The sequence below is a fragment of the Seriola dumerili genome, unplaced genomic scaffold (genome assembly GCF_002260705.1).
Source record: "Seriola dumerili isolate Sdu_G_001 unplaced genomic scaffold, Sdu_1.0 BDQW01001299.1, whole genome shotgun sequence".
NCBI classification, from domain to species: domain Eukaryota; kingdom Metazoa; phylum Chordata; class Actinopteri; order Carangiformes; family Carangidae; genus Seriola; species Seriola dumerili.
The window spans coordinates 1,251,239-1,506,947 of record NW_019175554.1 but is presented as its reverse complement, the minus strand read 5'-3'; the positions used below and the strand labels follow the sequence as shown (position 1 = coordinate 1,506,947).

Here is a 255,709-nt window from a genome sequence, read left to right as displayed (position 1 = left end):
AAAAATGACATAATATAATGAGGCATAAAAAGTCACAAAAAATGACATTTTATTGTAAGGCATAAAAAGTCACAAAAAATGACAGTATAGTAAGGCTTAAAAATTCATAAAAAATGACATAGTATAATATGGCATAAAAAGTCACAAAAATGACATAGTCTAGCAAGGCATTCAAATTCATGAAAAATGACATGGTATAGTAAGGCATAAATTTGTCAAAAAACGTCATAGTATAGTAAGGCATAAATTTGTCAAAAAACGTCAAAATATTGTAAGGTATAAAAATTAAAAAAAATGTCATAGTATAGTAAGGCATTAAAATGTCAAAAAATGTCATAGTATACTATGGCATAAAAATGTAAAAAAACGTAATAGTATAGTAAGGCGTAAAACGTCATAGTATAGTAAGGCATAAATTTGTCAAAAACGTCAAAATATGGTAAGGCATAAGAATGTCAAAAAACGTCATAGTATGGTAAGGCATAAAACGTCATTGTATAGTAAGGCATAAATTTGTCAAAAAACGTCAAAATATAGTAAGGCATAAAATTGTCAAAAAATGTCATAGTATAGTAAGGCATAAATTTGTCAAAAACGTCAAAATATGGTAAGGCATAAGAATGTCAAAAAACGTCATAGTATAGTAAGGCATAAATTTGTCAAAAACGTCAAAATATGGTAAGGCATAAGAATGTCAAAAAACGTCATAGTATAGTAAGGCATAAATTTGTCAAAAACGTCAAAATATGGTAAGGCATAAGAATGTCAAAAAACGTCATAGTATAGTAAGGCATAAATTTGTCAAAAAACGTCAAAATATAGTAAGGCATAAAATTGTCAAAAAATGTCATAGTATAGTAAGGCATAAAAAGTCACAGAAACAACATAGTATCTTAAGGCATATAAAGTCATAAAAACAACAGTATAATAAGGCATAAAAATTACATCATACAGTAAAGCATAAAAAAATTACATAGTAAGGCATAAAAAGCTATAAAAAATGACATAACTTAGTAAGGCATAAAAAGTCATAGAAACAACATCGTATAGTAAGGCATAAAAAGTCATAGAAACAACATAGTAGAGTAAGGCATAAAAATTCATAGAAACCACATACTACAATAAGGCATAAAAAGTCATAGAAACAACATTGTAGAGTAAGGCATAAAAAGTCACAGAACAAACATAGTATAGTAAGGCATAAAAATGTCAAAAAAAGGCATAGTATAGTAAGGCATAAAAATGTCATAAAAATGTAATAGTATAGTAAGGCATAAAATTTCATAAAAATGACAATATAATAAGGCATAAAAAGTTATAAAAATAACTTCGTATAATAAGGCATAAAAAGTCACAAAAAATGACATAGTATAGTAAGGCATAAAAATTCACAAAAATTAAATCGTACAGTAAGGCAGAAAAAATCATAAAAATTACATAGTAAGGCATAAAAAGCTATAAAAAATGACATAATTTAGTAAGGCATAAAAAGTCATAGAAACAACATCGTATAGTAAGGCATAAAAAGTCATAGAAACAACATCGTATAGTAAGGCATAAAAAGTCATAGAAACAACATAGTAGAGTAAGGCATAAAAATTTATAGAAACCACATAGTAGAATAAGGCATAAAAAGTCACAGAAAAAACATAGTATAGTAAAGCATAAAATTGTCAAAAAATGTCATAGTATAGTAAGGCATAAAACGTCATAGTATAGTAAGGCATAAATTTGTCAAAAAATGTCAAAATGTAGTAAGGCATAAAAATGTCAAAAAATGTCATAGTGTAGTAAGGCATAAATTTGTCAAAAAACGTCAAAATATAGTAAGGCATAAAAACGTCAAAAAATGTCATAGTATAGTAAGGCATAAATTTGTCAAAAAACGTCAAAATATATTAAGGCATAAAAATGTCAAAAAACTTCATAGTATAGTAATGCATAAAACATTATAATATAATAAGGCATAAAAATGTCAAAAAACGTCATAGTATAGTAAGGAATAAAAATGTCAAAAAATGTCATAGTATAGTAAGGCATAAAAATGTCAAAAAACTTCATAGTATAGTAAGGCATAAAACGTCATAGTATAGTAAGGCATGAATTTGTCCAAAAACGTCAAAATATGGTAAGGAATAAAAATGTCAAAAAATGTCATAGTATAGTAAGGCATAAAAATGTCAAAAAACTTCATAGTATAGTAAGGCATAAAACGTCATAGTATAGTAAGGCATAAAATTGTCAAAAAACGTCATAGTATAATAAGGCATAAATTTGTCAAATACGTCATAGTATAATAAGGCACAAAATGTCATAGTATGGTAAGGCATAAAAATTCATAAAAAATGACATAGTATAGTAAGGCATAAAAAGTAACAAAAAATGTCATAGTATAGTAAGGCATAAAAAGTCACTGAAACAACATAGTATCTTAAAGCATATAAAGTCATAAAAACAACAGTATAATAAGGCATAAAAATTCATAAAAATTACATCGTACAGTAAGGTATAAAAAGTCATAGAAACAACATCGTATAGTAAGGCATAAAAAGTCATAGAATCAACATAGTAGAGTAAGGCATAAAAATTCATAGAAACCACATACTACAATGAGGCATAAAAAGTCATAGAAACAACATTGTAGAGTAAGGCATAAAAAGTCACAGAACAAACATAGTATAGTAAGGCATAAAAATGTCAAAAAACGTCATAGTATAGTAAGGCATAAAAATGTCATAAAAATGTAATAGTATAGTAAGGCATAAAATTTCATAAAAATGACAGTATAATAAGGCATAAAAAGTTATAAAAATAACATAGTATAATAAGGCATAAAAAGTCACAAAAAATGACATAGTATAGTAAGGCATAAAAAGTTACAAAATATGACATAGTATCGTAAGGCATAAAAGGTCATAGAAACAACATAGCATAGTAAGGCATAAAAAGCTATAAAAAATGACATAATTTAGTAAGGCATAAAAAGTCATAGAAACTAAATCGTATAGTAAGGCATAAAAAGACATAGAGACAACATAATAGAGTAAGGCATAAAAATTTATAGAAACCACATAGTAGAATAAGGCATAAAAAGTCATAGAAACAACATTGTAGAGTAAGGCATAAAAATTTATAGAAACCACATAGTAGAATAAGGCATAAAAAGTCATAGAAACAACATTGTAGAGTAAGGCATAAAAATTTATAGAAACCACATAGTAGAATAAGGCATAAAAAGTCATAGAAACAACATTGTAGAGTAAGGCATAAAAATGTCATAAAAATGTAATAGTATAGTAAGGCATAAAAATTCTTAAAAAATGACATAGTATAGTAAGGCATAAAAAGTTATAAAAACGACAGTATAATAAGGCATAAAAAGTTACAAAAATGACATAGTATAATAAGGCATAAAAAGTCACAAAAATGACATAGTATTGTAAGGCATAAAAAGTCATAAAAATGACATAGTATAGTAAGGCATAAAAAGTCATAGAAATAACATCGTATAGTAAGGCATAAAAAGTTACAAAATATGACATAGTATAGTAAGGCATAAAAAGTCATAGAAATAACATCGTATAGTAAGGCATAAAAAGTTATAGAAACAACATAGTAGAGTAAGGCATAAAAATTCATAAAAACCACGTAGTAGAATAAGGCATAAAAAATTATAAAAATGACATAGTATAATAAGGCATAAAAAGTCATAGAAACAACATTGTAGAGTAAGGCATAAAAAGTCATAGAAACAACATAGTATAGTAAGGCATAAAAATGTCAAAAAACGTTATAGTTCAGTAAGGCATAAAACATCATAGTATAGTAAGGCATAAAACTGTCAGAAAACATCACAGTATAATAAGGCATAAATTTGTCAAAAACGTCATAGTATAGTAAGGCATAAAATGTCACAGTATAGTAAGGCATAAAACGTCATAGTATAGTAAGGTATAAAAATTCATAAAAAATGACATAGTATAGTAAGGCATAAAAAGTCATAGAAACAACATCGTATAGTAAGGCATAAAAAGTCATAGAAACAACATAGTAGAATAAGGCATTAAAGATTATAGAAATGACATAGTATAATAATGCTCAAAAATTCTAAAAACGGCATAGCTTACTTAGTCATAAAAAGGCATAAAAAACGACATACTATAGTCAGGCATAAAAGGTCATAAAAAAGACATAGTATAGTAAGGCTTAGTAAGGCTTGAAAATTCACAAAAATAACATAATCTAGTAAGGCATAAATATTCATAAAAACAACATAGTGTAGTAAGGTCTAATAAGTAATAAAAAAGTCATAGTATTGTTAGGCATAAAAATGAATAAAAATAACATAGTATAGTCAGGAATAAAAATTCATAAAAAATGACAGTATAGTAAGGCATAATAATTCATAAAAAACAACATAGTAGAGTAAGACATAAAAAGTCATAAAAATTGAGTAGTATAGTAAGGCATAAAAAGTCATAGAAACAACATAGTTGAGTAAGACATAAAAATTCACAAAAAATGACATTGTATAGTAAGGCATAAAAATTTCATAAAAATTACATAGTATAGTTAGGCAGAAAAAGTCATAAAAAATGACATAGTTTAGTAAGACATAAAAAGTCATAGAAACAACTTATTAGAGTAAGGCATAAAAATTCATAAAAATGACATAGTATAGTAAGGCATAAAAAGTCATAGAAACAACATAGTAGAGTAAGGCATCAAATGTCATAAAAACGACATAGTATAGTAAGGCATAAAAAGTCATAGAAACAACATAGTAGAGTAAGGCATAAAAATTCCCAAAAACGACACGGTATAGTAAGACATAAAAAGTAATAAAAACGACATAGTATAATCAGGAATAAAAAGTTTTAGTATTCTAAAACATTTCACATTCATTTCAACTTAATGTGCATGTCTTTTGTCTGAGGGTTGAGGCAGGAATAAGGCTTTGAACTTACGACCTCCGGACTGTGAAACAAATGTTCTAACCATTGCACCACCTAGCTTTTGCAGTAGTAAGTGAAAAGTATAGTAACACACAACATCATTGTAAGCCATATAAATCATAAAAACAACATATTATAATAAGGCCTAAACATCATGTTTAGTAAAACATAATATAAAAGACATAGTATAGTCAGGCATAAAAAGTCCTAAAAATGTTAAGCATAAAAAGTCAGGAAGTGACAGTCCATTGCACCACCAAGCTCACTCATTAATAAATTGTAGTATTGTAACAATTACAACGTCAAAGTATAGTAAGGCATAAGGAGTGATAAAAACATCATAGCATAGTAAGGCATAAAAAGTCATAGTATACTAAGTCACAAAAAGTCACAATACACTAAGGCATTAGAGTTGCTAATTAACCTAATGTGCATGTCCTTGGACGATGGGAGGAAGCCGGAGTACTCAGAAAGATCCCACGCAAGCATGTGGAGCACGTGCAACGTCCACATAGTAGGGCCCAAAACCAGGGTTCGAACTCCAAACTACTGCCCACTGTACCACCCCGTGAAAAAGTCATAGTAAGGCATAAAAACATCACAGTATAGTAAGGCAGAAAAAAAGTTATAGTATAGTTAGACATAAAAAAGTCATAGTATAGTAAGGCATAAAAAAAGTCATAGTATTTATGGTGATGAATAGGTTTTCTCATTCTCTCGTCCGAATTCTCTCTAATGCCTTAGGGCTGAAGTTATAATGTGCCCTTGATGAGAACTAATCGTTACTCCAAGTATTTTATTCCTTCTGCTATCAGGCTGCTCAACACGGACAATACCCATTATAAATGATTGTTATTTTAGAGTAATTCATTGGATATGTTGTTTTATTTATTGCTTTTATTTACCGCTTTTATTTATTGTTTTACCTTTTGTAACTGTCCCATGCCTTTTATGTTTCCTCTGACATTCTAACTATATCTGGTTGGTTGGTTGTCCATTGAGACCGAATGTATGGACTGGGACACTAAAAATGAATTGCCTAAGGGGGATAAATAAAGTTGGCTGAACTGAACTGAACTGATGTAGCCTCATTGGAATGGATACATGATCTAATGTGATCCAATGATCTAATTTGAATTCACAACGGCATAGTGTGAACGAGTTCATTCAAATATTGGTAGGGACAATTCTTTCCAACCAAAATTATGGTAAGGACATGTCCCTACTGTCCATTTGCAAAGCTACACCCTTGGACTCAACTCATTTCTCATGCTGATTTGTCACAACATCTTTGTTTTGAAAATTACATAAGGTGACAGTATCTGTTCTCTTACATTTGCCATTCACTCGTATTTGTGGTCTTTCCAGCCTTGTCATCATTTGATGTCTGGTATTCAGTTAATATATTGTTATTTTTTGACACGCTCTGCTGGTGTTTCTCACCTCCACTTTAAGTGTCATATATATATATATATATATATATATATATATTTTTTTTTTTTTTTTCTTTTTTAACAGCAGGTTCACTTGACAACACAGCAGTACATCAAATAACATTTTCATAAATGATAGACTCCAGCACACAGAAATTTCAAGCTTATTTATGGTCACTTACCCTCACACCTGATCCCAGTTCTCAGCACACAGAGAATGGACCCAGTGCTCATGGCTTGTGTCCCAGCAAATATGGACTTCAAGTTGAATGTGCAGACACCTGTGACTGATACTGCATCAACCAAGAAAAATTTAACTTATGTGAAAAATAATATATATAATTTATTTTAGCTTTTTATATAACTGCTCCATACATTAGTAATATGCACACCTTTATGCACTGTATTTGCATGTTTGTGAGATGGAGAGAAATAGCAGAATATTGTATTGTGAAACTAAACTTCACCTTAGTGGGAGAGTAAGTTGCAAAAGAGTGAGGAGGAGTGTCAGAGTGATGAGAAAACAAGATGAGTGAAGAGGAAAGCCAGGGAGGGAAGGGATGAGAGGATTTATTGTGAAACCTGTGCAGTAGTCCTGTCTGATAATCTGGAACCAGTGGGTGGGAAGACAGCGGGAAAACACACTATATTGATGGCACTGTTTACCCCACGAACAAAAAAAAAAGGCTGGAACACAGAAAACAAGTGAAAGAGAAGGTATAGAGTGCTGTCTGGCAGGAGGTGGAAGGTATGTGTATGTGTGTGTGTGTGTGTGTGTGTGTGTGTGTGTGTCTTTGTGTGTCATTGGGCAGTGCCTTTAGCTTATCATTAATGTTTGGAAACACACATCAAGAAACCTCTGGTACATGTGGTACACTCAGATTGGTGCTCATTGACTCTGACTGTTCTCTTTCTGTATGAAAATGAAAAATGAAGCGAATTAATAAATGATACAGCTCAGTCATGAATAAGTGCAGGTTCTTAACCTTACTGTTGGATCCAAGCTGTGAATGTTCACTAAAATATACCTGTGATTTTCCATAATGTGTCTGTATTTTTACACTGTAGGGGTTAACAGCATCACTTGACCTGAACTCCACCTGTAGGCATCAGTACTACAGTTCCCTACTTCAGTTTGTAACAGTAATTGTATTTGTATATGCGCTCGCCAGCTGTGCACAGTAGACAGATGTGTGTCTGTGTTTGAGGGATTTAATGAATGTTACACAGACCTCAGACCTGTGAGGAAGCTGAACACTGGGATGGACATTCCTTAAAATAGAGCAATGCTTGGGATTCAAACCTGCACTTTTGTGATGCATATCTTCCTTATAAATCTTCCTTGAAAAATTGAGAATACAGAAAGTGCATCTCATTGCTGAAAAAAAGTGATACAACTTTTTATATTAATGTAAATGCAATTACTTTTAATACAATTCAGACATTACAAAATACAGAAGACTAAGCTGAGGATAAGGAATGCTATTAGTTTTGCAGGTATTTGATCATAAACTTGACAATGGTGCTTGGTGGAAAGTTAAGAGATCACCATATAGTCAAATTGTTGTCCAGATATTTCACTCAAAACCACAAATATTAATCTTATGGTGACCCTAAAGGAAAAGACACTGGATCACCAAAGTCAGTATAATACATCATCTGGGGACCACGAACATCTATACTAAATTTCATGCCAATCTATCAAAAACTTGTTGAAAAATTTCAGTCTGGACCAAAGTGGTGAACCAGCAGACCCACTGGCTGGATGGGGAAATGTAGAAATCCAAGGGATAAATGACAAAATGCATTACATTAATCTAAATTTGTATACATTTGCTGTCAACACAATTTGGTCATCAGGCACGTACAACTTGTTCAGAAAATGCAGTGTTACTGCAGCAATAAGCCTTCTTTAGTTAACAATGAACTCACTCCTCTTTCACAACAATGTATCTCCTTGACACATTCAAAGGCATGTCCTGTGTTCAGAGCTAAGCTTTTGAAAACATTGGTTTTACCATGAACAACTTGAAGAATGATACAAAGCCTTGTCTGTGTCTGCACTGTGATGATTAAAGCTCCCGTCTGAGCTGAGGCTAAACGTTAGCCGTTGTCAAGGTCACAGTAATAATTTTGAGTGAAACAGAAACCTTGATGGGAATATGAAATTAATCTCTGTATAAGTTTAAGCGGTGCTCAGCACTATTCTCCTTAGAAGGTCCCAGGAGTCCTCCTTCAGTATGCAGAGATAAAAGACTCCAAAGACAATGGTTCATACTATCTGAGGCTTTACCTCTGGAGTAATTTTGAAGACACCAAAGTGTATTGTAATTGGGCTGAGTCCAGCACAAAGAAAATACTGCAATGAGAGCTATTCAAAATACCCGTCTTCACCTCTTTTAAAATGCAGTTCATTAATATCACCATTTCTTGGTCTCTGTGTGGGAAGTGAACACTCTCCTATTACTGTCCAACTCCCAATTAACAGTAATGAAAAATGCCAAAGGCAGAGTTTCTACAAAGAATCCCTGCACTTTGAACACCTGTCCAAAATTAAGCATGAAATCATTTTGATTTGATGATGTAGTTTGACTTCAATCCTTTGAAAACTACTTCACATTGATATTATCCAGGACTTAATTAGGTGACCTTTTAGAGGCCATTGGTAAGTAAAACAGTGCCCAAACAATATTGATAGTCACTCCAATCTCTAAATAGGCCTTTAAAGAATTATTTGTATTTCTATTATGTTCTGAGATAACAAACATTTCCCAGCCAGAGCCAAATGTGACTTTCATGCATGTCTGATGGTCTTCTTTGGCTTGTGGGCTGTTTCCACAAATATAAGATAAGATAAAGGAACTAATTGAACAGTTAACTTAACAAGAATAATGTACCATATACTTTGACCAACAACTTCTGGACAGTCACTAAATGTGAGGAATAAAGAGTAATTACCAAAAGTCAGTGTTTCATTCATTCAAATATGTTTCAAATATATCTTCCTCTACAGAGATCACACAGGGGTGTACTCTCATGTCATTGCCTAAGTGCAGTTGTCATAGTGAACGAACCACGACAAGTAATTTTGGTGTTCCTAAAAATTGTAGTTTAGATGATAGTTCACAGCCGTTGTAAAACCAGTGGTTGGAACCACAAGCATCAGGGCTGTTATATGCACAATTGTTTGGTAGTTACTGAAATCACTCAGGCAGCATCTCTGCAGTAATGAGGCACTGACTGTTAGGTGTCCATGAATACATCTAGCCACTTGGAGGGGTAGATGATGCAGTAAGTAGAAAAACGACGTTTAACAGACACATCCTATGGACGAAAGGCAGAGAGTCTGGAGAGTCTAAACTCTAAATGGCAGACTTCAGACCAGCTGAGTGGGGGTGCAGCTGCCCAAAGTGGAGGACTTTAAGTATGTTGCAGTCTTATTCAACTGTATAAAGGCATATAAAGGTGACTTTTCTAAAGGATTGCGAGACCAACTTAAAGATACAGACACTGGCTGAAAATTGAATGGGAGGACGGAGCTGAGCTGTAAATCAAAGATCTCCATTTGATGCTGAGCCCTTGCTCCAGCTCTCACCTGTGGGATTGACTGAACAAAGGGTGAGATAATGGACACAGGGTGGTGGAGTGAGCGGATCTCAGATGGTGCTGCTCAAACCACCAAAACCAATGGGAGAATATCCCGACCACAATTATTTCACGTGTCTCTCCTCCTTCTATGCCATTGCACATGTTGCCTACCTTGAATCATGTTGAAAAAAAGCGGGACAAATATCATCTTTATTTTATATAATCTTTATTTTTATTATCTTATTTAAAAAAGTATTAACATGTCATCTAACATATATTAATGAATTGGCAAAAAAAGAAATATACACCATTTTCTGTAGCCAGGACTTGTAGTTTCTAAGGAAAAGCAGTGATTTATACTGTGGAAGAAATTAATTTAAAGCCAAAAGAAAACATGAAACCCTGGATTACATGTCCCAGCAGGTCAGAAGAGGGGTGTTGTCCTGCAAAAGGATGGTTTGGCTGCTATGCTTGCCATTTGAAGCCACAGTGAGATTAACCAGGGGCAAGTGAGACTAAAAGGATGGATGAGCCACCCAAAGCCTCAGGACAGCTGAGTTACTGCATAGACTTGGGCTACATGAATACAATAAACAGTCTCATGAATAAACTAATACAAACAAAGTTGTTGTTGTTGTTGTTGTTAAGTCATAGTTAAGTCATAGTTTTCACTATTACTTTTATCAGTTTTCATAACATTGTATTCATGTTAATAATTGCTGAGATCTCAGAATATAGTGCATTCGCTAAAAAAATAGGTCGGGCAAAAAAACAAAAAAAGAAAAGAAAAGGCAGGTTGTAGACAAGCCAACACTTTATTTGGAGGCAACACTGAAAAGTCACTAATGATGCAAATAATCATTGGAAAGGCAAATAGTTAACGCATCCAACTACAGCAAGTAGAATAGACTGGAACCAGGAGCTTAGTCTGTCAACTGTCTACAGTAAACACTTTGGATCATCATTTTACTGTTCGCTTTCATTTTCTGCTCCAAACAAATTTTTATTATCCTGGGGGTTTGTTTAAAACCTGTCTGATCGTTAGACTGCTTGTGTCTGTATGACCTATTTTTAACTGTTTTGTTATGTTCCAAGATCCCAGCAATTACTTTGGTGAGTACAGTGTTACGACAGATTTAACAGACAATCCAATCTATAGAGGGATGAAGTTGTAATAAAAAAGTAGTTTTCCTTTAAAGACCATTGTAAAAAAAAAAAAAAATGTATTTATCACACGTATGTGATGCATGTATCACAGGAATTTCTTTTTCAAATGACACATTCACTCTCCAAACTGAATGTTAGACAGTAAACATGTTATTCAAGAGCGTCTCTTACGTTGCAATGCCTGCAGGATGACACCTGTCTGTATGAGTGCTCTTTCATTGACACTGGCATCAGAATTTGGCCCCTTTCCTCCCTCCTCTGGATAACCGTCTCAATATGTAGCTATAATGATCACATAAGACATCAAATTGAACCTTTTCTTTAAGTACAGGAGAACCTGCATAACCTGACATCCACGTTTAGCCTCAAGGCACCTCTGTCTCTGCAGGGCTGCCTGTTATCTAGTTAGACACTGAACACTATTCTCTAATAGTCTCATTAACACGGTTGTTCAAATGACAATAGCTCCAGACTTTGATGGTGCCAACTCATGATATAATTGGTTAAGGTCGACAAAAGCCTCATATAGGCTACGAGACATTAAAGTGAAAGTAGGGTAAGAAATAAGGTGTATAATTAATCTCAAAGTTATCATTTCTAAACCTTGAGATGTAGTTGAAGAAGCTCCGAGCTACTCGAGTGGTTCAGATGCTCAAACAGCCTTGACTATATCATGATAAAAGTATAACCTGGTGCATTAACGGTGAAAATGACTAATGACAACAATTACTATGCATGCTTTAGGACAACTGCAGCATGAGGAAGGTCGCAGGCTTTTAAAATATGATCATATCTGATCAAACTGAGTACCTGAGGAGATTGTACCTTTGGCTGGAAAATAAAAAGCTGCAGCAAAAAAAAATAAAAAATTAGAGTGAAGTTGAAGATGAAATCCAATTTGCACTTTGCATTGTTCAGTTCTACATTAAGATGGGCAGGATAATAAATGGTCATGGGTCACACAAATATTTATAAGTATAAATTAATTGAAATAGAACTTCATAAATTAAGGTCATCTCATCGAAGTAATAATGTTTACATCATTACAACTTTTACTGTTATTTCACTATGAGGTGGCACAAATATTTCTGTACATCTGAACCCATATAGAAAGAAAAGGGTTAGTCCGGAGCAACCATTGAATGTCTCAGTTATTTTTCACAATGTGATCTATTTACAGTAGCAGCTTTAATGATTTCCTTGTATATGAATAGTGAAAACTGGCTATGAAGAGTACCATTTTAGTGTCTACAGAATCTCAAAAGATCATTTCTTCAGCTCTACAAGTAGTTTCCTGACATATCTGAGCCAAAGAACCAATGTACGCTGCCACTGAATATCTCTCTCTCTCTCTCTCTCTCTCTCTCTCTCTCTCTCTCTCAGAAACTGGCCAGACATGCATGGCATATGTGAAACAAATCATTTTCCTTTTTTTCTGCACAGAAAACCTGCCAGCAACACACCAGCAGTATGCAGTAAGGTAGTAGGTAGAACCAATTGGACTCTTCCTCACCAGTGGCTCCAGGAGCTATCAGCTCCCATCCAGGCCTATGAAGGCAGAGGAGGATTGAGTTTGAAAGATGATAATAGACTCCCGAGGAAACTAATCTATTTCTAAAGAAGAAAGGAATATGAATTTGCTCACTTGCCCCCCCTACTTCTGCTGCTACCCCCCCCCCCCCCTTCACTGTGGCTCTCAGCATTAGCATTATAGGTTAATTTTGCAATTGAAATGTACCAATTAAACATGCTCTGGACAGCATGGTAGTTATTACAAGTGAAGATAAGCAGATGTCTCAAATTCTCTTCTGTTCCTACACTATTCAAAAATGCACAAAAACAAACAGTACACATCTGATAGCTTACTGTTTTCTACAGGTTATCTACAATATCTGACACACAATCTGAAGCAGTTCTGTATAAAAATGACTGTAAAAATTATGGTTTGTACACAGAAGGGATTCCTAAGATTGTATAAGAATAACAGGCTATTTGAATTTGGGCTTGTACAAATATTGAAAATGCAGGAGCTGTGGAGACAGTTTATTTTTCAATTTCAAATCCAACACCAAAATTAACCTTTCCGGTTATTTTACTCCTTTCACAGCAGTTGTAAAACCCCATTTAAGAAAAGTACAACCTGTGCTGTGTAGAGTGCATTAAAGAGTGATATGCAAAAGCAAACAAATGCTTATGCATATATCTACAGATGACATATATTATGTGCAGAAATACAATTAAATCAATACCAATTTTTTACAAAGTGTGCTGGAGTTATTTGTGAAATCCTGCTGTTGTAAGTAAGTCATTATTAGTGTTAATGAATGCCAGGTAACTGATAAAAAAAAATAATCAGTTAATATTTGCAAAGCTGAACCATGTGCTGTCTTACAGAAGCCACAGTGTCTTGTCATTTCCTCACGATGAATTCGCTTCTGCACTTTGTGGAAGTGGTGCTCCATTTCATGCCGGAGCATGTTACGTCCACTTGCCCTTTCGTTTCTGGATAAATAAGCTTGGAATCAAGTCTTGACAGTTTCATGCTGCAAAAAGGCAGCTGTTACAAGGCCAGGAGCATATGTAAACAAGGCAATATCAAGACCCAGATGGCTCCTGTCAGTCCAAGGCCCCTGGATCTGCCCTCCACTTCTGAATCCTCGACAGGTGGATGATGATGATAATGATGATGATGTTTGTGATCACCCGTCACATCTGGGTTCACTGAGGAGAGAGCAGAAACCAACATGCCAGTCAGGAGGAAGCTCATTATCAATAAAACATAATGGAAGATTTATTACTGTTTGCCGCGTTAACTTAGAAAGACAAAGCTGGTTTATTGTACATATTTCTTAGTGTCAACACAAACAAAACCAACAAAGAGTTAGCTCTTCTCTCAGACTTCACTCTCCTGTCTGTGGTATTCTTCTCCAAGCCCGGCTGATCCTACTGAAGATGCAGATCTTTCTATATGGGTCACATTAGTGGGTTAAAGAAATTTCCTTTAACAGCTAGGCAGTGTAACAAACATTGCTTACTTGTATTTGTTGGGGACTATTTGGTGCACTAGAGAGTATGTACACCAGTATATTGGATGGATTTAAACTACAGAACCTATGGTCATTGTAGTGAGTAAAATGTTGCTTTTTTGTGGCTGACTTGGTGGAAGAATATTGTAAGAAAATTTACAAAAACATTCTCTACTATTGCCTCAGACACCTTTCACAGCTGCAATACATTAGGGCACCCACTAAACCATTAAGGGAGTTTGTTAATTTTCCACCACCCTATTTATAGCAAGCTGATGCAACTATGGAGCACCTTCAGCCTTTAACAGTTCCCCCGAGGTGCAGCAGAGAGCATCTCGGGTACGCCTGTTTGTCATCAGCCATTAGAGTGTTTGTCCCGAGGTCTTAAAGCTAAATGCAAACACAGTTACTACAAACGAAAATAGTTAAACACAAGCATTTATCAACAGAGGAATTCTTTACAGGAAATATTTTTTCTTTCAATTTCTACATCCATTCCAATCCCTAGATCATAAACACTCAGGTGCTCACAAACTCCTGTTCAAGATTCTGTTTTAGTAGTAAGTATTTCGTTTTTATTTTATTAGTAACAGAAGAATATAAACAGAAAAGATGGTGGAGGAGAGAGAGGGACTATAAAACTCCCCAGCCAGGATCAAACCAGGTGACATTGCAGTTATATGATGCATCTAAACCACTGTGCTACCAGGACACTCAACCTGAAAACTCCTTATTCATTCCCTGCTCTTCATATTACACAAGGTGCATGACAGGGGCCATTTCTGAGACTCAGGCTTGTTCCTCTCTTGATGCTTCCACTGGGTCACATAGTTTGTAGACACACAACATTGACTCCCTCCATGCAGCTGATTATATCACTTTCACACTGTATTTTGCCATGTGCGGTTACTGCCATCAGTACAAATTAAATAATCAAACATTTGCATGTAATACATGTCATAGAGGTTTTTTGTTGCAGCTGGAACCATTTTTTTGGCACATTTTGTCACGATTAATTCCCCTATTTGGCTCTACAGTTAAATTTAAACACTGAGGAGATAGAATTCTCATTTTGATGTAGAAAACAAATTGTTCTTTTCTTTATTACCATATTTGTGCTAACAACAAAATCACGTTACTCAAGCAGGAAACATCAGTACCTTCTCGTCGTCACCCTCTGGTTCCTCACACTGGTTTAACTGTTTCTGAAAGGCGCCTTATTAAATTCAGTCAAACCGCTAAATAACACTCAGCCCTGACAAGTAATATCCTTGCTGTCAATCCATCACAGCTGGACACTTTCTTTGACACTGTAGGTGAGGTTTGGATAAGGGCGATGATGTACATTAAGGTGATTCTTCGGGGAGATCATTTGTTAATTTTGTTTTTGCCATCAGTTGAACTTGCCATGTAAGTGACAACATTTAACCAAGACAAGAGAGTGGACACGCAGTGTATGAGACAATGAAACTTCAAAAACAGCCTGCCTTTTTCCTTTGACCTTCATGTTATATACACCAAACCACCTTGACTTGAACTCAACCCCCCCCACCCCCCACCCCCCCACCCTGTTTGTCTACACCTTTGAAATTGCACCTTAACAGCAACGGATATCAATTCAGACAACTGCACCACACCGGCTGCCAACATCCATCTTCCTGTTTACGTCTCTTTGGAGGCCTCAAGTGTTGAGGGGGGAAATTCAGTGTCCCTTCCTGAGTGAAATACAGCGTCCTCTTTAGCCCTGCTGATGTCACCTAAGGACACCTCAGACTCCATCCTGCTTCATCCCCACAGGGATGGGGGAGGCTGTAACCCAATAGATGGCCAGCTGCTCCAGGACTTTCCAGTCTCTGACTTAGACCTCAGGGTCATAAGTCTGTCGTGTGCAGGATTACTCTAACCCAGACCCTTTCAGAGTGTATAAAGGCTGTGTTATCAAACTTTATCTTACTAGCAGAAAAATAAGACCAGCTGCAGAGGCCATTTGTACTCTGTGGACTTCAACTCTACTTTTTATGGTGCAGCAGAAATACCCTGTAATTCTTTTCTATCCATGACATGACATGACATGACATGACATGACATAGTATTGTTCTGCATTTAAATCAAAGTTTCTGAATGGCCAATTTTTTTTTTCTTACAGATTTCAAATTTGCATTTAAAGTATTCACAGAAATGGACATTTTTATTGCTGATTACCTCAGTTACATGTAAGGGCACACATATGAGCTACTGTGAAGCATCTGGATGGTGCTTGAAATTAACTATTATCTATTGATTCACTGCCGAGGTGTCGCCAGGACAGCTATTTGAAGGTATAAAGCTCACTGATAGTTCATCTGGGTTTTGTACCCAAGAGCACTGAACTTCAACAACTCAATCAATTCCTCTTACTGAAGCTTCAAGGTTTCAAATGCAGCAACAAGCTGTGGACAGAATGATAGAATGTACTGTATCTTTCTGACTAATACATTTCACACTGACACTGAAAGCAACTCATGCTGTGAAACCTCAACCAAAGTCCTGGACATGATATCTGATGACAAGACACTTTAAAAATACAAAACTGCAAAATTTGGTTAAAGGGAAATCTAATCTTATTTGTAGGTGAAGGGACAAAAGAGCTAAATTATGTGGATTATTAATAATATAGGTGGCACACAAAGTGCTCTATTGATCTAGTTTAATATTACACTACCGACCTCCACCCTTCATGTTATTTCTTGAGCTAATCACAGGTTGTTGTGTGCAGCCCAGAGTGTCAAGGGTGATGGTCAGAAATCTCCTTTAGCCAAAGGAGTAAAAACACAACTTTCAGAGTTTTGCTTTGGAAAACTATGAGGTTTCACATGCATACAGTCAGAAGAGGGGAAGGTTGAGAACGAAGAAGGAAAAACTGTGCTCGACTTTGTTGGGATTAAACATTGTGCAATGTAATGCCTGCATTAAAAGCAGTCTTTAAGATCTTGAAATGAATTCTCAAACTACCCTCTAAGTAATGGAGGTCTGATCATTTCGCACACACATAATTACAAACACAGACAAATACGTGTTACTTAATATCTCACATACACACACAGTATTGACTCTGGCTGCATTGCACCTATTAATAACCATCATTACTGCTGAATCTTCTGGCTATAAGTGGGTTCTTTTTATGAATGATAATGAAGGTCCAAATGAAGGAGCATATTATCCCTCTAAAAGTAAAACTACATGTGTCCTCAATATAACAACCCAACAGAGCGTACATCTTTCCTCTGCAACTCAAGTGTTTGAGGCCATAGCAAATTTTGTCTCCAACAGCTAATGGCTGAAAAGAGCTATAATGGTCTGTCCTGCTTTTTGGATCCAAGCACAACTGATTTTGGAAATTTTCTTGGAAAGTGCTGCAGTAATGATATGTTTTAGTCAACCCTCAGCAGAGATGTTTGGGCGTTTGAAAAGGTGCTTGGTCTGAAGAGAGACATAGGTCAGAAAGAGAGGCTTACAACTGAAGTGAAATCAATACAAGCTGATTCCTGAGGACTTGGACCAACAATGATCAATACCACACTAACTGCACAAGGAAAAAAAAAAAACACCTAACAACTGCAGTGATGGAAAGTGCTTTTGTGTGATTATAAGAGGGTCAGCCTTCAGAGCTTTAGAGCTTGAGAGCAAATCTTCAGGTTGTCCGTTTGAGTAACAGGGTTATTATAAAAAGCCAAAGTTTGTCAAACTTCATTACAGCCTCCATCTACAGCTTCCTTTATTTTAGCAGTTTCATTACTTTGGGAAGGCATCTTACATGGAAATTGTCCTCCTCTATCACTTTCTGACGACTCCAGCTGGGTACTGAAAACATTATATTAAGATTTTATTAGAGTTAAAAACAAACAGCACAGAAGGTGACATAGCGAGAAAGTCGCATTTGGTGAGAATAGTCTCTCTCTCATTTTTTAAAGTGAAGTAAGAAAAGTAAAAGCACTCATTACAAAGAGTAGTACATTTAATTAAATTTCTTTATCTGTTTACTGCACCTGTAAACTATTTTAATGTAGCAAGTCCAGGTGGCACTAAATCTAAGTGCAGCTATGTTAATATACATTTGAGGGACTCAAATTATACTTTAGTCAGAGAGACTCATTTCAAGATATTGACCAATCACAAATGCTTATGCACTTGGATGTGGTGAAAAGGACTATGCTTTTGAGGAGATAATCAAAGAATCCAAACAGCAACAAGGGTTTTGCTGAGAGAAGCGACCCCCCCCCCCCCCCCCAACAAATTATAGTATACAATGAAAGCTTTCTGTAAACATACTTGAACATTAGATCTAAGTCAATATTGTCAAAGCTTTGGTAAAGAGTATTTTGGGGTGGTGAAGGGAGCTGCAGCAGTTAGCAGTGTTGCATGAGGAAAATTAGCAAAGTAGCACTGAGAACTAACAGTTCATAAAGCTCAATTAAGCACACATGAGCATGAATGTGATTGGATGTTACTATTCAGCTGGTAGTTAAGCAGGTGATGCATAAATCAGCCAATAATACTGAGCACCAATGAGGCAGCTGATGCCAACCAACCGATGCAACACCACTTCAGTGTTGCCTAAGTAAACCAACGCAAAGTGAATCCATGAATATGTTGTGATGTGTTCTGATCATATCAATTAGCCTCCTCATTAAGCTGAAACAAGGCTGTTGACATATTTCCCAAGCTTTTTAAGGAGTTTTGCTTTGTTTTTTTTGTTTATTTGCCAGTACGCTACAGAGAGACAAGTAACACAGTGAGAGAGAGGAGTTGATAACATGTTTGCATGTTGTGGTTACATGGTATACATCTCAGTCATCAGGATTACCCGTTATAAGATATGTAACTGACAATTTTTGATATATTTATTCATTAGGATGCTTCATTATGAGTTTTAAAATCTTTATCTGCATAACTAGTAAATAAATCTGTCATATCAGTGTAGAAAAGAAAAACATTATAGGCTAATCTTGGTAAAAGATGGTACAGTGAAGATATGAAATCTGCAGTATACTGAAGTATTTGAACTGTACTTGCTCAAATGTACTTCATTTATTCCCACCTCTGGTTATTGGGATGATATAGCCTATTTGTAACTTTTGACAGTAATGTTCTTATTTGTTATCATGTCAGTCTTTGGATCTGAATAGAAAAGTGGTTTCACGACACTTTATGATAAACACAAATATCAGACAATATAAATTTGAGTGAATGGGCTTCCATTGGGGTTATTTTTGTTTTCAGAGCTAAACAATCACATTGTGAGAGAGCTGGGACCTTTTAGCTTGCTGTTGACTCTAGCCTGAGGTAGGAGCCTCACCACCATTTAACCACATTGATTTTTTGTGCTATTTGACAGTCTTATTAGACTGTCTGCTGCCAGAAATAAACCTGAGAATTGAACCTGAGAGAAGTTGTAGAATCTTCTTTTCAGTCTGCTGATAACAAGTAAAGTTAGAGGGATTACACCAGCTTTATATTAAGAAGAAGCAAGAGCAAACACCAGTGATTCAATTCTCTAATCCCTCTTTTCCTAAACATTTCTATATAGTTTGATGGTCAGAGGGAGGGTAAATAGTCGTCCAGTATCCAGACTGGGCAGGTAAGATTTCTGAGTACATTTTAATCATATATAAGAAACCAACATTAATACTATGATGGATGACAGCTTTTGTCTGAAGCAAAAGTTCTTGTAGTAGTAGTAGTACTGAAATAAATCATCCCAATGTAATCTTTGTGTGTGTGTGTGTGTGTGTGTGTGTGTGTGCGTGCTTGAAAATGCATGTGTGAAGTGTTATCCAAAAGCCTCCTTACACCTCCACTCACCATCATCACCGACAGTAGAGTGTGTGATTACACTCCTGCTAAATGGTATGTGGTTCATCTTTGGATTGTGCATGGGGAAAAAAAAAATTCAAGATGTAGCCACTGCTATTTTGCAACAGCAGATAACGCCTTTTGTTGATACAAAATTAAAACAGATAACAGAAGAAAGTGGGAAGAAGCGTGGACGCTACAGCCTGAGGATCTATTAACATTTGGAAATGAAGTGAAACATGATACCAATCACAAATCATAAATATTGTATTCTGCAAGCATCTGCTGTTGATACTGATACAGGATGGTAATAAAACGGGCCTGGTTGGGGGATTAATTCCTAACTCGTGTGCTGTAATGCTACTGTCATTTTGTAAGTCCAATGCAATGAAAAGGAATGGGTTTTGAAAAATATAATGTTTTGTCATGTGAACCAATAGTGTATTAATATTGTATAGCAAGGGTACTCAAACTCTTTCATCAGAGGTCCATTTATACATTTTCTATATGGTCAGAGGTCTGAAACAACAAGCACACACTGAAACAAATAAAATAAAACAAAGTTTTTAAAACTATAACAAAAACTTGTACGTCTCAACAACCCATCATATAACTTAAAATTATATTGTTAAGCACTTTTCACAAAAGCTGAACATTTATTGCATAAGTTATTATTGCATAATAGCTAAGTATGTTGGCATTTTCAGTTATATCCAGCAATGCTCAGACTCTGCATGACAGCACATAATCTGGTCTGAACTACAATTGTGTTGTGTGAACCAGAAAATCTCATCTGGGTTGTTTTCATGTGACACCACAAACTTAGTTCTAACATACTGTATATCTACGAGGGAGATGTGACAGCGGATGTGTAGTCAGCGTCTTTTGCAAACAGGTCCTTATTGCAGAGCATTTAGGAGTTTGCCTGACACAAACTCCACAATATTGTTGTCCTCTCAGGTGTCTCCATTAATCTTGTCGCTTGGGGCTACTAGAAAAAAAAACAAAAAAAACCAGTCTATGTCTATCTATCATTTGACACAAATAGAAAAACGTTTTCGTCAAAACAGATGCTTTGGTCCCCTATCCAGTCCATCAAATTAGACAGTATAAGGGAGGTGTATGCTGTTGTCATGTCTCCATTGTTTATGTCTTGTTTGAGCTGCCTGTGTGGTTGCAGATTTTCCCCTGAACAAGTGCAGCATCATCAGTCGCACTGATCGCTAACCGATATGTTTGTCCTGCACCGTCGCTCCAGAAGGCCATAACACCAAGAAGACCCAACAGCTCTGCAAGAAACCCTTCACTTCACCTCCCCCCCATAGCTAATAATACAGAAAGCCTTTGGCAAAAGATGGGTAAAATTATCCTCGTCACACTTTGAAACCCACATGCATGCAGACACATCAACATACACATTCTTGCTTCTACACACACACACACACACACACACACACACACACACACACACACACACACACACACACAGGCTTGCGCAGCTACGCTTTTTAAAATGAATTTTAATAATCAGCATATAACCCAATCTATGTATGGCATATAAAGCATGGCAAGCAGGATTAAGTGTAAATAAAAAGACACATGCATATTCCTGAGCCAGTTGTTTTTGACTAGAATTGTTTTGTTTACACATAAACGAGATCAGCTGAGGAGAGGAGCTAAACGAAGAGAATCCACCTGAGACCTCTTGGAGAGAAGGCTGAGTGCTCCCATTCTCAAACAGAACAATTGAATATAGCTCTGTGCTGGAGACGGCATCCCCTTTCAATTAGATTCAGACGCCCAGAGAAAACAGAATAAATTGACTCTTTATCCACAAAAATCATATCATTTAGCACAATTTCATTCATTTACATCTTCTGCACAATTACAGTGTTTAATAAACAGCCAGTTTGTGATGATTGATACATCATGAATGCTCCTTTCTTGCCTCCTTCTCTCTGTCTCTTTTATTAATGTCAACGCTATCACCACCATGAGATTCACGTTTGTCACGTGTTTACTGTGCAGCAGTAGCAGGAGAGTCTGCAACACTAGTGTGCAACACCTGATTCACTGCAAGTGGATTCACTAACCAAGGATCACACAAAAAAATACCCATGGCATTTTACAGTGTGTACAACACAAAATCAGCTGTGCACACATTTACAGACATACACAGTCACACAAATGCATACTTTATGGTATACGGCTGCAGTCTTAAAGGATAATTAGGCCCTACATGTTATTCATGTCATTTATTTTTTGCCATGCCAGCAGCTTGGCTCTTGGGATGGCAATGGCAGTCTATTAGTCAGTCCAACACCGAAATATCTTGACAACTACTTGATGGATCGCCATGAAATTTTTGTTCAGACATTCACAGTCCTTAGAAGACAAAGCCTAATGACCCTGGTAATCCTGTGACTTTACCTGTAGCACCACCATGAGGTTCACATTTGTGGCTTTTCAAAAACTACTGGAGGGATTGCCCTGACATTTGTTACACATATTCAGTTCCCCTCAGGATGAACTGTAATAACTCTGGCAATCCTTTGACTTTTCCATGGCACCAACATCAATTAAAAATTCCAGTTTGTCCAGTATTTTGATTTATGACCAGATACTTGAAAAACTAATGACTTTCCCATCAGCCCCAGTTGGTCTTTGTGTTTAGCGCTAATTAGCAAATGTTAGCATGCTAACACACTAAACTAAGAAGGCGTACAGGGACATGAACATTGTACTTTATCTGCTAAACATCAGCATGTTAGCATTGTCACTGTGATTATTTAGCATACTAACATTAGCATTTAGCTCAAGGCACTGCTGTGCAATACAGCCCGAGCCAAAAGAATGGATGCTTAGTGTTGTTTATGTTGGTTTAGTCTCTTGATACGCTCTGACTTTCCTGCCTGTACCACTCAGCCCCAGTCCTACTGGTTCATTCTGAAGATGTAGCTCTCTCAAAATAGGTGATAAATATACCGCTTTTAAAAAGCTCAGTCATTTCAGCTGGGCAGTGCAGTTTTATAACAAATGTTTCTCAAACAGGAGTATTTGTTGGGGATTATTTTCAGTAGCTGAGGTTCAGCTTATAAAGCATAGTGTGTGTGTGTGTGTGTGTGTGTGTGTGTGTGTGTGTGTGTGTGTGTGTAATGCAGGAACATGTCTACAACAGCGCGGCTCGCTGATGTGTTTTTAATCATTTTGGGACAACAATGGAGTTCTATGGCACAGAATAATAAGATACAACAGGGTTTGGCTACACAGACAGAACTTGTTAAAGGATGAATACATGGGATTTGTTGACAGTATCAGCCTTCATTTTGATCTCAACTACACACCTGTAAATTACTGTATCTTGCACGGTTGTGACGCTACTGCAATCACAAAATCTTCCCACAGACAGACAGACATATAAACACCTACTCAAAACCGCCTCTGTGGTAGTTCCTGTTACAGTAGGTGTCTCAAGGATCACATTCTGCCACAATGACACACACACACGCACGCACGCACGCACGCACACAGGCACACACGCACACACACAGACTCTCAAGGTGAAAAGAATACAAGCCAAACTGCCGCAGCTAGTACAGATGAATAAGAAGTAAAAAAAAAAAAAAAAAAAAAAAAAAAAAAAATTTCTAACTGTCTCCTGAGCAGCAGAGAGTGGCAGGTCTGAGAGAGCTGGACTCTTTGATGGTAAATTTATTGCATTCCTTGTACCCTTACTGAAAAAGCAATCAAGGACTGGCCAGGTTGGTAAACATACAAGATACTGTGTTTACTGACAACACATCACGTGACTGTTTGGATAGAGGAGATAATACAAACAGATATCTATTCCTGCTTTCTGTGGCTGCCATCATGTGAGGTTACTTAACACATTTAAGTAACTACATTGCATTAAACAAATAAACACTGGAGTAATTACCCTAAGAGTAAATCAGTGTAGCAAAGTAAAATGATTAGTAAAAGTTTGTACAATAAGGTTGAATAACTCAAACAGAGACACAAGTTTGCTCTAACAATATAACCATTGTCTGAAAATCCCTTAATAGTCCAATCACCTTGAATCAGGTCAACCTACCTTTTGTCTGATTTAATTTACCTGCTGTACTTAAAGCTAACGTATTTCAAATGTCTGGTCTGACCCCCAATAAAACCAGCATCCATCCTGTTTGTGCAATTATAGAGAAAAGAAGGATCAATGGAATCTAATTTGAGGCAGAGGCATTATTCTAAAACACAGAGCCTGGTGCATCTCTGCATGGAGCCAGCAGAATGATTAAGTGCTTTGGTTATATCCTGTATAGCTCTGCTGCACATGCCACAGTGAGAGTGTTCATGTCCTGGATCCTATCACCCCAGCCTCTATTACATCCTCAGAGCAGTCAATACTCGACTCTGACCACCAGTCAGTCACTCTCAGGTTGCACACACGGGCAGAATACAAATCAGCTTGGAAAACTCAAAGCTCTGCATCCTCTCTGTGTCCACACCTTTTCTTAGCAGCCTGCTGTTTGGACAAACCTATTCCCACAAATTTGGTGTGTCATAAACGATATCCATAACTTATTGAAATAACGCTCAAAGTTGACACATATCTCTTAATATAAGAATAGAGTCAAATCTGGGGTAATATACAAAACTTGTATGAGGCTCCATATCAGCCTACTTATGATTCTCTATCGTTAACTTGTTGGCTAAACATAAATCAGGTTCCAGCAGCATCTCAATTGTCATGATTTTCTGCTTTTCTTTGTCATATCTGAGAGTAAAGTGTATGTCGCTTGTTTGTGGCAATTTGAATACATGCATATATACGCTGGGCTTTGGGAAATTATAATCACCACTTTTCACTCTTTTCTAATTGATTCATCAATAAAGAAAATGGTCACAACTTAGAAGATTGTGATGTATTACTGACACACGGCAATCCTTGGCAATATAATCTTATATATAATCATCGCCTAAATCTGCTGATAACAATTTAACTGGAAAAAGCAACTAACATAAAAACTTCCTGGCAAATGATAAAAACAACCAACTCAAACAACCGTGTTAATATTGTATCACATGGAGTCAGAGAGTGTTAACAAAAGGAGGGGAAGTGTTCAATTTTTCATGCACAGTTCCTTTTTTCACTGTGGAAAACAAAACATACGGGCCTGATCAAATTGACATGCCCTGGCAAAGGTTTCTGCAAACCTGCCCTTCTCCATCTACCCCCTTGTTGTTCTTTACCAGCAGCAGCTCACATCCTCAGAGTTAAGCCTCGCTGCAGTCAACTTCATGCAACAGCAAACTAAACACCTCTGGCACCACATAAACAGGACAAGGTCATTCAGCTATTTCACGTGTTGACAAATACATATATCTATATATATACACACACACACATATATATATATATATATATATATATATAACAATTAATGGAGGTATTAAAGGCCCTGAAAACCTATATAAACCCAGTCACCTTCTTCATCTGAGCAATGGAGTCCCACGTGAACACAAAAGGTTTTGTCAAAGTTACAGTTGTGGTTATTTTACAAGACAGACTTTGTGTTTTGTTTTTTTGTTTGTTTTATTTTTTTGTCTGACCTTAAATCACTGGTTTGAAGTGGGTGGTGCTCAGATGGAAAAAGGTGATGTCCTGTATTTCCACGCACCAATTAGGATTTAGCAACATGGTTGAAGTCTTAATAAATAACATCTAATAACATCTAAGGATATTTATCTCTGAGTCTGGGATATGATTGCTGTTCATTTAGTCATAAATAGTTTATGTTGCAGAGAAACATTTAACATTTGAAAGTTTTCAAGAAATTTAAGGGATGATCGTTCTTTGAGAACTTGAATGAAAGCAGGGTTAGTCCTGCTTAAAAAAACATTTCCTGTGTGATTAAACACATCTTTTGCAACTATCAATCAAATGCCCCAGAAGAGTTTCCTATGATGATGATGATGATGATGATGATGATGATGTGCGAATGCTTTTTTTGGCAAGTGTATCGTTTTCCATCTGGCTCTGTTTGTGTGGATTGTTGAGTGTGAATGAGAATCAGAGGGACATACTGCACTCTGTTCCAGCCTCGCAGCTTTATGTACGGGTTAGATGCTGAGCTCAGCATGATGGTAACTGCATCACCAACCAATTGGAACGCACTGGTCCCAGTTTAGATTGTGTACACAATAAAGCAAACACACACCATCAGAAAAGAGTTGATCAAAAATAGGAGGATATTGCTAAGCGATGGGGTTCATTATTAGTTCGACAGGTTTTAATGAAACACCTAGATCAAGAATTATTTCACAGTTTGAGTAATCAGCTCATGTCAGCTTCATAAATAATGAAATCTTTTCTTCACATTATATCTCAAAGGTGCCTCTGTTTTAACCATTCTAAAGACAATCTGCTAATTAGCATGACCACATCACAACCAGATATTACTCTTTTCAGAAAACACTATTTGCATAATGAGGTTTTTGAATTTGCACTGTTCCCTCTCTTATTAACCTTCCATTAACCTTTAGATAAACAGAGGCAGCTCTGAGCATTATTCCCTGGGATCACACACCAAAAGGCTTGGCCCAAATTCATCAGACCAGCTGTGGAATCGCTTATGGGTGATTAGGCCACTGATAACAGCTCGCCTCACTGAAGATGAAGATCTCGTACAAGCTGCTCAGCACCAAGGAGGTTACAAAGCAGCTAGAGCTTTGTTTGAGTCTGCATGTTCTCCTTCACATGGCTAATCTGAGGGATTCATTGGTGATAGGTAAATCAATACGAGAGGAAACGTTGATGTTCACAATTTTGAACACTGCATTTAAAATGTATTTAGGGGAAATAAATTTCAGTTTGTACTTCTTAAAAAAAAAAGAAAGAAAAAAAAGAAAAAGAAAATCTCTTCCTAAATATTTGTATGTTTGTCCTCAGTAGTCATGAAAAAACAAGTGCTGAATTCATTTGAGTAGAGTAGAGCTACCTCACTTCCTTGACATTTTGTTGAATAGCTCACGACATCTCCAGAGGGCTCAATAGTGATGCCAAGCATCCCAGGTACAGCCCAGTTGTTGATCTTCCTTTTAATCCAAAGCCAGTTTCTACTTTTGTCTGCTGCATTTGACAAGGACTTGACTTGACTTCTTCAATAGACTGGTCGTAGACGTAGCAACGAATCAGCTGCATCCCACTTCTACAATAAAAAAACTTGAACTTCTGAGCAGCTTCAGTTGCATTTCAGCATAATTGGTCTTTTAACTCTCATAAGTTTCTTCAACACCATCTTACCATGGTACAGTCAATTCTACAATACATGCCAATTTGGCCGTTGTGGAACAATAACAGCCACAACAGCCCTTTGATGCGGTGCTCTGGAGGTTCGCCTGCTGCGTAATGTGGAGTTTTTGTGTTGATGTCTGTGGGTGGTGCACCCTTTGGGTGAGGCTTGTAGTGCATTCTGTTAAAATGTTCACTGCTTCAGGTTCTCGGGTGTGGGTGGGACATTGTAAGTGATTCTCCATTGTCATAGAGAGAGAGAGAGAGAGAGAGAGAGAGAGAGAGAGAGAGAGAGAGAGAGAGAGAGAGAAAGAAAGAAAGAAAGAAAGAAAGAAAGAAAGAAAGAAAGGAAGAAAGAAAGAAAGAAAGAAAGAAAGAAAGAAAGAAAGAAAGAAAGTTTTGTTTGGCTTGGACCTTCCTCACTAGCATTTACTAAGATTATTCACAAGAATAATGACATTACTAAAGAGCCAAAAGAAAAGCGAAAAGACTGTAAGTAAAAACAGACCTGCTGGAACTTCAAGGACTATTCACACCATCGAGATGTTTTAGAGGAGAATGATATGAACAATTTTTTTTTTTTAATTTTAACTTTCAAGAAACAAAAGAACAACTACTTATTGTTGGCCATCTCACAAAAAAGTTCTGGTCTTGAAAAACAAACCAGAATCATCACTAATTCTGATGCATCACAGGCACTACTGACCATAGCAAAGATGTGGAAGTCTTTTGCACTTAACAAAATCACACTCCTCAAAGTCCTCCTTTTTTGTTCAACCCATCCATCCATCCCAACATCCTTCTAACATGGACTTACTACTTTGTACGCTCTATACTATGTCATCTAATTGCTCCCGACATAATTACTAACAATGGGTTGTAATACGCTGCTTGCTTGGCCTTGGGACAGATGACCTTACAGGGGGTCTTTTACAGAAGGACAGGGGTCTCCATCCAGTTTTAATATTCTGGCATCTTCTCTGCCTCACTGTTGTGCACCAAACTGTAATGGGCTCATTTCTGCCCCCTGAGGTCAGAAGGCTCAAAACACTCACTGATTCTTCATGGTTGTTGGAAACCACAGTTGCAGCGCCATTTTTCCTGTGTGAACCGCCTCAATGAGGAAGTCGCATGTATGACTCAATTGATAATGAGAGAACCTGCAAAAGACAAATGCAGCCATGATGTTTGATACTAAAGCATGCAAAAATAAGTAAATAAATAAATATAGACGAAAAGAAGAGGCCATGTTGGTCCGATGGTTTCTTTTTTATAGAGTAACAAATTTCATGCTTGATAGGACAGATTTTAAGCTACTATTATGGCAATTATATGCAAATCCTACAGCTTTGAATACAAATAAGTATTTACTTGAATTGCATTTCTTGTCTTAGCACTGCTACTCTGCAACACCATAAGCCTGCAGACCCTTGATCACCAAGTGCATACAACTTGCATGGAGTGCCTACAGGGTCACTGTCTATCAGCATAAGACACTGTGAAGCTGCAGTGAATGAAGTATGGAGGCCAAAGGCCCTTTTGTTTGTCAGTTTTTTAATAGAACTGAATATAGTATATCTTCTGTGGTGATACTTAAAAAATAAAAAATACTAGAATCAGTGGTTATAAATAATTTCTTTTTCTATATTCCACTGGCCTTGCAGGCTTTACTTAAAAGTAGTAGAGTATAGTAAGAGAGAGAGTGAGAGTGAGAGAAAGAGAGAGAGAGAGAGAGAGAGAGAGAGGGAGAGAGAGAGTGTGTGTGTGTGTGTGTGTGTGTGTGTGTGTGCCGGGGGACTCCAGTCTAATAGTTCAACCTATTCCTTCAGTTCAGTCAGGCTCTCCCTGCGGTTGATTAACTTTGTGATCCATTAAGTGGCTTCATCCCCTCAGCAGGGAGAGAGTGCCCTCCACCCTACCCTCTGAGGATTAGGGGAATCCCTGAGACATCATCAAAGGGACTCCAAGGTGAACAGTGCTGCTGACTTTCTATGAAACGTCAGTGAAGAGAGCAGCAACTCTGCTGAATATGCTTGATTCAAAGGCTGGTCAGATATACTGTATATGTCTTGTTTATATGATACATATGATACATAAAATACAATGTTTCAGTCTGAAGAAGTCAACATTGCTACATGGTGAATTTCCAAAATCCCTTTCATGTATTAGTATACCAGCAGTTTTTAAAGCTCTGTGAAGCAAACTAGTCTCATGTTTTTAACACACTATTTCAATTATTTATTGAGTTAATTTTACTTTTTTTGCTACTAAACCAGCTTAAAACACTGATTTGAAAAATTAAAAATCTAGAAAGGTCAGACTTTTACATCTTTGAAAGTTCCTCATCTCTTTTTTTAAATTTAGCTAATTATGATTAAGAACTGGGTGCAGTATGGTCTTTTTTCTTCTTCTTTTCTTTCTTCTTTTAGAAGTCAACGCCATTGTAAAGGTCATCTTTGTGAACTTGCAATATCCTCAAAATCTCCCAGATGAGCTCATATAGAGAGATTTTTTTCAAAATGCATTACATACACTGATAAGAAATCTGAGTTTTGAAAATCTGAAACAAGGAACATATGAAAACACCATTTAGTTCTTGTCTGGGAAATATTTTGATGCATTAGAGCTGACTTGCTGAAGTAGTCTTGCTGTGAAGGTGGGGAATCATTTAAAAACCTAGAGTATATTTTGCCACAGAAGTTACACATGACAATTCTAGATAAGGTGAAAAGAACAAAAAAAAAAAGAAAAAAAAGAAAGAAAACAGCATCATTTTTTTCTTGTCTTTGAGAAACACTGTTTTAAATGATCATTTATATTGACAATTTAATTCTGCTGTAGATAAGATAAGATAGATAAGATAAAGGTACCAGAGAAATAGATCAACAGAATCTGTGGAGGTCTGATAAATTTTAGTGGAAGATCAGCACAGAGGCAAGAATACTTTGATCTGTGTGATTACGAGGATACTGCAATTAACTGTAATTATGTTGATATGATTGATTTCATGATCCAGGCATTAATAGCTCTACTGTATGAAGAAATGTGTGGGCTATTCGCAGGTGACACTTCTCCAACATAATGTTACATTTTAAATCTGCAACCTCTGCATATATTCAGCCATCATGTAGATCTATCTCTATCTCTGAGCATGGTATAAAATATAAGAAACCTTGGGGCAACATACAGCCACAGTTTATGACAGGGTGCTAATATTTCATCACTAAACATCTATGCACATGAATTCTTTTAAAATGTAAATGTTCAGTGGGGCATATAAACTACATGTCAGATTATTCTCTCAATGTAATGATATAATCTTTTATATCAAAGACCATTTTAACCATCTCATGCAATTTTTCATGTTATCAACAGATTGAAGCTATAAACGAGCAATCAGCTGCAATCATATCCCATATTTTCTCCCCTCCGGTGGAAAATTTTCCTGTGTGTATGTTTCATTCCAACTGTGAAGTTTTCTTGTGCACTCCCTGTAGAAATCAAGTCAGAATTCATATTGTTAGGACCAAGATGCTCGAGCTGAACAGTGCTACGAATTGTATGATGCTTCAAGGCCACAACTTTCATTTTAACTTTTCCTCAACAAGCCCAGACAAGGTGTGAATGTGGCATGAAATGAGGTACGGAAGCAGGGCCAATTGATATTTAATTAATGCTAGGCCTGACTGGAGGGCCCAGGCTCATCTGCTGCATGTCTCATCCAATATGCATGATTTACAAGCGGGCTTCTTGCCACAGCAAACTTTCCACGCAATAAGGAGCATCAATGTGAAGTGGTGTACACCGCCAGCACACAGAGGAAGCAAGTATGCTGGAGCAACACTCTGTAAATCTTGACAAATGCTCTGTGGACCTTGCCAACACGCAGTATATTTTATGCATAAGATCCAAACATATCACCAAAATATCTGAGAACACTAAATGCAATGAAATGTCACAGCAACTCTGAGTGCTTAAACTTTGTTTTGTTCGATCTTTGTATATCAGGATGAAGATTTGTGTTGAAAGGCCTTTGTAATTTCATTTGAAATATTTATAAGCAAAGCAAAGCATAAACACCTTTGCTGTTTTGGGAAGCACTGAGTTGCAGAGGACACAATTTCTTTTTTAAAGCCTCCTGTTTTATTAATGAATATGCTCTATAAAGATGAATCTGGTGCTGCTTGAACTAAAGTATGATTTTAGATATTCCCTGTTTGCAGGATAGTATGTTTCTAAAGTGTTTGACATTCATAGTAATTCAACTACTGTTATTATTACGGACTGTGCACACTGCATGAGGACTCTGACCGTGATATTTTTACTTGAATATTTGGAGAATGTTAGAGTGCAAAGCATAATTCACTCAATGCAATACAGCGGAGAGATTGTAAAGAGATCCCACAATGAATGTCAAACAGGACTGCAACAGTATGTTGCAACTAAAGGGCTTGAGCATTTTATGATTGAGGAAATTCATGTGTTGAACAGTATTCATCCAAATCACTGATTTGTTGCAAGGATAGGTGGCCTTGATCATTTCAAGCTAGAGCTTTCAATTTAAGGACATTTTCTGTGCTAATATAAGATAACTGAGTATTTTACTATGTGGAAAAACATTTCCTACCCTTACGAAACTTATAATGGTCACCTTTTTTTTTTAAAAAGTTTCCGAGAGGTGTCAATTCAACTATGTTTATTACTGAGGTTGGTCATGTTGTACTGCACGGTATTGTGAAATGTTAATATTCTCTAATATTCTTTGTAAATGGGAGTCAAGAAAACACCAGGAACACCTCTCAATATGTTGCAGTGCAGTTCAACAGCATTGCAAACTACAACCTCAGTAACCTTTACATATAGTTCAGTGAATAACTTTGTGACAGTGTCGATTAAAAGTGAGAATTATTTTCTCTGTAGCGGTAGAATTTATGGCTGAGATGTTGTATTGGATTGCATCAGATTTTACAGGAGGCCATTGCTGTTTTTAAACAAAATGATGAGGAAAAATGTGGATACTGAATATAGCTACAAATCAAAATTCATTAAGTAGAGGGTTGGGAGCAATGCATTTTGGACAGTTTGTAATCCTATAATGGTTATCATATTTCCAAAAATGTAGGCCTACATAAAGAAATGAGGAGTTGAAGTCTTCATTTACATTTGAATCCTTACAGAGTTTAAGGCAATACATTCCTTCCCAGGCTGCTGTCCTATATGAATTCAGCAGGTAGAGGAAACAGGACATAATTTTTCCTTCCTGGGCCATCTGTCAGCCCCCCAACATAGTCCATGTTACATTAAATAAATGCCTGGCTTTTCTCAGGAGTCCACAGCAGCGTTATTAAACTGCCTACCTGTGTTACGATGATAGATCTCTCCAAAACTTTGGACCCCAAGCAAGCCCAGGTTACCCATAAATGCAGAACATGAAGAGATTGCTTGTGTGGACAACCGGTGTAAGCAATGAAATCAGGCTGCACACAGCTGAATGGTTCTCTATTTAGACAGAGGGCCACTGAAGGGGATAGAATGGGAAGCAGCCAGCAATGCAAGCATTTGATGGCAACATGTGAGGGAGAAAAATAAAATGATAGATGATAGATTCAATTGATATAAATTTTGTTAGTAAATGTGTTTTGACATTCTAAAGGAAAAATCCATTAAAAAATGATTGTCCTCAGTAGTAAAATGAGAACAGGAAAATACTTTGATGCGTTTTACTTGCATCTATCATGATCAAGGTAGAACAAAGTTGTTGAAATGACTGACTATCAACCATTGTGAGTCACATTCTGTAATTTCCTTTCTTTCAGGTGGTTTTCATTGTTAGTGGACAGGTGCAGTATCCCCACGCTGGATTCAAATTGCCTCCACATGCACAAAGGACTCACAGGAAACAATGAAACATGTAAATTCAACATTACAGTTTTTCATTTGAGCTCACTGGTATCAGTTATTCTTCCACAGCCGTATCTCAGGTAATGCAAACCCAACATTTTCCTACTGCTGCTGTTTCACTTTAAAAAACACCCAACTAGCAAAACAGAGTGGCTTTTATTGTGAAACAGGAAACATAATGTATTTGTCACAATTACTGTGCATCAAAAATGCCTCTATAACACATTTTCTTTTATCGTTGAATAATGTTAAATATTTCAAAGAAACAGACTGCACACCTCCATTTAGATGGGAGAAGGCTGATTATTGACTGACTGCTCTATTAGAACAATTTAAATTTCTTAGGTTGCCCTGTGCACAGATTCACCACTTGCTTTCCTGATGTAATCCTGACAAAATATCTGCTGAAGCACTTTTTGCTGCCCCAAGAATACTGGGTTTTAAAGGGTACTTGCTGTTACAGATTACAGAATTACAACTGTAATCAAATTTCCAAAAGCCGAATTATACAAAGAAAACCTGCAGCCAGATAGTAATATTACAGCATGGGGAATAGGTATAATGAAGTCTAATGAAGCTGTCATATATTATCTGCTGTGCGCACAGAGGGTGGGTGAGGATTCATAAGGGGCTCAACAAAAAATTTCTTCTGCCCTTGGGCCCCCAAAAGGTTAATCCAGCCATGACCAGTGCAAATCCATATGAAGCCCAAGGATGAGACGTATAAATATTCTATGTAGGTTAGAGATCAATTTTTCAATTTATTTTCAAGTGATAACCTAAGAAACAGCAAATGTAAAGTAAGCGGGAAACATTACACAAGACACACAACAAAAAAAGCACAACACTTTGAGGGTGAAGCTTAATCCACAAGCTTAATGCATAATGAAAATGGCACATATTGTGTCTGATTCAAAAACAAAACTCACACGCATAAAACAACATTCATACATATTCTACGCTGCAACAAATCCACACAGTATAGGCTATAGTCAATTAATTATGCAATAGCTTCGCTGACAGAAACTAGAGAACCTAAATCTGCTTCTGCCTCACAGTCACAATCATGTCTGCTTGCCAATTTCCCACCAGGCCTTAGTGACAAGCCTGTGGATGGCAAGCGTGATAATGGATGGTTCTAATGGTCAAGCCTGGACCGCACATTAGGAATCCGGTCGATTCTCAGTATTGCACACAGGAAGTGCTGCCAGCAATCAATGCTAGGCTAATGTGCGAAAAGGAGTAAGTAGAATGTCAGTGTTGCTAATCAATAACTATTCATTTTCTGCAACCACATTTCCACAAATAGGACACTTAATATTGTGTGATTGGATAATTACCATGCCCAATTAAGGATGTGTGACACTAAGCGATGGATGGTGGATGGAAAACATCTGCCACAAGGTACTAATGGAGACACGCGCCAGACTCTGATCGACAGTTAGGAGATGGATCTTGATGTCTGCAAACTGTGGGATGCCAGCTCAACCTGCAGGAGTCAGATAATCCTCTCTCTCTACCTCCACGGCACCGGAGATAATGGATGTCCATCCTCTCAGATCCTGCTCAAACAGGAATACGTTGCTCCAGAGGGACAATGACACAACCACTTCACAACCACTACATTTGTTGCTAATCCTACACATTTCTCATGCTTACTTTACTATTTTTTTTATTATTTTAGGTCAATAACAGATGTGTTGCTTTCAACTTAAAAAAAAGTCATATTTTCTTCTATTACATACACAAAAACGATCATGTCATTTCTCCCAATTTCAGCACTGCTGTAGCCTCTTTTGGCTTTAGAGTCTGAGCTGACTCAAACATGTTTTGGGACCAAAGCGGCAGAAGGTCAGTACAGATTATCTTGTAGTGGGATGGAGTGACATCTCAATCTCCTTCCTCCCAATCCAGCTGAATCCAACCCTGCTGATAATGTCAACATATTTAATTTTTATGACTCACACATTGGGAGAGAGAGAGAGAGAGAGAGAGAGAGAGAGAGAAAGTCCAGTACTGTAGGCCATCGTGGCATTAAAACCTTTGAAATTACATGGAGCACACTCTAGCCCTGAGGTAGATCTGACTTTCCGACACAACATGCACTGAGCCTCCTGCACCTCATGTCTTCCTCATAAAGAAAGATTCTTATCTGGTAAAAGCAATTTCTATGTGCCATCATGCTCTCACCAAAACCATAACTCAAATGAAATCCTCATCCTGCCAACTTGACACTATTCCCACACCTCTCCTAAAGGAGGTATTTCAAACACTAGGTCCCACCATCCTCTCCATTATAAATAACCCTATAGTCTCCGGGTTTCTTCCCTCATTATTTAAACATGCCTTAGTCCAACCCCTTCTTTAAAAAACCTGGTCTTGATCCCCATCGTAATAAAGTCATTGGGCGTAACCATGCACGCAAGTAGCTTCAACAAGAGCAGCTACAGCTCAAAGTTCTTCATGTTAAATGCAGAACTGGCTCTTCAAAGAGAGAAAATGTACAATGATGCAATCCAAGTTAACTCACATTTTGAGGGCTGCAGGAAAATGTATGATTTGCAATGATAAGTACAACCATAACTTCATTTTATTACAGCAACAAAAACTGTCAAAACAACTTCATTTTCATCTGTAATCAACTTAAAATCTTGAGTTTATTCGGCCAGTCTTTAAGCACATGATAACCAATAATTCTTCTAAGTGTGGAGGAAATGCTCAAGCACATGTTCTCACAGGGTTCAACACAATTAAACTACAAATTGTCATAATCTTAATGTGAACAGTTGAGTTGAATTTGTTTTGTTTTTAGATTGCAGATCAGCCTCTCTGCTACAATACTGTGGGCTAATATTATTATTTAGTGCACAAACTATACATATACTGTAGTCGCACACTCACACAGTAACACCTACGTTAATTTTGCAAGTTGCATCATCTTTGACTTACCAGTGGTCAAAGACAAGTTAAACAACAGGAAAGTTGGCACTCACTGAAATGTAGCAGAGACTGAGGAGGCCCATTACAGTTATGATAAAAGCTAATTGCCATTATATTGTCATTTTAGAAATTTCATCATTTTAGTAATCCAACTCCAAGTTGTTTACTCTCAACTGAAATGTAATAACTGGATTAGATGCATGATGTCATTAAGATCTCTGTTACTGTGAGACAGGAAGCACTCAGCTGTTACCAAATAACATATTACAACTTACTGAATATAGTGTCATTTTTTTAGTATGAAAGACATACTTTTATTGACCATCAATATCAGACGCACAGGTGCAGATTAAAATAATAACCTACAATACACATTCATTAGATTTATTCCACTTTGGGGCAATAAATGTCATGATATATACACAGTAGAATGAGTTCTGTTTGTAGTTGACTCATATATTTCTATTGATTCATCAAAAAAAAAAAATACTGATAGATGAATGTGATTTAAATAACTGTGTGACAGCACTAACATAGCTGCTTTTTCTGGATATATTTTGAATAATCCAACGAATTTTATAGGGGCTAGAAAGTTTAAAAGACACATCTTGTGGAGGATTGCATCTGTATGTGTCTGTCTTTGAGGATTTGAATGCATGGATTGAAAACTTTCCAATTCAGCATAGAGAAATATCACTAAAATACAATATTACAATAAATTCATCCATACAATTTGAACTCATTTTAGGTTTTTATTTAATTATTGTTTTATAGTTTTTAAGTAAAAACATTAAGACTTTTCTTTAAAACAGTCAACAGTTATTTATTCACAGAGTGAGGCAGGCTTAGGAGAAAATTTAAGATGCTTTACATATAATTTAATAATCTTTCCTGTTGAATTTGGATGTTATTTTCTAAACTTTGTGAAACATTACTCATAAAATCAACAGGAAGTCTTCCATTCATTTACTGGCAGAAGGCTACGTCCAGGAAATACATAACAGCGGCAATGTCAAGGCTGCTTTCTGTAAAATTCAAAAAGCAGTTGGAGAGATACTTTCAATACGAGTCTTGATGGAGAATTTAATTGCTCTAAACCCACAATATTAACTTTCGCCTTTATTTCACTCTCTCTTTGCAAAAAATGTGTTTGTAAGGAGCAATGAAATCAATTTCAGGCAAAATGTTGAGGTCACTGAGGCATTACTTTGATTACTCTACAGGCGTTTTGGCGACTTGAGCGATGAAAAAAAAAAAAATTTACTCAGTTCCACTGAATAAATACATTTCAACAATGAATATACAGTTCTGACAGCCAACAATTCGGATCGTATATTTATTTTTTTTTACTCAACTTCAGTGTGTGTTTAAGTCAGAACATTAGCCTCTTGTGTTTTGATGGAACAATTACTGGTGAGTAAATGTTCATCGTTCTTTGGCAGCAAACAAGCTGAAACCATTTAACAGTTTGCAAAAACTGACCCTATTAACAGGTTTACACAGAATATAAAAGCACCCAGAGCATTTGTTTTTCCTCATGTGGCTTTGGCAGAGGTTGACACATGTAAACTAATACAGAAGTCTGTAATTCAGGTCTCTAGGAAAAAAAGGGATTGGCTATTTCTAAAATGTTTTATGCCTCTCACATTGTTAGGCACAACCTCAACCCCTCAAAGTTAATTGAAAAGTAATAAAGAAAACCTATTGCAGAAGCCACAAAAAAAATGTTCTATGTGTGCCAACTGCTTCAGTTTTGGCATGTGTGGCTTTTACTGTGCAATCATTCATTCATTTGAGGCATTCAAATGAAAATATGAATTTTGGCCTGAGATGGAAAACATTTTTGCCTGCTCCAAGAAGAAGCACAAAAGACAGTTAAACTGTTTGCTTTAATAAGGCTCCTACTCAGCTGGGCTGCTCAGCTCCTGGGTATTCTGTTTACTCAGTTGACAATATGGTGCACTATTAAGGCTGAAACCTACAATTATTCTTCATCAAAACCTAAACTGATAAAGCATTTCCAGTCTTTTCTGATTGCACAGTCCTATTGCTTCCCATCAGGCCATCATGCACGTGACTATACTATGAATTTAATGTATCCCCACAACATGCTGGCAATTTAATTTTGCCTGGCTTGCTATTGACAACATCTAGCCGCATAAAGACTGTAGTCTTTTACAAATACTTAGGAGTCACTTTTCATACAACAAGCACCCAATCCATTAGAAAGCTCCAATTTGTTCAGAGTAGTTTGCAGTGCCAGTTACTGTACGACCCATTCATTCACCAGGCAGAGGAGGTTGGTCAGCAGCAGACTGCTGTCCCAGTCCTCAACAAATAGACTTAGGAAGTCTTTTGTCCCCCAGGCCATACGGCTGTATAACTCCTCCCAGCGATAGTGAGGGGGAAACTGAGTGAAACTGACTGGCTGGTTAACAAATGCTTACCTGCTGAGCCCTGGGCACAACATGTATTTGCATTGTTCTATATATATCCATTGCACATATGCTTTAATAGAGACAGCTCTATTTCTCTGCACATTACATTACATTTGCATGTTGTGCTAACCAGTCATTTATGCCTACTTTTCATTCTGCTTTTTACCTTCTTATATTGTACTTTTTGTTTTTATAATTGGTGTGTAGTGGGTTTTATATGAGTCATGTAAATTGCTGGATGCCTGAATTTGGAATGCCTGAAAAGGATTGATAAAGTATCTACATCACTTGTAGCAGCAGGAGAAGATAATGGGGATAACATGCAAACCAATTCCTCTAGTTAAAGTTTCACTGAAGTAAGTAGTGCTGTGTGGTTTGTATGCATGTCAAATTGAATGAAAAGGGGCTTCCAGTGACACCAAGACAGAAGCAACAGCATAAAAGCGAGGCTCCGCCTGAAAGTTTACTTTTTGAGCTGACATCTTGATTTATACTCGGTGTTACAGAGCAGTATCATAAACTGAGCTTGTCCAGTAGACATAGCAGAAGTTCGAGTAAACAGGACAATGTAAGAATGGATGTGGAGAATGGAAGGTCACCAAGCTCAGCCAGCCAAACTAAAGCTAATTTGAGCTGCACATGGATCTCTCTGAAATACGAGGTGAGATTAATAAAAGAATAAATCAGTCCAAGACCTCTTCAGATAAGTGAAAACTTTCTGTAGATGATTTAAAAGTCCAAATTATGAAAAACAAAGAAAGACCAAAGCAGAGGAGAGAATTAGCTCATATGAAGATAAAGGGATGAGACATGAGTGAGCAAGTCGGTACTTGCTACACTAAGAGGTGGATCTCCAGAACAGACTTAGAGGTAATAATCTAAGCCGTGAAGGCCAGGATATGATCAGTACAGTCTTTCAGTGTGAAAGACTTAATCTGCAGAGACCCTGCAGAAACCACCAAAGATGGAAGTCAAGACTGAACAGGATCGTAGAGTGCTTGTATCAAAAATCCAACAGCTTAATTGCTTACCTGATCAAAGTCAGGATCTTGAGAAAAAGACAGAAAATTCAGAGAACTAGGAACTGGTTAGGCCTATCACAGAGACAGAAATAAAACAAACCATCCTTCAACTTAAAAAAAAAAAACAATTGACGGGTTTCAGGGAGAATATTATGAGACATTAATAATTGGACTCATTCCCAGTCTTATGTGAAACATACAATTATGCACTACAAGAGGAATATCCACCAGGGCCGCGGTCTGAAGCTATTATAACTGTAATTCAGAAGAAGTCAAAAGAACTATGTATTGGATACTGGCCTGTAAGCAAAAAAAAATACTCAATATCCCATAATGACAAAGTGAAAACAGAATTTTAGAAATCCGCTGCTTTAGAGGTGAACAAGAACCTGCTGGTCACTCTTGCTGAGCTCTAGAGATCCAGGGTCAAGATGGGAGAAACGCCAAGAAGGATACCCATCACTGCAGCACCCCGCCGATCTGGGCCTTATGATAGAGTGGCCAGACGGGAAGCCTCTCCTCAGTAAAACTTTGCAAAAAAGCACCTAAAGGACTCTCAGACTATGAGAAACAAGATTCTCTGATCTGATGAAACCAAGATTGAAGGGTTTGGCTTCAATTCTAAGTGTCATGTTTGGAGGAAAACAAGACATGACACTTACAATGAAACCATTTTTTATTACAACCCTGGGTCAAGAATCAGAATTAGTGGCCATTGCTCAGTCACTTTTAAGCTCAGAAGAGGGACAGGGCAGGGAGACACACTGTCCCCAGGTGTGTTTTCACTCAGTATTGCCCCTAGTGGAAGGAGGGATTCAGCATATGATAGCCTTATTTGCAGATGACGTATCATTATTTACACAAAACCCCCTGTCTTCGGTCCCTGCACTTGGCTGTCTGCATACATCTAGTCCAATCTCAGGATACAAAGTTAATGAACGTGGCAATGATGATATCTGGAACCTGGCCCTCACAACTGAATGATTTTGTGTTGTTTTGGCAGCAGAGCTTTAGATATCTAGGAATCACACTTTCTGCTTGAATTATTATTACTGCTGGGCAACCCAGTTTAGTGCTGTGATAGAATGGATTAATAACAACCAGGAGATGAGAATGGTCCAGATAGAACAAAACTCAGCCCTGGGGATAGGTCCATCAGTCTTACCTTTGTTGATTGGAATAAACTTAAAAAATGAATGGATAAGGCACACTTTGCAGGTAGTGGGAATGGTTAGAGAGAGACTAAGGGGAGCACCCTCCTTGTCAAGAGCCATGTCAGTTCTTGGCAACATGATTTCCTGACATCGATGTGGGATAGTGGATTCAGACAGTGGGCAGAAAAAGCCCTCAGTGCAATAAAGCAGCTATTTGAAGGCAGTGAAATAAAATCTTTAGCTCAACTCCAAAATCAGTTTACATTACCACCAAATGATCTGTTCTGATACCCACAAATAGGCACTACATTAAAAGCAATACAGAGTGGGAAAAGATGAAATGAGATCAAACAAATATCAAACTGCATTTTATTATGGTAATAGAAAAACATTTGCCAGCTGAAAAAACAAATCGCCCATATTTAAAATTTTTAACAACTGACAAGGCAGAAAATATCCTTTATGCCAAAGAGAAATAGTAGCTAGAATATAATTACTAATTACAGGACTTGGAAGGGTATCTGTCTGAGTTGCCACAAAGGTATTGACAGTCATCTATGGAAAGAATTTGGAAGCTAAAAATTAGATTTTTCAGGACTCCATTGATCGTTTCAACATTTGAGAAAGGTTCAGTATCTGCTTTATGATCGAGGAAATGTGGGATGAATGGAGTTATTCCTGTATCTTTAAGATACAAAATACAAGACTGAAAAAATAATGATAATTTTGTGTTTACTTGGAGAATGACCCAAAATGTAACACGAAAAGACCAAAGATATGTACTATAAATACTTCTACTGACTGCTAGAAAAAATAAGAACTGTAAATTGGAGAAAAGCACTTTGGCCAACAAAAATTCAGTGGACTCAAGAGACTGAAACAAGCCTATACAATGGAATACGTAACAGCAAAACAGCAAATGAAGTTGGACGTTTTTCTATAAAGATTGACTCTGCTTATATTGTACTTGAATGTCTACATGTTAGGATGTGGACGGCAATAAAAGCTCTCAGTCAGGACTGTTTAATAGTATTTTATATTACTGACATTGAAATTAAACAAACTTAAGATAAAAATAAACAAATTGAATAACAACTTCCACAGATACAGATTTCTTTATGTGGCACTGAACAAATATTCCAGTTTTGAGAGAGACAGAGAGGAGAGCAGCCAAATGTTGACTACATGTGTGAAAGGAAAACAATTTTTCTCACTTAGATTTGCACAAGTTTTGATTTGTTTCAAGAAACCGTTTACTGCTGTATAAACATATGATTTATTCTGTATTGGTGATTTTGTTTAAATAAACTGAACTATAAAATTACAAAATTAAGCTTTTTTTGCTTGAGCATGTCCTCAAAGTGCTGTGAATAATGTAATGTCTAAAGGTAAAGACAACAGTTTGGTAATATTCCCATGACGACATGTTTCATGTCAATCTGATACACTGCAGTATCATTCTCTCTCCTGTTCGTCTCCTTTCAAACACACCTCTGGTGCTGTCATAAATCTCAAACTTGGATTCATCAGTAAATGGGACTTTTTTCCAGCCATCCACTATGAAGTGCTGGTATTTCTTAGCCCACCCCAAGCGTTTGGCCTTGTTTCCTCCCCTGAGAAGTGGTTTAGAAACTGCTGCTCATCCTCTGAGACCACTACAAGACTGACTTCTTTTGATGGCACTTTTGCTGATTGGAGTCCTGCTTTCTTTATTTAGCAAATTCTGTATCTGTGATGAAGTTGCTTTTCTATCTCTCAGGGAACCAAGCTTGATGTATTGATCTTCTGATGTTGTGGTCACTTTTGGTCTGCATGATCGTGCTTTGGATGCAACTGATCCAATTAGAGTTCAATGCACTGCCCCCCTAGAAACCTTTAGTATGGCCATGATTTGATGCTGAGAAAGCACCTCTTTGCTTAGAATAACAATTTGACTTCTGACAGTTTCACTTAGCTCTGATGTCATTTTTCACACTATCACAGTACTACTTAGAAAGCAATGATCTGCTGGAAACCTGAGGCAAAGCCTTATTTATAACAAAGGAGCACCGGCTGCAAGTTGAATTACTTGAACAAGCCCCTGATGAGTAGATCAAATCCAATACAACAATGAAATGTGACCTTTGCACAAAGTTCAGGTGGCCAATTTTTATTTTTATTTTTATTTTTACTGTTATATGTTTTACAGGTTCTTGATCAATGATTGATTAGGCAATACATTTTTAAGAATCCTTACAGGCAGTCATTCTGTTTTCAGAGTACTGGGTGAAACTGATGGCATCTATAAACAAGTTATATCTATATTCCAGCTTTGCAACCTGCCACAACAGAAGTGAGAGTGAAGAGTGCCTTGCATATATAATGGCTGCGTATATAAGTCATAAATCATCATTTAGTCAACAAGATGAAATGCTACTGATAAAGTGTGTGTGATGCTTAATTTGTATTTACTGCTGTTGTTTGGCACTGGGAAAGAGTTTTTTTCCTGACACACAGTATTTTGGAGGAATTTTTTGCTTTACTTAAAGAAAAAATGAAGAAATAGTGCAGCCTTTAGTCAAAACTCAATACTTTAATTAATGAGTAGTTGAACTGTTGAATTATAATTAATGTATAATAATACATACATATAATATATAAATATAAAATCACATCAAATTTGGGGTTAATTAAATTCGGATGTGAGCTGAATCCGGCTGCATTGAATGAACTCTGAATCCCAGTGTGTCACATTGTTGCAAATTTACCTGCATCTCATTTATTAGATTGTACACCACGAATCTAAATAGTATTAATTGTTCTATACATATATAAAATAGATAGATAGATTGCTGTTGGACTTGTGTGTGTGTGTGTTGTTGTAAATCTTGCCCATTAATTGAATGCAATTCGAGTGATGTGAAAGTGTTTAGTGTTTGAGAGCTGCACATATTGTTGTGACATTCAATCACTCTGACGTGGAAAATGAGTCATTGTGGGACATGGAGAGGTAAACCCGGGGAAAAAACATGACTCCCACAGGGGGATCACAGATCCCAGACACATATCAGCTCTCTTATATCTGACTGATATGATCGTGTGGTTGAAATACTGTTGACACTGTTACATTTTCTGTTCCAGATGGTTATCTTCTTCTCAGTGTCTGCAGCTCAAGAAGCTGCATTTTGTTAGTTCGAATGACAGCGTCTTGTTTCTGAGGTTTATATTTATGAGAGAAGGTTCTTTGCACAAATATTTATGGAGCAAATTATGTGGTGGCAAATCAGCATATAAGAGCATTTAGACAGGGCCAAGAAGTGAGAACTGTTTGATTAACCAGAAGAATAGGAAGAAAATCCAATGCTAGATCTAGCAGCTGCCTCCCCCCTGAGATGCTTGTGCACCAGACCGTCAAGAGTTTAAAGTAACTGAAATAGTAAAGAGCAATATGCAGTCAGTAGCAATTTTGTAGGCGAAAACAGCTCGTCAGTGAGAGAGGTCAAAGGAAATTGGCAGGAGTCATTCAGGCTAACAGGACTACCACAAGTACAGGAAGAAAAGTGAGGTGCAGGAATGCCGTTTCAGACCCCTTGTTGAATATTGAGGAAAAAAAACCCTTAAGACCCTACTAGGTTCCACTGTTGTCAGCTAAAAAGAAATGAGGCTACAGAGGGCATATATCCATAACCTAAATGGTTGAACAGTGGAAAACCTTTGCCATGTTCAAAACCTTTGTTTTCTCTTGCAGCATGCTGATGGTAGAGCAGGACTTTGTTTTAAATAGTATCCCGGACCTATCCAGTCTATGCTGGAGGAACAAACTAATGATGTTGGTGTAATTCTGTGAGTAGTGTTGTGTTTCTTGGCACACATTAGGCCCGTTAATGCCAACTGAGCATCATTTAAATGCTACACCATTCTAAGCTGCTGACCAGGATCATCCCTTCACGGCCACAGTCTACCCCTTTTCAAAAGGATACTTCCAGCAGGATAATGGACCATGTTACAAAGTACTCATTATCTCTAGCTTCCAAGAAAGTGACAATGACTTAAGTCTACTCCACTGGCCCTCACAGTCACCACAGTTCAACCCAACAGAGCACCTTTCAGTTGCGCTGCAATGGGAGGTTTGCAGTGTGAACACATTAGCACAAGATTTGCAGGAACTGAGTGATTGACTGAGCATGAACCGAAATTCCTAACAAAACAACTTTTGAACTTGTGACTGGAAAGCATTTTTTCCTATAAAGCCAACAGAATTAAATATATATATATATATATACTGTATATTTATATAGATTTTTTTTTTTTTTTAAATTCTATTTTTGTATGAAAAAAAAAGTTGTAAGAGTTTTGCCTTCATGTGATGGTATCATCATAGACTTTTTTCATCATCAGTTAATTTGCTGCTCTTTTTGTTTTTTTATAATTAAATTGATTATTTGTCTAGTCTATGAAATATAAAAAAACTTTGAAAAAATATGACCACAATTTCCTGGAGCCCAAGATGACATCTTTGTAATGCTTGTTTTTTTATATTCATTAAGTGCGTATTAACTGTATGTATATTAAGTATGTATTAAGATATTTATTTAACAATGACATATTGGAAAGAAAAACAGCAGATTCTCACATCTGAGAAGTCGCAACAAACGTTTGCCATTTTTGTTTAAAAAAAATGAAGACAAACAACAGTGTTCATTTAATTACTTTTTAAATAATCATTGTGTTATTATGATGATTATATCACAGAAGAGAAAGGACTGCCCAATTTGAACAAATGTCCTTTTAATGTGGACTAAAAGCTGAACCAATGCAGCTGCAAATATGCCATTATTTTAAAAAAAAAAGGAAAAAAAAAAGAACAACATAGCCGTAACAACTAACACCCAACACATTTGAGGAGTATGATGTTCATGTGCACATTTGCTCAGAAATGATGTGTGAAACTGAGTAGAACGGTGAGTTGTATGCATCCTGAATGCTACAAAAAGCCATTTCTTATTCCAGTGCACCGATGCAGGCCTTGGACATGGCAATCAAAGGCCGCTTATTCAAGCTGAAGGATTCTATGTGCATTTATTTATTTATCCACTGAGACACCATGTTTTTAATAATAACGTAACTGTTGCTGCGCAATAAATCATGACCACAATTTAACCTCAAAATATAACATCAAGCTTGTCCTCTCCATTCACGACCATGACAAACATCAAGCTTCTGCAGCAATGTTTTTTGCCTGGATATCAGCCTTTTCCATTATTTCTGATCCATTATCACTGAAGGTCAGCACAAAACATCAGTCTGAGTAGACTCAGACACCTTGTTCCTGTTGGCCGACTCAGATTTTCACCGGTTCACCTGATGTGTTTCTCTCAGCGACTGTGTATGTGAGAGTGTGTGTGTGTGTGTGTGTGTGTGTGTCACACCACGCATGCTTCTGTATAAATGTGGTTGTGGGTGTGCATACTAGTGAAAGAGAGGGTGAGCTGAGGGCTTCTGCAGCAGACATACAGTAGGTTTTTTTCTGCCTGGCAGGTCAGGCAGACAGAGAGGAGGGATGATGGGAGAGCAGCGCGTGGGTCTGCCAGGGCTGCCGAAGCACATCTAAGGATGACCTTGGAGGTCTGAGGATGAAGGCTGAGTGAAATTTTCAGAGGACATGAAGAGGAAGGAGACAAAACCTGCCTGTCGTATGTCACCATGCCGACAAGTGGTGTGGGTCATGCAAAGTCTACTTTCATGAAGCCACAAGTGGAAATATAAGATTCTGTATGAAAGCAGGGCAGACAGTGCTATATTACAACTGATTACAGTGGTAATCACTTGCAAATGGTTTTTCTGTGCTTTTTCCTGGCAAAATTTTTTGACACAAAGGCAAAAGATGATTTGTGTTATTGTATGTGAAGTTGGTTTTTAGAACAGTTACAACCACTTTCTAACCACTCAAACATAAAATGGTGCTGTTTAGTAGCAGAATTGAGTTTAGTCATTACTGAGGCTACTTGTTTTTTTGAGCCATGCTAACTCTGAGGCTTAGTGGATGGCAAAATTGATTGGCCAGTCAGTTCACCAATTGGTTCCTCTGAGTGAAATGTCTCTACAACTACTGGAATGGGTCGCCATGCAATTTGATACGTACATTCTGCCACAGATGATAAGTAGTACTTCGGTGATGCCCTGACTTTTTATTCAGTGACACCATTGCAGTAGGTCAAAATTTTTATTTATCGTACCAAGTACCCGCCCATCAGACTCAGCTGTACTCAGACTAAGATGTTAGACTACTTGAGGTTTAAATTCAATCACAACATTCCAGTACATCTGTAAAAATAATAAAGGATATAAGACTTTCTTGGGGACAATACGATAAAGTCCTGGACTTATTTTCATCATTGTACCTGGTCTTTACACAGTCCACCAACCTGCATGGTACCGGCTCAACGCAACTCGACTTTTTTACTCGACTCTACTCCCCTTTTTTTGTTTTCCATCGGCAAACAGTTATGAATAGTGCCTGGTACCTGGTACTGTTTTTGATATCACATCCGCTGATCCAAGCAAACTGAGGCGTTACCAAAAGGTGATTGGTCAGAGAGAATCGTCACTACGGCATCATTGTACGAGATGGGACATTCTGAACAAACCTGCCATTTTTAAACAGCCAAGCGACTGTGAAGCGCTCATTGTAGCCCGTTACATTTCCTGTTAGTTAGTGTGCTTTAGTTTTAGTATGGCAACCTGCAAAACCACACAGTGAAGATTGTCACAAAAGGCTTTGTGCGTCATCACTGTAGTAATAATGCCACATTAAGGGGTTACTATCTGGAGTGGAAGAAGTACTTGGTACCAAAAGAATAGAGTGGTGTCAGTGCGCTGCAGTGGAAAAATGCTAAAAGATAAGAATAAATGAAGCTAAAAGTGAGTAAGTCGTATAAACAAACATTGGCAAAATATTGCAAAAGAGAAAACGTGGTCAGTCAAGCCTTGAAAGCATCTGCTTGGTAGCACACAGACAGTGTGAGAGCTGAAGAGGATAGGAGGAGACATGCAGAAGGAAGAGGGTCAGAGTTGATTGGATGCCAGTCCATCAGAGTTAGGCTATCTTCATGGAACGTTCAACATCTGTGTTTATTGATAATGCAGACTTTTGGTATATGGGCTGTGTGTCTGACACCGAGCTGATTATTAAAACTGTTCACACAATGATGTGTGCTTGCCCTTTTCATGGTTCATTAACACAATGAGATGTCCTTCCACATGCAAGCCGCAGCCCATTAAGCCAGCCATTTAATCATGCAAGGTATGAGAAAATGATTGAAAAACAGGAATGTGCTGTTAGAGATAATGACAACTTACTGTGGTTAGAAAGCTTTACCTTTAAAAAAAAAAAACAAACAAAAAAAAACCCACAAACACCTGGTAGGGAAATGATAAAGAAAACGCAAGGTTTCTATTATCTTACAATAAAAGTGTCATTATGTTTACTGTGGCAAATCAAAAAGCAATTGCATTTCATTTTCCTCCACGCATGCTTTGAGTTAGCAGGCACTGCCGTTCAAAGCACATACAGTACACTCGGTGTGTATTTCATCTGACAAAGAATCCAATCTGAGCTGTGACCATATGTTAATACACAGCAGATAGTAATCTGTATGCTTTCATCCGCCTGCTTTTACGGCTTACTTATGTGAAAGGGCACAATTTTTCTTATTCGTAAACAAGAAGCAGCAAAATCTGTATTTTCTCCTGTGTACTTGAACAAGGACATAAAACAAGAAAGCGAAAAACCCCTGGAGTATTTGGAAAATAGGAGGCAGTCTGGTCATACATTATTTCTGTGATCCACAGTCTATGTTATTGCTGATTGATTACTAACTAGATATACTGTATATCCCTTCACCTCATCAATGTTATGTATTGAAAAAGTATAAATATAGATCCAGGCTGTCCAGGGTTCTTATGGCCTTACAGTGGTTTGCCAGAAACCTTCATTAATGTGATATGTTAGTATGTATTTGAATGCAGTGTTACTGTTTTAGATATCTGTCACAAATAAAGTCTCTGATGTTTTCAATGTGAAACGTCAGAGTGCACAGCTTCGCACACAGTAATTTTGCTTTGCTTATATTACCTCCCTAATCAACTATTCTGATAAGTCACGCACATCTACCATTCCCAATAGTTGAAAGCAGGATGAGTTGGAGAAAAGGTGCACGATTATCCATATGAGTTAGATAAGCCCACAGCAAACGGGGGAGGCATTCATGATGAGTCACAAGAGACTGATTACATAAAATAATCCCACAGTGAAGCTAAAACCTCAAAAACAATCTGTGGATGAGTAGGTGGCAGTGGGGTTAATGTTGTTTAAGGTAGTTTAGTAATCTAGGGCAGTTTAATAATCTAGGGCATGTCAAATTCAACTGAGAAAGCAACAAAAGAACATAACATGTAATATCTAACGTAATGAAACACACACTCAAGTCCATTCATAGCTTTGAGGAACAGATTAAGCTTAAAATTGAATGAGAGATGCCTTTAATGCCAATTTGAGAGTATGTAAATTGGCTTTTGTTATTCTCTATTTCCAGTTGTTAAGTGATGAAGCCTACAGGGTAGAAACTCTACTATTTGTGTTAAGATTTTTCCTTTTTCCCCCTGAGTCTCTACCAGCACTGTCTACCACCAAGACTGCAGATCTTAAAGAAATAAGTTAAGAAATAAGGCTTTCACAGCCCTCCACCATGACTTAAACAGCAGAAGTTACATAGAACAGCCACGGGTGTTATGAAAAATAGTGCGTATGTTTGACCAATAACTTCTGAACTCTGAGGTCTAGAATGAAATATTTACCCCCAGGTTTTTCAGCTCAAGTTAAACCCACAGGATGTAGTGGTTTTATTTCTGCCGCCTGAGTTTTGAGAATCCAAACTGTTTGGCCTTGGTATACAAAATGAAATTGACTCCTCTAGCATTAGATGCTACAGTAGTGTCTATCATTGTGCGAGCGAGATCACCTTCAGGCCAACAAAGACAGAGCACCTTTTTTACTTTGCTACAGAATGTACAACTCAGCTTCCTACATCAATGTTGTATCACAACATTTGAGCACATGTAGACACTTGGTTCTGAAACATTAAACAGAAAGGAGGTCATATTGTATTTCATACATAATCAATCAATCAGGCCAAACATTTTGCATTGAGTCTATTGGGGCATTTCCACCACAGGGACTTTCCCAGGGGACCAAGAACCTTTTGAGGGCATTTGTTGTCAATTTATAACATTACATTTCTAGACTTGTTAAAAAAGTACTTCACAGTAAGACCACGGCGATTAATACCATTACCATCATAATAAATTAGTAATTTCTTAATGGAAAATATTACCAGCACTTTCAAAATGTAATCAAAATGCTTTCTATGAGACTTAACTTTGCAAAATTGCTGAATTAAGACTATAAACTCGTTATCAAATCATTTGCTCCATAAGTTCTGGATCCCTCTAATGGCAGATGGTGTCTTTTTCTGGCAATCACTGGCAGCCGCCTCATCTGTCTGCGATGACAGGAGCCATTTTACTAATGTACTCATGAACGCCTCGTGTTTCATACAGTGTCCTTGACACTCACCTCGCCTGTCTCAAGCTGGGTAGAATCCTCTGTACAGTGTGAAGATTTTCTTTTCCTAAATATGAACATCTTTGGTATCCTTCCTTTGCGTATATGATGGCAGCTGAATATTCAACAATATTGATCAGTTGAACAGTATTGAGGTGATAATTATGTTCCTTGGACGCTGCTGCTTCTTGGTATGAAGTATGCCTGAGGTGTGTACGTTCTCAACGCATTTTCTGCTTTTATAAATACTAGTTAACGACAGGAAGATGGTGTAGACATGGTTTTTGTACATATTCTTCTTTTATCCATCTGGCCCCAGGATCCTGCAGCTGCAGTTAAACCCTTTCAGGTCCGATTATCCTCTCTCCATTTGCCTCCACCCAGTCATACTTTTCCACTATAAACGGCTCTCCAGTGACATTGCTGTAGATCCTCTTGTCATTCAGCTTAATGGCTTGCGTGTCCACGAGGTGACTGGTGGTAGCCCCCCTCATGAACCTATATCCATTCTTCACTGGGATCTCACTGGAAAGGTTGAATGCAAAGCAGAACTGCAGCAGGGGCAGCAAACGACTTTGTTTCATTTGTCCACTTTGAGAGCAGATTTTAGTTTTTTAAAGACGTCTCCTAGTGTGTTGTTAACCTTGTATACTGCAAGATGTTGCTAGGATCTATGAGTGCTGCACTCGGTGTTAGGCTTTAAGGTTGTTTGTCCAGACCACAGCTGAGTAATATGTTTGAAATCAATATCATAACAGTAAGAATTTTTAGGGAGGATTTCTTTGTGTTGCTGTTGAATTGTAATGCATTTTAGATGGAGGTGTTTCTGTTATTTATCCTATCCTCATCGATATAAATGGGTTGGACAAAAGAGTAGAAATGCCTGGCAGTATAATGCAATACAGTTTAAGAGCACCACAAACTAAATCCTTCAAAACAACCACACAGTTGAATCGACACACCTCTAAAATAGTTTTAAAAAAACTGAACATTATAAAGGGAGGATTTATTGCAGGACTGTTGGATTAGGCTGTATTAGTGTTCCTAGTAAACTGAAACTAAGTGAATATTTTTAACTGAAGATCACTGCAACAAACTGTATGACAAAGTCATGGAGTGCATGAGAAAACTCTTCACACTTAAAAAAAAAAAACTTCCATAACTCATTTTGTTATGTTTTTTGACAATTTGCTTAAATACTTTAATTTTGGCAACAGATAAATATAAATATAAAATAATATATCACCCTGCTCTAATCCCAGTGGGGGAAAGTAATTAGGTACTTAAGTGCGTATTTGAGGTAGTTGAAGTTTGAGTATTTCCTTTTATACTCCTACTCCACTCAAAGGGAAATATTGTACTTTTTACTCAATTGCTCTACTCAAATGTATGTAAAGTACTTAACCATCTCAACAAGCTAGAGCAGCAGATGCTACTTACACACTGTCATAACATAAAATAGTTTAACACTCTTAGGGATCCTGTTCCTGCATTATACATGCAATACATAGTTTTACTTAAGTGCAGTGTAGTACTGCTACTGTTACTTAAGTGAAGGATCTGAATACTTCTTCCACCACTGTGTAATTCAAACTGTGCTCAGGCTCATTTCTTTCAATTTACAGCTGTGCAGTGAAAGCTCTGCCATTAGTAGCTGGTGCTTTGGGCCTCTGGTGTTGTTTCCAATTCCCTGCTGAGCTTTGCTCACATATTGACACACATGTCACTTCAGGTTCAAGACTCTGATGTCTGACAGGAGTTTCCATGTTGGACAGTAGTTGGACGTTGCTTCGCCCTTCTGGGGATCTTTCATGATCAGAGTTGTCCTGCCTTGTGTTAGACAGTCATGGAGAGAGTCGGTGGTTAGTAAATGGTTCATTTGTGCTGACTTGCATTAATGCTGCACTATTAGTTTCTTCAACCAGTGGGTGTGGATTATTTCAGGACTCATTTACTTTTGTAATGGTGACCGGTTCCGGCTCTAGAAAAAGACTGCAACGGTCTAGTTTTGGGTCAATTAGCCACTGCGCATTAGTGTTACTTGATTATTCTTTCACCCAAACATGCATCTGGGTTTGTTGGAGGTTTCTTCCTGGGAAAAAGAGAGTTTTTTCCAATCCACTGACACCAAGTGTGGCTCACTGTGTAAACTGTTGGGTTTCTCTCTATAACATTGTAAGGTTTTGACCTTACCTTGTAAAGTGCCTTGAGATAATGTATGTTGTGATTTGGCACTATACAAATAAAACTGAATTGAAGTGAAGGTCGACAGTTTGAGTTCCAAAGTCTAAATAAAAGTTGTATTTCTACAACAGCTTTATCTACATAATATTCAACAACAGCTTCAGCTACAGCAGCAGTTTAAGTGACAGCAGTTCCTCAGTCAGAGACGGATATACAACACTAACGGACCTACAGCCACCCAGCCAGAATACAAGCGTGACATCAGTACCAAGTCTACAATTAAGGTTAATTATTTTTGATAACCTTAAATGACAATTGTGCAAACCTGAAAATAATGACCTCTACATTCGATAAACAATGTACTGAACCGAACTGACAATGTGGAACATACAGTTGGTTTAGCCATTTAGCTGTGACCTATTTGTACAATGTATTTTATTGTTAAATACTCGCATTTGCTTTGACATACAGCAACACACATTGAAGTGACCATAAAACTATACTTTTTGTAAAGGTATAAGAGTACAGTCTTCCTGAGACATGAAAGTCTTTGATGAATCCCTTAGTTATTAATTAGTTCAGGAGGTTAATTTAATGGAGTGATAATCAGACAACCTAAGAATCCACCTAGTAAAGCTCGCTGGTCAAGAGGTTATGAGCCACACTGCTCTAAATGATTTTGATCCTATTTTCACTGGCACAGAGGAGGGCAGGAGTCACAGCAGGTGACCTAATTTGATCTCATTCTGTAATGAGGATAAAGATCTTTCTAATGGGCACAGCCAAGTATTACAGAGCCTGTTAGGAAAATTCCAAATGGCTCCCAGTGATAGGCCTATTACTGTATATGTCCAACAAAGTGGCCTTGATGAAATTCCCTATCTCTCTGATCTCTCATTTGGAGCTGGAACGTATACAACACTGTAAACTATGACAGCAAATTGCTTTTTCTAAATGTGTGCTGACCCCTGTGCTCTGTATCCCTGATGAACGCCGTTATGCCCATTATCACTTGACATTAGATAGCGGAGGAGTTCTATATGCAACAGCTACATTCACCGTTCATTTACCGCTGGACTGTGAGGGAAAAGCTCAGATAACATCAAACACTCCTCTGCTGAGACACTATTAATTAATAAGACTCATGCTAAAGGAGCCTCTGCCCTTCCCCTCATTGTGCTTACCTGCTAGAAATCGATTTGTGTCTCTTGTGCTGCCACTGCGTCTAACAGATGTCTTTCTGCAGTACAATGCTCACGCTGCAAGCAATCACAGAGTCTGCAGCTAAACCATGCCAGGCTGGATAAAAGGCCTGGAGCTGCCTGTTGAGGTTGGAGCAATGAAAGAACCTCTTAATTGTTCTCCCCCACAGATGCTGTGGACAGGTCACAGGAATCTAAGATTTAGTATTGGATTAAAGGAAATTGAGAAATTAAGAATTTTTTTTTCTTCTAGTGAGTACATGTTGCAATCAGCCACAAACTGTAGATAAGTTGGTGTGACACTTTTCTACGAATGTAATGTCAGTCAGTTGGTCCACCGCTTTAGTCCAGACTGAAATATCTCAAAAATTATAGAATAGATTGACATGAAATTTTATACAGATGGACATTGATAGTCCCCGGAGGATAACTCTTCACTGACTTCATCTAGCAGCAGCAGTATGTCAAAGTTTATAGTTATACAGTAAAATATCTAAACATCTGTTGGATGGATTGGCACAAAATTCAGTACAGGCGTTCATGGTTCCCAGATGATGAATCCTGAAAGACTTTTACTGTTGTGTCAACAGCAGGTTCACAATTGTGGTTAGGAGGGACTGTCTCAACAACTATGTTAGCATTGAACAAATGTTGGGTGCCAACATACTTAACATGTACATGATAGCACTGTCAGTGTGAGCATGTTTTCATGCTGACGTTAACATTTATCCGAAAGCAGCACTGTGGATTGATACAGTCTCCCAGAGCCTCTAGCATGGCTGTAGACTTTTTTTTTTTTGTTGTTTGTTTTCATTTCACAACTGATTAATAAGCCACCGTGGCTAAAATGACAAAACTGGATTTATTATATTCAAAGCTGAGCCCGGCAAGGTTTTTATGTGATTAAACCAGGTGCATAATTATCTCATCAGGCTCAATCATAAAGTAGGGCTGTGGCAATGAACCTTCTCATCCCAGCTACTTGAAACCCTTCCACTTCACCTTATTTACAAAATTGACGTTCTGGATATCAAAGCTAAAATTTGTCTTGTCACTGTTATTTGGGAGTGTTAAGATGTCATTCAGATCTGAATTTGTGCAATAAGTGCAAGGACCTTAACCACTTTACACTTACACAAAGCACACACAACCGGAGGCTGGAAAAACATGACTCTAAAGACAAGGGATACATCATGGCTTTTCAAAGAGTATTCCAGTCATGTCTATTATAATTAGTAATTATGATCCAGCAATACTCACCACTGTGATCTCACAATAGTTCCGACATCGAGGTGCTGGTTCTCATTAGCGTTAAATGATCATTTCATTTAATTAATGAGGGAAAGTCAGATGTGTGTGTTTGTTGAGGCGATTGGCAGGTGTGTAATAACTGGGAAAAAAAACAGGGCCTGAGAGGAAAATGCACAAAAGCTTCTGGATGCATGGTCTATCTGGCATGTCTGGGATTCCTGAGTCTTCATCAGTCTGTGTAACCTAGCGAGCTGTGAGGAGTGAAGTGAATCAATCTTTCTATGTTTTCACTGTGTGTTTTCAATAATTATCTGGGTGTACACACACACACACACACACACACACACACTCACACACATCAGCCTAATTGTGTTTTTACAAAAACGGAAACTCTCTCAGGTGGCTCAGCAATCTGGAGGGCAAAATGCAGTAAATACTACCCTGCTGCAAACGCTAAACATTCAAAAATCCTTGAAATATTTCTAAAGGATGAACTGCTCACATTGTTGCTTCTTGTCACATACATACCATTCTCACACAACAGTAATTCTGCTTAATGAGGATAATCCTTTAAATCAGGCTTGTATTGTCAGTATTGAGCTTATCCCATTTTATTTCCTTATCATGCTGATCTATCGTCAGCATGTTCAGCTGATAAACATCAAAGACACAAAGGAGAGGGATTATGGATAATTGCAGAGAAAGGAATCATATTAAATTCTAGACTGGCACACTTGCCATTAAATGGCAGCTGGAAATATATTGTACAGTCCTGCAGATGACAAAGATGTCATCTACGTTTTACAGACTTCCTGTGATCTCACTCACTTGTGAATAATTCCACGATGATATTATGTTACTTAAAGTTCCTTTCAGCTCTGTTTGAGTTTAGTCGTTTGTTGAATACGTGTTTGGTGAGGTGGATTTTATCTCACCTTCACGGTTTTCTACCTGGTTCTATGGTTGCTTTTGTTTCTGGGTCTGTAGCTGTGTTTAATATTTTATGTCTGTCTCTTTGGCTTTCTGTTTTGAAGTTTTGCACACAGACTGGAATAAAAACTAACAACGTTCATTAATACTGTATTCTCCACCACCAGTGATTTAGCCTCATGGTAGCCAATTTATCAGCACTGTCTTGCTACAGTAAGATGTAATAACTTCTCAGGACTCAACTGTATTTCTAGCAAGAAATAAAACTGAATTAATTACATTTTTATCATCCGTGGAGAAGGATGGTAATGTGTTGACTCTCAAGCATTTGGCGACAGCTGAGTACAGCTGATGCTGATTTGCACTACTCGCTTGTCTGATCTGAGCGCGTGTGATCATCACAGTGTATCTTAGACACAGCAAACTCTCTCCCTGCACCGAGGGTCGTGTACTGCAGCAAACCAATCTGTGTGCTATTTAGCATATCATGTCGTCAGGCAACTTCTCATGACTTTAGTCAATGTTTTAATTAAGCTCGCAACATCGTTCAGGTTTCCCGTTCCTTAAAGCAGCTGTAATCAGTATTTTTACAACAACAATGTATTAAATGAAAATGTGAAAACAATGTGAAAGTGTGAAAGGAGTCATTTGAAGTGACTGACCTACAGAGAATTATCACCTGAATATGCAGCTGCCACAGCTCTAAAGAGCTCTATAGAAGTTTCTGATAGACACGGTTAGTGACTAGATGGTGAACACAGAGGAGCATTTAGCAGCTGAAGAGCCAGATATTTCCCTCAGGAGTTGGTTGATACCAAAAACTGAGCTAAAAAAGACCGTGAATATTGGACTTGGATTCTTCAGTTGACCAGAAACACTACTCCAAAGAATGATAATGTTGCTGAGTAACCAATGGGTGTGTCAATAGGCAACTGTTTGCTAACAAGTTCACCATATCAACTTAAAGGGTGATGACATTGTCACGGTTCTGTTTATAGTTTGTTCCTCTCACCCCCATGTGCCAAAAAAAGAACTAAATGAAACAAAACAAAAACTTTTGTTGCAATGTTAGGGAATTTTTACGCAGCAGGTTTTAACTATAAGTACAGGATTATTGTTCAGTTACTACAGAACGGTCATAGGTTTGCTATAACTAACAGATATTTGTTCCAACTTTAACTGATTTTTTTTCTTTTTGTAGGTTTAGACCAAAACAAATTATATGAACTAAATTAATCTGTACTGGAGCAACAACAGTAACACAATGATATGCACTGTATGAAGAAATTCGGTCTGCTAACTACATACACAGACTGGTTCTTGTGAACATGGCCATGACTAAGTGTTTATTCATCACTAAAATTCCCATATGATCAGCCAAATGAGGGTTTAACACTTGTTTATTAACCCGTCTCATACCTCAGTTGGTGTCTGAAAGTGTTACATATCTACCTTAGCGACAATGATTGAGGAGAATGATTCAGTGAACAGTGGGTTGCTTGTTTATCTGTGACCTTTATCGACTCCTACGGGCTGGAGAGGTGTTTTGGATTAAACCTCCCGTAGTTTGAATTGTGCCAGCAGATGAATAGAAAAATTAAACAATTAAAACATTAACAAAAAAATTAAGATGGATTTTATTCATTTTCCAATGGTAAGGTTCAATTAAGAGGGTTGTGAAATTGCAGTATTTTCCTTCAGTATGATTTGAGGACCTATTTTTGTTTCTGTTCATAAAATACAATGGATTAGTACTTAAACTAAGTATTCTCTTTTTCAGTAAGACAGCAATAAAACATTATGTTTTTAGTGCTGCTGTATCCTTGGCTTGCAAATAACACTAATCCACTTAATTCTATTTCAACAATAAACCCCCCCATATATATATATATATATATATATATATATATATATACACACACACAACACACACACACACACACACACACAACACACACACACACACACACACACACACACACACACAACACACACACACACCACAACCACATCACACACACACACACACACACACACACACACACACACACACGAATAGAAATGAATTTTCAGCGAAATTCAGCAATAAAAGCTAAACCCTGCAGAATTCTGTAGGGACTATCCAGAGGTCTGGTTCAGGTGGAGAACCCTCAGTGTTTGTGTGAGGGTCAGGCAGCAGGGGACAGATGCTCGACAGAGGTCACAACAGACAGTGGGTCATAAATATGGGAGACAGGCTGATCTGGCCTACGACAAGGAAAGGGCGGCTCTACTGTAATGGGTGATAAATGTCAGAGCCTCCCTACAGCCTCAGATGAGCGATTGTTAAGCAGCTTCCTGAGCCCGAGCTGCTGCTGAAGCCTCGAGACAGACTGACAAGCACTAGAGGAAACATTTACACGGATAGAACGGCTTGTTTGGATGACAACCCCCCCCCCCCCCTCGCTGTCGCCATAGGCAGAATGAGCGGGGTGATTAATCAGGTTGTTAGCATGTTTGATGGAGAGTAGAGGAGAGAGGAGACGAAAGGAGGAATCCATGGGTTGAGAGGAGTGGAGAGTGTGAAAGGTAACAAAATGAAGAGGAAAGCTCCGCCGCTGTGATTCATCAGGGGTTACTGATCCTCTGGGGAGCAATAATTTCAATAATTTCTAAAGTAACAGGCCTTGATTGCAATAATGTCCCCATAGCAACTATTATCTTTAATGACTATTATTATGGCTGTCATAAAATGGAGACTGGAGGAAGTCTTATTAAAATATAGCATTATGCAACTGCACCTTTCAAGGCCTTCACTGATCAAAAACTTGGTGGTTCGTGGTTTTTAAATTCGCCTCTTTAAAAAGATAGATGGGTAAAAGGCTGAATTTACCACATGGATTGAAAATGAAAAAGTATAAGTACATACATGTATATTACTTATGGTATATTCATTGCTGTTATTAATCTTATTTCATTCTTTTGATCTGATGTGTTTTGTGAACCTTGATTACTCTCCTCCTATTTTTAACTAAAAAAGTCTGTTTTCTATGTTTTGAAAATTCCATGGTTTATGTTTCATGCATATATCCAAATGTAAATCATTGCACCCAGTCCAATACCATAAAAATGCTCATACCCCAATGTTATATTCTTGCCACATAACCTTGCTTCCTTAGTGCAATATACAGGTTACTTGGTTAATTGTTTGATTAAATTATAAAAGAATGAGACTTACTTTTGGAGACTCTGGAGACTTTCCTCTTCACCTCACCGCCACCTGATCCCCCACAACCGTCCTCATCATCACAGTCGCCGCTGTACTGTCCCTCCACATCTCCACTGCCTGTTTCGATCTGGTCCAGCGACCCCAGTTTAGGAATGGACTTTCCCTGCAACAGCTGGTTGTGGAATAAAACAAAGTAATTTTTTTTTTCTTTATATACATAAATTTGTCAAAAGTAGTTAAAAGTCCATTTATTCGCCCTGATTTTAAAAGTTGCTGTTTCCTGCTGCAATAATCATTATATCTGCATTACATGCATATCATATTCATATTCAATATTCACAGCAGGCTATAGTGAACAAGGTCCTCTAATGGCAAGGACAGTACAGAATATGCTTGCAGAAAATGAAGAGGAAAACAGGGAGGAAATGCAAAAGAGCTGCTGATTATTCTGCTAATCAGCCACAGTCATCTACGTAACAGAAAATGAAGAATCTACAGAATAAATGCACTGTAAATTGCATTCTTTTGTTAAAAAAATTTGAAGTCTAATTTTAGTGCATCCTTATTTTCATTGTTTTTAAGCCCTTTGATATTGAAATACATAAATAGTATAATTCCGTTTTTTGTTTGTCTGATTTTAAAGGTCCCATATTTTGACACTTAAAATTGTACCTGTATCATCTACACTTCTGTAATGTGGTGAACAAAGAAAATATACTCTTAATTTGATTTTACCCGGCTTTGCTGAGAGCCCCTCTCTGTCCCAGCCACACACATTCAATTTTTGCTGCTATGCAGAAGTAACCGCCCACTATTCGTCAGCAAGCACTCTGATTGGTTAAGCTCACAAGACGGCCTGGGATCAGATTTGACGGAAGGCTACAGTAAACATGACTGCAGGCACGTTAAGACCTTACAAGCAAAACACAAAATTCAGGGAACTCTGATTTGCTCGAAAGGACTGCATCATTTATTTTTATCACAAAATGTGGATCATAATGTACATGTACTCTACATTCACAGTTTATACTGCTCACCCAACTCTGCGCCGACTAGCACACCTCTATCCACTCTAACAGCAGCCACACCAACACGCGCATACTCACTCACTTAGCTAATTTACTGTTAGCCATTAGCTTGCACACTGCAGCTAAAACACAAAAACTATATGAGTCTGTCCAAATGGCTTATTCCTTGCTCTTCAACACAGCTGCTAACAAAACTTTATGTCCTTAACTTACAGTTAGCAACAAAACCTTGTTTACACTCACTGTCTTTCCCTCCCACAGACACAGACAATTTTCTTACTGGCTTGTAAAGCATGGGGGGGCATTTTAAAGGACTTCATATTTTCCCAACTTTTATTTTATACCACTGAGTTCGCAAAAAAGACACACACGAAACACAACCCAAACCCATTTTCACAATATGGGGCCCTTTAAAAAAACTAAAATAATAAAAAGGAAATCATCATAGTCATCAAAATGGCTATAGCATCATCAATTATCCTGATCACCACCACCTACAAACTACACTTTAATGAATCAACAGTATGAGCTACATGACGCTCACCCTTCTCAGCTGCAGTGGCCTGCAGGGTAGCTGAACTTTCTGTACTGCTGTGCAGGAGAATCTCAATCAAAGACTCTGTGATACCAGGGGAAATGCATTCGCTAATTGGCTCATTTAAATTCATGGTACGTCATTGGAAACAAGAGAGAATCCTTTGTGTTGATCAGAAAGGTAGTGTCTATGCTAATTAGTTACTGCTGTGGTTCAGTGCAAGGGAGCAGTGAAGTGTCAGGGCTGCTGCCATGGCTGAGCTGGGACATATCTGTGCTGGTAATTAGCCTGTCTTGAGTCTTTGCTCCTCAACAGTGACAGGTTAGAAGATGGAGAATATTGAGGGTTTGGGCAATCTAAGCGCTCCCTCCATGTGTGTAATTGGCGTGATTTTCTTTCCAATTACGTCAGAAATCAAACCAAATGTTTAATACATTATGTGGAATAATGAGTTTCTGTGGTGCATACGATTAGTGTGGTCCGGGAGTTTGGCTGAATTTGAACTTTGTGTTTGTTCACAGCGCAGGAGGTAGAGGAGTGCTCGCAACACGTCCACCAACTTAAACGACCATATAGGTCACCTTCATCGTCATGATTACAACAATAAACATTTGGTTAAGGCTGTGGAATGGTCACACTTAAACAACCCATCCATTGACCCCAGCCCTCCTCAGCACAACACGTGGTTGCTCTACACACTACGTAACTGACTTCCTTTTTTACTCCTTTCATAATTACTATAGCTGCTAATGGTCACCTAACATTAAAACGTGACTATGAGTTGTAATAACCTGCTTACACAGATGACCTACGGGCTCAAATTTTCAAATAGTCTCACTGCTCGAGGGTTCTGTATGTGGAGTTCAAAAGCTGTCAACTCCAAACCTCGTTTGCAAAGCTAACAGCATCTGACAATAATTAGTCCATATATGGAAGACAATATGCAGCGTGAGCTTAAGATTCACTATTAAAAGTTTAGAGGGAGGTGAGAGCTTACGAGCCTGTGTGTACATGAATGTGTGTGTGAGGAAGAAGAAAAAGTGCTGCTGTCCAATCAAATCACAACTTTATTCTTTAGAAACTTTGACGCATCAAGAGATGGACTGACACGTTGTTGGTTTTGGTGTTTGGCTTCATGGGATCTGTTTACAATAACAAAAATTGTAAATGACCAGCCTTATCCTTTAACATTGTTAGAAGAACATTATCCATTAAACTGACTAAAATGAAAGTAGCTTATGTAAAAACGGAACACAAAAAAGGGATAACCAACCAACATGAAACTGAAATGGCCTCATCAATTTTGCAGTCAAAGCCTGGCTCTGTGTAAACATCACACATTTCCCAAGTTCAGCTGTAAATCGTGGAGTACAGACATCTGTAATTTATAATTTATAGATTTTCTTTTATATATTTAAAATCAGACTTAAGCATGTGTTTTGGTTTGTGTGGTTACTGGCAGATGACATGATTTGCATCAAGAGTAGTAATTAATTAATAAAGTCTTGTTAGCGAATGATATTTCACAACAAACTAATTTGGAAACATTTGCCATGTTTGACCATGCCTGTCCGTCAGCAGACGACTAAGTTCTTTGACTCCTCTGGGCCAGGGAAATAACTGCTGTGCGTTTGATTGTATTGAACAGCTGTACTGCTCTTTCTGACACACAATGAAGTGAGCCTGCATAGCCTAACAGTGTTATTAGCCTCACTTCTGTGGACGGCATGGGGTTTTGTCTAATAATGGGCTTTTGTGAGACAGGTGCTCTGATTGGTTCAATGCATCTCCAGATGAGATAAAGCTCTGAGTATAGGAACCCTTGGGCAGGCCTCTGGCTGTTATTGCAGCGTGTGGAGAGTTAGTGACGACCAAATAATACCAATTACTCTTTTCACAAACAAAACTGCCCACATGCTAATAAACTGCACCACTGCACATTTACTATGAATTTTTTTGAACACAGGGATCCCCCAGTGGTTGGTCATTTCCTCTTTTTTTTAAATTCCTGCACCAATTAAGAATTAAAGCTACATGAGATAATGGTAAACAACACAATTTCTGCAGACCCTTAGAGTTAAAACTGCACAGAACACATGTTCATGGCCAACTATGTCTTAATATTTAATGGAAGTTTGATATGTGGAGGCATCAATGTGGCCAGACAGGGTTTTGCATGAAGTTATAATAAACTCTACATACTCCTGTACTTTCAAATGGCGGCAATTAACTCAACTAAGGTCTGAGCCTGGCTTTAGACTATTTTCAGGGACAGGTCTTTATAGCCGATTCACCCTTTTTTAATTAATAGTTATAATTTAACTCCCATTTGCATTGTTAATTTGTTGTAGCTGTTGCTTAATGCAAATTCAAACACTTTCCCCATCTGTTTCACAGTAAAACACTTCCTATTGTAAGCAATCATTCAGAAACAACTTGTAGTAACACTAGAAAGACAAAAACAATGACTTACTGCAGCAATCAAATACCTATTTCCCTCAGTGGCTCAATGTTGAAAACTCTAAAGTTTCTTTAATGTCTTAGTTACATTTTCAGTGGTGGCCATCCTTCAAACACTGGCACACATTTGGCTGACTGGAAGAACAACTATACAATACAGGGCTTTCACACCAAAAGTGTAAGGTTAACATTGTGCCAAAAAAAACCCCATTTCCAATGGTGAATGTGTTAAACTGTATTCTGATTTACCACCTGGATGTAACACTGATGTCAACAACATGCTTCCACTAGGTTTCTTTGATTGACGAGAGTTGAAAGTCAAGGTAGCAAAAATGTAAATGTGGAGAAGAATGTTGAAAGAGTGTCTTTTGTGCAACTGAACTCTGAGAGTTGAGTAACTCCACTCTCTATTGATATTGCAAAGTAGAAAATTTATACTGTGATTGTACGTTTGGCCTGGAAGCAGTGTTACACAATATCTACTGGCTTGTACTACCACAGGCTTGCAGCGATTCAGAAATGGCCTTCATGGGTAGGTAAGTTACAAATCTCAGCGATCCCTGTGCTGAACCACCTCTCGACTTAGTAAAAAAGTTAATTTTCACTGTTACAATCAGTGACAATGCAGGCCAGACCCCAAACTTTTTGTGGAGTCCTGTCATTCACTCACATACATTGTGTTCAGTTCAGAATGTAGTTTCACGGACATGATTTATAAAGTCTATAATATAGATATTATTTTGAAAATGGCAGGTAATTTTTCACCCATAAGTGTTTCTCTCTCTCTCTCTCTCTCTCTCTGTCTCTATCTCTATCTCTATCTCTCTCTCTCTCTCTCTCTCTCTGGGGATGACAATATCAGCCTGTTGGTTGATACGCTGCTTTGGTCCAGGCTCTTTGTTCCATCTCAACAACTATTGCATGGATTGATATTAAATCGAGTAAAAAAAAAATTATCCATGGATGAATCCAACAACTGTTGGGGTCTGTGGTGATTTTTTCTAGCATCATCCGGTCAAAATTTTACTGTGTTCAGTAGTTTCATTTATAACCAAATTAATACAAAACAATACCATGTAGCTGTACTTTGTCCTCATTATTGAATGTTAGCACGCTAACACGCTAAACTACAAAGATGAAGATGGCAAACATTATATCTGCTAAACATCAGCATGTTAACATTGTCTTTGTGTTAGCATGCTGCTGTTAGCGCTTGACTCAAAGCACTACTGTGCCTTGAGCTGCTAGTGTGGCCGAAACCTTGTTAAGACTGTATAAAAACATGAATTCATATGTTTCATGCATTCTTGTCTTTCCTGTCTTTGGTCACCTCTGATCCCTACCCGAAAAACAACTTTGACCCCCTGATATATTCTATAAATTTCTAAACTCACCAATGTACACATCACAAACTTTTTTCATAATACCAGCTGTTTCCTCAGGAAATCACAACAAAGGCTATAGTTTGTGAGGCGCCTCAAAAGATTTAGGATGGGAACCGAGGCTTGGCTTAACTTTCATCACTGCACCATGGAGACTATATTCTGACAGGCTGTATCACAGTGCATGGTTTTGGCAATTCTGGCTGCACACGACTGGAAACTGCAGCAAAACACTGTAAAGCCAGCATCAAAAATTTACTGGCAAAGACCTACTACGGCTGCATGATATCTTCATTAGCCACTGCATAAGAAAAGCCCAAAGCATCATCAAGGACACCAGTCATCCTGCCCACACACTATTCTCACTCCTGCCATCTGGAAAATGCTACCAGAGCATTAAATCACCCACCACTCGTTTCAGAGATGGTTTCTTCCCACAGGTAGTCAGAAAAATGAATAATACACACACACACACACATATAAGTACAGACATTGAAACTGTACCTACAGTGTATATATTTCTATGTTTATTGTGTATTTCTTGAGATACCACTTAATTATACTATCTCCATTTTTTCATTTCTTATCCAAGGCTGAGAGTGCCAGTGTCTTAGAGGCTGAGAGTACAACTATTTTATTTATCTTTTAACAAAGATGAACTTGATACTGGTATATGCCTCTGCATTAAAGCAAACAAACACAGGTGTTACAGGTATAACTAAAAAAACTAGAGTTACCGCCTCGCAGTTGTATCCCTCCGCCAACCTGTCAAGTTGCAGGAAACATAGTCACAATCTCTCCTTCCTGAGTTACTGTGTTGAATAGTGGCCAGAGGTGTTTTTTTTGCAGGACATTACGATGTCACAGTGAAGTTGACCTTTGTCCATAATATCCGATTACAAATTTGTATTAAATTGTCATAATTAGTGTATGAATTCCTGGTTTATGTCAAGAAATGTGTTTTGTGTGAACAATTGTACCAAATTTGAATAGATTCCCTCCTGGCTTTCCTGAGATATCACGTTCACAAGAATGGGACGGATGGATGGACGGACACCCCAAAAAAACTAAACTATCAGAAAAGAAATGTCTGTTGTCTGTCGCTTGCGCAGACGCAGAGTTAGGGTATTTAAACTCTTGTATTTTTGGCTTTAAATGTATTTGTTTGACCTCTGGATAGGGTTATTAAAAGAATTAAACCATACGATTGTTTCAGCGTTTCTAAAACTATGTCTTATATTGGAGAAAAAAGGTAGAAAATCTCACTGAACTGTTGTCCAATGCTTGAAATTTTCACTCAGCCATCAACTCCAATTTGTGCCCTCAAACCATTAATGTATGTGCTTAAGATGTGTCAACAGTAATGGGACAAGGAGATGGCCATATTACTTAGTATCTTGTAAATGTGAGCACATCATGACTTTAGTTATCCTGCCCACACAACCATTCAGTCAATATTTTCCCACCACAGACAAAATCAGGTATGGTCCCCAAAAACTGCAAGGAATTCAAACTAACAGTCAGTGACAAGCAATAACTAAAATTTATTGTTGATTCAAATTAACAGTGCACATTATGTATAGGGTACATTTCCTAAAGAGGTGCAGGGTGTCATGTGGCAAAATGAATCACACCTTCAAAGCTCTAAGAGATGAATCAAGCTGTGTGTGGATTTTAATCTCATTAGTATTCTCTTTGAACATATTCTACTATCCGTAAATAGTGGGTGGAGGAGAGATCTTACAATGATCATATTTGCCAGTGAGAGAAGAAAAGTGTCAGGATGTGAGCAGGTCCCAAGACACACACTGTCATTTTCCATCTCCCTCACTGCAGCAGCAGCACTGACAGGGTGTTTATCCAGACCGAGTGCAGCGGCAAAGAGGCAGCAGGTCAGTGAGTGAGAGGCAGGAGCAGAAATTAGATTATAATGTGAATTTTAGAATAGTCGTATAATTCAAATTAACCCTCCGTCCTATGACTTAACATTTGGAAGATTTCAAGGATAATGCAGGCGATGGTCAGTGCTTTTAATATTGCCAGCACGTCCCATGGCAATGAAGTGATGCTGCTAGCACATAAAGCCTGATGCAGCTCATTCCTCTATACAACAGACCTCCATTGTTGTCCAAAACTATAAAAACAAAAACACATCAGTGAGCCACAGCTCTGCACTGCATGACATGTTCCCTCATTACGATTAACATAGGCATTGTAGTTTACTTTGAGAGAATCCCACAAACACTGTCCTGCTGTCATAAATACTCACTACGGCACCAAACGGGTTTTAATCCACAGCCCACGTTTACTACACTTGCTAGAAACTACAGCGCCAGAGCACTTTGGTGTGCAGATGGTTACAGTGTGTGCCACACAACCGCAACATCTACAACTCGATTCTCAACCCGGGAACCTTTGTTGAATGTTGGACCCCTTCTCTCTCTCTCTCTCTCTCTTCCATGTTTCCTGTCTGCCTCTACTGCTAGGCAAAAACTGCCAAATTGATCTATAAAAAAAAAAAAAAAAAAATGAAAGAAATGAAACTACTGTGCAACTGTTATATGAAATTACTAAACTTTTCAATAAAATGAAAGTATAATTTTAATCAATGAATACAAAGAAAATAAAGAAATAGAAAAAGAACAGACAAGCATTATAGTGACGATTTAAATACACAGAAACAAGTAAACGGGTCGATTGTGGATATGTGAGCATTTTTCACTGAAACCTTTTTTTCTGGGGTAAAAAAAATAAATTCTTAAAAGAAAAGGTTGTTAAAATTTAAAAGTATGTTTTAATCAAATGTGATTTCCTTTTATTTTGTAATATTGTAAAACTTGAATTTAGCAATTTATGACCATTTACACGAAGAGGATTATCCTGCTGTTGCTCAAAATGGCTTTTAATGATCGTAAACACATGAGATCATTTAAGACAAAATTGTTATCTACAGGTACGCAGCTTAGCTGGATTTGTCTTTTAATGTTTTTATTTACCACACTTGGCTATAATGAATGAAGCCATGGAGTGCAGGTTAAAACATGAATTATTATGCTGCAGGTTTTGAGGTTTGTCTCCAATTTAAACCCGCTTGCACAGTCTTGACATATTATTTACAGATTCCTTGCTGGATACCAACATGAATTAGTCGCACAAGCTCAATTTGTAAGTCATACTCAGTGGGTGTGGTGTGTTAAATATCTCTTCAAAAAAATAAACAAAAACAAAAAAAACAGGATGTTGGTTGTATCCCAAGATTGCCTTCGCTCCTTGACTGGACTTCTATAACAGTCAAATGTTATGATGTGGTACGCACATTTAGGAGCACAACAAATAAAATGTGAATATATCCTCAGTGTTAATCCTTTGGTCTAAGAGGAGAGAGCGCATGAATAATTCACAAGCAAAACTGCTGGTCAACCACCACATCAATGACTGGTAAATAATTCAGCCCGCAGACTGGATGAGGAGCTGCTTGCCCCTGATTTTGATTGAGAGACACAGGGACAGGACCTACTTATAGATTCTTGATGGGTTTTACCACATCAAGAGGAGAGGACAGGCAAGGAGGAGAGGAGCCAACAAATAATTCATAGGAAAGAGCTGCTGATGAGCAAGATGATGAAATCTAGAGTTTGTACTCTCAGATTGCATGATGAATTTGTCAATAGCTGCATTGCTGTTTTGTGTTTTCCTGCAGTCTCGACTGTGGAATAGTAATGATACATTTCCATTTGGTTCTGTGGAAACTGGGAGCAGTTTCTGCACTTCATTTACTCAAGGTCAGGGGCAAATAAATGGAAATAGTAAAGAACATTTCTGATATGTAGATGACAAACATGGAAATCAACATTTGCATGGACACACCATTCTTATCCTCATAAAAATGCCCCACAGTGGCGACTTTAAAAGGTAATAGAATTGCATTTTCATCCATATTTCAGTGAACACTTTCTTCTGTCTCTCCAGCCATTAAAAAAGGCAACTTGCCATTCATGCACACATGCACATGTACTTTAAGTTTCATCATATTAATAAGGTGCACCAATACCATAGTGATTTATAGAAGTAATACACTGTGTAGGGTACACCCATATGTGCACACAGTCACTCATGTGTACAATGGAATAAACGTGTGCACTGGTATATGTAATTGATGTTTTGGCTGGTCATAAAATGAGCTGCCATTAACCCCCCCCCCACCCCCCCACATACGTTCACACACACCCACAAACACACACAACTCTATAGTTCTTCCCTTTTTCATCTACCACAGATAAATTCAATAAATTTAAATTTCAAAGAAACACCATTTAACACTGCCTACAATTTAAATCAATGTGCTGAACATGACCCACATATCCTCCTTGAGTCCATTTTATACAGCCACATTGTCAGTGAATTACATGATTACCACTTCCTGGGACTCCCTGTTGTGTCAAAACATGCCGTGTGCCTCACAACATGTGTCATCAACACCTTTAAGACAGCTGAGGAATAAAACATTAGAGATGGAAATTGATGCTAAATGACAAAGTCGGGTCATACACACAAGTTGACACTCGTGCCGCATTTCACCAGCTAATGAGGTGCCAATCAGAACTATTTGCAAATCAAGTCCCAATGAGATGATAATGCAAACTAGACTCAAGGACTGTGAACACACAAGCTGTTCAATGAATCGTACCAGATGTATAATATAAAAGGTCTGCAATTACCAGACACAGCCTCACTGTAAGACTTTCACCTCGCTCTACAGTGACATCTAGTATGAAAACACAAGTCATTTCTCTGAAGTAACAGCACAGGTTATTTCAGACTCTACAGGAACCATTTTAGATGCCACGTTGATTAATTAGCTCTCTTAAATATGTTTCCTGCTTCAGAAAGCCTGGGCTCAACAGTATGAGTATGATATAATCTTGAACTCTTGAGCCGAAGTCACAACCTTTTATGCCCAAACTCCCTGTTTTGAGTCGATCTTCATCAGCGTCATGGAACAGATGCAGGTTCTGTTTTATCACGTATCAATCCACACAATCTCCGAGAGATACAACAACAGTCCTGCATTAAAACAGCACCGGAGGCAGCATTGGTGGAGGTGTGTTGTTTAAAGTGCCAGTCAGAGAATGAAATACGTTCCAGGAAGTCCAACTCAAGAAAACAGATTAATGATTAAAGGCTTATCAGATGCCAAAACACAGCACAGCGGTTTGTAATACTCAGCGACAGGATTTCACATCTCTGAAAAGTTATCACGGCAGCAACAAGGCCTACTTTATTTTTCATCGCAACCATCATGAGATAGACATTAGAAATACAGCATTCCTGTGACAAAGTAATCTACCAGGAATGTGTGCTTGCATGTACTTGATGGGCCAATGCAGCATTTTGTCAGCCGTCAGGTTGAAGCAAAAGTTGAGCCTTGTTTAACTTTTGTGATAGGACGATTCTGTGATGTTTTGTGTGGGAGCACGGTGTGTTGGTTCCCCCGACTCAGCTGAAAAAATGGTTCCATTCAAATGAATGAGAAGGCTGCTTTTTTTTTTTTTTCTTATCTTTCCAGATGCAGCCGCCGCAGCCTGCGGTCGCTGAGGTCANAGTCACAACCTTTTATGCCCAAACTCCCTGTTTTGAGTCGATCTTCATCAGCGTCATGGAACAGATGCAGGTTCTGTTTTATCACGTATCAATCCACACAATCTCCGAGAGATACAACAACAGTCCTGCATTAAAACAGCAACGGAGGCAGCATTGGTGGAGGTGTGTTGTTTAAAGTGCCAGTCAGAGAATGAAATACGTTCCAGGAAGTCCAACTCAAGAAAACAGATTAATGATTAAAGGCTTATCAGATGCCAAAACACAGCACAGCGGTTTGTAATACTCAGCGACAGGATTTCACATCTCTGAAAAGTTATCACGGCAGCAACAAGGCCTACTTTATTTTTCATCGCAACCATCATGAGATAGACATTAGAAATACAGCATTCCTGTGACAAAGTAATCTACCAGGAATGTGTGCTTGCATGTACTTGATGGGCCAATGCAGCATTTTGTCAGCCGTCAGGTTGAAGCAAAAGTTGAGCCTTGTTTAACTTTTGTGATAGGACGATTCTGTGATGTTTTGTGTGGGAGCACGGTGTGTTGGTTCCCCCGACTCAGCTGAAAAAATGGTTCCATTCAAATGAATGAGAGGGCTGCTTTTTTTTTTTTTTTTTCTACTTAGCTTTCCAGATGCACCCGGTGCATCCTGTGGTCGCTTAGGTCAGTCAAGGCTCGTCTCTGTTCTGGCTCCACAGTGGTGGAATGAGCTCCCCACTGAAGTCAGGAAAGCAGAGTCACTGCCGCAGGCTACAAACCCACCTACTAGTGCATACATTTACCTGCTAGTACTTACTCTTAAAACCTCTGTACGCACTTGTACTGTAGCACTGAACATTCTTCTAGTTTGTTTGTGTCAAAGGGATACCCTGCAAACTGATATCTAGCTCTTGTTTCTACGTGTTTTGAATGCATCTATCGTAGATAGATCGCCTTGGACAAAAGCGCCTGCCACATGAATGTAATGTAACATCAGTGACGAGCAGCCGACTTTGAAGGAGAGCAACCATCAAACACCGGTCAGAGTCCGTGTGGACTGAATGAGTATCGCTTACGTGCTGCTACCATCTTGCATTGTGCGTGAATTTGGGGTAAGACTATACCAACATCACACAAATTCTGACTTTGCTACTGAAAAAGGACTTTAGCATTTGTGCTAAATACCAATGTTTACAGATAGAAACCACAATCTTATTTGTAAAGCACGGAGACGTCTTACTTTATTAGGACACATGCGATAATACTGGAATACTGTCTGTTTCTAATTCACCGCAGTGACTGGGATAAAACATTCACTGTGATGAATGATTTTGCAGATCACTGCGTTGTGTAAATGATATGAGGCTTACAAGTACAACAACAAAGCACTTCGCTTTGAAATCAGTTTGACCTATTGATGGAGTGTAATTTGGCTTGAGTGTACTCAAGCTACTGCTACAATTAATTATTGGGTTATTTGCATCTTGAATTCCCATAAAACCCAAACAAAGTCCTGGAAAAGCTTACAGCAACACAAGATCTGAATGGTTAATGGTAATGACTACAAACAACACAGACAAGGTTCACTAATTACGCTACTACACAGGTACAGTATCTTTATATTTATTTCGTGTGCATGTGCTGGAGGCAGTGCTGGCACAGACCATGAGGATCTGGCAAACAGAACTTGAGCAGAAGGGCCAATGATGTTTTTTTCTTTAAAGCGTACATCCATTATGATTGTATAAGGTGCAGCTTTATTGATTCAAACATATAAATGACATGAAACATGAAAAGTATTAAAACTCATTTCTTTTTCAGATAGTGTCCTTACTGCATTCATTGTTTGTCCTTCACACATTCAATATGTGGGAAATAATATTAAGACTTAAAGCAATTTCATTATATGAAGATTCTTGTTGTTCATGATAATTACTCATATCTTCACACCTCACAAAGTGCAACAAAAAGATTATTTGTTTCAAAGCTAAAATCACATTATCATTCACATACATAACAACTGACTCCTGTGTTACATTTTACTCTGTTTAATTAGCAGAAATGCTGTCATTTCCCCAGAGATTTTATCTGGATACTATTTATATTCTGTGGGACTAATTAGCACTTTAGCTTGGTATTATTAAGGTGGGGAGTGTTTTTTTTTTTTTTTTTTATTTCTAAACGTGGTTGATATACGTGTAACACCTTTGCTGATAGGGACCATCATTTGTGTTCTCAAGCTCCAAGGAACATCATACAGGACAGAAATATCTTTTTTTGTGTGTGTTTTTTTAACAGCTAATTTGACAATTTATGATGCTAATGTTCTTATCATTCTCATGCTGAAATTTGTGCTTCATAACTTATTGTAAACCTCACTGTGGTGCTGGAGGAAAAGTCAGGGTACAAGATAAACCATTTGGGAACTGTGAGTCAATATTTAGTTTCTTGTTTTGTTTAGTTTTTAAGTGGATAGGTGAAAACTTTGACATTAGGATTCATGGTCAGAGGCGCTGGTGTCTGTATAAAATTTCATGGCAATCTTTACAAAAACTGTTGAGATGATTCTGTTTGGGCCAAAATGGCTAAACGACCAAACCAACAAATCAACCGACTGAATGACTGACACTGTTATGAGCTACAGCGCTAGAGTGGCTGAAAATACAGTGAATTTTTAACAAGCAATTATTTTAACAGCCTATTGTGTTGATCACTATCTCTGTATGTCTTTGCATATGGCAATCTGACAATGTCATTTTATAATAGCCATTAGTTTGTTTTCAGTCATACTTGCTGAAAGGTGGGATCACGACCAAGAGCAACCAACATAACAGGAACAAAAAGCACATGTTAATTAGCTTTGGTTGAAACTCTGTTGTCTTTTCATTTCATGCTGCCTTTGCTGAATAAATTCTTTAAATGCATTTAAATTTCAGGGATTTCACAGTCGGATGATTTTTAAGGGCAGTTGACAGCCAGGGAGTCACTGTTGGATGTTTGATTTAATTCTATTCATATCCAACATTCCTTTTTATTCATGTATTAATAAACTACCTCTATTTTATTTCCAGGTAAACTCAGAAGAAGTGTTCCTGGAAGAAACCACAGTCAGAACTTTTTTTAAACAGAAAGTGTGCAGCTGCTCTGTCAACGCATTTGAATTGTTCCAGTGACTTCTTCAAAAATTCAAGACATTACAAAGACTAACTGTGCAGGTGTTGAAAACAGAATATTATTCCAAAGCTGAAGCAAAAATACAGAATAAACTACAAGTTATGCATCTGAAAAACAAATCTCATACTGTGAGCTTTTTTTTTTTTTGAGTCTTTGCTACAAGTCAGACTGACCTCAGTAAGCTTCTCTACGCACCAGAGATTCACCTCTAAGCAAAGCAAATGTAGGGGAAATATTTAATAAATAAATAAATAAATGGAGGGGAAAAAAAGAAAAAAAAAGAAGACAAGAAAAACAAGAAAGAAATGAAGACGTCAAACCAGAAAGAAACAAAAACCAGTAATAGTTCTCAACTGATCATAACTGACAGTGAGGTTTAACAGCTCTTGTGTGTACAATTATTAGCGATAAACAAACCTTAAACGATGTCAGAAAGCATTAAGAATATTAAATTTACCTGTCATCTAATATAAGTCTGTCAGTCAAACTGGGAGGGACAGGAGCAGTTTTGTTTTTGTTTTTGAACATCAGTAATGTTTGTGTTGTACCTTTAAAGTGGTTAGAATCAGTATTTTCACATGAACAGTGGGTCAGTTGTGCACTGTGAAGGTGCTTGCTCTAGCTGAATTATCTCATGACTCTGAAGGTCTCTCAGCTCTGTGGAGCATTTTGGAGCCTTTCATCTCATTTTTTTTTTTTTTGTTTTCTGGCTACAACTTTAATGTTTGGTTCACTCGCCGCTTTTATCCAACTCCAGACGAAGCAGGCAGATGTATTAAGTGAAAAAAAAAAAAAAAAAAACACTGAAAATCCACTGTGCAATACCTGTCCAGCACCAAATGGCAGACAGACAAAGTTAATGACTAGCTGGTGAACACGGTGCAGATGAAAGAGCCAGATATTTCCCTAAGGAGTTGGTGGAGACCAAACACAGAGTTAATAAGAGATGAATGCTGGTGTTAAATTCATCAGGTGGAAACAAGCACAGCCTAACACAAGAGAATCCTGTTGTCGCTCTGTATCCACTGTGCTAACAAGTTTGCCATATCAACTTAAAAGGTGATGATATGTGAATGTTGTGTTTACAGCTTGTTTTCAACTGCCCACAAGTGGCCAAAAAATATGGATATATGGAACTACTTTCTGCAACGTACGTGTACAATTGTGCTGTCATTAGACACAGATGTTCATCTATATGTACTGAAGCAGATGTTAGTATTGAAGTCACATCTCAAAATCCATAACTGACGGTGACGTATATGATTCTACTAGGGATCAGTGAGTGAATCACTGACTATTGATCGGTTATAAACCAAAGACTGGGTATATAAGAACAAGAGGAACAGGTTGTAAGATAATGACACTCATTAAAATGTTTTTATTAGAATGAACTGTCAGCAGAAAAGACAATGAACAGACAGTGTGGACAAAGAGAGAAGAGTATGTGCGACAGATATTGGGTGGAAAAAAAACAGAGGGCTTGAAGTTACACTCAGCCCAGATTATGATTACATAATCTGGGCTGAGCCGATGATCTGTTTCTTAGGAGTTACAGTAAATCATGTGCAACAGAGAAACAATTTCAGTATCCAAGCTCATAAACCTGCGTTTCTCCTGTAGGTAAAAATCCACAGAACCACAAGGACGTTCAAAGAAGCACGTTTAAGATGCAAACGGTGAAAGCAGACACGGTGAATGTCAACAAGGTAGCTCAGGAGCTCTCAAATGGTTATGATATATAGATTTATGTGGTCTGACATCCCACAGATGGTGTGAATTAGTCAGGGAGGGGGTGTCAGCGCGAGGTCAAGAGAGATGACCTGGCCTTCAGCCTGCCACTTGGGGAACCCAAGCAACAGATGCGCGAAGCTGCTGTTGCTGCCGCTGCAGTGAAACAACAGAGGTGGCTACAGCAGCTGTTATTGAAGCTGCAGCAGAAAAGGCGCTCCCCTAAACTGCCCTAATCTCATCATCGTGAGAGATAAACAGCTCTGAAAGGAGCCACAGCAGCACAAATGTGCATCAAAGCAGACTGACTGATAGAACAGCTACATTGATTTTGACAAAGAGCAGAAAAAGGATTTTGTAAATATGAAGACACACAAACCAGATCAAATGGGTTTCTAAATGTGTAATGATTGATTTTGTTTTTCATTGCCTGGAGATGATTTTGCATTTGAGACTAGTTTTCTATTAGCCGGTACTTACTGGTAATAGAGGATATAAATGAATTATTTTGTCAAGGATTATTCAGAGGAAAAGTGTGAAGAGCTTCAGCTTTGTGAGCAGTCATTTCTTTACAAGGCAGCAGTCAGTGCTCCTTAAAGAACAAGCCAAAAGCTGACAGGAGCTACTTTATGTTGCATAGACTGACAAAGAGAATTAGCAGATTGCCTTAGGAGACGCTTCCCATGTGTCTGACAGAATGAGGGATGGAAATATGGAATTAAAACAAAGTGAGAGCTTCAATAAAAGAGGAAATTAGATAATGTACATACAGCAAATATGTACAGAGAATGAGAGAGTCTCACCTGATTGATGTGCTTCAGTTTGTCAATGATTTGATTAATCACAGGGTCTGCTTCCTTCACTTTGACTTCAGGGTTGGCGCTTTGAGCTTTGATCCCATTGCCGACCACACGGAGGGTGTAGCTGTGAACAAAGTGAAGAAGACAGAGGGTCGAGTCTGTGAGTATTTTCATGTATCCTCTTGTCATGTTTAAGTATCAAATGAGAAATACCAGTGGTGGAAAGTAACTACAGTAAGTAACCTACTGTATTTAAACACAAACTCTTGTACTTCATTTTACTACACTTTATTCTACTCCACCACATTTATTTGAGAAGTGTAGCTAATAGTTAATTTTCAGATTAAGATTGTTCATAATTCATAAAGCATATGATTGAATGATTGTAGTTTATAAAACACCATACATTGTTAACAAATAAAGTGGCTGATGATCTTTTAAAAGTAAACAGGGTCTGGTTGGATCTACTGGGTCTACAGGGTCATTTGTCTACTGGTTGTTAGTTGTTCTGCCAATCCGTTTTGATGCTCCAGGTTTTGCCATGGATTTAATTTTTCAGTTTGCAATCAGACTGAGAACGCAAACAAGTATACAGTATGGTCCGATGGCAAAACAGCGATAAGTCTTAATACAAAAAAAAAAACAAAAAAAAACAAGAATCATCTTGTTTTAAAATATTTTTAAAAACGTATTATTTTCTAAATCTTGTCACCAGAATTGTACTGTACTGCAAATGAAGGTTCTGCCACATGCGATACCTTCACGGCCCACCAGTGAGCCCCACCCCACAAGTTGGGAACCACTGATCTATATAAACTATCTAACTGTATATATCTCGAGCAGCTACAACAATAAACTACTCTTTACACACTGATCAGTCAGTATTAACAATCTAATAATGTCATATATACAAAAAGTACTTCAAGTACATTTTACTTGTAATGGAGTATTTCTAATTGTATTTTTTTTCTCAAGTAAAGGAACTGAGAACTTCAGTCGACACTCTCTGAATCTAAGTAAAACCCAAACTATTATCTCCTCTTCTCTTCTGGAGCAACAATAAAAGATCCTCAATATTCTGAACTCAGACGAAGGTGATGGAATAGTTCATTTGTAAGAATACAAATGAACCATCCTTTGGTTAAAGTGGGATTTGTGTCGTGGACATTAGATGATACACCTGAACGAGCATCTCTGCTGCAGCTCTAAGCCTGCATATTACATCTATGGTTTATCAAAACTATACATCAGTACACTGTACTCAGCTATTCATTTACGATGTATGCCGTAACGTTTCAATATGCAGCATTAATCCTTGTTTTAAAGCAGTCTGTTGTTGTTATAGCTTGGTAATAGGCTTCAGTTCACCTCAAGGACTCCTGACTATTTAGTTTCAGTCCAGTCTGTCAGCTGTAATGACTCTGACCGTGGCAGCTGGTGAGTGAGCACAATGCACTCACATCTCAATCACCAGCATATCATTTAATCAAACTAGTAGATCAAGGTAAAGTCACTCATGGCTGAAAGTTCTGCTGAGTGTGTGTTTTTGCAGCAGATCTGACAAGGAGGGGACCACTAAGGTGTCGTGCCCGATGTCCCTTTGAGCTTAAAATATCTGGATCACACAAAATAAAACATAAAAAATAAAAATAAAAAAACACACACAATCAGTGACAGGCTAAAATGACCGGTGGGTGATTCTGTAGCAGCTAACACAGATCAGGTGTGCTCCTCAAGCCACACAAGGTCAGAAAGAAAAAAACATGTATGAATAAATAAAGTGCAGGAAGCATAGGTGCCTAATTTATTTAAAAGAAAAGGTGGGTGGCAGAATTCAAATTCAGTCAGGATGTCTGTCGTTCAAACGCAATTTTGATGTTAATTTCCAGCAAATCTGAGCTCCTAAATGTGATTAGTTTTGGGAAGATACAGCCGCCATTCAGCATCCTTTTCTACTTTTTATCACTGGTCTGTTATCACCATTATTTTTCTTATTAGGCTCTTTCTTCTTCTTCTTTTGTGGCCTCTGTCCTCGTCGTCTGAGCTGCGGCTGCCGTCTGTATTCTGGCAGCTACGTCAAATGAAATATTAAAATGAACATTTTAAATCTGTCTGTGCAATAGCGGCGCTCTGGTAATTTAAAGCACAGATGCTAAATTTATAAAAATGCATTTGTTTGATTTATAAAAAATAACTAGTGGGGAAAAAAACAACACAATCTGTGAGATGATTAAATTCAAGTGAGATATTATTCAGGTTTCTTGTTGGCTTCATTTGGGTTCAGATTTGCTCCATCATGCGTGTGACTCGTGTCATTTAATTTCCTTTAAAATTAATTTTAATATCAGATGTTAAAAGAATCAATTTATTCCACGTGCTCTGATTAAAACTATGCCGGTGGGTTGACCCTTTGTTCAACCAAAATTGAGGAATTTGGGAAAAGGTTTGTTCACATGAAAGAGCCTGAATGGAAAAAGACTGGAAAACATCATCACCAGCTGCGCGATGGATTTTAGAGTAACCGGGTTATCACAGTGCATGTCAACAGCAACTTTTCAGATTTTCTTTGAAAAACTCAGCTTTCTTGTGCATGTCTGAACACTACCGATCGACCCAAACTGTAAGAGTGAAAGTAAAAGACCCTGTTTGCTCGATGCGGCAGGCGCCTGTGGCTGGAGACAGACGTGTTTGGGACTAAGCTGCACCTGAACCGTGTCTACCGGAGCTATGATCCAGCGGCCTCCAGCTCTGTTTAATCCCTGGACACACCTGCTGAGATTGAGATTGTATGTGTAATAACTGGAAGGAAGATAGTCCTTGTTGGGTCTGGCACTACTATAAATTGCTAAGGGTCCACTTGGTAAGAGAACATAAAGGTTAAAAATCAACAGTATAGAGAAATTACTGGGCCCACTTGCACTTGCAGGCTTTGATAATCTCCTAGCTTGCTTACAGTTATCATGAGATGCCATCCTACGTAAGAAATACAAAATCCACCTCTTCATGACCTTTACTGCAGTCTTTTCCCCTCCTTTCTGTAGACTGTGATTAATAGCAGATTGAAGAGATTACATCAGAGCCATCTGTGCCCAGTTCCACCCGATGAAAATGTGTGCAGCCACACATCTGTATAAAAAATCCTGCATGTTATTACCAAAAAGTGTTTTTACGTTTGGAAAACCGCTAGCAAGCATGAATTTAGATGTAGTTAAACGTGAAGCACATATAAAATATCATTAGTATCTATGCACACACACAGAAAAACACACATACATACATATAAATACAGGGGCAGCTCCTCTTGCATTCAGTAAGCAATGTATTTCATTATGCCACTGGGATCCATAACCTGAAACACATGCAATCTCTTGTACCGTGCTGCAGGGCTGGGAACGCAACACAAAGACTCTCGGGGGGTTGCCACAACAGAAAATAAGGGTGTGCTCCTTAAAAGGTGTCACAGATAAAAAAAAAACATTGATCATAGTCATTACATATTCTTGAGGATGAGTAAAAAGCATACAGTAGCATCAGGCACAACCTACAAGAGGATATCAAACAGCTGAGTGATTGCCTGTGTCTCTGTGGACCAGCAGCGGGATCCTACAATCTATATCCTTCTCCCCAAAGGGACGCTTGGTTTGCATCTCATCTCTGCTCACACTGCTGTTCAGCCCTAGATTAAAAATTTCAATCATTTCATTCTTGGCTCTTATCCCCACCTCATTCAGCTATATTTGTCTGTAAGTGCGAAACCTTCACGTCTGGAACAAAGAATTCTGAGGCCTTATTCCTTGACTTCAGGACAGTGTAGGACTGGCACGTCAGGGCAATTTACTCTGATCATGGCACAGGAGGAGCACGACTCTTCTCCCTGACATCCTCTATCTACTCTGCCACTGCGGTTGTGTATAAAACATAGATGCAAGCTACTGCGCGGAATATGATGCTTCGTATTTGTAATATTTTTTGTCTCAAGTGCATCGTCTTCGCTGTATCCCGTTGATGAGGACTGTGAGGACGAGGAGTGTTAGGCTTAAATTTGACTGTCGCACAGCACGCTCGCAACTTCAGAAAACACACCCAAACACACACGTTACATAAATAGCAATTACAGCTGTTTGAAATTGGCACCACGGTTACCATCGCTGATGTGTAGTGATCTCGAAGGGCATTTATGCGTTTGGCTGCTTCCTTTTTTTGCAGTGTTTTCATTATAGCTGGCATGTGTTGTTGATTTTTCTTTCAGAATTCAAATTAGTGACCAGTTTTAGCTATATTTCATATTGTATACATTTTTCAAAATTTGCTAAAATGCAGTGTTTCAGTCTGCTCGCTGTAGTTCCTGGAGGCAGTTGACTGATGGCTGCTGAACGCTCATGACATCGTTTAACTAGCATGTCACAGACTGCTCATACTGTTTCAGATCTACTACTACGCTTCTGCTGCCTTTGAGGTATCAATAATGAGTTGCGACTGAGCATGTCTGTTCATTATTTGCAGTCAAACCATCTGTCTTTCAATTGTGGGTTCACATGAATAATTACTGTGGTGCTATATAAGACGATTTTTTTGTTCTTAAATGCTAAACTGGCTATTTTAAAACTGCTAAAGAAGAATGAAAGCAACAAGACAGGATGAGCAAATTATGCTCACAGTTATTTATCAAGCTGATATGTTTGTTTATTTTCTTTCCTTTTTTTTTTTTTTTTAAACAAACATCTGGATCTGGATTTTACAAACAGTTGGATGTCTAAATGTAGAAATGTATTTTTCCTGAGAGCACCTTCATCAAAATGTTATGGCAAGAGGAGTTCAGTGGCTCGGGAGATAATGGAGGTCGACCATGCACAGTGTTCATGGCTGGCTGAGTGAGAAACAAAGCAGCCCTGCGGTTAGTAGACTAGAAGGCAATACCTGCCTTAGTTGTCACTGAGGAAACAAAAGTCCTTCTGGCTCATCGCTGGGTGCAGAGAGGATCTGGGAAGAGGCCGCCACTTCAAAGCAGCCTGTTCACTTAAGCTCAAAAGGACAGAAAATACTCCAGGCAAGACAATACAACATGTGCAGTTTAATGTGTAAACTCAACAAGAGGGCCATGCTTCAAACAAGCATCTGTTTGGTGCAATAACCCAGAGTTAATATGGTAATAAAGATAGCAATACACACAGTGACACAACACTGTAATTAAATAATACATCAAAATTTCCATACCTCCTGCAGTGAATAAGTGTATGTTTACATTCCACGATATGTACAGTAAGGCTGGAGTTTTCAGATATCTTTTGGAAAGACTTATTTCCTTGTGCACAAACTCTGAATCAGATAAATTAATTGACTGACAAAACTTTGGCAGACCGTTTGTAATAAGGTATTTTCATAAAGGATTATCATAATCAGGATTACAAGGTTTGCCGGTATGTGTATCTAGAACTGTGTACCTTTACTGAGAGCTGCGACAAAGAGGATAATACAACAGCAGTCAACAGTGCCTCTGGCAAAGATTTAGCTCCAAACATCACTACTGCCATGTTTGTTCCAATTACTAGGAAGCCCTGAGCCTTGAAGTTGTATTGACTTGTGCCAGTGAGACACTATGGAATTAGCCAGACAGAGCTGTTTGAACAAGGTGGCAGCTGTAATTAATATGGTCTGGTAGTTGGTCGGTGGGTAATGGGCATTTTGTGTCAGGAATCTGTACTTACGCTGTCATACTGAGATGTTTGGGGGGGGGAGACAGATTCATTATGGATTCATAAAAACAAGGTTTTGCAGAACTGCAAAACTCTGCAGGAAGGAAATAAAAGAATGTGTAAGTGCACTCTAACGGCTAACATCTATCATTTTATTTTAAATGTTTACATTTTATTTACTTTATGTTTGTGTCAAGTAGGTGAGGATTTGGCAGTTGGAAAAGTCTGAGTTACTTAAACTGATAGATTTCTGTATTTGTGCTTTTGGGTGAGATTCAGTTGGTAAAAAGTAATGTCACATATTAAGTATTACTTTTTCTTTTAGATCAGCAGAACAAGGAATGTTCATACTGACATATCAGTAAAATGTCGTGTTTCTGTGGTTACGTTTGGTTATCCTGAAGCACTGGATTACAGTTGGGAACGCTGCCTGCCAGTGAGTGTGATGCAGGCAGCAAATTATGCTTCTTCCAAAATGTATTTGACAAAGCAAATTAGTAAACGTTCAAGGATTCAAGAGAGTCAATATTTTATTGCCATATCAACCTGACAGTCGATTGGACTTTGTTTTGGTGCGCTCAACAACAGCAAACATATAAACACATAGTACACACAAGTGACCACAAAAAAAACAAAAAAAAAAACAGTGACAGTCATAATATAATAAACACAGTAAGTGCAAAAGTGCCAGATTAAAGTGCATGTGCTTGTTTATACAACTAGTGAAGCATTTAGGATGTGGATGGCTTCAGGGTAAGTGCTATTGTGAAAGCGAGATATATATTTTGTAGGAGACAGAGTTGGACTATTTGATATTAAATTTTCTTTTGCTTTGAGCTTTCCACTTGATTACACTTGTAATGCCTCTTACTTCAGGTTTATGTGCCCATTCCGCCTCTTTAACAATGACTCAACAGCTTAGGGGGAGCACTTTGTGCACTTGATGTTTGCTCATTCATGTTTTTTTTACAAACGCATTATTGTTTGGGGAAATTACGGCACACGCTCCGCACAATAGCACAGAGGCCCAAGACCCCAACACAAGAGGAGCACAGTGTGAGCGACGTAGAACTGACAGCATGCTAAAACTGCAGGGGTCAAGTCAATACATGAATTTATTAATTCAAAAGTTATCTCAGTTACAGCACTATCAGTGGCCTTAGGGTGGTGATATCAAAGTCAGTGACAAATTTCAATAATGCACCTGCACTTCAAATGATGCATGTATGGAAAAACAAAGCCGATGAATGAACATTGACTGCTGGATGGTTTATTGATGCGTCTTCTTTCTGACACGGTTCTTGCTATAACGCCCCGGTGCACCGTCCTCACTGTGATAGCCACATCAAAAACTGCTTGTCCACATCCAGAGCAAACTTTATATAAACAGCATTCTTCCAATGTTTTAAACAGATTCACATAAATGAGTGCCAGCATATGGCTTGGCACTTCTCTTCATACTGATGCCCAAAACAACACCTACCTCACATTCACAGAAATCCATTACTCGGGTTGTAAAGAGTGTGTTATATTGTACCAATAATTTCCCCTGCAAAGCTAAGTGGCTCTGTGTGAGCTACTGCATCAGGCACACTGTTAATGCCAAATAGATATCAGAGGTCCTCAAATAGCAATGGAACTTTTATAACATCTCCTAAATATTTGAGCTTTATGGAAGGTAATAAGGACAAATGGAAAAGTTGGCTATCTAGGAGGTACAATGGCCTCATAAAAGCAGATGGTCACTGAAAGAGGGAATTTTAAAAGATGTTAATGTCCCGCAAGGGCAGTAATGTTCAGGATTAAACAGATGTGGTAAGAGCAGGGCAGACAATAAAAGACTCATCAGGGCTTTTATGATATCAGTAATCAACACGCTTGCATCCAAAATAATGTTCTGTTGTATTTTTTTTTTTACAATGCATAAATACTGTATCTTTTCCATCTGTCTGGAAGTTTTATTTTACAGCACAACACAAATAGATTTGCCGCAGAACTTCATGTACCGATTTTCTGGTCTCAATCCAATGCAGATTATCAAAATCATCGCTCTGATGATTTTCCTCTCTGGCGCAAAACTTAAGAGGCTTAGTCATCTTTGCCATCTTCATCCGCTGACCGAGCCTGTCCAAATTTCAACACCTGCCTCTTGGAGATGCAGAGGAAAATCACTGAGAGGATGATTATGAATTTATGAAGAGTTCTGTAAACATGCATAAACAAATCAACAAGCCTAGGGCAACACCCTTATTCCCAGGCTATCAAATAGCCGAGGCAGCGAGGATGTCAGGTTTAAAGTAAACACTTGAGAAATGATTGGACTTCCTCTCCCAATACCACTGTTTGATAACAAGGCATCTATCCAGCCCAGCAATGGAGCCAAAAGGAGCACACACAGATTACAATAAGGCTTGAAGAAGCATGCTGCAGCACTTTTGTGGTGAGATATTTAAGCCGGATATTAACATGTAATTTGTCAGTGCTATGCTCAGCAATGCTGCAATTCTCACTGACTGTAAAATATCTGTCCTTTATTTATCAAAAGTATGAGAAGAAGAAAGCACACAATTTCCACAGCAATTTAAAATACATCAAGGTGAGCACTGATAGATCTGTACCCATTTTATCTAATGCTGGCAGAGTAAGTGTAAATTGGCTAGAAAACCATAACATGGCATGTTGTTATTATTGTTAACGGATATTTGTATCTGTGCATTCAGGGCAGTGGTAGGGGGACTTATTTAGCTCATTTACTGAAGTAAAACTAGTAAAAATATTGCATCACAAGTAAAAGTCATGCAATCAAAATTGTTGGTCGCAATAATCCTTCCTCTCTATATATACTTGCCATCAAGAGAACTCATCCTAACAGGAATACAGTGTTTCTAATACACTCTAGTCATGTTGTATGAAATACAGTGTAGTCATGTTAGCAAGGGAACAAAACCCAGAGCCCTTGTTCCGTGTAAAGACGCATTGAAAAGGTCAGCCAAATCTAATATGAGGCTTTAGCTCACCTAAAGCAGCTATAATCAATATTTGTATAACAATGTATCAAATGACAATGTGACAACAATATGACAATGGGAAAAGCATGATTATCACCCAAATATGCAGGTCCCCTCGGCTTTATGGATGTTCACGGTGAGTTTCAGCTTATCGTTTAGCCGTCCAGCCAGCAACTTCACTGTTGTGTTTCACCCTCACTCCTCTCATTACGTCATCTTTGGCCACAGCAGGAAACTGCCTTCAGCAAAAATGCTCTAAAAACCCACTTTACACTCTCTGCTCAGCACCAAAGGACATACACACACAGCAGCAGATGAACATAGTGGAGCATTTAGCAGCTAAAGAGACAGATGTCTCCCTCAAGAATTAGTGGAGACCAAAAACAGAGCTGCAAGGAGAGCGAACATTGGACGCACAGGTGGTCAGAAACACGACTCCAAATGAACGATGATGTGGAAACAAGCAACTGTTTGCTAACAAGTTAAGTATATGAGCTAAAAAGGTGATGTGTCAATGTTATGTTCACAACTTGTTTCTGCTGCCCCCAAGTGGCCAACAAATTCAGTCTTTGCAGTTTAAGGCCCTGAGATGTTTCAAAACAGAAATTGCCACCGACATAGGGTGGGATAGCAGAAATGCACATGTTTACACTTGTCTGTGTATGTGAAGGTGTTCACACATACGGTCCATGTTGACGTCTGCACAAAACCTCAAGAAAACAGATAAAGACAGAGAAATTATCTGTATAGAAATTAGCCTGCAATAGACCTTTTTCTCAGGAGACATTTTGACTTGTACAGTGAAACTTTCATTAAATTCAGACCCAGCGTCCTAATAAGCCATGCCAGTATTGTGTATTGCGGTTGCATGTATGTTTCTGTAGGTATTGGGAACCTGCAAAAAACATACATGCAACTAGCAGGATGTCTCCCTTAGCCACACACCAGCACTTCAGTAGCCTCATATTGGCTTCAGATAAACATCAAAATGCTTTTTTGCACATGATCAAATTCTGCCCTCATCTTGAAGGGATGTTTTCACAGTATGCGAGTACTGTATTATAATAATTCAGAAAAAATTCATATAAGGACAAATAGGTACTTAATGGGCAGCCTGAACAAAAGCAGATCACTGATATAAATTTAATTAAAAAATATTACAGCAATAATAATGAGATATATTACATTAAAAAAAATCATTAAAGATGACGCCACACACTGATTTAAAGTCCCATGCGGACGCGACTAAGGTCCAGTTTAAAGCTCTAAATTACACTGTGTCCAGGCTTTTGTCCTCACATCTCTACCAGCAGGAACAAGTGCCCACATCTGTTGTTCCTACATCCACAGACACTGAGATCCACCGCACAACACCTCAGAGAGAACAGTGTAGATCCACATCAGTAAACAACACATTGGCAAAAGAGACCAAATAACCAACAGTCTAATCACCCCTGTGAAACTGTTTGTGGATATTTGCTCTCACCCTCATTCTTCTTTTCGCTAAGCGTAACAGCGGCTGAATGGGCCAAAGGAAAAAAGAGCTGCTAATGGTAAAGCAGCTCATAAACTTCCTGCGGGGCCTTGAAAGCTCAAGGTGAATGACGGCTGCCAAACACCAGTCAGAGTGATTTGAGATGAATTAGAGGTTTGTTCAGATTAAATAGTCTGTGTGTCACCAAATTTAAAAGAATGACAGTCATCACTGGAAGGCAAATAAGTGCAGCGGCAGAGGAGCAGAAAGTGTGGGTGGAAATGTTGTTTTGTACAATACAACGAAAATATCAATACTGTAGCAGGTTCATATTGGTTGATTAATCGATTAATTTATTTATTTAGAAAAGGGACAATGTACATCAGTCAAGATTTAAATAAATGTAAATTCACCCAAGTAAGTCAAAAGTCCAAAAGTCCCTTTGCCTGATGTTGTTAGGCATCCAAAAATAGCAGGAGTAATGCAATAGTTTAAAACATACTACCTTGTAATAAAAGCATATAGGCCTACTATAGTTCTGTTATAATAAATACAACATATATAACACAGGCAATCTGGAAGATTTAGGTCCTGCTTGATTTTGATTTTGGTTGATTTGGCAACTGTGCAGTTAACCAATGGAAACAGCAAATGCGGGTTAATACTACAAGTCACAGAATTCTGGGGGTAGCGAAACAAACTACTGTCATTTTAATAAAGAAGTCAGGCAGTAATTGCCCTTTTTTCCATCATTCTGTGAGCAACCATGATCTGATTTTAAGCTGCATCAGTCTGCAAACAGCAGGGCACAGTGAAAGGAGTTGGTTACCTCACTGAGAAGTTAGAGATGTGCAGCCTGTCGCCTGCAGCTCCTCATCTAACAGCTCACTGTGGCTGCTCCTTTTCGTTCCATTTTTCCTTGCAATGTCTCAAACTGATCCACTGTCAAATAAAGCCAAAAAAGGACCATTGCTTTGTTTTGTAGATGCTTTTTTGATGAAAGACAGTGGTAAGTGCTAAGCTCACTGGCAAACACACTGCATTTTCTGTGACTTCCTCATAATAGAAGTCAACACCAGTTTAGCATGATAAAGCCAAAAACAGGGATAAAAACAGTGGATAAAAACAGAATCAGTGTTGACATTGTTGGTTCTCGATAAGCCATTTCTTAAAATTATACTTTAATGAATAATAGGATAGGGTCACTAATTGATTGTGGTACTGTATGTTATTGATATGGATGCTCTGAAGCAAAAGATAGTTTGGCTTTTCTCTGTGGGATTATGCAGATTATTTCTAGAATATGGCAAAAACTGAATAGCTCTTGTCTAAAGTTTTAAGTGCTTGTTTGTATAATGATTCCAGTGGTTTTAAGGCTATAAAACATTTATTAGATTAATGAAAATAGGTGATGTGGGAGAGAACCACTGATTGGAAGCAGTGTTGTGTATGAACACTCTAAAAGAGCTCATGTTTTTGGTGAACAGTGAACTGTGTCTGTGAACGTAACTAATGAATGTGAACATTAGTGTTGTTAACTCTTGCGAGAGAGTTGTTTTGGTGGTTAATGCACCAAAAAGCTGTTTGCCAACCTCGAAAAAACATCACAAGCGGACAGAGATCCTGTGTTTTGCAGCACCAACCAAGGATTTACAGCACCTGGCATGCAAACTTAAATCATAGCACATGTTTGAGATATGAACTGTAATGAAGCCAGTGGTAGACCATGTACCAGCCTGTAATCTATTTTACACTGCTGCGAGTTGTCCTGTTTTATGACGCATTGTTTAAATGGTAAAAAATATACTCACATTGGTTTTTGTTGGCTTTGAAAAATAATTTCTGTATGTTTATGATAAACCTGATGTTTATCAAACAGAATTTTATTTGATTATTGCAGTGCCTGGTCAAAATGTTTCTATCAGTAGGAGCCAATTGCTTGGCCTGTGTTAATCCAACTTGTAACTTTTGCTGCACTTTTGCTAGGGTTGGCTGCTGGTCTTGGCTGCTCTGCTCCGATCTGATAGTGTCTGGTTGACAGCATAGAAAGTGACGTCGCAGTTGAGTTCCACTTGTCTTAAAAAAATGGTCTGGGTGCTGCATGGCCCTCATAGTGTAGGTCCTCCTTCTTTTTCATGTCAGGTAACATGTAGAAAAACATGTTTGAATGTTTGAAGCTTTCTGAAGAACCACTAATCCAAAAACCTTTCAACACTGCACTTCCTCGGGTCCTCAGCAATACATCCACAAAGTTCAAGGTCGATCGGATGAGCGGTTGTCGAGAAAATCGAAATATAGACAGAAAGACAGACAGAGAATCCTCCATTTATGTCAGATTAAAGACCATTTTAATGGATTTTGAAGCTCAGCTTTGAATCTTAATGTTCTCCTAAATGTCTGTTTTCTGAGAACGTGTAGTCTCTCTCCTGAGATGAGAAAATCTTGCTCTACATCTCCACTGTGGCCTTTGGAGAAAAACATACAAACTGTTTTCAGCATATTCAATTGGAAACATTGGTTTAACCAGGATGTTACCTTTAACCTAACATCTCTTAGCTTGTTTGCAACTGCAGCTTGTTTTAGTGTGAGTAAAAATGACTGTATCATCAGCATACATACAGATATCAGAAAAGGACTGGGCCCAGTATAGAGTCATGGGGGACACCAGATAATAGATATAGGGACTTAGATTTAGTATAATTATTGATTTTGACAAGTTGGAAGTAGAATGAGAGGTAGGATTTGTTAAGAATGAAAACTGCTGAAGTCGAAAAATTGAAATTAAGTGTATGCAGTAGGGTGTTATGATTAACATTGTTGAATGCTTTCCATAAATCAAGGAACGTGGCCCCCACAACCCCATCAGTGAACCTCAAAAATTAGTTAAAGGAAGAGTCTGGTGATGCTGACACATGCACAAATTCAAAGCAGGAGATAGAGAAACCACCCAGACTAGTATCTAGATACCTTAAACATTGTTTAAGGCACAATCTATGATGCAAATGCAAACAAATGGGCAGCCCCACTAGCAGAACTGAAAACATTAAATCAAAAACTGCCATAAAATGTCATACATCTACATATTTTAACAGTGCAAAGTGCATGGTCTAATGCGCATGGAGCAAGTTCATTAAGTACAATTATATCCATATCCACTTTTGCTAATTTGACAGCAGAAAAAATGGTCTTGTCAGGTCCCAGTAGGTGAATGGTTCAAAAAGGCTGTTTTTAATCTTTTAATTAATCATGGGACTGTTTTGGGTGTAACATGCAATAAACCGGTCCCATAAACCATCTCCCTTTCCCTGGCATGCTGGCACCTTGGCAGATTGCTATTTTAATGGTGCAGTGTTTCACAGAATTAGATCCCATTTGTGGCAAGTTGATTATATATTGTAACTGGCCAGTGAGCCCAGTCCCAGCACACACACGCAGCAGCTCTGCACACCCCAAGGGGCAAAATAGGGCAGAGTGTATCAATGCTCAGCACACAGCTCTACAAAGAATCAATTTCACAAATCACAACATTTGACATCCTTTATGTTAATCTAAGTGTAAATACATTTTTGGTTCATTATGAAACTGTGGTGGGAAAAACTTAGTCTAGATGATGAATGGGAAATACTGTGGTGGATTGCAGGTAATGGGAAAGAGTGCTTCTCTGTATAGCCTAATTTATGGCCAAGACACATCCATGATGCTTGGCAATATTACGCAGCACATAATATGCCACAAAGAATGCTCCAACCTTCTGAAAGCTGTATTGAACATATTAACATCTGAAGTGCATTTTCAGCACATTCTGCTTGTGCATAACAGACAGCGTACACGCATTGTGCACCCACCTATCTAGGCACATATTACTATCTTGATAATGCACCCTTGAAATATTGCGCCACTGACTTCAGACAAGGTTTTTGTTGGTCAATCGCATTCCACTTCCTCAAGATAGCAATGTGGCAACAATGCAGTGTATTTGTTATTTAAACAACATGGATGCTGGATGGGAAAATGACCACTGCGTCAGTCACCAGATCTCAACCCAAACAAACACCTTTTGGGGGACTTAGACTGATGTAACACAATCATCAGAATACCAAATGAAGGAATATCTTTTGGAAAAATGGGGCTTATCCCTCCAATGGAGTCCCAGAGACTTGTACAATCAATGCTGAAGGGGACTAAAGCTGCTCTGGCAGCACGTGGTGTCCCAACACCTTACTATGACACTTTATGTTGGTTTTTCCTTTAATCTGTCGCTCTTCTGTAGAAACCGATAAATTTAGGGTTTGTCTGGCTACACTGACAGAGCTGAGAGTGAAAGAGATAAAATATAGTAGGATTGTTTCACATTTTCCTTCCATGTCATATCACCAATCTTCCTTGAGAGACAGTAAAACTGCTCGGTCTAAGTCAATTTTATAGTTGACTGATCACATAGCATCCCTCCCTTCATTCTCAGATGGGCTTATCTGTGTTTATGTTTCTACACAGTATCTCCCCACACTCATCTCTGTATAGCCAATCACAGGAGAATAATACCACTGCTAAAGTGCACCTCTTACCGCTAGTGCAGCTCTTAAGACTACTGCTGCTCTCCCCGAAGGTCCATCACAATTATGCCTATCTCTCAATCTCCCTCTGTTTGATGCCAAATCAGTCAGTATGTTTTCCCCTCAGGCAGGAGACACTGTTTAACTTCCTTTTGTAATTAAAGAAAAATTCAAACGCACCCCAGCTTTTTGGATGCTGTGCTCACAGCTGCAGTGCATTTCTTTTTTCTTTTTTTTCTTTTTTAAACAAAAAAAAGCTTTAAACAAAACATTTATTAAATTAAAGATGGATAAGAAGCGATGTGCTTGAATAGTAAACAAACAAGAGCAGTTACAAAAAAAAAAAAAAGAAAACAAAGTTGATGCATGGGCTTTTGTAGCTAATTCAGTATTAGCATATTCAACAAAACATTCAACAAACAGCACATGCTGTTTTGGATGTGTTCGCACCATTTTAGAAAGTAAGGTTAAAGTCACATGTTTATTCGTTTGAAGAGCACAAATTGGGCTGATCCTTATTAGCAAAAACTATGATATGCTTCCTTGTTGACTATAGATTTTAGGGAGGGGGGAGTAATTCATCTTCCCACTGTCAGCCTTGTACAAATAGGCCTACTCCGCACACACTCAGTGAAGATCATCATAATTTATCTGAGAAAGACTGTGCATTATCCTTCACCACAACTTTGCAGTTCCATTACATGAACAATACCTCCTATTTATGAGCTTGACAACGCCTCCGCCTTCCAGAATACCACTTGGTGCCCTTGGCATGGCTTGTATGCCAGTGGTTCTGATGGGTTAATCTATTTGGTGAAACTTTTAGATAACAAGCCCTGGGGTCGGCCGTGAAATTTTGTGATTATCATCTGTCCTGTTACTGTGCTTTAACAACATGCCCTCACCGCTGGGCACAGCTATTAAGATTCAGTGCTTTCTCAAAGAGACTAATTTACCACTGCCACAAGGTTCTTTTACGACAATGCAGTGTCAGTGCAATTTAAATGTCAAAACAATGCCTTCACTGTTATTTCACTTTAGAGGGCAAAATCATTTGCTCCAGAGTGACAATTAATTCTCATTCTACCTGCCTGACCCCAAGCGTAAATTTCATTTATTTTTTTATTATTCCCACTAAAACTTTCAGTAAATCACAGACATTAACAGCCAGCACAGTTTGACAATAGAGGCGTCACAGACACATGGTCAAGTTTAGTCATATAGCCCCAAATCCATCTGTGCAACATACAACAGCCTCAATTCTTAGACACTCGATAAGGAAAGATTAGATTAGAGTAGATTCTGCACAATGACAAATAACACAAGACAAAGTAGAAATGCTGCTGCACAATACAACACTAAGAGTAGCTCAGGAGCCTACCTACCAATGTGTTCAATACAATACAAATCAATTAGTTGATAAATTAAAGGCCAACCATGAGTGATGCACCTGACAATGAGACCAATAATACAGGCAATAAATACAGAATGAAAAATAATATTAACAAATGTAAAACCAATACTTATGAAACAAAACTATGGCTGTAAATAACAATTATTTTCATTATCGATGAATCTGCTGTTTTGTTCCTCAATTGAATGAGTAATTGTTTTTTTTTTCTATTTAATAAAATGTCAGAAAACAGTGGGAAAGGGCCATTGCAATTTTCCAGAAAGGTGACGTATTGAGATTGCTTGTATCAGTTTAAAACCCAAGATATGCAAATCTGAGAAGCTGAAACCACCATCAACATTTGGTGTTTTTGTTTGAAAAACTGAGATGATTAATCAGTTATCAGTTAATGACTAATTTCCTGTTAGGGATCAACTAATCAATCAATCAACCAAACAAAACCTTAAAGATTATGTCCAAAATGCAACCCATATCCAAGGAAACAACATTGTCATTCAAAGGTTTTACAGCTGTGACTAAAAGACTTTCTAAATATTCTGTGGAGCACTTTATGCATCCATAGCCGCTCACTCGACACTAAAAAAGCCTTTAACGGGGGAAAAAAGCTGAGAAATTTCAAGATGAATTCATGCAGCGTGAATTCAAGTGTTATAGATGTACTGTAATGAGAATTCATCTTATTTTATAACACACACACACACACACACACACACACACACACACACAAAAAACAAAAAAAAACATTCCCTCCGTGCAATTCTGTAAAACGTCAAGAGTGACGAATGGAGCATGCAGCGTATTTGGGTTTTCTCATTTTTTGACTGAAGCAGGTTTCCAGGCTATGCAGCAAGCAGCAGCGCTAATCTTCACAACCTCTTCACACTTCTTCAGCTTGTGTCAACAGCACTGTGAGTCAGTTAGCCATTCATATGCTGCTACAGATGGTCCCATCCCTCTTCTTCAGCCCAGCTGCTGACATGATTCATGGGGCTCTGTGTCTTGATTTAGGGTCTCTTTCATATTTCTTCTCGCCCACAGCAGAGAGGCATTTCTCTAAGACACCCCTGAGGCAATGACCCTGGCCTGCCTGGTCTGCCTGTGAGAAAAAAAGAGCTCTGCTGGGCAAAACTGGACTCGACACACACGCGCACACACACATGTACTATATATAGTATGCACATATATGATGATTTGAGATCATACTGGCAAAGGCAAAGGAGTCAAAGTCTCTGTCTTCCCACAAACAAAATCAGGATTAAGTGGACAATAAAAGTTGTCTAAATAAGCACTAATTTTTCACTACAGCGAAGGTCTCCACCAGCTCACTAACAAATATGAAAATAGACCACGAGCCTTCACTTTACTCTGTTATAGCTGTTATTTCCACTCCCTAAGTCAATAGAATAGGCACGTCACTAAAAATTAAACAAGCAGTTGCAGGTGATTGTTTCTCCACTCAATCTCAGTTTGTTGAATTTATATAATAATAACCTTGCATGTTTCCCTTCTATCTGGAGTCAAAATTTCCCTCCAATTTAGTCTCTATGGACTTCAGATTGCCCTGTCAGAAAGGACTATAACGAAAGACTGTGCGCACCACTTCCTTATCGCTACCAGTAAATTACCTCAGGATCAGATACAGGCTGCCAACTCACAGAAACTCTACTCGCAAGACACAGAGCGAGAAAGAGAGAAGGAGATATAAAAGAGGGAGAGAGAGAGGGGGGGGGGGTGTCAAGACATGACAAGAGGAGGAGAGTAGCCCCCATGGAGACTGATAGTTTCAGCTGCTCTCAAAGGTCATCTGGTGTTATCTAAAGATCATCTTCAGTCACCAACGCTCGACTTTTTACACTCTGCTCAGCAGCTGAAGTCAAGCACCTGTCAATCACAACTTTCATAACCTGCAGCAACAACAAAGTGGCTCTCTCTTCACACCGTAATCAATCAAAAAAAACAATTCCCTCTCATGTATTAACACAAAAATAAAGAATAAACATCACCTGCAGGATTTTTTTTTTTTTTAAATGTCGTTTGGCACTTCTGTTTCACAGACTATTTAACAGGAGAATGTTGAAAAACTGGACTAATGTTTATCATCTACACCGACTGACTTCTGACTTGTCAGATAAGAAAAGTACATGGGAAAGTAGAACTAATCAATCGATCTGTAATTTGTCACTCCTCAGAATTAAACGTGAAAATGACCACGGGCAAGCCAGAACAACTGGTGTTATCAGTCATATCATGTACAGCTGCAACTTACAATTATATTTTCATTATCAATTAATCTACCCATTATTTTCTTGGCAGCAAATAATGAAAAATGCTCAACTGAAGTTGACTGAGCCCAAGGTGACAACTACATCACGATGAGTCCTTTTGTCCAACCAACAGTCCAAAACCAAAAAGATATTCACACTGGAGAAGTTGTATTTTTTTTGTTTGTTTGTTTGTTTGTTTGTTTGTTTTTGGACAATTTTGCTTGAATAATTACGTAAGTGAATTGATTGAATATAAAAAACAGTTACTGATTAATTTTCCATTGATTGACTTATGAATTAGCTGCCTAATTGTTTGAGCTCTAACTTTATGTGCAACTGCAAAGTGTACATGACAAATGCTTCTTGATTTTTAATACCAAACCTGCTTAATCAATTGTTAAAATTACATTTGGTTGACATCATATTGGTGGAATGACCGACTGACTATTAATCTGAAATACTGCGATAATTATCAAAATCTAACTTTGAAATTATTTCTCACATTAAAGCTGGAACAGTTAGCGGAGTAATCTATTAGTCAATCGACAGACAATTAACAATTAATAATTTAAAAAATGTCAAAACTTCTCTGGTTCCAGCTTCTGCTTTTCTGGGTTTCATATCACTGTGAACTGTAGATAATGTTGAATTGTCGACTGTTTGTTGGAGAAAAGCCATTTGAAGACGTCAGATTCGCACCTTGCATCATACATATATTGATTAATTGTAAATAAAAATCATCATTGGTTGCAGTCCTGTTTCACAGCCAGCTTCACTCTGGTCTGTTTGTTTGAAACACTGGTCTTCCTACTTGAAACAGACTCATATTTCTTTAAATATCTCACATCATTAATTATTGAAACATTAGGTCTGCTGTTACTGCAACAACCTAATTCCCTAGTGGAGATGAACCAAACCACATAAGTGCGAGAAAACATGCTACACATTTCTATACATTCAAAAATCACATGGATTAATTTCTGGTGCCATTAGTTTCCTGTTTTGTCACTGCATCTTTTTAACATTCATATCTTAAAATACACTCAAATCTTCCAGAGAACGCCTTGCTCCACCATGACCTGCCCTGCTGCTTTCATTAAATGAAAGAGAAAATGACAAAAAAATATATATATATTGTAATACTTAATATTTAAATAAACCACATGATTTATTATATTAACATAGAATGTGAAACAGGTTATGTTGTTCAAAAGTTACTTTGTGGTTTTTCTTCAGGTGACCACATCAGCCGACTCATCCTTGTTTCTCAGGTGATACAAAATAAGTGGCCTCAGAGAGTCGTCACTTTAGCAGCTTGCGGTGTGAAGGTATGATTAAACTCGCGGTGATTCATCTGGATGCAGGCGGCGAGTCTTTCACACGCGTCGAGGGACACTCGTACTGTGGCTCAGACGTGCCTCGACTCCTCTCTGCAGCATTGTGAGGGGAGCAGCTCCAGCGTGGTGGAACCGAGCAGATGGTGAACGTATGCGGCGCTCATGCATGTCATCATCACCTTCATTAGCTGAAGGTGACATATGACATCATCTGGCCCGCGTGCATTATGGGGGCCAGAAAGAGTTGTTTGCTTCTTTTTCTTCTTTTTTATTGCTGCATGGTTCAAGGTTGTTGATGGGAGGTATTGTGAGTAATCACAACCCCCCCACCCTCCATCCACCCACACACACACACACACACACACCTTCCGCCGGCTACTCCTCCTCAAGCCTCCCCCATTCCCGCCACCTTCCAGCATTAAGGTAAATAAGGGCTTCCAGCAGAGAGCCAATGAGCACGGGCCACTGAGCAGAGATGCATGTTTGTGTTGCCTTCCTCCCAGGACCCTGCTCGTTTATCTTGGCTGTCAGGTAAAGGGCAGACTCAGAGAAGGTGAAACTTTTTTTTTTTTTTTTTAATAAGGCCGGCTTGGTTTCCACAGAAACTGCAGGACAACATTACAGGGGACAATGATAAGAGAGCAAAGCTCTCAGGTCTCAGGGCATCCAGCAGCGCGCCACATTATTGTTGGAAACATTTGTGTTTACGTCAGAGAAATGAAAGAGCTATTTAGATTAATTCTCAGGGAGCCTCCAGACTCAGACCTTTTACTGTGGGAGATGAGATTAATGAGAGCATATTCACACCTAGCTTTCAGCTTAGGTCAGGAGCTAAAAGGTAGGTTTCCACTTATAAAAAGGCGCTGAGTCTTCTGTGGCTACAAAGTCCCTGATACAGAGAGAAAAGACCAATTAATGTCATGCATTTTTTGATAATGAAATGATACAGCATAATGAAATATTTAAAGACCATTTTAAAGATAAGGAGCAGATTGACTGGCTGTAACATTTTTTTGCGATTTAATAAATAATGAAACACTGAACAGCATAAAGGTTGCCTTCTAAAACTGTCAATATTCCAGATGCAACCTACCTACGCATTCAGAATAGTCTCCGGGCTAAAAGTGCATAAAGAAGAAACAAATTCCACAAGTAATGAATACTTAATGACTACTACATTTTTCACTTTGTGGCAGTAAATGGGAAGCATGTTTAGTTAACAAATGAGTGGAAAAATCAAAGGAATGGGAAGGTACCACACATATTGTCAGAAGCCTGCAGCTGTAAGATAAACCAAGACAATGATACAAAGATATGAGAGTCTTTGTTTCCACCCACACTCCTGCTACAGAGAATTTAAGTTTCTTCTGGAGCAGAGCTCAACGTGGATATGGTCCACATGTATGTCATAAAGCCGATATGAAATAAGGCCCTCTTGATAAGGCGGCACGCTATTAATTCATGTGCAGACATGCTTACAGCTACAGCAGCAAAGTGTTGAATTCAACATTAGACACACATGACGTGTTACTCTGTATTCAACCCAGTATCTTAATTGTCCCAGTAACAGACAGCAGAGGAAAATACACAGAGGAATGCACTGCCAGCTCTCCGTACACAAAGCAAAGCAAAGAAAAGAAATATCAGGAACTTTATTGGAGATGTCCATTACTGAAACTGCTCTATTAGTCTATTGTTTACTGGTCTGCGGTGCAGAAGTATTCCTGCAAAGAACTGTGAGAAATAGCCTTTGTTTTCAAAACAATATTACTGTGTCCTTGTGATTAAATCACAAGGCAGGACTTTTCGTCTTTTATGACGAAACAAATGGATCCCATTCACACGGAGGCTTTTGTCAACAAAGACGTGCTACCTCTGCTCCCGCTTTATGAGCATTAACTTCACATTTTTTCCAAGTCTTTGTTCCCCGTTTTTCAGAGACCTCTGATTTATATCTGAGCTAAAGAGGAAGAGCGCTCCACGGGGACCGAGTGTGTGTGCTCGACGGTAGATGGAGGCAGGTTGATATCACACACGGGGGCGAGGGTGTGTGCTCTGACAGCTCATCACTGAACAATAAGGCCTTGGCTGTTAATGTCCTGCTACCTGGCACACTGCAGGGTCGCAATCTGCTCCAGATGCTGGAGGCAGACGTCCAACTCGTGGTGGAGGGGGGTGGGGGGTGGAGGGGGTGGGGGGTGTGGGGGGGCGGTGCTCGTGAAGCAAAAGGGAGAGGAAAAAAAATGAATGGGACTAGATATATACACAAACATGCACCACCTGCAACCAGCTAACTCTGAATTTACTGCCTCTTCTGCACAGTGGTCTCACTGGCAGTTACTGTAGCAACATCAGGGATAATATCTGAGCACAAATAAATGACATCTCTCTATTTCCAGAGAGCAAGATTGAAAATTTATCTGTTCAGAGCAATCTTGCATAATTCAAAAAACGAGGGGGGGGGGGGGGGGCAAAAGCAGAAAGACATGCACACACGCACACACACACACACATTCAAGAGGGATTTATGAACTCAATTTAGTCAGCCAGACAGACTTCTTGATTCTGTCACTTGGGATAATCGTCAGGATGTGGTACTCTGACCGAGCCCACGCATCTAAAACCCAGGCAGGATATAAGGTCATGTTGGAGTGGAACCCTAACCATGCAGCACCCAGACCTCAAGTGCTCCAGTGGTTTTGTGGTTATCTGCAGTAGCCAGCTGTCGCAATACAGAGGAGCTCTTCAAGAACGTCACCTCTCCTCTTTTCTGCTTCTCATCTTTCTCCCCTCTCTCTTAATCAGAACTGTCCAATCAGCACACACCGTCTCTGTCCCTCTCTCTAATTTTAGGATGTGTGAATTAGTGAATTACCATTCGTTCTTTCCTGTTTTTAGTGTTTGCCCCAAAAGATTTAGAACAAGTTAAAACAAAAAAACTGATAATCCGACAAGACACCAAAATGACCCAGTTGGTTTCCAGGCAGGAAGAGAAAACTCTCAGCCATATTTGAATGCAACTTTATGAATTGTTGGTAGCCTTACTGAGGTACTAGGGATTCTATACCACACTCATCTCAAGTTGTTTTTCATGTGATGGAAGGAAACAAGTCTCTTCCTTTCTCGCATGAGAGTGACTGAGAGGACAGCTATGCATAATATATTTGACAGTGTATGTTTAAAAGGTTATTCCTTCCCATTCAAAATTAGGTCAGTTCATCACTGCTAACAAACGCGAGAAGAGGCGGTGAGACTTGATGTTCTGCAGTGTGTCTGTTTATCATTTAAATTTTGTTTTCTGTCTGTCACCGTCAGGGACAACATGGATAGGAACCACCACTCCACGGCATACATCATCAAAACTGATGCAGAGAAGCAGTGGAGTGATCAGCAATCTGGCATGTTTCTAGTGTGTGATTCTGTGCGTGTCTGTGTGTGTGTGTGTGAGTTTGTGTGTGCGTGTGTGTGTGTGCGAGTTTGTGTGTGCGTGTGTGTGTGTGTGTGTGTGTGTGTGTGTGTGTGTGTAACCCAAAGTGCAGAGCTCCACCTGCTGGTCAAAGAGACTTACAACAGCACTAAATCAGGGCTGAAGCACAAAAGCATTTGGATTTACAACCTCAGTGACCACAATCATTTCACTGAATGCAACACCATAGCTTTGTCAGCAGGTTTGTTAATGGATCAAAAGTGGGCATCAATATATGCACTGAACAAAGAAAGCCAGCTGCAATGTTTATTGGAGGCTGCACATCTGGAGAGCTCCCTACCATACGTATATGTAATATGATTTCGACTTAATGCAATTATTCTTAACCCTTATGTTTTGTTGAAATTGGCTTCACTTCCTCATTGTTTAGAGTCCCAGAGCCCTCTAATGAATTTGTAAAAATAATGATGGCCAAAAAAAAAATTGTTGTATTTAATTATTTAAATAGTAATCTTCCCTTTGCCTTAAACTGGGGTTGTGCATTTGATGAAGGTGACAAAACACAGAAATTACCATAAAGCATTGTTATATCACTAACCACCAAACACTTCATGTTTTGCAAAGCTCTGTATCAACAGTTATACTGTTGATTTGACCCCAGAGAGGTGTTCTTAATAACAAACTGTTATAAAACTCCAATAACAGAAATTCATATAAACTTTATTTAGACTGGAGGGTAGTGAAGTGTAAAAAGTGCTGCCAGTCACAGATGCACAGCTCAAACAGAAGTAGTGCATTGTCTCATGCAGCAGACTTCTGAAACTTGTCATCAGTTCAAAATCATGTCAAATAGGTTTTTTTGAGCTGTCGAAGAGAGGCAGGGTCTCCAATTCCCCAGACAGAACATTAAGGTTGATATACTGTGTATGCTATGATTTCAAAGAGTTGCCAGGTTTATCTCAGGGGTTATGATTTGAGTACCAGCAATGGAAAGCAGAAAAATACATTTCTGCAACATGAATGTGGTTTTATAGGACTTTGGTTGAATATTTGTTTTTGTTTTTTTCTTGTGAATTCCTGGATCATTTTAAGTCCATATTATTGATATAAATTGTTCCAGGAAGTAGAAAGGAAGCCTAAGTGACCTGTGATGAGGGGCCACAAGCTGAAAAGGTTGGGAAGCAGTGCAATATTTTATTATTCAACACATGCTGTCCCCTGATGGGAACACCGTGTGGATTTCGCAATGAGGCGCAGACAGCCCTCAAACGAGGAAGTATGTTCCCTGAGCAGGCTGGGATAACCTAAGCTCTTGATGCTTCTTCAGTGGATTCCTATTAGCAGAGCTTAAATGCTGTCATTTCAGTTAAGCCAAGGCAAATCATCTCAGCTTCACAAACTAGCAGGGGGAAGGAAGCGAAAATTAGACAAATGACGAAATAGGTAAATGACGAAGCAGTCGCATGAGGAATAGAACCGAACAGAACAGAGGAACACAAACCTACTTTTACTAAATCAATCCCTTCCTCTGTTAACTGGCCACACACTGTGAAGAGGTCTGCTCCACGACTCCAAGGCTCTTATTACCATGTGATTAACCTCTTCAGGATTAACCGGGCAGGAAAAGACACGGGAAAGGCCAAAGGTCAGTGCTCAGACAGCCACTCCAGCATGAAGGGTGGCCTATTAAATGAAAGGCCACACTCAAATCTGCCCGCTTGTCTTCAAGCATCTTTTTCAATACATATACAGCAGCATTATCCCGCAGTACTCATCCCTGCGTGTTAAATTCCAACAGCATGCAAGGTCAGTTGCCTTATTATCGTAAAAATAAAAAAACTGTTGTACTCAATTAGAAAAAGGCACTTTGAAAATATAAACACACCGCCAAACACCTGGTGTGTGTTGGCAGCCGTAAGACAGACTGCAGGTGGGGATGAATTAAAGCGAGACTACACCGGAGGAGGTAATCATGAATAAAACATCACACTCATACTTGTTGAGGCTGTAGCTTTTTAGCACTGCTATAACTCCTGGTTGTTGATTCCCAATGCAGAGGGAGAATGTAAAAAAGACGTTTTTTTTTTTTTTGTTTTGTTTTTTTTAAATAATGGAATAGATTCCAAAATAGATTTGAGACCTTGCACATGCTCACATGTAATTTTTAAAAATTCGGTGTCAAACTGAATTAGCAAGTAAATGTGTAGCAACTGAAAAGGAATGAGGATCCCTGTAATCTCTTCCCATGACTAATGCAATTTTGTCTTTGTCAGTCAGTTACTCTAACAGAGAAACAAAGATAAAAAAAAAAAAGAAGGGAGCTGGAACTAGCGCTGCACGGTTTCATTCCTTATCCAAGTCTTGTCTGCCACCATAACTGCTGTGTGTGTGTGTGTGTGTGTGTGTGTGTGTGTCTGTCTGTGCGTGCTAACAGGGGAGGGGCAGCGCATGGCAACCTGCCATTCCTGCAGAGTGTGTGTGTGTATCCATGACGGATGAAGAAAGCATGTGGGAATGTGTTAACCTTTCTGCCCAAACGGGGACGGTGTCTCCAACAAAAGATAATCACTCACACTTCCACAGTTTGGAAGATGTTTCTCTATTGTTTTGTATCTCTTGTTGTCCAGTGACAAAATTGTCAGAGCTTTTTAATTAGTCTTGCAAGGTTACAAATCTAAGAGCACAACCAGCCCTTCAACTGTATACCTGCATACTGGGGCTAGATATGGATTATAATTTTTCAATACTAGAGCCAATAACTGAAGATTCCTGAGTTCTAGTATCCTACTCCCGATAAAAAAGATTTGACCTTTGAAAAATGTGAACATTTTTCTAAACTATCTACTCTTTAGGTTAAAAGATGACAACTGTCAGTGCCGTGTTTACACCTTGTTTCTAAGATATAGCAGGTTTACTAAAAGCTTCTCAAAGCTAAATTATTGTTTCAAAACAAGCAGCCAAATAAGAACCATGTCAAAATAAAGTTTAAAATTCTGAAGTCTAAAAAGTTTAAAAGTGGCCAAATTTGATGAAAAAGTAAATAAGACTACAACTCTTACAATTTATGATGACAACTGTCTGTACTTAGCACATACCAAAACAGTATTGAGACACCCCATGCACAAATCTGCAAAGCCCAAAAATAATCTGATAGTTTTTTTTTTTCCTATTTAGTATCACTTTGCTGTGAGCACAATAACACCATCAACACCTGCACATTATGGGCTTATTTCAGGTAAAATTAGCTGTCCCAAAAGGTGCAAACACTGTTAATACGCCAGAATACTAAGCAGAAAATTTCACATCCAATCCATTTTGCCCCTTAAAATAAGAGTGTATAAGCGAGGGACAAACAAGGAGACAGGGAGACACAAACAGAGAGAAAGAATGTGCTTACTAAATCTCCCCTGAAGCGAGACCCCATCATGTATATTCACATAGACATTGAGATGAAAGCTGCTTGTGTTCTTCCTCTATGATCTTATCTGATTGTTCTTTATCTTTTTGTTTACCAGGGACCCAGATGAGGACATGCATTAAATCTCCCTTAAATCTCAGACTCCCGTGTCATGTTTTTTGTGCTCATCCGTCTTTTCATTAAATAAGGCAAAGCTCTGGTGCAACTCACCGCATCTTTAAGACCATAAAACAATCTGCGTCAGCACATGCAAAGAGCCGTTATAAAAAGGCATCTGCACACACTCGTATGTACAGGTATGTACAGTTTCATACACACACACACACACACACACACACACACACACACACACACACACACACACACACACACACACAGAAACTGAACCAATCGTTTAAGGTCTCTGAGGCCTCGATAAGCTTCTGTAAATCAGCCACCATCCGGCAGTGAGTTTTATTCCCCTCTCTCTCAGTGGATGTTGGGTTATGACCCACAGGCAGGAGGTTATTTATTGCTTTTGTCTCAGCTTGTGTTGACTCCCAGCCACTCATCTATGGTTCTAGGCTAATAGAAAGCAGCACAGGGTTGTAGATCTGCAGGAAGCCTGCTGAGCTGCAGGGACTCGCTCTCCTCAGAGAGCCACATCTCCCTCGATTTTTAATGACTCGCAATTCTTCAGCTTTCTTCCTTCACTTTTTTTTGGTAATGGCTCAATCAAAATGAAAATCTGTGAGTAAACCTGAGGTGAATGAGTCTCTATCAATAAGTGTTTGTGTGAATGAGGAAAAGAGGAGGGAGGGTTAGAGAGCTGAGGAACGCCCGCGGACCATAAACCCTTCCCAGAGGCTGCTGGCAGAGATGATAGACAGCTTGCAGCCTGCTGGCCTGCCTCCTTCTCCACCAACATGAGAAACATCTCTATTCTCAAAGATGGATGCCTCTTTTGTAATGGAAACTTGAGGCGTTGTGTTGGAAAATAATAAAAGAAAAGAGTAAACTGTTAATGTCAGAGTGACACTTAACCTTGAGGGTTTGTCTCCATAGCAATGTCATTTTTGAGAGCAACACGCAACCACATAATCTTGAAGAGTCTGCGAATTTCTCCGGTTGCTAAGAAGGTTGTGAAAGACCTCCTTCCCCTTGTACGCCTCCTTCTTTCTTACCTACACACAGCAGCTGTGAAACAATCTCAACAAGGCTGTCATCCTTTACAGTGGACGCTCTAACCTGAACCAGCAGGTCCAACCTCACCGTGGTTTGAAATACATGCCCACCTGCTGTTTCTACAGCGCTGACAGCGGCTGACAGTTAAGAGGAACAACCACAGACTGGGGATATATGAGGGGGTCCTTGAGTGATGACAGCACGGCTAAGATCAAGAGCTGTGATGTAGTGGAGACAAGGCCGCTGACTGATACTATGAAAGAGGCCAGTTTGTCTACTCCAGTTCATAACCATTCATATCCAAGATCTATGTCTGTGGGCACTAACAGCTAATAGATTAATTCTACATTGGTGTCAATTTGTCCGTGGGGGCAGTATATATGTGAGGGGTGTTTGTTTGCGTGTGTGTGTGATTGTGTGAACTGGGCCAGGGTCAGATGGTGTACAGACAGCCTCCTCGTTCCAGGATCACAAAGTGAACTGAAAACCTGTCGACTTCAAGCAAACCAAGATTTCACAGGAATGACTGTGCATTGAGGTGATATTACCTCTTGCAGGGACATGTCTCCACCCCTGTTAGCTCATTAAATTGTCTATCTGCCAGCAGAATATGGGGAGGTTTTCAAGAAATTAAAGGGCCAGTTAGGTTTTGAACCAAAGAAACAAGATTTAGTTTAACCAGAAATCAGATCTCTGCCTAAACAATCTTTGTTTTATAGCAATAACTAAGAAACTAACAGAAACTGAGGATTAGTTTCATATCCTAATGATATCAATAAAACACAAAAGTTAAGGATCCCCCCCCTGAAATCTTTTAACACATATAAAAAATACTGCTTTCAATGATTATATTTTGTGAATGGTATGTTTTCGCCTCATAAAAAAAGTTTGATTACCTAATTAAAAATTCTTAAAATTACATCTACCCCTTCTTCCCTCACTGAAAAATCCAGACACTATTATTTTTGTTGCAAAAGTTTCACTATTAGACACACAAGATTTCTCCTAATTAACAGATACAAGTTTCCACATCACATTTGTGTAAGCTGATTATCAAACCAAAGTTGGCTTTCAGTCTGGTTGCGATAACATACAGGTGTTAAACTGTGATTTAAGTTGAGCACGGAAAAACTTTCCCTTTTCATCTGATACGTGTGAAAACCAACACTGTTCATGTGTCATTCTGCACAGAGAAGCTCAAACATGAAAATGAAATAGCAACAAGGAAAACTTACTCCGAAGTCAAAGGATCGATTTCTCATGTGCTCGAGTGTGTGTATTATTTTTTACACAAGTGCACATGCGAAAAAAAAAAATTAAAAATCAATATAATTTCTATCATTTTAACTTGACGGGATGTGAGGTATGTAGTTCCTATATCTCTGAATGTTTGGGCACGTGTGTCTGGATGCTGTCATACAGGTATGAAACAGTGGCAGAGCAGTGACACGTAGGTCGACAAAGACTACAGATGGGTGACAAATGAAAGAAAAGACCTGAATAAATTACTGGAAAAACACAAACGTAGATGTTTTCATGAAAAGCATGATAGGTTTCACTGAATGGTTAGAAGAAAGTAACTTGCCGGGAGATGGGAGATTTTGAACCCAGGTATGTAACAGCTGAGGGGGATCTCTTTTTGACGAGTGCTGCTCATCCCTCCAATAGCTGAAGAAAAAGCACTGAGGCCGTTTTGTTTGCGTCACGTCATGGCTCTTTGACTTATTAAGACACTCGATGTTTGTTTTATTCTATTTGTCATTCGTCTGTATTGTTAAATTCTTTAAAACAAACCTTTTCACCATGTCAGTTCCGTTCCAGCAGGACATCCCGTCACCAAAGACCAGCTCACTCACACACAGCTGATCTGCCAGACCACCGTAGTAGGTGCGATAGTGACGTAGACTGTTCAGAAATTCCCTGAAAAAGCAGCCACATGGAGGCACACATATAAACAACTTGCTTATCAAAATGTTTTACACATCATTTGTAGATTTGGTGAACTAAAATCATAAAATGACACTTTTTTTTTTATGTGCACATAATTTATTTGGCATTTTTCGCCCACTTACCTTCTCCTGACAGCAAGCGAGTCTCCAGACGCTCTGATGGCTGCTGTAAGAGGGATGGATTCTCTGCTATTGCTGTGCTGGATGTTGGCTGACTGTGCAGGCTTCCTGCTTGGTGGGCCACACAGTTTATGCACCTATTACCCAAAGAGACAGACACAAATTTAGATCTAAACACTCCGGGTGGAAACTTGCATTTTGAGACTTTGCGAATCTTGTTAAACTGTTCTGGTGCATGACAAACGGGCCTTATTTTAGCTGCGGGAGTGACAGATGTTTATACTATGGCCATTAGTGCAGCCAAGCCCATCATCTCCAATTTCTGGATGTACTGCATTGTGCAGCCTGTCAAGCAGCAGTCACACCAGTCGACCGCTAGATGGAGCTGTGGTGTCTCAATTAGCACAGCAGAGGCAGTGCAGTTCAGGTACAAACATCCAGGGGCATTCACTTCACCTCAATTAGCATCAACAGAGACATGTGAAAATAAAGACTTTATGGTTCAACTTCTATGGGTGATGATGGATAAAGACTTTCTAGTGTGGGTAAATGAGTCTAAGCCTGAGGAGTAGCTGTTGTCTTTCTCTGTCTGGCTGGCAGTTTAAGTTCCTGACTGCTCTGGCGCTGCCCACATGGATATCTTTTTGGAGAGTGTTTGTCCTGCTCTGGTACGTGCAATTTCAAGCAATTTAACTCCGGTCTCCTCACCCCATGTGTATCTGACATGGCGTAAGCAACTTGAATAGCAGTGTAATTCAGTATAAAAATCACCCCAGGACTGAAATGCTTTATCCTTTATCTATTCTTCTCTTATTTATCCTGTCAGATTTACTGGTGATACTGGTTTTCACCTCCCACAGAGTCCCGGTAAAGTCTCCTCAAAGATGCTCTTACCTGTGCTGAGAGACGGGGTCCATTTTTCTGAGCTTGCCCGACAGCGTCATGAAGCAGCGTGTGAACTCCCAGGAGCACTTGCTCTAAATCCTGAGGTCCATGCATCCGTGCTGACAGGCCCTCCAGTGAGCGAACAAACTCCCTCCAGTGGGTGTCAATCTCTGCCATGCTTGCCAAACAGCCCCGCATCACGTTGAGGCAGTAACCCATGCAGGGCTTGGACTGGGTTAAGCCCTATGAAGGAAATTACTTTGGGGGATCAGTGATTCTGGTGAAGACTTTCATTAATTCAGATCGATAAACTCACTTCAGAGACATGCATCCATACCTGGCAGTGAGGACAGTAGTGCATCTTGAGCAGGGCCCGTCTGCACTCGCGGCTCAGCTGTAAGTGGTCTGTAGTATTTATGACCTCGATGCCAAGGTGCAGTGCCTGAAGAAGAAGCTTCCCAGAGACGCCAGAGCGAGAAATCTGATCCGCCAGGAGGCCAGGCGCCCCACCGAACGGTCTCACGTCACGTCTTGACGACCTCACACACTCGGCGTAGCCTGGTGATATGTCGCTGAGACCTGGGTTGATGAGGTGATTGTAGACCAGTGGGAAGAGAGCGTCAAAGAATCGCTGCACTAAGTCATCAACGCTGAGCTCAGATCCCAGCAGGAAGAGGCCGATGTCGGTGAAGAGTTCCCGCACAGGCCCCACGGCCTGATCAGCCATGCTGCGGTAAGACTCCTGAAGGACGGCGTTAGTGTGATTCTCCGCCTGCCTCATCAGAACCTCAAAGGTCTCTGTGGGATGAACAGCAGGAGAAAGAGAGACAAAAGATTACACAGGGACTTGGGTTCATTTCAACACATCATCATCTTTATCTTGCCTCAAAGATAAGTTGTCCCTGCTGAGAAGAGAAGAGAAGAGAAGAGAAGAGAAGAGAAGAGAAGAGAAGAGAAGAGAAGAGAAGAGAAGAGAAGAGAAGAGAAGAGAAGAGAAGAGAAGAGAAGAGAAGAGAAGAGAAGAGAAGAGAAGAGAAGAGAAGAGAAGAGAAGAGAAGAGAAGAGAAGAGAAGAGAAGAGAAGAGAAGAGAAGAGAAGAGAAGAGAAGAGAAGAGAAGAGAAGAGAAGAGAAGAGAAGAGAAGAGAAGAGAAGAGAAGAGAAGAGAAGAGAAGAGAAGAGAAGAGAAGAGAAGAGAAGAGAAGAGAAGAGAAGAGAAGAGAAGCTGCAGTTTCCTGTGTCTTTCCAGAAAGAAAAGTAGAGTCTGTGGGAAGCAATTTGTTCTCTAATCAAAAGCTGAACTGACAATGAAAAATTTAAAAGAAAAGAGGTTACATACAATGGAGTGGGAGCTGTTGTGATATAATATGAACAGATCTTCAGTATAAATAGTGTTTTAATAAACCAACCACTTCTATCAAAGCAGTGTGCGGTGCAGTGAGGGAGAGGGAAGGAGAGAAAGGCTCCTCGAGTTCTTGGAGTGAGAACAAGAGCAGGTGGATAAAAAAAGAGAAGAGAGGATGGAGGAGAAACATGAGAGAAGAAAGGCAGAGGTTAAGAGTCTGAAATGAGGGAGAAGAAAGGTTAGGAGAGACGGGAGGATGGATAATAGGTACTTCACAAATGAATTCATCAGAGAATGAGCTATTATAATAATGTCCATACATTTTGCATATAGCCCACATGTCATTATACAAGCATGCACACATGGCAGACTACCTGCTTTAGCTTTACAAGGATAAGATGCTCACTTTAAACCAAAAAACATGTGTTCACTATTCTCGTGATATGATGTTCCACTCATTTTTATCATGTAAATATCAAACAAATTCAGCTCAGCTGTATGTGACATGAAAATCTTTTCCGAAGGAATCTAATGCTCAGGCTGCTGCATCAGGAGGGAAAAAGCATATCATGCTGTTACTGTTTTGACTGCCACAGCTTTGTACCCAGTCCTGTGAGCAATATCTAGCTCTGTTTGCGTGTGTCTTTCCGTGTGTGTTTTAGGAGTGGCTGTTTGGGAAAAGTGTGCAGACTGTGCAACATCATATGGCATCCAACAGTCACGTAAGGGGGAGAGAAATGTTCAGGTGTGCCAAAGACACACTTGAGGATAGAAATAAAAGCTGGTTCCCACTGATTCAGTCCAAGATTTAAAGTGAGGAGAAAGACTTCGACATTTTAGGAATGGTTGTAAGTCTGTTAAATATAAAGTCGGAGCCAGGAGACGTTAGCTTAGTCCCGTGCACGTGCCTCATTCACATCATGTGAGTGGGAAGGTAATGATGGTAAAGATTTCCACATTCACGTCATCAGACAGCTCAAGATGGCAGCTGCAAGCAAATTTTTTGCTATAAAACGCTATTAATGGCGCAGGAGTTTAATTTGAACTGAAATTACGGTTGTTTTACTGTGGAGTTGGATGGACGCGAGTTAAAAATACCATGTTTGTCCAGTAAAGCACTGAGCATTTAATTAACTTTAACAATGGACTTTGGCTGACTTGAGACAGCCCTGTTTGCTTGCGTTTGTGCAGCAATTGTGCACTTTTTTTTTTAGCATCAGATGACTCTGACTTGAACATGGCAGTAATTCCCTGCAAAACCACAATTCTTTTCTTTTTTAAGGGTAGACACACAAAATATAACGCAGCTGTTTCCACTCTTAAAGCTAAGCTAAGCTAGCTAAGCTCCAACCTTATCCTACAACACATGAGCGTGGTATTGATTTTCTTATCAAACTCAAGAAAGCAAATAAGCGTATTCTCCCCATGTCAGACTTTTCCTTTAGCTTCAAGAGAACTGATGGCATGATGTTTTACAGGGAAGCACCAACCCCAGCTGCTCCATCAAGCATCCCAGTAAGTCATGACAGTGAACCAGCATGCATAACAACAGGGGGCTGAAACTAGGTCCCCTAAACAGAATCCAGAATCACCTTTTTTTTCCTGCTATAACAAGTCAAAATGTCTGCTGTGAAAAAAAGTCAGCATGGTCCAATATTAGTCTTTTTTCTTTTCTTTTTTTTTTTTTAAATCCATATTCTTCACTGTGAGGAACTGTATTTGATCTGTACTTGAGGGCAATAACACACTATCATAAGATCACACTTTAGAGTATGATTTCTCTGAAACATGAAAACAAAAAAAAAAAAACCTCTGCATGTTTTTCCAGACATAAAGGAACAACCTCAGTTCAACAAAGTGTTTCACCAGTGTAACAGGCTTGTCTTTATCCCTTTGTTTCACTTTTTTCAGTTTTTGTCTCAGCTAATACCTGAGCCATGGCCATTCTCACATCATGTGCTTGTCATGAGGTGTGAGGGAAATAGGGTGAAGGTCTGAAGCTGCCTAGGGGGGCAGAAAGTCTGGTGAGTCTGGGTGGGTGGGTTGTTGGGTGGGGTAACCAGTGTGATGAGGGCTTAGACGGTCAAGTGCTGTACAATATTCACCGATGTGGAAAGACTGACCGAAAGCCCCCTGGAGAGGGCGACTGTGAAGAAGGGTTTTTTTTTTTTTTTGGGGGGGGGGGGGGGGTCTGGCATGTCCACAGGCAGCGTTGAACACTAAAGTACCAGGAACTGCATTGGTTCGCAGGTCTTCTGTGATCTCGCACGGACGTGATAGGTCTGACGAGATCCGAGACTGGAATTTTGTGTGTTTATGTGTGGATGAGCAAAAAAAAGCTGCAACTCCCACACAGCAAGCACTCTGGTCAGAAAGCAGCACGGAAAACACAGAGAAGCGACAACAAGTGTGACAGCTGTGCAAGTGCAGTGTCGATGCTGTGGGTGTTTGTATGTGTGCATGTGCCTGTGTGAATGAAACAGACAGATACAAGGAAGGAGCACAGACAGGCAGAGAAAACAGAGAGGGAAAGAAATATGTGCTCGTGGAGTACAGTTAGAGATTACTGCAGCTCTGGGATGCATGAAGCAGAGCAGGCAGAGTTATGAAGAGTCCCACAGGGATTACAAGCTCATGCTTCAGGGGGGGTTTACCACATCAGTTTGCGGGGTTAATGAATCCCACCTGTCGGACCACATAACGAAAATCTGTGAAGTAAACAGATTTGTCTCTGTTGTGTCTACGTCTCTCAGCACTTTCTTCTTCTTCTGCTTCCTAAGACGTAAATCTTGCCATCAACTCCTGTACCATTTTTTTCCAGTAACAGCTAGGTACATAAAGGCAGACATAAAAAGGCATGGATAATAAGCTGATCAGCAATTCTGCTGTCTAAACAAGTCTGCTCTATTACAGGAACACCCACCCAGAGAGGTTGCTAGCTGTCCGGGCAGTATTAATGACATTATTTTTCACACCAAAAAAAAAAAGAGGAAAAAAAAAGAAAATTATGTGAAGCTGAGTCTCACACTTGGGGGCCTAGACCAGCGGCCGGGCTTCTGGGCAAGCCTGAGGACTGAAACATCTCAGGGGAGAGGAGGAAAGTAAAAAGTGGAAGAATAATGTAGCAGAGTTATAAGGAGGAGGATGAGAAGGAGGTGCATCTTTTACCTTTTTGAGATAGAAATATTTAAGTCTACTCTCTCTGGCGCTCTACTCACATTTTGAAACACATAGGCCAAATATGTGTCTTTAAAACTGCCGTAATCAATATTTTAACATCGACAATGGATCGCATGACCAAGTGTAATGTGAGAGGGTTCCCTCATAGTGAAAAAACCCCTATTCTCAGTGGAGTTTAGGGTCTTTCAGCTCATTGTTTTTGTTTTAAAGCCTGCAGCTTTACTGTGGTTTACTCTCACTGCTCTCATCAACCTTGTTTTCAGGAGCAGCAGATAAACCCTGATAAACCCACTCTACTCTCCCTGCTGAGCACCAAAAGACAAACAGACAAAGTTAGTAACTAGCTGGTGAGTAAAGACACACATATTTCTCTCAGGAGCTGGTGGAGACCAAAACAGAGCTAAGAGGAGAGTGTGTATTAGACTTTATTCATCAGGTGGTCAGAAAGACAACTGAATGATATTATTAATCTAAGTCTGCTGGATGTGTAAATAAGCAGATTCTTGCCAACAAGTTCACCATGTCAACTTTATCTCTCTATCCACCTTCATTCACACTATATCTTCATATTTTTTTTTTTATAACAATTCTAATTCCTTACATTTATAATGAGGATGCCACAGTGTGCTTGTTTTCCCTCTGTGTGTTCTAAGTGTCAATGACCCAGCTGATAAGAGGAGAGCAGACATGAACGCAGAGAAGCGGCTGAGGCAGCACGACAGAAAACACTGTTACTGAAGGCCTATATACCCACCCTGAACACAGGGTGGGTATATAGGTGTGTGTGTGTGTGTGTGTGTGTGTGTGTTTCCATAACATTAGCAAACCAGTCCCTCCACAGAGACTACTCTTAGATGTTTTTGTCAAGCATAAAAAGCTATGAGTGTGAATGAAAGCGGGAATTCAAGGCGGAGTGATTAAAATGATAGTAAAAACAAAGGTTCCAATAGAAATCAACCTTGCAGGCTTTGCAATATGAATGTGTGATGAATACTCGCATACATTGAATTGAGTAGTGGTTGGATTTGTTTGTTTGTTTTCATAGGTTGATTCTCACTGCTGGCCTTCAAATCCTTTCTAACCTGCCCTCTGCTCCTTTGTGTGGGACCTTTCATTTAGCTGAGTCTTTGTCCACCAGGTCTACAACCATCCTCTCTTACAAGAGGTGTGTGTGTGTGTGTGTGTGTGTGTGTGTGTGTGTGTGGGTAGTTAGATATTCACAGATAATCTGAGTCTTGATAACATTTTATAACTATGTAAATAGCCAGAAATATTATTAAATATGATACATTTACTCTGAACTTTGAAACCTGAACTGACTTGTACACCAGAAACTGGGTCCGGTGTAAAAAAATAAAAATAAAAAACAAGACTGTGTGATCTGTTTTGGAATTATTTCTACTTTTTTTCTCATGGGAAGAAAAACAGAAGAGCAATGAAAAACATTATCAGCACTGGACATGACTCACTTTCAAAACAGTTTTCCACCAAATTTCCTGCTCTCCCACACGGCGCAGACAAAGAGCAATAAAACAGCACAAACACCAAGACAAACAAGACAAAGCATTTTTGCTATACGAAGGCTAAAGAACAAGTATATAAAAAAAGTATGGAATGTGAAAGAAGAAGAGATTTTACATCAAATTTTAACATATGAACAGAAAAGTTAGCATGCATGTAGGTTTCACTTTCATACAAACGTTGGGGTTAGTTAGTAAGAATATGTGGAGTCACTTAAAAGGAGCCAGGACAATATGCCAACCCATCAACCTGCTCCCTCGCCTGCTGGCATGGTAAATAAATTCCAATATGCACTGATCAGTCACAACCCAGTCACCTGTCACCGGTTTTAAAGTTGTGGCTGATCAGTGTATGAACAATTAATGTTTGAAAGCTCGGGTATCGCTGGCTATCATCCAGATATATTGGCTGTAATATACCGATCACGAAGCCCCTTCAGTTAAATTCCACAGCAGCTGAGCTTTTCTCCATGTCTAAAAGGCTTTTAAATTTGATCCCATTTTCTTCCTTTCTCCCATAATTGCTGCACTTCTCATTTTCTTTAATGTAGGATGATCGCGTTAACTGTGACAGGGGTAGCTAACCGAGTGATGAGTTACACTTAAGGTCAGGGCTTCTGGCAATTGGCACTAAACTAGAAACATTTTGATTTTATTTCACTCGATTATTCCATCTCTCCATCTGTGCCCCTCTGTATCTGACTGCTTTGGGAGGAAACACTGACATTTTGACAAAAAGATGTAAGACAATTATTAATCAGCACAGAAACTGTAACATAAGGTAAAAGCAGCCCAAACAGTATGGCTAAAGGTGGTTGAGGATGTGAAATGATATGAGAATGCCAGGTGTTGCTTTCACCACCAGAGGGAGACATTTTTATTTTAATACACTCACATACAGAAAACTAAATCAGTTTCATGGTTACCATGATTTGTTACAGGTGTCAACTTAACAACTAAAAAATAGCAACATGTGATTCAAACCACAAAGCATTCAAACAAATAGGCTGTTATTCGATATTAAGGTCAGATATTGAAGTGCGTGTGTGTGTGTGTGTGTGTGTGTGCATGCGTGTGTGTGTGTATTCACAGACGTGTTACTGAGAAAAAAGATCAGTCAGCTGCATGAGAAAAAAGATGTGCCTTTGTAGTTGCCTTTTAAAAAGAGCCTTTTAAACCAGGCCAATAACTCCTGCTCGCTCTCTCTCTCTCTCTCTCTTCCACCCACACAAACACACACACACACAAAAACACAGAATAAGCAGAGACATGGTTGATACAGTTATTGTACTATATTGCAATGCATCCCTAAATGTGCACTGTAATGCCTGAACTGATCGCAGCAATATCAGCTACTTTGAAGATTCTTGTGTTTCTAGGTTTACAGCTCTCAAATGCCGGCAGCTGACCTCAGCTGAGCTGCTGAGCCGCCGAGCAGCGCAAAGATGGCTTTTACTAATATGATTCATCCTCTCTGAATGGCTGTGACCACAACAGAGGAGCCCAGTGACATCTGATAGGCTGCAGAAAAGGCCATTCTCCATCTAGAAAGGATGAGTCAGTGGCTCTGTGGGTTCAGCTCATCCCAGAGTTAAAAACACAATGAAAGCCAAGGGTGGCACAGTCAGTACAGTCAACAGAAAAGTATGTCTTTAATTGTGGGATAGCTTAGGATGAAAAAAAAGCACCCCTCACTTTTTTGTTCCAGGATGTAGTTTGATGACATTGTTTTCTGCATAAAAGTTTGTGGTAACTAAAAAGGAAAAGAAAAAGGTCAGACACTGATTGCTTTAAAATTCACTTCCCATGAAGTCCAGAGCAACAGGCACAGTAACACTTTAGTTTAAGTGTTAAATTTTTTCCTAATCCTTTCTTGTTAACTTCCTACAATTATTATTACTGGATTTCTTTTCTTTATATAAAGTTGAATTGTGTGCTTGTCTGTCGACACATGGTCAGCTGATCTGCTGCATGCCCTCTCTAGGTTAGGTTTCCTTTTTTCCTCCAATTAATTGAAGGGATACAAATTTCACATCGTTTTCGCTTTCCCTAAAGTTAGCACAAGATTCTATAGTTCTGTCTATGAAACATATAGAAATGTTAGGATATAAAGAGGTCAAAGCCGATGTAGGTCACAAGCCGAAACTATAAAGTTACCACATGCACTTACCTGATTATGACCCTGTGGTCAATTTATTCGGACCAACGTTAAGAATTTAGTTTCACTTTGCCTCTATATAAATCACAAATGTGTGCATTTAGCTGGTAATAAATCACATATTTTTTCAATACGTTACCTGCCTTTCTCTCAGGCTGTAAACTGGAAGCTGATCTGGGCTGACCGAGTTATCCTAACAAACTAACAGACTCTTAAGCTGCGGGACACAGAGTGTAAAAATAAACCTGCCTGTAATCTGTAAAAGAAGCAGCAGCACACATTTACAACGACAAAGCACTTATTCATCAAAATCCACTGAACGCAGGACTGTCAGGGTCTTGATAAGAGTTTTTAAATAATCTTATTTTAGCTCTTCTGGCATGACAAATTTTCACACAAGCATGTTAGTTTGTGAAGAAGAGAAGGCGGCTCTGTGATCACACGACACAACACAGAGCTCTCCGAGTTTGAGCCGGAGTGTCTGACAGCCACACCTGGCTACATCTACCTGAGCTGGCTGCTCAGAAAGCAAAAGAAGGCATGAACAGACAGAGGAGTGACAAGAGAACAGATAAGGCAAATGAAGCAGATTTTGCATCAAGACAACAGTATCATAAACACAAACAAGCACGCATGCAGTCTGGCAGACTGTCCCGATTTAGCATGAGATTGAGGTGAGGTACAAAGTGTTATTCAGTGTGGATGAGTGAGCTCAGTGTACCTGCCTGTTCTGATCTACAAACAAACCACCAAGTAAAACGGGGCCTTTTATGTGTTGGTGTCATAACCGTTACGACATTATAATCTACTACAAACACCTGCAACGCAGAATAAGCCAAGCCCGGCCCTTTATAATTGCCCCACACAACCACCCCCGCAACCCGGTCCACCGCCCCTTACGATGCTCTATGAGGTGGGTAGTTAGATATCAACAGATAATCTGAGTCTGGTGATAACATTTATAACTATGTAAATAGCCAGGAATATTATTAAATTATGATACATTTACTCTGAACTTTGAAACCTGAAATGACTTGTACACCAGAACTGGGTCCGGTGTAAAAAAAATAAAAATAAAAAACAAGCACTGTGTATCTGTTTTGGAATTATTCTACTTTTTTTCTCATGGGAGAAAAACAGAAGAGCAATGAAAAACATATCAGCCACTGGACATGAACTCACTTTCAAAACAGTTTTTCCACCAATTTCCTGCTCTCCCAACCGGCGCAAGACAAAAGAGCAATAAAACAGCACAAAACACCAAGACAAACAAGACAAAGCATTTTTGCTATACGAAAAGGCTAAAGAACAACTATAATAAAAAAAAGTATGGAATGTGAAGAAGAAGGAAGATTTATTACATTCAAATTTTAACATATGAACAGAAAAGTTAGCATGCATGTCAGGTTTCACCTTTTCATACAAACCGTTGGTTAGTTAGTAAGAATATGTGGAGTCACACTTAAAAGAGCCAGGACAATATGCCAACCGATCAACTGCCTCCCTCCCTGCTGGCATGTAAATTAATTCAATATGCACTGATCAGTCACAACCCAGTTCACCTGTTTTTAAAGATTGTGGCTGATCAGTGTATGAACAATTAATGTTTGAAAAGCTCGGGTATCGCTGGCTATCATCCAGATATATTTGGCTGTAATATACCGATTCACGAAAGCCCCTTTTCAGTGTGTGTGTGTGTGTGTGTGTGTGTGTGTGTGTGTGTGTGTGTGTGTGTGTGTGTGTGTTAAGACATGTGCAAGCATGTTTGCATGAGGAGGGGGAGAAATACATAACGAGGGAAAGCCCATGTTAAACTCTCCCATTTCAAAATGCTTCTCCACATAAGTTTCAGGCGTCTGGATTGTCAATCGGCCTCATTTTCAACCGCAAACAGAAACTAACTGACCACTCTGACCTGCAGACAGCACAGGAAAAAAAAAGGTTCCTGAGAAAAGTTAAAAAGCCCTGGGACATTTTTCCTTCCGTCTTCAGTTTCAATAAAGGGGGCATTGTTATAAAACTGAAAACAGTCGCCTGTTCAGAGGTGTTACAGAAGTGTGCGCTGGCTTTTTCAGAGAAGGGTGGAGGGAGAGAAGAAGGAGAGGAGAGGAGAGGAGAGGAGAGGAGAGGAGGAAAGGAGAGGAAAGGAAAGAAAAGGAAAGGAAAGGAAAGGAAAGGAAAGGAAAGGAAAGGAAAGGAAAGGAAAGGAAAGGACAGAAGGAGAGGAAAGGAAAGAAAAAAAGGAAAGGAAAGAAAAAAAAAGGAAAGGAAATGACAAAAAAAGCCACATTAAGACATGAGTCATTTTAATCTATTTTGCCTGGAGTCAGGCTCAGTTACCACCAGCCTTTATCTCTGTGTACTTCCTGCCCCGTGACAATAAAAACACCCCTCCCTACATACATTAACAGTTGACAAACATATATCTATCCAGAGTAAATTCAGCCCTCCTGTCACAAAACTCACAACATCCATCTGAACTACCACAGGAGACACTTCCCTCCGTGTGTCTGTCTCTGCCGCTTCCTCGCCCTCGCCATTTCTCTCTCTCTCTCTCTCTCTCTCTCTCTGTGCTTCTCTCTGTGCTTCTCTCTGTTACCTCCAGAAGGCTTAAAAGTCAATATTTGAGGATCTGTTGCAGCTCTTGAACACTTCAAAGAGCACAGAGCTCTGCTGTGAACATAGCCTTTAATATGCCGTTCAGGAAAGGAGGCAGAGAGGGTCACAGGGAAGTGTATGTGTGTATGTGTGTGTGTGGCATGTATAGGTCAAATATCCTTTTATACATGCAGCACTTGTAGAAACACAGCTCACGTTTAGCACACATATAAAATTTTCAGAGCACACACTCACGTAGGAACCCAGACAGAGAGAGGTGGAGAGTGAGCAGCCACAGTTTTAAGAGGCGGAGTGAAAATAATAATATCATAATAAAGCTTTCATTAGCTTTCAAAGGTGGCTCTGTGTGAGGCTGTTGAAGGTTTCCTGCGGCTGGCCTTCAGGGAGCTGTTAGATGCCAGTGAAGGAGCCAACAGGGCTGTCATAAGCCTCAATAGAGGGGCTAATGCACACAGCACGCCAGTGATTACTCTGTTGAACTGGATAATTACATCAGATTTATAAAAAGATGATACAGAACATTAGGTTCAAGGGTCTGAAAGTGGTAAGCTGTGTAATTCCATCCGGTTGACTGGCCTACAAAAGAGGATTCGTTATGTTATTGTTGGAGCTCTAATTACAATAGACCTCAACTAAATAGAGGCACATCAGTATCCCTGCAAAACTAACTGCAAAGTGCAAAAACACTTTTACAACCATTTTTGTTGTGGCAATTCAGACTACAGGGGGGGAAAAAGTAATTAATACAAAGGAGGTTGTAGACTTTAAGATCTTATTATGTAAAACTAAGATTAATTTACCATTTAATTTTGCACTCATTGGTGGAAGTACAGTATCTTTCCTTCGACTGCCTGTTGCCCAAAGAATAATAATAACAAACAGATGCAGTGCAACCATTGTAATATGTGACAGTGTGAAAACAGAGCCCTGTTTCCCAACAACAGCTTAAGGCTACGATGATCGGAAAAAAAAAAAAAAAAATCATTAAAAAAATTATTAAATAAATTTAAAAAACGATCTAATGAACTTCCTTAAGCTTAAGAGCTGTTTACAAAAAGCATCGTGACTGAAGATGCTGGTAGAAATGATCATAGATTAACAAGTGTTTTACTAATCCCTTATAGAGCATCTTCATAACCTGGAGGAGGAAACTAAAGCAACATGATTTATTTACATTTTTAATGGGATTTTTTTTCTATAGGCATCTTTTACCATGAAAACAAATGTTGTAAGTGATGTTTAATGTAAAATGAGTGATAGTGTTTAGATTTAAAAAAATTACAAAGTAACATTTAACAAAGACACAAGCGCAAATTAATTCAACAATCAACTTGCATGATTGATCTGAAAGTTTCCATCGTCATGGTTAAATTGTAAATTTTCAGATTCCATATCCTCGCTTTTCTTTTCATCTACGGTGTCTATGTCGTTTGCCACCCGCTTATAAACAGCAGGTCCGATACACAAACAATGATAGAATGAAATTCACTTTAGAGTATGTGCATATTCCCGTTATAGCAACCTGTTACATCAACAAACAGAGTTGGCCAACAGAATTAGCAGTCTGATGGTTTGCGTGAGGTTGGCCTGGGATGGAGTCAAATTCACGGCCTGAATTATTGTTTCAGTCCGCCCCTGATTTTAGCTTTAATGTGAGTTTAAGAGTAGAACATTACGTGCCTCAAGTGGCAGCTAAATCAATCAAAGTTAACTTCATTAAACTTCCACTCAGTAACATGAAATATAAAAGGGAGGCAAGCTGCAAGCTGTAGACTGCTCACTGCACATTAATCTTTGTTTTCATACTGAACAACTCCAAGTATGAAGCTTTTCTTTGTGTTGTTTACAACCCTTTCGCTTTGTGATGGGATGTAATTTTACAGACCAGCTTACAGACAGTTAAAAAAGGAAAGTGCATTCGCCATCATCCTCAGCTTAACAGACAGCCGACGTTGAGGAGCTCTTAATGGAATGCGCATATACTCGCTCTTAAGTGCTGCTTTGGGGAACACATACAGAAATTTAAGAGTGATCGTAGAAAAGCTCTTAGAAAACCCTCATAACTTCTAAGATCGATTGTTATCGGAGAACAAGGCTCAGGTCTTATCTTCACTACAAAGAATGCGGAGCTGATGTAGAAAACTAAGACCTGCTCTCTTGTCTTGTCCCAGCTCTCCTTTTATTAACATGTTGTTTCTATTACTGTAACTTCTTTTTAAGTGTACCCTTTTAACATATTCTGATTCTCATTCACAGTGACAGATTTACACTTCAACGGTAATGTAAAGATCTGAGTTCAGAGAAATTATTTATGCCAGGATCACCAAAACTTCTGTGTCGCAGCTGTTATTTAAGTGAATGGAGTAGTAACAGTCACTTGGAAAGTGAGGATCCTTCATAGATTTTAGGGATGCAACTACCAATTATGTTTAACACAGATTAACCTTGATTATTTTTTTTTCTCAGTTAATTTCATCAGTTCATCAGTCATAATTGTATCAGTTAATCGTTGTATTAAACGACCGAAAATAGTGAGAGAAAACATTTTCCTGGAGGCCAAGGTGATGTCCTCAAATTATTTACAGTTATTAAACAACATATTCAGTTTGCTGTCATATCAAACAGAGAAAAGCAGAAAATCCTCACATTTAAGAAGCTGGAGCCAGAGAATATATAACACGTTTCTTGATAATGGACTTCAATAAATGATAAATGAATAATTGTTTATCAAAACAGTTGGCGATTAATTTTCTACCAAACAACAAATTGATGAATTCAGACCGACTTGATTTCATTTTATACTTTGTCTGTGTATGTTTTTAGCACTAATATGTCACATTTGTGTCCTGGCATCATGTGCATAACCTTATTTCATAAACCTAACAAAACAAATAAAATCACTTTACTCTTTAGTGCAGTTTCATTATGAATGAATGAGCCTGAGAGAAGTGGCTCAGCTTATCTAGGAGTATCTTAGATTGTGGCATACACATGTAGAACCTTTCATGTAATCATGCATGTGAAAAGATGAGCAAAAACTCAAACTGCCCTCTTAAGCATCTCTGAGCTGTGGGACAAATCAGAAGAGGATTAAAAAGTTTATATCAAACAGTATTGAACAGGCACATCAGACACTGGACTGGAGTAAAACCAACATTCATTTGTCACTCATGCCAGGATACTAGTGATAAGCAGGACAATTATGCCATTATATCTGCCATGTAGGGAAGGAGGACAGGATGGGGGGGGGGCAGACAGTAGGCTTGGTGTGTTGCTGTGTGTTGCTTGTGTTTAGGATTTCATCGCCCAGACGACTACAGCCTAATCCCTGGAGACTCCTTCCTTACTTAGGAAATACTTCCTTCCGTCAAACTGACAGAAGAAGTGATTTCTCTTTTCCAAACAACTGCGGTGAAACAGAGACGCACAACTCTAAGAAACATGCCAAGAGTTCAAGTGAGCTGGGGTTTAAAAAAAATGACACTGATGTTTTCATAAAAACTGCAGTGCGTTGGTGCTGAAAACTTAGAGGATTTGTCTCCGTATCAGTTACAGAGTCATTTTTTTCTCAGCCAAATGTTCTGATGTACCAGAGAACAGCCCTAATTTGTGTCTGGTTTACCCCTGAGTTGGACTTCTAAATTATTTGAAGAATGACCGGTTTAACTTGAGGGCTACTTCCAGAAAAAGCAGCTATTATGGGCCGAACCATTCACTTGACATACCACCAAATCAAAGCAACATGGTTTGTGCGGAGAGCTGGGAGTGTGAGCTCAGTCTTTGCTGCTCACTGTTGTGCTTTTTTTTTTTTTTTTTTTTAGCTGCACAGTCAGCTCTCCTGCACAAACATCACACTGGGATATTACCCTGCTTGCTGGACTCCAGGCAGGTCAACCCTGTGTAAATCTGTAAAGGGAAAAAAAACTGTGTAAGTCTGTCGTAAAGATACAGCTCCTGTTTAGCAGTATGCTTTGTCATCTAATCTAGAAAATGGCCCTAAGACAACAGCCAGTGGCCATAAATCTCCATTTCAAACGGGCACACAGGAGACAAACAATGTAAAGTGCTGACAAGTGTGTGTATTTTTAGGTTTCATCTCTATGCAGCATGGCTGCAGTGCAGTGTGTATGTGTGTATGTATGTGTGTGTGTGTGTGTGTGTGTGTGTGTGTGTGTGTGTGTGTGTGTGTGTGTTTGAAAGAGACAGAGACAAAATGTAAGACAGAGAAAGTCAGGGTGCGTGTGTATTCATGTCACCGAGTGTGCGTGACTGTTGATGCGCACATCTGGGACACACAGCAGTCGTCCAGTATTTGAAGAAGTGTGTCAACTGATCTGGGTCTCCTGTGTAGCAATAAACTGAACACACGCGCACACACACACACACACACACACACACACACTTGCAGAATGATGGAGAGTTAACAATCAGCATCAAGTATGACACTGTAACAGCAGTCAGAGTGTTTTCTCTGGGAATGTCAGATGAGGATGTCGGGTATTAAAAGTTATTTATAGAAAAAAGAAAAACAACATAAAACTGCAATTTGCATGCTTTGGGGTTTTGTGGTTTAAAAGATTGAAACTAAGTAAAATCTGAAAGGGAAGACCATATGCTATATACCTTCCAGCACAGAAACATTTGTGCATGAAAACATGTTGACATAGAGGACATTTACTCTTATTTACTTTCAGATGGAGAGTAAGATGAGAAGATCAATACCACTCCTCTGCCTGTCAGTTAAATATGAAAGTAGAGCCAGAAGCCGCTTAGCGCAGCATAAAGACTGGAAACAGGAAGAAGCAGCTAGCTTACCTTTATGCAAGTTTCCACCTATGCATCCGTGTGGCGTTTATAGTATATTACTACATTATTTTCCCAATTACTTGGCAGTGAAAATGTAATCTATACACCTCATCTGGCCTGGGAACTACATGGGGTCCCTCAGGAAGAGCTGGAAAACATATCAGGGGGAGAGGGACGTCTGGACTACTTTGCTTAACCTGCTACCTCTGCAACCCGACTCCAGATAAGTGATGGATGATTGGATGGATGGATGGATGGATGGATGGATGGATGGATAAGAATCACTGGTTGTATTATGTTCAGAAGCAAGTTGTTTTTAATGAATGAAGCAGTAGATGTATGAACTCCACCAGGGTCACTGGGAGATGTTTGGGGTGCATGACACCAAAGATGGGATTTTGCACCAAGAGTCCATGTGTGGTTAGGTTTAAGCTAAAGAAGCACTTTGCAGAAGTAAGGGACAGATCCTGGTTTTTGTTAAATATAAATAAACACACTGTGTCTGAAATCACTTAACTTTTTCTGGATTAAACCAGACCCCTAATCTTAACCAGGTGCTGCGAGGGCCTAATCATAATCATAAAAAGTAAGTTAATAGTGTAGTCACTATGAAAGGATTAAACACGTTAAAGAAATTAATTAATAATTCATTAAGAAATTCAAAAATTTTTGGGGCAGAAAACAAATATGTTCTCTGTGAACATTTTACCAAAACAACAGAATTAAAGGTTTTTGCAATTCGCCAAATACATTAATTTACAACATTTACTCATTATGTGAAAAGAAAACAATCTAGTCTGCATTCTGTTTCTATCATCATTTATTTGTTGTTGAAAATGAATGTAATCTCTAGGAGACAGGCTTGACCTACTACCACCTCTAAATTAACATATTATATCTCAATTGTTTAATCCATACAGAAGACATTGTGAAAAAAAACTAATAATGGGAGATTACTGACAGCCTATTTCTTGGCTGGTAGTAGTTTTCAGCCAAGAAATAGTCGTGTACATAATCCTGAAAACTGCAACACTTTTGTTTTTGTATGGATTAAACAAACAAGATATAGCATGTTCATTAGTGAACTGTAGAAGTGCTGGTAAGGGGATTTTGTTAGCTTTGAACAGTGCCAGAAAAGCACCATCCATCTGTTTCCAGTCTTCATGCTAAGCTAAGCTAACTAGCTGCAAGGTGTAGCTTCACATTTAACTGTTGGAAGTGGTATCCAACTTTTCTTTCAACTCTCTGCCAAAAAACAAATTAACAAATTGCCCAAAATGTCAAACTATTTGTGTAAGCACTGAGAACAATAACAAGATTAGAAAAGTGTTACGCTAACTAGCATGTCTGACACAGGAGCTGCAACAGGAAACGGAGGGAAAAACAGTCTGACTACGTTGTTTCTTTGCAGCAGACCGAACGCCTGGATTGTTGAAGGGTATTGACTCTGAATAATCCTGCTTCCCTCTAAATCCTTATCCTCTGACTTCAAACGCTGTGCAAAGACTTTCAATAGAATCTGGCATCCTCCCAACTTTCTCTCCATCAGTCGCTCATTCTTCTTCTTCGCATTCTTTTTCACTCTCTGTCCTCCCCTGGATCAACTGTCCAGCCTTGAATCACAAAGCCAAACCCAAATTCTGTGGGAATCTCGAGGAGAGGCCCCTGCGTCGGCTGGAATACACACACACACACACACACACACACACACACACACACACACACACACACACACACACACACACACACACACACACACCTCTTGTAAGAGTGACAACAAAGAGAGGATGGTTGTAGACCTGGTGGACAAAGACTCAGCTAAATGAAAGGTCCCACACAAAGGAGCAGAGGGCAGGTTAGAAAGGATTTGAAGGCCAGCAGTGAGAATCAACCTATGAAATCTTCAAACAAATCCAACCACTACTCAATTCAATGTATGCGAGTATTCATCACACATTCATATTGCAAAGCCTGCAAGGTTGATTTCTATTGGAACCTTTGTTTTTACTATCATTTTAATCACTCCGCCTTGAATTCCCGCTTTCATTCACACTCATAGCTTTTTATGCTTGACAAAAACATCTAAGAGTAGTCTCTGTGGAGGGACTGGTTTGCTAATGTTATGGAAAAACAGGACTAAGAGACTATACAGCCATGCTAGAAGCCTTGTGACACTCAGACTTAGACATAGAGGCGCTAACATCGGCATACTAACAGGCTCACACTAAAAATGCTAACATGCTGACGTTTAGCAGGTGTAACATTTACCACGATCACTTTATTTTAACATGTTAGCATGCTAACAGTGGCAAATTAACAGTAAACACAAAGTACAGCTGCAGTTTATAAGAATGTCATTCCTTTTGCAGGTATTTGGTCTTAAACCAAAGTGTTGCACACATTGAAATATTGACCTGAAGATGGCACAAGATGAAAAGGTAAGGTATCACTGAAGTTATTTCAGTTCTTCATGCAGGGCGATACGTGAATGTCTGTTGCAAACCTCATGACAACCCATTCAAACCACAACTGTCAGCCTTAAGGTGGCGCTAGAGGTAAAGTCAAGGGATCAACAAAGTCATTCATCATCCAGGAGCCATGAATATCAAAGTTTGTGCTGATCCATCCAGAGATATTTACAGGATTGGTGAAAACTTTGAGCTGCTGGTGGCACTACAGGAAGAGTTAGGGGGTCGCCAAAGTCATTAGTAATCATCTTCTGAGCCCCATGAATGTCTGTGCTAAAATTCACAGCAGTCCATCTAATTCTTGTTGAGATATTTCAGTATGGACCAACTTGCTGAACCAAATGACCAACTGATACGCCATCTTCTTTTTACAAAGACGGCTCAGTCCCAAACAAAATGTAAAACTGGCATCTTATCTCACACCTCTTATATTGTTGTATCAGGTGTTTTGCATGTACAGTAACAATTTCTGAATGAATACAACAAAAAGTAGCTTCAATGTGAGACAGCCTGGTGTTTCTTGAGGGAAATGTAAGATGAGGAATGCTCATTTTCAAGACAAAAGATCCTAAAATGCGGAGTCCTATAAAAAGCAGCATATTTTCCCTGACTGAGGCGAGCAGCCAATTTGTGACCAACATAGAAACTTTACTGGAAGAGAACACTGTGTTACTGTAGACAGTGATGCAGTGTTGTTCAAGGCTGGTCACAGCACAATATCTGTCCTTGGTATGAAATTACTGTTTTGAACTTGAAATTCTTGGAGAAATGTGGATTGCAAAGGAGCACTTAGGTAAATGTGGTGGCTCCTCCAGCACCACTTTTAGAGCAACTTTTTTGCACAACATCCCTCGAAGGGCAGCCTGGTAATCACACTGAAATATTAAAGCAAATATAGAAGAAATGTGTTTATGTTCAGACTCCTGAGGCAACAAGTCAGCAGTGGAAATTAGTCAAATGAGACAATCCAAACTATCTTTTATGTCAGATCTTGCACTACACACATCACAGAAAGAACCATTTCATTTAAAAGGTGAGGTGGATACAAATGTTTTGTATACAGTTAAATGATATTGCCATTGTAAACCCTTACAAGTGCAGCTTGACAAACTCGATCTTAACTTCTCAACAGTAGATTACATCTCCAAGTACAATGATTGATTTCAGTTCCTTCCCCACTGGTTTCACCCACTTGACAATACAGAATGATAAAATAAGGATATAAGAAAAACTATTATGGATTTCAGCTTTAACTGTCCCCATAAATACAGGTAGTGTTTTGATTGTTTTCCTGTTTTCCACTACTAGCAATGTCCATCAGTCACCATATTTTAAGCCACTTTGTGTGTATAAGGCGTAGCATTAGGGGTTGGATTAGTTCCCTAAAAATAAATTGTGTGCAACTGTTGACTCTGGGTTTGTGGCAAGTTGGTTGAACAGAAGTGTATTTAAGAATATACAAATTTTGACACAGGTCTGTCTTTCTCAGGTAGACTTAACAGGTGATATTGCAGGGCCTGCCTTAAGGCCCAAACAAATTTGCAATTAACGAAGCTCCCAAGAGCCCAAGGCCCTGAGGCAGTTGCCCGCCTTGTCCAATTGGTAATCCAGCTTTGCCTCTAGGGGTTACTAGCAGGGCCTTCAGACTCTTACCAGACTTTCTGCAACACACAACATGCATATGAAAGAGCGAAAGCCAAAGCATGTTACATCAGGAACTCAGTTTGTTAATAATATTGATAGACTGACCAGTGATATAAATAATGAGCCAAATGAGTGCCTTGAAATAACAAAACACCATTAATATTCAGCCACAGGGAACTATCTTAGATTCATTCAGATTTGAATAAAAAAGGAATATGTTTCTGTATATCTATCCCTGAATGTGGTGATTTTGAACTTTTTGTAAAAACTGATGGATTAAGTGTTCTTTTATGGGTTTACAAAATTCTTCTGCTTCTTAAAGGTGCTATACATTAGCAAGGTGCTGTATGTTAGGATATGTTAGCATTAACAGCTGTTTACTTACCAGTGCAGAGAAAATATTGCAAGTTCAGCATCAAACTTGATTCCTTTACTCACTAAGAACGTTACTATTGACTCTTGTTTTTCTTCCATGTCACTCCTTTTCTCATACTGAAGTTGGCATGCTAACCTGGCCCATCCCATCTCGTAATACTACTTTGTGATAGTGAGTCACTGTAGTGTCCAGCCTCTCTTCAGTTCAACAGGAGAGTAAGAAGAAGTAGGGCTGCCACAATAGCTGAGGCTCTTGGCAAGCGATCATCACCACCACCACCACCCACCCCCACCAAGAAACCGGGGGCAGAGAAAACTTACATATAGCACCTTTAAAACAAAACGAGATTAGATGAAAAATGTACCGTGACAAAGTTGATAAAAAGGGTGTTTTTCTAAGTTTATGAAAAGGAAACATTGCACCAGGTAATGCACAGCAATCCAACCTGAAATCCACATCCTGTCAGGTATTAGCTTGTAACCGATGATTTCAGGCAAAGATTGCAGTGTACAGATACACATTCCTGAGTTTCATAAAAGTAATTCTCATTTCTTCTTTTGGGTCATAGTTGTAACAGATAAAACTACAATTTATCTCAGCATCTTAATGCCAGTCAATGTGCATCAGAGGTCAGCATATTTGGCAGTCAAAGTTGAAGGTTAGTTTAATTTGGTGACCGTCTATTTGTCATTTCTGTCTGCTTTTTTTTTTACAATCAAATTAAAAATATTCTTTTATAGGATTCAGCAGGATGTTGTGGTCATATGGTATGGGCGTTAGCCAACTTAGTGCTGACTTTACTGGACTTAACACAACCAGAATCTATTCACTGAAATAGAAACTCTGCTAAAAGAAAAAAAATAAAACTTTTAAACATCATCTGTCTAATCAGCACAAACACCCCCCCCCCCCCCCCCCCCCCCCAAATTTACTAATTTGACAGCTGACTGTGGTCTCCTCTCAGTCAAGCTGTGGGGCCACTGCCATTCAACTATGTCCCTTTTTTCAAAGAGTAAAAGTTGTGTAGCTGATTCTTTAAAAGCTGATAAACAGAAACACAATTAGCATTTATGGGTGCAAATAGCACAACAGGCTAGCTTTCCACTTCAGCGATACCAGCACTCGGTCCTGGGATTGTCTGATCCTACATTCATCAGAACCACTTGAGCTCCTGACAAAGCAGAAGCTCACGATTAGAAAAAATGCAAACAAAAAAAGCAAAGGCTGACTGACTGTGTCTGCTGGATGTCTCATGTTGACTAGAACTTTTTTTTTTCTCCGCAGGCTAGAAACCAAAATGACAGATTGACTGAAGGGAAAACCACAAGCCCCAGAATGTTAATAGTCACAACAGCTTCACGCCAGAGACATTTAAGCAACAGTAGCATTGAATTTATAACAGTCGGTCTCAACTTGCTCATCCAGTGGTCATGTAGGCTTTAACATGAATTATGAGGCATTAAAAACACACATTTTCACTATCTCCTGTCTATGTTTTACTGAGCCTATTTCTCAAAATAATTAATTATTCTTTTGAGGGGCCACAAGCCAAAATGTTCAAAACTACTAGTTTATAGTTCACAATTTTATGATAAGTTATCATCATATGTATTTGTCGCAAGTACATATGACAAATGTAAAATTATTAATGTTTTATTCCTCCTCAGTGTGTGTAGAAATCTTTTTAATGTTGTCACCGACATTTCGTCTCAATTGAACCGTTACTCACTGTCACACCAGCAGGGACCACATAACAAAATCCTCCCCTCCTTACATCACATAAGGAGCAACACACTGATTATTTATAAAACTGGAGTATCCTTCAGCTCTGCAGTCCGCACAAGGCAAGACACAGCTTTTCAAATGAAAGCTCGTCCCAGAGGAAGGCATTCCTCTGATCTGGTGATGTTAGACCGTCGGTTAGACTGTGATTTGAGCGGCCCTCCTCAGACACTGTTTCTCAGGCATCTCAACAGCTGATTCACTGTGTTTGAGTTTTATTTGGCTCCAGCCCTACGGGACACTAGGATTGCACAGGTTGGTTGCCATGGATTTAAGACAAACTTGCGCAGGATGAAAAAAGATCTCCCCTAAAGCCCAGCTCAGCAGGGTGCATATTTGTGCACTGTGCGGACGACGTGCAGGAACCTCACAACCCGTGAATGAAAACATGCAGTCCTGAGAGACTTACTGACAGAGCAGGAGCAGGAGCGGGAGGGGGGAAGAAGTGATGTGCTGGAAAGCTCAAAGGCCGTTGGCTTGACAGTATGCCATCAGCTTAGTCTTTATTCTTTCTATTTTTTTCCTCCCCAGTTGCCCAACTATCTTTTGGCTGTGAAATGACTTGAAAGGCAGCGGTCAGGTTCATTTAAGGACGAGATATTGAAATGTTGTGCCATATTTCTCTGAAGAAGAGAGAGAAATGTAATGAACCATTACTGTGGGATGAGCTCTGCTTTGAAGCTCTACTCATAATTAACAGCTAAAGCGCTTGTTTTCAGTTATTTGCGTTACTCATTATGCTGAAACTATTGAGCACTTTTTCTACATAAAGGATGCCCTTGAAGATTTTTTTTTTTCAACTGTAGCCCATTACAAGCACAAAAACATGAGCATTAAGTCCCGCAAGAAAAAAGCATTTTAAATAGCATTTTATAGGTTCGTTTTATTTCTCAGTGTCTCCTGAGTGTTTCACAGTTATCCATCTACATTCCTCTAATTTCTTCATTCCCGGCTCCCTTCAGCTGCATCATATAAAAGACGCCTAATTGAAGGCTTCGCTCAAAACAAATGACCACATTAGCCTGCCCTCTTTTAACTCGTCCTTCTTCCTGTCTGTGGTTGTAATGCATTATACACTCTGCTTGTTCTCTGTTGTCTCTCAAATTACAGTGCAGGCTGCCAATCATTTTGAGACTCAATCTATGGGACTTGTCTCTCTGCATACACACTACCCACCCGCCTCTTAAAAGCCAAATCTTTCCTGTGCTCCACAAAAGTTTATGGTGAGGTAGAAGACTAATACTACAGGAATAATAAGAAGTGCTGAGGGCAGCCAGTCAATGTAAAATGTTTTTTTTTTTCAATTTCAAGATGATCTGTGAAGTTGTTGGCTGTTTTCCACTTCTATTATAATCTCAAAACACTCTAAACAAAACCCACAGCCACAAATAACAAACAACTCACTCATATTAATTCAGCATAATTGAACACTCCCTGGATAGGAAAGACAGATTAAATGCTTGACTTGTGTTTCTTTTATGTCTGCACATGAACAGTGCAACAGTTCTTTTTTTCCACTCTGTTAAGATCTAAGAACCTGCCAGACATTTCTGTCCCTCCGTGCTTCCCATACATATGGTGCCACAGTGAGTTTTTTTTCCATGTGACAAAGGCTCCTAAAACCTCTACGGCCAAATAGAACAATGCCACGTGGGTGGCGCTGTGTCTGTGTGTGGGTCTATATGTGTGTGTGTGTGTGTGTGTGTGTGTGTGTGTGTGTGTGTGTGTGTGTGTGTGTGTGTAAACAGATATTTTAGGCTGCGAGTCAAAAAGTCTGCAACCATATTTGAACAAGTATCAGCTTTCACCAGCACAGATTTGCTTCAAAAGCAAGACAAACAATATAAAAGCAGGAATAGATTAGAATATAAATCACTTTTTAACCAACAATGTCATAAGAGTACATATGTGATCTAACCAACAACTTTCAAGAGAAAAGATGCAGATGAAAGGACTAGTCAATAAAAGGTATCCTGTGAAGTTTTTGACTGCTGGCAGTGCTATGGAGAAAGGTTTTTTACGAGTGGTTTTTGTTTGTATCATGCGCACAAACAAGGAGCATATCTACAGTTGGTGGTGGTAAATCTTCAATAAATAAATTATTAGACAATTCAATAAATCAAGAAAAATATATAATAAACTCCTAAATAATGAAAATAGTTGCAACCCTAGTTTGACAATTAACTAAATCTCAAGAATAGCTGAAAAACAGTACATAATAGCTTTAATGCAATATTCAGAGCAGTTATGCTGCTGCTGTGACTCTAATATGCAACTTTAATTGCTGAACTTCTGTTGCCACTTGTATTATGCAGCTTGGATGTTGGAACAGCCGCCAGTGTTTGTTGACTGATGCGAGCCGATGTTGACAGGGAACTCTGTTTGGTTTGGCAGGAGCGCACACTCTCTGCCATTCCACAGAAGAAATCATGTGAGTGCTGCTCACAAACCGCTACCGGCTCCTGCAGCTGTATTCAACTGCGGCCCTGTGTGAACAAAAGCCTCAGTTCCTGGACTGTTAGAAGAACTTTAAGAGGCAGAAGGAAAAATACACCTTCAAAAAATTTCAAACGGAGTCTTATATTGAAGGATAAGGCTGGTGATATTCTATTTTTTTCCTATTGTAAAAGAAAAACTATAAAAAACCAACAATGACTTGATGCTACAAACAACAATTGACTGTGTAGTCAAAGTGCTATAACTAGCCTGAGCCATAGGGCTCCACTGTTGCCAAAAACATCAGTGAACCACATTGTTGCAGTGGGTGACATGTTCCTTCATTATGATGAATGTGGGCACTATAATTTATTTTGAGTGAAACCCCACACTAAACACTCACTACAGTACCAAATGTGTATTAATCCACATCTGAAAATAGTCCACAACAAATGCACTTTTTGCTCCTGTTTGAGAAAAGTCTGATAGAAACTACAGTGCTCTGCTGTTTGAGGAAATTATTTAGCCATTTTAGATAAGTGGAATTGTATATTTGTGACCTATTTTTAAAGATGTCCTCAGTTGCGAGTAATGGACTTGGGGATGAGTGCCTTAGTCAGGGTAGGAAAGTTATAAAGTAGTGAGAGATAAAGACAACGGAAATATGACAACACCGGCCCTATACTTTGAAAAACCCTGCACTACAACAACTTTCATAAGGTCAGCAATGTTTGCAACTTTGGTTTCAGTTAACTGCATTTTAGAGGTGCCAGTCTTCATAAACATCAGCATAGATGCTAAGCATTTTAGTTCAACTTCAAAACCTGAGTACACACATGAAACATCTGATGACAAAATGAGGGCATTGCCCCTGCAAACCACAACTAAAACACTGTGATCGTGCGAGACGCTCCTATAAATCATTTGAGTTTAGGAGGAGGATAACAGCACATCTTTAAACTGAGAGACATCGTTAAAGTGAATTGGTTTAATGATATGTCTGAGACTGTACATTCAAGTCATAAGCTCTGTATTTGCTGCCCACCCATCCCAGCCGTCACATGACAGCTATCAGCTCCAGTGGGAGAAACATCCCACACTGGGCAGGGACAGCACGCAGACAGAAGGCAAGTTGTTGCCTGCCAGTCAACTGTCAGTCACTGCTGAGTGGAGAAGACAGGAAAAGATTGAGAAAAAGAGAATGAAAACAAATGCAAAGATGGAAATCTGTTTTCCAGTACTCTAAATATGAGGGTTTTATTTTATTAACAGGATACAGTGTAGCAGGGGCACCTTGGACAGGAAGTGAGGCTAGTAGTAAAAGGCCCCTGTACACATCCCTGACAGATATTTACCCATACAGATGGTCTCCTGAGTCTCCTACAGGAACAGCCAACCTTTCTAATCTCATGATCAGAGTGTGGAAGGAGGAAAGACCCTGCTCTATTCGCTCTGAAGTGGAGCCTCACTGCGCACACACACACACAGACTGACTCATCCACTGTTTTTACAGCACCCACACAAACCCTTACTCCTCAGCATATACTCGGAAATACAAACAAACATCTACACACATACAATTATCCACATAAACATGAGTGAGCTTATCTCAACACGCGTTTTTTGGGAAGCTTAACCCTTACAGCGGTGACGCCTGAGCAAAGAAACCCAGTCAATTCCTACCTTGAAATGCAGCCACATTGCGTGCGATGAGAAACTTAATGCTGGTGCTGGACATCTGGAGAAGGTTCTGGATGTCTCTCCGGGCCGCCAACTGGTACTTCTCCTCCATCTTTTTGGTGCAGCAGGTCAGGTTCTTGGACATGCACACCTGAAGGTCTGAACCTAAGAGTCATTGGGAATAAATGTTACGATCCTTCAGAACAGGTACATGTTGGGTTCCTGGGTCTTTCAAACACCACCAGGTAGCTTATTTCTTTTTCTGAGAAACTAACGTTTATCTCTGTTACTCGAATGCAATACTAATACACAAGAAGCCTAAACTGGGGCTTATACAATTCAAAGACACGTAAGTCAGGTGGATTTTGACACCTTAAATTGCCCAGAGGTGCGAATGAGTGTGTCCAACTATCTTCAGTATTATCTGACTGGCAACTGTCCAAACTGACAAGCAGCTTTTCTTCCTTTAGCAGCATCAGCAAGAGATCAAGAGTCTACAGTAATGCTTTAGCTGCACTGTGAAGCTGTAGTACTTACTGCTTTGAGCTACATGTTAACATTAACATAACTTGGCGATATTACCATGATGCTGTTAAGCAGGGATAATCTTTACCATGTTGACCATCTTAGTTTATAGTGTTAGCTTGCTAGCCTTTCCTAATTAGCACTAAACACACATTTTGTGGGTATTTACCCATATTAGACTAATTTAAACTGTTTGATGGTGCTAGGTGTGATGTTATCACAAGTCATCCTGTGGGGAACATGAGGGTCTGAACCAACAGTTGTTGAGACATGTCAGTAAACGTCAGCCTGTTGGTGTTGCTACAGGAAAAGTTAGGACATCACGTCAGCAGGCTTCATCCTTTGGGAACCATAAATGTCTGTACATAATATCATGACAATCCATGTTCAGATATCTCAGTCTAGACCGACCAACACTAGGCACACTCTTAAAAAGTATTAGGAGATCAAGATCACGTCTGTGTGAAACATCAGAAGTTATTTCAAAGCCATCACAGTGGTAGACATACCTTAAACATCAGGTAAGAAGCGATACAATACTTGTGTTTTTCTAGCAGTGCACAAGTGAAAAATTGCTTTAGTGGAGCAAGAAAACCAAAACATCTAGATCCTGAGGGGCGATCTGAGTCAAAGCGTTATCGCCTCACAAAGTGATGTCTCAGATTTTCCCCCCATGAACAAATGTAAGCAATCTGCACACATACGGGGCAATCAAAACATCTTGAAAGCTACCTAAAACTCTGCAAAAGCCTCTCTGACATGCCTAGGCAGAGCTGTTGCCAGAGACGATATCAGCTCCCTACGAGGTTCAAGAGTGAGGAGGAAGCCGAGCAGGCGATGGCACACGTGGTGGAGGAATTCAAACTCTTCCAGATAGGACAACATGAAAACAGCCCAGGCCTTGCTTTTCTAACCTAAACGCTTCCCAGAACTATTTCCACTTCCAACAGCACAGACAACAGCTTTTGTTTGGCCGAGGTGATAGACTTCTGACTTGCTGTGCTCTGACCTATACTGAAGGCTGTTTGGCACTTCTTATCAGACAGGCAGCGTCAAACATGGAAACAGCTCACTCTCCCTCTCGGATTCCTGGAATTTCTGGAGGTTATTTTTCACAGGCCCGCACTCAATTATAGATAACTTCTAAAATCATGCTCAAGGATCAACTCTACATCTTGCCATCTCCCATTACACTATCTTACGCATTTCAGCACATTAATCTGCATCCATCAAGGAAACAATTTCCATCTTTACAATGTCAAGACGAATCTGGACTTGGAAGACCTTTTAGCTGCTGCCAGAAAGGTCAGTGGAGGTGCAGCTTTAAGCAGTAGCAAGTGTTTTTACAGGGTGAGTAGCTACTGAGGCAGGAGCTTATCATCGCTTAAACTGCAGGAGGCCCCCACTGCACACAATTTATCTCAGAGAAAGTCATTTTCAGTCTGCAAATGTGCAAAGAAACAGAACAGGGGTTTAAATCCACACAGGCTCATTTAAAGGGCAGGAGTGGTGATGGTATTATAAGGGTTATTTAGAGGTTTAGGAGGCATTTGAGGGTTTTCTGTCAATTAAATCTGTTTCCTCACAGCAGCAGAGGAGACCAGTGATGAAGTTTATAGGGAGCAGTTTGTGGCAGGATGGTAGTCAACACCATTAAGATTGACTTTTCCAAGAAGAGCACGGAGAACAGTGGTAGCAGCAGCAAGCTGTCCACTCAATTACAGCCCGTATGAAATATCCACACCCCGTAATCCCCCCCCTCCCCCAACAGAACTATCATGTGGAATTACATTATGGGTGGTGTTCAGAAAGTTAAGTGAAGCCTGGTTCACCTAAGTTCATGCAAAATGATTCATGTTTATCCCAGCAAGCCACTTATCTGGTTTAGACAGCCGAAAGGAGCAGAGTTTGGTTTCTTTTTCGTCACAACCAACAAGTAACCTCAGCACCTTTATGTCCTAGTTTCACAGAGTTAAAACAGCACTTTTTTTAACTAGCCCATGCACCGCTGGTAATGTAGTGAAGTAAACAATAAGCAATATACTTGTACTGGTACACTCTAGCTCCAAACATATTCCTGTTGCTTGAAAATGGGTTGAAAATCTGCATATTTGAAATATTTCATCATATATGAAGAACCTGACATAGTAGATGCCCAAAGATTAGATATCACTCCAACAGGGGAGGAATGGAGCTGTCTGAGTTTTCATTCTTGCAGTATTTCCTTTAAATATCTTGATTTAAAAAGTCAAACAAACAGAAGCAAATTCAACAGCTCAAAGCTCTCCTCCTCTAGTGTCTATATTATTATCACAACTGCACACACGCCTCTAAAATGTGTTTAAAAAGGTGTTTTGTAACTCCAAAGAGCACTTAACAAGACAGAAAATGACAGGTTAAAAGCTACAGTGCAGTTAATGAGTAGCAAGGTCGAATAACTTCTCCAGAATATTTCTCTCAGTCAGTGGTTGACATGTTGATGTAAATGAAAAAAATGAAAAATAACAGAAATAAAACCAAGAAAAAAAAATAGCATAACAATTTGTGTTACCATGTGTGCTGGCAAGAACGCCATCCCCCCAAAAAACACACACAAGACAGTAACACACAGACGAGCCTACTCTTCAGTCTGGAGGGTAAACTTCAACATACCTGGTCGGGGACTTATTGGCAATAATTGAATTGGTCCAATTTGCCTGAGTTGGAAAACTTTGCGCACTTCGTCGCATCTGTTTGGGCTTCCAAACCCTGATCCACAGCAACAAGCCAGGAGGAAAACGCAGTTCGTCCAGAGTGCACCCATTTTAATAAAACGACCGGTTAATACTCCCAAATAAGAAGCCTGGTTGGAAATTAAGGTTTCTAAACCTTTAGCAGTCCGGGTCTCAGGTGAGTCCCGTCCACATTTCAGGTTTCAGGATTTAGCGTCGACCATGTGGCGTTTGTGTTTCTGTCGATGAAACGCTGCGGATGATCATTTCGACCCAGACACAGAGAGAAAGTTGCTGCGGTGCGACTTGCTAGACAACGGCATGTTGTCCAAGTTGGTTGGACCGACAGCAGAGGCGGTACCGTAACGTTACCTGCACTCCGCGGCTGCATCTACAGCTGAACAGCAGCCAGACAGCGCCATCTAGTGGACAGCTCCCAACTTCAGTCTAGGGCTAGAATTTGTTTTTAATGACAGTTTCATCCTGTGTAGGCTAAATAAATCTTCAAACCGGAAATGATGTTAGTTAGTTTGAGGAATAGTACCGTGGAATTTGAAAGATTTATTCCCGGGCTCATTCATGGAGATATACAGGATTTATGCAAAATTCTGCCAAAGTATCTCAAATGACATCTGACCACTTAAATAGTGCTTTTTTTTCCCAGTCACTTGAAGTGACAAATAAGAGGCCATATTTTTTATTTTTTATTAAATTAGAAAGCAGACATTTAGGACTGTACAGATGTGCTGGTCTTAAATAATGCAAAATGCATATATGTTTTGTCCCTCATTCAGTCCAAACCAACTTGTGTTGTTTGCACCAACATTTACATAAATATATATGGTTATGTTTAATTTCCTAAATCTAATGTGCCATATTGATTTGTAACACGATTTTTTTTTTTTTTTTTAACGTATCAACCAAAACTACAGATTTCAGGTTCACTTCAAAATGATTTTATAATACATTTTGCTTGGCATGTTCTGTTTTAAATGCAAACTGTGATTTATCTGCTGCCACTCATCTGAGGCGTTTTATCTGGGGCAATCACTGCAGACCACACCACAGCTTGATGTTATGAGATTAGAACACATTTAATTTGTGGTCAACGTGACTGTACTTAGTATATTGGAAAATTGTTTAATTTGATTGCATGAAGTGTGAATAGAATCAAAAGTTGTTCCTTGTAAAAGAGTTTCTTACAAAGTGGCATTACAAAAGATACCTTGGTTCAAAACCCTTTCAAAAAGTTTCTACTTAAAATCCTACTGAAACATGTACAGGGTACTTCAACAACTTTAAGATCATTAATTGTGAAATACACACAAAGGCATCCAGAGAAGAAAAAAATGTTTAAGAAATTTAATATATTACCAGCAATATTACAATCAACCACTTCTAAACACATGCAGTTTATATAGATCAAACTGGCCAAAACATCACAGGACATGTAATTGAGTGCAGCAGTTTTCCTATCAACATTCAGGTCAGGATCCAGGTCAGCTCCATCTCCTCGTTCCTACACAGGCCGGGACAAGTGCAATACCTCCAGGTACACAGCATTGCTACTAATCCCCACCTGCACAGGAAGGGACATCTCCACATATCCGAAATATCTCACACTCACACACGTAAATACTCGGTATGCAACAAAAAATAACATCTTGATGAAAAGCAATCCCACCTGGCAAAGCATAACTCATCAGCCTAGTCAGTTTTGCATGGATTTGCACAGCGAACATCAGTTAAAGCTGAATGCAAACCAGCAAAACTGACCAAGTGATAATTAACCGCTGAGTCTTGGATTATTATAGACATCAGATCTTCATAAAGACGCAGTTAGTTAGAAGTACTTCAAGTGCTTACATTGCAGTAGATAGGAGAAAAACACTACCTGCACTATAAGCACTTTAGTACTGCTGAAACTGAGGTCAGTGTATGAGAACTGGCAAATGCTCCTGGTTTTTAAACAGCATTTCAAGGCATATTACGCAAATCAGATTGTGTTTGATGTGACACCCCCAAAACCAAACATCTAAGCAGGTGGAGAGCAAGCAGGCCACCATCAGTTTTGCATAGATTTGCACAACTCATCTATTCTTGTAGTGCAACTATGCAAAACTAGCAGAGAACTGCGAGATATTTGAGCCCAATTAGAAATTAAAAATGGTCTGGTGGTGCATATCACAGCCCCTTATGCCAGAAGGAGCACTTAGGGCAGTAGGTGCTAGTCTATTTCACTATCTGCACTAGATGCACCTTAGCACAAAGACAGTACTTCAAATGACATGTAACATCAAAGAATCTGCACACCAGTGTCAGGGTATTGCTGTAAGTGCCTCCACTGCAGTAGGTATGACATAGTACTACCTGCACTGTAAGCACTTTGACAATACACAGACTGATTTTAGCATCACTGCCCTCCAGCACCACAGGAAAAGATGATCACACTGCTCCATGTTTGGGGCCTTGCACATCATAGTGGATCTGGAAATACAGAAAGGACACATAAGACAGATTATTACAGGCAATAAATATGACTTTATGGCTTGCAACAAGTTACATAGGCAGATGGATGTGTGAGCACGTGTAACCAATTTATTGCAATCTAAAAACGTGTAACCTGCATCTTTTTACCATCATATATGTGCATTGGTTAATCGATAATTACAACAGTCTGCTGTTGTGGTATAAGATGTTATGATTTATTGTAGCAGCACGAGGTCAGTGAAAACATGAATGAGCAGCGCAGCCTGCGGCCCGCGTCCCTGCGACACGGGAGCGCCTGCGCGGGGCACGGTGTTGTTCACCCCTCCCCCACCGCCTTTAACATGGCGCCTCGAAGTGCGCCAACCTTAGCATAAATGACTTTAAACCGACCAAGCTAAACACAAACGTTGTGTTGCACACAAAAATTGAAGTCTGCGTGTTGTTTATTTAAAAGGAAACACCGTGGCCTGCGGTTTCGGAGCTTCTAGAAAACAAGGCTACCGTCCATGCAGGAGCAGAGGCTAGCAGCACACAGCAGCCGTGCGCTGCGCTGGTTGAGCTGGTGCTAGCCTTGTGAAAACATGGCAAATCGTGTTTACGTTACTCCAGTTTACCAGCACTGCCATAGGGAGGTGGCACAGGGGCAGCCAGGGTGTTATTAGTGAAACAGCTGGCTCATTTTTGTGTCTGGCTCTCCGGGTAATAAAATTGGAGTTGAGTTTGACGACACTGATTAGCTGCTAGCCAACAACAAATGAGCACACGTTTGAAAATACGCCAACGGTGCATCTGTGCCGCTGGATTAGCCACATTTACCTACTCTTATCTTTATGTTACTTGGTTACCTGCATTTATAATATTATGTTTTTGCTTACCCCACAAAACTACAACGTTAAGTTTATGCGGCTAGGCTAAGCTAGCTAAGCTAAAACGCGCGGCCTAAAACTGCCCCATGTGCTGCTGCTTTGTTCTGGGGGGCACTTTAACTCACACACCACTGCACTCGAGTCTGAGCAGCGATTTAACCAGATATACAAACTTACTTTTCAAATATCGCACTATAGTGTTTATTTAAAGTGCGGGGTTGTTGTAAAGAGGCTGGATATTTGTTTAACTAGTCGCCAAAGCGCAGTGGAGAAAGCTCCGGACAAGCTTTTCAAATCTCCCTCATTCCCTCAATGGTGGAGCTGAGGGGGCTGCCATGCGCCTCACGTTACACTGTTTTCATCGCCAACATCTCATTTATGTCTTACTGTTTGGATATCCCCCCACTAGCGTGATATGAAAAGGCGTAAAAACAAGCGTAAAACACACCGCTGATGATTTCATTCACCAAAACAGAGATTAAAAAATAACCCGAAACCCGACTTCCTTGCCGATAAACATGCGCTCGGCAGACACTCACCAGCCGAAATCCACCATCTTCGCTCACTTGCTTGGGCTGCCGTGTAGTCTCTCACCGACAAAAAAGAGAGGAATAAATACGTAACTATCCCGAAAACTTTTCTACCGACGGACAAAAACGACACACAAAGTGCAATCCGAGCCGATCGTGAGTGAATTTACAGCCCAGAAACGTTGGTTAAAAATGATTGCGGGGTTGGGAAAGTGGCGCGAAGGCGACCAGTTGGTAACCATGTGGGTGAATGAAGGGCGGCTCCCACTGAACGTAAATATCTAGCTACAACCCCCAACTCTCCACATTAGCATACATAAACTACGGTACTTCCGACACACAGCTCCAACCACCCTCTCCCAAGGAAGGAGAGGGAGATAGACACAGATCACTGCTGTTTTCCTTTAATGTGACAATTATATGCATGCATAGCGGACAACAGCCTGCTTAGTCATACAGTTTGATGGACATTTAAGTTTTGCAGTGTAAAGAAAAAATAATCACAAATAAACCAGAGAATCCGTTTTTATTTTAATCAAAATAATTAAATAACTATATTCTACATTGACCACATTTGTATGCTCGTTTAACCACAAGAATAAAACGACTAATTAACCTGTTGCTGTACCACAACACTTTAAAACCACGTATAAAAATAATGTAAAACAATGTATTGACCTGTAGCTCACATATAAATTTGTTTAATTTTGGTCGGCCTCCATACAGAGAGACAAAAGAGAAAAAATGTTTTTTAACATAATAATTCCCGAAATAAAACACGTTTTTCAGAGTTTTGTAAATGAATTAAGGCCACTTTTAAATATGCAATGAAAAATCCACTGGTCAGTCAGTTATACTCATACTCATTAGCAAGTGTGTGCAAACTCATATGACCAAAATAGCCTATGTATAAAACAGCAACAACAAAAAAGTAAATTATTTAAGCACTCATCATAAACCCAGAGTCTGTGGGTTGTGAACAGTAGGATGAGGGTCTATTAAAAGTATGTTTTTTTCACTGATAATAACATTTTATTTTCTTAAGTCTATGAAATTAAAGGCTTAAATGTTCAGTGAAACATTCAGGTAATTAAATCATAATAGGTCAACAGTGATGTCAGATTACAGGTAGTTCTCTAAATTTAGCTTTTGAAAAAATGTATTTTATTTTTAAACTATTTAGAGATACAGCAATGAGTGGTGGGTTGGAATCAAAGTTTTGCTCTGGGTAACACCTCAACAACAAAAATCCACAAAAGTTCTACATAAATAAGTTCAAACAAATGAATGAAATGAAAACATTTGTAACTGAAATATAAATTTGATAACAAATGAGGACACAATAAGTGAAATAGATGAGGAAGTTTTTAGAATCAATTTAAAGAATTGTTTTAATGCAGTAAAGACATTCTTTATGTCTCTCAGTAATCTTTTTGTGTTTTCCTTTAGAATAGTTCAAGGGAAAATATACCAATAACCCAAATTATATAAAACATAAGATATTTGGTGAGTGCTGTGTGGAAAATTATAGTAATTAAAACTTGTTTAGGATTATAAAATGTTAAGAATCATTTTGTGATTTGAGTTCCTCTCAAATAAACTAAATTATCTGTAACATTTCATGCTCACAGAGAGCTCACAGTTATTGTGTTCATGCCCTGGTTTTGTTTTCTTCTCAGATTTAAAACAAACCGTCTGGACGTTGTGGAGACTTCATGAGCAAAGGCATAAGCCAACAAACCACAACAGAGGAGCAGTCAAGTACTCCAACTAATTTGGGGCCTTCAAACAGGATGTAGGGCCCAGACTCTTTCTGCATCTTGTTAAAAGTAAAATCTGAGTAGATTCATTTGAATGTGTGAAATCAAAGAATTGTTAAAATACTTCTATAGTGACATACAAGGCTTGGATCAATACAAGCCTCCAGTAAACGCTTCAGATGTTTGCTGCACCCTGCAAAATTGACTTTTCTGCATTTGTATCAATTATAATGATTTGTGCACAGGAAGTTTTGTGGACTGTTTTGAATATAAGCTCCCAAACTTCAGTGTTTTTTGTTTTCAATTATGTTTATGAAGGTTTGCACTTTGATGAAAAACAGTTAGTTATTCATTACCAGACAAAATCTTAAAGATCATTTTATCATGAATACAACATATAACTGAAATGGCATTTCTCACTCACCTTTATATCTGCACCATTTACAGTCAGAAATAATATACAGCCACCACTGCAGGAGAGTCACTACTTTTACCTTACTTTTAAAATTAAGATTTTACATTAGAAAAAAAACTATGATAAGCTTATAAAATACAATTCCTCCCAGAATAAACAGGGCATTTGGGACCACTTGTCATGTTTCAGATGTTTGTGAGTTGAACTAATCATGCAGTTTCATTTAAATAATTGTTTAAGGCTTGAAGATGTAAAACTATCCAATATTTTCATTTTTTTTTACACTGTTGTATTGGTAGGCTACTTAAATGTTTTGAGTACTTCTTCCACTACTGGAGAGCAACCGGTGTAGCTTAAAAAAAAAAAAAGAAGAGCCCTTCTATTGATTTTTTTCGTTCACAACACAAAGATGTAAATACAATGAAATAAATGATAAAATAAGTGTTTTTAAAAAACAAAAAATACCCAGTACGTTTGCATCGAAGTGCAGGCTAACAAAGAAACAGGAGATAGTCCCTTCAACCATGGAAGCTTCCAAATCCATTTCCACCTTTCCCCCTTAACCTGAGCCAGTTAGTAGTTAAGAGTATAACCGAGGTTTTATGAAATGCTTTAACGGCTTTTACCTTTTATCATCTGCTGAAATATGTTAAACCCTGTGAATTGTCAAAAACATTTGCATGATACAGTATAGTAGCTGGCCAGCAGAGGGAACTAAATACTGTACTATAACAATATAATGGGTTTCCAACTGTAAAAAGAAACACTAACCACAACTTCCCCATCAGGGTTCCGGTTGTTTAAAAAAAAAAAAAAGGAGAGGGAAAAAGTCATCTTTACATAACCCAATGAGATTCAGAGAAAAGACATAAGAATTGAAGCGAAGCAGCAAATCAAAAGGTCTAAGATTTCAACTTGTTTCAGTGTGGAGCCCCTATGTGATGCACGCTGATGTTTCTGTTAACTCAGACAGACGCGGTGCGAGATATTATCGTCTTCTTTTACCAGTGCTGTGTGTTCACCGTTCCTCCAACTGACCAACGACTAGACATCTTTTCACCCTAATACCAGAATATCTGTTCCTCTCCACTCCTCTGGGCACACTGTGGGAGTGGGAGTGCTCAGTCATGACCCCCAACCCCCAACACAAAGCCAGTGGTGGGGCTAGTTCCTCTGCATATGGAAGTGAGGTGGGGGGTGGGTGGACACAGGGAGGTTTTAGACTTCACATTGTCCCATGGGGTCAGATAAAAGCTTATGCCTCTCCTTATTAAACACCCCCCACCCCTTTTCAAGCTCTATGTTCTCTGCACAAATGACAGTTAAAAGATTTATCAGAGCAGGTATCAGTTGCAAAAGCATTTTAGCGCACCTTCCATGTGCTAGTTTATATTATTTAGGATGAAGATGAAGGAAAAGCCGTCATACATATGAAGAATATAAAATCATTGTTATTTCTACTGTAAAACCGAGCAGAGAGAAGACTTCCCAGGTAAAATGCGGAACTTAAAACCACATGCTGGTAGCACTTATGATATTCAAGCCTGTACCTGAGATCCAAAACATCCCCTCTCATGCAACACCACTTCTGCCCCTTTTTTTCTAAAATGGCCTACCATATCCAAGCCCCGCCCACGACAGGGGCCATGAGCCTGGGGGTCTCTGTTTTGTTCTTCCTATAGAAGCCTGGCCACCATTGTCTCCGTGTGACCCTGGGGTCAACTGAACTCACCTCTCCCGACCGCAGCCCATTCAGCTGTGAAGCTTCACATGGGACAAAAACATCTCACAAGAGCAAGGATCACTCCAAGCGAGGGGGTGGGAAGACACACACACACATGCACACAGACAACGACCACGCTCCTCAGTGCTTCAGAGTCACAAGCAAATTTGTGTTATATTCTTTTTTTCACAATGTAGCGAGCATGAGCCGTGCACAAGTAGTTCAAAGTGATCGAAAAATTGACTTACAAACGCAGTGTCGTTTATTAGAGCGTATAGTTCATTGTATAGTGAGGATAGTATGTTTCCCCATTGAAAACATAAAGAGTGGTTTAGATTGGCCAAGACATGTTGAGTCTATTAATGAAGTCGATTATAGAAAGGATTAATGAAGTTATCTTTGGCACATTTTCTATTAACTCTCCTTCAGATATTTTAAATACATCGCTTGCCAGAGGGTAAATTGCGTTTTGCTGCAGGATAAGAATGAGGCCGCCCACACCTGTCATCTGCAGCTCCTTTTCTATCAGGCTACAGGCCAAAAAGAAAAGTGGTTCACTGTGGAGAATGTAACCTAATTCTCTCAAAAGTTTTACTGGAAATTTTGTCAAAATGTCCTTTTTTGAAAATGTTTTTTTTTTTTACATAGCCAGTTTACTTAATCTTTCTGGAAAGACCCTGTTTAATTTTAACAGAGTATTTCCCTGTTTGATGCACAGAGCACATGTCCTCGACATCCTCTAGGCTGGCTTCTTGCATTCAGAGGCAACAGTGTCCCTGGTGGAGAGGAAGCTCATGGAAGCTGACAGGTTGAAAATGTGTTGCATGATGTGGCCGAAGGAGCATGAAACATGTTCACCCATGGATGCTGTGTACAGCGCCACAAGAGAGACTGTGAGACAATTAAATGCTAAGTGTTTTCATGTTAAAATGTATTTTCTTTACCTTCACAGAATTTTTTTTTTATAGGGAGATTATAGCAAATATGACAGTGCAGCCCAGTGAGAAGTTCAGGGGAAATTCTAAGAAAAAAAAGCCTTCTTTTTGTATCTTGTGTCCTGCTATGTGCAAGATTACTATTAAGACACTAAAGACTCTTACACAGAGAGGTTACAAAATATTCGGGCTACACTTTCCAATAAACTATATCAAACTGTATTTTGCGTGATGTCATTTGTTTGTCCATTCAACCTAATAAGACAGAGTGAGAAACTCATCATGCTGCTCTAAGCTGCAGAATGACAGTCACTATCCCAGGAGCACCATTAGAAGTGTAATGAAGAGACATGCTCCTCTGGGCAGGGCCTAATTTTATGCCTTCAACCTCCAAAAATCATTCAGAAAATAAATGGTTTTTAGTTTTAAAATAGTTCCACATCAACCACAGCTGAAATGTCTGAAAGTCCTTTCAATATAATACACTGGCTATAAATGCTGAATAGGACCACAGTCGTATGCAAATAGTGGTGCTGCTGTAACTTACCGCTTTAAGTCATCATGTGCTGCTTAGTAATTTTGTAACTACAAGGAGTATTGAGGGAGTGCGCTGTGATTTATTTGCATTTATTCTGGTTCAAACTTTCACTTCTCCATTGTTTTCCATTCCTTTTCAGCCTGTGTGTCAGGGTGACAGTAAAAATGAAACTACTGACAAATGGTCCAGTTTTTTAAACTGTAACGAATAACAAAACCATTCCTGTGTTGAGTTATAATCAAATTTCAAAAGAAGATTTTTGTAGTACAGAGCCCTGGCTATAGTGCAGTATGTTAAAAAATGTTTAAAAATGATTATCGATGTTTAAATTGCGGTTGACATGAAATAAAAAGATGAGTACAGAATCCCTTGAAATTGTTTTTACTTTAATAAACGCCACAGAATCATGATTTTCATTTCACTGAACAGCATTTCAAACAAAGTTTACACACTTCGGTTATGAAAAATCTATATTCAAGCGCCCGCAAATTTAGTGTGTAGGAGTTCAATATCAATCTTTGTCAACGGGGTTATCAATAAATTAAATAAAATACACATATACTGTACATCTGAAGCTGCCACATTCAGTGGCAGAGAGACACAACTGATCTCTTTGTAAAAACCAAAACAAATTGGTATTTGCTGAACACTTCCGGACGTATCTCACAAAAAACTAACCGAACACAACTACTGAATGACGTGTTATGACGCACCAGTTTTCTCTCTGATTGTCTCTTCACTAAGAAAACAAAGTGGTACAACAGCTTTTTGTGCACTCGGTGCAGTGTGACCGGAGCAAGTATAAGACTGACATTTGTCCGTCGACGGTCAGTGCAACACCGCTCTCGCAGAAACTCCCCACATTTCTTCACACGATACAAACTTTACAACTGTAGCCATGGGAGCATTGTGTAATAGACTACAGCCTGTAGTGTGTCCACAAGGGCTGAAATTTATTATCAACATATTAGCCAAAGACTGACATTAGAGCAGAAAACACTAGACTTTGTAGTAGATGTTGGTGGGAGTCTGCGGCGTTATCTCCTGAACTATGTACACAGGGGGCCCATAGTCGGTGCTCACACGCTCGTAGTGACGGCACACCATGCTGTCAGAAGCTCGCAGAGGAAAGACAACATCACTGCGGTCTGAGCCGTTGTTGTCGCTGCTGATGCTGTCCCGCTTCGGCACAGCCAAAGTGTTGAGGGACACGGAGGCTGACTGCTGGCTCTCAGGGACACAGTGACGGTGATGGTACCTCCACAGCAGGGCCAGCAGAACTATGATGACCAGAAGGAGGATCGCACAGCCAGAGAAAACCCACATGAACAGTCCTGACTCAGAGCCGCCGCTGGGGTTTGTTTGTCCTGTTTCTGATCCTGCGGCTGTCAAACAGAGACAGAGGAAAGGCCAGGCAAAAAAAAAAAAAAGGAAGGAGAAACTGAGATGAAAGAGTAAACAAGGACATGCAACGCAGAGATTTAAAAACAGTTTCACTCAGTTTATGCCCTGGTACAGGACCGATCAGTATGTGTAAACATGAAAAACCTCTGTCAAAGCTGGACACTGGAGAATATGCTCTAATCTTTAGTGTCACACTGATAAAAAGCCTGGTGCCTTCTTCTATCACTGAGTGAGCCAGTGAGCCATGGTCACTGAAGCTTTGTATATAAACTGGAATACGGAGGAATTGATAAATCCAAATAGTAAAGAGAATGCTTTTTGATCCTTGCGTGGATACAGTTTTTCATTTCTATTGAAATGTGTCTGTTTGTAGATCCATAAGACGCATTAGATGTAACAGGAAGGTCAAAATATTTCATTTTGTGGAGCATCTCAATGATTCTGTGAGCGGAAATTTAGGTATATTCCTCCTTAAGGGCTTATATTAGTGTTTTTGCATGTTGGTGCCTGTTTACCTCAAATTACATAGACATAGAACAAATCCCATGAAAACATTACACCAACAATGAATTGATCCTTCTGATAAGTATTGTCAGAGCAGCCAAAGCATGATAAACCATATTCCTCTCTGGCCCCGATCAAAAACATATCAGTGAGCCACATCACTGCACATGCTCTTTCGTTACGATGGGATGCAGTTTAATTTAAGTAGATCCCACACACACCGTCCTGCTGCTGTAAATACTCACCCATGCAAATTCATGGCTGAAAACAATCCTTAACTAATGCAACATTTATTCCCTTTTGCCGAACAACTGCTAAAAACCACAAAGCCCCATTTCTTTAGGAAAATATTTAGCCTTTTTCTAAATATGAACGTATGTATTTGTGACCTGTTAATAAAGACTTACACCTTCACTAGGAACCATATCAGTTTTTTTATACCATTTTCTTTTGCAGAGGTGTCCTTGGCCTTGGGCTTTGGTCGTGTGGGTGGGAATCTGGTGGGGGACTCCTGGAGTGTTGAAGGTGGGTCTGAGGAGCCTGGAATATAAAGCAGGACAGTTGAGCAGCTGACATTAGTAAAATCACAACATATGGCTTCTAGGACCCTTCCTCACGTCTCATTTTCATTTGTCATTGTGGGGTAGGCCATGGGATCATGTCATGACAAAATGGTCCTGTTGAAAATACAATGTTGAATAAATAATGTTTGCGTCAGTCTCCCAGAATCAAAGCAAGAAGAGCTTCTTTCTTTCTGGACTGATTGTAAATATGGAGGAGTGTTGTAAGGTCTGAGAAAATTACATCAAATGACAAATCATGAATAATATGATGTGGGCATATACTCTTATACATTCATGGCATTTACCAGGCAGGGAGGATTTAATGAAAGGTAATTCCTCTATGGGAAATGTACAGGATCCAGCATTCTTGGAGATTTACCCCTGTAGGGACTAAAAGGATTTCTCAACCTCTGCTGTAACTAAATACATTTATTCAAATACCATACTAAAGAAACCTGTACTTTGAGTATTTTTTACATTTTATTTCACTTTATACTAAAACATTTCAGAAGGAAATTACTGTACTTTTTACATAACTACACATATTTAACAGCTATACCTATAGTTACTTTCAAATTTAGATTCAAATTAAGATTTTACAAGATGCCACAAGTGTACAAAATACAACACATTGTTGAAAATTAAACCAGTGGTTTCCACCCATTTTAGTTTGTGACCCCTCACGAGAAAAGCAGTGAGCAGCATTTCAGATGTCTTCAGATGTTGTCAGCAATTCCCCCTCTGAACTTCAAGTCAGGTAAAATTATTATCATTAAATTATTCAGTCTTTCACAAAACAAAGCCAAAATTTCATCCAAAGTCCAAAGAATGGAAACAGATTTGTTTTTTCCTTTTCCCCTACTCCCTTAATCATCTCATAACCTCTCAGATTTATCTTGTGACCCCTTGGAGGGGAGGACCCCCAGGTTTAGAACCACAGGACTAAACTAATTAACTGAATACAAAGCACCATGACGACCATGGTGCACCACGACCAGCTAAAACAGTAAATTGCTGTTTCCATACTGATGCATCAGCTTTAATCTAATAATGTCATGTATGATCATTTATCCGCGCCAGGGACAAAGAGAATACTTTTACTTTGACAGTTTAAGGACATTTTGCTATTAATGGTTCTGTACTTTTACTTAAGTTGGATTTCTCGAGTAGGACTTTTACTTGCAACTGTATTGGTACTTTTACTTAAATAAAGGATCTGAATACTTCTTCCACCTCTGCTTTTTCAGTCTCTCACAAGTCCCTCAGCTTTATGGGAGCGCAACACCAAATCCCTGGAGCGTGTCTTTAAGTAGAGAAAGATGTCAGTTTGAAGGAAAATATGGAGGCCAGCAAAAAAACAGGCAGTTTTCCCCAAATAAATACAACCAGGAAATGTACTGCAAGATGCACATGCTATGGCCTTTGAGTAAAGTAAATTGAAATTTCATTTAGAATACTTTTATGTATTCATTTCATTTATAGATTTATGAGGACAACATACAGTAAACAACATTTTTGTATGTTCCACTGTTAGCCAGCCCGCAAGTTTAAATTTTGTTTCACTGCATTAACATTCATTTACCACTGATGTTCATTTAAATTTTGCTCCCTACACATTCAGCTCTAAAAGCACAAACCAAACAGATGGGTCACTGCAATCCTGAAGATCTAAAAACAAGACTGGAAACAGCAACGACTGACAGGACTTTTAATATATGCAGACCTTAACAAGAGATTACAACTAAATTTGAGTTATTAATGTTTTCTGTTGCTGTTTACACCAGTAGTGTTTGTAAACACAGCAGAAAAACAACCCCATATTTCCAGTTATGATCAGTTGAGAAACACACAAAATGCTGATTTTTCATCTCTAACTCCTTTGAATAATTTATATGAATAATACTTCACATTTCTGAGGGCAGAAAATTGCATTTTGAGACTTTAACACATTTAGCTTTTAACATTTCAGCAACATACACAGAAATGCAGCATCTGTCGATTTCTCTGATCATGTGGAGTTCAATAACACACCAAAATACATCACATGTATAAACAAGTACACTACAAACGCTTGTTTCTTCATGTATACAGTCACTTACCTTATACATAGATAAATAACACTGTTATTATATTGTTTTGATGGTTTATTATTTCTGTGTGAATATTGTATTATAGAGAGATTTCTCCTCTTTTAAAGTAATGGTAGTGGATATGCTCTGAATCTGCTTTATTAAATTTCAATGTATGTGATAAGTGCACAAAAGGAAAAAAAAGAAAAAAAGGACCATTGGCTATTCTGATGTTAATACAAAAAAAAAAGAAAAAAAACCCTATTGACTGCAATAACCAGTCCAAACGATGGCATGCAAGATAATACTGATGGCCTTAAGCTGCCAGTGGTTTGAATTAGGGATTTGAGATAATTCACGATGGCAATCTCTCTTCAAGAGAATGAATGGATGATCGAGATTATCTGACCACTTAGTAATTCCAGAGAGGCGACATTATTGCATTACACATATAATGACGAGAATGAAACTATTGTTGCAGTTGTTCCTTTAGCACTGTTTGTCAGACAGCTGTGCCTGTCTTGCACTCACACCCCTAGCCTTATACACATGCTGGCACACACACATACACAGACAAATTACTCACTTTGGCCGACTCTCAGCACCAGCTTCATGGATTTAGTTCTGCACACCCCTCCATTGGTGTTATCCAGACCTTGCAGAGCCCCTGTAGAAGTGGCTGATATACAGAGAGAGTAGGCGAACATTAAGTTTGTATTTCACGCAATCATGCGAATACAAGATTATCAGGCAACACATAGTTTCATTATGATTTCTTTGAAGACTGTTTAAGTTGCTGCATGTTGCATCACTTGCGCATGAAGATGCAGACACACATAGCGCAAATTATGATGTTACAAATTATATATTGATAATTACACATAAAAACAAAACATGCAACTAAGGCTGCACCAAATAATAATTCCCTTTAAAAAAAGAAGGAAAAAAAAAACAGTCAGTGCCCAATGTGACATCTTCGTATTGCTTGTGTTTTCTGACCAACAGTCCAAAACCCAAACATATTTGCTTTACTATCACATAAGACAAAGAATATCCTCATAAAACCCTTATTGAGCCAGAGATTGTTGCAAATTTTCCTTCATAAATAACATATGATTAATCGATTATCAGTGTACATCTAGCTGAAACTAAGGCAGTCTAATATAATAGTCCTGCAATAAATCATGAAGGTTAAAATGTTCAATTTTTGATGAAACTGATTACAATAATACAGTTCAACAGCACCCCAAACTATAGCCTTAAAAATGAACACAATCAACAGCTCTCTAAAACAGTCTCAATAAAAACATTATAACCTTCATGAAGGATTTATTGCAGGACCAGTGGCAACTAAACAGCCAGCTGAATGTAATTTTCTTGTTGAATCGACTGACCGATGAATCTACTTAATTTCAGCTTTAGGTGGTGGTGGGCAAAATGAATAAATAAAAATAAATGTATTAATTTAGTAGCAAGCCTTTTAAAGACATAACCTACATAGCAATAACTAAAAATACCAACATCTTCAAAAACACATAAACACACACACACACACCAAGAACTCTGCTTCACCCCTGTCAATCCCCCTTCACACACACACACACACACACACACATACATACACACATCGACTTGTTAGCAGCATTTAGGTCAGATAACAACATCTCACAGGCAACAAGCCACGTTGCCATGAAAGCTCCCATCAAATCTGCCTGATGCTGTAAAAGCCTTGTGTGATTTGGGGCATGTAAGCCCTTGGAATCACACTGGCCTTCCAGAGCGAAGTGTGTGCTGTCAGAGCGTGGCGAGGTGGATGAGGCTACATGGTCAGACTTGCTCTCTATCTCATGCATCACTTGCCACTAAGATGCTGGTTTAACCGACAGCGGTCCAATAACGAGGCCACATTTTTTTGATTCTCACGCAAACTGACAAATTGAGAGGGAGCCAAGGACGATGGCCTCCTCTTCTCCCCAGGAGAAAAAAAAGAAAAAAAAAGAAACAGTTGCTAGCATTGATTCAAATAATGTTCCACCTGTAGCAACAAGCAGCTCGTGTCTCTGTTCAACTGATTGTAAGATGTTGCATACGTTCATATGCACTGAGACAAACAACAGGTGACGGGTGTGGCAGGTGTTATCTAGACTAACTCACAGGTGATATAATAGTCCCTCCCCTTGAGAAACTCCAGACCCCACAGGTTGGGGCTGAACTCCTGAAACTTGAATGTGAACTTGACATCCCGGTGAGGCTTGTCACAGTTCAGCAGGGGTGTATCCGTCTTATCGATGGTGCAGCTCTCTATCTGACTTCGGGAGACCAGGTACACTCTGTAGAACTCCTCGCTCCCCCCCGAGGAAGCGTCTGCCCGGGGACACACAATGTCCATCTTGTCCCCTATCTGAGGATACAGGATCAGACCCTGACCTGGAGTAAACCTGTATGCAAGAGGGTGACAGTGCAACGATATAATGAAATAAATCTAATAGCAAATGGCCTATTAAACAGTACACACTGAAACATCATTATTTAATTCTCTGCTTGCACAAAGCTCTAATACCTCCTGGCAGTATCCAATGAATAAAGAATTAAGAATCATTGAAACATGCCCATCACAAGTAAAAAAAAGCTCACACAGATTGTTGTTTTTGTCTGAGGACAAAACCCAAAGATATTCAATTTTAAAGCTGAAAAGATAAGTTATCCAATCAATTTACTGGAACAACAGAAAATTAATCTGTAACTATTCTGATCACTGAATGACAGTCATTTTTCAAGCAAAAAAGAAAATCTCAGTTTCAGCTTCTCACTGCTGGTGTCCTTTGTCTCATGTGATAGTAAACGGAATATCTTTGGGTTTTGCACTGGAGATGGGACAAATCAAGCAAACTGTGCACAGCACCCTGGGCTTTAGGAATATATGAGGAGTATTTTTCATATTGTCTAACATTCTGTTGATAAAATAATTGATCAGTTAATGGGGAAAATAAAGTTTAATCATTTACAATGATACAGAACAGAGAAAAGGAACAAATCCATACACTGGAGAAGCTGAAAACAGTGGCAGTTTTGCTTCAAAAATTTAAACGATTAATCCCTTATCATAATTGTTATTAACTCATTTTCTGTGGTCTGCACCATTAATCGACTAATTACTTCACATATCAACACTGTAGCTCTTGATTTGCAGTGAATGGGTTGCTTCTCTTCTGTTTCACTTTGAATCAATGAGTTAGTTCACACCACATGGACAAAGCAGCTGCAGAAAGTTGCATCCAACGAGTGTGAAACTGAAGCATCCACCTACTTTGCATTGGAACTCGTCCAGTGGATGGACTCCAGAGTGGCGGCACGACACCAGCAAATGATGGCCAGCAGGATCACGGCACCGCAGCTCCATGCGCTTCTCCCCATCACAGGCAGGTACACGACGGCTCAGTATCATAAAACAGAATGAAAACAGGCTAAAATCTGTTGCCTCTGCATGTCTCCAGTGGCCCCAGGTGCGCGCAGACGACACATTCCTGAGTGAGATCCCACCAAGTTGCCAGTCTTCCTCCTGCAGTTGTATGAAATCTTCCACATTGTGCGTAATTGGCTAGAAAATCATTCGTGTGACGAAATCCGTGTATTGAGGACAGAGATTGTGTGGAGTATTTAGTCATCAGCTGACTGACCGGTCCGCCCATACACAGGCTCATGCGTACAGGAGACCGGGGCTGGTCGGCATTTTTTCCCCCCTCTCTCTCATGTACATTCCTCTACATTAACTGAAATTTAAAAAATCAACACCAATAAAACCCCGTATTTCTTTGGTGGTAATGGTAGAGATTGTATTTATGCTCCCACCGCCTTTAAAACTAAAAAAAAAAAAAACCGTAAAATAATCGGAAGTTATTTTCCCCACTTTTCCCAAAGGCACTTAGGCTTAATATATCCCATATCCACATATTCACATCTGTGAGAGAATTATCTATCATATCAACTATTTATTAATTATATTATATATATTATATATAATATTTAAGTAATTATTTTTCAGGTGAACCATGTTTTCTTGTTGCAAGTGTTTTTTTAGGAGTTTTTCTACATGTGATGGATTGTGGGTTAAATAAAATGTACTTGACTGACAGTTTACACTGGAAAAAAATAAATAAATGTAGCTTAATTAAACCTGTGATATTAACATTACAAAATAAAGTTTGTATCTTTACATGAATATATCTTGTTGTTATGTTATGTTGTTATATATGTTAACACGGTGTTATAAACCGTGTTATAAACCAAGGACTGTGTTTTAAATTGCAAATAAGGTTGGCAGGGGGCTATAAATTAGGTGCTGAAGCTAAACTGAATTGAAGCTAACTTGGCTAAATGGCTATCCCGCCAGGTGTAAGCCTGGAGGGCATCATACATATGGTTGTATGTGTCCAAAGCTAATCTGGCATACTACTGACCTCATTTTTGTGCATATTTAGGTTTCCTCCTGTGGTTGCTCTGTGTCACAAATTTTGGTAAAACAATTTCTTTGACTTTTGACTCCTCAGCAGTTTTCTATCTGATTACCTGTGTAATAGCAAGCGCTTCTTTGTTGGAGGGTGGACTCACTATTCAGTTCAAGCTGAATAGTTTTTCTCTTGCCCTGTCTCTTTCTAATTGGTTTCTTTCTGTATCTTGTGATGTTTCTCCATCTCACTCTTGGTCTTTCTCACAGAGGAAGCCATTACGGTCTACTCAAACTGTTGAGCCTGTACAGGAATAGACATCAAGGGAGCAGAGGTCCTTTTTGGCAATCCTGATGTGGCACATGCTTGTACTTACCTGATGGGTCTTATCTATGCCATGGAACTAAGCTACCCTAAGACACTGAAATACACCTTTGAGGTTTTTCAGAAGATCTTCCTAGAGCTGGAGGATGTGAACAACAGGATGTCCTCCAAGGTTCATGATCTGAAGGTCAGATTACATTCCTAAAAGCCATACGGACTTGGTTGAAGGCAGAGGGTTTTAGTAACCCCCTCTGGTCAATGTTTACAGTTATGGTGTTTACACTGCAGTGTCCCAGGTTGTCCCAATGCACTTTCTCAGGTTCTTGAAGTCTCAAAGTGCACTGTCTCAGGTTACACTGATCTATTTTGTTGTTGGTATTTGCTTATTTGGGGTATGTATTGCATTATAGTGTGAATTCCATCAGTTCTCTGTACTTTTAATGGCACAAAATTCGGCCCTGGTCAGTTCAGACAAATCAGTGTCACCTAGGTCTTCATATGGGGCTGTTGTTGTTTTAAGGTTGTAAGAGCATTTTAAGGAACATAACTGCTCAGGAGTGAGAAACACATGACTCATGGAGGAGATCTTATACAATGTTGATGTATTGTATTCATAGTTCAAAATAAGACCTTACTTCAAGTTGTGCATTTGTTGAACTGCATTTCAGAATCTTTTTAAATGCAAGTTAAATATTTATACCTGATGACTTGTGGGTGTTGTTCAGAGTACATACTGTTGGCAGACAGGGTCTAGGGGATGGCCTTGTCCATTTATTTGTGTGTTCAACACTTCAGCTACTTGGCAGCATATTAATGAATGTAGTGAATGGATTGTTGTCGTTCATGACGTTAAGTCAATAAATCCATTAAATTTCTGTGACTTTATGGTTTCTCTTGTTCGAGCACATTAATATTTTCTACACTGAATAGTGTCAGTTTTGACAGTTTATCTCAAGACCAATATGTCAGTTTTTAGTAGTGCATTAATGCTTTTCAAAGGAAGATTCCTCTTGGTTAAGGTGACCTTATGACTTTACCTCTAGTGCTATCCTCAGGCAAAACATTTGACTTGTACACAATATATCTTCATATAATACATGGAGTGCTACATAATTTGCTGAGTGTACTCATGCTTCCCAGCGAATGAACCCTTCTAATAAAATAACCATTTGAATTGCTAACTAGAAAATGTGAGTAAAAGTAATATTAAAACAGCAGTAGTAAATTTGGAAAAACTATGTAGATCCCACTTCAAGTAAGTAATATCAAAATAAGAAAATTAAGTAAGTTTCAATTAAAAATGCATATTTGTAATTCAAAAAATTAAGTAGCTAACACACTCAAAAATATGCTGGGAGAATTGCTAAAATTAAGTCGTATATACAAAGACTAGCTTTGCTTGATCTACATAATAATCTGATGCAAAAAGTTGCCTTAATTTTTTTAAGTAGATCAAGCAGGATATTTTTATCAGTATATGATGTAAGGGGATTTTTATGGGAAAACACAGTGATTTAATTTGTTTACAGACTGACGTTGTGTGTATCTAGAAACTTACTCATTTTAACTGATGACCAATTCCATGACCATTTTATCAGAGTTGCCTTAAGTTATGCCATTTTCATTTTTTTGTAGCTACATTGACCTGCAACTTATATTTATACACACACACACACACACACACACACACACACACACACACACACACACACACACACACACACACACAATTAGAGCTCAGTCTTTTCAGTGAAGTCACCATATGGGGGGAATTCAGGACCAGAGAGTACAGATTTGATTAATCAAGCTTTCTGTGGTCTCCCCCGTTGTTGGGAAACATTGATGGTGACAAATAGAAATACGAGTGAAAGCTATGACTCACCAATCACCTTAAATGAACCCACTCTACCCTGGATACGCAGACTTTAATGAGATCAGGACATAGAGATGACCATCTACTGCAAAAAGTTGTTTAAATTCCTCAAATAAAAAACAGTCGGCAGCTGAGTTTGAGAAATCCTCCACTACGTCCTGAGCTTGATGTTTTGTTGTTATGATTTTTTTTATTGCAATATGGTTCAATACATTTAAAATCATTGTTGAATGGATGAGTTGGGATTTCCTTTAAAATCCTATATATTCTGCATTTAAGGAGCCAAGGCTGTAATCTCCCTCATTTTCAGGGAATCTGAACTAATGTCAAAGTGGTTTAAAAGATTACAGAGGGCTTCTGTCACAAGACTAAAGCACCACAAATGACGGCTGAACTGCACAGAAATGTCTGCCTTTCTGTCAGGAACAGGCTGGGCTGTATGTGTTCAAAGTGCTGGCAACATCTTTCATATTTATAATTCATTTAAACCTCGAGTTTTGTTGACATGGACTACAGAGAAAGCAGATGCAGAGATATTTTCTCATGTAAACACAAAAATAGAGAAGTCCGACTTTTGGTTTTACTAAAACAAACTTCAGAAACACAAATCTCAGATATTTAGTACTTATTTTATTTTCTTGTCTTGCATTCAGCTGCCAACATACATTTACAAGGCAGATTCCAAACACAACACAAATTCAGATATGAATTCACCATTTGTCTGAAACAACGAAGCAACAAAAGGCACACAATACAGATAAAGCAATGTGAACTCACAAATCACAAAACAAATCTCTGTAAATTCATAAGTGTCACGATTGAGTTTTTGCTTTGTATGATGATGAACTGGGGGGGGGACTCTTTCACTAGTTAAAGTGAGTCAGATTTGATTTTTTATTTTTCCCTCTTTATTTTCCATCTTTTCCTAGTTTGTCTCTAATTGGTGTAATTTCAAATACAATTTTCACTGGTGGGGCCAATTTATTAACAATAGAAAAATCAAACACAGCTTAGGGCAGATCATGATCTATTATACGAATATGAATCACCATGGTGACACGTTGCAATGAAAGCTCAATATATGACTGATATTAAAACATCAGCTTTTGGTTAGGTCTGTTTTCATCCTTGTGACAATGCGTTTATTGCCACATGGTTGTCAATGATTTATGTAGCTTATGAAGTATGAGAATTTTACTTAACCTACAGAGGAACACTCAATTTTTTCAGTTTTTCTGAAAAAATAAACACTGAATTTTGAGATACATGGTTGGGACTCACCATGCCGGCTGCTTTCAGTGTCAAAATATAGCATTTCCAGCATTTGCACCCACTACTACTTTCATACAGAATACTAAAGTGTTCCTTTATACTATTTAGTATAAGTGATACACACAGTACTGGTTATAATTATTGGTACCCCTGAATTAAGTACATCATTTAGTATTCTTTAAGAAATAAATGCAACAGTAATATTTAAATAACTTGTCCAAGGTCACTGAACAAAAGAACAGTTTGTAATGTTATCACAATGTTTCGCAGTCATAAAACTGTCAAGATACTTCCAGGACGTAGTGCTAAGACGAAACTCAATGAGAGAAATCTGCAATGGTTGGTATGGATTGTGGAAAAACACCACGCAAGACATTTAAAGAGCTTCAGGCTAACCTGGAGCAATACCACATGCAGCACACTAAACCAAGCAGGGCTCCATGGGCAAATGCCAAAGAGGACCCCACTATTGAAAGAAAGGCACAAAAAGGTAAAACTAAAGTAGCCACAGTCTTTCTGGGATAATGTTCAATGAAGAGATGATACCAAAGTAGACCTCTTTGGGAATTCAGTTTGTTTATGGGTGATAAAATGAAGCCCATAAGGAAAAGAACACCCTACCTGTGGTAAAACATGGTGGATTTTCTATCATGCCGTGGGGCTGCTTTTTGCTGCCTCTGGTGCTAGAGGCACTGAATGTAACAAAGGAATGATGAAATCAGAAGATTACCATGGCATTTTAGAGCGAAATGTGTTATCCAGTGTCAGAAAACTAGGTTTGAGGTGAAGGTCAACCCAAAGCACAGTGTTAAGGTGTGTTAAGGTTAAAAGCTTGAAATTTTCAATGTCCCATGACAGCAGCATCTCAACTCTAGAATAGAGTAATAATACATAGTCCATTACAGCTTCACTCCCCATTTGCATAGACATCATATTCCTCAGTTGCACGATGAGCTCCCGTCCCAGTAGCAGTACCAGCAGCAGCAGAGGTCTCCAGTTGGTGGGGTTTTTTTCCCAAAGTGAAGCTAATGCTAACATGTTAGGTGTTTGGTAATGAACAACCCCTATCACGATTAGCATTAACCTCAACCTGGGACTGGACTTGATGGCTGTATCATCACTTCCATGCTTACCTCAGAACTGTTGTTCAGACTGCTGGGGGATGTCCTGCAGGGGGTGACAGACACACAGTTACTGGTTGGCTTTGAGAGATCATTTATACATTTGAACAAGAGAGTTTCATTCACAAGTATTCACTTCATAAGCCAATGACTACGCGTTGTTGTGAATTTGTGGTAACTTTTATTACAGTTACAACAGCAAAGATTTTGGAGAGTGGATTACAAGAAAACTACCACTCATTTAAGCGAATAAAAAATAAAACAAAAATCAAATTAACTCCAGATTAGACACTCGAGCATGTTGACCAACAATTCTGTCACTATCCTTATATTTTTCCTTTAACAGCTTAAGTTCCAACTTTGATAAAATATCATTTAGACCTTTTCCTATGTCTGCTCTTTTGACTTGTCTGGTAGAAATCTGAAATACATTTTTGTGTGGACCCTCTTAAGTGTCCATGGGATAGAAGAGTTTAGCAGTGCAGACTCAAGCTAAATCAGCTACCCAGACAAGTTTTAAAAGACTGAAAAAGTACAGGTGTGGGGCAGCTTTTACTATCAGTAAAGTTCGGTATCTATCATCAACCTACAAAGACATTACGAGCAAAAACAGGATGTGCCAGGTGCTGTTATATGTCAACTCTGGTTAAGAATCGATTCTAATTTAAGTCAAGATGTTGTCAGGAAGTTAAGTCTCTGTGTCTTATAATGGTAGTTAGGTAGGTACTGACCTGTCACCACATCCACAGCACTTCCTCTTTCAGCAACTGGTGTTTCTCTCCTTTGCTCAGTGCTTCTCTCTCTTCTTCCCTCCGCCCTCTGCATTTCTCTCTCTCTCTGTCTCCCATTCAGCAGTAAACCAAAATGTGGGTTTACATTTCTTTTATACACTTGTGTGAGTCATGCAAAAATCCCCTTCTAACTGAATGACTATTAAAAAGAAAAAGAATATCACGCAATAAATTTTTAAGCAAGATGCCATTTATCTTATGTAAATGCCGCCTACAGAAGTAACAATATATATTCATTTCTTTCATTTAAACAGGTTATTTACGGTTATGCCAACTGTGCTGATAGCAATAGAGGTTTAATCAAGAATGATGGCAGTTTGACATCATGAATTTAAATTCAATTATATTTTCAAATATGTAGCACATCAGAGATTTGAAGGGAAAATTGTTCCATGCATTTAGAGCAACATGTGTAAAAATGTAATACTCCCCTTTTCAGTCTCATTAAAGGATTTTTATATGATATTTAGAGAAATTTAAAGCTAGAGATCATTTAAGCAATATGACTGAGCCACTGAGGCAGCCATTATAGTAACATATTAAATGTATCTGATAAAAATACTAAATTTGATATAAAGGCCTGACAGTTTGTGTGTGGAAACAAACCTAACTCTGTATCAAACTGTCCAGAGATGTTCTACAGTGTTTCCCTTCCTTATATTTTCTACTGCTTCAAATAAAGAGAATGGATGAATAAATAAAGAAATTTCAGACACACTCACAGTTGGTGATCCCTCACTTTCCCTTTAAAAACAAGACTGAACTGGCTGTTACCCATATCCATACTACAGTACTAATTCCATACATATGTACTACTATACTGTGTGGACACTTTAAACCAATAGGAAATGACACAATAGAAATAGAAAGCAATTCTTTCTCAAGATTAAATACTTATGTTTTTTTCTCCAAAATCTTTCTGGAGGTGTTTCATCACCACCCACAACTTCTTTTAATTTTTTTTCCATCTGTGAGCAGCTCCTCCATTTCCTTTGTGTATTGCACCATGGGAGAACGGTATCCATTAACAGATCACTCAAAAATTTACCATATTTTATCTGCGTCATGTCTGGTTTGAGTCATTCATTCATTAAGTCACTTATCCAGTGTGATCACACCATATACTACCTGATTAAAGGGGCCATATGTAAGCTTTTCTGCCAAGAGAAGGTGATAGTGGTGACAGTCACTGGCCAAGTGCATCAGCAATCATTGTGTTTACAACAAAAGAGGTTATAATACACCCTCTGCGCAGTGCTACTACTTCAGGGCAGACTCGATGCTACAGTAACTCACTATCGGAAACTGGGCCTAGCTGGTTAGCATGCTAATTTAAAGAAAGTCATAGAAACAGAAGCAAAACAAGAGTCAACATTGGCGCTGTTTTCACCCACTGGAGACAGCTCTTGATGAGTAAGGAACAACGTTTGATGCTGAACTCGCAATGTTTTTTTCCAAGACTGGTAAGTAAGCAGCTGTTAATGTTAACGTTGGCTATGTAGTGTAGCGTACATACCTGGCCTGGCATCAGTCAAAAGCCATTAAAGAAATTCATTGTAAGGAGAGTGCAGAGTTATGGACCCAAAATTGACACTTTATTACTCTTCTCACCATCAAACTATCAAATTGATAGAGACAAAGGACCCTTCTCTCACAAACAGTCCATGCTTTTAGCATGCCAGAGAGACACAGAACAAGACCAAAGGTCAAAGGGTGGGCTCCAAAGGATCAACCAATGGACACCACGCAACTGGAGAATATAGGCAAAATCCCCAGTTTGTAACAATAAGACTCTGCCCATTGATATTTGATTGTTTCTTACATAGGACAAATAACACCAAAATGACTTATTATCACTAAGGTGTGAATCCTGGCCTCTCTGTGAGTCATAGAGTCATAAACTACAACCCACATTCCAATCCTGGGTAGTGACCAGTGACAATGTCTTTCATGTGACCATACTGTCAGCATCCTTCACACAAGGTAACACACACTACATGACATCCAGAATGTCCATATTATTACTATTACAGTTAAAGAACTGCTCTGTAATCCCCATTCATAGACTATTAGGTTTAAGGAAATGTTTATATTGTTGTTTAATCAGTTAACCACTGGTACTATGATTAGCCATTTTCGCACCCTTTTCCTTTGTTATTTCTTTGTCACAGGCTCCAAGTAACATTACTTTTGTCTACACGCACGATATTTTAATTTTATAAGCCTAGACCAACTGTACCAAAACAACAGAAGTGCCTCAGAGTAATTTTGTAACTTTTAATCATCATCAAGTTTTCCTTTTTGAAGCTTTTTGACAACTTTAGAGTAATCTGGTCAACGCCAGTCTCCTCTGAAGTTATCCAGCCGAAGTGAAGAGCATTAGAGTTTAATTCGCATCAACCCGCAAGAGGCGCCAGCAGATAACCCATCTGCCCATGCACGACGGCCTGCAGAGAAGCTGACCAGAAATCAAGAGTGCCCGAGACAGAAAGTCTCCTGGCAAACTCCGCCAGTGCTGAATCGCTGAGACACCGGCAGAATCCATCACCGTGATAATGGGACACGGCTTCCAGGAGAATCCACCTAGATCCTGCGTCTCCAGGGTTACCACGGCAACCACAGCCACCTGGGTTCCAGCCAAGGGTCCTCAGCTACAGCGCAACTCACAGTACGCCGGTCTTAACAATCTGCTCATGACTGGGTTGATGTCGAAATATAGTAATATTTAATCATCAAATCTCATTCGTAGATGTAGTATCATTAGCTGTATAGCCATAACATATTCTCTCTCACCATTGTCAACTCATCACCCTGCTCATTTTATTATTATTTTCATCTTTATGATTATTACACCTTGCATTTACTCTGTGGATAGTAGTTTAATTAATAAACTCCTTTATTTACATCCAGCTGTTGTCCTGTTGTATTCTTTTGACGTAGAGACTGGAGATCCATTGAATCAAGAAGTCATGGCTTCTGATATGAGATTGATAAATTTGTCAATTAAGTAATTCATTGTTGTCCTCCCAGAGGACTGGTGCCCCATTTCAACGAGAGTAAATTCTAAATTATGGTGTTAACACTACAGTAGCAATAGCAAAAATGTAAATTTAGCTCCTTTAAGGGTATTACTTGGGTTACGCCATACAAGCCATGCTAGCAGCTCTTTGAGGCTAGCCTATATTAGGCATAGATGTAAGCTAAATAATGCTAATATAAGTGTGCTAACATTCTGATGTTTAGCATGTATAATGTTTAGTCTACCATGTCCACCATCCTAGTTTGGGGTGTTAGAATGCTAACATTTGATAATTAACACTAAACACAAACTATATGAGGCTGGTGGAAAGGTCATTAGTTTTGCTGATATTTGGCCGTAAACCAAAGTATTGGACAAATTAAAAAATGGACTTGTTGATGTTGCTGGATGAGAAGTTAAGGGATCACCATGTGATTACAATTAATCCTGAGGGGAACATGAACGTGTGTGCTCCAAATCTGATGGCAATACACTCAACAGTTGTTTCAAAATTTCCCTCAAAACCACAAATATCAGCCTCACCTCCGAGGATCATCAAAGTCATCACGGTTCATCCTCTGGGGAACATGAATGTCTGTACAAAATTTTGTGCCAGTCCATCCAAGAAATGTTGCGAAATATCACAAGATAAGTGAAAACTTGATCTGTTTCATGGCAACCTCTTCAGTAGTTTCTAAGATACAGTATGTCACTAAAAATCACAAATGCCTACCTCACAGTGGCGTTACAGGGAAAGTCACTGTTTGTGGTGTATAAAAAAGTGTATTTTTTGTTATTTTACTTACATTATTACTTTCATATTTACACCTTTACTCACACATATATTAAGCATTCATTTCTTATTAAGCCACCTGTACAATCACTGAACATTATGACTGAGCAGAGTTGTGAAATGAATTGGATATACGTTTTTCAGTTATGGGAGTGTCGGCGGGGATTTTGAAAGAGACCCTTTTCCACTAAATGACTGTGATCCTGCATATTCTCCTCGTTACATTTCTCAGATGCTGCTTGTAAATTGGCCCAGAATCTTCTTACCCACAGTGTTTGCTTGTGGTAACTCAGTAACCAAGTCATACTGCTGTTTCTGAGAAGACAAGGTGCCTCCCCATCCATTCTCACTACCTAACCCACCCTCTCTTCTCCAGCACTGAGAGTAGCACTGTTGGACTCGCTGGCTGCACATTTTGGCTTCATTCAAACTCTTTTCTGACATCTCACTCAGTGCACTTGTCATATACATCACATTCCTGTGAGTGATGAAGAGAAAACACATTTGAAAAGACAGATTGATGATGTAATACTCGAAGGGAAAAGGTTGAAAGAACATGAAGAGGTGGGGGAAGAAGCAGAGTGGTGACAGGGACCCCCCCCTTTCACTTACTGGAAATTCACAACGTGTAATATGCCAGCTGAAGAGAGTTCAAATGCGATCCTCACTTCTTCTGGCACTCTGCTTCTGTCTCCCCTTCTTATAGATCATAAAGTGAGCAAGTCACTCCCTTTTCATTTTAAACCTCATATCGTGTGAAAATTTATGTCTGTCTGTCGCCTCAAAGAGGAACTGACATATTTTGCTGTTAAGGGGAAAGCAGATCCTAATCTTCTTTTGAATTTCAATTGAAGAGAGAGGATATAAAATTTTACCTACTACCAAGGAAACCAGAAATGAACACCATTGTGAAAGTTTTTTCATTAGCGCATAAACATTTTTGTGTGTTGTATTTATGTCTAGTCAAAAGACGAAAAAAAATGTACTTTCTTTTTCTCTGTATTTCTTCAGTGCAGAGCTGTTTCAGTGTTTCCACGTGGGCAACCTGAGGGCCTGACTTCACTCTTTTTTCCTGTCATATGTGGGATATGCATGAGAGGCCCGACAGACATACAGCTGATATGATCTGATAATATTTCCAGTTCTCTATGCCGTCATCCTGTCTCAGTCTAGTGTGTCCTCAAAGTGTGACATATGTGGCACCACAGGGAAAATTTCAGACAGACATGACACAGATGGAGTTTTTTTGTTTTTTTTTTGCCTTCTTTGGAAGACATATATTTCATTTTCATAATATTACCATCTTTTGTTTCAGACCTAAATCAGCTATTGTTTTACCCAACAACAATATTAAATAATATCTACATAAACACTATGAGCAACAAAGCACAAAGCACAGAGCTCTTTCATTTCCCTTCATCTAAAATTAGTACATTTAAAGGAAGTGTGGGTGGGTTCAGAAGTGGAAAGACCAACGCCACAAACTAGTTCACGCTTCTCAGATTTCTGGTTATTGAAAATATTCGTCTACACTGACTGGTTCCATGAAAACTGATTTTCTACTCTTCATAATGTTAACTTAAATACAGCCAGCACAACAAAATGTCATTTTTTTCATAATTACTGTATGACATTGAGGTTTTGAGGGCTTGTCAGTAACTCCCATACAATTTATTATTTTTCGTACATAATAGGTTTGTATTGTAAACTGGCTTCACTGTCTCCAAACAGAAACTAAAGAGAAGTCTCTTGTCTTTGCACCATGTAATGTAAAACACTAAAAACTAGCCTCCCTATTTTTTATATTTTCGGTTGCATATCTTTGCTATGTCCCAGAATCTAAAATTTACCACTGTACCTACAATGTCATGTCTTGAGTCTATTTTGTAAAGTGTTTTACATCCTGCATTCGTGATTTTATTGTGTCTTTTATAGATTCTCCCTCGAGTAAGAGCAAAGTATGCTGAGAAATGGAAACTGAGGAGACTTACTTGAAGGAAACATGTGATACTGCTTATAGGAGGGAATAAACAGAAGGACTTCTTGGGTGAAGGACGGTACCGCTGGCGACATGACCAGGTCCTGAAAGCTATAGCGGATTCCATCTGCAGTGGGATTAGCCACAGCAAGAGCCTTCGCCCAGTAAAGAGCACCACCTTTGTCAGAGCTGGGAGAAGTCAGCGCCAGCTGCCCGGAACCCCTCCTCTGGCCTGTTAGCAACGGCGCGTGATTGGGAACTGTCAGTTGATCTAGGCAAGCAGTTGAAGTTCCCTGAAGTGGTTGTGTGATGGACCCCTGTTCCGTCATCAGCTTTCAGGCTATGTTGTTGTGTTTTCATCTTGATTGTTAATTTGTCTGCAGGTGATTCGTGGGCGGAGGTGCCAATCTGTAGTTGAAGACACCTGGGCCCGATGCCGCCACTACTATAAAGCCCCGGCTTCATTCAACCAGATCTCTCTCTCTCACCGCATTCATTTTTCCCAGCGTTGCTGTCTTTTGTTTTTATACATCCAACACTTTCACACACACACATTGCCTTTCACTCACACACTCACGTACATTCACCACAGATTTACTGATGTTCACTTCCCACCGTATTTTGCGTTGTTTAGGTGTTGATTTTGTCTTTTGTTAAATAAATTTATCCTTATTGTTCATCTTGGTCTGCGTTTCCCTCCTTGTGTGTCACGGCCTTAGAGCCGGGTCATGACAGTTGCCAAAACAACACTAAGACCAGACATTGTGCTTACCTCAGTGGCCTCCAAGCAGGTGATCCTCTTGGAGCTCACAGTGCCTTGGGAGGACTGGATGGAGGAGGCTAATGAGAGGAAGAGGGCGAAGTATTCTCAGCTGCTGGAGGAATGCTGGAGCAATGGGTGGCGAGCGATATGCCAACCCATTGAAGTGGGATGTCGAGGGTTTGTGGGCCAATCCTTCTGCAGGGCCTACAAGATGCTTGGCATCACAGGGGCCAGCCAACGAAGGGCCATCAAGTTAGCCACTGATGCAGCAGAAGTGGCATCAAGGTGGCTGTGGATCAGGAGGTGTGAGGCGTGGCATGTAGGGCAGTAGCGCTACCTGGACACAAGCTGGGGCCTGATCAACCCTGGCTGGGTCGCCTAGGGGAGGGGGTCTGATTGTTGAAAGACCCGAAACCCCCTGTGATCCTAGGTTACATCACTGATGATGTGTCCAGGTGCACCAATGGTGTATCTAAGAAACAACTTGATTAGATTTAGTGTTGTCCTCTATAATGTCCTAATTTATATTTGCAGTAGGTGTCATAGTGCCCCAGAGACTTGATTCACGTGTTCTGGACATACCCTTACCTATCCATTTACTAGGCAAGTAGTTTGAATATATTATGCAAAGTCACAGGCAGAATCTTGAGACCAAGCTATTGGGCTGCTGTTTTTTTATTCACAGAACATTAAATTAAAGAATATTATAGCATTTGCATTAATATTGGCAAGAAGAAAAAATTGATTAAAGTGGAAATGACCAGCCCCTTGAAAGTCATCCCTCTGGCTTTAAGACCTGATAAAGTTTATGAATCTTGACAAAATAAAATTTGCCCTGAGAGATTCTGCTCACAAATTTGATTCCACTTGAGATCATATGATGCAATACTTTTATTATATTAAGAGTCATCCAGACTGTGTATGAAGGGATTCATTTATTTATGTATCTGTAATGTATTATCATTATTTGGTACATCAATACTAACAGTGGGGGAGGGGGCTTGAAGAGATGGCAGGAAAAACATGGAAATTAGGTTATTGTAATTAGGTTATTGTAACGTAATGTATGTAATTAAAAAAGGAAAAACTTTACTTGAAATATATGAAATGTAGTTGCAATAGTCTAGTATGTATGGACATACATCAGAAAGAAATAATTTAAGAAAGAAAAAGAATTAGTAAACAGTACAATCATAAAGTTGCTGGTTTTGTAAGCTCAAAGTACACTGCTCAAAAAAATTAAGGGAACACTTAATCATCACATAACACCAAGGCAGTTAAACTTCAGGGATATCAATCTGTCCATTTAGGAAGCACATGTGATTGTGAATCAATTTCACGTGCTTTGGTGCAAATGAAAGTGACAACATGTGCAATGGAGAGGCAAAAGCAAGACAACCCCCAGAAAGGGAATGGTTTTGCGTGTGGTGGCCACAGACAATTGCTCTCTCCTGATCCTTCCTGACTGATTCCTCTCTAGTTTTGTGTTTTGCCAGTGTCCTTGTCACTACTGGTAGCATGAGGGGGTACCTGCAGCCCCGTCAGGTTGCACAGGTAGTCCAGCTCCTCCAGGATGGCACATCCATATGTGCAGACAGTCAGTGCCAGTGTCAAGAGCATGGAGGAGATACCAGGAGACTGGCCATTACACAAGGAGAGCTGGACAGGGCTGTAGAAGGGAATCAACCCAGCAGCAGGACAGGTACCTGCTCCTTTGTGTGAGGAGGAACAGGAGGAGCACTGCCAGAGCCCTACATAATGATCCATGAGGGTGGCATGAGGGCCAGACGTCCTCTAGTGGTACCTGTGCTCACAGCCCAGCACCGTCCAGCTCGATTGGCATTCGCCAGAGAACACCAGAATTGTCAGGTCCGCCACTGGCGCCCCGTTCTCTTCACAGATAAGAGCAGGTTCACACTGAGGACATGTGACACGCATGAAAGAGCCTGGAGACACCATGGTGAAAGGTATGCTGCCTGTAACATCATCCAGCAAAACTGGTTTGGCGGTACGTCAGTGATGTTCTGGGGAGGCATATCCTTGGGGGGGTCGCACAGACCTCCATGTCATAGCCAATGGTACCTTGATTGCTGTTAGGTATTGGGATGAAATCCTCAGAGCAGTTGTCAGACCTTATGCTGGTGCAGGGGGCCCTGGGATCCCCCTGGTTCAGGACAATGCCCGGCCTCATGTGGCCAGAGTGTGTAGGCAGTTCCTGGATGACGAAGGCATTGATGCCATTGGCTGGCCCTCACATTCCCCTGACCTAAATCCAATTGAGCACCTATGGGGCGCTATGTATCAGTACATCCAAGGCAGCTGAGCACCCCCACAGACTGTCCAGGAGCTCACTGATGCCCTGATCACGGTCTGGGAGGAGATCCCCGAAGACCCCATCCACTGACTCATCAGGAGCATGCCCAGACGTTGTCAGGAGTGCATACGCACATGGGAGGGCCTATTGAGTCACATTATGAGTTGTCATGATGAAATTCACACAAGTTGGATCAGCCTGTGATTTAAAATTTTTACTTTGATTTTCTGTGTGATTGTGAATCCAGCCCTCAATGGATTGATGATTTTGGTTCCATTGAGCATTGTTACGTCATTTTGTTCTCAACAAATTGTACAATGTACATCAGTAAAGATTGTCAACTTGAATACTTCGTTCATCAAGATCCAATGTGTGATATCAGTGTTCCCTTAATTTTTTTTGAACATTCACACATTGAATGTCACACAATGTGTCAAAGTTTTCCACATCACAAGAACATCAGTCTCTAAATTAATGTGAAATTTGTATTGTATTTGATTTCTTTCAAATATTGTCAAAATCAATAACAATATATTTACATTCATATTATGAACCTAATATGCTTTGAAATAATGACGTTTTGTAACTTTGATTTCATGGAAATTTGTTGTCACGAAAACATTTCAACTGCGTCTGTTCGTGTTTCAGAGTTAATTTGATAAATTTCTGCATGTTTGAAAGAGATTAGTTAAAAATAAGTAAAGCAAGTTTATTACTTTGTTGGTTTTTTTCTCCCTTTAGTTAATTGGTACTTAGCTACCAACCATCATAGCATTTTTATCTATTAAACCAAATGAGGGGACAGCATCGAGCAACTTTCACACATAAGCAAAAAATATTTGGGATCCTCACATGTATTCCAGAAACCACATGTAACCATAAGAAATGTGTAAATCTATCAAAAAATATTGAATGGCCTTTATCGCTGTGGAATGAATAAATAGTTGACAACTACTGATAAATAAATTCCACAGTAAAATTGAAGCAACTGTAGTATCATGAACATGTGTATAAACTATTAATTTGGTTTGTCTGTTTTCTCCAACACACAAGTGACAAGCAGCAATATCAGTCAAAATATAATTGCTTCACATTAAAACATGTGTTTATAGATGGGTAACCAACCAAGCTTGAGTTCTGAAAATCTGTTTGTCATTGTGTACTTCTGTGAAATTATGTTGTGTATGAAATAGTCTCATTCTTCAATTAAGGTTAAATATTTAGTCGCTTTGTAATTAACTGATTAATAGTCATATCCATGGATCAAAGGCAGTGCTAACTGCAAAACAGATACAAATAAACAATGAAATTGCAGTTATGTTTTTCTAAATATATAAATTGATTAATGAACAAAGACAAGTTGATAGTAATAAAAAGTGAAACTGTAGTGTTAATTTTTTATCAGTTTGTATTCATACAGTTTGAATTAGCTTCAAAGTGAGTGATTAAGGAATTGATCTTATAAAAACTGCTTAAAATTTTCTGTTTCAGGAGACAGCAGACACACACGTGAAAGATACATTTCAGTACTAATCAAATGTCATCAATGTGTCAGACGCAACGATAAAATCTCCTAGAATGACTGAAGCAATTGTCTAATTTCCTTTAAAACTGCTTATGTATTAAGAGTCAAATCATGTCTCAGTCCAGTCACACAAAAATGACTTATTAGATTTACTGTTTACCAAATAAGCAGCATTGCCATCTACTGGTGAATGTCAGCTATTGTATGATAATGTCATCAATACAAAAACCTCATATAGGATGTCTCTTCAAAGTCATCAAAGCAATCAATGACATAAGAGCCTCCTTTAACAAAAAAATCAAAAATATTCAAAAAAATAATTAGATTATTTAAATTTGCTTATTGACAACAAATTCCATGCCAAGACTAAAACCAAAAAACTATTATTGTGTGTAGCTAAAGCCAGAACTATTAATAACACATCAGTGAACCACACTGTTGCACTGGGTGACATATTCCTTCACCACCATGAAAATGGCCACTGTAGTTAATTTTGAGTTGAGAGCACACTCACCATCCTGCTGCATTAAATAATTGTAGCGCACCAAATCTGTGTCTAAAAATGTATGTATTCCTTTTTGAATAACGTATATTAAAAACTACAGTGCTCCACTGTTTTAGGAAGTATATATTTGTGACCTGTTTATGTTTTCAGGAGAGAAGTGACGGCGCTTGGGGCTGAAGAGCAACAGACTGGCGGGGAAGTCAAAAATTATTAAGAGACAAGGGTTTGATGACAATAACAAAAACTGAATATTGCCAGCCTTCTAGTATGAAATTACAGCTGTAATTTCAATTCAATTACAGCTGTAATTTCAAGAAAAAGTATGTGAACCCTTTGGAATGACCTGGTTTTCTGTATTAATTATCATAAAATGTGATCTGATCTTCATCTACGTCTTACAAGTATAGAGTAAACAAACACAATGTGCTTAAGATAATATCACACAATTGTAATCTGTGGAACACACCTATTAAACATTAACAGTGCTGGTAAATTTAAAAACTGGTCAGACCTGCCTTGGCACCAGTAACCCCAAACAATGACTTCTGGTAGCTGCGGATCAGACTTGGACAACATTCATGAGGATTTTGGACCATTCTTCCTTACAGAACTGCTTCACCTCAGCCATATTCTTAGGATATCTGAACTCTATTGAAGCCATTCCACCACCTCTCTGTTGGTTTAGTATTAGGCAGATGACACAACAATATACAGAAAACTTGTTATGTCCAAAAGTTAACAACACATGGTAGCCTTCTAATGTCTGAAGGTTAGCAGCTAACTGAAATTTCCAAAAGTAGCAGATAATACTAGCCTTATAAGGTCCAAAATTTCAAACTTTGGCAGCTAATGCTAGATTTATAATGTCCAAATATTAGAACTTTGGTGGCTCTTTATAATGTCCAAAGCTTAGACATTATGCAGCTAATGCTCCCTGTGTGATGTCTGATTGTTAGTGACACTGCATAACTTAGCTTCATGCTAGCCTAGCAATAAAGTAATAATGCTAGCCTTGTAAAGTTTAGGAGGACCTAAGGCTATCATTATCATTGTAATGTCCAAAAGTTTACAGTTAATGTCACTCACACACACAGTGACCCTAACTGTATATATATATAGATATACTATATATGCAGGAGTTAAAAAAGGGGATGGCAGCCAAACACTTCCCTTTTTTTATGCTCTTGCTGATGTGCTGATGAGTTATACTGTGGGGGCGGTCAAAAGTTTAATATGTTAATGAATATTTGTATGATTTTAAGATATTCTAAACATTGTTTAAACAATGATAATTGTTTGTACTGTTGATGTTTACTGATGAAATTAACTATTTGTCATTTAAACTTTTTAGGTGAGATTGACTCAGGACTATATAAGCAGTTGTTCCTTCCCAGCAGAGAGAAGGATGGCTGTGAAAGCTTTGTATTACTTAATGCAAAGGACTTTAACATCACCATAGCTTTGACTTTGTGACACCCAAAGATAATAAAGATATTGAATTTTCTTTTTCATTTTAACAGGAAATTTGATGTTTAATGGCAAAACTTAGCAGATAATGTATCTTTGATTTTTTTTTTCCAATTCCATCTTAATATTAGATTGTTGGTCACCAAATTACCAGGTAATGTTAATGATGTTTTTCATTTTATCTACACTAACCAAAACAATAAATGCAACACTTTTGTTTTTATTCCCATTTTTCAAGAATTGAAATAAAAGATCTAAGATTTTTCTATACACATAATGTATAGTGTGGGGGATAGTGGCTCAGAAAATGAGTCACTATCTGGTCTGACCACCATTTGCCTCATACAGTGCAACACTTCTCCTTTGCACAGAGTTGATCAGGTTGTTGACTGTGGCCAGGGCATCCCAAACCTGCTCAATGGTTGACATGTGTAGTATGCATGCAATGCAAGACCCGGGTTTGTTTTCCACTTCCAAGTATTGTGTACAGAGCCGTGAAACATGCATTATCATGCTGCAACGTAAAGCAATGGGGGCGAATGAATAGCACAACAATGGGCCTCAGGATCTCGTCGCTGCATCTCTGTCTATTCAAATTGCCATCAATAAAATGCACCTGTGTTTGTTGTCTGTAGCTTATACCTGCCCATACCATAACCCCTCTACCAATATGGGCGACTGTGTCCACAACGTTGACATTAGCAAACCACACACCCACACAATGCCATACAACACTGTCATGCCATCTACCTGGTACAGTGAAACCAGGATTCATCTATGAAATGCCAGACACCATCATAGGTGATTATTTGCCCACTCAGGTCACCTAAGATGACAAGCTGCAGTAAAGTCAAGGTGCGGAGGACTTTGGCTGGCATGGGTACATGTGGCCTGAGGTTGTGAGGCTGGTCTGATGAAGTGCCACATTCTTGAAAGCGACATTGGAGACGGCTTAGGGTAGTGAAATGATCATTCACGTCACGGGCAACAGCTCTCGTGGACATTAAGCATGCCAATCGCATACTTCAAAACATGCAACATCTATGGCATTGTGTTGTGTGATAAAACTACATATTTTAAAGTGGCCTTTGATTGTGACCAGCCCAAGGCACACCTGTGCAATAATCATACTGTGTAATCCGCATGTGATCCAATCCATATGGATGGATTATCTTGGCAAAAAATCTAAGATCATTTATCAAAATGGGAGTAAAAACAAAAGTGTTGCATTTATATTTTTGTTCAGTATAAATATCATACTTAATGACCAATTTAGCAGCAACCGTTGCTGACATTTTTTCATGTTGTGTTCACTTTAGAAACATTATGATGTTTTTTTCTTATTCCCTTTCTACTAATGTTTTTGGTAGGCAATGTTGGCAGGAAACATAATAATCATTGTTTAATTTCACATGAATATAAAATTTGTGATGGCTAGAATTAACAGCTAATGTTAGTCACTGCTGTGCTTTCCATTGACAATGGAATTGTGGAGGCAAAACATAGCAGGTAGAGTTAATGAAAAGTTTTCAGTTTCACAGGAAATTTGATGTTCAAGGGTCCAACTTAGCACATACATCTTTGATTTTTTTTTTCCAATTTTATCTTATTATAGGATTATTGACATTTTGATTATGTTTTTAATTTTATGTACACATTAGATTTGTGTTGGAATTCAAAATATTACATATTAACTAGATGTTATAATTTATGGCCAATTTAGGAGCTAAAGTTAGGGTTAGACATCTTTTCATTTTGCAATCATTTAAGAAGCATTATTTGTCATTTATTTTCTTGTTACCTTGCTACAAATGTTTTCAGTTGACAACGTTGGCAGGTAACATAATTGTGACTGTTTCATTTCACATCAATATTAAATTTGTGATGGCCATAATTAGCAGCATAATTTTTTCATTTTACCTTGACATTAGATTATTGGAGGCCAATGTCAGCAGCTAAAGTTATTGAAAGTCATTTTCATTTTAATAGGAAATCTATGTTCAATGGCCGAACGTAGAAGGTCTTTTTATCTTCTCATTGGATTGTGCATCACTAAATTAGAAGCTAATGAAATTATATTTTTATTTTATCTGAACGTTAGACTTGTTGTCAAACCTAGCAGCTAATATTACTGAAAATATTATTTTTTATTTTTACCTAATGTTAGTAGGAAACATTGGCAGGTAACGTAATTGTCATTGTTTCATTTCACATAAACATTGAATTTGTGATAGCCAGAATTAGCAACTGTAAGCTTCACTTTTTCGTTTTCCACTGACATTAGAGTTGTGGAGGCCAAACTTATAGGCTTAATTATTTAGCTGGACAATAGCTGAGCAAGATAACGAATGAACCAGCAGCTCAGTCAGAGTAACCCAACCAGCTGTTCAGCTGCAAATTAACTTCTTACAATCTCTTTCACCCAGCATTAGCAACTCAACAATGTGTTTACATAAACAACCCAGCACTTTTTGTTTGTTATACTAGATTGTGCTTGTTCATTATTGTAACTACTTCACTTAGATGAAGATCTGACCATATTTTAAGACAAATTTATACACAAATGCAGTCCAAAGAATTGATTTCATTTATGTTACCGATGTACATGACTATTCATCATTTTAGGTGAAAAGCAGTGCTACAGGGCACTTCAAATAGCCTTAATACCTAAACAGCAGCCACAATTATAAGACCAGCATCATGGTAAAGTGATTGCAGTATTTTTAGCAACCAAAATGTATGTTGTGCCCGAGTGGGGTTTGATATACAGACTTCTATGTTGAGAGGCAGCTGCTCTAATAGCTGACTTACAGCCTCTGCAAAAACCCAAGCACATACTTCTAACCAAACACCATGCACCAGTGTGAGCTGAATACTACATGAAGTTGTGTTGAATCAACCAACTACAATTATCAGGACAGAGTTTTGGTGCCAGTAGCATCTTTATCAACCAACAAGAAAGTTGGCAACATTGACTAGCTTAGCTGCAGTTTAGAGAGCTGTCCAGCTAAACTGGAACTTGGGGTATAAACCTCAGCTGTGTGCTAAACTTGATGATGTGTCAAAACAAGTAGTTTCGCTAAACTGTGGTTAAAACCCAGCGTATAAGCTGCCCAACGCAAGGACATCAGACAACCTCAAAATCATGTAACACACTGGAAGTGGCATTACTACACAACTTACGCTTACGTGAAGTCTTGTTATGAAAGTAATGAAAAAACAATTGTCCAAAATTTACAACTTTAGTTTGATTATATATAGTGATTAAACGCTGTTCAAATTATGGAAGAATGTGTAAATTGAAAAAAGGGAAAATTGAAGAAAACCTTCAGTTTGACATTGCTTTAGAGGGTTAGACCTCTGTAACTATAACTCCTGTGGGTTCATGTTCTATATTTTGAGATAGGGGAGGCTTGTGGCTACTTTTTAATGTATTATGTGTGTGTTGGAATTCTGGAAAAACTGGAATTTAGTTATAAAATTTTGTCCAACATTCAAAGCCAGTTTCTCAGTCTTAATAGTGCATCTGCTAGTCTTTATAGATTCCTGCAGACTTAAAAATTACCATATCAAAAAATAAATGAATAAATAAAGCAAATATGGGCCCAATTCCAGTCCGGCCCCTACACACTCCCCCTACACACTCCCCCTCCCCACTCTGTTTGTGTATTCCCATGGAGGCTCCGCCACATATAAATGTCGTTCCAAACTAATGACCCTTAAGTAGGATTGGGTTATAAAGTCCTCCAACACTGATTCTGCATCAATGCAGGCTTACAAACAACACTCCCAGAGGAGAACAGCATCACCTTAGGTTCAGGATGGATGAAAAGCCACACCTATAAAATCTGAGTTCTGAGTCATAAATTACCTCAAACAGACATTTGACTGTTTGACTGACAAAATTAGAGGTTACATTGTAATGTGGAATGAACATGTCGCTGTGTACCTGATAAAACAGGACGTGTTTTGTTTGTTTTTTTTACTTCGACAACTATGGAAAAAACAAGCATCTAATCAGATTAAGATGGCAAACGAAAAAAATGCTCTACAAAAAAGAAATGCGACCAAAGACGGAGTGAATTTTTATTTATTCAATTAATAATTTTCCTTTCACAAGCTCACTATGCCATGAATGTGATAAGTGCCATCTCACTGTCCACAAACCTAAATCTTTGTCAATAATGTGTATAAGCATATCTTTAGATAATTATTGATTTAATTACAATATCCTGTCTGAAATATATAATCAAAAATCCTTTCAATGCTTTCCAGCTTTGAACTTTTTCCCCACTGTGAGAAATGTTATGTCAATTTAATGTATAACTTTGTTTAATTACACAGAGCAGTTGATAAAATTGGTTTGCACAGAGGGAAATGCTTTTTATTGGCTGAAAAATATGATCGAAACTAAAGTTCCTGATGTGTGTAGATATGTTCATAGGAAGGAGTGTGTTGCAATCATACAGAAGAGAGAGAGAGAGAGAGAGAGAGAGAGAGAGAGAGAGAGAGAGAGAGAGAGCTCTTAAACAGCCAGTAGACACACCTTTTTTCTTTATCTCCTGCTCTGCTTCTCCTACACACAAGGCAAATAAAGGAGGTAAGAAGCAAATTCTTTAAATTAACAAGGCATGGATTCTTTAAAGCGCGTTTCCTAAACTTCTTGGCTACTGTTGATTCTAGAAGTTTGAAGTTTATGAACTTTTAATCATAGAACCACAACTGTTATCAGTGACCTCGGCACAGGTTAGCGCTGCTACCGTGTGGAGATCAAAGGAGGAGTGTTTGCATGCATGCTGTTTTCATTCCAGCTACTCACAAATAGGCCCAGTCTAGATGTGTATTCAGGCAGAGCCCTGGGGCAGCAGTGGCTGCAGGAAAAAATCCTTTCTCAGATTCTTTTCTCTTTAACCATTACTGCTAATACAACACCTGACACAATTACTGTGTATGTCAATGTATATTTTGACACTGTGGGAACTAAACTCCAATTTCAGTAGAAAAAGCTGGTCTTTCCATGGTTAACCATTAAATAGTATTAAGTTAGGGTTAGGGTTTGGGGGTAAGCATGTATGGTTAAGGTCAGTCTCCAGCAAAATAATATAAATATATATATAAAATAAGTCAATGTTAATTGATAACAACAATCGTGTCACAGATTCCATTGCTGCACTCATTAAAACTTACTATTTTAGCAAGTTTATATATGTTTAAGGTTGAGAAGGAGAAGAGTTCTCAGGAATGAAACTAAACTGAGTAAGGAAGGAAGTATCTGTAGTCATATTGGTGTAGGATGTGGACATCATATCTGTGAAGCTGACACGTGAAAACCATATTCATATACAGTGATGCATGTTGCGCATTATCCTTATAAATAGATAGGCATTTTACATTTCTGGAGAAAATTCAAAAGAGAAATACAGCCATGTAATGCGTGCATCTGTGATATCAAATCAATGTTTCCTGTCTTTCAGATCACCTCAATTGCTAATATGAATGCTACACAGTTTCCTGTTCATGCAGTAAACCAGCCTCTAACTAGCCCCAACAACTTCAGCAGCTCTTGGCAAGCAGAGACAATCAGGGGAGTCCAAATTGCAGCTACCCTGCTCATCTTCCTGGTGAGAAAATCCTCTATGGCTCCAGAGCCAGCCTGTGCCATCAATATTATACACTGCCATTGCACAGAGGGCTGCAAACATTGAGGCTGTGTAATGATATACAATAATAGTTGGAATCATCTGTTGGTTATGGGGTTTTGGGGCCATGGGTGAGCATAGCCTACTATGTTGCTGTTAACATTCATTTAATGAATAGCTGTGGGTGCAGTGATTTCCTGGAGTCTGGCCAACAAATGAGGGCAAACAGGGTTTCCCTATGTTTAAAGTCTTTATGCTAAGCTAAGCTAACCGCCTCCTGGCTGTATTTTCTTATTTATTTGACAGAGTGGTACTGATCTTCTCATCTAACTCTGCAAGAAAGCAAATGAGCATATTCCCCAAAGTCAAATTATTGCTTTAAAATTCTGTCATTCAAATGTAATTGCCAGCTGGTTCTCTTGGCTCCTCAAGGTGGGGATACCTCTGAATGGACTGGTGGTTTGGGCACTTGGATTGCGGAGTCATCGTCACCTGGTGCGCAGAGGCAGCAATGAAGAAACGCGTGCTGCCAGCAGTTTCCGTATTTATGTCCTGAACCTGGCCCTGGCTGACCTGGTGTTGCTCCTGCGTACCCCTCTCATGTTGGGCTATATCGCTCACAATTACAGTTGGCCGTTTGGCCATGGCTTCTGCCACCTGATCATGTTCCTGAGAGGCCTGGGGTTGTATGCCTCAGCTTTCCTCCTTTGTGCTGTGGCCCTAGAGCGATGCCTGTGTCTGCTGAAGCCTCTGTGGGCTCGACTGCGACGGCCCTCCTGGGCTGTTCCTCTGGCCTGTGGCATCTTATGGCTGTTAGCCACCATCCTGTCTGTCCCTTACTTCCACAGTGCAGTACTGACAGAATATAACGGGACATACCAGTGCAGAGAGAGTGGGAAGTTTAACATGGGGTTGTTTCTCACAGAGACAATGGCAGGTTTCATCTTACCCCTGTTGGTGTTCCTGGGAAGTAATGTGGCTGTCTTACTCACCATTCAGCAAGCAGTGCCTCCAACACCCACCTCCTCCACACCTTCAACTGCCCGCAGGATGACCAGGATGTACCACGTGCTCTTTTTTACCATGCTCCTCTTCCTCACCTGCTGGGTGCCCTATTTTGTTTGTCGGTTCCTGCGCGCCTTGGCCGACGAACGACCTGATTGGACCAAGATGTATCAGGGAGCATTGACAGGCACATACATATCTCTGTACCTGGTGTACATCAAGAGTGCTCTTAATCCTGTGTTGTATGTGTTTGCTGCCCGAGGCTTAGGCCGTGCTATCAGAGCTTCAGTTGTCTCCACTATCGAACGACTTTTCAATGATGACTCCACAGAGTCCGTACGCAGGAAGTCACTTAAGAACTCACAGATGTAGCTGAGAGGTCAACAATGTTTTTAAATTTTAAATAGCTTTTATATATCAAAAATATAAATGCTATTCATCTTTGAAAATGGAAGATGTCAAATATTACTTTTGGTTGGTTGATTGCTCCATTTGCACAAATTGCCCAACACCCCCCCACACCCACCCCCACCCCAAAAAAAGTGAGCTGGGTAAATAAAATAGAGAAACGTTTAAGGAGTCAAGTCACTGTAAAGTGCTGTAGGCCAGTAGTTTTCAAATTTGTCTGAAAGCCACAGCAGATAGAGAAATAGGCGGAGCTCATCTCAACACGCAGATATGTAATCCTGTTGACTGACTTGCCTATAACTTAAAGTGATCAAAGTTGAATCATAGTTTGACTGCACCCACTTCTGCCATTTCACCATGTAACAAACCCTTTCTGACAGGAGATTCCCTCCAGCGGGGATCCTTGGCATGAAAATGTTTAATTTAAAGGCTTGGATAGATTCTGGCAGAAACCATGTTTTCAACATTTCAAAGAAATACAGCTCAACTCCCATGATTTGTCAGGCAGATCATTAAGTGTGAAAACTATGGCACAACAGTGAAGTGCAGAAGGACAAAAACACATCTCACCAAACAGTGAAGGAGGCTAGGTTTCTCTACTGTCAGGGAAGAACAAGAAGATACATGGCCAGTAAAACTAGATGACTGAAGGCTCTAAAAATGCCACTTTGTTGCGACACGCTGAAGGCAGTGTCATAATTGGCATAAAAATTAATTCATGAATCATCTTGTCTACGGGACGTAGGAAACACCTTCTTGGTAAATAACAAACCAAAGTCCACACATTCTTAATGTCACAGTTTCCAGGCCCCAGAGTAACCATTGTTGTTTGTGTGTACCATCTCAGTATGGTCCAAGGAACTGATACTCTGTTAATTCATGCATGGGATTTCCATGTTAAAATAAGTCCTATCTGGTGCTATTTGCACCTATTCATTAACCCACTGAATGTATGTCTGTAAGCTCTTAGAGGACTGAAGCTCAAAATAATGAGCAGAAAGTAAATATGTTGCAGGATCATTATTATATTGTGAATGTACCGCATCCATAACTGGACTTGATTTCTGCAAAGATGGCTTCACCATTGTCTGTTGATATATAAGCACAACTATTCTTTCATTGTTATAGAGAGATAAAACTGTAATTAATGGTAGCACTTTACATTTATTTTCTGTGTACATTAAAACATGAATAAAAAAAGTCAAAATCTTTAAATCGTATCCATTTAATTAATTAATTTAATTACATACGGCACAGTCTCAGCAGACGTGCTTATAAGTATGTGTTTTCTGAAGAGTTCTACAGCATGCAGAATTTCAATCATAAACAATCAGGCTTTATTTACAAGTATAGGATGTCTTTAATGAAATGTTTTGTTTTGGTGTTTGGGCTTAAATTATGACAGAAGTTGGAACTTTCTTTCCACCAAAAGAATGTATCCACAGTGTAACCATCAACTCAATTTTTAATGTTCACACTTAACTGAATGCTGTTAAAAAAAAAAAAAAAAACAGAAGGCAGAAAACTAGAGAAGAGACAAGGAGCAACATTTTGCAGAGTGCGAATGCCAGTTTTCTGCATTTCCAACAGAAAGCTGATGTTTTTTTTTTTTCATATTTTACTTTCTTACATGATTTTTCTTTGCTGGGTTCACACAATTGCCATCTTTAGTACTATATTACTATTATTGGTCTCAGATATACATACACATAGTGGCTGCAATTTTCAGGCTGAATTTGCTTATTGCAAATGTCCCACAACCATAAAAAGTAGAACAAAGTCACTATGACCAAGTAATGTTTCGCCATACAGCAAAACTGCAATGAATGTGTGCACACCACTTAGAACTGTAAACTTCCCTTTAAAAAAAAAAAAAAAAAGGGAAGAGATTTGTCTAGATTCCGTCTGAACAAAGGTACACCACTGACTCAGGTGAGGTTAGGGCTGAAAAGCTGATCAACATGTTTGTGTGCATGTACAAGCAGCACCTGGGCATCATGGATAGCTTCTGATTTCTGCAGAATTTCTCCCAGTTTTCGGGCAGTAGTCTCAGAGTCACTGTCTTGTACAGTTTTTCTCATCCAAGTCTGAGGAAAAGAGAAAATATTTAGCCCTACTGTATGATTTTGTGTGTGTGCGTTTCTGGCAAATGTGTAGTAACAAAATGTTGTCTGAAACTAAAAGAAAAACAAAGATTTGACCTGTAGTTGAAAAGATCAACTCAGACAATATAATGTTCTCTCTGTGCCTTGCATAAGACAGATGTCAATTTTTTTTTATGCAACATTACAAAGAAGTTGCAACATGGAGAACATGTTCAGACTTTCCTGTTACATTGCAATGGAACAGCCAACTCAGACATTTTCAGATCTTATTCAGAAAAAAAAAGAACAATCTGAATGCGTTAAATAGTATGCAATTGTGCAATAGGGGCAAGTCAAGCACATACTAGATATTGTGGAAGTGTTTTGTGCACCACTTACACTTACCTCTAATGTTGTTTCATCTTTGTGTGGAAAGTGAAGAGGAAGGTTGAGAACTGCTTGCTCAGTTATCTGTAAGCACTGTGTGAACAAAGACAGGAAGAAAGATTCTGCATAAGTAGAATTTAATGTCTTTATCTCTTGATCTAATTGTTGAGGAAAACAAAATACTTGAGTGAAAATCTCTGCTTTGGTGTGGTTCAATACTCTTTTTTTAACTGAAGACTGACATTTCCTGTACCTTCTGCTAAGACTCATTTTCTCAAGAACAAGCTTATTATGACAGACTCCACAAAACAGCCACATTTCACCATGTTGTTCGACCGAAAAGACATGTCCAGACTCACATATGTCAAACTGGTTGATATTTGTGTGGAGAAATGCAGTCTACCACTTCTGTTTCTGGGTCACCTCAATTCTGATGTCTGTGGTAATAAAATGGCCCATCGAATAAGTAAAATCTCAAACACAGTTGACAGATTTAGCTTTGGTGCATTTTTACGCCAGAATATTTCTCATGCAAACATATTCAAAAACATATAACTTTACACATAAAGTCTGCATATTTGAGTGTAGAGAAACTGATTTGTTGAATAGGTACAGTAGACCAGGAGAGTGATGGACTAATGGTAAACCAAACCAATCATTTGGTATTTTATCCTGTTAAACATTTGTGTTTCCTGCCTGAAAATGAAAACATGACGTTAAATAGCTTTTAACTAGACCAAAAAAAACTAAGTTTCTAGGGAACACACACATTTTGTGATGGGTACATTTTTATTTTTGTATGCTTGCATGAGGGTTTTGCACCTCTTTAGCTTTCTCCTCCTCTTCCTCCACCTGGTCCCTCAGTGTGCTGCATGTGTGCTGTAAAGAGGTGGTCTGCTCCTCTGCACTCTCCAGAGCACGGACCACTGCCCTCAAGTCTTCCTGGAAACCCATACGACACAACAAAATGTAACACACAGATGCTACAGACACCACAGACACCACTTCCTTTGATATATTATAGATAAATAATCCACTGACACACACATACTTTATGCTATTTTCATGGGACTTGCACTACAGAGTAGCTACAGAAGCAGATTAAATACATTTCAAAACATGTAATTGCTTGTTGGATTACCTTGCTGTTTATTTTGTTTAGAGCTGCAGCTAAATTATTATTTTAAATGTTGAATGATCTGCTGATAGTGAATTTAATAATCAGTTCATCACTTACTCTACAAAATGCCGCAACATTGTGAAAAATGTCCACTGCAAGGTAACATTGGATATCAAATTGCTTATTTTGTCCAACCAACAGGTATAAAGAATAAAGCAACAAATGTTTGCTTTGCTTAAGAAATTATAAATGGATCATCAAAAATGTTGCTAATTAATTTAATATCACAACTAATTGTTTAAACATGTAATAATTTCAATACTAACCGCAAAGTAAAACTAATCCAACAGATTCAATTTTGAAATCATCACAGTTAAACAACAACAGTCTGGCTGTTCCTCCCTCCTCAGACTACAGTGTTTTTCACCTTCAGTGTGTCCAGAGTCTTCTTTCCAACTACTGACTTCTTGGTCTCCTCCTGGTTGCGGTGAGATGAACGCGCCAAATTGTTTTGTTTCTGCACTGGAACTTTGAGCTGTGCACACTGAGCAAGGAACCTAAACATTTGGAAAATAAATGAGCAAAAAAGAAAAACAAAACAAAGTGCAACTGAGACAATCCTTGACAATCAAAGTTTTTTTTCTGTTCTTTACTTTGAAACAATGATATTTAAATCAATACTAGAAGGTCAGATTGAGGAGAAGGGTTGGGTGATCATTTGATTCATTTATCAATTTTCACTGGAATCGGAATAATATGATAATTCATCATGTCATCTTTTTACAAAATTATGTGATGATCAATGATCCAAAGCAAATTGTAACAAAAGAAGTGAATGAGATTTGTTTTACATCTGATTAGAGTTTTGTTCAATGTAATTCGTAACAGTTGAACACAGTTGGATTATCAAATATATAACCATTGGAAAGAAAGTTCATGCCATTTATTTACATCTTAATTTCTGACTTTCTGCTCACCTGTTTTTCATTATGTTCAGATGTTCCTGGCTCTCTTTCTTCTCTGTCCGCCTCAAAGCAAGAGTTGCTCTGTTAACACAAGAAAAAAAAAAGTTCTTACAAAGCTGATTTTGGCTATTGTTTACTTGCTGTACCTGAAGTGCCTTCAAGTTTGGTCAGGGGGAACAATGTATACCAAGCTTAAATGTACAGATACAGTTGTATGCAAAAGTTTGGGCACCGCCAGGCAAATCACATATTTTGCTCATTTTTTAAACAAAAAGAAGTGAAAACAACCTCTGCAGCAAACAGACATTAAAACGCTTTTCTTTAAATGCTAATGCAATGTTACTTTTTATTTCATGAACTTAAAAAACTGGGGGGGGGGGGCGAACAAAGCAGTAATTAGTGCATGCACTAAGGTTTGGGCACCCTAATACGTTACTACTTAGTAACCCCCCACACCCTTTGAGAGATATCACAGCTTGTAAGGAATTTTGTAACCAGCTAAGAGTCTTTCTGTTCTTTCTCCTGCTCTTCCTGCTGATCACTTAAAGTTCTGAGATCATTTTTGGCTGGCTTACTCAAAACAGCACATTTTAGATCTTCCCACGGATTTTCAATGATAATGAAGTCAGGGGACTGTGAGGGATGTTCCAAAATAGTGGGTTTTGAGGTCTACTTTGTATTACTAAGCCAGCCACTTTTCAGTTTCTTGGCCCACGACTTATTTTTTAAGTTTGTAAAGTAAAAACTAACACTGCATTATCATTTTAAGAATGGGTAATTTTTGATGTCAGTTTGCTGCAGGGGTTGTTTTCACTTCAAAAACCATCAAAATAAACTTTTGTATATTGTATAACATTGTATGTCAGAACATACAGTATATGCCAAAATAAGAAAATTATAATATTAAAAGTGAAAACAAAAGCCTTACATATAATAAAAGTGTTAAGCTGTGAAACTCACAGTACTGACAGGTCCATTATGTTCTCCAGAGCAGTGACGGAGGACCGCGGTACCAGCACCCAGTTTTCCTGCCCTTTGGCTTTTTTGGCTTTCTTTGGTGCTGAAGAAGAGCCCTCGGCTATTCGGGACACAGGCAGCAGCAACACAAGAAAAACAGTGCGTGAACACGGAGTGGTTAGTTTGGTTAGTGGACAGTGTGCTCCACCATTATCCCTGCATGACCTCATATTTTTTACATTTGAAGAAGCATTTGAAGAAGTAGGACACCGTGCAGAAAGAGGCTGCTCTAACCTTTCCTCTTCTGTACTGGTTTTGGGTCGGTGCTCTTGCCGCTGTTGTTGACACTGAGCTCCAGGTCCTGAAGTAAAAAATATTATTATGCGTTTAGAGTAGGTTAACCACAAACTGACAGGACAACGCAGACATAGAGTCAACATTTACATCATCTTACCTCGTGCACTGTTTCTTGTTGTTTCGTCGTCTCGTCGGTTTTTTTCTTCTTTTTTAAGTTTGGTGTTTTTGATGCCGCCCGGTTAGAACCTCGTATGGGTTTCATATCTGCTAGCTAGTTAACGATAATTTAAGCGTAATCAAAAAGGTAATGTAACGTCTGGCTACGCTGACGTAAATAAACCAACACTAGTAAAGCAACAACAAACTGGTGCTTTCTCTGTATAAATAAAGACCTATGGTTATGTAATGATGTCATACACATCTACACGTAGAGTCGCAAACTATACAGATAGCTAACATTTGTCGGCTGCCGAGCTACTTTTTCGCGCTGCTGTTTTCGAACAGTTCAGCCCACAACACGCATGCTTCAAATTTGGGAAGAAAAATTCCCGGAGTTGCGCTTGTCAGGCAGCTGTTCCTCCCCCGTGTGTCTAAACTCAAGTTACCAGTGCTAAAAAAAAAAAATGATATGGAGGCTTGATAGTCTACGCTGAAATAAGAAGTAGTTACGGCAACGTATCGGCAAACACACTTTCCTCCCAAGAACAGAAGTATAAACGCAACGCTAGGTCGCAAACGCTACCTGTGAGTATAGGAACAGGGCACAAAACACGCACTCATGTAGCTTGAAGCCATTTTAGGAAATGGTAACATTTCAGACACTCGGCATAATATAACAAAGACTTAAAACTTTTGAACACAATATGTGTATATATTTTGTAGATGCACAAAATGATTAGATATATCAGAGGTCCATGCATGAAGTAAAAATCTTCTGCAGTTGTTCACGTTGAAACCGCTAAATCAAAGAACCTCTAATCGGTACTGTCTCTGGCTAAATTGACCGCTGCAGCCAGCACGCATGTTCAAAACTTCACTTTGAATGCGAGCCGTCTCTGTTTTCAGCTCTCGACTTACTTGTTCAATTTTCATTGAACAAGTTGAATAATGGAACAAACTGACGCTGAAACTGGTGCGCTGAATTGAATTGCACGTCTTCATTCAATGAGACAATAACAAACGTAAAGCGTTAACAGCGTTTAGACAACATCAGCTAGTGAACGAGCTCACAAACGTCGATATATATTTGCACAAGTAGGACAATGAAATTAGGCAATACCCCCTAAACTGGCATTTTTCATTAAACAACGTGAACAACTGCAGAAGAATTATACGTCCAGATTCATGCAGATGTGCTGTCAAAACCCAAAAGGAAATGTACTTCTTCAATGTTACACATTAGAAAATGTTAAAAATCTACAAACTAACAAAGAAAATGTTCATGTTTATTTCAAACCCATCTCTGAATAAGACGTAAGTGTAATGATCTGCAGCAAATGACAGGGTGCTGTATGTAGTGGTATGACCACCGTCTCGAGCGACAGCCATGGAAAGCCATCATTCCTTCAGAGCTGTGACTGGTTGTGACTGTGGTTGGCAGCCTCTTCTAAACACATTTATAGCTGTTACATTTTTTTTTTTTTGGTTTGTTTTGATGTTCTTTTGTCTTTATTATATTTCTTATTACATACATACGTTTTATTTATTTATTTTGTTTTTTGATCAGTAAATCTGTAGTAAATACTGTACAATTAACTATTTTGTTTTTCATTTGTTATTAATTCTTTCACATCGATCTTTTTTGTTGTTGATTAGACAGAAATACAATATTGTCACACAATATTTGAGTCACCATGTCAAACTGAAATACATAATCTAGTTTTTTTTTTTTTTTTTAAACAGATAAAGAAAAGAAAGTTCCACAAACGGTCAAATTCACAAATATGTTTCCATAAAAAAAAAAAAAAAAAAAAAGATTCCCCACACATGGTCTCCAAAATTTTGGTTGCCTCTTCAACAGTGTAGTCTGGATAGTGTCACAGTATGACATTGTGTCTGTCAAACCCTTCCTGGGAGGTGAAATTTGCCTGTGAAGCGTCCATGGTTGTGCAGATCAAATGGACTGATAGCCTTCCTGATACCCAGCATGTTGCCCTGCGCTATCATCTTAAAGGTCCAGGGATTCTGGTTGTTCTGCTCCATATCAGCCTGTTTCTTTTGCAGGGCTGCTAGGCTCTCTCTGCTCATTACCTGAAATAAATAAGTAGTAAAAAAAAAGATTGTAACACATACAGTAGATACTGGGGGGGGGGACTGAGAGGAGTGCAATAGTTTGAAATTATAAACTAAAAGTTTTATTGCATTTATTGTTATATGTTTGCATCTCATTCATCTAGGCAATCTATTCATTGCACTGAATTGGCTTCATTAGAGCTTTCTACGCAAATTATTAGAAGTAAACTGGAATTCCACAGGGATCCAAACCTGGTCTACTTTCTTCACTTTACATACATAATCAGCTTTCCGATCATTGGGTACACCTAGATAAAACTAATAAGTCTAATAGAACAGCCCTAAACAAACCCAACCTTCTTGAAGGTTAAAATGTTCAATTCTTGATTAAAATGCTTTACAAAGGTGTTGCGGTGCCAACTGAGTGTAAATGATTTACCAAACCAAATGTAGTCATCACTCAGTACTCAAACTACATTGAGTGAAACTCTTTCAGAATATATTACATTTATTAGAACAGCAACTGGAAAAGTATATATTGTATCTGTCATCTCACCTTGGCAGGGAAGGGTAGCTTCTTTGCCACTTCAGTCAAGATATGCTCAACCTCCCCCAGCTCCACCTTTCCTCCCACCTCCACGATGAAACGACCATAGCGGACAGGTGTCACATAGTGGTCGATGGCTCCCTTCCCCCCACCCATGCGCTGACCCAGGCCTTTACGTGTAATTGGCTTATATGGGGCATTGATGCGCCAGCGGGCAAATGTAGTCCGGGAATCCATCTTGCGGTTGACGGTTAGACGCATCATTTCTATGTGACCCCAATGGAGGTAGCCTCCTCCCATGGCCTGAGTGTCAGAGAGTGAGACAGAGAAAGAGGAAAACATCATGCTCTGATTAACCACTTCGTATTTTTCACCTGGCATGAGTATAGAGTTAGAATGTGTGTGAGGGAAAAGGCTAATTGGAAAGATAATGCTGTTGATAATTTCCCTAAGACATAAATGGTCGTAAATGCTACTGTTTTTGACACAAGAATGGATAATATTTTAAGTCAAATTATATATTTGAATCACTACACTTCTCATGTAGAGTGAGTCATCTTCTATTTTGCATAAATGTAAAACTAAAGTAAGAGGTTTCGGTATAATTCTGTCCTGGAAAAAAGAAATGTCAAAGCACTTTATACTTGTATCCTGTTTAGACTGTGACATATGTAACAGTTGGTATTATGAGTCTGGTAATACACAGTTACTGAAGGTTTCATATTAAAGATAAGTTTTTAGAAATACTGCAGGTAATTTAATCTTCCTAGACTTTAACAGTGTTTACACAAAATAAATGCACTCACCACAATAGCATACTGTCCTGTAGTGAAGGCATTTGCTGCCTTAGCTTGGCCTTGGATATCGCGCAGCTTCTTCATTTCTTTCCTAGCCCTTTTAAGGTTAGGAACCTTGTTCATAAACTTCAGTTTGGGTTTCTCTGGCAGCACCACATCTTCAGAAAATTAAAAAAATGAAAACAAGGATGAAGAATCACGAAAACCACATTAAGATACTTTCAAGCAAACATGTCTCCTTGCACAAAGATTCAAAGAATCCAAAGACAAGACCAATTTTAAAGGCCTGTGAACTCTCTACACTGTGCTTTCTTTCCCAGAACTGTATACATGACTACATATAACAATGTTATGCAAATAAGACATAAACAAAAAAATTATTAAAAATTGATTTAAAACATCACAACAAATAAATGATAAGATGATGAATGATTACCACTGTAGTCTGGAGGGATTTCATACGTTTTAAATCCAGCAGCTAGGACCTTTAAATGGTTGTACAAAGGACCTGTGGAATAAACAGCAGTGGACACATGTTGACATGTTTGGTAAAAAAAATAAATCAGCCTAATACAGAGTGATCAAAATTTACTGCTAATAAATCAAATTTCTGAATGTAAACAAACCTCTCTTCAAGCCAACAGCATAAAACTCTATAGTTATTTTCTGATTTACATGATTCTAACTTTTGCTTGTGCTTGTTTGAGACTGTTGTTCCTATGCCTTCACATATAAAATGGTTGGTTGGTTATAAAATTGTTGGTCAGCTTTGTCAACAAGTAAAGTCAATTGCTCCTTCCTATTTTCAGTCTCTCTGTGCACTTGTCCTGCTATCACCTTGTTATCACCAGTATGTCACCCTGTACCTGTTTTAAACCACATTCTTGCATGTCTTCTATTGAGGCCTTACAATTATTGTATCAGTGATTCATGATTTTACTTTAATTATGAGTTGATTGCTCTGTGTATTATTTGCTACTGTGTTGTATTTGACAACTTAGCATACCTGTACAGTAGACTACGTATTATCTATCTATTACACTTTCCTTTATACTATCGTTCTGCATGTTTACATTACACTTAAGTCACTGTTTTAATTGTATGTTGTTTTTCAGGGTGACTATGGTACATCCGTCCAGAGATTACAAGTCAAAACATCCTTTCAGCTAACTCTGAGATTAACACCAGTGGGGGTTTTTTTTGCAATGTGCACTGTACTTGTTAAATAAACCAATAAATAAATATATACATCATATACAATAAAGACTTATAAAATTCACTATAACGTTAACGTTACCTTGTTGGTGACCGGGGGCTTTACAGATACCGGTCAATCCGCCGACAGCAGCCTTGACGAATGAAAACATCTTGCTAACCTTGAAATGGGGCACTATAAATACCAAACTGACACTTCGTGTGTTCGATATAGGAGCATTTTAGGTGGTTGACTAATGAAATTGTTGTGGACACCACGCTCTGTACAAGGTCGCTGCCATTGCTGTAGATTTGACTTCCTCCAGTGTTCCGCCAGAAGAAGAGACACTTCCTGTACGAGTGTTTTTCACTATAAAAATGGTTCCGCTCACAGATGTCACTGGGGCCAAAAATTCACTATTTCTGATGTGTGCACGAGACAATGGGAGTTTCCATATAATTTATTTTTAAGGGATAAAGTGTTGTCCCCATTTTCTTTTATGATTCGTAATGTATAAGGTAAAACGTATCTGCTGTAAACAAAAGGTTTCATTTGTACTGAAGTATAATTTCTCATGGAGGGCTCCTTTTATCATTCTTCCCAAGCTGCAATATAGTGTTTTCTGTCCATATTCTATTCAACGGCAGTAAGTCATTTTGCTTTTTTCATGTCAGCCTCATTCCATTGAGTGCTTCTTCTACTAGATATTTTTGTCCAGCTGGAGGAGGCTGAAGTTTTCTGTCCATGTTCATTAAGTTCTTCTTGGCTATGTAAGAAATATAAAGACCTCACCTGATGTCTTGTTGTTAGATGCTCCAATGTTAATGTCCAGATCAGTAATAACATAGCATATCCAGTAGGCTATTTGTCGTTCAGAAAGACAACAATATCAACGAAGGCAATTACAGTTTATTAAAATTAAAGCACATGGGAACAGGGCTAACCTTGAAGTGGGACAGGACTTTAGCTCTTATGATCCTGTAGAATTAATTTGGAAATACTTTTTTAAAAATCTTTAGAAATGTGTTTATCTGCTCATAATTTTCTTCTTTCTTCTTATCAGCTGTTTTCCAACCTCTCAAATAACAGATGTAGCCAGTATTTAACAGAAATGTGGTTTTATTTGCCAAAATGTTTGCTGATTCAACAAGCAGGCCTTCTAAACAACTGATAATATATTTTCTGCTAACAATCAAATTTCCCAAAAACATACACATCGGCATTACTGCCCTGTGCATGATATGTCATTCTAGGACATGTGTTGATGGGTCTCCTCCGGTGACAGATGGATACAACACGTGATAAAAACAGCACATGAATGAAAAAGGACTATGCCATGAGTGATCTGTGGCTGGTCCATCCAAAGTTCTGTTTTTCCTCTCCTCTTTCTTATCTCTCTCTTTTTGTCTCACACACAGGACACTGACCAAACCAGATGAACTTTTGGGTCTTATGTTGACACAGCTGATAAAACACAAGTGCTGTCTACTTTTACTTCTATTTAAAAATTAACCATGAATACAAAACATACAGTATAGAGGAGTGTGGTGAGCCTCTTTGCCTGGTCCAGTGATGTAACACGCAGACTTATATAAGAGACAGTGCTCTTTAATTGAACAGCTGTCTTCACAGAAATGCCTACGTGCAACTTGTTCAAATATTGCAGCACGACAACATTTAAGAGTCATATGACATTTGCCCCTTAAAAGAAAGCTGCCAGTAACAAGCTGGTGAGTTTGCTGTATCCTGCTGGGGTTTAATGGGGGACTCAGTAGTGCAGTGATCTTTCTCCATCTCCTCCACCATGTGGTTATCATTTCAAGGGTTTTGGCTGGTCCTCTTGTTATGTCTGATAAGCCTCAGAGATGTCGAGGCTCAGTTTCCACGTGCCTGTACAACACCAGAGGCTCTGCAGACCCGGATGTGTTGCCCCCTCTGGAATGGGTCAACTTGTGGGTTTAGCTCAGGGCGAGGAGTCTGTGCACCACATCCTGCAAGGGACCTCCCAAAGCCAGAGGACTACAGGGTGAACTGGCCTCGTGTTTTCTATGATTCAGTATGTACATGCTGGGGGAACTATGATGGATTTGACTGTGGTCAGTGCCTCCCGGGTTGGAGGGGACCCCAGTGTCTGCAAAGGTATCACGTGGAGAGGAAAGAAATAACAGATCTGACGGATTCTGAGAGGGAGACCTTCCTCTCAAACCTGCACCAGGCAAAACAGAGCCCCAGCAGCCGCTACATGATCCTCACAAGCAATGACACAACAGTGGACGGGAACTACGCATTTCACAACACAAGTGTCTATGATTTGTATGTGTGGATGCACTACTACTCAGCTAAGAGTTACGCTGGTTCTGAAAGTAATGCTGCACACAGAGGCCCTGCTTTCCTCTTCTGGCACCGAATGTTCCTACTCTTCATTGAGAGGGAGATCAGGGAGCTCACAGGGAACCAAGATTTCTACATCCCATACTGGGACTGGACCAGAACCAACCACTGCAACATCTGCACCAACAAGTACTTTGGGGGAGTTGGCCAAGATGGCCGTATTGACAGTGCTTCCCTTTTCTACAAGTGGAAGGTTAGATATCAATCTCATTCTTTTCCAAATGCCCGTGCTTTCTCTTCTCATCAACTCATCTTTCTTTTTGCCCCACAGACCATATGTCCATTTCAGGAAAGTCTTGGTATAATCTGCATCCACACTGAAGCCTCTGCTCCTGCATATCTGATCCGTAACCCTGGAAAGGATCCAATCTACAACACACTGCCAACCGCTGGTGATGTTGAAGACACAATGGCAACACCACTTTTTGACACACCTCCATTTGACAAAACGTCTAGGAACAGCTTCAGGAACAAGCTAGAAGGTAAATTGCCTAATACTCAAATTATAGTTTTACTTCAAATATTTGCCACCAGAATTTCAACTATTTGTCAAGAAAGAATTCTCCAACATAAAGCGATAAAAGAGTAAGGTGTAAAACAAGAAAGGCAAAGAAAACCCTAGTTTAATGTGTTATTCTGTCCTCCGAGGTTTTGAGATGCCTGATGATTCACGACACCTGAATGCCTCTATGCACAACCTGGTCCACAGATACCTGAATGGCACTATGTCTCTGGTCCCTACTGCAGCCAATGACCCCATATTCATGCTACACCACAGCTTCATTGACAAGTAGGTCATGTAGTTTTAATTCATAATAAAATTCCCATAAAGGATAGGTTCAGATTTTTTTTAAGTCTATTTGTATGTAATACTAGCATTCCCATATGTACATTGAAAGGGTTATTGGCTGCTGTGATTGTTTTTTCCTCCCATACTGACCTCAAAGAATCCTCTTCACAAAGCAGTTTAAATGTAAGTGATTTGGGATAAAATCCATAGTCCTTGCTTAGTGTTAAAATGTATTATAAAGTTAATCTGAAGCTAATAAGAGACTTCTGCAGTTTGTCGTAGACAAAAAAAGTCTTCCAAAGCTACTTTCTGAAGTAGGAATTTGGCACTAATATGACTGTAACTTCTGAAGATACCCATTTAGCCTGTCTAACTCAGACTGCTGAAGCCTCACAATAGCTTTGATCAAACTTTCAAATGCATTTTTGCGCAGAATGGAAGCTGTGGACTTTTCCCCCATTAAGACAAATTAAAAAAAAATGTGAATCTGTCCTTTAATCTTAGAAAACAAACATACAATTTTGGGTGACCAACTTGGTGCTGTGCTCAAAATCAAGTTAACAACTAATTTAAGTTAACATAATAACAAAAACAATGATTTATTAAAAGGATATTTATAGTATTCTCTCTGCTGTATAAATGGATGTCAGGCTTCTCGAGAGGTGGTTGCAGGACCACGGTGAGGCGACCTACCCTGACAGTGACCAGGTCCCTCCAGCCCAGAGAGCGCAGGCCTACATGGCCCCCTTCTTCCCGCTGCGTACCAACAGCTATTACTGGGGCAGGGATACCAACAGCCTGGGTTACAGCTACAGCGAACACAGCCTCCCTCGCTCTGGAGCCGGTCACGGCGTAACGAGACATGCTGAAGGTAGAGATGATTGTAAAACTAATGTAAGAACAAGTAGGAGCTAAATGTATTTCTACTTTCTTTCGTATACACCTGTCTGATGGTGGTGCACATGAGAAATTTGCTTTTCATTGTCAGAGTTTTTAAAGGAATCATCTCTTGGTGGAGTCCAGTGGCAGTGGCCTGTTCTGGGTGTCTTTAGTGTTGTATTGCTCTGTGTAAGTGTTGGGGCTGCTATTAAATGCAAAGGTGAGAATTATTAACCTAAGATTATCATAAATACATCTATTATGGAGAGGTATGTGTTTGTCTCATCACATCACATCTATTTAGGCAAAAGACAGCAAACACAGGACGCACCGACAGAGGAGAAAGAGTCAGAGGTGAGCCATCACTTTTTAACGATAGGCAGATTTAGATTATTTGCAGATGTGAAGTGAAGAGTAAGTAAAACTAGAAAACTAAATACACAAATAACCTCTGTCTCCCGTGTCTTTGTCTTTTAATGCAGTTTGACTACAGGTCCAACTCTCTGTATGCAGTCTGGGCTAAGGAGAGGAATGGCACCATTGACAAATCATCATCAACCAATGTTGCCTCTTGTGGGGCTCATCCACACGATGCAGCACCCAGGTCTTTATCAGAGGGGAGAGGAGACGGTGCGGACTCAGCTGTGAATGTGGAAATAGACCTTTAGATTTAAAAGGATGGAGAGTGAACCGGCTGCAGAGCACAGGTGAATCTAAGCCTGAAGAGTGTATAGGCCACCAAACAGTGATAGCCATATTATAACAGCATAACATTAGAGCTTAAATGGGTTTTGTGTTATATGATATAAGGTTGTAACTAAGACTTAATTCACTATTAGTTCATCGATTGATTATTTAGTGATGATTTAGTCAATAGTTCAAATATTTCACCCAGTTTTCAGTTTATTAAATACACCTGGCTGAAACTAATGCAGTATAATACAACAGTCCTGCAATACATCCAACCTTCATGAAAGTCATGTTCCATTTTTGTTCAAATTGTTTGGAGTGGTGCTGATTCACCTGCATGATCATTCAATTGGTTTCAGTGAAAAACATATGTCGACATGCTCGTGTGGACATGGCCCACTCCTCTCTACATAGAGAAGCGTCAGTTTACATTACATCCAAACAAAAGATTAAAAAGTATAAACAATGGTGCATGGTAAAATATAAAAGTTTATTATAACAGCAGAGTATGTACAGTGGATAAATTAATTGTATTTTTTCTGCTGATATACAGCTGTTTTCCATGGGAAATATCAAAATGCCACTGGACATTTTCACAAGAAAAAAATAAAGTTAGAATAAAGCTGCAGATACTAATTCATCAGAACTCACACCCTGTCTGTCAAACATGAACTAATGAGAAAACAAAAAATGTCCTGATGTTAATAAATTTGACTATGGTAATTTAGCAAAGCCCATTACATTGTGTGTGCATTTGTTATATGTTTGTCGTGTTTCCTTCCTCATAAAACACCAATTTTTCTTAAAACTTTGAAACCTGCATTGTTTACATACATGTTTAGTAGCCTGCAGTCTTCTACTTCACTGTCTCACAGCACCTTCACATTTCTGTGATTTGACTTGTAACCTTTTGCTCAATGGAACACAGTGAAACCACTGGCTGGAACGTGTATCGTGTCAAAGTACATGCGCCCCTGTGTGGTCAAAAACTCCACAACCTCACAACAGGACCAAAAATAAAAGGAAATGTAATGTGTGCCCTCTATTGGAAAATTCATATGTTCAGTAATGCTCCTAATTTGAGGAACTTTATCTTAAAACTTATTCAGATGGTTGTTTAGTGTCTGAGAGTCAAAGCTCTTTTTTGTGAGTTAACCAACAGGCAGTGGTAGATGCCACTCAGAGAGAAATCATTATGATCATGAGGCCACACAGTGGACACGTTTAGTCTAAATTCCATGGTAGAGGAGATCATATTTGGGAATATTCTGAGGATCTATGGGACTCTGGACAATCATCTTCCCCCGCATGGCTCCTCTGTATATGACCTCAATCAGATCCATGAAATCTTGCTTCGTCTTAAAACTGCCGACAAATTTAGTGTGATCAGGGGAGCTGAAAGAGAAAATGGTAAAACAATTATCAACCAATTACAGATTGTATGTGTATGTGTTGATCCTTAATGTTTAATGACCAGATTGGGAGCAGGATGGTTTAAGAGTGACATTAAAGTAGATCTGAAATGATTAGTTGATTAACAGATTAGTCAATTGACAGAAAAATAATCGAACTATTTTGATAACCGCTTAATCATTTCAATCGTTAGACCAAACAAGTCATTTGAAGATATCACATTCGGCTCTGCAGAGATGTGACTCATTTTTTCACTTATTATTTTTTGATGGTTCGTAGACTGGACTACGAACTGATAATTGATAACGAAAATAAAAATAAAATAAAAGACAATAAGAATAAGCATAACCGATGATGAAAACCTTCAGTAGTTTCAGCTCTATTTAGATCCAGAGTGTCATTTGTATAATTACCAGACACTTGGTTCGCTCACCCATAATCCACTTTCATGTGCTGCCCGTTGAAAAAGAAAACAGTGGAGGGGATGTAACTGATGTCAAAGTATCTTGTGTAGATGGGGGCTTTATCCACATCAACGATGTAGATCGATGCCATGTTACTGAGGTCGTGGGCAGTTTTGGACAACTAGGAGAAAACAGAAATAACAAAATCAGCAAAAGCAAAACACACCGACAGTGAGAATCCGTTTGACTATTTACGTTAAAAGTCTTTCTTACAATCTCGTCGAGCTGGAGGCAAACTGAGTCTTCGTCTCTCCCAAACCTCAAAACTACGACTTTTTCTGCCACGCCTTTGATAACTTCATCTATGTCTTTTTTGCAAGTTAATTTGGGCAGAAACAAACTCATTTTCAAGGCTAACAAAATTAGCTCCTCTTATTTTGTTACTACAGGAAATGCAGGAAATGACGTCGTTCCTTGCCGTACAACACTGTAAAATTCCACCTGGAAACAACAGCAAATTAACGTTATTGTAAATTTCAATATTTTTGTTAATGCCATTTATATCGACGCTAAATAATTAAAGTTATAGTACATTTTATCGGTTAAAACATTTTGTTACAATAAGAAAACAGTGATAAAGATTTAAGACCAGGTAAGCAGTGTCATTTCGCTACGACATTTTATAGTGTGACACCGTGCGGCAACGTGACCTTCGCCTTATTTTTGACAAGCGTGGACGTAGAGACCAATGAAGTCAAATTGGGGAATATTGAAGACATTTGACAGCGTGCAGCTATCACTTCTAATGTTTTTATAAAATGGAAAAGAAGCAGAGTAACATCGGTAACTTTTTTTGTTCCGTTTAAATTCTTCAAGACGTAGTGGCAGCCTGTATTTCCTAGTTTCAGTACATAGCTGCAGTTAAGAGTCATTCATTGCGATGTTACGGCTCTTCACCACCCAGACTTTTCAGGAACTATACAGATGCAGTCGTTCTGTGGCATCCTGTGTTGCCAAGAGGCAGCTCATGAGGCTTCTCCCAGTTTGTCATCATCAAGTATCCGTCCTTGCTCGCCACTTCAATACTGGGAGCCCAGTGTGGAAAGATACCCTCCAGGCTAAAGGAGATAAGTCAGAGGAAATAGACACAATAGATTTGGACAAATGGAAATCTGTAATGAGATCAAAAGCTGTATCAGAAGAGAAACAACAAGTCAGTGATGAAGAGGATGTAAGTGATGATGGTGATGAAAACCTCAATGAACCAGGAGGTGATGTAAAGGACAGTTCTTCCCTGGAGGCAACCAGGGAGATGGTTGTGATGTGGCGGCAGGCTGGGAAGGTTGTACCTCAGGAGATGACTGATGAGGAGGTTCAGACGCTGGCAGGGCTCACCACCAAGTCCTCCAGGAAGAAGTACCTGAAGTACCTGGCCATCAAGGAGAGGTATAAAAGGACCTCTAAGCAGAAGCAGCAGCAGAAGAAAGCGGCGAGGGAAGCCATAATGGAGCAGAAAAGAGAACAGGACAACAATACAGAGAAACTGAAAAATACATTCCTCCTCATGTACTGGAGCCGCTCCCTGGACAAGCTGCTGGCCTGGAGGAGCGCTCAAGCCATGCTGTTCAATCAGCCACTGGTGTTTGACATGAGCTATGAGTCCAACATGTCCAGACAGGAGTTGGAGAACACAGTGTCCCAGCTGATGGAGGTGGAAGGGTGTAACCGGCGTGCCACTGAGCCTTACCACCTTCACTTCTGCAACCTGCAGCCAGACGGAGCCTACAAGAAGGAGATGCTCAAACGATACGGTGCAGAGACCTGGGACCGCCTGCTCATTACCAGCACTGACCGCCAGCACGTCGATCTGTTCCCCCGTGAACGGCTTGTATACCTCACTGCAGACTCCCCCAATGTCCTCCACACCTTTGACCATTCCAAGGTCTACATCATTGGAGCTATGGTGGACCGGTCCATCCAGTCAGGCTTGTCACTGGCCAACGCCAAGCGTCTGAAACTGGCCACAGCCCGTTTACCGCTGGATGAGTTCCTCTATTGGGAGGTAGGAGCCAAAAATCTGACTCTGGACCAGATGATCCGCATCATGCTCACTTTCAAGGACACAGGGAAATGGGAGGAGGCGTTGAACTTTGTGCCTAAGAGGAAGCACGATGGCTTCCATCAGCAGCAGACACAAAAAGAGATAATCAATAACAGAGCAAGGGAAGCCAAAAATCATGGACCGAGAGAGAAAAGTGACAGGCCATTTAGATCTGGAGAAAGAAATACAGAAAGGACATTTAAAAATGTGGACCAAAGTTTTAACAGGTCCCATAAAGAGCTTAGGTTTAACAACAGAGACAGAGTTGCTGGAGTGCACAGTAACAGAGGAAACAAACCGTCTGTAAGCACAGTCCGGACATCGTTTAAGAGCAGCATGGAGGGAAGAAAAGCTGCAGGCAAAAGAAAGATGTGGTGGGATGATGAGTGAAGTCAACAGCAGTTTTAACTTGGGTTAATATGGACATGTATGTTTACAAGCACTGTATGAAGAAATGTAAAAAGAAACGAGACAAGTGGTGAATAAAATGTTTTCATAGATGCTTTTTAGTGCTTTTTTTGACTGTTCTAATGCAGGCTTATAAACAAGACAAGAACAACACATTTTAAGAAAGGTAGAAACTACTTTGGTCTTTATTTTGTTGTGATGTACATATGATGTATAAATATTTTCAAGATGTGCTTTCACTGTAAATCATACCGTCACCATCACGTTCCATATGGATGAAGTAAACCAAAATATTATACATAGCTTTAGAAAACTGTAAAAAGACATAAGCAATAAATTACTAGTCATTTCATAGTAATGTACTCTGAGGCAAAAAATAATTACAAAAACATCACCCTAATGAATATGGCATGATTCAAGGGAAATCAAATAACTTTTCTGAATATGTTGCTTCCATTTTTTTTTTTTTCAAGCAACACAAAAGACAAACCCTGCAAAGAACTGGAACTGTATGTGTGTGTGTGTGTGTCTGTGTGTGTGTGTGTGTACATTTGACAATATCAGGGCTTATAATAATAATAGTCTGTTATAGTACCGGTGATACACTTCAAAAATACTGAATGTATATTATATGTCTTTACAGCACGTAATATACAAATTACATTAATACGATGTTTTTAAATTACAATAGCACCATCAGGAACTGAGAGTCCCCTGCAGTGTAAGAGGCTCACTTATTCTTGTTATTGCACAGTCACAATACATGTACAATGGTGCAACTAGTTTCCTGGAAGGTATTTCCGCATCAGGCTACCCTGGCATACCTCAGACTCACACTTATGCATGACACCTGTTTGCTCTGTTGTGTGAATATGTAAATAAAACTTAAACGCCCACTATCCTAATGGTCAAGTTTGAATAAGCAGACACCCTTACAGTGTCTGTTCACCATGTAACACTGACTCATCTTGACCTCACATCCTATAGCACTTTCCATGGTTTAAACCAGGCTGCAATGGCTCTGAAATGCAATCAACATCATGATTCCTGAAAAAAAACAAAAAAAAAACTAAATATTCTTGAAGAGAATTAAATAAACAGCAGGTTGATACAGTTTAAAACCATAACCTGAAATTGCGTAATTACAACAATCAGGGGTGCTATGCACTGAAATGGGTAGCACAGGCGAAAGACTCACTCCTGTTCAGACCATTTGAAATACACTCTGATGCTGCACTGGGGCCAGACAGGGACATTTGACCTCTACAGCACCAGGATGTCTCCTGTGCAGCGCTCGCAGCAGTTAAAAGTAATGTTCTCATAGCGGGTGTAGGGGTGAAACCTGCCGATGCTTTTCTTATTGCTGAGGAAATTTGATGGGGTGGAGTCACTGAGTGGAGGTTCTATCTTGTTTTCTGAACAGGAAATTGGATCTAAAATCTTCAGCACCTAAGACAGAAAAGACAACACACTTATGAACCTCTGGAGTTTATGAATAATATTAGAAAATGGTTACATTTGTACAAGGATATGGAGTTTGTACCTTCTCAGCCATCTTCTCAGCCGGTGTGCTACAGAGCTGCTCAGCTGTTGCACCGCTGCTCTTCACCACGCTGCTGCTGCCGCTACTGCTGCTGGTGTTGCCCAGCAGGTGGGCATTGATGGCGTCTGCTAGCTTGTGATTGGCTGCTGCCAGCTCCCTTGTGCTGAGGGGTTGTGCACTGGGGTAGTACGTCTGCTGCCTGCCCCACTGCAGGGACACCAGGAGCTGCTCCAGAGATCTGACAACAGAAAAGCAAGCAACATCAGCATATGGACTCTGTTATGATGACTGCTGGTCCTTCACCTTTGGCTCTTCATTTGTACCTGACTGGCAGTCAACGACCACTGACACACACACTGTATGATTCTGAAATGGAGCAGTGAAGTTATGCTTCCATTGGCAAATTGGTTGTCAATGTTTGATTCGTGCTTTAGTATCAGTGGCTTAGCTATGAACTTTAAACCTTATGTGCTCAAGATGTAATGTTCATACATGTTCATGTTTCCTCCAAGCAGAAAAGATTATTTGACCGTTCCTTTAAAAAGCAGAGTCTGTATATTAATTTTCAATAAAATGGGTGAAGGTGCAAAAACAAGGTTCCTTGTTCTCCTAATTTCTAATATCAAATACAACTTCACTGTAAAAAACACTATTCACACATGCCGTCTTGAATTTTGTGAATGCAGAAGAAAAATAGTGAGCTGATAATGAGCATAAATATTAACGTTACCTAGCTAATTTAATTCCTCATGAACATCAAGCCTTCCCACTATAAAGCTATGCCAGTAGTTATCTTCTTACTAACTTTAATTCATGGTAATCCATTAAAAACACATGAGCTTATACAAAGAAAATATAAATATGTCTTGTATGCATTTTATACACATCTCAGTACTTTTTTTTAACAAATGCACTGAACGGTGGACACCTAGAGTAGAATGCTCAATTTCTCAAAATATAGCAATATAAGTAATTGCTAGAAGTGGAGTTATGACTCTATATTATTTATCCTGTGGCCAAATCAAAGGATATAATGGGGCAACATGAACGTCCAGGCAGTCCTGAGAAGTTAAATTTAAAGTTAAGAGGTTACGTGTCATTTCTTTGCCTCATCTTCAGGATTTTTCAGTTGTGATCCATTATGATAAAGAATTTACTTAATTTAGTAATGATGGATCAGTGCTTATGTTACCTGTGAGTGAGCACCATGTCCCCAGAGAACTCTTCTCTTTCTAACAGCAGGTCCTGAATTGCACCTTGTGCCTCTCTGGTCTGTCTCTGTAGAGCTGCTCTGGCATTTGTCAGCTCCTCTGCCATGACTCTGAAGAGACAATATTCATATAAGTGTATATTCAGCATGATAACAGTCACTGTCTTACTGATACTTGCAGAAAAAATTATCATTATTGTCTTATTTCAGCAATGCCCATAAACTGATGAGATATCAGCAGCTGATGGTGCTTTCAAATAAAAAAAAATAAAAAAATTCCCATCCCTTTTGACTGCCAACCATTTCTATTTGTCCCACAATTACTTTGTCTATTTCAAACCTGCTGGCCAGGAACTTGCTCCTCCAAACATCGCACTGGATACTCATTCGCTCCAGCTGCTCTGCGGTGTGTGCCAGACTCCGGCCCAGAGCCTCGTTCTCCAGAATCAGCTGGTTCTTCTCCCGTGCCATACGCTCAAAGTGGTACTGAAGGTCATCGCCCACCGACGCCACCAATAGTTTCTTTAGCTCACGGTTCACCTGAAATGAATAAAGGATAACAGGTTCCTTTCACCGCTGAAGACAATCATGAGGAAATAAACTGTTTCTTTTAAATTTATTTAAAAACACTCATTCACTGAAAAGAACAAAAATACAGTAGTCTTGTCTTGTTGACAATAAAGGGCTTGAATACCCTGTACTAACTACGTTGTACTGTTTTACTTAGCCGTACTTTCTGCAAGTTTTGAGTCTTGAAATAGCAATAAACCTGGCTGTGCAGAGCCTAGCATGTCTAATATCTTAATAAAACAAAAATGCTTCATGGGGGCGTTACCTCAGTTTGCACACGGAGCTGATTGGAAAGGCCTTCCTTGTCCTGTAGCAGCCTGCGCTCCGAATTCTGCAGCTTCTCCAGCTGTGTTCTCCAATCCTCCACCAGAGGCAGCGGGGGAGAGCCCTGCTCTTCAGCATGTTGCCATGCTTCCCCTTTCTCCTCAGCAGGTCCTGTACGGCTGCTCCGGCTAATAGCAGCACGCGGGACAACAATCCTCACAGCCTCCACCTCTGTGCAGGCCTCTCGACTCACCTTGCCCAAGTGGAGCACACCGAGAGGCTGGGGGGCAGCAGGGGGAGCAGGATGGGTAGATTCCGGGCTGCGTTTTGGGCTAGCCACCTTCAGGGGGGGAACTGGAGACAGATCTGGTGGCAGTGTGTCTGTGTTTACCTCCAGGATGGCTGGCGGTTTTTCAGTTTCCATGCCATCGCCAGCGCCTCGGACAGGCACAGTGGCAGAATCTGTAGAAAGTAAATAAGACCATGTTTACACTTTATTTGCTTGGTTAATTGATTAATCACAATTTCACCCAAGTTGCAAACTCAAAAGGGTAGTTTTGACAAACCAATGGTCCAAAACTGCAAGTACACTCAGTTTACTATCATAGGACAAAGAAAAGCATCTAATTGTAACGTTTGATACAGTGAAACCATAAAAATTGAATTGATTAATCAATTATCAGAATTGTTGTAAATTAATTTTCTGTGGATCAACTGATCGGAAAATCAATGCAGCTCAAGATAGGTCAACACATATTATTCTCAGTCTAAAAAGGCTAACTCTGCAAGTTGGATAAGAGGAATCAGTCCCCTGCTTAGTAGCCTTTATATAAGTCAAACTGTATGAAATTTGATTAATAAACAGTGAAGAAAGACAATGGAAACGTGGATTAGTGAGAGTATGTCTTGAACAAAAGTGGTCTCAAACTACTCAGACAATGCAGACGTTTTTACCACTGTTTGTGAAATGTGAATATGAAGAAAACAATGCATACCTCTCACAGCAGAAGTCATGGTGGAGGTTAGCTAAAAAAGAAGCCCGTAGTTTAGGTGAAACCCGGTGACTCTTCTTCCTGTGATGATAAACGAAGGAGAACGTATTTTGTTGTTATTATTTACAGCACTTAGTGTTTGTGACCACGTTCAAAGAAGGCCGCTAGTCAAAGGTCAGGGTTAACAGCTGCAGTATGATAACAACGGTGGCTTTCGATGGTTAGCTAGCTTGCTAACGTTAACAGAAAGTTTAACAAAACAAATAACGGTAACGTGACACCACCAGAATAGCTATTAGCTACATGTTGGAATTCAGAAAAACCGTGAAATAACATACCGGGCGAAAATGGCTCCAACTTCCTCGATTAAATCACTGTAAGCAGCATATAGCTGTTTATTTTGTGACCGGATATGGTTGGCTTCTGACGAACGCTAGAATGCGATTTTCCCTGCGTTGAGCTTCACAGGCAAAACTTCCTGTCTCGTATAGGGAGCACATTGTGCAGTCCTGTGCATAGATCAAAACTACAAATCGAGCTTCTAACCGCAACCATTATGATGGTTTCAACATTAGCTACAACATGTCTATTTTGTCGAAGCAAAAATACTGTACATGAAAGTCTGATAGACTTACCCAGCAAAATAATAGTTATATATTAAAAAAAACTGATCTTCAATCAGTCACAGCGTTATTCTACCAACATTCTCATCTGTTAAGTAATTGTTAAAACTGATCACAGATCAGAAAATGGATGCTGCCGGAAGCTGGCGGTGTCACAGGCGAATGTGGGCCGACTTAAATAACATGGAACCTTTGTGCGTAGTCAATATTTTCTTTACGGACAAAAATACTGTTACCATAAACGTTGAAAAGTGCCGCTTTGGTACGATCCAGTGGTTTAGGAGTAGATTCAAGAAAATGCTCAGTTTAGTCGAGCATAGTTCACTATTTGTCGTGTGTTTCAGGTTTTGACATTCACAGTTTGGGTGAGCTTTGTTACAGTTGTCATGGGAGTGCACGGACTATGGAGGCTGCTGGAGAGCACAGGGAAACCCATCAACCCTGAAACACTGGAGGGAAAGATCCTTGCTGTTGGTATCCTCAACCTGGTGATCTATTACATGGGAGCTATTATATACTTTTAAAATATAATCAACACTAAAACCCAATATGAAAAGGTTTATGATACATTTTTGGTCACTGGGTCACATTACATAAAAGCTATTGAAAGAAAGGCATACCTTTTCTATAAAAATTATTTTATCAAATAGAAGATGCACCAATATGAAGAGGTGTACTGTTTTGCCGATGTAGAAATCGTTTGTGGTATTGATTTGGAGACACCGGTTCACATTGCATGAAAGCTGTCGAAAAAAAAACTTTGATTATTCTGTATTGAAACATTTATGTGAAAAAAAGAAGCATATTAGCAGGTTTGCCACATGAAGCCTAGAATTTGTTTAATCATAATTTTCACTAATATAGCCAACTCAGCAATGAAGTATTAAAAAATATATTGGAATTGTTTGAACATTATTTTGTTGTCATCCTTAGGTCATCTCCCAGGAGGGAGCGCACAGGGTGAAACTGAGTAATAAGACAAAAACTAAATAACTAATAGTAACTTCACCATGGTATGTTGTCTCTTGTATTGATGTAGCTGACTTCTTTTAAGCCATTACATTAACCTCAACAAGACACCTCCAGACATCAGCATATGGCTGAACCAGGCTGTGAAGGGGGTGAGAGACCGTGATGGCAACAGTGTCCAAAACGCCCATCTCCTCACTCTCTTCCACCGCATCTGTAAGCTGCTCTTCTTCCGCATCCGGCCAGTCTTTGTGTTTGACGGCGACGCACCTCTGCTGAAGAAGCAGACTCTGGTAGGTCCAGTGGCTGCTGGAGAACCACGTAAACATTTTGTGTAAATGTTTTCTAAACAAACAGATAAAGGCCATTCCTACCAAAGGGATGTAATTTACATCTATCACTTCATGTGGCTTTGGCTGTGGCTCTCCTGCAGGCTCTGAGGAGGCAGCGGAAGGAGGAGTTGACCCGAGAGTCCAAACAGACCAATGAGAAACTCCTCAAGACATTCCTGAAGAGACAAGCTATCAAAGCTGCACTTGGAGACCGCAGGTGAAGGATAGTGGCAGTGTAAAGGTGGAGGGATGGCAAAGAAAAAACAACATCAGTGTCCAGAAACAGCTGAGTGGTTATGTCCTCCGTCTCTGGAACCACATGACACCCAAACATTCATTGTAGAAACCAAGCCTGCTTAAGCTTTCTCTTGTGTTTTTATGAACATAAGACACTTGGTCTACATTGTTTTGTTTTTTTTGTATGTTTCTAAGCATGTGGCTTTCCAGATACTGTTATTCTATCTCTCCTTTTTAATATACTTTGTATTCTGTTAATTCCCCTAATTCCCAATAAAGTCTTAAAATCTTAAGTGTTTCTCCTCTGTCTCCCTCTCTCCTTGTCTACTGTCTAATTAGATCATCTCTTTAAAAAACTACAAGATACAAGATGAACTGTCTACTCTCTTAGCAGAGTCATTGCAATCTCAGTGGTTTTGTGTGAAGTATCCCTCTTGTTTCTTCCCTGCCACAGTCAGGATCCTCTGCCCAGCCTCTCCAGCGTGACGAGAAATGAGGTGGACGACGTGTATGTTCTGCCAGCCCTGCCGCCTGCAGAGGAGAAGGACGAAAGCAGATCAGATGCCTGGGAAAGGTTACTATTCACTGGTTATCATGGATAAAGAGGAGAGTAATTCAGTGAGAATATGTGCAGTCCACACCAGAGTTTTACAGCCACCCTCTGCATGGTCATAACGTGAATTTTTTAAATTATTTATATAGTTTTGTTTTCAGGACCTCCTTTACATAAACAGAGCTAACAAATAACTAAATACTAATTTTCATGAATCATTGACAGGCACATAGCAAAATGTACTGCTTTATTTAATATTATTTCACCCGTGTAATACTGGTACTATCATCATTTCAATGTGTTCCCCTCACCTTGCAGCTCAGAAGAGGAGCACGACAAAAAGTCGGAGGAGATGGACAGTTATAACATCTATCAGGTGCAATTATCACACACACAAGAGCATCAGATTATCTAGCATCACCACCAAATAATAATCTTGAAATGCTTTGTGTTTTAGTAGGGGGATATATCAGTATAATGTTAATGTTAAGAGATGAAATATTATGTGGAATTTTTGTTTTAATAGTATTTTAATATCACTGGCTCTGTGACAGCAAAGTGATACAGTGAAATGAAATCAACAGCGAAGGCCTCTGTTTGTCCATCATATCTTTGTTTCATAACTGTGTATATGTCATGATCTTGAAAGTGTTTAGAGTCATGTTTTAAAAAAAAAAAAAAAAAAAAAAAAAAAATCATCACATTATTACTGTAGTATGTTCTTATGTTGGTTGATAATTGACATATGAAGCCAGATTGCTCTCCGTGTTCCAGGGAGAACTGTATGAAGATCCCAACTCAGTGGACATCAACTCAGAGGAGTTTGCCAGCCTGCCTCCTGAAATGAAACACGAGATACTCAAAGACATGAAAGAGTTTTCGAAACGTCGCCGGACCATGTACCAGAAACCTCCAGAGGTAAAGATCACCCATCATTCAAACTCACGCACACTCGCCCATCTCCTCTCAACACGGACACCTCTTCACTCCCTCTTAGCTTTCGGGAGACTTTTCCCAGTACCAGTTGGCCGGCCTGCTGCATAGGAACCATCTGAACCAGCGTCTGGAGAGTGTGCAGAAAGAGATGAGCCAGCGGAGTGCCGGCGGCGCCCCGCAGCTCTGCCAACAGGACGGGGACCAGCAGGAGCGCAGCGTAGAGTCACATCGACTGGTTTCAGAAGACCATTCCCACTATATCCTCATTAAAAGTGAGGCAGTTACGTTGATGCGTGTACTCAGTCATGTCAGGACCGTGATAGCTTTAAGTATTTCACAGGAAGAAAAGAAACAGCTTCCTACATAGTCACTGCTCACAACTGAATTATTACACAGTACAATAAAGTAGTACAGCAACTGTTCAGTGTAATACTTTACTCCTCTAAATTGTATTTGTAGCTTTGGTGACATGTTTAAATCCATAGAAACCAGGGGTTGTCTGGAAGGTAGGAAATTAATTTATATTCTTATGGTGTGTATTAGACAGCGGTTGTTGTACAGTAAAGGTTGCATGATTTGTAGAGTGCTCCTTTAACAGGGTTTCTTTGTTAAAAGAGACTGCATCATATTAAACACACTACTACACTTTTCTTGCTCAGGCTCCACAAAGACTAAGACTGCCCCCGAGAGCGAACCTGCAGCTGCACCCTGGTCTGGGAGCTCCCTGTCAGGCTGCAAAAGACGAGCAGTGGACAGACCGCAGCCCCTGTGGCGTCCTGTTTGTGAGGAAGAGGAGGAGGTGCTGCGCCCCTCCTCAGAGGACTCCAAACCCTCAGCATCAAAACCATCTCAGGGAGACGCATCACCGCCCTCCCCTCGTACACTCGAGGCAATCCAGTCTGCAATGAACGACAGCTCGGATGAGGAGAAGGTGGACCAGGATGAGAAGCATGGTAGAGTGTCTCCACGTACACTGCTGGCAATACAGCAAGTTCTGGCTGAGGAGGAAGACGGTGCAGCTGGACGGAGGACTCCAATCAATGGCTCATCCACCAAACTGCAGGTGAATATTCATCGCCCTGCACCACAAGTGGTCATCAGCAGCTCAGAGGAAGAGACCGGACCTAATGATGCAAAGTCTTTACCTAATGATAAAAAGTCAGACTTTAAGGAGAACTCAACCAGCCAAAGTGTACATGTGGAAGATAGTTTGCTTGTTAGTAGTTCTGAAGATGAGATGGAGGAAGTGATTGGTCAGAGAAATAAAGCTCTTCACCTCGCAGTGCAGCAACAACCTCGCGCGAGAGAGATTCAGTCAGAAGAGGAGACAGAGAAAAGAGCGTTGGCAGAGGATATAAGGACAGGAAGTAGAACGCAGACAGAGAAACAAGAAGAGCTGGAGAGAAGAGAAACGGCACACGGACGGATCACAAAGAAAGGGGATCTGGTTCATCCGCAGAGTTCTGCTGCTTCCAGTCAAAACGCACCTCTCAGTGCTGAGACTGAAATTCACCCTGTAGTGTTAGAGCAGAGGAGGAACAAGTCCACCGAAGCTCTAGACGAAAGGAATGGAGATGATGTGAAGTCAAAGGGCGGTGAGGAGAGCGAGTCAGGAGGTAAAAGCCAGTCAGATCAGACTTATTCATCATTTCTTAAAAAGTAAATGTCATTAAACGTGCTGTGCAATGTGTTTCCTCAGAGAGCTTCATCGAAGTCTCAGAAGAAGAATTTAAAGAGGAGGATGCAGATGATTCACTTGTTATAAGAAGAGGGAAAGGATCTCCAGCTGAGGTCCAAGGGGATGGGACAGAGGAAAGTTTGGCCGAGGCTCCAGCTGCTGATCTGAAATCAGAAGAAGAAGAAGAAGACGACGCCACAGAGGGACAGAACCAAGAGAAAGAGCTGAAGGAGGCGACAGAGACGGAGTCTGGCTCAACTCCGGCTGTCAATGAATGGGAACACCTGGATATGGTTAGTATTTCTGTCACATTAATTGATTTAAAAAATATCTATCTGCAATTATTTTGATAACCTAGCTAAATGGCTGCACATTAGCTTCTCAAATTGCTGCTTTTCTTTGTCTTATGTCATGATAAACTGAAATTATTGTGGTTTTGGATAGTTTTTTTTAAGATTTAATCCCTGGCTTGGGAAAGTTGTGATCAGCATTTTTCGCTTTTTAATACATTTTATAAACCAAACAACTGATCAATTAATCCGGAAAATAATTTCCAGATTATTTGACAGTGAAAATAATCTTTAGTTGCAGCCGTACAGTATTGTATAGACATCTGAGAGTCAGGGTTTAATGTCCGATTTTACTTCACCCAAACTGCACAAAATATACTTTACCAAGGACATTTTGCAGTTGAAAAATAGACATGCCATTGTCTTATGGTGGTGGTCAAATTATGTAATGCCATCACTTCTAAATTACCTTAAACATATCTCTGACATACTCGTACTTCAGTTCTTTGTTATTTATCAGCGGACATACACAAGTGTCTCACTATATTTACAGAAGCTACCCCAGAAAAAAGAAAGAGTCCATTATTAGCACACACACTTCATGTAACGTTTCAGGGGGCTGCAGCATGGCAACGCAGAAAGGCAGACAGGTTTTGAATAACATGTTTGAACTGGTCAGCTGCAGTTTAGACCTGTCAGCAGAATAATGTATATGAGCCAGGGCTGATGCCAAGGTTGTCTGTGTGTGTGCGTGTGTGTGTGTGCGTGTGTGCGTGTGCGTGTGCGTGTTGTGCTGCAGGATGAGCTGGAGGCTCTGGAGAGCTCTCTACAGGTGGAGCAGAGCAACCTGAGGGAGCAGAAACAGCAGCAGGAGAGGATGGCGAACACAGTCACCGGACAGATGTACCTGGAGAGCCAGGTGAACCAAAGACACAATACAATTAGGAAAATAGCCGACGTATGAACTTTCTATAAAAAAAAAAAAAAAAATTGTGATTACAAGAATAAAAATTTAAAGAAGAACATGTAAATACTCACACATACACTCTGTCACTGTGACTCACATATGACAATCCAGAGCAGGTGTCAGACCAACTGTGGGATAAATTTCTTTGTGGTGCCTCTGCCAAAAATTCCCAGAGCTATGACGTGCATTCAGTATTACTTGCTGTGTGTGTGTGTGTGTGTGTGTGTGTGTGTGTGTGTGTGTGTGTCTGTTAACTCACTCACACTCTTAAATATCACAAGTTGTCAGCGTTTTCTTCTGCATAAAATCACCACTAATATGAAACAAAGTGTCGGATCTTTATTAAACCCCAGCGGTCACCAGGGATTTGTTTTTGATAACGAGCTGCTAAGGGCGAGGGAATTTTTCAGGAAGGAATTTACTCAATGTCCGTTGAGGGGAAAGGATTATTTTTAAATGAATTAACTTGCAAAAAGAAAAACTACTTAGAAATTTACTGCTGCAGATTTTAAAATCACAATCTAAAATGTATTAAAATCTTGGCAAATAGTATCAGTGACATCTAGAAATGAGAAGAAAGCTTTAAAAGAATTAGGCTTCTAAAATGATATGAAAAAGACACAAACCACAAGATGCTTGCTGAGAGTTGTCACCTTGGATATAGTGCCTTTGTACAAGAAGTGACTGTTTCCTCTGTGAAACCAGGAGCTGCTGCGTCTGTTTGGCGTGCCGTTCCTGGTGGCGCCGACGGAGGCCGAGTCTCAGTGTGCAGCTCTCGACCGCACCGACCAGACTCATGGGACCATCACAGACGACTCGGATGTGTGGCTGTTCGGAGGGCGACATGTGTATAAAAATTTCTTCAGCCAGAACAAATATGTCGAACACTACCAGTACAGTGACCTGCAGAACCAGCTGGGTCAGTGCTCGCCATCAACTGTGTGTGTTTACAAGTATTCAAATACAGTCAATTTTTTATCATGTTACCACATAATAGCGTCAATAAGGTTGGAAGATCCATGAAGTGGACTCTCTTTCTCTCTTTTGATGCAAAATACACATAGAAAAATACATTTTTGTGTTTTAAAAAATCTAAATTCTACCATTTTCTCTTCCCATGAAGTTTTTTTTTTTTACTGACTTTTCTCAGTTTTTGGATATCACAGCCTACTTTCAATCAAATCTATTTAATCAAGTAACGACTCAATATCCTGCTGAATGCAGAAACACCACGAAATGGCATGAAATAATGTCATTTTATGAGTCTCTGAAATCTGCAGACTGACATATGCCAACTGTACGCTGCTCCAGAGGAATATATTTATTCAGTTTTTATTCTACTGAAATGGGAGAGTAGGGTGTTGAAATAGTGCTAAGGTAACACATCATATCAGGAATCTGATAAGCTAATATTGGACATATCAACAACAGGTGTTAGTGGGTGACGGGCTGTCAGCAAACTGACCACAGAGTACACAAGCCTTTACCCTTTTGCTCTCTACCACACTCTTTCTTTCCTCTCCAGATTATGTCAATCTGTAATCATTCTCTCTCTCTCTCTCTCTCTCTCTCTCTCTCTCTCTCTCTCTGTCTCTGTCTCTCTGTCTCTCTCTCTCCCTTTCTCTCTCTCTCTCAGGTCTGGACAGGACTAAACTGATAAATCTGGCTTACCTGCTTGGAAGTGACTACACAGAGGGTGTGCCAGGGGTCGGATATGTGACTGGCATGGAGATTCTGAATGAGTTCCCAGGGCCAGGGTTGGAGCCACTAACACAGTTTAGGTGTGTTTGTTCCAGGGTTTGGTGGAAGTTGTAAGCAGATAATTCTGTTTATTAATGTGTCCGTCAGCAACTCAAATAAGTGTAGGATGCTGTACAAACAATATAGTAAAATACAGTTGTAATAATATGAAATATGTTTTCATAGGAGAAGCTGTAATTGTTCACCAGTATTGTACGTTAATAAACACAGTTTATGTTCTTATATCTCCTTACAACTACTTTATAGTGTGTTAATATATTATTTTTTATTAAATTAAATTAAATTTTATTATATTATCAAAATGAATTTGTTCATTGCTTCTAAGTGCTAAATAGAGGGACTTAAAGTAAAGTGTTACTAAACCTTTCACACTTAATCCCTCCAGTCTCTCCCTACTCTGTCAAATACATGACAAATGTGTAAAATAAACTTATTGTTAAAGTTAATTTATGAATCATTTATTAACAATTCAAAACAAGTGATGAAGGGTTTACAGCTTGATTATTTCTGTAATTTTAAAAAGACATACATTACTTCCCTTCCATGACTTAAATATTTAATGTAGATGTATTATATCCCAAAACATATGTGTTTTGGACTTTACAGTTACAAGTTTTGACAAAATATGTTGATGGTTACTGTTTCCAAAGGCTCATTTGTGTGTGTCTGGTTATTGTTTCTTCCCTCTAGCAAATGGTGGTCAGAGGCTCAGGAGAAAAAGCGTCTGGTGGGTGATCCTCGGGACACGAAGGTGAAGAAAAAACTGAGGGACCTAAAACTGCAGCCTGGTTTCCCCAACCCTGTGGTGGCTCAGGCTTACCTGGAACCGGCTGTGGACCAGTCAGACAGCTCCTTCTGCTGGGGACGCCCACAACTCGACATGATCAAAGAATATCCTTTCTCCCTTTGTTACCGGATGAGCGTTTGTGTGCGCGTGTTTATGAACGTGTGAATTTTCCTGAGCCAATCTCTCACGTTCTGTCTGAGTCGTTTCGGCTGGAGCAGTCGGAAGACAGAGGAGACTCTTCAGCCTGTGATCAAGCAGCTCAACGCCCAGCAGGTAACAGAGAGAGATCTCAGGGCAGTAAATGGAAGAAAGAAAAAAAAACTTCACTATAATCCATTTGTAGGAATATAATTGAAACATGATCATTGGTGCCAGTGAATGGATACCTGAGCTCATAAGACAAAAAAGGTAGAGAGCCGCTGCTCTAACAAAGTCACATTCTCAGTCCCACTGTCTCAGTATCCCTGTCTCTTGAATGTCTCCAGTTTTACTGTCTAAATTTGAAGGAGTCAGGATGGACAGAAATAAAACCACTTTGTCGTCTTACATCTTAATTCTATCTCTCACTGTTTGGTTTCAGACTCAGCTGCGGATCGACTCATTCTTCCGCATGGAGCAACAGGAAAAGCAGGCGATCCGCAGCCAGCGACTCCGCCGAGCAGTCACCTGCCTGAAGAGAAAGGAGAGAGAGGGAGGGGAGGAGGACAGTGAGGAGGAAAAGCCTTCCCCAGTCAAACCCAAGAGAGGGAAGGCGGCAAACAAGAATGCAAAGAAAGGAGAAGGAGAGAAAGAGGAGGAGAATCATCCTGTGGCAGGAGGAGGGTTTCTGGGGTCGGAGGTGATTGGTGAATCTCCGCTTACACCTCTCAAGGATGTGAGCAGCACCAGCCAGGAGTCCCTCTCAGTGAAGGTTGTCCCTCAGTCTACTAAGAGTCTACCTCAAAGGGTCGGGGGCAGCAGCAGCTCCGGCGAGGACAGCGATGGTGGCTGTGAAGTCGCTATGGTTACAGCCCGATCTGTCTTTGAAGGCAGCCGACGAGGCCACAGAGGGAAAAGCACAAGAGGGAGAGGAAAGGGAAGAGGGAAGAAATAGTGAAAAAAAAGTCTTTGCAATTGTTATTAAATATTAATCGCAGAACATGTCACACACTCCTGAATAATGTCGGTCATATTATGTTTGACATTTATAATGGAAATTTGAAAATGCATCATGTCATTAACAAGTATGAATTAAGCTTTGTCTGTGTTACAGAATATGTATTTTGTAAACTATTTATTAGTGGTAAATTTGTGAGGGGATAACAATATATTGCATAAAGTATTTCCACAGTAGACGTCAGTTTGGCTCAAACTTGTCATTTGTTGTGCCGAGGTGTTCACAGTGAGAATGAGACAGGTGCCACACATCCCTTACATTTCTGCCAGGCTGTATTTCAGCTGATCTCTACTTACTGCATACACTCCTGCACTCCTGCCCTGAACACACGTGTATACACTTTTACTCATATGAAAAAAAAATCAGTTATATCTGCATTAGGTTCTGCTTTAATTTGTTAGTTAAATGTGTTAGTTTTTTTTTTTCGTCTGTCTTAATTATAATCATATTACTCCTTTCCCTCTCCAGCCTGGTGGGGCAGGTGCTGCTGTCAGTCAGTTTTACAGCATGAGAGAGGGGGGTGAAGCATGCCCAGAGAGAGAAAGAAATGTGGAGGGGTTGAGCAAGAAGTTAGGAAACACTGTATTTGTGGGTAACTTAAAACCATAGAAGGTTAAAGGCCTGCTAGATATCTGGATCCAGACCGACTTAAATCCAAAGGACTTCATCTGGGATCACAAACCAAGAACGGCAGTTGGCTGCTAAAGGTTTTCTGTTTTGGGCGTCGTTGCCCTCCTCCTGCTTGGACTCCTTCAGACATGGAGACTCAGCAGCCCAAAACCATGGAGGACTCCAAAACTAAACAAGAAGGTGAGAGTTTGGAGTCATACACAACAGGAAAAGAAAAGATTTTTCTTTGTTATTTCAGTGGCATTAATTAGTGCTGGAAGTTATGTCAAGGTCACAATTTGAAGCAAACATGTTATTTTTGAAACTTGCAAGAGGTTTTATGCCGGCATAGTTAAAGTTGAATCCCATAAACCAGCTGAGTATAAATCTAATGTCAGAGCTTGCAAGACATGTCGTGTTGAAATATTTATTCCCTGTAAACAACTGTGTCTCTGCTTGTTAATGATAAAAATAACAGAGATATTTATACACACACAAAAGCTATAAATTGAACTCCTGGACCTCACTCAACCTTTGCATTGTCGCTCTGTGGGCTCCCCTGACCTTCTCTCTAAACCACTGTTGCATAACTGAAGTTGTGTGTCAGACCCTCTGAGTAGCCCTGAGCACTGACACATAGCTGGTGCCTGACACACTGGCATGATGTTACAGACAAACACAACAGGATCAGATGGGCATTATGAGCCTAAATGTGATTTATTTATAGAGCGGAGAATTAAATGTTACTGGCAGTATGATATGAAAGAAAACCATGTTATCGATTATGTCATGATCAAAGTCATTTTGAAACCGTAGCTGGTGGGATTGTTAAACTTAATTACCCCATCTATGAAGATTTTTGCTTCCAGTCCTCTACAATGGAGGAGAATTAAGTTTTGGTTCACAGTGAAAAATTGCATTTAAAAAAAATAAAGCATGTCTTTCCAGATATATAAAAAAACAAAACTCCCTGTTAATATTAATAATCCACAGCCCTCACTATGAAAGATGTTTCATAGGAGTTACTGCATCTTCTAATCAAGCAGCATCAACAGTTTCCCTTTGCAAATACAGTTTTAATGTGCAACTTAATGTGCAACTATAGCAACTTCTATAAATCACAAGTAACAAGGCAGGTACACAGACGAGTCATTTTAAGATGAAAAACTAATCAGTAGTGTGTTCAGCTCAAGTGCAGCTAATAACATTAATTACAGCTACATACCATTAGGTGTATCAGTAAATAATGTCAGTGAGCCAGAATACACAGTAGCAGGTCTTGTAACCTGTGCTGCTGCTATTGGCATCTGCTGTGAAAAAAGTCCATTAGTCTGTCTTGGGTCAGTTTTGCATTTACAATATCACACTTTGTAAACTTTGGTTTGAGAAACACTGTATAAAAATGTTTTATTTTTATAATTCCATGCCCGTCTCTCCTGTGGCTGCAGAGCTAGCCAACGCTATAATGGGTCGGCGTTCCCTCCCCACTGTCATTGGCCCAGAGGCCTGGGAGGGATACAGCTTTTCTGACCTGGAGATCTGCATCAAAGAGTCCACAGACCTGTACGGAGCTGTACTGTGGCCCTCGGTGCGCCCAAGCTTATACACTCATCCCAACATTTAGCTGCTGCATGGCCTCTTCGGGGTGAACTCTGCCAGTGAACTGTAAACTTGTGTCTCTCCCAACAGGCGATGGTGTTGTGTCATTTCTTAGAGACCAACCGGGACAAATACAACCTGACAGACAAAAATGTGATTGAACTGGGAGCTGGGACTGGACTCGTCACCATTGTATCCACCCTGTTAGGTACGCAAACAAAACAATCCAGTGATCATCTTTGGGAGACGTATTGATTTTCAGTCCCTCTGACTTATTCTTTCAAATTTTGTATGTTTGTATGTCATTCCCTTTAACACTCAGCTGCACTGTCTCTCTTCAGGTGCTAAGGTGACCTCCACTGACCTACCAGATGTGTTGGGGAACCTCCAGTACAATGTTATGCGCAACACCAAGGGCAGATGCAAGTACATCCCTCTGGTAGGTGTTTATATTTATATTTCATACTGTAGGATTGATAAATGTATGAAATATATTCATATACATTCAAAACTCCAGCCAAGGTACTGGTGACAAAACAACCATCAGCAAGATATGTTACGCTTTGTTTTGTTTTAGTTGTTTGTCTTGGTGTATATTTGGGTTAAGGACCAAATCTACTCTGTCATTCCGTGATATTTCCAGTGAAACAAAAGTCGACTTTTTCTTTTAAAAAAAACAAACTTTTGGAGGTCGAATATGTTGGTTTAATACTGACTAAATCCACCCTAAACCATCTCTGTTTCCAGGTGACCGAGCTCATCTGGGGTAAGGAGGTGGAGCAGCGTTTCCCACGCGCCACCCATTGTTTCGACTACATCCTGGCAGCCGACGTGGTGTACGCCCACTCGTACCTGGAGGAGCTGATGGATACCTTTGACCACCTGTGCCAGGAAAACACACAGATCCTCTGGGCTATGCGTTTCCGCCTGGACCCAGAGAACAGCTTTGTGGATCGCTTCCGGCAGCGCTTCCACCTGGAGGAGCTGTACGACCTCCCCAGCCTGAGTATCAAACTGTACCGAGCCTGGAGGAAGGACAGGAGGACCAGAGAGCAGGGAGAGGCTGCTGCCTGAGAGAGAACTCTTTATTGTTTCAGTGTTACTCCTGAATCAGGTCACATTTGGAAACTGTCTGGTGTGGTAACGGTAATGTCAAGTGTTTCCATGGGTGTCGTATAAATGTCTTAAACATTGATACCTCATGCTGTTCATAGTTCGACGTGTCAAAATATCATATTTTTATGCATTGTATTACACTATTTAAGGTATTTATTGGTGTATTTATTTTTGTCTATTAGACACATTTCAATATAATACAATACCATTTAACAACATGACAGCCATCATTTATTGCTTTGCATTTCATTTATGTGTTCTTTAATAAACTGTCAACTCCATATGTCTGGATACACTCAAGGCTTTTTCATATTGGTGTTTAATAAGTGGCTGCTTTGGATTCATCATAAAGGCATTCACCTTAACCAACGACACCTGTGCTACAAATGATGTCACAGCGTCACATTAGTGAAGAACAACCTCTCCACCACCTCTCTCTCGGCCGACTGTTATTTTGGGATTTCTGATGACCTTCATTTAAGAGGTCTGTTACTATGTGACTTCACATGGACCATGTTGGGATTTATCCCCTTTCATAATATAATATACAGCAGGAAAACTATATATTCTATAACTATATCACCTTAAACACCATCTTTCTTTAACCAAATGTATTCAGCAAATCTAACAAACTCAGTGAATATAAAACTACAAAAAATTGTTTAAAAGGTTTATGTTGTTCTTTTTTTTATGTTAACACCTCTATAAGACTTCCTTGGGTAACATCACCGGTAAAACACTTTTAAGGAGGTCAAATGAAAGATCACGTCCATGTAGGGCAGTATGTGCTGCTTCAGTAACATGAACACCAACATGTCGCACAATTTTTCCGTGTTTTGGAAACTCACCAGTTTGCATGAATATCTTGGAATGAGTCAAGTTAGAGCCACTTGCAATTAATGTGACACCATTAAATCTGATATCTAATATATGATTTTAAATCCTCCAACATTTTAAGGGGCATCTCCTGTCTTGTGATTCCTTGTCTTTTTGCCCACCATGTGATGTGTGTTGTTTGGCTGCAGGAAGAGAGGGGTGGTGAAAAGGTGGATTAGAGAGGAACAGAGAGGTTCTCTAAAGCCAATGGCAGTGAAGCACCATGTGTCATTGTCAAGACAAACAACCACACAACAGCTGAAAACTGCCCGCCGCGGCCCTGTAGAGATATCCATTAACCTCATCACTCTTTCTTTTCACAGCCTCTTGACAAACATCCTTTCACATCCTTTAGAGAGCCAGAGCTAAAACGCTGCCTTTCATCAAGCTGGAAAACCAAATAAGGCTGTTCCACATCTACAACACAGCTGGGCAATGACCTCACCACTGTGTCCTCTCTCCCACTCCTCATTAACGTGTCAAAGCACCCGCGGGTCCTGGATGCAGTTCAGGTTTTGAGATGGGAGAGGATTTATTTTGACGAAACCAAAACTGGGTGATACCTCTCGGTGAAGCGCTGTCAAAATATAACCAATGGAAGTCTAATTGAGTTTTATATTACAGGAGCCCCCTTCTTCTGTACGGGGGGTTGGTACATAGGGGTTGCATGCCAGCCTGATCCTGTTACTTCCCATCTCTGGTGAAGCACTTGAAGCCATTGCAGGAAAAGCATACAACACAGGAAAGTTCCAGATTACCTTTTTTAAATAGACTCTTGGTTTGATGAAAAAAAAAAGCTGATAAAAGCAGAAGAGACACAAACTTAATAGAAATTGAAATCAGTTAATGAGGCTTTTAGGTTTTGGTTGCAGCACAAACACCTAACGGCTGCCTGCCAAGATGCTATCAAGCCAAATACAAATCATGCATTGGCCTGGTTTTCAAGAGAGCTTATCCCTCCTGTGTGTCTCTGTGACTATTTGTAGACTACTAAGTGAAACTGATGCATTCCCAGTGTAATGTGCAGTATCTGGACTGAGTGGAGCCCACAACTGTATCCAAATCATAAAAATTGTGTTTGGTCATTGTAGCTGGAAATCAGTCAGTAGTTAGTGTAGAAGCCAGGTTTTACAGGTTTGGTATTCCTTCATATTATATCCTTATCAAGTTGTATCCACTGTGAGGTTGCAGACCGTGGAGGCTTCAGCTGACATCCATGGCTGTTGGTATCATGGCATTCCTGCCATTCTCACTGCTTTTGGCTTTCTTCATCTTTGTTGTTGTTGTTGGTGTGTGTGTGTGTGCGTGTGTGTGTGTGTGTGTGTGTGTGTGTGTGGGTGTTTAATCTACGTGTGCTTCTATCCCTCTTGTGTTGATTTCTCATGGGCATGGCTCTAAAAATATCCTTATGCCCTTGTGATGATGATGGGTGGGTCCAGCAGGATGCTGAGTCTCTAAAATCCTGCACTCAGAGGTCTCCAGATGCAGTCGTATTGCTCCAGAGATCTTGCACTGGAAAATAAAGCAGCAGCAGGTCAAAGGTCACAGGTAGGGTGGCTGACTTGAGGTTTTTCACTATATTTGTAAAAGTTATGGGAGAATTACTTTTGTTTTTCTTAAACAGAAATTTGGATTGTATGTTAGGATTTGGGAAAGTGTCTCCCATGTTCTCTGACTAAAAATAATCTTTTAAAAAAATTCTATCTATTGTGCTCTGCTTAAAAATGTGACTGACACATTGAAGGGCTGTATTCTCCCAGACTTGTCTACAAACAGTTAAATTATGGAGAGAAATTAGAAACATAGGTAAGTTAATAAAGAAAAAAAGCACATATTACATGAAAAAAATGTCTAATTGAAGCTCAATTTCAAATGCACTTGATGTATTCTCTCTCTATTTGTTTCTTGCATAACTGATAATGTCAGTTTGTCCAAGTCTACAGAGCATTTTATATGGATACTCTGTCCAGTCACTCTGTGGAGGAAACCAACTGTATGAGAAGTGGAGAGGAGGGAGAAGAAAAAATAGAGGAGGAGGAGGAAGGTGGAGATGAAGAAGATAAAGAGAAGGAAAAATGTAAGATGAAACACTCAGTGTTACACTTTGTGAATCAGACCCCACAGATGTGAGAGCAGGCTTTTTTAAAAAAATCTTTCAGATGATTCACAAACCGAGGAATCAGCTGTTCAGAGGCAACAAAAACCGCCTTGGGCTCCATGTTTCTACTACAAAACAGATAAAGAGGTGTATCATTATGTTGGGCACAAGATCATCATCGAGGAGGCTCTGGACTCGTATGCAGGCATGATATGGCCAGCGGTGGGTAGCAGTGTTTTTCAGCTTTGGAACCTTATGTTCATGTATTTGCCATAAACCTGTGCGTCCCATTATACCTGTCCATACTCTCTATTCCCTACACTCTGATTCTGAAATCAACTGATACATTACAAAACTTAAAGAAAGCACTGACTAAATGTCACAGTGTTGAATATTGATATTATATTGACATGTTAATGTTGACTGTCCTAAGGCTTTGGCTCTCTGCAACTACCTTGACACTAACCGTGAGCAGTTGAATCTCATGGACAAAGCAGTGCTGGAGATCGGAGCAGGAACTGGCCTTGTGTCTGTTGTAGCGGCGCTCCTGGGTATGTAAGAGGAGAGCACCATGAACCTGTTCTCAGAGACACATGAACGGATTACTGGACAGACCGACCAGGCAGAGGCCCAAGGGCTGAAGAGTTCAGGCAGCCACTGGGCCAGAGCCTCTCTATGCAGTGGCTGTTAAACTGTCAAAATCAATGAAAAGATAACAAAGAGATGCACACTGAACACAAAGTGATGACTGAAAATGACTATAAAGAGAAACAAATCTACCACAATGAGACACAAAATTGAACCATAATGAGACAAAAAATTACTTCAAAGAGACAGAATGAATAAAAAGAGATGCAAAAAGACAACGAAGCCACACACAAAATTGCTACAGAGAGGAACAAAAGGAATATGAGACGAAATGACAATAAGGAGACACGAAATGACTGCAAAGGGATGCAAAACAACTACAAAGAGCCCAAATAAACACAAAAGGAGACGCAAATTGACCATCGTGACATGCACAGTAATCACAAATAAAAACTAAGTGAATTGCTTACAAATAAATAAACAACTTTTAGTTTGGATGTCGTGCTCCTAGGTACAGTCAGAGGGGTGGGGGGCCTTTTACATATCTGTGCTCAGAAGGCCACTGTCTCATAATCCGTCAATCCATTTTTTGTTCCTGTCCTCAGGTGCATGGGTGACAGCTTCAGACCTTCCAGAGGTCCTGAGCAACCTGAGAGTCAACCTGAGCAGGAACACCACTGGCCGATGCAGACACACTCCCCAGGTGGCAGCTCTGTCCTGGGGCTACGACCTGGAGGACACCTACCCTACATCTGTCTACCGGTACGACTACATTCTGGCAGCTGATGTGGTCTACCATCACGACTTCTTAGACGAGCTCCTGGCCACCATGAAGCATTTCTGCCTACCAGGAACGACTGTGATCTGGGCCAACAAGGTCAGGATGGAGAATGATCTGACTTTCACTGGGAACTTTAAAAAGGCCTTTCACACAAGTTTACTGGCTGAAGACGGAGACATGAGGATCTTCATGGCAACGTGTAGAGAAGAAGAGGGAGAAGGTGATGAAATCCAAGATCTGCTGAGAGAGAAACAGGAAGATGAAGATGAGAATAACAAAGAGAAGCCTGTAGAGGAAAAACACAACGAGGACGAGCTTCACTGTGTCAATAAACAAAAAAGTGAAGGTAAAGAAAACAGTAATGATGTAACAGAGGAGCCTCACATGTTAGAGGCAGAGAGAGGAGATGATGAGGAAGAAAAACATGAGCATGAGTGTGATGAAGAGGAAGAGATGGAGGCGACAATGGTCCTTAAAGATGATGAATATAAAGAGGATGAGAAGAATAAACCAGAGAACAATGATTCAAATTGCAACACCACAGCCAGTGATGTAGAGACTACAGGTGAGTCATCTGTGGAAATGCACATTTGTCTACCAAAACGTATCGAACGAGTCTGCTTACCACAAACCCCATTACCTTGTGTTCCAACCCACATCGCAAAAAGATAAAACATTTTCTCACTTGCACCTCACCATGAAGAGATGAAGAGAGATTTCCTTTTATTTGCTCAGGTTTTGAGATATCTGCCGCCACATCAACACCAGGGACTTCTTCTTCAGTATAAAGTCATTCTAATGAAGGACTGTTCACAATGTCTGTCGAACTGTCGATGCTCCACTTTGATCCAGTCGAAAATATCAAAGGTTTCTATTCCACAGTGTGGAAATACTCTGTTTCAAGTACAAGTCCTGCAAATAGTACAAAAGTCAAAATATACTTAAAGTACCAAAAGTAAAAGTACTCATGCAACATACAAATTAATGATATGAATCCAACATATAAACACTGACTGGGAGCAGTTTTCTGCATAACGAGTCGTTTTATTTTTTTATGCTTTAAGTAAAATTTCCTCATAATACTAAAGTAAGGTTTTGAATGCAGGACTTTTCTGTGCTGTGGAGTATTTTCACAGTGTGCTATTGCTACCTTTACTAAAGGACCTGGAATCTTCTCCCACCACTTTCTGGCAGCTTTTACTTAAGTGAAAAAAACTATTTTAGGACTTTAATGTGTCTGACAAGGTCAATGGCAGGAGAAAAAAAATGTGAGATGTGAGACACATAATGGTGAGGCCAAAATCTGATGAAGCCAAAATGCGGTGAGGCCAAAACATTACCAATCCTCAGTGAAACCAAAGGGCTGATGTACTTTGCCCACTGGTGTAGAGTGTCTGACTTTAATAGGACAAGAAGCAGAGACTCACTTTTTCCATGGCAGCGAGGTTATTTGGTTCGCATACAAAATCATATTATGTTCTGTGCCTGTCAAAGTAATGATGTTCATCTTTTTATTGCACCACATCATCGTTGCGTTGATGTTTGTTCACTGTAAATCTATATTTTTGTCTTTATTGTGTTTGATTTTGAGTGGAAACTTAATTCTGTTTTAAAGGGCACGTGTCACTGATGCAGAAACCTGAACAGCAGGGCCGAGTACCAGCCTGGGTTTCCAGCATCCAGAGCACCTTTGGCAAAGATGTCTACCATTATGTAGGACAGGACATTGTCATTTATGAATCCATAGACTCCTATGGAGCAGTGATGTGGCCAGCGGTGAGTATTTCTCATAAAAGGAGAAAATGCTACATTTATCTTAACATCTCACCTCCGTTGTGTTATTCATTTCATTGTTTTTCGCGCAGGCCTTGGCTCTCTGCTCTTTCCTGGACAACAACAGGGATGAGGTGAACCTGCAGGGGAAGGAGGTGCTGGAGCTGGGAGCAGGAACAGGACTGGTAACCATCGTGGCCAGTCTGCTTGGTGAGCAGTCACTAAAGTCCTCATGACTGTAAACACAAACGCAACGCAAAGAATGTCAACTCAGAATTAATCATTTATTATATTCTATTATATACTATACTACGATATCTACTATTAATTTTTTATTTTCATAGTATATTAAACTTTATATTCTGTACTATACTCTATATCAGGTTATATTACTACATTATTTCAGCTTATATTTTCTATTCCATACTTTATCTACATGTACATATTTTACAGTATGTAATGATACATAATGTATCATATTATACTATATCATGTTCATATGTTACACTGTTTTATTACATTATATATTAAATTGCATTAATATAACTAATACACACAGGTGTATGCTGATACAGTAAATGGTATCACTTTACTCTTGCTGTTACTGAACACATCACAATGTCACTCCACTTGAGGCAGTATTGTTTTTCGTTGTCATGGGTACTGCATGTGTGTCGCTCGCTGTGGGATTGAATTGCTCTTGAATAGTTCCGCAATAGTTGAATTGTTTCTATTGTATCTATTCTTATTTTCATTTCATAAACTTATTAGTTCTACTTATTTCTGTCCTTTTGCTGTGGAAATAGCTGAAATTCCTCTCGAGGATCAGTAAATGCTCATTTTATCTCATCTTAAAACTAGTATATGTGCACATACTGTAAAAACAAGCTGTAGTTAACTTGCACTATATAGCATGAACCAGTGTATTTGAACTATTCTGTGTGTCACAGAAATTGTGTACAACCAAAGTACAATTGATAAATTCCTAAGCACACTTAGTGATAATAATTAATTTACCAGACTTGAAACACTGATGACAGAGGTATTGTGTTACAGTAATCTTTTAGTTGCCTTTAGGCTTTTCTCATTCTCATGTGGTAATGAAGTTACAAGCGGAGACACAAATGGCCAAAGCACAGCATTATGGCCTTATTACAGGCCATAATGAAAACAACAATATGAAAGCGTCTGTCTCCACCAGTGAAAAGGATTGCATTGGATGTATTTGGACAAGCTTCCCACTAAAACCACAACAACTAACTGTCTTTGCCCACAGCTGCGTCACCACACAACAAATGCCAGTGTGGTCATTTCCTGTTATTGTAGTGACACACGTCATGTTTCTGCATCCTCAGGAGCTTCAGTCACGTCCACAGACTTACCGGAGGTGTTGAGTAACCTCAGGGCCAATGTGATGAGGAACACCCGGAAGCATTGCAGACACACACCCCAGGTGGAAGTTCTATCCTGGGGCTACGACCTGGAGCGCACCCACCCTACATCCATTTACCGGTACGACTACATTCTGGCAGCTGATGTGGTCTACCATCACGACTTCTTAGACGAGCTCCTGGCCACCATGAAGCATTTCTGCCTACCAGGAACGACTGTGATCTGGGCCAACAAGGTCAGGATGGAGAATGATCTGACTTTCACTGGGAACTTTAAAAAGGCCTTTCACACAAGTTTACTGGCTGAAGACGGAGACATGAAGATCTTCATGGGAACATGCAGACACTGAGAGATAGAAAAAGCATCCATTGAGTACCGGACTGGCCTACTAGGTACAGGCCCAGGGGCCCTGAGGGGTCAGACCGTCTGAACTGATTGTGTTTAACATTGGTTGAAAAGTCAAAGGGGCTCAGTCAAAAGTAGGGAGGAGTCAGTCACATTTATTTGTGCCTGATTCCAATAGAAAAGCTCTGCTTTAAGAAAGTGTTACCTGCATCAAAGATGTTTTCTATATCTTCTATATTTTGTAGACGATAGTATTCTGCTTAATATCAGTGGAGTGTCCGTTTGGATTTGTTGTTAGGCAGCCTCTCTTCATCCCCTGCATGAACAAAATACAGAAGTTATTCATACCAGATACTGACTCGTTTTTGATCCGTGACACTTTCCCCCAAAAATTGCACATCTGTATCCCCGATTCTTGAGAAATCTACAGTTCAGTGCCTAATAAATCTCTAAATAGAACTGCATATTTCAAGATGGCCTTCTATTGTGACCAGCCAAAGCTGGACACCTGTCAGGTGGATGGATTATCCTGGCAAAGGAGAAGTGCTCACTGACATGGATTTATACACATTTGTGAACAAAATTTAAGAGAGAGAATCCTTTTGTATGCTTAGGAAAAGTCTTAGATTTAGAATTTCAACTGATTAAAAATGGGAGCAAAAACAAAAGGGTTGCATTTATATTTTTGTTCAGTGTACATTATTGTTTTCAGAGGATAGTTGATAGTACAGAGGCAGACAGGAAACAAGGGGATATGATGTGCAACAGAAGTGTCCAGCTTGAATCACACCAAGCACGTTGCAGCAGGGTGATGCGTCTTGTCCATTTAGCTACAATATTCCTTATACAGATGCCAATGATCTTTTTTTAACCCTGTGTAATCCAGGTCTGATACTGTATTAGCATGAAAAGGACAAATCTGTGCCACACGAGTCCCAGAGTTGTGCACTGGAATCATATCATTGCTCTTAGTGTGGATCTGTGAATTAGTTAGTGAATTGTTTTAACAGAAAATGAATCAGCAACTATTTTGATAATCGATCAATTAGTCATTTTTCAGCACACAAATGTGAAACATTTGCTGCTTCCAGCTGTTCAGATGTGAGGAATTAATGCTTTCCTTTGTTATATATGAAAATAAACCAACTGTTGCTGGAATGAAACAAGCTGTTTGAATAGGTCACACTGGGCTATGGGAAAGTATGATGGACATTTTTTAATTTTTTTTCAAAAATTTATGAAATGCCTGTGTTTGTTTTTTTTACATTTTGTTTAATGCAGTAATAAAAATTTAAAGGAAAACCCTTTGTCTCTTAACTTGTTCTTATACTTTATCTTGTCTTTCTGGGAAAATACTGTCCAGAAGTATAATATTCTATCATATTAGAAAAGACAAGAAAAAATATAGAAGCTGTTATCAGGTGGCTGAAAAACCTAATTTGCTGTATTTTGATGTATGTACAAGTGATGACCAGTGAATGCTTTAATTCTTCCAAATAATATTTATTCAGTGTCATTTTCCTTGTTTGTGACTTAAAATTGTGACAGTAGCTCAGGTCTTTCCAACATGTCATCGAGGAAGAATGGGTATAAAATAATACTGAGAGCATACAACCTTATCTCATAACATTCTGTAAAATATTGGCATTTACTAGATTTTATGACTATAAATATAAACACTCAACATCCAGAAGAAGCATTTCTGAAGTCTTTCCTGACACCAGCAGAGTGAGAGCAACAGATATGAGAAGTCTGGTGCCAGAAATGGACGGTACAGTCCTGTGGTGAAAGTTAAGGCCATTTTCGGAGAGACCGTCATTGGCAACGCATACTGTCGACAGCTGAGCCCTGAACGTAACATCTGTCTGAAAACAAAACCCAAACACAGGAACAGAGGAGAAAAAGGACGAAGAAGCGGGAGAAAACAGAAGTTGCAAAAGGTAAAAATGAAGACAAATAAGAAGAAAACCCAACTGACTCCAGTAAACCCCTGCGCACATGGAGGGGCCTGTGCTGAGGCTGCTGCAGAAAGTGCACACACATCACAGCTAAAAACAGAAACGCAAGGTGTTCTTATCCCTGGGTAAACATGAGTTGTGACCACTGATTTGCTGTGTATGTATGGCCATCCCAGAAAAGATTATTTACTCCCATGAGGGCGAAAGGCCTTGGCTTGGAAGCAGCTGCTTTTACATTCTTAAGCAAGTACCTTCTACGTGTCAGAGGACTTAAAACATCAGGGTAAGAGGACTCCATTAATTAAAGCAATTATATCTAAACCGGTGGTTTTCCTTCTTCTATTCAATATTATGTCCAATTCTATCATCTTTATTTTTTTTTTTTTCTGGTAAAACTTGCATTTTCAGCCTTCATACCTCCTTTACAATTAAACCTTCTTAACATGGGAAAAATCTTTCTTTGGTTAAACTCACAATACTACAGACTGTGACAGGAAATCACAGCTTGTTTTACAGATTTATAAGTGAAAAAGGTGAAGAATCATGAAAATAATAAGGTAAAAACTGAATATGTAGTTTGTATCTTAAGCATGGTCCTCTTTCGGATGGCGCTGTGGAAACAAAGAGCCATGTGTCCTCATCTGTTAAATGATTCAGGTGAGATGTTTTAAAAGGACCATACCAGTGTTTTTGCAAGTTCTAGCTCCTCAACTAAAAATCATGTAAACCTGACATTTTTGCTGACCATTTTCAGATAAATTTTTCCAACCATTCTGTACAGTTGTTGTCTCCCATTAATTTCCATATGATATTGAAAACAAATGGTAGACTTTCTCTCTTTCAAAGGGGAATTCCACGGATTTACACATTTAAGTTAAAAAGTTTAAAAATACAAAATCACTGGCATCATCCTTTCAAGTAAATAAGGTATCTGAAGAAAAAAACTCATGCTTAACCACCCTCTAAATGGCTATCATTTCAGTTCTGTTCATGTACACAAAATATGCTCACAGGTACACATAAAATCATTCACAAACACACACTCAGAAAGTAGATATTGTCAAAATCTTATTCTGGATTAAAAATCTTTCAAATTGAAACAAACTAAAATCTGCTTCCAAATAAAACCATTTTCCTTACATCCTAGAAGACATGCATATATGCAAAATACATAAGTAGAATAATATTTGTATTATATACCTATTGCATCTTAATATTCTTTATGTTACGTGTGTATGTACATCATTTTATGACACTGTGTACAAGTGCAACATTTTGAATGCTGCAGAGAAACATCTCTACTACTGTGTGAACATTTTACAGTGAAATCTGATCTGAACATCCTACCGCTGCCTACAACTGCATCTGTTATGTTAGTGAGGTCTGTTTGATGGTCGTCAAACGTGCCGCTCAGGTAACTGCAGTGTGAAGTGGGCGGCCAACACCTCTGGAGGTTAAGTAGAACCCATGACAGTGCGTTTGAGGATTCCTGACGAATCTGCATACAGTGCACGGACACTTCACACTGCTGATGTGAGCTTTAAAAATCACATTTGACACCAAAGGCTGATGGGTGAAATGACTGAGTGCCAACTGACGCTATTGATTCTGTAGCTTCCTGTGGTCAAAACCCTCGCACTTAATCTTTCATCCCATCAGAAAAAAGGTAAGGTACATGTAGAAAGGCACCTCATCACTGTTGTGTGGTCTGAGACTGTGTAATGTGAGTCAGAGCCTAAAAACACAAGACAAGACTAAACCTTAGCTATATCAACCTGGACAGGCTGGAACGATCAATAAACAAAGAAAAAAGAAATGAGGTTCTGTCCGAGCCTCCCTTATAATTCAGGGATCAAACAGACTCTGCATGTCTGTACGTCCGAACATCACGTAGCAGCGAGTCTCTTCTTTCTTATCACTGAAGTTGTGTTGTTTTTCTTTTTAAAGTGACCATATAGGATCACAGTTTTTTCTTTTAAGAATTGGGATGCACCCCTGGAACCCGCACTGGCCCTTTTACAGTATTTACATGAGAGAATGAGGTCATTAATATGATATGGAGCCCGGACAACTGAAGAGGGTAGGTGGATGTGATAACCTCCGAATATGTAGAGAACACCAAAATAAAGGACAACACCAATCATAGATATCATTAAGCTACAGTATCAGCAAGCCTTGGCAAGAGTTTTTAACATTAATTTTCTTTACCTTTTTTCAGTTGATGATATTTAAACAAACAGCTGAGGCAGTCACGCTACATGGTCGGCAGAGCTGTGATGGTCAGCAAGACATTTAAACACCCTCTGGTTTGAATGGCTCCACCACAGGATTAACGCCTTATAAAAGGTGTCGAGTGCATCAAATTGTTTACACACAGTGTTATCCTTCGTTTTGGTGTTTACCTACATCTGAATTTGAAAAACAAAGTAATTCTCAGGAGGCAGCTGGTTGGTCAGATGCATAGACCATGTGACCCTGAGGGACATGATGTCTAACTTGCCATGTAATGGACCATATATGGCCATGCTGCTCATGCACATGTGTGTGTCTGTGCCTAGAAAGGTGTGTAGTCAGCAGGGTACATAATAGGGAGCCAGTTCTCACTGAAGGTTGCGCAGTGTGTCCATCGGAGATGTCGCATAAGCTGGAAAACAAGAAAGAGGAAATTACTTTCAGGGAACAAAGCTGATGTTTTGCTATCTGTTCTTCTGATTTGTTCGATCACAAACGTTTTAAAGTTATTCCACTCAAGATATTTCCTGGATATTTTGACTCTTTACTCTCCGACAACGTATGACTGAACAGATATCAGACGTCTCTCATACCTGGATGCAGTTCTTCATGTTCTCTTTGGTGGGTTTCTCCTCCACCATCTTTGAGGCATATTTTAAGGCTCGGCTGTACATCTTGTTCACCAGAGCGTGTTTATATGAAAACATCAACACCTGCACAGTGGGGAAAAAAGTCAGAAGACAAACTATATTAGCGTAACATTTACTGAATTAATACAAAAGTGGCTTTCTGGAGACATACAGTACAACCAGAGAAACTGTGGGAAAGCACATTGTTTTAGGTACGACCTTCAGAAAGTGTGGTCCTAATGACTGTTTACACAATGTTATAAAACTGAGAAAAATTCACAGCTAACATACATGGGTATTAAAACATGGTAACTCTGGTGTTATTCTATATTTTGTAATTCTCGACAAATCCCATGAAGAGACCAAAACTATCAATGAATTAATCCCAATAAGTATTGTGTGTGTAGCTTTGTAGCTAAAAAAAAAAAAAAACTATTAAAATACCATAATCCACACTGTTGCACTGGGTGAGGCCCACGTACAGTACACCATCCTGCTGCTGTAAATACTCACTACTGTACCAAATGTGTATGAAACGACAGGTGACTAACGTTTGCTTAAACCTATTGTGCCCAGCCGCCTTATGAAAGTAATTAGCCATTTTTATTTATATAATCATGACCCATTTTATAGAGATTTGTGTCTTCAGTAGCAGGCAATAACTCAGAATAACACAGCAGGGTAGGGAAGTAAGAAAGTCTTGAGCCTTTAACTAACTTAAATTTCCTCTATTACAATGGAATAACTTTGGCCTTTTGTAAAAACATTTTGCTTGCCTTGGAGTCAGTTAGCTCTGCCCACTTCTGCACCTCCCAAAATGTATCGGTCAGGGCTTTAGCCACGTTATGAATGGTGTCGTCAGAACTGCTGGCCACCTGCTCCCCGACCTCCTCCTCTACTGGTGCTTTTCCTGTGGTGACAGCACTGGCGCCCTCCTGTGAGGCGGTGGGCAGCAGGAGCTGGTCGGCCAGAGCGCAGCCCTTCCTACACAGAGCGTCCAGCAGAGACGACTTCTGCTTCTCCATGTCACTGAAACACAGATGTTGAGGCCATTTTTAAAAGGAAATCTAATTCTAGATGCTGAATTATTGTTAGATATCACACGAATGTAATGTTCAGTGCATGCATTCAAAGAGTTATTTTGTGTAGTTAAGCCACGTTTTCTCCTGCTCTGCTTGCCCCTTCTATCAATTAAGTATGTGTTGATGAAGGATCCTAATGATGTTCATATTTCTACTCTTAATTCTATTCTCCAGTGTGACATACGTCTTGATAGAAGCAGCATCGGGCCGAGGGTCTGTCTTCATGGTGAGGTAAACAGCCAAGGCCGTCTGGTCGATGTGGGAGATGACAATGTCCGCGGCTGATACCACCTCCTTGAGACGTTTGACACGCTCCTGAACACAAACAGGAGAAGGAGAAATGACTGTGAGCAGAGATAGTTTCATAGTTTAGACTCCAACTTCAGGAACAAAATAATTCCGTCCTCCTGACAGGGCTTTCTCCATTTCCCTTTTCTCTTGCTTGTGTGCACTATCACCTTCTCTGAGTCCAGCTGGTGCAGTCTTTGCACATGCAGTGGAAGGTAATCTGAGTAGTTTTCCATCAGTTCATCATAGATGGAGTTGGAGTCCAACCTGAGCAGCAAAGAGAGGACAGGACACATGGTTGAGAGAGAATTAAAAGAATAAAGGAAGCAATGTGTTGCTGAACAAAACAGAATAGAAACTGTACGCACTTTGTCATCCACTGAATCTTCAAATCTCGCATGGCTTCTGCAAACTCGTCTTTCACATCTTTCTCTTTGTCTCCTTCCTTGTCCTTCTCCTTCCCTCCATTCTTTGTTTTATTGGGAGCAGGAATTAAATGGTAGACCACAGGTACAATATCCTGTATGAGCACAAAAAAAAAATGTTTAAGCAAAAACCAATAACTAATACATTCAACAAAATCCATGACCTCTTTTTCTACTCTGAATCAGCCAGTTCTCACCCTACCAACCACCTCCTTCTGGTTCTCTCCATTTAAATCAGTTAAGAAAAATGCTTTTAAATACCCAGTTATACAAGTACTGCCCATTATCAACTGATGCTGATATTTAGATATATATTAATAATTTTACTGACCACCAGAAAACTTTAACTACTCCATATCAAAATGAATACCTATTATGACTAGACTGTTGTAAATTTCAATACAGCAATATTGACATGCTTTGACATGATTAATGCAGATGTAACAAATCCCATCTTAAGGTAAGGAATAAGCCATTTCCAGATGGTAGGACAGCAGAGGACGCTCTGTTGTACAGTGTTTTTTTTTTTTGTTTTTTTTAGCTCATCCAGTACCTTTTTAAACTTTCCTTGTCGTTTTGCAGAGGCCTGCCCCTGGTGGTCAGAATAACACACAGTGAGGAAGAGACAACACAAACACACCAAAAAGGATTCGCTCTTTCTTCATTTTATCTTTCATCCTCACTCAGAGACTCAGAGTCAGCCTGTCACCTACCTGTCAGACTTAAACATACAACACAGTGGTAAAACTCTTTCTTCTTTCTTATCTTGTGTTCACATCTTACAAATCTGACTGACTTGTCAGTGGGATATATGAGTATTTCACATGAGATTAGCAGAATTCTTCAAATTGCTCAAACAAAACAAGAGTCTTAAGCAATGCAATGTGAAACATCATGAAAAACTTGGGACACAATATTGATCTGTAAATGGTTTCTGAAGTTCAATTCAAAGTCCTTTTGCAGTGGAGCCACTGAGCAAAGGAAGTTCAACCACAAACACGCACGCAAAAGCTGAAAAATATTCAGACATGTATGATGAACAGCTCTTCAAAGACGTAAAAGGTGAGCACTTGCAGCCCAAGAGGATAGTAAGAATAGGCTCTGGGGATAAAACATTTGCCATTGCAGTGTGTATAAAAGTAAATGTCTAATTTTTGTTGTTGACTTTTAGAGATATTTCATTCAATTCATTGGTAGTTTTGCTCTTAAGCACAGCCATTTTCTTTCGTGAATTATTTATATTTATAGACTATACAGACACACACAATATATAAAGTATAAAACCATTTAAGCAAATTATTTCTTTTTGCTTTACTTTTTTGAAGAAATTTTCTCTCAATTTTAGGTTGTTAAAATAGAGACGATGTGGTCCAGAAGCAGGTAATTCTCACAGTTTTAAGACTAATTTCAATTTAACCATGTTAGCAACCAAAAATGTTCTATAATATTAGTCAACCATGTACAATAAAAAACCACATCCATTGTGTTGAGATCTGGCATGAGCAACAACAGATTGTTTTTCTGGGAGAATGGACAAAGGCAAATGAGTGAAAAAAGAAAAATGACATGCATTAACAAAAAGGATGGCAACCAATTTCAGAAGCAACAGACCAGACTAATCAGCTCAGGTCTGAAAGTGATGACACACACCGGACACAATTTTAAAAAAGATAAAGCTGAGAGCACTCAAGCACTGGTCTTTAATCCTGATCATCGGGACCCCAAGTACTACGATTTTACATCATTAACCAGGATGGGCAGGGCAACCTGCCACACTCTTACCATTTGTTTTGTTCAGCATTCACTCGACAATGTGTAAAAGTCCCAGAATTTGGCAGAAAGGAAAACCAGCACCAATGACTTTGGGTCCTGAGGAGCAGGACTGACCACTGCTCTGAAGTATAGAGATTAACAAAGAACAGAGTCACTCACTGCTTTCTTGCCATACTCGCTCTTGGGGACAACGAGAGAGCCTGTGAGATAGCATCCTGGACTCGTCCCCTTAGGGATCCTGAGAGAGAGAGCCATAAAGGGAAAAAGACAGTGACAGAAAGAATAAAGACCAAATTATCACACATTTGATATCATGGATGTAGAGAACTACATTTTCAAGGAGGAGTTTTTTGCAACAAAAAAAAAAAGATTCTCTTATCCAGTGAATATTGGGGATTTAAGAGCCTCAACAAAATATACTGAAGAGGAAGTAAACATCACTCTTTCCCTGCCTAAAAAGATGATCAGACATTGAATACAGCACTGCCTTACATTTGATCAATGATACAATTTTCTCCTGTTGACCCTGAATATAATCTTCATTTCAAAGTAAATTTAATCTGTCTCCTGTAGTTTATAAGACTCTGACTAATCTGCAGTTGCACTGAGTGTCACAGCTGCTTCTTCCTCAATAATATCTCATGGAGGACTGAGAATATTTCCTAGGAGAAAATTAAAAATAGATTTTTATTTCTGTAAGACCTCTTCTGTTCGGTCAGTTTTTTCTGTATCGAGCGTAAATCCTTTTTAAGGTCGTACAATACAGAGGAAAAGTCTCTCTAGTTTGACTCACTTGTCATCTGGCAGGGCTGTGACGTAGAACGGGTGAGTGGCACCAGGGCACAGGGTGAAAGAGTTTGCCTTCTTCTTGCCCATGAGGGCACCTCGATGCGTCTCGTAGACATCTAGACTGAGCGTGGTGGACAGACGGTGAGAAACCACAAATGGAAGGTCCTTAAGGCGCTCCAGCTCGCTGGACTGCTCATGACGGACCTGCAGACGCACAGTGTAGTCCCCCTTTTCCAGCTTCAGGGAATACTGGGAAGCCAAACAGACAGAGGGGAGATGTTTCAGTTCAGTTAACAGGCACTGCAGTAACCTGGTTACTGCAAATCTGTGTATACATGAAACAGATCAGTAATCAGATTTCTCCCCTTCCCCTGAGCTTACTCTGGAAGCATGGCTTGCTTGTTTATTTAAACTGTGGTAGTGGTAGATGCTGTCTCGTTCCCGAGGTCCTGACATTTTGTTTTGGTATATGTGTGTGTGTGTGTGTGTGTGTTGAAACAGCCTGACAACATAGTGAGAGTGAGACAGAGCGGAGCTTTCCCACATAGCACAAATGTGTCTGGCATGGGGACCCACTTATTTAGATTTCTTAGGGCTACTTTGTGTTAGTTTCATGTGCACGTTCCTGTCCATGTGCGTCTGACGGGAAACCATGGACTGGCCTTTACTTTCCTTATCAGCAGTCTTTTGTCATGCACATGTGCACTTATAAAAAGCCGATTAGAAACCTGGTTACTGGTATGCATGGCAGAGAAATCTGTGTTCTCCAGGAGAAATCTATCAGGGGATATCATGTTTCTCAAGTCCCCTACCCTGATTACAGACACTTTCTTGTTTACATGACATTAAAGGAATCAGCTTACTGGAAAAGGCTGACTGTGACCCGGGTACATAAGTGTATGTAAAAGCACTGAATCCTACCTTCTGAAAGAAAGTAACAACTACAGACATATGTGAACATCTGGGAAAGAAAAACCATGCACTCTCAGGGGAAAGCTCTTAATGTGGCTGAGCGAACCTGGTGTGGGTAGGCGTCCCCTGAGCCCAGTAGTCTCTTATTCTGATCAAACAGCATCCAGAGCTGACTGTCAAACTCAGACTCATACAGCAGCTCACACAGCATGGGACAGCTGGGGGTTACCTCTCCACTCTTAGGCTGAGGAAAGAACAAAAGAGGATTATATACACACGAAAAAAAGAAAAATCACTTAATTTCTTGTATGTTGTGCTTGTAGTACCTGGTGAAAGCTGTAGGTGAGGACATTCTCATAGAGTTGTCTGTTGTTAGGGAGAACATCCCTCATTCCCAAGGCTTTTATCTTTGAACTTAAGGGTCTACAAACACATCAGCAACAACAGTGATCACACGATGACCTGAACTGTTATCAAACAACAAAATATATGTGTGTTTGTGTACTTACCTGAGGGGCTGGACCCAGGACTTGAGGGTGATAGTGGGGGACACCTCCTCGTACCTCAGAGGTGACGACACATCAAAACTTGTCACTCCTTCTGAGGCATGCTAGGTAGACACAGATGAGAGTCAAAAACCGAGAAATGTTATTGTCTAGGTTGTAGTTCACTTTCTGGTGTGTCTACCTTATATATGAGATGGCTCAAGAACTCCCCTCCCAACTAACTTAATAACAATGTACGCTACACTAACGAAATAACCTCCTCCTCATCACCAAGTTAACATACATACTGTTAGTTTCTGATAACTGATAAAATCCTCCTTCATCTAAAAAGATAAAGTCCTCTCCCTTCCTCTTGTAAAAAAAAAAAACAAAATAAATCAGCAGCAGCCATTAGATGCATATAGGTGAAACTCTTACTATGTGCAGGGGAGAAGGAGATGTGTTCAGTCCATGGAACGTGATGTTGTAGTCCACTGTGACGTCACCCAGGCTCGCCCACCAGCGCGCAATGCACAACTCTACAACCCTTCCTGACTGGAGAAGAGACAAAGGCACAAACATTAGTCCATTTTTATGTGCACGCATCTAAGAGATTAAGTGACCTCCATTAAAAGCACCTATAGAACTACAGATAGCAACGACCTTTATTTATAGCTGACTCTGGTATGTTTACATAATGACTTATGTGCAAAGTCCTCGTAAAAAAAAAAAAAAAAAAGAAGATACATTATAAATAAAATATACATACCAGCACAGGAAATGCCTCAGTTAGAGAGCCTCTCTCCAATAGTGAAGAGAACTTGTAGAATTCATTTGCTCTGTACGCTTTCTGTTTGACCAGGTGCACTGCATGGAGAACAAACTTTGACGACACATCTCCCGAATGAGAGGTCAGCGTGATCTCTGCAGGAGAGAGACCGAGCCAGAGGTGGAAACAGAACAACAGGAAGAACAGAGGATGCAGAAGAGGGTGAAAAAAGCAAGAGGTGAAACAAGGAAGTGGAGGACAACAGGAAGAGGCAAAGAGAAAAAAGTTAAATTAAAAGGTCACATTCTGATTATGCACAGCTATCTTTACTTAGAAGAAAAATAAAAGTCACATCTTTCACCACTGACTAATCTTCAATCAAGACCTCCTAAAGAAACCACTTTCAAAATGAGTCAAACCAAATACCACCGTTTCAGTTTCAATTCTAAAATAAATCGAAATGTTAAAAAAAGAAACAGAAATGAAAGGCACCACTTAGGCATAACCATTGCTAAACTGAAATGTATCATCAATTTGTGACTCAAAATGGATCAAATTTCAACATTTGATACCTTGGACAAACACTTATAGACTTGAATGATACTACTGGTGATACAGGGTTTCAGTAGTGCTCAACTAATTAAATTTGAGACTTTATAAGATTGTTTTAAGGCCACACAGAATGCAATTTAATACTTATTTCACCAGAGTCAGTCAAAGAATAACTGAAATCCAGTATGAAATATAAGGCCTACAGTTCTTTATCAAGTACATACATTTATTGAGATATCATATTTTTTTCAGTACTTTACAGCTATGAATAAAAATAATTCTTGATAATATAATTAATCCATTAATGTGACCTGGACCCACACAAACAGAAGAAATGGAGGGATGAATTACCAATTAAATAATAACTAATTAAGCCTGCAACCACATACAAAAAAAATGTCACTAATGTTACAGTCTACAAGTTAGGCAAGAGCATATATTTAAGACCTTTGTAAGTTTAAGAGTTTTTAATACCTTCTAGAGCCTTTGTTCAGGGAAGTGAATTCAGTGCTTTTTAAGACTTTTCAACATCTGCACATACCCTGCTGAAAGGGTCACTTGCACACCAAAGCTCCCCCCTCATCACACAGAGACACTGACCTGCCCAGGAGGCTCCCTGAGGAACAGTGATGAAGTGGCGTCTGATCTGGCCTGGTCTGAAGTGGATGTCTGTGAAACACACCTCCTGATTACGACTATCTATCACTCTGATGGAAGACAGAGAGAGCTGTGAGAAACACACAAACACACACTCATGCAAACCTCTAATTAAAAGGAAACACAAACAAGAACTCACTTGGTAGGGATAATAACTGTGATTGGAACTCTGAACAGTGGGCCACAGCTAGGCGCTGCTGTATCATACCCACACACCTAAAGAAAAAAGAAAACAGAAAAAAACAGACATTCACAGTGATCAGATTAGCATTAATACACACAGAAACAAGAGCTTCATCTTTTCCTCCTCCACTCTGTTTTGTCCCTACCTCTGTGTAGTGCACTCCCTCTCTCAGTCCCACAGGATCGATGCGGACATTAACATGACGACACTGATTCATTAGCTCTAGGTGGGAGGGGCACTGGACCCATGGGGCAGCGCATGTGAGAGCCAAGTGTAGCTGCAAGGAGATTCGCTCAGAGTTTCCTGTGATGGATGAAAGGGGAAGACAGATGTGTAAAAAGAAATGAAAACACTCATCCACACTAAAATAAAACGCTGCAAAAAACAAGCAAAAAAAATGCCCATGATGATTGTGCTATTAAGTATGAACAGCACGCACCTGTGTTCTCTGGGAAGATGGGTTCAATTCCAACTCCATGATCTGAGGGTGCAAGAACTTGGCCTGGGTCCCTGAGGTAGATGCCTCTCTGTGTTCCCACACTTACTGAGAAGCCAAGGTGGCTCGTGGGTAAAGAGGCGTGTTGAGTGAGGTAGTCTAGTGCCCTGTCCACCTGAGAGGTAGAAAGGGAGGAAATTACTGAATGGCACACAAGAAAATGACAAAGTATTACAGTAAAAATAAAAAAAACATGATAAGACAGCAACTACAGTCAAGTTACCTGGATTATGCCATGGCCCTGTGCGAACACTTCAATGTCATCAACCTTCAGAGCTGTGTTTTCCAATGCTCTCCTCACCGCAGGGACAGAGGGACGGATCCCGTTTTGTTTCAGTCCTTTGTCACACAAAAATCACACACTAGCATTAGATTTGCATTCATGCAAACTTCCAAACATGCAATATAGTCCCACATCTAGTATCAGTCCATGACCCTGGACACACCTGAGAGGATTAGGGCGATGCCTCCACAGGCATTAGGGGATGACATGGATGTGCCGTTCATCAGCTGGGTACCACGAAGAGTCCAGTTGGGTACAGATGCAATGGCACCACCAGGGGCACTGATGCTGACCCCTAGGGCCCCATCTGTACTGGGACCCCTAGACGACCAGGTGTACTGGTTGGGAGGCAGCTTCTCCCTCAGGGAATACTCTGCCACCATCATGTCTGGAGTCACATACGCTCCAACACCTGTGGAGAAAACAAAGCAGGGAGAATTAATGAATGCAAATTATCTAAAAAACAGAACACACATATTTGGGCTTGACAATGTATCAATTTTTTTTACCATCACTACTATTTTGATTTTTATGATAAACACATTGTTCAAGACTTAAAGATCACAATTGCTACGATTTCTTAAGACATCTCTATATTGCATTGGCCATCACACATGTTCCACTTATTGTAGTTTCTTTTCCTGGTCTTCAACAAACAAACAGGATAGCCTATAAACCTTGTGCATCAATGGCTATTTTATTCCTCACAGTTCAGAGTGCATGCAATTTCAAGTTATAGATGAAAGTGTTGTGGTGTTAACTTGACTGAAGAGGCTAAAGAACAGATGCTATGTACTTTGGATGTGTCCCCAGTTAATCTAATATATATGTGTATCAATATATGTATTTTATCGGTGCGTGTGTACCTATGACACTACTGGTGGTTCCCCCCGGGCAGCCGACTGTGGAGAGGCAAGGGCCGTTGTTTCCTGCACTTGAAACGAATATCACATTGTGCTTCTGGACAGCCTCTGTGATCACCTCACAAATCCTCCTGAAAAACAAATTGACAAAAATGAGCGAGCATAAGAGTGCAACACAATATTAACCCACTCAATGACACACCCCCTTGCTACCACTACATCATACTCACCCGGAATTGGGCCAGTGGGTGGCTTCCCCATAGCTATAGTTAACCAGGTCACACTTGTAGTTGATTACTTCGATCATCTTTAAGTGACAGAGAGATAATGAATGAATAGGTGAAAAAACAAAAGGTATAAAAATAAAGCTTAACTGTTTTAGATTTACTATATTTGACAGAGTCTGGGCTATATACCGCACGGATGAGTCCTGTGCCTGTTTCCATGGTGCTGAGGCGGGTGTCTCCAATCTTCAGAGCCAGGATTTGGGCACCAGGGGCCACACCATTGCGCTCTGGTTCCTCTGGGAAGTAGCCCGCTGCAATGCTTGCCACATGTGTCCCATGAGCCCCTGTAACAGCACCCAAGCAAGTTAGACTGCAGATAACACAGTGAACTTCTACACAATGTGCAGCCTTATCCTTTACACTGAAATTTTTTTGTCTTCACTGACTGAATCATGAGAAAAGACAAAACAAAAAGGAAAACCTTACCTCCACTGGTGACGATGCAGAGTGTGTTTCCCTCATCATAAATATTTACAGAGTAGTTAAGCATCTCAGCATTTCCTAACGTGGCATACTCTTGTGTCTCTCTGTAGGAGCACAGCACAGTGCACTGGGACAGCTCTCCACACTCTGAAGTGTCCACTACAGCCCTAAAGAAAACAAGAGGTAGCAAGTGGTAACAAGAGTAGACAGTGAAGACAAATGGTCCAAAACATCATGCATAATAAGGAAAGAAGTTGGTGTGGGTACCTCCATGTAACACCGTCATGCCAAAGCACACAGTCATATACAGGACCAGGATCACTGTACTTCTTTTCTAGAGATGCCAACAGCTCGGACTGACTCTGCAGCTCTTCCTTCTGCAACTTCTCCATCTGAGAGAGAAAGCAGGGCGAAGGATACGTGTGAGAGTGTCATCAGAGACAAATCAGAGCAATAAAAATGTCACATTATTTTGACTAGCATGCAAACTCTGATGAGTACTCAAGAACTCAAGTTTGTAGGTCTGACCTGTGCCGGTGTTGGGTGAGAGAGGTCAAACTCTTCTGTCTTGCGACAGACCTCAGCAAGTGCTGATCTGTGTGGTGGGTCCCACATCTTCTCCTTTCGCTCTTTCTAATAGACAAAAGTAACAGTGCCTTAAAAACATTAATAGATGACAAAAAGTCTCCAGTTTCTTTCATTTTCATCTATGTTAAATTGTACACTGCAATGGCTGCATCAATATAAACTCTGGGAATCCAATTAGTCCAGTTTTTCAACTCTTGTATTTGTACTTATTCATTCATTCATTACAAAGTTCCTATTATTAGATGTGTTAGGTGTAATCTGAAAAATATTTGTGGGAAATTGTTATCAGCAGAGGAAAATCTCTAAATTCCTGCCCATGTGCAAGTTTTCTTGCAGTCCATGCGCATCTACCACTGAACACAACCATAGTGTTCAAATTCAAAACCAGAGGGTTAGTACAGTAATAATGTCATGTCTTCCTACCTGTATTCTCTCTTTAAGGGCCTTAGGGAAGAACTCATAGCCATTTTTAACTCCAATGCGATACTTCCCTGATGGATTGACCCAGGCAGGAGGGATCTGGAAGACATAAAAAGACAGAGTGAGAGAGCAATATGAAGAAAAATATGTACAGTGAGGTCCTAATGATCGAGTCAAGTGTAGTTAGTCTTAAAGAAATCATTACACATAACAAAATTATATCACATGCAGGACAATGACTGCAACAGAATATTTCTTGTGTGACAGCTGTTATTGTCTTAATATCAAAAGGTGTCTACTTACCTTAAGTACTCTACCAGAGAGGCCAGTGATTATACCATCTTTAGGTTCTGCCACTGTGGTCATGTTCACGTCACCGCTGCCTGTTGTATCGATGATATCGACGATCTTTGGCTTCCCCTCAGTTGTAACCTAAAGAAGCCGAAATGAATTAGGAAATCAGGCTGAACGGGATGCAACATGCAGATTTAGTTACTGATACTGACCAAGGAGTACTGTTGACATCATAAACTATAAAACCTGTCAACAACCTGTCACTTTGAATCTGAACTTCGAGCTGAGTCGTGTACAAACCAACCTGAGAAGTGAATTAACTCCCATATATATTTGTTTACACACAATGAAGGGGTCAGATTCTATATTTGCCCTTTAAAGCACGACTGCAGCAAGGTGATATGTTGTTGGAAAGCAGTAGCTGACCTTAATTTATTGTCATAATGCTTCAACTAACCTCGCTACAGAGGCATGACTGTATAAAAATTAGCAGGTGTTTATTCATTAATTTAACACCGTGCAGCTAACTACTTGAACTAGTGTGACTAGGCAGCTAACATGAAGCTAGTCACGGCTCATTACTGACAGCTGACCAATTGTAAAATATTCGAAGTAGCTTCTATGAATCTGGTCGCAACAGCCAAACACGATTTAACCATCTGACTGGACAAACTGTGATAACTGAGGAGATAGAAGCGGAAAAAATTCAGCTGTTAGCTGCCAGGCTCACATGCTAGCATGAGTGCCAACTAACTGGCAACCATTATGTCGGTTATCTGTAAATTTGTCTAGCACCAGAACACTATTAGGCAACAGAAAAAAGTATTTTTCATCGATTACTTTATGTTGCTTTAGTTGTCACAAAGCTATACAATTGTTGTTATGGTTGTTGTGTGTATTTGTCCATGCTAACAAGCTAGCTAGCCGTGTACAAATTATGTGAATGAGTTGGGCCTTTAGCTTTGCTAGCTCGAAGCTAGCTAACGTGAGGCAGCTGGTTAGGTTTACCTGCATGCCGGGGGCCCCGGGATCCACGCCGGTGTCGAGGATAGCGATGAGCACTCCTCGGCCATCGTACTCGGGGAACCTGGTGAGGTAAGACGTGGCGCCGGTTTCTTTTTTGGGGAGCAGCCCGTGGAAAGGGAACGGTTCTTCGGTAGAATGAGCAGCCATTATTCAGAGGAGCGACAATGAAAACAAAGCAGCGAAATGGGGAAGAGACACACAGTGGGAGACGAGGAGGAGAGCTGGTTAAAGGGGCAGTGCGTGGGGTTATCCTGCGTAGCCACATTTCCCTGCAACCCTCATTCAACAAGCCTTTGACACAAACTGTCGCTTATAATTTTTGAGCTACATTTTTATATCATGACGTTATTTTGCTGCTGAACACCCAAGGCTGCCTTATCCAGCAGTAAAACTATAAACTATCTGGTCCCTGAGGGCAGTGTGGGAATAAGTATTCAGGTAGTGTGTGCCACACTCCTAAAGGTAAAGGTTTCCCAAGTAAAAATCCTTCATTTTTACTTCTACCTTTAAACTTAAAAATAAAAACAATTTGTCAAATATTGTTTGACTTATAAATGCTCTTAAATGTCAGACAGCGGCAGAGGTCCATTACATTCATCAGGGGTGCAGCAAGAATAAAAATGGCATAGGTTATATTTGCATTGTCTACACTTGTCATTTTGGTGCTAAATTCTCTTAATTATATGATTTCTCTGACGTACATCATCTACCAACAACAGTGTCTTACAGCTGAATTTTGTTTCCATTTGAGCCAATTTCACATTATTTCATACCTATTCATGTAAATATATTAGATTGTTGTTAATTTCACATGTTGATTATTTCTGGAGATTTAAAGATTTCACACAAATGAACTTGTAAAAGACATGTGTGCTTGCAGAATAACATACCACCAAATCATACCACGATTTTTTTTAAAAGAATGTACAATGTTGGCTGCAGGGTCAGTTTATATCTCTGATTCCTTCTCTGAGCAGACATTCAATTGCAGAGGCAAAAAGCAAAGAACTCTTTCACTCTGAGTCTGGTTAAGTGTAATAAATATGAGCGCTGATAGATGTCTAAACTGATCTGTTGCTCAAAGTTGTCCAGTTCTTGATTAGTTAGGTCTAATTGTGACTGATTTAAAACTTTTAAGACAAAAAAAAACAACTGACTGAGCTGTCTGGGAAAATGCAACAGTTAAGACCATTAATAGGAGTATAACGATGCTAAGAACAACCAGTAATATAAAATGGCTGCTCATTCGAGAACTGAGATGCTGTAGCTTTTTTGATGTAGTCAGACTCAGGACTTCTGTTAACTCTCGCTCAGGATAGTTCCTCTAACCTGTAAGGCTTAAAATAAGTCCCTCTTTATTTATGTGAAACTGTCTTCCTTGCATTAGATCAATATAAGGGCAAAATTAAGACTGGCATAAAACTATAGACCGGTCTAAAATATCTTTGTGAAACTAGCCCAGGGGCCACTACTGCTTCCATCCTGTACTGTAAATCTTTTAGTAATTTGGGATCACTGCAGTTATGATGAGTGCACACTAGATAGTGCTATAATACAGATAGTTGTGTGATTGCTCTTTGACTTAACTAAACCAAAGTTATGCTCATTAAAGTTTTGCTGCGGTGCTGCTGCTACATTTCAAAATACATGGATTTTGTGTAATTGTCAGGGACAATCTAATGGGCACTGATGTCAGAGGAGTTACATATCAAACAAGTTCATCAACACAGGTTTCATGCAAACAACCATCCTTTGAGGAATCACTCCGAGTTTGCTTATCTAAAACTCACATCTCCCCTGAACTGAGATTGTAACTGAATCTGAATATAAAATAAATGGATTGCATAGAGTCTGTTCTTGTCATAATTAGAGACCGTGGCACATGAAAAACAAAGGTGGTGTTTGGTTAAATCTCTGCATCATTGGTTTAACTGAAAGGATGAAGAGAGGGCTATCAGCATATCTGCATGTGTTCTTTGTTTGTTTTCTGTAACCGCACTACCACCCCACAGCTTGGTTTCTGTTTTTTGTGTTTTTATTTTCTACAGATGCAATTCCTAGAACTGAGGAGGGTGGAAACAATCAAACCATAAACAACCAATCTGATCAACACAGAGGTTCTTCTTATGTGAGTTGGATATATTAATAACAGTGCACTCAGAAATTTTAAATTAAAGTTGTATGCTGCTGTATGTTTTCCAATAATCAATTCACACAAGTTCTTCTAAGATTTGATTCATGCTCTATTCATAGAGATTTTATTTGTCTTTTCCATAATACCAGGATTATCTTTGCACATGTCAATCGTCATCTGTTCAACACAATATTCTCTCCCCCTCTCTAACGTATATATATCATGTCCATTCACATTTGTACAGTTTATGCTACAGTGTATGCTTGTAATAGAAAAAAAGCACTATCCACAGTAGGGAGGGTTAGTTGTGAGTGTACAGTTATTTTAAGTGTGCCAACGCCCTCAAACGCTGCTCTGGTGGTTGGCTTGTGCGTAATAACAACAGTGAGCATCCTTTCACTAATCTTCTTAAAAATCAGCATCTGCCCTCTCTTCCTCTTTCTCTCAGTGGTTTTGTTACTCAGTCACATACAGACATATGCACATAATTCATAGTTGCACAGACATTGTTTGATGCCATGCTTATAGGACACATGGTTTAATAGCTTCATTTTTTTTTTTTTTTTCTCTTGCTTGAGATAAGTTAGACCGCCACAATATGTGGGGCTTCTCTGTTTCTCTGTTTTAAACCATTAACTAACACACACACAGTTACATACAAAGCCTTGTGGTTTACCACAGGGCGTAGTCACTTCAGCTAAACTGAAATAAATACATGTCATGAACATCTTTAAAGCTTTATTTCCCTATGTGATATTGTGCTACAGCTAGAAAAAACTGTACTCCCATCCTGCCATTTTTGCTTGCAAATATGATACTACTTTGGTTGGCTTGTCATGATAGTGGCAACCCTTGCCCCTAACAATGTAGTCTTATTTTATGGCAGTTTGCCTGGCTGTACATCTGTGCATGCAAAGTTGTAGTCAAGAGGAGAGTTCTCGATTTACCTGCTGGGCCAAGTCAACTCGAAGAGCCCAAAGCTCTTGCCTTACAGGATGTGGCTAACACAAAGGACCTACATTATTGCTGTTTCCCACAAACTGTCACCAAGTTTTTCATCAAAATAAATTTGTCTTGAGTGGTTATGTATACAACATGGGTAATACCATGTTTATTATCTAGGAAAATAGCCACAGAGTCAGTCAGAGATAGTCAAATGCACACGAACCATGTTGTTAACTGCATCACTGATATGCACACACAGGCACAAATGCACATTCAGTCAGCGGTGGGAAAAGTACTCAGATCCTTTACTCAAGTTAAAGTCAAATACAAGCAAAACTAATGCATTCAAATATCAGCATCAAAATTTACTTAAAGTACCAAAAGTAAAATTGCTTATTTGGCAGAATGGCCCATTTCACATATGAAATATTTTTGGATTATACTGTAAGTATTGATGCATCAATGTGTAAGTGTTGCTTTAATGTTGCAGCTGATAAAACTGGGGCTAATTTTAACGGCTTTAGGTATCGTTTGGAAGTTTATTCTATAATGTACTTGTTAATTATGTCTTGTGTTAATGATCTGCACTGGTGGAAGAAGTATTCAGCTCTTTCACTTCCATTAAAGTACCAATACATCGATCCATCCATCCGTCCATTAGCTATACTGTTTATCCTTTGAGGAACACAGGGGGGGCTTGAGCCAGGGGGTTGGGCCCCTCCAAAGGGTCACAAGATAAATCTCAGGAGCGGTGAGATGATTAGAGGGGCAGAAAAGAAGAAAAACAAAGTTTGGCTATACAAATCTGTGTTCTTTTTTTTTTTTTGTACTTTTCTTTCATCTTTGCTCTTTTTTGTGAAATATTGGATCATTTGACCTGCATGTGATCTAAATCTACAAAGTCACCAGAAAGTAAAGCTGTTGTGGAGTAAAAAATACATTATTTAAAATATGTACAGGAGTAGTGGCACAAATAGCTAAAATGGAAATACTCAACAATTGTATTTAAGTGCTGTACTTGAGTAAATGTACTTAGTTACGTCCCACAACATTCAGTTAGCTGTAGAGCGTGGCAGGGTTGTTGCTACGAGGTGACTGTGATTTCTTTCTGAGGTGGGTCTGACAGGGTAACGGGTGAGATGATACATGTAGCCTAATTAGATTTAGAGCTGTTCTAAAGGAGTCACAGCTAATCCCAACACCTTGGCCTGCAGCAGAAGCACTGCAGCTAACCGTCATTCCTTGTAGAGAGACTGTGCAACTGTTCTTTAAGTCCCACATCTCGGCTGGGTTGGGCTTGGCCAGCTGGGTTTGTAGAGTGTTCCAGACCAGAGTCGGGCTATTTTGAGGAATGTGGTCATAGTGATCTCAGAGGCATGGCCCAATAGGCTCAAGTGTGGGCTGATGACAACCCTGCACCTTTCACCTGAATGGATCTTAAATCCTGTCCAGACATCCCTCCCAACGCGCAGGCCAGCACCTCGTCCATTCTTCCATCTGTTAAATTTGGCCAAAGATCAGTGTCAACAGGAAAATAAAGACCATTTATTCTTTCCAGGCTATTGCTGTCTTGTCTTGTGACAGCCTTTAAGAACATTTAATTGGAGGTTATGTTTCCATTTGCTCCTTTCTTGTCTGTCACCAGATAAGAGTTTAGTGGTGATTCAGATAAATCAATGTAATTTTTAATCATACATGTGGATCTCTGAGATACACAGACTTGATTCTTTTAAAGTTACCAACAAACACTCGATAATGGCAGGTTGATGTTTTCGTTTAAGCAGTGAGGAACTTTGTTTTATCTTTGCGCATTGTGTCTCACAATTCCATCAGTGTCCTGCAAAAGAAATCCTCAGACTCAATCCAAATTTACATTTTTACTGCATGAAACATTCAATTCAGTTAAGGCTCCAGTGGCCAAAGATGCCTGTTTTGAAAATGAGATTGTGTTGCACTTATGGCATATTATTGTATGCCAAGTCCTGAGTTTGGTGTTGTTCATACAGTAACTGAAACGAGTGTAAGGCAGTTTGAAGCCTGTAAACTGAAATAACACTAAAACGTTGTTGTGTTGCTTCTTGCATCTGCAGTCTCTCCCTGATCCAGTGGAGTCCGGCCCATGTTGCTGTATGTGGGGCCCATGTAGGGGGAGTAACACTCACACTCACTGAAAAGCCACAGATGATGCATTGTCAATTCTCAGAGAGGGTGGGGTGTACAAACAAATGCTGATGTACAGGAGTATGGTGACCTAGCTTTGCCAGCGCCTACACTACACTATTTTTTTTTTTTTTTAAATCATTCAACATTATGAGCCAGTTCTTGTCAATTCAGGGTCTAGCCAGCCAATGTATGAGGGGTGATTAATGCTGAAGAGGGACAGGAACTTTATAGCCCTTGTACTATGGGTGATTAATGCCAAAGATTGTAGTAGTGTAGTGTCATCCACTACACTATTGCTGCTATTTTAAGGGGATTTGGTGCATTTCATCGATGACTGATACAGGTGATAGTTATGAACAAATACAGAAACATTATTTTCCCTTTTAAAATGGCTCTGGATGACCAATATTACCATTATTGTGTTTTATTCTAGCAGGGAAACAAAGATTATTCTCGTTGAGAAAATACATCAGTTAATCAGAGCTATGAGAAAACTGAGTAGTTGGGGAAACATTTAGTATTTTTCATTTGCACAGCAGTAACTCAATGTGCAAAGATCTCGTTCACATTCTAGACAACACTTTCCACGTAAGGCTTGTTTTGTTTCCCCAGTGTTTTTAGTGGTTGTTTGAAACTGAAATGGGTAAAGGAAGTTGATGTCTGTGCTTGATTGACAGCGGCTGACAAGCTGCTCAAGTGCAGGAGAATACAGGAGAAGAGATTTACAGTGTAGATATGTATACTGTAACAGACAAAGAAGAGCTATTTTAATTTTCATTGGTGATTTTTGTTTCATTTAATTCAAATTTTATTATTATTATTATACATTTGTTGAGAAAATACATTAGTTAATCAGAGCTATGAGAAAACTGAGTAGTTGAGGAAACATTTAGTATTTTTCATTTGCACAGCAGTAACTCAATGTGCAAAGATCTCGTTCACATTCTAGACAACACTGTCCACGTAAGGCTTGTTTTGTTTCCCCAGTGTTTTTAGTGGTTGTTTGAAACTGAAATGGGTAAAGGAAGTTGATGTCTGTGCTTGATTGACAGCGGCTGACAAGCTGCTCAAGTGCAGGAGAATACAGGAGAAGAGATTTACAGTGTAGATATGTATACTGTAACAGACAAAGAAGAGCTATTTTAATTTTCATTGGTGATTTTTGTTTCATTTAATTCAAATTTTATTATTATTATTATACATTTGTTGAGAAAATACATTAGTTAATCAGAGCTATGAGAAAACTGAGTAGTTGGGGAAACATTTAGTATTTTTCATTTGCACAGCAGTAACTCAATGTGCAAAGATCTCGTTCACATTCTAGACAACACTTTCCACGTAAGGCTTGTTTTGTTTCCCCAGTGTTTTTAGTGGTTGTTTGAAACTGAAATGGGTAAAGGAAGTTGATGTCTGTGCTTGATTGACAGCGGCTGACAAGCTGCTCAAGTGCAGGAGAATACAGGAGAAGAGATTTACAGTGTAGATATGTATACTGTAACAGACAAAGAAGAGCTATTTTAATTTTCATTGGTGATTTTTGTTTCATTTAATTCAAATTTTATTATTATTATTATACATTTGTTGAGAAAATACATTAGTTAATCAGAGCTATGAGAAAACTGAGTAGTTGAGGAAACATTTAGTATTTTTCATTTGCACAGCAGTAACTCAATGTGCAAAGATCTCGTTCACATTCTAGACAACACTTTCCACGTAAGGCTTGTTTTGTTTCCCCAGTGTTTTTAGTGGTTGTTTGAAACTGAAATGGGTAAAGGAAGTTGATGTCTGTGCTTGATTGACAGCGGCTGACAAGCTGCTCAAGTGCAGGAGAATACAGGAGAAGAGATTTACAGTGTAGATATGTATACTGTAACAGACAAAGAAGAGCTATTTTAATTTTCATTGGTGATTTTTGTTTCATTTAATTCAAATTTTATTATTATTATTATACATTTGTTGAGAAAATACATTAGTTAATCAGAGCTATGAGAAAACTGAGTAGTTGGGGAAACATTTAGTATTTTTCATTTGCACAGCAGTAACTCAATGTGCAAAGATCTCGTTCACATTCTAGACAACACTTTCCACGTAAGGCTTGTTTTGTTTCCCCAGTGTTTTTAGTGGTTGTTTGAAACTGAAATGGGTAAAGGAAGTTGATGTCTGTGCTTGATTGACAGCGGCTGACAAGCTGCTCAAGTGCAGGAGAATACAGGAGAAGAGATTTACAGTGTAGATATGTATACTGTAACAGACAAAGAAGAGCTATTTTAATTTTCATTGGTGATTTTTGTTTCATTTAATTCAAATTTTATTATTATTATTATACATTTAGATTCAGTCAGTATCCGGTTTAGAGAGTGGGCGGGACTTCGGCTGTTCAGTTTCTTCAATGACACCATCATCTTTCCTCCTTTGCTGCCAGGCACTGATCACCCTCCATACCCATGTGTGGGCGGTGTTGTGTGGAGCCACACCTCCACTGGCGCTGCTGCTGTTGCTGCTGCTGCTGCTGCGGGATTGAAGCCGAGGCTGCTTGCTTGTTCTCAACCAGTCAGCAGCGGCAGTGGTCGGGTCGGAGTATGATCGCTGTGCGGGGCGCATAGATGTGCAAAACCCCTGGAATATCCGTGCGCTGGAGAGGCCAGAACCGACCACCGTGGAGGACTGTCTTCATTTAGTCGTCAAAAGGGAAAGAGCCACGGTGAAAGCATGGCGGTAGAAGAGGAAGGTCTCCGGGTTTTCCAGAGCGTTAAAATAAAAATAGGTAAGAAGAAAAATCCCTACCCCCAGTCTGAGCGCCTCAATGGATGGCTCCATATTAACGGGCCAGGCAGGCAGGCAATGAGGGCTGGAGACTGGAGGGACCCCGATCTGTCTTGTTCTGCCTGTTATTGTAATTCAAATCACACACTTGCCTCTAGGGCACAGACTGTAAACCGCAAACTGTACAACTGAAAATGTAAAAGGGAGAAATTCTGAGATTTTACAGGCTTGTGGGAAATTGTGGGAATTTGGCAGCTGGCATTAGAATCCAAATCATGTGTCTCAGAGGTCTACATATGGAGACTTGAATCGATTTGAACACGCTGGGTGATATTCAGCAGACTATGCGACATAAAGGCTCCACAGCTGTAAATATCCAGATGCTTTTTCTGTGCACTTGAGATCAAATAAACCTTTATTACACTTTAGCTGCAGCCACCCATTCATGTTATTGCACCCCCTTCTCTCTCGGTCCTCCTCCCCCTCCAAACAGCTTTATGCTTGACTGTCTCGCTATTGATTGTTAGCCTAGATTTCTATATTTAGATATCTTGCTGGTCTCTAGTGGGTACCCCTGGTTTGTAGGAGGCATGTGGTGCATGCATATCTTGTGAATGGAACCGTGAGGAGGCTGAGTACAGTTTGCAGTGTATGCTGTGGTGGAGAGTTGTTTCTTTTTCAGTGCATTTCAGAAACTACTACCCCTTTACAAGAAATTAATTCCCTGGTCATAGGTAGCAATGTAGTAATTACACAATGGAAACTGTACAGTACTTTATATACCAACATGTATCTCAGAGGTTGCTAGTAATGATAGTAATGATAATATTAAATGATAATAGAACAATATGGTCACCATAAGCTTACTTTTAAGTTACAGTTCGGGTGACAACAAGTGATTATTTTGATTATCGATTAATCTGAAGATTATTTTCCTGATTGAGAGTTTGAGTAACTGAAATGAACGTTATTGTGTTAGTTTTGTTAGGGGAAGTCTGAAATGCTGCTGTCTGACCTGTTTGACAACATGCTCACATTTTTTACTTTTTTTATATCAAAGCATTCAGAGCAAATAATTTCCTCAGTGAGCTCTAATTGTTATCGCGTGTCATTATGGGATGTTTGGGACTGTCTCCTTTCTTTTTCACTGACATCTGGCACCCATTTCATCCTGGCTGTGCTGTCTGGTTTGTTTTGACTCAAAACATGCGACAGAAGGGATGAGCTGAGGGGAAAAAAAAATGACAACAAACACACATACAAGCTGTGTGGCTGTGTGGTGATGCCAGCCAGCATTAGAAAGAAACACTCTGGTAGACGCTTTTTTCGACTGAGCTGATATACAAAGTTAGACTGTATTTTTAAGCTCCTTACCTGCTGTTAAAATTGGCCGCAGAGTCCCTGGAAAACAGCTGGAGAGAGAACCACCCTGCATTGAGTTAATTAAATAGTCCAGCCTCAGTGAGATAATATGCTCAGACCTGTAACTCCAGGGAGAGTTGTAATATTTAAATCACAATGGCCTCATTAGTTTGCTGCACTTTCTGAATGAATGTTCAGTCATCCAGCAGCATTGAGTTCCTGTGAATGAAAACTGAAAGACTGGTGAACCTCTGTGTGTCACAAACGTCTTTCCTATAAACTAACCTGCTTAAAATGAAGTGGTAGAGCAAGTACTCAGATCCTATAAGTAAAAGTACAATTACCTTATTGTACAGTAAAATACACTGTCCAGAAGTATGACCAAAATGTACTTGAAGTATCAATAGTAAAAACAGTCAATACAGAAAAAATGACACCTGTGAGATCTTATCGCTTGGCCCTGCTGTGAGTGTTATATATTATTACAGTATGCATTTCTGAAATAGTATATTTTAGTGTTGCAGTAGGTTGATTAGAGGATCGTCGATAATCGAATAACAAATAAGCTGTTTTCAGCCTCTCAAATATGAAGGTTTTTTAGCTTTCCTTTGTTTTTCTATTAGTGTAATTGAATATCTATGGGTTTGGGACTGTGGATTGGACAAAGCAGGACACCTGAAGATGACCAGGAACTGGTATGGACATTTTTCACTACTGAAAGATGAATCGATTAATCAAGAAACTATTCAGCAGATTAATCAATAGAATAACTGTCATGCAGTCATCATAACTAGTTACTTGCAGCTGTTAGATAAATAAATGTAGTGGAGTGAACCTCTGAAATGTGGTGGAGTAGAAGTACCAATCAAGTGGAAATACTCCAGTAAAGTACAAGTGGAGTCAGTCGACAGTTGAGTTTACACTGTGTAGTTACCTAGCAGCAGTCATACTTGCTGTCAGTCTGATCCCCATGGCGTTCTGCTCCCAGTAATGTAACCCTTGCATCACATTGTTTTCATCAAAGTCTTGTCCTTTGGCATGAGGCTGCAGTTGGCTGATGACTCAGAGCTGAAAATCTGCCACATATTTGTAGCAGAGAAAGAGAGAGAGCGAAGTTATTACTGTTATGCTCCGCCAGATGATGACTCCTCTCAGTTTCCTGGAGGAACACATGAATTTCGGAAACCGAACGGGGCTACCAGGCCCAAGTCCGTACTGTCTGGGGAACACAGGAAACAGGAAACTACCCCCAATTCACTTCCTGATTGGCTGGAAGAGACTACAAAAGAATTGTGTTTTTTCCTGCATGGCAACAACCTAATACAAAGCAGATGTAGTGAGACACAGAGTGAGGGACAGAGGTGGCGTCTCACATACAGGAGCAGCCTGTGCGTCGTCTGTCAGTGCTCGGAGGGACGGGACTTCTCAGTGGCACAGCTGGAGTCGGGACTTTGCACTAATTAACAAGAACATATGTGTATTCGACTTCTCTGTCACCGCTAGAAACATAGTTTGATCTGGATAGATCAGGGTTCTGGTAAACACATCAGAACATTTACTGTACACTCCTTCGAAGTAATGCATAAAATGAATGAATGAACACCTTAAACCTCGCTGCCAGTGGATCAGTGATTACAAACTCGTTCTGTGCAGCCAGGCTCAGCTCAAACTTAAAGCTTTTTGACCACCAGCAGCACTATGGAGCGATATTTTCATAAGTGGGCCCCTATTGATGACGCACATGCATACAAATATACACGCAGGCAGCGTATGTCACATTATTTTGCATCTCACACTGTTCTGCTGATGTAGTGTCCCGACAAACATAACAATGTGCCAACAAAGGTAGTGAAGAAGTAGATCAAACTATACCTCAAAGAGGGAGCATGGATGTAAACCATACACAATTTAAAAAAAAAAAAAAAGTCAGTTTTCCAAATGTTTAATGAAAAAAGAAAATGCATTCAAGATGTTTGTCACACCTCAAGGATACACATGACAATTGTTTGTTTACAAGAAAACTCCACAGGGCACATTTAATTTTAAATTTTGGTGAAGATACTACAAAAATAAATGATCCACAAGAAATCAGCAGTATTTCCATGTGTAGCTATAAAAACATGTTTTGTAAACATCGCATAGATTAAATTACGAGTTTAGCCACTTTGAGTTTGAAGTTGTTTGTCTGGCCTCCTGATAAATTTAAGTCCAATATTTGTTCTGTTTTCCCTTTGTTTGGGGATCCACATCAGTTTCTTTAGCTGCTAATTGCACCACCATATATTCACTGGCCGGTCGCTACATTGTGTACAGTTATTGTTGTTATTCAAATTTTCCTTTCGCTGTGAACAGTTAGTATGATGCGGATGAGAATGACCCAAAACAGTGAGGATGTGGGATGTGAAATCAAAGCAATTTAGCTTAAAGCTGCTAGAAAAGTTCCATAGAGCTGAGGGGGAACTGCAGAGCTGTTGAGCACTATGAGTGACTTACACATTTTGATCAGTAATTGATATAAAAATATTATGTAACAGCTAGCTATACAGACTTTTCTGTAGCAGTATTGTTTCCATATATTTACAATTTGCTGTTTAATCCCAAGTGAAAGGTTTAGATCCTTCCAGAGTTTGCTATGCACTAGGTGAAGTGGCCAAGGATAAGTTATTGGATTGGCTTGAGAGCAGATCTCCACTAAACATGGCACCGTTTGGCATCAGTCCTCCTCATAAGCTACTCGATCTGCACTGCTGAGGCTTTATAGTGTTGGCGCAGCACCATGCTGTAACAATACAAGTGTAATTGCGGACATAGTAGAAATAGCGTTCAATGCAGAGTGGACCACAGTAAAAGAAACACTAGATTACACATAGTGTAGAGGAGGTAAAGTGTTGGGGGTCCAGGAAACGTGAGTGGGCGGCTGAATTCAGGCAGCTCAGGCTGGATTACTCGGGGGGGGGGGGCCTAGGGGGGAAAAGTTGGTTTTAGTGACAGAGCCCCCCCCCCCCTTCCTTTGACAGCTGGCCAACAGAGGTTCCTAAACTTCCTACTGTCCAGACTGAATAGGAGACGTGGAGTAACGGGGAGAGGAATGTTTTAGAAACGCTTCATCTGACTCCCACTTTTATTTAGGTGAAGGGTTCAGGTTCCATTTTGTTTGTTAAGAAGAATAACAAGCTTCATATGAGGCTATGATTACATTAGTAATTTGTGTGTCATGGGGGAAGTAGTTTTGCATACACCTCCAAATGTGTACATAGATACATGTGGTGTTGTGCTCTCATTATGTTAGTGGTGAAACAAGTTAGGGCAAGCTGTATATTTTGTATGTCTATTTTATTGTCTTCCAACTGCGTGTGTCACATGACAATTTTGATCCAATCCATGATCAAGATGGATAATAACCCTGAGATTGCAGGTTGGACACATTCAAGTCAGCGGTATGGGAAAAAAAAACAAAAAAAAAACGAGATATGAACCGAACCGTGGATTTGAAGAGTCGTTACACCCCTAATATATACTGTATATATATATATATGCTAAGTTCTCCATTTTGTCCTGGAAGGACAGCTCTCTGGGAAGTAGTTTGCTGTAAACATGTGTGTTGACTGTTTAGACGCACAGCGTGTTTCGGTCCACGCAGCTTTAGGCTGGTGGAATAATCCGGGTTGGGTACAGTAGCTCTTCCTGCACTCAGCGACATGCCCTCCATGAGAACACAATACTAGGAATAGTGGGGAAGTATTGCCGTAGGCCCAGCATGCAGGGTCAGCAGGGGTAAATAAAGGGCTGGAGAGCTCACTCAGAGTGCCACTCCTTCAGGACGTCCTTCAGATGCCCTGTGGGAAAAGTCGACTCGATCCCTCCCTGGGATGACCTCTACCTGCTGACAATGACATAAGCATGAAAACATGTCCCATGCTGTACAGTAGAGAGGGAAATTCAAGTGTCATTAAGTGTCAGAAGCAGTTTAGATCATTTCTGTGTGTTGTGTGTTAAAAAGTGAATTGACCTCAACAGAAAGTTTGTTCAAAACTTCTGTAACAAATGGCTCCACGCATGCTGAGTAAATCAGGTTTTGCAACAGTGTTCCTCTCCTCTGGCAACACCAGCAATGTCAGCTTGCCACATTACAGGGACTTACACTCAACTTACTCTCCCTTTTCCTGTGCTTGCAAAAGATATCATATCTTCTCACCACCGTGCATGCCAAGCCTGTTTGTGAGTGCGTGTGTATGTCTGTGTGTAGCAGAGAAAAAATGGGGACACTTGACCTTATTTTTAAGGAGTAACGGAGTAATTTGATAATTATGTAAATTGATAAAAAGGCTAGAGGGAGAGTAGAGGTTAAACTGTGTCCTGACCGGGTCTTTCGAAAGCTGTGAAACCAGCTCTGTCGGTTCAGCCTCCTTCTTGTGCTTCTAA

General features: G+C 39.3%; 14 protein-coding genes across 16 annotated transcripts in view; 7 read left to right on the top strand and 7 right to left on the bottom strand.

Annotated features, from left to right (window-relative positions):
• Positions 1-12,839: 12,839 nt before the first annotated feature.
• On the bottom strand, positions 12,840-136,067 carry gpc5 (glypican 5). 2 transcript variants are annotated; one of them, XM_022767916.1, is made up of 9 exons: positions 135,706-136,067; positions 132,532-132,693; positions 106,854-107,314; positions 106,526-106,759; positions 105,635-105,768; positions 105,357-105,482; positions 75,814-75,934; positions 59,133-59,295; positions 12,840-13,864 (listed from the first exon to the last, which is right to left on the bottom strand). In XM_022767916.1, exons 1-9 carry the CDS (start codon positions 135,854-135,856, stop codon positions 13,704-13,706), a joined length of 1,713 nt encoding a protein of 570 aa, XP_022623637.1. In that variant the 5' UTR covers positions 135,857-136,067; the 3' UTR covers positions 12,840-13,703. The 2 variants fall into 2 exon arrangements, with proteins under 2 accessions (XP_022623637.1, XP_022623639.1); XM_022767918.1 differs by lacking the exons at positions 12,840-13,864; positions 59,133-59,295 and adding an exon at positions 66,856-67,034.
• Positions 136,068-146,020: 9,953 nt separating this feature from the next.
• On the bottom strand, positions 146,021-152,975 carry LOC111238343 (ephrin-B2a-like). Its single transcript, XM_022767796.1, has 5 exons — positions 152,869-152,975; positions 151,716-151,999; positions 150,148-150,240; positions 147,371-147,469; positions 146,021-146,406 (listed from the first exon to the last, which is right to left on the bottom strand). Exons 1-5 carry the CDS (start codon positions 152,973-152,975, stop codon positions 146,021-146,023), a joined length of 969 nt encoding a protein of 322 aa, XP_022623517.1.
• Positions 152,976-176,303: 23,328 nt separating this feature from the next.
• Positions 176,304-179,988, top strand: LOC111238424 (C3a anaphylatoxin chemotactic receptor-like). Its single transcript, XM_022767914.1, has 3 exons — positions 176,304-176,351; positions 177,226-177,372; positions 177,823-179,988. Exons 2-3 carry the CDS (start codon positions 177,244-177,246, stop codon positions 178,765-178,767), a joined length of 1,074 nt encoding a protein of 357 aa, XP_022623635.1. The 5' UTR covers positions 176,304-176,351; positions 177,226-177,243; the 3' UTR covers positions 178,768-179,988.
• A 53-nt stretch (positions 179,989-180,041) lies between these two features.
• On the bottom strand, positions 180,042-185,237 carry cenpq (centromere protein Q). The gene is made up of 8 exons (XM_022767913.1): positions 184,771-185,237; positions 184,611-184,677; positions 184,320-184,437; positions 183,372-183,440; positions 182,822-182,951; positions 182,097-182,216; positions 181,293-181,367; positions 180,042-180,890 (listed from the first exon to the last, which is right to left on the bottom strand). Exons 1-8 carry the CDS (start codon positions 184,873-184,875, stop codon positions 180,732-180,734), a joined length of 843 nt encoding a protein of 280 aa, XP_022623634.1. The 5' UTR covers positions 184,876-185,237; the 3' UTR covers positions 180,042-180,731.
• Positions 185,238-185,750: 513 nt separating this feature from the next.
• On the bottom strand, positions 185,751-189,703 carry mrpl16 (mitochondrial ribosomal protein L16). Its single transcript, XM_022767866.1, has 5 exons — positions 189,487-189,703; positions 188,626-188,697; positions 188,199-188,347; positions 187,402-187,695; positions 185,751-186,863 (listed from the first exon to the last, which is right to left on the bottom strand). The coding sequence occupies exons 1-5, from the start codon at positions 189,554-189,556 to the stop codon at positions 186,672-186,674; spliced, it is 777 nt and encodes a 258-aa protein (XP_022623587.1). The 5' UTR covers positions 189,557-189,703; the 3' UTR covers positions 185,751-186,671.
• Positions 189,704-191,305: 1,602 nt separating this feature from the next.
• LOC111238342 (tyrosinase-like) lies at positions 191,306-192,096 on the top strand. The gene is made up of 2 exons (XM_022767795.1): positions 191,306-191,933; positions 192,047-192,096. Exons 1-2 carry the CDS (start codon positions 191,306-191,308, stop codon positions 192,094-192,096), a joined length of 678 nt encoding a protein of 225 aa, XP_022623516.1.
• A 2,509-nt stretch (positions 192,097-194,605) lies between these two features.
• On the bottom strand, positions 194,606-196,402 carry txnl4b (thioredoxin like 4B). Its single transcript, XM_022767877.1, has 3 exons — positions 196,225-196,402; positions 195,981-196,132; positions 194,606-195,529 (listed from the first exon to the last, which is right to left on the bottom strand). Exons 1-3 carry the CDS (start codon positions 196,354-196,356, stop codon positions 195,364-195,366), a joined length of 450 nt encoding a protein of 149 aa, XP_022623598.1. The 5' UTR covers positions 196,357-196,402; the 3' UTR covers positions 194,606-195,363.
• Positions 196,403-196,657: 255 nt separating this feature from the next.
• On the top strand, positions 196,658-198,929 carry trmt10c (tRNA methyltransferase 10C, mitochondrial RNase P subunit). The gene has a single exon (XM_022767900.1). It carries the CDS (start codon positions 196,892-196,894, stop codon positions 198,440-198,442), a length of 1,551 nt encoding a protein of 516 aa, XP_022623621.1. The 5' UTR covers positions 196,658-196,891; the 3' UTR covers positions 198,443-198,929.
• An 88-nt stretch (positions 198,930-199,017) lies between these two features.
• blzf1 (basic leucine zipper nuclear factor 1) lies at positions 199,018-203,642 on the bottom strand. The gene is made up of 7 exons (XM_022767901.1): positions 203,378-203,642; positions 203,043-203,120; positions 202,049-202,509; positions 201,554-201,753; positions 201,196-201,324; positions 200,004-200,241; positions 199,018-199,909 (listed from the first exon to the last, which is right to left on the bottom strand). The coding sequence occupies exons 2-7, from the start codon at positions 203,059-203,061 to the stop codon at positions 199,724-199,726; spliced, it is 1,233 nt and encodes a 410-aa protein (XP_022623622.1). The 5' UTR covers positions 203,062-203,120; positions 203,378-203,642; the 3' UTR covers positions 199,018-199,723.
• Positions 203,643-203,919: 277 nt separating this feature from the next.
• On the top strand, positions 203,920-213,464 carry ercc5 (ERCC excision repair 5, endonuclease). Its single transcript, XM_022767793.1, has 15 exons — positions 203,920-204,136; positions 204,749-204,924; positions 205,065-205,180; positions 205,655-205,774; positions 206,072-206,129; positions 206,528-206,671; positions 206,751-206,961; positions 207,349-208,305; positions 208,389-208,660; positions 209,457-209,576; positions 210,330-210,543; positions 211,261-211,405; positions 212,076-212,276; positions 212,361-212,445; positions 212,753-213,464. The coding sequence occupies exons 1-15, from the start codon at positions 204,049-204,051 to the stop codon at positions 213,263-213,265; spliced, it is 3,420 nt and encodes a 1,139-aa protein (XP_022623514.1). The 5' UTR covers positions 203,920-204,048; the 3' UTR covers positions 213,266-213,464.
• A 433-nt stretch (positions 213,465-213,897) lies between these two features.
• LOC111238410 (protein-lysine methyltransferase METTL21E-like) lies at positions 213,898-216,806 on the top strand. The gene is made up of 5 exons (XM_022767889.1): positions 213,898-214,138; positions 215,386-215,525; positions 215,627-215,744; positions 215,878-215,975; positions 216,284-216,806. Exons 1-5 carry the CDS (start codon positions 214,087-214,089, stop codon positions 216,608-216,610), a joined length of 735 nt encoding a protein of 244 aa, XP_022623610.1. The 5' UTR covers positions 213,898-214,086; the 3' UTR covers positions 216,611-216,806.
• A 2,675-nt stretch (positions 216,807-219,481) lies between these two features.
• On the top strand, positions 219,482-224,590 carry LOC111238340. Its single transcript, XM_022767792.1, is given in 7 exon segments — positions 219,482-219,521; positions 219,688-219,848; positions 220,060-220,177; positions 220,820-221,341; positions 222,611-222,771; positions 222,861-222,978; positions 224,124-224,590. Coding segments are annotated over 7 exon segments (1,587 nt in total).
• A 2,242-nt stretch (positions 224,591-226,832) lies between these two features.
• Positions 226,833-242,145, bottom strand: tpp2 (tripeptidyl peptidase 2). 2 transcript variants are annotated; one of them, XM_022767817.1, is made up of 29 exons: positions 241,903-242,145; positions 240,904-241,032; positions 240,604-240,699; positions 240,121-240,225; positions 239,860-239,984; positions 239,596-239,759; positions 239,299-239,453; positions 239,113-239,189; positions 238,886-239,013; positions 238,183-238,431; positions 237,960-238,075; positions 237,680-237,851; positions 237,386-237,543; positions 237,196-237,272; positions 237,000-237,106; positions 235,848-236,002; positions 235,517-235,633; positions 235,103-235,203; positions 234,920-235,016; positions 234,700-234,837; positions 233,686-233,930; positions 233,052-233,130; positions 231,673-231,711; positions 231,063-231,214; positions 230,865-230,961; positions 230,591-230,721; positions 230,101-230,353; positions 229,289-229,408; positions 226,833-229,107 (listed from the first exon to the last, which is right to left on the bottom strand). In XM_022767817.1, the coding sequence occupies exons 1-29, from the start codon at positions 242,065-242,067 to the stop codon at positions 229,018-229,020; spliced, it is 3,837 nt and encodes a 1,278-aa protein (XP_022623538.1). In that variant the 5' UTR covers positions 242,068-242,145; the 3' UTR covers positions 226,833-229,017. The 2 variants fall into 2 exon arrangements, with proteins under 2 accessions (XP_022623538.1, XP_022623539.1); XM_022767818.1 differs by lacking the exon at positions 231,673-231,711.
• A 7,524-nt stretch (positions 242,146-249,669) lies between these two features.
• rasa3 (RAS p21 protein activator 3) overlaps positions 249,670-255,709 on the top strand; it is a 40,040-nt gene continuing 34,000 nt past the window's right edge. The window contains exon 1 of the mRNA XM_022767784.1: positions 249,670-249,926. Coding sequence (XP_022623505.1) covers positions 249,872-249,926 — 55 coding nt within the window. The 5' untranslated portion in view covers positions 249,670-249,871. The remainder of the gene's footprint in view (positions 249,927-255,709) is intronic.

Excerpts from the sequence above, each read along its gene's own strand:
- mrpl16 (XM_022767866.1), bottom strand. The coding sequence starts at position 189,556 with ATGTTTTCATTCGTCAAGGCTGCTGTCGGCGGATTGACCGGTATCTGT. Across the intron at positions 188,348-188,625 it reads AATCCCTCCAGACTACAGTG|ATGTGGTGCTGCCAGAGAAA; the intron begins GTAATCATTCAT and ends AATTTTCTGAAG. Across the intron at positions 186,864-187,401 it reads AGCTACCCTTCCCTGCCAAG|GTAATGAGCAGAGAGAGCCT; the intron begins GTGAGATGACAG and ends TATTTATTTCAG.
- trmt10c (XM_022767900.1), top strand. The coding sequence starts at position 196,892 with ATGTTACGGCTCTTCACCACCCAGACTTTTCAGGAACTATACAGATGC.
- LOC111238343 (XM_022767796.1), bottom strand. The coding sequence starts at position 152,975 with ATGGGGAGAAGCGCATGGAGCTGCGGTGCCGTGATCCTGCTGGCCATC. Across the intron at positions 152,000-152,868 it reads TGGACGAGTTCCAATGCAAA|GTTTACTCCAGGTCAGGGTC; the intron begins GTAGGTGGATGC and ends TCTTGCATACAG. Across the intron at positions 150,241-151,715 it reads GAGGGACTATTATATCACCT|CCACTTCTACAGGGGCTCTG; the intron begins GTGAGTTAGTCT and ends TCTGTATATCAG.
- blzf1 (XM_022767901.1), bottom strand. Across the intron at positions 201,325-201,553 it reads AGCAAGTTCCTGGCCAGCAG|AGTCATGGCAGAGGAGCTGA; the intron begins GTTTGAAATAGA and ends TTGTCTCTTCAG. Across the intron at positions 200,242-201,195 it reads GACATGGTGCTCACTCACAG|ATCTCTGGAGCAGCTCCTGG; the intron begins GTAACATAAGCA and ends TTCTGTTGTCAG.
- cenpq (XM_022767913.1), bottom strand. The coding sequence starts at position 184,875 with ATGAAACCCATACGAGGTTCTAACCGGGCGGCATCAAAAACACCAAAC. Across the intron at positions 184,438-184,610 it reads ACCAGTACAGAAGAGGAAAG|CCGAGGGCTCTTCTTCAGCA; the intron begins GTTAGAGCAGCC and ends TGTCCCGAATAG. Across the intron at positions 182,952-183,371 it reads CTGAACATAATGAAAAACAG|GTTCCTTGCTCAGTGTGCAC; the intron begins GTGAGCAGAAAG and ends CCAAATGTTTAG.
- tpp2 (XM_022767817.1), bottom strand. The coding sequence starts at position 242,067 with ATGGCTGCTCATTCTACCGAAGAACCGTTCCCTTTCCACGGGCTGCTC. Across the intron at positions 238,432-238,885 it reads AACCACCAGTAGTGTCATAG|GTGTTGGAGCGTATGTGACT; the intron begins GTACACACGCAC and ends TTTTCTCCACAG. Across the intron at positions 233,931-234,699 it reads GGGACGCCTACCCACACCAG|TATTCCCTGAAGCTGGAAAA; the intron begins GTTCGCTCAGCC and ends TTGGCTTCCCAG.
- LOC111238410 (XM_022767889.1), top strand. The coding sequence starts at position 214,087 with ATGGAGACTCAGCAGCCCAAAACCATGGAGGACTCCAAAACTAAACAA. Across the intron at positions 215,526-215,626 it reads GAGCTGTACTGTGGCCCTCG|GCGATGGTGTTGTGTCATTT; the intron begins GTGCGCCCAAGC and ends CTCTCCCAACAG. Across the intron at positions 215,976-216,283 it reads GATGCAAGTACATCCCTCTG|GTGACCGAGCTCATCTGGGG; the intron begins GTAGGTGTTTAT and ends CTCTGTTTCCAG.
- txnl4b (XM_022767877.1), bottom strand. The coding sequence starts at position 196,356 with ATGAGTTTGTTTCTGCCCAAATTAACTTGCAAAAAAGACATAGATGAA. Across the intron at positions 196,133-196,224 it reads GCCTCCAGCTCGACGAGATT|TTGTCCAAAACTGCCCACGA; the intron begins GTAAGAAAGACT and ends GTTTTCTCCTAG. Across the intron at positions 195,530-195,980 it reads CACATGAAAGTGGATTATGG|CTCCCCTGATCACACTAAAT; the intron begins GTGAGCGAACCA and ends TTTCTCTTTCAG.
- ercc5 (XM_022767793.1), top strand. The coding sequence starts at position 204,049 with ATGGGAGTGCACGGACTATGGAGGCTGCTGGAGAGCACAGGGAAACCC. Across the intron at positions 209,577-210,329 it reads AGATGTACCTGGAGAGCCAG|GAGCTGCTGCGTCTGTTTGG; the intron begins GTGAACCAAAGA and ends CTGTGAAACCAG. Across the intron at positions 210,544-211,260 it reads TGACCTGCAGAACCAGCTGG|GTCTGGACAGGACTAAACTG; the intron begins GTCAGTGCTCGC and ends TCTCTCTCTCAG.
- gpc5 (XM_022767916.1), bottom strand. The coding sequence starts at position 135,856 with ATGGGTGCACTCTGGACGAACTGCGTTTTCCTCCTGGCTTGTTGCTGT. Across the intron at positions 106,760-106,853 it reads ACTACTGTCCTCACTGCCAG|GGCTTAACCCAGTCCAAGCC; the intron begins GTATGGATGCAT and ends TTTCCTTCATAG. Across the intron at positions 59,296-75,813 it reads AACTGAAGCACATCAATCAG|CTGTTGCAGGGAAAGTCCAT; the intron begins GTGAGACTCTCT and ends TTCCACAACCAG.
- LOC111238424 (XM_022767914.1), top strand. The coding sequence starts at position 177,244 with ATGAATGCTACACAGTTTCCTGTTCATGCAGTAAACCAGCCTCTAACT. Across the intron at positions 177,373-177,822 it reads CTACCCTGCTCATCTTCCTG|GTGGGGATACCTCTGAATGG; the intron begins GTGAGAAAATCC and ends TGGCTCCTCAAG.
- LOC111238342 (XM_022767795.1), top strand. The coding sequence starts at position 191,306 with ATGTGTTGCCCCCTCTGGAATGGGTCAACTTGTGGGTTTAGCTCAGGG. Across the intron at positions 191,934-192,046 it reads GGGAGTTGGCCAAGATGGCC|ACCATATGTCCATTTCAGGA; the intron begins GTATTGACAGTG and ends TTTGCCCCACAG.